The 211,136-nt window shown below is 37.5% G+C and overlaps 3 protein-coding genes across 8 annotated transcripts; all 3 read left to right on the top strand.

Annotated features, from left to right (window-relative positions):
* Positions 25,537-112,588, top strand: PGAP1 (post-GPI attachment to proteins 1). 5 transcript variants are annotated; one of them, XM_021075857.1, is made up of 29 exons: positions 25,758-25,811; positions 30,700-30,768; positions 31,384-31,537; positions 36,146-36,321; positions 47,882-48,053; positions 51,923-52,080; positions 55,984-56,036; positions 56,839-56,905; positions 61,845-61,950; positions 62,864-62,919; positions 64,654-64,737; positions 68,117-68,163; positions 68,586-68,637; positions 72,538-72,615; positions 76,246-76,321; positions 79,787-79,860; positions 79,967-80,018; positions 80,752-80,818; positions 81,251-81,359; positions 83,892-83,930; positions 88,105-88,198; positions 89,900-89,990; positions 90,783-90,980; positions 92,182-92,317; positions 93,553-93,603; positions 94,071-94,258; positions 103,282-103,386; positions 104,466-104,600; positions 106,077-112,588. In XM_021075857.1, the coding sequence occupies exons 2-29, from the start codon at positions 30,760-30,762 to the stop codon at positions 106,111-106,113; spliced, it is 2,664 nt and encodes an 887-aa protein (XP_020931516.1). In that variant the 5' UTR covers positions 25,758-25,811; positions 30,700-30,759; the 3' UTR covers positions 106,114-112,588. The 5 variants fall into 5 exon arrangements, with proteins under 5 accessions (XP_020931515.1, XP_020931514.1, XP_020931517.1 ...); XM_021075855.1 differs by lacking the exon at positions 30,700-30,768 and having other exon boundaries at positions 25,545-25,811; XM_021075856.1 differs by lacking the exon at positions 30,700-30,768 and having other exon boundaries at positions 25,537-25,811; positions 104,466-112,588.
* On the top strand, positions 137,264-141,998 carry C15H2orf66 (chromosome 15 C2orf66 homolog). The gene is made up of 4 exons (XM_013982266.2): positions 137,264-137,326; positions 137,897-138,070; positions 139,191-139,389; positions 141,039-141,998. The coding sequence occupies exons 1-3, from the start codon at positions 137,264-137,266 to the stop codon at positions 139,368-139,370; spliced, it is 417 nt and encodes a 138-aa protein (XP_013837720.1). The 3' UTR covers positions 139,371-139,389; positions 141,039-141,998.
* Positions 144,435-178,828, top strand: GTF3C3 (general transcription factor IIIC subunit 3). Of its 2 annotated transcripts, none has more exons than XM_013982275.2 (18): positions 144,435-144,645; positions 145,623-145,734; positions 150,047-150,240; positions 151,066-151,189; positions 152,627-152,818; positions 153,528-153,693; positions 159,204-159,351; positions 160,071-160,167; positions 161,226-161,329; positions 162,688-162,859; positions 165,511-165,713; positions 166,289-166,390; positions 167,026-167,161; positions 169,818-170,055; positions 170,616-170,806; positions 172,895-173,019; positions 175,225-175,377; positions 177,011-178,828. In XM_013982275.2, exons 1-18 carry the CDS (start codon positions 144,544-144,546, stop codon positions 177,131-177,133), a joined length of 2,682 nt encoding a protein of 893 aa, XP_013837729.1. In that variant the 5' UTR covers positions 144,435-144,543; the 3' UTR covers positions 177,134-178,828. The 2 variants fall into 2 exon arrangements, with proteins under 2 accessions (XP_013837729.1, XP_001925881.3); XM_001925846.7 differs by having other exon boundaries at positions 144,436-144,645; positions 160,071-160,140.

The raw sequence follows: 211,136 nt of genomic DNA, 5'->3' as shown, positions 1-211,136 counted from the left end.
ACTGACACCACCCCATCAATCCCATAACTGAAATATCTAGGAATCATGCTATATAGTTTTTTTAAAAATAGCTTTATTGAGATATAATTCACTTAACATAAAATTCATCCATTTCAAGTGTATAAAATTCAGTAGTTTTTAGTATATTCACAGAGTAGGTGAGACTGGTCTTTGTATGTGATTATTATCAGGTCTGGTGTTAATATTATACTCATTTCTTTTAAAAACGTAGCATCCTCATGTCTTTTGTTTGCTTCAAAATGTGGAATCTATGGATGAGTACCACGAGGAGTGAGGATGGGAGAGAAGGGCTTTCAGTTTTTTTCTGGGCCCCACTCTCTATAGAATAGGGATACAGCTGAGGAGTTTGCATTGAAAACAGAAAAGATAAATTCTCAGGGGAATTCTATCAAACCATAGAAGATGAGATCGTCTCAATGCTATTTAATCCAGTCCAGGGCAGAGAAAAAGAAAGAAACCCAATCCCATTATGAGATTAAAAAAAAAAAAAATCTTAAACATTAGCAAAGAGAACCAACAGTGTATTTTAAAATATATTTTCAAAGTGTGTCCCAAGAATACAAGAGTTTTTCCATACTAGGACATCAATTAATAAGATTCACGAAATTAATAAAGTTAATTAGAAAAGACAGATCACTGCTTTCATGAATGCCAGAAGGCATCTGATAAAAATTCAATGCTCACTAAAGTAAAAATACTCAAATAGGAATTGAGGAATAAGCCAACTTCCTGTTTAAAAGGAAAATATTACTAAAAGTAGGAAGAAGACAAAGATGACCATGACGTCAATTACTATTTAGCATTGGAAACAGAGGTATTAGCCAATATAATTACATAAGAGAAAGCATTTAATCACACAAGAATTGGAAGGAAGATGAAAAACTCGCCTTGCGGATAACATGATTAACTGGAAAATAAGAAAAATGGGAAAATTAGTAGAAATTATAAGATAATTTAGTAAAAACATAGGATATAAAAATATAAATAAGTCAATAGCCTCATTTAAACAAACTATAAACAACTAAAAGAAATAATGGAAGAGCAGACAATAGTTAGAACAAAAATAATACCGAAGCATAAAATTAATCTATTAAATGAGTAAAATCTATATAAGGAAAACAATGAGGAGTTCCTGTCCTGGAGCAGCAGGAACAATCTGACTGGGAACCATGAGGTTGCGGGTTTGATCTCTGGCCTTTCTCTGTGGGTTAAGGATCTGGTGTTGCCATGAGCTGTGGTGTAGGTTGCAGATGCAGCTCAGATCCTTCGTTGCTGTGGCTGTGGTGTAGGCCAGCAGCTGTAGCTCCAATTGGACCCCTAGCCTGGGAACCTCCATGTGCTGCGGGTGCAGCCCTAAAAAGCAAACAACAACAACAACAACAAACAATGAAACACCCCCGATGACACAAAAATAGATTAAAAAATAAAAAGATATATTCTTGGACAGAAAGATGTCATAAAGATGCAAATTCTCCCTAAGTTAATATATAAATTTAATAATTTACCATCATATTTTTGTCTGGACCTAGATGAGTTGATTACAAAGTATATCTGAAAATATGAAAAAAAGTAGAGTCCAAAAGCTGCAAGAAAAGAATCAAGGAGGGGAAAAAGTACTACCAAATATTGAAAACATAGTATAAATCTGCATAATCAAAACAATGTTATATTGATACATGATTAGACAGAAAGACCATGGAAACAGGAAGAAAATCCAGAAATAAATACAAATGAAGATAGAAATGTAATAAATGATACCAGTTGTGTCTCAAACCAATGCAATATGTAGATCTTTAGATCCCAATCCAAACAAATCAAACTAAAAGACATTTTTGAAATAATGGAGAATAACTACACACAGAATAAATACTATATGGTATTAAGTATTCATTTTCCTTTGTATGATAATTTTATTGTGAATGTATTCGCAGTATTTATTTATCTGTGAAAGATATAAATTCATGTATTTATCAGTTAGGGTTAGGGTTAGGGTTAAAACTCTAGCAAAAAAGGGAAAGTAGAGTGTAGAATTAAGAAAGGAAAATATTACTAATTGTTGTAGCTGGATCCTTAGAATACATAAGTTCACTATATTATTTTTTCCACTTCAGTATAGGTTTGAAAAATTCTGTAAAATGAGATTTTTTTAAAACACCAGTTTCCATATCTGATAAATGACTTGAGTGTATTATATGTGTGGGTGTTTATCAATATGCACACACTAGTAAAAAAATAGATTCCTGAGCATGTGACAGATGTTTCTGATTTTATACATCTCAAATAAATTTTAAGGAAATATTTGATTCCTGTATGTATTGCTGAGATTCTCTTGTAATATATTCTATCAATGATAAAAAAAATTCCACAGGTGAAAAGGACTAAGTGATGGAGGGGGAGAGAGCAACTTTGGCTTTTCATTTCGTAGCCTTCTGTTTGAATTATTAACAAGTTTAAAATTTTTTTTTTTTAAAACAAACCAACTAGTTACTAACTGGAGTAATAATAACTAATGTGTGTGTGTGTGTGTGTGTGTGTGTGTGTGTGTGTGTGTGTGTGTGTGTGTGTGTGTGTCTTTTTAGGGCCTCACCTGTGACACATGGAGGTTCCCAGGTTAGGGGTCCAATTGGAGTTGTAGCCTCCAGCCTATGCCACAGCTCACAGCAACGCTGGATCCTTAACCCATTGATGGAGGCCAGGGATTGAACGCATGTCCTCATGGATGCTAGTCTGGTTCCTTAACCACTGAGCTGCGATAGGAACTCCACTGATGTCTTTTTTAAAAAAAGGGTTTCCAGAAGGTTGTGATGGACGGGCTAAAATGCACATACATTTTAGCACATACATTGAGTGAGTAGCACATACATTGAGTGAGCCTCCAGACTCATCTCTTGCCGCATCCCATCCCACATCCTTTAGGCCCGCAAAGTCCCACCTAACTGCACTTCCCGGGCACAGCAGGTTATTTCACAGCTCTGTGCATGACGTGCTCTGTACAGGGCAAACATGGAAGGTAGTCTCCTTTCAAGTGTCACATTCACTGAAGCCTCTCTTGGGTGCCCTCTTTTCTCCAATCCTGACCCGCAGCTCCAGATAGCTTTTACTACTTCCTTCTTTGCATCATTCTGTGATTTGCTTATTTCCATGTCTGCTTTATCTGGCAAGACTGTCTGACTCCTCTCTAAGCATACTCTTTGTCCTAAAGTATCTGGTCAATAAATTGAGTGAGCGAGAAAAGGAAATGTTTTGGCTTAATTACTTGACAGTTGCTATCTCAGTTTCTGGAGTAAGAGTCTGTAGATATTGCTACTCTCTTTTTCCTAGCCACAGTGTTTGTCATACATTGACACTGAATTGGTTTCAAATTATACTATAAAAGAAATATTCATACTTCTTTGAAATAAAGTAGAAATGACTATGAAAAAAAATTTCATTTTCAAGTTGTATCAATTAAAATTAAGAGGTGGGGAAGGTACCATTTGTGTTTGATGACACAGATGGTCAGTTTTTTCAGTTGTCTAAGTTGAAGATACTTATGTGCACAGCAGTCGCTGCCACCTCTGTCCCTGTAGTCCAGAACAAAACTGCAGCTGTGGGACCCTAGAGTTGTGCCCTCCAGTGCCTAAGGGTGCCATCTCTGTCACTGAGCTCCAGTCAGTAGGTGGTTCCCATGGTGTATGTTACCTCCCGGAAGTTCTACCACTATCCCATCCACCACCAGAAACACATTTTTGTTACCATTTCCGTGAGAATTAGCTTGATAGTTGTAGGGTAGAGGTTGAAGGCGAAGAGGAATGCTCTCTGTTGGGATTTTGGAGTACTTTGAAATGGTAGAGAATTCTGATGGTCCAGGCTAGAATTTGGAGCACAATTCAGCGTAGAAACCAAGAGGTTAAATGTGTTAGATTTTAATACTATTTCATGTCCTACATTTGAGGTGTAATCACAAGCTAGCAAGGGTCCTTAAGGAACTAAAAACAGAAATTTACCATGTAGTCTGAAGTCCAAAGGGCTTGCAAGCAAATTATGCTCCCAAAGTTTGCTTGTAAATTGAGGGCTTTGCACTCATCAAATCAGGAGGAAAAGGCAAGTGAAAACACACCTTTGATGATATGTAATTAGAAAAATGATCTTTAAAAGTAATTGCCAGGGTAGCAAGAAGACTTTTCACCATACACACTTTATATCCACTGAATTTTGTACCATGTGCATGTGATAATTATTCCCCCAATAGATTTATTTTAGTTTAAAACTCTTAGAAATAACTGCCAAATTACATATTTAGAACATTTCTCTGCAGTGCAAGTAAATAGATAGTTTCTTTAAACTCTGGCATCTTTCTCTGTTTTACTTTTGAACTTGAACCTGCTTGGTGATGGTGCCAATAATTTTTACTGTTACTGTAAAAAATTACATGTTGGCTACCTCTCCCTGCCAAAAATAGCTCTCCCACTGTGAGCTTAACTTATTTTGCCTTAACTATGAAAGGGCTATCTTTAAAGGGAATATTTATTCCCCACTCCTGTTGTTTTCTTCCAGTTGAAGGGACATCAATTAGTGTAATTCTTTCCATCCCTCTACTCTACCCTAGGAAGGAGAAGTGACCTACCCATGAATTTGGGAGCAGGAATTGGGCAATCAGAATGCCATTCTTCCTCCTCTCCCCTTCCTGATGGTCAGCTGGGTCACAGGAAGCACCCATGTCTCCAAACTACAGTGATGTAAGACTAGCCAGTCATGGTTGAAGCCTGGAATTCAGTATTGCTCACAGCTATAAATCATATTCTCCAATATCTGCTTTATCAGTAATCAAAACAATATGTCAATCTCCATCTATCTTACACCATGTCTATCTCATTAAAACTCATGCAAGAAAAGCAGGGGTGTGTATACCTGTTCCTATGGATGTCACCCATTATATCTTTCTTCTGTGATGCCCTGAAGAAAAACAATTAGAAAAAGTTGAGGATTCATTGAAGATGAATTGAAGACATATTGGCTTTGGAAAGTAATTTGGAAAACAATTACAATTACAAACAAAGTAATTAAAATGAGAAAAATCTGAGAGTTCCCGTCTTGGCTCAGTGGTAATGAACCCAACTAGTATCCATGAGGTTATAGGTTCAATTTCTGGCCTCCCACAGTGGGTTAAAGATATGGATCTGGCGTTGCCATGAGCTGTGGTATAGGTAGCAGATGTGGCTTAGATCTAGCGTTGCTGTGGCTGTGGGTTCCAGCTCCCATTAGACCCCTAGCCTGGGAACTTCCATATGTCATAGGCGCGACCCTAAAAAGCAAAAAATAAATAAATAAATAAAATGAGGAAAAATCTAATTTCAGGTGGAATTTCCTGTGCTATTCCTCTGTTTCTATTTTTGTCTCCTCCTCCTGTTTCCTGGCTCTAGGTACACTCTCATTTCCATATTCCGTTTTTCACTCACAAAGGCATTCATCCACGTGGCAAACATTTAGGTAACTCCTCCAAGCCAAGCATTGGAGCCACAGCATTCCAAGATGACCAAAACAATCTGGCAAGAGAGACAGACACCTATATTGCTAACAAAAGTGTAAGAGGCTAATTGTAATGGTAGAGATATGCACAGGGAATTATGGAAATATCCAGCCAGAGGCAGTCCTAGAAAACGAAGTCCTGAGCAGTAGCTTAAAAGATGAGTGGGGAAAATGAGTTCTGTTAAATAATTTACACACTTTTCATCGCTACTTTTATCTCCAAGAGGGTGAATTTGCACAAACGATATTTTAGAAAAAGTAATCCATGCACCATGCGTATATATTTCAACTGTGATATCAGGCTCAGTCATTCTGGTTCTAGTGGACACTTTGGTACACTCTCAGCCTACTTCTGGTCTCAGCCACAGTTATGGTGCATAGTTCCAGGCATGATGGCAGGACTTACCTCCTTTGCCAATATATGCAGGACACTTTTCTGTCTCTGGGCTTCTTTGAAAGCCTTGAACCTAGTCCAAGCGCAGGTTCATCCCAGAGGTATTAGTGAGTTATCATCTTCAGAGGAGCTCTCAACCCATGAGGACAGTAGTTGGTGAGGAAATAAAGTCCCCTGTTCTTACAACACTACTTTAGGAAGCATTCTACGTGCTTCTTAAATGCTCTGGTGAAGCTGAGACCCCATTGCCTACTGCAGGAAAAAAAACCTCTGAAACACAATTTACTGGTGTTTCCTCTTTCCCTGAATCAGTCTCTGCTTCTGATTCACAGTCCTGCTTCCTGTGATCACTCCCCAAATAAACCACCTGCTCCCAAGTCCTTATCATAGGTTCTTTTTTTTTAATATTGAGCATGTGGTTTTTTTTCTTAGCTTGTTGTATTGTGTGTCTTATTTATTCCATTTGAATATTTGCTAGAAGTTTTCTGGAGCAGTTTTAAAATTCTGTTTTAATTTCTTTAAAGAATTCAAGACAATTCAGCTTACTGTTTTTGAGTCATATTCAAAAGTTATATTTTTCTAGAAATTCATCTATTTCATTTAAGTTTTCAAATTTATTGTATAAAGTTGTTTCTTATGAAGAAACTAAGGGACTTCCCACTGTGGCACCGTGGATTAATGATCTGGTGGTTCAGGTTCTAACCACCCCCACAATGGCCCAGCGTTAAGGTTTGGATTTGATCCCTGGCCTGGGAACTTCCATATATCTCCAATACAGCTGAAAAAAGAAGAAGAAACTAAGAAATATTTATTGAAGATATATTATGCATTGCATTATACCCTCTACACTTGTGTTCTAGATTCTATATTTCCTTTTAAAAGTTTTTTAGCAACTTTTTCAAGCTACAGTTGAAAGACAATAAATTGCACATATTAAAGTGTACAATTTGATATGCTTTGACATGTATGCATCCATGAAACCATCACCACAATCAAAATAGTTGGAGTTCCCATCGTGGCTTGGTAGAAACAAATCTAACTAGCATCCATGAGGACACAGGTTCGATCCCTGGCCTCACTCAGTGGGTTAAGGATCTGGCGTTGCCGTGAGCTGTGGTGCAGATCACAGATGGGGCTCAGATCCTGCACTGCTGTGGCTGTGGTGGCTACAAGTCTGACTGGATCCCTAGCCTGGGAACCTCTGGATGCCACAGGTGCAGCCCTCAAAAGACAAAAAAAAAAAAAATGAACATATCCATCACCCCCAAAAGTTTTCTCATGTGTCTTGGTAACCCCTTCAGAGTACTCTATCCAGTGCCTGTGAATTTTGAGCTTTTTCCAAACTGGCTGGTGGTAGCAGGCACTGTTCCTAGCTCTTTGTGAATTCCTGGCACTCTCCTTAAATGCCTTCACAAGCTTCTTTCCCTGGCCTCAGGCAGTTTTCTCCACACAGATGCAGATGTCCTAGGTACTCTCTTTGCTGGCACTCTGAGTCCACCAACTCTAGCTTCTTTGGTGTCCCTGGACTGTCAGCTTTGTGTTCCCTGAGAATCCACTTCTCAGCAACTCAGGGAACCTGCTGTGCTCCACCTCGATCCCCCTCCCTGTGCCACAGCCTGGAAGTTCTCAAGACAGTAAGCTCTAGCTACGGAGTCTCCCCCTTTGTTTCATCTCTTAGGGAACACTGTTCTTTGTTCTCTGATGTTCTGTGTCTTAGAAATCATATATTTTGTCTGCTTTTCTGGTTGTTTTAGACAGGATGATAAAACTGGTCCCTGTTACCCCATCTTGGTCAGAAGTGGATCATCATATCCTTTTATTTTTTGTTAATGTTTACAGCATCTTGTTTGCTTTTTTATTTCCTTTACTCCTCCTCTCCTCACCCCCACCCTGCATTGATTAAACATGCCTGAGATTTGTCTAATTAGTCATTTTGAGGAACCAGCTTTTGTTTGCTGATCTTTCCTTTTATGTGTATATTTTCAGTTTCATTAATTTCAGTTCTTATTTTTGTTTCCTCCCCTATATTTCTTCATTATGCGTTCATTTCTAACTTAGATTCATAATATCGTCCTCATTTTTTTATTCAATGAATTTGATTGTATTTCTAGTTGTACAACCATCATCACAACCTAATTTTACAACATTTCCATCCCAAATCCTAAGCCCATTCCTTCCCCTTCCAAACCTGTCTCCTTTGGTAACCATAAATTTTTCGAAGTCTGTGAGTCAGTTTCTGTTCTGCGAATAAGTTCATTGTACTCTTTCTTTAGATTCCACATATAAATGATAGCATATGATGTTTGTGTCTCACTGTCTGACTAACTTCACTTAGTATGATAATTTCTAGGTCCATCCATGTTGCTGCAAATGCCCTTATTTCATTCAGTTTTATGGCTGAATAATATTCCATTCTCTATGTACCACATCTTCTTTATCCACTCCGCTTTGATGGACATTTAGGTTGCTTCCACATCTTGGCTATTGTATACAGTGCTGCAATGAACATTGGGGTGCATGTATCTTTTTTTATTATTATTTTTTTAGTAGTTATTTGCATGTATCTTTTTAAGTCACAGTTTTCTCTGGATAGATGCCCAGGAGTGGGATTGATGGATCAAATGGTAATTCTATTTTTAGTTTTTTGAGGAATCTTCACACTGTTTTCCACAGTGGTTGCACCAATTTACATACCCACCAACAGTATAAGAGGGTTCCCTTTTGTCCACACACTCTCCAGCATTTATTTGTAGACGTTTTGATGATGGCTATTCTAGCTGATATAAGGTAGTACCTTATGCAGTAGTTTTGATTTGCATTTCTCTATTAGTTAGTGATGTTGAACATATTTTCATGTGTTTTTTGGCTGTCTGTATGTCTTCTTTGGAGAATTGTCTGTTCAGATCTTCTGCCCCTTTTTTGGTGGGGTTGTTTGTTTTTTGGTATTAAGCTGCAGGAAGTGTTTGTATATTTTGGAGATTAATCCCTTGTCAGTTGCTTCATTTGCAAATATTTTCTCCCATTCTGTGGGTTGTCTTTCTGTTTTGTTTAGAGTTTCCTTGCTGTGCAAAAACTTTTAAGTTTAATCAGGTCCCTTTTGTTTATGTTTATTTTTATCGTCATTATTCTAGGAGGGGGATCTGAGAGGATATTTCTGTGGTCTACGCAGAGAGTGTTCAGCCTATGCTTTCCTCTAAGAGTTTTATAGTGTCTGGTCTTACATTTAGGTCTTTAATACATTTTGAGTTTATGTTTGTGTATGGTGTTAGGGAGTGTTGTAATTTCATTCTTTACATGTAGCTGTCCAGTTTTTCCCAGCACCACTTATTGAAGGGATTGTCTTTTCTCCACTGTATTTTCATGGCTCATTTGTCATAGATTAGGTGCATGGGTTTATTTCTGGACTTTCTATCCTGCTCCACTGATCTATATTTCTGTTTTTGTTCCAGGACCATACTATTTTGATGACTGTGGCTTTGTAGTATAGGCCCTCCTTATGTTCTGGTACAAGCATTTAACACAATTAACATCTGAGCTGCATCCCATAAGGTTTGTTATGTAACATTTTCATTGTTCAGTTTTAAAGACTGCTAAATTTTACTGTGCTTTTCTTTGACTCATGAATTTTTGGAAAATTTTTAAAACTTCTATATGGATTTTTCATAGCTTCCTTTAATCATAAATTTCTAACCTAACTGCATTGTAGTCAGACCAAGTTATCTTTGAGATATAGTTGACAATAAATTGCACATATTTAGGAGTTCTCTGGTGGCTCAGTAGGTTAAGGACCTGGTATTGTTACTTCTATGGCCCTGGTTTGATCCCTGGCCTGGGAACTTCTGCATGCTGTGGGAAGAGTCAAAACAAAAAGTGAAAATTATAATTCAGTAAGTTGTAGCATATGTAACATATGATACTGTATGTTATCCATCACTTAAAAGATTCCTCATGCCTTTATGACATAGTTAACCAGGTTTCAAATAGATCAGGCTAAATAATGGAATTTTTTTTTTCTCTTTAAGATGTTTTAATGGATCCCAAAACTCTTTGACAGATTTTTGTCAAAGTGTTTCCATTAAAGAGTATAGATTTTAGAAACAAATAACTTAAAACTGCCACACACATACATACACCACAAAAGCAAATGATCCACAAAACATTATCCTTTGCTTTTGAAGGTTTTACATTGCACCTGTATCATTAATCAGTCTTTTATTACTAAACTTAAATGGCCAATTGAGACAAACAGTTCTGAAACAATCCCCTTCCACTGACTGAGACAGGGTGGCATGCATAGGGCTGGTATTCATTTAGCTTTCTGAGCTTTCTGAACAGACTTGCTGACCCTGCAAGCTCCAACAAGCCTTCTTGTCTTGTTTTGGTAACACCCTTAGCAACAACCTTTCTCATGTCATGAATAGCAAGACAACCCAGAGGAAGATAGAGAAGCTCTGGACACATGTGTGCTTGACAGGAACTGTATCAATGATGGCAGGATCATCAGACTTCAAGAAAGTAGTCCTCAACAACAACAACAACAAAAGACAAAAAAGACAAAAAAAAAAAAAAAAGAAAGTAGTCCATCTCTTCCCTAGAAAAAGGATCAATCTTCTTTAGCTCAGCAAACTTACAAGCCATGCGAGCTATGTGACAGTCCTGATTCAGCCAGGATGGTTCAGATGATCACCTAAGCTGTGAAGTCAGCTGCTTCTATTCTGGACCATTTTTGCTGTCACAGCCATGATGCCACAATGAACATATTTGACAGACACGTTCTTGACATTGAAGCCCACAATGCCCCCAGGAAGAGCTTCACTCAAAGCTTCATGGTGCATTTCAACAGATTTATCTCAAGTGAAGTGCTGATTGGAGCAAAGATGACCACCATGCTGGGTTTGGAGAACACCCGTCTCTTTGAATACTTCACCAAGTCAAGGATTGGTATCATATAGATGACTGTTAGGACAGTGTGTGCAATAACAGAAATCTAACTTAAAATAGGTCAAACAATCGGGAAATTTTGCTATCTTACTTAAAGAATCCTGAGGAAGAGTACCTCTAGGGCTACTGAATTGAGCAGCTCAGGGACATCACCAAGCTCTTGTGATTTTTAATATCCTCCTAGGCTCCCATCTTTCAGGCTAGCTCCCTTCCCAGTTTCAATAGGCTGCCCCTTATCCCAGTTCAGATGCAGACATAAACAAGTCCAGCAGAGGAAGAGCTCATTTCGCTCTTGTGTGCCCTTTTTAAGAGTGAGGAAGGGTTCCCCTCATTGCATCATAGCCAATATTGTGTCACAAGCCCTTGTCAAATACCAGTCTAAGATAAGAGACACCACCCTTGGCCCCCTTCACAGAGCTGGAACTGGGACTAGCCCTCCTGAAGAGAAAGACGAGAAAGAACAGTTCCCAAGAAAAGAAGGAGAGGATTACAGGTAGCAACTAAAGTGTCTGCTACATGAAGTCATCCAAAAAACATAATAAAAAGAGGAGCCCTTAAAAACAAAAAACCCCAACACTCCAAACCTTGGAGCACATAGCTCACTTGTATGTCCCTGGGGAGTGTACTTATGTAATGGAATCTGAGCTTGTTTTCTTACAGGATTAAGGGGCAGGTATAGGAGGCAAAGGTGTGCATTCACTGAAGAGGTTATAGCATATAAACTAGTCTTAAAGCCACAGCCCAGAGCTTCCCTCATGATACAGACAACCCTTTTAATCTGCAGGTTCTGCATCCACAGATTCAACCAACCGCAGCAACACTGACTGTAACAGACTTAAGCCATCACGGCTTTTGATATCCTTGGTGTGTCCTGGAACCATTCTCCAGTGCATATGGAGGGAGGACTGCATCTTTAAAAGAAATGATTAACCCAGTCATTTCCCCACTATTACAAGTGCATCCTCTAACAGAAGAGAACTGAAATTAGTCATTTGTTTTATTGAAATTTAAATTATTCTCTTTCCAAATTAATAGTCTTTATTGAGTTTACAGATAACTTTTTAAAATTGCATTTCATACTACCAAGCCTCAGCTTCTCATCATAAATTAAAGGACAGAAACCCTCTGCTTCCCTCAAACACTTCTAGCACAGTACTGTGAAGACAAGATACTGAATAATATTGCAATTGAAAACTAAAACTAATTAATTTACTCAGGAAACCTCTGGAGTTATTTTTCTCCTTCTCTGGTAACCACTGGAGGGAATACTCAAGGATTAAATGTTTTCATTAAAACAATATATATCCTTATACGTTTGCCTATGTATTACCTGCCACAGGAAGAAATGGTTTCCATGGTAAATTGGGAGCATCAGTATGGCAGATTATTGTCTTAACTCTGGTCCTAAGATTCAGATTTCAAAAGGCTATACACAATAGGGAGATATAATTGAGGTTGGTACAAAAATAGCAGAGATGGATGCAGGCTTGCCCAAAACAAATGCCTGTTACATTTACCATGTGCGATAGTACTGTACATCCTTGTACATGCATCAGTAATTTCATCTTTCCACAGCCTCTTTGGATTGATGCTATGTTATCCTAATTTTACAGATGAAGAAAATAGGGTATTGTAAAGATTAAGAAACTTGCCCAATGGTACATTGCTAGGACATTACATAGTCCAAGTGTGTCTGACTCAAGAATTCATACTCTTAACCACTGCATTAAGAGACCAAATGGTGGAAAGGTCTACCCGGATTTAAAATGTTTTCAGAGACACATGCACCCGCATGTTCATTGCAGCCCTATTCACAATAGCCAGGACATGGAAACAACCCAAATGTCCATCAACAGATGATTGGATTCGGAAGATGTGGTCTATATACACAATGGAATACTTACTCAGCCATAAAAAAGAATGACATAATGCCATTTGCAGCAACATGGATGGAACTAGAGACTCTCATACTGAGTGAAATGAGTCAGAAAGACAAAGACAAATACCATATGATATCACTTATAACTGGAATCTAATATCCAGCACAAATGAACATCTCCACAGAAGAGAAAATCATGAACTTGGAAAATAGACTTGTGGCTACCCGATGGGAGAGGGAGGGAGTGGGAGGGATCGGGAGCTTGGGGTTATCAGACACAACTTAGAATAGATTTACAAGGAGATCTGCTGAGTAGCATTGAGAACTATGTCTAGATACTCATACTGCAACAGAACAAAGGGTGGGGAAAAAATGTATACATGTAAGGATAACTTGATCCCCTTGCTATACAGTGGGAAAAATAAATAAAATAAAAACAAAAATTTTTCGGTACAGTCCCTTACTACAGCTCTTGCTTTGAACCTTCCTTTTTAAGCATTTGGGGAAAAAAAAAAAAACTTATGCAACAAATTGCTAATATTCTATACCTCTTAAATTCTAGAGCTGTGCTTCTTAGGGTAGTCTCTAAACCAATTGCATCTGGCATCACCTGGAAGCTTGTTAGAAATATAGATGTTTAGTTCAGTTCTTCTGCAAAAGAAGAGTCTCTGGGTGTGGGCAGATTAATCGCTGTTTTAACAAGCCTTCCAGGGGAACCTGACGCTCTGAAGGAGCACCATTCTAGAGAAGGCATAGAGATGTTGTTTAGGTCTCCTTTCTCCTGCAGAGGGTTACAACAGCTCGTAGGTTCAGGGAGGCTGAGGTCCAAACTCAGTTTCTCTCTCTAGTCCTGTTTTGTTCCACAATGTCTTCTCCATCTAGTCTTCTGCTGACAGATTATTATGCTGAGGGCTCCACAGTCCCTGTTGCCATGCTTGCTGCGGGGGGTCACAGGCTTTCATAGAGAGCTACTGCTACATTTCCTTCTTTTTCTTCAGATTTTATATTGCTTTATACCTTTCACTTCTGTTATCTCCACTTCTCCCTTTTTAAAGGTTTTCTTTTCAGGAGTTCCCATTGTGGTTCAGCAGTTACGAACCCTATGAGGATATGGGTTCAATCCCTGGCCTCGATCAGTGGGTTAAGGATCTGGTCTGTCTGTGACATAAGCTGGCAGCTGCAGCTCCAATTTGACCCTTAGTTTGGGAATTCCATATACTGCAGGTGCAGCCCTAAAAAGTAAAAAAAAAAAATAATAATAATTCATTTCAGATTTTTCCTGAGCACATTGTGCTCTGCCTAAAAAAATTCTTTTCAGATTCTTCCTGAGCACATGGTGCTCTGCCTGACACACTCTCCTAATCTGCCTCTTTTTCCTCTTCTGCTCTCTCTCATAGTAGGATGGACTATTAATTACTCCTTGGGGAAACTATCATTTTGGCAGAAAAGTACTGGCTTCTTGGTGGTGCCAAGAGAAAGACACTTCTGTTTGTAAGTGATTCTTAAGATTCCTAAAAATATCTTTTGATACTTTCTCTTTCCTGAGAACAAGAATCGTTGGGTTTCTTACTAAACTGAAAATGCTTTGAGAATAAGATTCACGTATAATTCACACAAGTTACCCACTACTATGAAAAGAAATAATCCTCCAAGGCAATCACCCCCTTTTAAAAAAAAAAAACAAAAAACTGTGGTGGAGTTCCCTGGTAGCCAAGCGGTTAAGGATTCGGTGTTGTCACCGCCATGGCTCGGGTTCGATCCCTGGCCTGGGAACTTCCACATGCTGCGGGCATGGGGGAAAAAACTGTGGTAAAATACATGTAACATAAAATGTACGATCTTCACCATTTTTTAGTGTGCAGTTCAGTAGCATTAAATACTTTTACATCGTTATACAACCATCACCACCATTTATCTCCAGAACTCTTTTCTTCTTGCAAAACTGAGACTGTACTCAAAAGTAACTTCCCATTCTTCCCTCCTCCCAAACCCTAGTAACCACATTCTTTTTTCTATTTCTACGAATTTGACTATTCTAAGAACCTCATAAATGTAGAATCATATGTTATCTTTTTATGACTGGCTTATTTCATTTCGCATAATGTCCTCAAGGTTTATCTATGTTGTTGCAGGGGTCAGAAATTTTTTTGGGGGGAGGGAGCTGCATGTACAGCACACGGAAGTTCCCAGGCAAAGAACTGAATCAGAGCTACAGCTGCTGGTATATACCACAGCTATAGCAATGCCAGATCTGAGACACATCTGCAACCTGCACCGCAGTTCGTCGTAATGCCAGATCCTTAACCCACTGACCGGGGCCAGGGATCAAATCCACATTCTTGTGGATAGAAATTGGGTTCATTTCTGGTGATCCAGAATGGGAACTCCAGAAATTCTTTACTTTTTAAAACTGAATAATATCTCATTGTATATACAGTTGTATTGTATGTATACACACACAAACACACACACACATCCTCCCCACCCCCAACCCTCGCCATATTTTGTTCATCCAGCCATCTGTCAATGGACACTTGGGTTGCTTCTATTTTTCGTTGTTGTGATTTAATGCTGCTATGAACATGGGTGTATGCATATCTATTTGGGGACCATCACTCACTTTTACACATAATATCAGCACCATTAATCCACGAATGCTCCCTATATTTTGGATGGAGAGGTAGATATGGAAGAGGAAGGGTAACAGGCAGACCCATAAAGGCAAATCTATGGCCTCCAAGCCATGCTGGCATCTGACCATAGTGGAATGCTTTATAGCCAAATCAACTGTGAGTATATTTTCAGTTCCCTTGCTCTTGTCTCTCTGCCAGCACCCACCATCAATCATCTTCATCTTGCTCTTTAGACTCTGGTTTTATCCTTTTTTTCTGTTCAGACTTGGAGCCTCTGGTCGTTATCTTGGTTCCTTGACTGTTCTGCTCCTCACTCTGCTTCTACTGACTACACTTTGGCAACTTGTCACCTCCTCAATTTCTGACCTCAGTCTTGTCCCTACTTTTTTTGGTTCTTTACACAGACTGCTTGAAGGAACCCATCTCAGCACCAGTTATGAGAAAAAATGACCCATCATCTTCCATCTGGCTAGGCATCTGGGTAAGTCAGGAGCACTGGAGTAGGAGCTTTGGGCTAGACGAAGCAGACATAGGCCCTAAATATATACCTGTCTGCTTAATGCTCATGGCATGTGACTCACCCATAAACACAAGAAAAGAAGTTAACAGATTTAAAATTAGGCTAACCACTCCCAGGTAGACTCTCTACTGGCTCTGTCGTTGCTTAAAGAACCAAGTAAGTATTAGTCATGCAGAACCTCTCAGGGGACAGTTCCTAGAGCCTTTATAATGTGACTCATTGAATTGAGGGTTTTGAGAACAGCAGACCCAAGGACCTTTCTGTGTACCCTTCCTAGCATCGGCTGCTACAACATCCAGCAAATGAACCTGGAGTCTTCTCCTGTGTTTCATTCCTTGGGGTCTTTGTAGCAGGGCTTCAGCAGCAGGGAATGGTCCAGCAGAGAGGACTTAAAAAGCACAAGAGCAGCTGTAGGTTTGCAGTAAGCTTTGCTGTAGCAAAGGGGAAAAGTGTCACACAGCTTTAGGAAGAAGCAGCCATTAAACAGAAAAACACATGCTGGACAACTGCCCTGGACCATAGGTGTGACAGGGGTTCAAAATCAACTGTCCAGGAGTTCCTGCTGTGGCTCAGCAGAAACAAATCTGACTAGCATCCATGAGGATGCAGTTTCGATCCCTGGCCTTGTTCAGTGGGTTAAGGATCTGGCGTTGCCATGACTGTGGTGTAGTTTGCAGATGTGGCTTGGATCTGGCATTGCTGTGGCTGTGGTGTAGGCCAGTGGCTATAGCTCTGATTTGACCCCTGGCCTGGGAACCTCCATATGCCATGTGTGCAGCCCTAAAAAAAAAAACAATTGTCCACAGAAACTCTGTGCCTTCACTGAAATGTGCTTTCCTAGAGGGGGCTCTCTAGCTCCTAAAAATACTAAAAGACACTGGATCTGTCTGCTGTCTTTAAACAAAATAAAAGGTACTCATCTCTCCTTTTAAGGACTTCCTACCTTTTTTTTTTTTGTTTTTATTTGTTTGTTTTTGGCTGCACCTGGGGCATGTGGAAATTCCTGGACCAGGGATAGAACCCACACCACAGTAGTGACCCAAGCCACAGCAGTGACACCAGATCCTTAACCTGCTGAGCTGCCAGGGAACTCCCATTTCTCACTTCTTTTGTTAAGTCTGTATTTCCAAATGTTAATTTGGTGTCATGCATCATGTGAGTCTTTCTGACAGATTGGAAAGATGTGGGACCTACGTTCTGTTGGCTTGAACCATTAGTCTTTCTTTCTTTGCTTTCTTTTTAGTAACAGGAAAGTTTCCTTGACTTTATTGAGGCTAGTACTAGTTTTTCTAAATAGTGAACTGTGGAGTTCCTGCTGTGGTGCAACAGGATGGAAGGTGTCTTGGGAGCACTAGGACACAGCTTGATCCCCAGCCTAACACAGTGGGTTAAGGATCCGGTGTTACTGCAGTTGCAGCCTAGGTGGCAACTGCGGCTTGGATCTGATCCATGGCCCAGGGACTCCATATGCCATGGGGTGGCCAAAAAAACAGAATAAATAAATAAATAAATAAATAAATAAATAAATAAATAGCCAAGTGCTATGAAGCACATAGTAACATTATGTTACTTTTTTTAAAGTTCCTATTACATAGCAGGCAATTTACACAGATATGTGCAATCTTCCCAGCAATCCCCAGAACAGATGTATTCTTCCTGCTTTTCAAATGAGGAAGCTGAGGCTCAAAAAAATTAAATGATTTCATAAGTCATAAAAATTGTGAGTCAGAGGTAAAAGTTGAATCAGGCCTCCTTACATTAGGCTTTTAGTTAAGAAAATTCATTTCAAATTTTGAGCTCCTTCAAAACTGCCTCTGCTTCTTACCAGGCCATAAGTAGTTCAGCATAGAAAGCTAACTAATCAAAGAAAACAAGATATGCACAATTCTACCTCAAAATGTAGTTTGCTTCCACCATTATCTCCCTTTTACTGAGATCTTAAACAGGCATTTGCCCCTCAAGTTCAATAGAAACCCTCTGCTCACCTGCTTTTAGTATAAAAAACATTTAAACCTAGTTTATTTGTTTTTTTCTCAGTGATTTATCACCAGGACCAGGGAAGATATGCATGGACAATTTTGTAGATAAGACACTCATATGGTAAGAAAGGCAAATATATAATTCTGTACAGGCTTAGCTTTCTGATACTGCTCTATAAATGACCTAACATATTGAGTGACTATTACTTCAGTCTCTAGCTCTCTAAGAGGAAACAAAATTCTTAAAAATTAATAGTATTTATTTTGCCTTAAGCTCCTTTGAGAGATGTGTTAAAACCATAAATGTCTGAATATGCTTCATAAAATATATGAGTTATTTAAATGGATCTATTAATAAAATTAGTTGTAATACTACAACAAGCAATGACACAATATTTCATATATATGCACAGTGATATTAACTCTAGTGGATAGATAGAACTCTAGTAAAACTGATGCACATTTAGCTAAAGTTTGAATAACACATAATGCCTAAGTTCGTCTGCTATCTCCCCATAATCACATTTCTTGACCAATATCTAATGAGTTTGAAAAATCAGAAAATCTGCCTTGGCTAATGTTTTTTGTTTGTTTGTTTGTTTGTTGTCTTTTTAGGGCCACACTCATGGCATATGGGGGATCCCAGGCTAGGGGTTCAATTGGAGCTGCAGCCACTGACCTATACCACAGCCACAGCAATGTGGGGTCTGAGCCGCATCTGAGTCCTACACCACCGTTCATGGCAACACTGGATCCTTAACTCACTGAGTAAGGCCAAGGATCGAATCCTTATCCTCATGGATGATAGTTGGGTTTGTTAACTGCTGAGCAATGATGGGAACTCCTGCCTTGGCTAATGTTAATATTCATAAGTATAGAATACTGAATCTGGATTATTGAATTAGAGATCTTCTAGCTCAGGGATCAGCAAACGATGGCCAGCAGGCCAAATCTGGCCCACCACCTGTGTTTATAAATAAAGTTTTATTAGAATACAGGCACATTTATTTATTTACTTACCTATTGTCTGTAGGTCTGTTCATATTACTACAGCAGAGTTGAGCAGTTGTGATGAAGCCCACAAAGCTGAAAATGTTTATTATCTGTCTCTTACAGAAAATTTGCTGATTGCTGATTTAGTCGAACTTCCTCAATATATAGATGAGGACACATTTCCAAATTCTTTGCTAATATTTCCATAGGTCTTATCAAGATCCATACTTTGCTTAAATATATGAACATGTGCATTAGCCAAAAACTCACCATCTTTTCCTATGTGCCTGCAGTTTTCAAGGTAAGCACATGTTTGTTTCACATGTTAGTAGTGCATTCTTTTTTTATGTTAGCTAAGCTAATTAATTTCTTTCCTTCCTTCCTTCCTTCCTCTCTCTCTTACTCTCTTTTTCACTTTTTTTTTGCCCACTCTTTCAGTGTGCAAAAGTTCCCAGGCTAGGGATCAAGCCCACATCACAGCAGTGACCAGAGCCACAGCAGTAACAATGCTGGATCCTTAACCCACTGAGCCACCAGGGAACTCCCATGCTAAAATTTCCTAATTAGTGTTTTACTCTCCAAGTCTTTTTCAAAAATTTTTTCAAATATTAAGAGCTGTTTTACAAAAAGTAGTCTACTTTGGCTATTAGTATTTACAATTAAGATGTGTTTGAATACCACAAATTTTGCATTTCATAGTAAAAGCCCCGAGTGTACCTAAAACCTTTATTTAAAATATAAGGTATTATTAAATAAATAAAAAACACTTATTCAAAAACACTTACAGAAGAATACCTCCAATTACTGGGCCCTGTATTAAGCATAGGTATTAAAAATGACCAAGACCCTCATATAGCCCATGCCTTTGAAGAACTGGAATCCTTTGGGGGAAAAAGACATATAAGCAGAAAACGAACATAAAGAAGACCCTAAACAATGACTGCATTAATCATTCTTTCTGATTAGAGTTATTATCTGAATTTCAGTATTCATTACCTGAAAATATTAATCTAAAGCCTCCTAAACTATGCTTCCATTAAAGCAAATTTCTGTTGTGTACTTTACCCCAAAGAGAATCCACTGGTTCAACTAAATTTTATAAATAGAGGAATACTGCTTATTCTTCCTCCAGCTTTACTAAGATATAATTAACATATAACGTTGTGTAAGGTTAAGATGTAAAATATGTTGATTTTAGAGAAATACTGGTTTTATAAAACACATAGTGCCACTAGGTAATATAATAATGCTAAACCAAACTTTCATGATCTATAGCTGTCTATAGTTTTTCAGATCATGATTTTATCCACAGTAGACACAAATCTGTGGAACAAAGAACAAATCTACGGTGATATTTTGTGCTACTGAATGGAAATACAATTATTTTCCCCTTGAAATCTATCATTTTTTTCATCCCATCCTTTCCCTCTTTCTTATTTCTTTAAAAAACATTTCATTTAAAAAATATTTATCCTTTTCTTATAAATTGTCATTACTTACTTATATTATTCCCATGAAATGTTAAATCTGAAATTCAATAATTTAAACATTTGACAGTTTTGAGGTTGAAACAGATTATTCAGCAAATGTACATAGTGCTTTATATTCAAAAGGTATTCTTCATCCTTGTCAATGAGTTCAACTCTCTAGGAGAAAACCAATATACAACCCAAGATTTTTGTCTGGTTTTAATAGCAAGAGACAGCACAAACAGAATTAAAAATCTGGATTGCAAGGCTGAGGCTATGTTCCTTTCATTTTGCAGTAATGGAGACTGAACTGGTGAAAAAAGGGTAATCAGGTTGAAAAATCCTTATTTTGTTTTTGATGATCTATTCTGTTTCCTTGGAAACAGAGCTGGCAGCCACAGAGTGGCTAGCATTATGTATTTTTTTTAAGCTTTGAAGCATCAAAGAAAAGGTGAGGTTTATGACTGTAATCCATAGAATCTGACTTATTTTCAAGTAAATTAAAAATGAATACTTATTGAATGCCTGTTACATATAAGGTATGAAGAGGTAAAACTAACAAGTTTTGAGGAAAAAGCTTTAAACCAATTAAATGGAATAAATTTTAATTTCTAAGACCTAATCTATAATATATACTTTTTTAAGAGGAAATGAAGCTTATTTAAAAACTTATACTGTGAGTGTAGTACTCTGAGACCAGTATACTTTATTGAAATTAATTTTAGAAAACAAATAGATTCCCACAACAAACAGCATGATTCTTTTCTCCTGTATTCAAAACTATGTCATACCAAGGATTGTTGCTATGTGTTGAGAGGACAGTTTTACCTCCAATAAAGAAAACAGACATAAACCAAAGGGAGCTTAGGCAAACCTAAAAGGTTTTCTCAAAAAAAGAAAAAAAACTGGTAGATTAATTAATTTACTAAATATTTCAATTGAGATGTGATTGTCAAATGATCATAATATGGTCTTTTCCTTTGTGAAAGTTTGTATTAATTTAAGTTTAAAAAAATCACACCCTTAAAAACCCTGACTGAGATGAGAAGGCAAGAGTTATAGGCAGGGAGGATTTTTTCTTTTTATTTTAATAAAACCTAATGCAAATCCAAACCACAATGAGATATCAACTCACATCTGTCAGAATGGATATTATCAAAATGACAAGTGTTGGTGAAGATGTGGAGAAAACAGAGCCATCATGTACTGTTGGTGGGAATGTAAATTGTTGCTACCACTATGGAAAACATTATGGAAGTTACTCAAAAAATTAAAAATAGAACTACCCTTTGATCCATCAATTCTACTCCTGGATATTTATCCAAAGAAAACAAAAACACTAAATCAAAAAGCTATATACACCCTTATGTTCACTGTGGCATTATTTATAATAGCCAAGATATGGAAACAACCCAAGTTCCCATCTTCCCCTGATAGATGAATGGGTAAAGAAGTTGTGAAATATATAAATCTATATTTTTCAATATATTTGATGGCTCAGTAATGTTCATATATATATATATAAAATTACATACATTAGAATATTACTGAGCCATAAAAAGAATGAAATCTTACCATTTATATCAACATGGATAGACCCATCAGGTATTATGCTAAGTGAAATATGTCAGACAGAGAAAGACAAATACCATATGATTCACTTACATGCAGAATCAAAAAAAATACAAATGAATAAACGTAACAAAACACAGTCATTGATACAGAGTGGGAGGTACAGGGGTGAAACAAATAGGTGAGGGAGATTAACAGGTACAAACTTCCAGTTACAAAATAAATGAGAAACAGGTACAAAATGTACAGTATGTAATATCTTTGTCTGCTGGGAGACAGCTACTAGATTTTTGTGATGATAATTTTAAAATGTATAGATACATTGAATCACTATGTGGTACACCATGAACTAAACATAGAGTTATAAGTCAATAATACTTCAAAAGCAAACTCAGAAAAAGAGACCACATTTGTGGTTACCAGAGGCAGGGGGTGGAAAGAGAAGGAACTGGACATAAGTAGTTATAAGGTACAAATTTCCAATTATAAATAAGTAAAAGGAATGTGATGTACATGATAAACATAATCAACACTTATGTATGTTATATATGAAAGTTACTAAGTGAGTAAATCCTGAGAGTTCTTATCACAAGGAAAAATTTTTTTCTATTTCTTTAATTTTTATCTATATAAAATGATAAACTCACTAAACTTATTGTAGAAAAAAGTTCATGACTGTATAAGTTAAATAATTATGCTGTGTATCTTAAACTTTAATTTGCTATTAATTACATCTCAATAAAACTGGAGGAGAAATAAAATAAGATCTAAGCATATTTATATGCTTCAGGGAAGATAGAATCAGAGATATTCACAGAGACTTTAATTTGCTAGAACTAATTTCCTGAAAAGAAAGGAGGGGGTGGGGACTAAAATACAACTAGAGGGATTTGTTTTTTGTTTTTTTTCCCTTTTCTTTTTAGGGCAGTACCTGTGGCATATGGAAGTTCCTGGGCTAGGGGTTGAATTGGAACTGCAGCTGCCAGCCTATGCCAATGGTACAGCAACACCAGATCCTTAACCCATTGAGTGGGGCCAGGGATCAAACCTGTATCCTCTTAATCTTCTGGGCCACAACAGGAACTCCTAGGGATTTGCTTTTGATGTCTTCTGATGACATCATAAAGACGCTAATGCTTACTACACTCCAGGCATGGTTCCAAGCACTTGACATGTATTAACTGAATTAGGACCAGATGGAGATGATGAACTTGGGAAAGGAGAGCTGAAAGAATATGTGCCTGAAAAGTCAAAATTATTTCTATGAATATGTAGATGAAATTATGTACTCATTATCTGTTAAATGAGAAAGAAAAAATGGTGTAGGCAGCCTAAAATGAGATGGTTTGAAGAATAGGAAAGGAATTTGACCAGAAACACATAAAAGTATTTCTGAACAGTAATTTTGATACACTGGTGTCAGAGCTCAGAGCCAGACTATATCCATCCAGGGTTCACATTTATCAGCAGAGAGGGATCAAAAGACAGAGTTCAGAAGGTTGACAGCACTGGCAGAGGGTGGTTAAGTGATGCTCCATAGGGTTAGGTTAGACATGAAATGAAGCCAGGAGGGAGGTAATAATGGGAAAAAAGAAAGGTAGGAATAGAATGATTACAAACAGAGAGTCCCGGAGTTCCCGTCGTGGCACAGTGGTTAACGAATCCGACTAGGAACCATGAGGTTGCGGGTTCGGTCCCTGCCCTTGCTCAGTGGGTTAACGATCCAGCGTTGCCCTGAGCTGTGGTGTAGGTTGCAGACGCGGCTTGGATCCCGCGTTGCTGTGGCTCTGGTGTAGGCCGGTGGCTACAGCTCCGATTAGACCCCTAGCCTGGGAACCTCCATATGCCGCGGGAGCGGCCCAAGAAATAGCAACAACAACAGACAAAAAGACAAAAAAAAAAACCCCCCAAAACAAAAAACTAACAGAGAGTCCCTTGACTCTCTCTCTTGCACTTCTTTCTGCATGGACAATCAAGGCAGCAGGTTGCCACAACTCATGAAGGCCACGTGAAGAGTGAGCTCAGTGGTTTCTCTATGGAGCAGAGTCCTCGGGAATGGATAGATCCTGGTTACTTAGTGTCGTCCACCAACCAGAATAACTGGCATCACCCAGGAGCTTGTTAGAAATGCAAAATCTTGGGTTCCACTCCAGAACTACTGAATCAGAATCTGCTTTTTTAAACAGACTCTCGAAGTGACTCATATGTACATTAAGTTTAAGAAGCACCAGGATAAACAGATAAGCATAGCTTTATCCTTGGTTTATTTGTGCTGGTCATGATATGCTAGGGCAAACGAGGAGCAGACATCCTGCCTGTGATGTTCTCTAGCTCTCAGACTCAATGTATTCCCTTTTTAATGTACAATTTAAATCCTTTTCCGAAAGATTGGTCATCCCGCCCTTGGCAATAACTCCTCCGCAATTGCACCCCGACCCCAGGTGCTCTTGTATCTGAAAATCATGGTACTGTACAACATAAACTATAAGTTTCCTTTTAGTTTTAAAATTATTTGTTTTTTTTTATCATAGCCAAACTTCCTCTGCACAGCAAAATTCCCAGAAAATCAGCCCAAGTAAAATGCAATTCAATCGGTGCAATTACCTACCTACACACACACACCCATCTGCTGTTGGGTCAGCTTTAGAGGGTGCTACCATGTCTAACTCCAAACATTTTAGTGTTTTGAAGCTGAATATGAATGCTTTTTGAGCTGATTTTTACCACCTTTGTGCGAAACCCAAACCGAAATTCCTCAGATTGAATTAAGTCACCTGAGGGAGTCTGAGTGGAAGCTTGAGCTAATGTGCCTGCACAAGTTAATGTTAACATGGAACCTATTTCCGAAGAGGTGAGGGTGCTGGGGCGCAAGGGAAGTCAGAGACACATTGATTACGCAGATCACCTATGGGGGCGTCCGGGTTAATGGGAAAACCTGGTAACATTTAAGAGATCAAGGATGCTTTCTGTGATTTAGGCTTTCATCTTATACCGAGACGTGAATCGTGCCTACCTGCTGGTGGGAGTTTTGTTGTTGTTTGTTTTAATGAGCCAGTGCTTTTAAGCGCTGTTACCTACTGGGCCGAGGTCGGCGGTCAGAGAAGGCAGAAAAAGCTATTTGTTCCCGGCTCCAGCTAACTGGTCCAGAGAGCTGCGAATATGCTCAACCCTCCCTGGGGGAAGAAACTGCGGAGGCCTGAGGCGTTTCAAAATTGAACGGTTAGGGTTATTTAACTGCACAGGGAGAGCTGTTTGCGACGTGACAACTGATGGTCTCCGGGCTCTGAGGGGACCGCTCTCGTGGCCCGCCCGCTCGCTCTCCTTAATCGCCTCTTCCTCTCCACGCCCGCCCATCCAACGCCCACCCCCAAGCCTTTCCCTCCCCGCGCCTCCAGGACTCCCGCGCTCCGCCCATCCCTCGCTAGTTCTTCTTCTCCCTCCTCGTCTGCTTCTCTTTGCGCTTCACTCCCTTTCCTTTTCCTCGCGCCCTCTCCACTCTCCCTCCAGCCCAGCCCACTCCGCTTTCTGCTTTCTCAGCCTTCAGATTCGCGCTCCCGCGGCAAACGCCGCCTCCGCTCTCCCAGCGAGGAGCCGGGTGGGAGGCGTGAGGAGAGGCTGCGCGCAGGCGCACTGCGCGGCAGGGGCGCGGGCTGGCCGGGCGTTCACGCAGGCGCGCGCCGCGCGGGCTTTGCTCCTTTGCGAGCTGCGGGGCGTTCCGCGGTTCGCTCGGTCAGAGCTGGCGGCCTCGCGGCACCATGTTCCTTCACTCGGTCAATCTCTGGAATCTGGCGTTTTATGCCCTCATGGTCTTCATGGCGACTCTGGGGTTATGGGACGTCTTCTTCGGTTTCGAGGAGAACAAGTGCAGTATGAGCTACATGTTCGAGTATCCGGAGTATCAGGTGAGGTTCCGCTTTCCCTTCACCCGGGCGCTCCGAGCCTCGAGCCCCTCCATCCTGCCCCTTCTCTGCGTTTTCCTGCCTCGGCTCCGCGCGCCTCTCCCGCCCACTCATCCCAAGCTAGCTTCTGCTTTCTCCTCCCCCGAAGACTTCGCAGTCCCCCGCGGCCCCCTTCTCCTGCCCTTTGTGTCCTGTCTTTACGGTGGGATATTTGATATCCGGTTCCCAGAGCATCCTTCCCGCTCCCGTCGAGGTGGCTCCCCAGATCCTCCGTCCCCTTCGTGGTCCCACAGCCCCAGCACCGGCTGTTCCGAAGGGCCGGGCCCGCCGTCGCTGCTCTCCTCGAGAAGTGCCGTCCCATCCTCTCTGCCGAAACCCAAACCTCACCCTCCCGCCTTCCCGCCCTAACAGGTGCCCCGGGCCCCCCTTTGCTTCTGAAGCTTTGCGATTCTTCCGCTCCCTCGCAGTAATTTGCGCGTCAGCTCTCGCTTTTCGAGAAAGGAACCGAGCTTCTGCACAGCGTGTATCGACCAGATAGTTCCCAAGGCCACCTTTGAGACTTAAGGGTTTTACCTCTTGTGAAAGGCCAAACTGATGAGTAATTAAATAGGAAGCTAGTCCTGTGACGGTTTGGCGGAGCCCCCCGTTTTGTAGGTTAGGGGTCCGTGCGTTTGCATGCATCCTGTGTTGATGCATGTCGCCTTTTCCCAGTTGCGCCCAAAAATCTATTTCATGGTGTTATTTTTGTTTTCTCATTGTGTTTGCAATTTAAGAGAGACTTCTTTCTCTCCCTCTCTCCTTCCCCACCTCTTTCGTTTCATTTTAGATTTCTTCTTTTTAAATTTTATTGAAGTGTGGTTGATTTATAATGCTGTGTTAATTTCTACTCTACTGCAAAGTGACTCAGGTGTATATATCTTTTTCATGCCTTTTTTTTATTACGGTTGATCACAGGATAATGAATACAGTTCCCTGTGCTATGCAGTAGGACCTTGTTGTTTATCCCATTTTGAATGTTTTTAATCACAGTTGATTTATTAGCATAGTAGACTCCAGGATTTCATTCATGACCAGCTGTAAACGATATATTACACAATCATCTAAAGAAATTTCTCCTGAATGATTTTTTTTCTTTCTAAACTCCTCTCCTAGTTATGGAATATATATTGGAATGAGAACTCTCTACCATAAAAAAGTATGTACTGTAATGCATATTGATAAAATGCAGTTAAAACCGTAGCAAATTTTTTCAATAAGGTAAAGTATGGAGATCCTGATTGTTTCTGTGTGCAGATCATGGAGGAGCGTATTATTTGATTATCCTGCTATTATTTAATCTTAAATCTATGTAAGGTTTAAATTGCTTAAGGGCATCCTTTCCTATGGGCAAAATTCAGATTTAGATTTCATTTGTTTTGAAATCCTTACCTTGGTTTCGCATCAGTGCTTATAAGGAAGTGGAAGCATTTGATATCAGATGCTCTTGAAGGAAGAGGTTTTAACATGTTACTGTTCTCTCTTAATTTTTATATGAATATGCCAATTTATGTTTATCAGAAGCTATATATGTAGTTAAATGTGTGAGCTTTTAGCTTAGATTTTTAAAAAACTAAAAATTGAGCTCTTATAATCTCTCATTTTTCTATAGTTAAATAATTAGGAAACTCTATAGAGTGAAGTAGGTCATTTTACTTTTGTACTGCATCGAAGAGTTTGGTTAAAATAAAATCGTTTTGGGACAATACAATACTGATTCCCATTTATTTTTAGATTACCCACAATTTTTGAAGCTAAATAATTATGGGTAATAACTAGATTACCTGCAATTATTTTAATATTTGCAAGAGTAGAAATTGCTTAATGTTGGGAACAAAGCATGTAGACCTCACAGATGCATTTTGTGCCTCATGAAATTGACTGGAAAGACACAAAATTAGTGTAGCTAATACAAAAAAGCTGCTGGGGTTTTTTGTTGTTGAGTAGCCTGTATTTAGTTATTTTTTACAGTTTTGAGGTTTTAGACTTCTGTTAATATGTTAGCACAGTAATAATTACAATGCAGGAGTTTATATACATTTTTAGTAGATTTTTGTTTTTGTGATGTAAAAGCGTCTATTATTTGTATCTGACTCTTAGCCCTTTTATTGTGCACATTAGATTGCCTTGTTTTACAAATATAGTTAAAAGCTGCCTACAGCATTGAGTCATTTTGAAGGTGAAAAGTGAAATTTCTGGATAATTGGGGTTATTCTATTAAGTAAGAACCAGTGGTTTGTTAAAAGTGTCCTGAACATATTTTTCATATTACTTACTTTTAATTATATTTTATAGTAAGATCTAATTGTTCATATATTGATATCCAGCATATGGAATGTCCTGGTTGTTGGTTTTCTTCTCTTTCTTGATGCTTTTCTTCTTTGCCACTCATTTGCATATTCTTTAGCTGAATTTTAGAGGCACTGAAAGATTAGTTGAAACATGCTCTATTTAGTCTTTATTTTAAAGATAAAATATGGGACAGGAATTTACAACTCTGTAAAAATTGTTTTGAATTTAAAATCCTGTGATTGTATCAATCCTCTACCTTTGTTTTTCCTAGATTCACTTATTCAGAGTTAACTGAACATCTCACAAACCTACCAGGCAAAACACACATTATCCTTTAAAGCTTCTTGCCTCATTATGACAGCAAGGCAAAGCCTTATTTGGTAGCAGACAGTTTTAGGCAAATTGCAGAATTCAAGAAGAAAACATCTGTGTTGTGTTTTTTTTCATACAATAATTTGTTTAGCTCTTTTTAGATACATGACCTAACAATTGCTTTCTGAAAGGAAATGTTGATGTTGGAAAATACGAATCACGTATTTTGTTACTAAGTGTGATCTTTACGTAGTATATCATTTATTTAATGACTGCTCTGTGTCAGGTATTTTCTAATACTGGATATGGGTGAGAGGGAATTAGAGACAGACCTTTTGCCTCTAAGTTTGTCTTTATAATACAATGGGGGAGACAGGAATGAAATGGATAGGTAAAATATAATGTGCTAAGTGGTATAATTTCATTTTAAGGGAGTGTGTTCAAGGCCTTTCACAGACGACAGCAGCCATGTTTGTCTCAGGTAGTCAAAAGCTATAGAGAAGAGTGTTTGATCCCTGGCCTCTCAAGTGGGTTAAGGATCCGCCATTGCCGTGAGCTGTGGTGTAGGTCACAGATGAGGCTCAGCTCTGGCATTGTTGTGGCTGTGGCGTAGGCCAGCAGCTGTAGCTCCAATTCGACCCCTAGCCTGGGAACCTCCATATGCTGCACATGCAGCCCTAAAAAGTAAAAAAAAAAAAGAAAAGAAAGAAAGAAAAATTTAAAACATGGCGTGTAAATTATAAATAAATAGGTAAAATAATTAGAGCCAAGTTTTAAGGGACCGCTCTCTTAAGTGTTTATTATTTTATATGCAGTGAGGAAACACATAAGGTGTATGTTTTAACAAGATTATTTCTTGACAACAGTATGGACTGTGTATTGTTAAAATCTTTTTGGGGGGAGGGTACTCATTTAAAATAATCAATGTAAAATATATGGAGTCCTGCTAGTATAAATATTTATTTTATTTTTTAATTTTTTAATTTTTTTTTTGGTTGCTCCTAAGATGTGTTGAGGTTCCCAGGCCAAGAATCAAATGCGAGCCACAGCAGTGACAACGCTGGATCCTTAACTGCTAGGCCACCAGAGAACTCCTAAATATTTTCTGTTTAAATCCCTTGACCTGTTTTTTTCATCAACATCCTTTTTGTATGCCTGCATCTTTTCTGTCCTCAATCTATCAATACCTACTTTGTGTATTGTCTTTTCTTGCCACTCACTCCCAGCTTGAATTCTGTTGGAAAAGCAGTTTTGTCATTGCCTACAACTCCCACTTTTTATTTTTGTTCTACCTCTTTTTTCCATCTTTATACTTTTTTCTGTTCGATAGTATATGCATTCATATTTTTAAATGTATACTTCCTCATAATATATTAAGAAATACATCAAATATATTCTTTTGCTTATTTTTCTGTCTCCAGAGAATTAAATATTTCCTTTTCAATGTATTTGATAGCTCCTATTCTTCTGAACTAATTTTCTGAGGTAATTTTCAAGTAGTTCAAAATTTTGTTTAGTTAATATCCTAACAAAGAGTAGTGACCTAATATGTATGTACTGTTAAATTGAGAGGAGTTAACTGTTCCCTTCTTCTCTCACATTTTCTTTTTACTTAATTTGTACCTAAAGAAACAAAATACTACATCACTTTTATTTTTGATTATTTACTGTGCATAATTAATAATGGGACTAATTTGAGTTGAAGTACATGTACATATATAAAGCAAATAGTGGGTTTGGTGTCTCTGTTTTCAGTATTTGAGGAAATAAAGTTGCTGGTATCTTAAACATAAGCTCACAGTCTCCGAAGATGTTTTCATGGGGTTATTGGCTCTGTTGTTTATGGTAATACCCTCAAAGGAATATTCAGGAATTTGCATCAATGACAGGAATTCTGGTTTTTGAAGCAGTGATTTTTTTTTCCCCCCTGTGGTCATTAGCATTTAGCTTTCAAAATTCATATAGTAGTTAATATTTTTACCAAGCATATGTACAAGTATGTTACTGCTAGATCATTAAATCTATTGATATTAAATAAAATTTACATTCATTGTAACTAGTTTCATTTTTAATAGTTTCTGTGCCTTAAAAAAAAAAGAGCAGGAGAAGAGCTTATACTTTACTATCACTTTTATAGATACCTACCTGTTGGGGATAATAGTAAGACCTCATTTATATTTTGTTGAAAGAAATGTTATGTGAATTACTGGCTCATTTGGTATACAATAATATAATTGCAGTGTATTTTTAGGCGTGCTGACAAACCATGCACCTGGTCCTTGAAAATTGGAACAGATGCTAATTCATTGGAATGTTTATGGTAAGAAGAATGTATGTGTCTTGACCAAGACATGGGTATAAGGTTCAGATTGTTCAGAACATTATAAGTTAAGCTTATTAAGTTGAGAGGTCAGCAAGCTGCCTTATAAAACAAACTTTCTTTACTTTGAATGGTGTAACAGCTGGAATATATAGTTGGGCCTGAGTGAAAAGAGAGAGATATTACAAAACAGTTTAAAATAGCAAAAAAGAATTGATTTGATAATGGAAAGCTTTCACCATTTTTGAGTATAATTGATAACTGATACAAAATTAAATGCACTTCCAATTATGTTAACATGGAACTTGCTGACATATACCAGTATTTTTTTTCTTGTCAGTGGCTTTTTTGAGTAATTTGTATTCATTAGAATTTCAGGTAATCCCATTTTATGTTTTCCCAAAGACTTCATGGTTTAAAACTCACATAATTCAAGACTGATTCTTCATATGTGTAAACTAAAAAAATAACTTATTGTGCATTAAGTGTAGTTTTCTCATCAATAATGTTTTATATTGTACTCTTTCAAATGTGTATAATTCAGAGTTGGGAACAGTGAGAGTGAATTGTATTAATAAAACTGATTAAAGTGAAATTGCTTTTTTTTCCTTGTAGAAAATAGAACTTCCCAAGAAACTGGCAAAACGCTATCCTGCATATGAATTATATCTTTATGGAGAAGGATCCTATGCTGAAGAACATAAAGTTCTCCCTTTAACAGGCATTCCTGTTCTCTTTCTTCCTGGTAATGCTGGAAGTTATAAGCAAGGTAAATCTCAAAAGTAAATTTTGAAAGCTGTGAAATTCAGTTGAAGAATTTATCAGATACATATTTTGTGTTAAGTACCATGCTAGGCATACTGAGAGACACAAATATATGACCTTTTGTCTGAGAGAGATATGTGTGGGAAGTATGTAAAGAATTGTTGAAGACCACTTTGCAGAGAGTACGTAGGAGAAAAAAAGAGTAAGATGGGATGGAATAAATAGATGATATAGGGATTTTGGAATCAGTACAGAAAGCGATTTATGTTAGATGTAGAGGGTTCAGAAAACAGAACCTAAAGTATCAGTTAGAGAAGTGGATCAGTGGTCTGTGTTATGCTGAACAAGAGGGGAAATTGGTTTCTTTCCTTTGGAGCTATTTAAATTAGATCTAGAAATAATGAGGGGAACAAAGAAAGGTGGGGGTAGGGAAGTTACATGCATAGATTCCAAATTGAATATTTGCTTGGAGATATAGCAGTTATTTCTTTTTTTTTTTTTTTTTTTATTATTTTCCCACTGTACAGCAAGGGGGTCAGGTCATCCTTAGATGTATACATTGCAGTTACAGTTTTTTCCCCCACCCTTTCTTCTGTTGCGACATGAGTATCTAGACATAGTTCTCAATGCTATTCAGCAGGATCTCCTTATAAATCTATTCTAGGTTGTGTCTGATAAGCCCAAGCTCCTGATCCCTCCCCCTCCCCCCCCTCCCATCAGGTAACCACAAGTCTCTTCTCCAAGTCCATGATTTTCTTTTCTGAGGAGATGTTCATTTGTGCTGGATATTAGATTCCAGTTATAAGTGATATCATATGGTATTTGTCTTTGTCTTTCTGGCTCATTTCACTCAGGATGAGATTCTCTAGTTCCATCCATGTTGCTGCAAATGGCATTATGTCATCCTTTTTTATGGCTGAGTAGTATTCCATTGTGTATATATACCACCTCTTCCGAATCCAATCATCTGTCGATGGACATTTGGATTGTTTCCATGTCCTGGCTATTGTGAATAGGGCTGCAATGAACATGCGGGTGCATGTGTCTCTTTTAAGTAGAGCTTTGTCCGGATAGATGCCCAAGAGTGGGATTGCAGGGTCATATGGAAGTTCTATGTATAGATTTCTAAGGTATCTCCAAACTGTTCTCCATAGTGGCTGTACCAGTTTACGTTCCCACCAGCAGTGCAGGAGGGTTCCCTTTTCTCCACAGCCCCTCCAGCACTTGTTATTTGTGGATTTATTAATGATGGCCATTCTGACTGGTGTGAGGTGGTATCTCATGGTAGTTTTGATTTGCATTTCTCTTATAATCAGCGAGTTATTTCTGACATAAGAGTTAAGTAATCAGGGAGTAGTTTCACCTAAAATATGTTCTTTTTTGTTATTAGATGGTATATTCTTTTATATAATGAGACTAGAGTGATTTCAACATTTAGTGTAATTACTTACATGTTTATTTAGCTACCAATTATTTATGGGATACCTACCATGAACCAGGCAGTATTCTAGATATTAGGAATCCAAAACAGATCAAGACAGATTAAGTTTCTCCCATTGCTCAGTGGGTTAGGGTTCTGGCATTGCCACAGGCTGTGGTGTAGGTTGAAGCTGCAGCTCCAATTTGACCTCTAGCTGGGGAATTGCCATATGTCACAGATGCAGCCATAAAAAAAAAAGAAAAGAAAAAAGTTCTTATTGAGAAGAGAGCTATCAAACAAGTATATTAGTACTGTTAAAAGTTAGAAAGAAAAATAAGCCAGAGTGAGGGATAGAGGATAAACAGGGTCAGGAGATGGCTAGTTTAGATGAAGGAGAGACCAGTATGAGGAGATGATATTTGCATGGAGGCTTGAATGTAACAAGGGACTGAAGTATGTGACTATTTGCAAGAAGACCCAGAGACAGGAATGTGCTTGGTGCGTTCAAGGGCACTGAGACTAGAGAAAGTAAAAAAAAGATGAGGATGGCAAAGTAGTCACAGACTATATCATAAAAGCTGTGAAAGAGATTCAGTATTTTGATCTAGTTGTGATGGGCAACTGTTGGAGTGTTTGGGTAGCGAATGATATACTGTCATTTTTTTGGTTTGTTTAGTTATTGTACTTGAAATATAACACATCTATAAAGAAATGCATAAAATATAACTTCAGTTAAAAATTACTATAACGTGAATAGCTGTGGAACCAAAACCCAAGTCAAGAAGTAGAAGGTTGCTAGCTAGCACTCTGGAAAACCCCTATGTGCCCCTTCCTGAATAAAACTCCATCACTTCTTTCTAGATGAAACCACAGTCCTAACTTTGAGGTCACCATTTTCTTGACTTTTTTTTTTTAAGATTTTTTTTAAATTTAATTTATTTATTTATTCATTTTGCTTTTTAGGGCCACACCCGCAGCATATGGAGGTTCCCAGGCTAGGGGTCCAATCGGAGCTATAGCTGCCAGCCTACACCACAGCCACAGCAACGCCAGATCCTTAACCCACTGAGCGAGGCCAGGGATTGACCCCGAAACCTCATGGTTCCTAGTCGGATGCGTTTCTGCTGCACCACGAGGGGAACTCCTTGACTTTCTTTATAGTTTGAGTGTCTAAGTATGCATCTCTAATACTGTCTACTTATTTGAGGCTGTTTTTAAACTTTACAATGTAAAATATAACCAGTATGTATTGTTTCGTGTCTGACTTCTTCCACTTAACATCGTTTTTAAAATTTATCTAGGTTGTGCTGTGAACTGTGATTCATTCATTTTCCTCACTCAGTGTTTTTCTGTTTTATGACTGTTACTATAGTTTAAACATTCTATCTTTGGACCTTTGTGTTGTTTACATTTATTGGCAGTTACTATAGTGAACATTCTTCTTCATTCTTCTTATCTAGGAGCACATAAGTCCATATTTCTGTAAGACGTAGGAGTGTAATTCTGTGTCACAGTTTAGGTGCATCTTTTTATTTTTACTGGTTGTGCTAACATATACTCCCAGAAACTGCATTATACTACCCTTTGCTCCACTTCCTTGACAACATGGGAATTGCCAGATTTTTTAATTTAACCAGTCTGGTAAGTGTGATTTATTTTTAATAAATGATCACTCTGGCTTTGCTGTGTAGGGAATATGCTGTAAAGAGATAAGCATGGAAGTAGGAAAGATAGTGATTGTACTAAACATCATTAATCATCAGGAAACTGCAAGTCAGCAGCACAATGAGATACCATTTCGTACTCACTAGGGTAACTATAATCTAAAGGACGGATAATCGCCAGTGTTGTTGAGGATGTGAAGAAATTGAAACCCTCATACACTGCTGGTGGGAATGTAAAATGGAATAACCACCTTGGAAAAGTTTGGCAGTTCCTCAGAATATTAAACAGAGTTTTATGACCCAATGATTCCATTATATGTATCAATACAAGAAAAATGAAAGCATAGATCCATACAAAAACTTGTATACAATTTTCATAGCAACAGTATTCATAAGAACTAAAAGGTAGAAACAACCTAAATGTCCATCAGCTGATGAATGGTGAATAAATTATGATATATCCATATAATGGAATATTATTCAGCAATACAAAGGAATGAATTATGTGCTGTAGTGTGGATCAAGCTTAAAAACATAAGTGAAAGAAGCCAGTCACTAAAGACTGTGTATTATATCATCTCATTTATAGAAGTGCACAGAATAGGAAAATATGGAGGGACAGAAAGCATATTAGTGCTTGCCAGAAATCAGGAGAAGAGAAATGAGGAGTAACTGATAATGAGTGTAGGGTTTTCTTTTTGGGGTGATTAAAATATGTCCAAAGTTGGATTGCAGAAATGATTGTGCAGCAAATATACAAAATATCATTGAACCATGCACCTAACATGATGAATTTTGTAGTATGTGAATTAAATATGTTTTTAAAAATGGAATGACAAACATGTTTTGTTTGCTAAACCATGTACTGTAACTTTTAGTGCCAGTTAATGTAATCAGTTCACAATTCTGTGAAAGGGTTTGCAAAACAAAACCTAAAATAGTAGAAGCAGAGGGACCATTTAGGAAACTATAGAGCAGTTCAAGCAAGAGATGATGGTGCTTGGATTAGAAAAGTGGTGGTGGAAATAGTGAGATGACTTGATTGGGGATATATTTAGAAGGGAGGGCATAACAGGATTTACTGATGATTGGATGTCATATATAAGAAAAAGAGACAAATTAAGCATGAGTGTTTAAACCACTGTGATGAGCTGTGATGAACAGATGTTTCTTGTAGAAATTTTCTCATTCTTAAAATGCTCAAGTGTGACAAAATTTCTGTTTCTTATTCTTCCAAGAATCTTTCCCTTCCCTTTTATCAATTGTTGCCCCTACTAAAGGGGATGCAGGCAGAGAATGAATAAACTATTCACTTTATATTTAATTTTCAAAAATTTAAAATAGAATAAGACATAGAACTGCTAAGTTGGTTTGTTCTTCTAAATTGATACTATTAAGGATGTCACCCTGAAATAGGTTGTTTATATTCAGAATGTGGAGTAAAGTTGTTTATTAAGACACTTTGAAGCAAGAATAGATGAAACTTAAAAATTTTGTTTAATGTGCTCTTTGCCCTTTTCCTTTGCAGTTCGTTCTATTGGCTCTATTGCTCTTAGAAAAGCTGAAGACATTGACTTCAAATACCACTTTGACTTCTTCAGTGTGAATTTCAATGGAGAACTGGTGGCACTGTATGGTGGAAGTCTTCAGAAGCAGACTAAGTTTGTTCACGAATGCATTAAAACAATTCTCAAGCTCTATAAGGTATGAAATAATCATGCAAGTCAATAGTGATCAACCTATTAGTATCTTTATTTTTTGTTAAAGGGACTCAATGTATTTTAAATTATTTATTTGTTTATATAGAAGTTGAAGCAAAGGTGGCACAGAGTTTTTGTGTGTGTATGTAGGCAGCTATTATTTGAACTCAGTGATGGGTTTTGAAGTTCAATTTATAAGAACCCTTATGAATTTTAGGAAAACAAATTTAATTTTATAAATAAATTAGGAATGTACTACATTTCAAAAAAACTGTTAGTGTGGTTTTCTGCTTCTAGTTTTGGCTAAATAACTGGTAGTAGAGCAGACCACTTCCGTATGTAAATGACTATAAAACTAGCCAGGGTATCTGAAGCCCATGTTTTCAGATGTTGGACAACCAAATACTAAAGGACTGTGATCACTGAAAGAGGAAATGTGAGGTGAACCCCATAAGTGCCTGACTTTCTGCCTGGAAGCATTTTCCAGACCACAGGGTAAATATTTAGAGATCAAGCAGAGCAGATTGATATCACTAAGCTGAGGAAGGCAGATATTGGAATATGGGACTACTGAAATGGTTTAGATTTGTGGTCAGAGTAGGAGAAAGAAGAGAACTAGGCAGAGAAAGGAGCCCTATACATTTGAACCTTTCAGTCTTTGAATGCCATGCTGTGTATGCATGGGGCAAGAATCTGAAAGGCAGTAGCATACTGAAGAGGGAGTAGTGGGGGTGTGTCTGCTTCAGGTGCCAGGAACAATGGGGAATATGAGTCTATAGAGAAATTTAAAAGAGCAATACAACAGACTAAAACTCATTCTGTGTCAGAAATTCTAAAGTGTCAGAGATAAAAATACTATTACCTACAAAGATAGGTCACTTTCTCTCTTGGTGGGCCGCTGTGCAAGTCCTGGCAAAAACACCTGCTGGGGAATTGTGAATTGCAGTGAGATTGGAGAGGCCACATGATGCTGGAAGACAGGAGTTCTGACCAACTAGTTAGAAAGACCTAGAGCTACTCAAAGATCCACCTTACATACAGGCCTCAAAAACACTGAAGTTAAGGATTTAGAGTAAAAGATGCATACAAAGGAACAGATGAGGTATCTCAGCAGGGACATGAAAACTATTTTTTAAAAAAAGAACAGAAAAGAAAAATGTAGAACTGAAACAATATGTATCAGAAATGAAAAATTCAGTAGATAGGCTTTAAGCAGCTTGAACACTGTGGAACAAGAGATTATAACCTTTGGGATAGTACTAAATAGTCTAACACATGTAATTAGAATCCCAGAAGAAGAAGAGAGAGAAATATGAGGAAAAAAATATTCAGAGAACCAAATTTACAGTTCTGATTAAAATTTTCAACCCACAGATCACGAAGGTCAGTGAATGAATGTCAAGCAGAATAAATAGAAAATCACACCTAAGTTCATCTTAGTCAGATTATTCAAAACCAAGGTAAAGAGATTATCTTAAAAGCTTCCAGAGGAAAAAACTTTTACTTACAAGGAAAACAGAAAAAATGATCACTGCTTTCCACTAGAAATAAACCCCAAAACAATAGAACTTCTTAAAGACTTTTGGTGGAAGATGATGTGGGAGGGGACTTTGAAACTAAAATTACATATCTCACAAAAATAATCCTTCAAAACTGGGTAGAATAAAGCATTGTCAGAGTAACAGAAACTCAAAGTTTTGTGTTGGGTAGAAGAAAAGAGGGAAATAAAAAGTCAACCGTAGTTGAACAGCACAGTAGTAATTGCCACAGGTAAGATTCATCCATGGATGCTAAAATTACTGGGTGGAAGTTTGAAGAGAAAGAGGATAGTCATATGAGTTTCACACTATCTTTTCTAATATATTTATTAACTGTAAAAGAAAAGAATTTCATAATAAGAAACCTAGCAGACATCATCACAGATTATTATCATCCTAACCAAGGCTAACATTATCAGTAGTAAGACATATTGATATCATGAATCGCCTTGACATGTTGCAACATAGTTTCTGTAGCCGGTGGCATTATTGTCAAAAACGCATAACCACATTCTAAACATGGGAAAACTTTAGACGAACCCAAATTGAGAGAGATGCTTCAAAATTGCTAACCCTTCAGAAGTATCATGGTCATAAAAAATGTGGAAAGATTGAACAGATTAGAGGAAACTAAGAAATAACAATAAATGCAAGGTGGGATGCTGGATGGAACCTGAAATAGAAAAAGTACATTAATGGGAAAGCTTATGAAACCGAAATTATGTTTACAGTGAATACTATCACACCACTGTTTAAATACTTATTTTTAAAAAATTTTATGCAGGTCAGAACTCCTGTTTTCCAGTGAATACTATTGCACCAGTGTTTATTTATTTATTTTTAAAATTTTTTATGGCTGCACCTGCAGCATCTGGACGTTTTGGGGCCAATTAGAGCTGTAGCTGACGGAGTTCCTGTCATGGCTCAGTGGTTAACGAATCTGACTAGAACCCATGAAGTTGTAGGTTCGATCCCTGGCCTTGCTCAGTGGGTTAAGGATCCGGCGTTGCCGTGAGCTGTGGTATAGGTTGCAGATGCGGCTCGGATCCTGTGTTGATGTGTCTCTGGCCCAGTCCAGCGTCTATAGCTCTGATTAGATCCCTAGCCTGGGAACCTCTATATGCTGTGGGAGCAGCCCAAGAAAAGACAAAAACAAACAAACAAAAAAACAAAAGAGCTGTAGCTGAGTCCTACACCATAACCATGGCAATCAGATCCGAGCTATATCTGCAACCTACACCTCAGCTTGCGGCAACACCAGATCCTTAACCCACTGAGCCAGGCCAGGGATGAAATATGCATCCTCACGGAGACAGTATAGGTCCTTAACCTGCCGAGTCACAATGGGAACTCCTAACTTCTTGATAATTGTAGTGTGGTTACATAAAATACTAACATCAGGGATAACTGGGGGAGAGGTATATGGGAACTCTATGCTATTTTTACAACTTTTCTCTCTAATTGATTCAAAATTAAAATGTTAAAAAATTTACGGTAAAAATGTATTAAAAGATTTATAATTTATTTAGAAGGAAAATACGTAGTAATATTGAAAAGGATGGGAAGAGGAGTAAATAGGATTATTCCACTGTGATAAGAAGTATAATATTAATTCATGGTGTGTTGTAATCTATATATTGTATAGGTTGTACGTTGTAATTTCTGGAGTAACAACAACAAAAAAAAATGTAGCTAAGGAGCAAATGGAGGAGAAATACAGGTGTACCTCAGGTGTAGAAGTGTCTATTTCAGACTGCTGCAATAAAGCAGATATCACAAGTCACAAGAATTTTTTGGTTTCCCAATGTATATAAAAGTTAGGTTTACACTATGCTACAGTCTATCAAGTGCATAGTAGCATTATATCTTTAAAAATGTACATACCTTAATTTTAAAATATTGCTAAAAAAATAAAACAAAATAAAATATTGCTAAAAAATACTTACCTTTATCAGTCATAGTACCAACACCAAAGGTCACTAATTGCAGCTCAGCTTAACAAATATAATAATGTAAAAGTTGAAATATTGTGAAAATTACCAAAAATATGATGCAAAGTGATCAAATACTATTGGAAAATGATACCAATAGACTTGCCCAATGCCACAATTTTTTTTTATTATAGTTGATTTACAATGTTCTGTCAATTTCTGCTGTTAAAAAAAAATACAATTCTGTGAAATATAATAATGTGAAGCACCATAAAATGAGGTATGCCTGTACCTAGTCTGAAAGGAGGAAAGAAACAAAAAGACAGATGGGACAAACAGTTAACAAATGGCAAGATGATGGAGTTAAACCCAACTATATCAATAATTACATTAATTGTAGATAAACACTCCAGGAGTCCAGGAGTTCCTGCTGTGGCGCAGTGGGATTGGTGGTATCTTGTGAGCACTGGGACACAGGTTTGATCCCTGGCCAGTGCAGTAGGTTAAGGATCTAGTGTTGCCGCAGCTGTGGCTTAGGTCCCAATTGCGGCTCAGATCTGATCCCCGGCCTGGAACTCCATATGCTGTGGGGCAATCAAAAAAGAGAAACAAAACAAAACAAAAAACTCCAATTAAAAGGAAGAGCTTGTCAGACTGGATAGAAAAAGCAAGACCCATCCAACTATATGTTAATCCGAATATTGAAAGCAAAAGCCACTTTGAATATAAAGATCCTGATAGATTAAATGTAAAAGAATGGAAAAAAATAGAGACACAAACACAAATCATATGAAAGGTGGCATGGTTATCTTAGTATCATTTAAATAGCTTATAGGACAAAGAATATTAAAAGAGGGTCATTTCATAATAATAAAAAAGTCAGGTCATAGAGAAGGTGAAAGAATCTCAAGTGAATATGCACTGAATAATAGAGCTTCCAGATTCATGAAGCAGAATCTAATGAACTAAAGGAACAAATAGGTAAATCTATAATTAGAGTTGGTGATTTCAACAATCCCCTCTCAGTAATTGATGAAATAAATATAAAATCAGTAAAGTATAGACTCAAGCACTATTAACCAGATTTACTTGTTGACATTTATAGAATACACCCAGCAACTATAGAAACTGGCTTAGAATTCCTATTGTGGCTCAGTGGTAATGAACCTGACTAGTATCCGTGAGGATACAGGTTTGATCCCTGGCCTCACTCAGTGGGTTAAGGATCCAGTGTTGCCATGAGCTGTGGTGTAGGTCATAGACATGGCTTGGATCTTGCATTGCTGTGGCTGTGGTGTAGGCCAGGAGCTACAGATCCAATTCGACACCTAGCCTGGGAACCTCCATAAGCCGGAGATGCGGCCCTTACAAAAAAAGGGGGGAGACTGGCATAACTTACTAATATTTGTAGACCATATCCAACAACTGTAGAAACTATATTCTCTTTAAATGTACCTGAAACTTTTACTAAGATATGCCATATGCTAGGCTATAAAACAAGTCCGAATAGATTTCAGAAGATTGAAATCATACAGGGTTTACTTTCTGAACATAGCAGAATTAAATTAGAAGTCAACAACAAAAAGATACCTAGAAAACCTTCAAATATTTGGAATTTGAGGATTAGAGGTTAAATTTGAGGTTAGACAACCCAAAGTTTAAAAAAAAAATCACAGGTGAAATTTGATGTTTTGAACTGAATTAAAATGAAAACACATCATCAGAATTTGTAAGATTGAAGTAGTGGTTAGAAAAAAATCATAGTTTTAAGTGCTTGTATTAGAAAAGAACAAGGTTTAGAAGTTCCCATTGTGGCACAGCAGAAATGAATCCAACTAGGAACCATGAGGTTGTGGGTTCAATCCCTGGCCTCGCTCAGTGGGTTAAGGATCCGGCGTTGCCATGAGCTGTGGTGTAGGTTGCAGACGCGGCTCTGATCTGGTGTTGCCGTGGCTGTGGCATAGGCAAGCGGCAACAGCTCTGATTAGACCCCTAGCCTGGGAACCTCCAGATGCTGCGAGTGCGGCCCTGAAAAAAAAAAGACAAAAGACAAACAAACAAACAAACAAAACAAGGTTTAAAAGCAGTCATCTAACCTTCCAACTTGAGAAGCTAGAGAAAGAAGAACCAAGTAAACTCAAAGTAGGTAGGAGTAAGGAAACAGTAAAGATGAGAACAGAAAACAGTCAAAGAGTAGAGAAAAATATTTTTTTTTTTTCTTCGTCTTTTGTCTTTTTGTCTTTTTTTTTTGTTGTTGTTGTTGCTATTTCCTGGGCTGCTCCCGCGGCATATGGAAGTTCCCAGGCTAGGGGTTGAATCGGAGCTGTAGCCACCGACCTAGGCCAGAGCCACAGCAACGCAGGATCCGAGCCGCGTCTGCAACCTACACCACAGCTCACGGCAACGCTGGATCGTTAACCCACTGAGCAAGGCAGGGACCGAACCCACAACCTCATGGTTCCTAGTCGGATTCGTTAACCACTGCGCCACGACGGGAACTCCGAGAAAAATATTGATAGCAGTTGCTGACTCTTTGAAAAGATATATAAAATTGATAAACCCATACATAGACAAATTAAAGAAAGAAAGGATCCAACAATATCAATGAAAGAGAGGTAAGTTTCCTTGTGCTGCAGCAGGTTTAGGCTCCTGGATTGTGCACAGGTCACAATTGTGACATGGGTTCAGTCCCTAGCCCCAAAACTTTCACATGCCTACAGGTGTAGCCAAAAAAGTAATGAAAGAGGGGATGTCTTTACAGAGCCTACAGATACTAAGAAGCTATTAAAGGGATGTTATAAACAACTTCATGCCAATAGATTTGACAACTCATAAAATGCACAGATCCCTTAAAAAATAAATTACAAAGCAGACACAAGAAGAAACAAATCTCTATTTCTGTGTCTATTTAAAATTTTTTGAATTTGTAATTAAAAACCTTAGTGCCAAAAAAACTCCTAGAACTGAATGACTTCAGTGGTGAATTCTATCGAACATTTAAAGACAAAATAATACCCATCTTACTCAAACACAGAGACTATACAACAGCAGCTCATTTTAAGAAACCAGCAAATCCTGATTATCAAATCAGACGATGAATGACATTGTTTGAAAAGAAAGACCTTTGGCAAAGTCACAAGAAAATGGTGAGTATTCAGAAATGAGTGAACAAGTGAAAGGTGAAATTTTACAATGCATTTACAATAGTATCAAAATAAATTCTTAGGGGTAAATTTAATAAATAATGTACAAGACTTGTTCACTGAAAACTGCAAACATTATCATGAGAATTTAAAGAAATTCAAAATAGATTGACAGATCAACTTTGTGGAGTAGAGGACTCAAAATTAAGATGTAAATTCTCACTAAGGAGATCAGTAGATTTAATGCAATATGAATCAAAACCAGCAGGTGTTTTTTTTTTTTTTAATTCGATAAGCTTATGTGAAAAAAATCAAAGTTAAGAATCAAGAAAGCCAGTCTTGAAAACAAAAAAAGAAAAAAAAAAGAAAACAAAAAACAGTTGGAGGACTTGTACTGCCTGATTTCAAGACATAACAGTGAAGCTCTAGTAATCCAGGCATGGGAATTCCTATTCATCTTGGAAATGAAATTTGGACATCGTAATTCTTTGCATAAGCCAGCATTTTAAAATTACTTCTGCAGCAAGTATTTTTTGAGCTTAAATCTACCCTTACTATAGTATGAAACAAACCATGTTATAAGACCTTTTATGTATTTGATATTTATTGGATAAGATAAATAAGATGTGATTATAAAATCTTTATTTCCATAAATGTCATTCACAATGAAAAATCATGTTTTTGGAGTTCTCATCATGGCTCAGTGGTTAACGAATCCAACTAAACCATGAGGTTGTGAGTTCGATCCCTGGCCTTGCTCAGTGGGTTAAGGATCTGGCGTTGCCATGAGCTGTGGTGTAGGTCGCAGCCTTGGCTATGATCCTTCATTGCTGTGGCTGTGGTGTAGGCCGTAGGCCGGCGGCTACAGCTCTGGTTAGACCCCTAACCTGGGAACCTCCATATGCCACGGGAGCGGCCCTAGAAAAGACAAAAAGACAAAACAAACAAACAAACAAAAATCATGTTTTTAATGTTATATACTAGGTAATTTGTTTTTCTTCCCCATTTGTTGTTGTCATGTTTTCTCTAATTACTGTATATTAAAGTTATAATAGAACTAATAAGCTTTCTTTTAAAATGAGGCTTTTAGGAGTTCTAGCAGTAAAGGATTCGGCATTTGTCACCACTGTGACTTGGTTTTGATTCCTGGCCAAGGAACTTCTGCGTGCCATGGGTGCAGGTATTAGAGATAATATTTATTATTAGAGAGTAATAGTTCTATATGAGCAAGTACAGTGGGGTTAGAGATAATTGAGTCTGGTTGAATGGATACGATTTGGGTGTGGGAAAGTGAGAGGACATTTTAGATGGAGAAAACCACATTCATTCATCACATGAGTCTGCATGCAAATAGAGGAATGACTACAGTGGAAATCCAAGCCCTCATGGACCTTATGTTCTAATAGGGAGAGGCAGACAGTAAACATAGTAAATAAAAATATGTTTTATCTTATATAGTGATAAATGTCAGGAAGAAAAATGAAACAGGAAGGGGAGATGGGGAGTTGAGGGTAGAAGACTACAATTATAAATACGGGTACCCAGTGAAGACCTCTGTTGAGAGGAAGGAGGTTTAATACAAATGAAAGATGGGAGGGAGTAGTCCATTTAGATATCTAGCAATATCTAGATATCTAGGCAGGGGAAATGAACATATGAGGCAAACACATGTGTACTGTATTTGAGGAAAATCAAGGAGACTGGTATGGCTGGAATAGACAGAGTGAGTTAGTACAAGGAGAGTTTGGAAGGAAGGTGGTTTTTGTTTGTTTGTTTTGTCTTTTTTTTTTTTTTGCCTTTTCTAGGGCTGCTCTCACAGCATATGGAGGGTTCCAGGCTAGAAGTCTAATCAGAGCTGTAACTGACGGCCTACACCACAACCACAGCAACTCGGGATCCTAGCCACGTCTGCAACCTACACCACAGCTCATAGCAACGCTGGATCCTTAACCCACTGAGCAAGGCCAGGGATCGAACCTGCAGCCTCATGGTTCCTAGTTGGATTCATTAACCACTGTGCCATGACAGGAACTCCAGGAAGGCAATTTAATCAAAGGAATGACGTGTTTTGTTTTTAGGTTTTAACAGTGTCATTTGGGATATTTTTGAGGATAAACTAAAGGGATGTAAAGGTGGAAACAGAGATACCAGTTAGGAGGCCGTTGTAGTGATCCAGGCAAGAAATAGTGGTGGTTTGCATCACGTTGGTAGCAGTGGACATGAAAAGAAATGTTCAGATTGGTATAAATCTTAAAGGCAACAGGATTTGCTCGCAGTTCAGGTATGGAAGGGAAATGTGAGAGAAAATGAAGAATTAAGGGTGACCCAAACTAGAAGAACTAGAAGGATTAAAATACCATTAACTAGGGTAGGGGGAAATGCAAAAGGAGTAGGTTTGAAAGATATTAAGAGTTAGTTCTAGACAGGTTCGATTTAAGGTGCACATTAGACATTCCAGGTGTGGCTTGTAATATGCAGTTAGAGTTTAAGTTTAGTGTTCAAGAGAAGAGGTCCAGTCTGGAGATACATAACTTGAATATTGACAACATATAGATAGATTTAAAGCCACGGAACTGGATGAGATCACTGATGGATTCAGGTTGTGAAAGAAGAGAACTAAGAACTGAGGTGTGAATCACACCAGTATAACAAGATGAGGGGAGCTAAGAAGGAACCAGCAAGAGACTAAAAAGAGCAGTCAGTGAGGTAAGAGGAGAACCAGAAGAGTATACTATCAAGGGAACCAAGCAAAGCATTTCAAAGAGGAAGAAGTAATCAATTAAGTTCAATCCCACTGAGGAGTTCCCGTCATGGTGCAGTGGAAACAAATCTGACTAGGAACCATGAGGTTGCAGGATTGATCCCTGGCCTCTCTCGGTGGGTTAGGATCTGGTGTTGCCGTGAGCTGTGGTGTAGGTTGCAGACGCGGCTCTGATCTGGCATTGCTGTGGCTCTGGCATAGGCCAGCAGCAACAGCTCTGATTAGACAGACTCCTGGCCTGGGAACCTCCATGTGCTGTGGGTGCAGCCCTAAAAGGACAAAAGACCAAAAATAAATAAAATAAAATATGTAATTATCAATGAATAGGTGTTTTGGATTGTTGGTCTCTTTAAATACAGGTGCACAACAGAGAAATAATTTAATGAGATAAGATATATCAATATGGGAGTTCCTGTCGTGGCTCAGTGGTTAATGAACCCGACTAGTAACCATGAGGTTGCGGGTTCGACCCTAGACCTGCTCTGTGGGTTAAGGATCCGGCTTTGCCGTGAGCTGTGGTGTAGGTTGCAGATGCGGCTCGGATCCCATGTTGCTGTGGTGTGGCGTAGGCCAGCAGCTGCTGCTCTGATTAGACCCCTAGCCTGGGAACCTCCATATGCCCCCAGTGCAGCCCTCAAAAGAAAAAAGATATATCAATATGATGAATATATTGCTATGGCAGCATAATTTTTCTGTCTTTTTTGTGATATTTCCAATTTCAAATAAATAACTTCATATATCCTATAAAATCTAATATTCTAGTATACACCAGCTACAGTTACATCTCATATCCAGTAAAACAAATGGTAAAAACATGATTTGCTAGACTAGATGTTCTGACTTGGGTTCAGAAAACCAAAGCTTGCTGATAAAAAAATGTTTGCAGAACAAAGCAACCAACAAGGATTAATCTCCAAAATAAACAAACATCTCACAGCTTTGTACTAAAATCAAACAACCCAATTTTTAAGATGATCAGAAGATCCGAACAGACATTTCTCCAAAGAAGACAGACAGATGGCCAAAAAGCACAAGAAAATATGTTAAATTTCACTAATTATTAGAGAAATGCAAATCAAAACTTTAGTAAGATTCCACCTTATATCAGTCAGATTGGTTGTCATCAAAAAGTTGACAAACAGTAAATGCTAGAGAAGGTGTGGAGAAAATGTTCCTTCAGAAACTGTGTAGCACTGGGAACTATATCTAGTCACTTATGATGCAGCATGATAATGTGAGAAAAAAGAATGTGTACATGTAACTGGGTCACCAGTTAATTTACAATAGAAAATTAATAGAACACTGTAAACCAGCTATAATGGAAGAAGTAAAAATAATTATTTGAAAAAAAAAACCCTAAATGTAGAACTACCACATGACCCAGCAGTCCCATTCCTGGGCATCTATCTTGAGAAAACCATAATCTGAAAAGATACATCCACCCCAGTGTTCATCACAGCACTATTGACAGTAGCCAAGACATTGAAGCAACCTAAACATCTGTCAACAGAGGAGTAGATAAAGAAGATGTGGTACATATATACAGTGAACTCTTACTCAGACATTTTAAAAAAGCATGAACTAACAACATTTGCAGCAACATGGATGGATCTAGAGATTATCATGCTAAGGGAAGTAAGTCAGAGAAAGACAAATATATGAGATCACTAACATGTGGAATCTAATAAAAATGATACAAAAGAACTTACAGAACAAAAACAACTCAAAGATCTTGAAACCAAATTTATGGGTTACCAAAGGGGAAATGAGGGCCCTGGAATAGATTAGCAGGTTGAAATTGACATGTACACACTATATATAAAATAGGTAAGTAACAAGGATTTAGTGTATAAATAGGGTAATCTACTTAATACTGTGTAATAACCTATATGGGAAAAGAATCTGAAAAGGAATGGATATATGTATATGTATAATTGAGTTACTTTGCTGGACACCTGAAACTAATAGAACTTTGTGAAATTTATCTTTTAAAAAGTTTGCACAACACTAAATAGTGTGTATACATTCATTATAAGTATATGAAAATGTATTTCTGTGTTTTATGATGGGAGGTTATATAAAGTTTAAAATTTCTTTTTTCTATTAAATTGCTCATATGTAGAGAGAAGTATTTAGTATATTTATTATGATACTAAATTCTTAGTCATGCCTTGGTGATTTTTTTTGATAGGGTCAAGAATTTGCTCCCAAAAGCGTGGCAATAATTGGTCATTCTATGGGTGGCCTCGTTGCAAGAGCATTGCTTACACTGAAAAATTTTAAACACGATCTGATCAATCTTCTTGTTACACAAGCCACGCCTCATGTTGCTCCTGTGATGCCATTAGATCGTTTCATTACAGGTGAGTACTGTTACGTAAGCACTAACTGATCTCCCCATTGTTTAGGATTAAACAAGTCCCTGCAGCTACTCCCTATAGAGTGTGCTGCAGGTTTATCCTTGTGTGACATAACTTAGGTTCAAATCAACACCTCCCTTTCTGAGCATCTCTTCGTGACTTTCAACTTAGGCTCATAACTGAAATTGCTGTTAGTTTTCTCTGTCTAGCATCTTAATGTGGAGGGCATGTGTCTTACAATCCCTAGGTATTTGGGCTTCAGTTCAGTTTTTCTTGAGGATGACTCCCTGTTTCTCAAAGTGTGTTTTTACTTGCTATGTTTTGTTAACTCTTCATAGTACTGTATTCAGAATAAGCTTGTATTTAAGTAAAATAGTAGAAATGCCTTGTTTTTAAATAAACAGGTCTGCTAACACTTTATATGGTGAAGGTAGAATTGCTGATATTTATGGAGCTCTTAATTGTATTTTGGGTATTGTAGTAAGGACTTTACAGGGTTATTATGTCATCTGATCCTTCCAGCAGTCTTTTGAGGTAGGTACCATTGTATTGCCATGTTCGTGCATAGAAAAACAGAGGCTAAGATAAAGTTCTTGCTCAAAGTCACATGGCAAGAAAGTAGTGCAGCCAGTATTTGACTCTGACAGCTTATTTCTGGGCCTGTGCTTTTAACCTTTGTGTATGCTGCCTCTGAAATGAGTTACATTATGATAACAGAGGAAATAAAATTATGGATAATACTGTAATGTTGCAGGGAATTTTGAATAAGCAGTGGAAGTTTGTGACTGCTGTCATCTAATTAAATAGTGATAATGTCACAGAATAAGAATTAAATGCCTATCTCAAATATTAAGTATTCAGTGCTTATTAGAATATTGTATGTGTAGAAGAATATCTCTAGAAATAATTATTTTCCCTGACTAGTAAATTTATACTTCTGATCCTGTTAAAATCTGCATTATCTTGTGATAAAATTTTGTTTATAGATAAGTGAAAAATATACCCTAATGACCCCATACCAAAGTAGTTTTCCAAAGCATCTATTTAAACATAACATTGCCAGGGAGTAACTTATTTGCTGGAATATCTGGTGCAACAGTACTTACAGAGAAGTTGGAATTTTTTTCTGTATTACGTATAAAACCTTGCCTGTAGAAATCTTTTTTTTTGTCTTTTTAGGTCCGCACCAGTGGCATATGGAGGTTCCCAGGCTAGGGGTCAAATTGGAGCTATTGCTGCCAGCCTATATCACAGCCACAGCAATGTGGGATCTGAGCCACATCTGCAACCTTCACCATAGCTCACAGCAATGCCAGATCCTTAACCCATTGAGCAAGGCCAGGGATCGAACCTGCGTCCTCATGGGTGCTAGTCAGATTTGGTTCTGCTGACCCACGATGGGAACTCCTAAATTTTGTTTTATGATTGAAGTCGTTTAAATTTGCTTTACTAATTCTAGTAATTATAAATTATTATTTATAATAGGTTTAGGAAAAAAGTAAAGGCATAGAAAAATCATATTACTTCTCATGACAATTGATAATTCTTTCTCTTACTGCATTTTATTGATATATTAGTTGAGTCATGTAGTTAAACTAGAATACTCAAAATGCATCTTAAAAATCTCTTTTAGGGAAAGAACTATCAAGAGGGTCAGGTTTTACCAGTTTTGAAGGATACTGATGGTCTGTCTGTAAATGGCTTAGGCTAAAAGCGCTTCATAGAGTCATGGTGATTTTTCAATAGTCAGCAATCCTCTGTCTCTTTATTCTGTATTTATTTTACTGCATTAAGCCACAATTAGAATGAAAAAACAAAAATTCAGGAGTTCCCGTCGTGGCGCAGTGGTTAACGAATCCGACTAGGAACCATGAGGTTGCGGGTTCGGTCCCTGCCCTTGCTCAGTGGGTTAACGATCCGGCGTTGCCGTGAGCTGTGGTGTAGGTTGCAGACGTGGCTCGGATCCCACGTTGCTGTGGCTCTGGCGTAGGCCAGTGGCTATAGCTCTGATTCGACTCCTAGCCTGGGAACCTCCATATGCCGTGGGAGCGGCCCAAAGAAATAGCAAAAAGACAAAAAAAAAATAATAATAATAATTAAAGTGTCAGTGGATTTTAGGTTTTTAGGAGACCCGTGTGACTTCCAGAAGTAGATTCCTTGTTTATCCCATGTAGAGGTATTGTCCTTAAATAGGGGAAAGGAAGCCTAGGGTCTCTGCACCCTAGAGGGCCCTAATCTCCTGTTGCCATTCCCCACAGGATGTGGGGTGTACAGGCCAAGCAGCTTTCCCACTTGGAGACTGTATCTTTACTTCTAGACCATGATCCAAGTAATCAGTCTTTCTTATTCATATGCCTCAAGTGTGCTTCCTTAGCCTCTTACCTGGATCTGTCCTGAGGACAGGTATATATAATCCTAATGAATTGTGGCCAAGAGGTAGCCCTGCATGAGGTACAGACAGAGCTTGGATGTGCATAGGGGTTCCTCATGGTACAGGATGTAATGGGGATGGTAAGGAAAGGAAGACACCACAGTGATCTGCTCTCCTTATGCTGCAGCTGTAAATCTCCACAACAGTCTGCTCTCCCTGTGCTTCCATAATCCAGTGTCCATCTCTGAGGTGTCCTGAAATCCTTAATTTGAACCTGGCCTTCCAGGCTATTTCAGTGACATATTTGTGAAAGTAGGCAGAGAAAATACATTCGATTTAACAGTTTGTTAGCTGGAATTTTGCCTTTTAAATATATAGGCATATGGCATGTATATCCCATTAGTACTCTTATCACAAGCCCTGGAAAAAATGTTAGGAATGCGTCTGCTTGGTTACAGTTTAACTGAATACTGCTGAGATCTTCAATGAGAAGAACTTGCTGTTCCAGAATGTTAAAAGCCACCAGTGGGACCAAATGCCAGGATAAAAATGCATTAAGTTTTGACAATCAGTCCAGGAAATTAGAACTCCCTTGCTTTGGCTTCAGATCTTTGACACTAAATTTTTCTAATCTTTTCTAATCGTAGATAAAGTAGTAAAATTGTCTGCAGGTTCTTCCCTTTGCTACACTAAATGGGTAGAACCATCTTTCTTTCTTTCTTTTTTTTTGCTATTTCTTGGGCCGCTCCCGCAGCATGTGGAGGTTCCCAGGCTAGGGGTTGAATCGGAGCTGTAGCCACTGGCCTACGCCAGAGCCACAGCAACGCAGGATCCGAGCCGTGTCTGCAACCTACACCACAGCTCACGGCAACGCCGGATCGTTAACCCACTGAGCAAGGGCAGGGACCGAACCCGCAACCTCATGGTTCCTAGTCGGATTCGTTAACCACTGCGCCACGACGGGAACTCCAGAACCATCTTTCTTAAACATCAGATTTTCCATAGCAGAGAGTCCCAAAACAAATGTGTATGTCATACTTTATGTGGTCACCAGTAGGTGGCTGCAGTAGAGAGCTGCATTTATAAGCAGGGACACAACCATGGTTAGGAAGATCTACAACTCCTTAGCATAGTAAATGTTTCTCTTTGGAAGAAGTTCAGGTTTTCTTCCTATACTATGTGACTCATAAACAAATAGTGTCCTTGTGGAATGTAGAAAGTTGTTTGCATATGGACTTGTCAAAGCTAATGAAATTACAGTATCTTTTTTCTTTATTGATACTTTTACTAACTCTTAGTATTTGTACTCTGATTTAATGAGGAAAGTAGAGTATGTGTAAAGATACTGATTTTACTCAAAATAGAGAAATATGGATGATATTTATTGACCATTCATATGGCCTAAACAGAAACTCAGTTTAATATTCATAGTATGGATATATTATTGTTGGAGGGAATGATTACTAATTTTTAACGTATGTCTTTTTTTATTTCCTACCAGATTTTTATATGACTGTAAATAACTATTGGATTCTAAATGCTAGACACATAAATTTAACCACGCTTTCTGTAGCTGGAGGATTCCGGGATTACCAAGTTCGTTCAGGACTGACTTTTCTACCAAAATTAAGCGATCATACCAGTGCCTTATCTGTTGTGGTAATCTTTTTTAAGATTCTACTGAAGTAGTAACATGAGGGATATGGGTATGAAAGGAGAAATATGTAGTTGCTTGAAAGTGATTGCTTAGTTGGCATAGTATGCTATTTGTGTGTGCACATGTGCATGCATGTGTGTGTGAGAGAGAAAGAATATAAAAGAATGAGTATGAGTATTTTGAGAAGGCAGAGGCATGGATACTTAGAAAAGGATTTTAGAAACTTTGTGCAAATGACTTTTATTTATGAGGATACTTGTATCTTGTTCAAAATAAGTATCTATCTGTTGATTAGAATTTTAAGTGTAAGAAAGTGTGGCCTAGGAGTTCCTATTGTGGCTTATCGGGTTAAGAACCCAACATCATGTCCATTAGGATCCTGGTTCAATCCCTGGCCTTCCACAGTGGGTTAAGGATCTAGTGTTGCTGCAAGTTGCAGCATAGGTTGCATATTCAGCTTGGGTCCGGTGTTGCTGTGGCTGTGGCATAGGCCTGCAGCTCTGATTTAGCCCCTAGCCCACCAACTTCCGTATGCTGCCGGGGTAGTCCTAAAAAAAAAGACAGAGAGAAAGTGTGACCTAAAGTCCCAGGGCCCCTTGTTGTGTCTCAGTGATATGCTGTATACATTATTACAGTAGTAGTGGAATTTCACATACTCTTGAATTGTAAACTTGAATGGAAGTTTACTGATTTTAGAATTTAAAAATTAGCTCATCAGGTTAAGAACCCAACCAGTATCCATGAAGATGCGGGTTCGATCCCTGGCTTTGCTCAGTGGGTTAAGAATCTGGCATTGCCATGAGCTGCAGCATAGGTTGCAGGCATGACTTGTATCTTGTGCTGCTCTGTCTGTGGTGTAGGCTGTAGCTCCAGTTCCACCCCTAGCCTAGGACCTTCCTTATGCCGTGAGTGTGGCCATAAAAAGACAAAAAAAAATTAACTTTGAAAGTATAGATAGACCCTGATTAATTAATTTGCTAATTATTCTTCCCTGCTAGGATATCAAGTATTTGGTCTTTAGCAGGGATATATAGCTTCTATAAAATAAGTTCAACTTTCCTTTTAGGATTTATATATTTCTTATATTTTTAACCTTGAAGTCTTCAGTTATGAACTTAACTTTTTAACCCCAAATATAAATTAAATTCATAGCATTCCTTTTGTTTTTTAAGTGAGCATTCTTGTTTCATAGTTGTCCTCTTCAAAGATACTCCTTTGCTCAGCTTATCTGCTATTTGCTCTTCCTTAGATTTCTAATCATTCTATAAACAGATACTACTGATGGCTTGCCATATGTAGAACAAGAATTTTTAAGCTATTCTATTCTTATCTGCAGTTTTTAAATATATAACTGGAGAAGTTGTGATGTACCCATAATAGCTTTAGAACTAATTGGTAAATCTCTCAAGCTCCATTGTTGGTATGGATCCTATTATTTGATGATGAATATTTTGGGCAGATATGTGCTAGAAGTTCTCAAAACTCTAAATATGAACACCTTAGTAAACATGGATGTTTGTAGTCGTATAAAATTGGGTATACTATTTCCTAGTCTTGGTCTGGAACATGATGATGTATTGATAACACATCCTGAAGCTTTTAGAGACTTTGGTCTTTTTAATGACGTGTGTGTGTGTGCATGCCTGCAGATTTCTGTCCTTTCTAATGCATTTAATAATATGTTCTGTTCAAGGCAGCTTATATATCTATGTCTTTGATGAAAATATATTTTACTTATTATGGAACTTTCTCAAAGCTAGTTATTGTATAATCTGAGTAAGTATTTAATTACTTGGTTTTTAGCTCCTAACTAATCAACAGTCTTTTTTTTTTTTTTTTTTTTTGGGTCCTGAAAAAAGTTTTATTTTTCCAAGCATTTCTCATTTTAAAAAACAGTTATTAAGAAGTAACTTTTTAGTGATTATCTCAAGAACAGTTAAATGGCATTTTTATCCATTGTGACTAGAAAAATTATTTTAGAGACTTCAGTTACATTAGTAGAGTAGGCTGACCTGTAATATTCACTCACGCAGGTAATGACACTTAAACACAGAATTTTACGTTTTGCTCATATAACTGCCCTATGTGTACATTTAAGTGGTGGGTGGTTTTTGAAGGAATCTCATTAAAGGGACCCAGGCTGATAGTAGGTTCCCCCTTCTTAAATGCTTTACCTCCAAGACTGCCCTAATCATAACTGTTTCAACTCACATGAAGGGGGAAAGAGCTTTAGGAGATCAGTCAGGCCTGGAGATGGCACACATCACTCTTGTTCATATATTATTAGAGAAAACTTAGTCATACCTTAGAATGAGACTGAGACGTGCAGTCAGCTAAGTGTGTGAAAAAGGAAGATTTTGGTGGACATTCAGCAGTTTTTACCATAAAAATGATAAGCAACTGCTTATTTATTTGTGTTGACTTTCCTTCTTCCGCTCTAGCAAAGAATGAAAGTAAACCAGCTTTATGTACTTGTTAGTAGTAAATTATGTCTACTGTGAGTTCTTACTCTGCTGAGCATCTAATATAACCTTAGAACCACAGTGAACTCTGGTTGTCTCAATTTTTAAAGTAAGTTCTCAGCAGTAATTTCTAAATAAGGTAGCTGATGTTTATAAGTTCATTAAGTATGCTGTAGTTTCCTCCAGCTTTAGAGTCTGAAACCAAGTACCCATTGTTCTTCCTTGAGTACAAGAGTGACAGTGACTTGATGACTCCTTAGAAGTTATACTTTTTTTTTAGTTGCAAATAACTTTTTTTTTAATTAAAGAGGCATGTTCATTGTCTGTAAATTTTCTTGCATATAGGGCTATTAGTTTCCTGTTCTCCTTTTGTTTTGACAGTTCTAGGAAGGGCATCTCATTGTGTCTTTGACAGTGCAAAGAAACTGAAAAATAATACCAGGTTTACTTAATTTTCCCCCATTGTATGTAAGATACTGTTCACAGGGAGGTCATTACTTTGCATGAAAAAAGGTTTAATTCTTGGAGGGTGTTGTGCCATTGTTAGGAAGCCTTCCACAAATAATTAGATTTTTTTAGTAGGCTTTTGCATTTCTCTCTCTAACCAGCAGTTTGTATCCTAATGATCTAGGGTTTTGTTTTTTGGGTTTTTTTTTTTTTTTTTTTTTGTCTTTTTGCTATATGGCATATGGAGGTTCCCAGGCTAGGGGTCGAATCGGAGCTGTAGCCACTGGCCTGCGCCAGAGCCACAGCAACACGGGATCCGAGCCACGTCTGCAACCTACACCACAGCTCACAGCAACGCAGGATCGTTAACCCACTGAGCAAGGACAGGGACTGAACCCGCAACCTCATGGTTCCTAGTCGGATTCGTTAACCACTGTGCCACGACGGGAACTCCAAGGGTTTTTTTGTTTTTGTTTTCAAAATAAGTAAGCCTGGACTCCACTAAAAGAGTCTAATTTGGTAGTTTTGTGATCAGACATATTTATTTTGAAAAATCTCCCCAGCCTAGGTATTTCTCAGGCACACCCTGATTAGAGTTAACATATTAAGTGATAGTCTAGTCAGAACTAAAATTACTAAAATATCTATTGTAACTTAAATATACACTAAGATTTATTAAAGAATTATAAACTCAACCTGTTATTAGAGTAATGAGTTAGACATTAAACTACAGTAAGTAATCTGGGGATGTTTTAATAATTTTTAAAGGGTAATTTAAGCCTGACTAAGCAGCAATGACAGAGAATTATTGTATGCAGGAAATATCTAAATATTTTTGGATCACCTTTTATAAGAATGCATCATTTTAAAATGTCTGTCATAAAATAGTGAAACTGATATTACATGTTTCTACATATTAGCCTATAAGAATTTCAGGACTTTGGGAGACTGACAAATATGCTTTTCTTAAGTATAGTTTTATTTCTTTTCTTTCAGAGTTCAGCAGTGCCTAAGACCTGGGTCTCAACAGACCACCTTTCCATTGTATGGTAAGTTCATATAACTTATTTTAGTAATTAGTGATGGTCCTCTTTTCTCATCAATGAATTGCATGGTTTGTTAGCTTTCTTAGAGCTTTATCCATAAATAAATAAGGATTGAGGAGAAAGATTTACTTAGGGGCTTAGAACTCCAACCTTTTTTCTCGTCTTGGTTTTTTGACCAAGGTGTCCTTGACAACCTATAAAATCTTCTCCTAAAGAACAAGTAGCATCAGTCTCAAATGAAGCTAGTCTAGAGTTTGTCATATTTGGGCAGAATCAAAGACACTTACAAATTGGGCTTTTTGGCCAGTCACCAAACTCGGGAAACTTGATTAATGACTATTCTAGAGCAGCATATTGAAAACCAAGTAGGAATTAGATTTACCCTTATTATAAATAAATAAATAGGTTAATATAAGGATGGAGAAATACATAGTCCCTAACCTAGTATCTTTTCTATGTTTTGACTTAAAGAATTCTTTTCTGACCCTCCTCTGGTTTTGCAGTCAGTGGCTTCTATAGGAACCACAACAGTTCAGACATAGGAAGATGGGGCAGACATGGAGATTTAGGAAAGATAGAGGGATCCTGACAGATCTGCTCTCCAATATCCAGAAAGACCTAATTTACTTCATTTTTAAGTAATGAAGCTTTAAGATATATGCTTAGTAATAAGGACTCAAATAATTTGAGTTTTCAACATTAAGGGAAATTCATATATTCCATTAAATTATAGAATTGTTCATGTTTGTATCAAAAGTATATTTTTAGAGGAAGTTTCATTTGTAACATTTATTTTGTTCTTTAGGTGTAAACAATTGCAATTGACTACAGTTCGAGCCTTCTTTGATCTTATTGATGCTGATACTAAACAAGTATGTATTTTTAAATTAAAGGTTATTTCAACAAAGCAAAGCTTTTGTTAGAGCAGTGATAGATTTGATAACTTTTTTCTTTGATGAAAATAGAAGCCTCCACCTTATATTGACTGTATTAGTTTCCAAATGTAACTACCTTTATTTTTTCTGATACTACTTTGATCACTATTAATAAAGACTGCAATAAAAATGAAAACGTGAAAGAATACCTTAAATCTTCCTCCAGTTATTCCCCTTTACTGTTTAAAATTTGATATATATTCTTCTTTTTTTCACCTTAAGGGAAATAATTATTACAAATATCCATATGTAAGAGTATCAAAATATCTACATTCATTGAATACACAAGTGTGCCAGAACCTAAATTAGGTACTTCTAGAGTCAAACCTTTTCTGTATTGAGATTTAAGATAGAAACTCTCCAAGCCAGTGATTTTCTAAGTTATTTAATCACCAGGACACCTGGAAATCATATTAGTCTTTCATGTCTTTCTTGTATCCTTACGGATAAATTGTAGTGGTGGGCACCAAGGATTTCAGCACAATTCATAGAATTCTACCTATTAACTTAATTTTTATTTTTTTCCTGTGTACTGGGAACAAATTGCCATTACTCAACCTTAAGCAGACTTTCACCTCAGGTCATTTTGCAGTGCATCTCTGTTCCATAGAAGTATATTTTGAGAACTGTGGCTCTGGCTTCTTCTTTTGGAGGAAAAGTTCCTTGTGTTTTAGGTAATTTTTTTCATTATGTGAGATATTTTTGGATTCTTTCCCCTGAAGGCTCCAGTTCTTTGAGAGACTATCATGTGTGGCTTCTTTCTCAATAGATCTTTAGGTCATGCTTTCCCTAACATGTGTTTTGACCTTGTTTCTGTAGCTCTCTTAGGAGTATGGTAGAGTCTGTTCTTTTCCTTAACCCTTCAGAAAACTGCATAACTGTTATTAGAGAGAATGATAGATACTTAGCTCTCTCCTGAAGAATGCAATAAGAGAGATCCAAATTGTTCCGTTTACCACATTTTAAACCACAAGGTACCATATTTAAATTAATATATTTATTGAAGTAAATCAGCTTCATAGAGTTAACATTGCTAACACTGGAATCATGTGGTCCTGGAATACAAACATTTTTCAGTTTTTCAACCTTGTTTAAATTGTGAGTCTTTAACTATGGCAAATTTTTTAGTCTGTGCAACTACATATGATAATACAATCAATTAAAACTTGTATTTGACCAGTTTGTGTTTGAAATGACATTTGGTAGGTTTAGGAAAAACACCATTTCAGCCAGTGAACAGTTGACTCTCATACAGGTATATTCTTTAAAAATTGTACCTAAAACCAATTCTAAAAAAATCAAATCTTGTTTTCCATTAAAATTCCAAGATGAGAAAACTCTTAATACTGACATATAATATAATTCTGGGTGGATAAGTATTTTGGAGACTTATTTCAAGGAACAAATGAGAAATTTTTGATAACTAATACTGCTAAGAATCAAAGTATTATATGAAACTTCTGTTTCACCAACTCACTATATATTATAAACTAAATATTAGATAATAAAGTGTTAAGATATGATTCCTACTCTTTAAGAAGCATATAGTTTAGGAGAAACAAACATATATACAAGGAAACTGTAACTCAAAGAATAATTAGTCCCAAACATGTGGTACCAAGGAATGAGTATCAGAGAGTAATTTTGAGTGGTTATCAGTATAAAAGTCATAGCTGAAAACTTGTCAGTGGGTTGATTCCCTAGATAATAAATAAGGATGAGAGAGTCCTAACTTAACTGAACTTTTGGTAGAAAGTCCTCTGGGCTTTTAATTGGTTTCGGAAAGGATGTAGCTGCTTTTTTTTTTTTAATTACTTAATGAATTTTATGACATTTATAGGTGTACAACAATCATCACACCAAATTTTATAACATTTCCATCCCAAACCCTAAGTATATCCCCTCACCCCCCCAACCTGTCTCATTTGGAAACCATAAGTTTTTCAGTCTGTGAGTCAGTCTCTGTACTGCAAAGAAGTTCATTGTGTGCCCATTTTAGATTCCACATGTAAGTGATAGCATTTGATGTTGGTGTCTCACTGTCTGACTGACTTCAATTAGCATAATAATTTCTAGATCCATTCATGTTGCTGCAAATGCCATTATTTCTTTTCTTTTATTGACTAACATTCCATTGTGTATATGTACCGCATCTTCTTCATCCACTCTTCTCTTGATGGGCATTTAGGTTATTTCCATGTCTTGGCTATTGCAAATAGTGCTGTAGTGAACATTGGAGTACATGTGTCTTTTCGCAGTCATGGTTTTCTCTGGATAGATGTCCAGGAGTGGGATTGCTGGATTAAATGGTAATTCTCTTTTTAGTTTTCTGAGGAATCTCCATACTGTTTTCCACAGTGGTTGCACCAGTTTACATTCTCACCAACAGTGTAATAGGGTTCCTTTTGCTCCCCATGCTCTCCAGCACTTACTGTTTTAGACATTTTGGTGATGGCCATTCTGGCCAGTGTAAGGTGGTAACTCATAGTGGTTTTGATTTGCATTTCTCTAATAATGAGTGATGATGAACATCTTTTCATGTGTTTTTTGGCCATGTGTATGTTTTCTTTGGAGAATTGTCTGTTTAGATCTTCTGCGCATTTTTTGATGGAGTTGTTTGGGTTTATTTGGTATTGAGTGGTAGGAAGTGTTTATAAATTTTGGAGATTAATCCCTTGTCAGTCACTGCATTTGCAAAGATTTTCTCCCACTCTGTGGGTTGTCTTTTCGTTTTGTTTAGGGTTTCCTTTGCTGTGCAGAAACTTTTGAGTTTAATTAAGTCCCATTTGTTTATTTTATTTATTTATTTATTTATTTATTTATTTATTTATTTATTTATTTTGTCACTGCTCTAGGAGGTGGATTTGAGAAGATGTTGCTGCTGTTTATGTTGGAGAGTGTTTGGCCTATGTTTTCCTCTAAGAGTTTTATAGTGTCTGGTCTTATATCTAGGTCTTTAATCGATCTTGAGCTTATTTTTATGTATGGTGTTAGGAAGTGTTCTAATTTCATTCTTTTTCATGTGGCTGTCCAGATTTCCCAGCAGCACTTATTGAAGGGACTGTCTTTTCTCCATTGTATATTCTTGCCGCCTTTGTCATAGACTAGTTGACTGTAGGTGCGTGGGTTTAATTCTGGGCTTTCTGTGCTATTCCACTGATCTATATTTCTGTCTTTGTGCCAGTACCATATGGTTTTGATGACTGTAGCTTTGTAGTATAGTCTGAAGTCAGGGAGCCTGATTCCTCCAGCTCCATTTTCTTTTTCAGGATGGCTTTGGCTATTCTGGGTCTCTTGTGCTTCCAAACAAACTTTAAAATATTTTGTTCGAGTTCTGTGAAAAATGTCCTTGATGATTTGATAGGGATTGCATTGAATCTGTAGATTGCCTTGGGTGGTATAGACATTTTGATAATATTGACTCTTCCAATCCAAGATCATGGTATGTCTTTCCATCTCTTTGTGTCATCTTTGATTTCTTTCATCAGTGTCTTATAGTTTTCAGAGTACAGGTCTTTTGTCTCTTTTAGGTAGGTTTATTCCTAAGTATTTTATTCTTTTTGATGCAATGGTAAATGGGATTGCTGCTTTTTTAAAAAAATAAAAAATAATTTTATATTAGACTGAGTTGATTGCAATATAGAGTTTGCATCAATGAAGGTAAAATTCTAATGTCCTCCAGTCTGCTTACACAATATCTAGAGGACTGTATTCTATTTTGTATATCCTATTTTAAGAGAGACATCAAACCTGAGTTTATCCAGAGGAGGCAGTCAGAGTAGTGAAGGATTTGAAATAGTTCTGTGAAGAACAGTTGGTGTTTTGTGAAGTTGTTTAATCTGTAGAAGAGAGGGCATGTAACATCTTTAATTTTTTGAAGATCTGTTCCCCAATATACTATTTCAAAGTAATAGGGAAGCAGATATTTGCTCTAACTAGGGCAGAACACTCTTCTGCTAAGAATTTTTAAAATTGGAATGTACTGTCTTACAAAGTAGGAAGTTAGAAATGTTCAAGCAAATGCTAGGTGACTTCCTAAGGTTGAAATGATTTCGTATAGACCTGCATCTTCACTGTCTTTTTTTTGTCATTTTTCTCACTGTGTTGTTGAGAAAATCACTTAGCTGTCAGAACCTCCAAGTTTAAACTAGAATATCAAATAGTGGTAGATTTTAAATGGATTTTATATGCTAGTACATTTTTTAAAAGGGAGGGACTGATATAAAGTTGCCAACATTTATTATATTAGGATGTTTTAAAACATTCAACAGAAAAGTCCAGTTTACTCTAATTTTTATTTCACAAAAGAAAGGGTATTTTGACCCAAAGAAAGTATGACAGAGTAAATAAAGGAATTTTCTAAGGAAGGGCATTTGGCAATTTAATTCATTTTCTCTAGTGGCCACTGAATTCTATGTTGAGGGATTGGTGCTGGTCTCAGTTTGGAAACTAGAATGTTGGAATCACTAAACCAGAGGGTTTCTTAAGTTCTTCTGATTCTATATATCTTTATATGTTTTTATTTTTAGCAGTTGCTTCAGAGGCGCTATTGCCTAATGGTTAATAGCATGGGCTCTGGAGCCAGGATCCCTGGGTTTCAATCCTGGACCAGACTCTTAAATGGAGTGTAACCTTGGGAAAGTTTCTTAATTTCTCATGTTTTAGTTTTTTAATATTTAAAATGCAGGTCAAATTTTAATATCTCCTAGAGTTCTTATGGTAATTAAATGAGTGAGTAAGATGTTAAAACACTTAAAACAGTGCGTGGCCCAGGGTAACTAACTGTTGGCTTTTATCATTATTTCTTGAAACAAAGTTTCATGAAGTCATCACAGTGAATATAAAAGGATACAGGATGTATCGATTTTCTTTCTAGATAACTCAAAATCCCAAGAAGAAATTGTCTGTTTTGAATCACCACTTTATAAGACACCCAGCAAAACACTTTGAGGAAAATCCGTCAATAATTTCTGACTTAACAGGTTGGTGGTAATAACATGTTTTGATTTTAAGTAGAGCTTTATTTTTAAGTAAATTTGTTATTAACAGATAAATTATTTGAAGCTATAATACTTCAGGTATTATAATCCTATTATATTTTATTAATTTCCCTATGCTGGTTTCTTATGAGGTTCTTGGCTAAGGAGGGAGAAAGTAAAAAAGCAATTTGTAAGATATTTCTGATAAAAATTTTGTATTGAAAATAACATGACAGCAGAAAAATTTAAGAGTAAATGTCTCTGTTCGCCTGCTAGACACATAAAATAAGTGCTGTGTCATTCCTGACTTAGCTTCTTAATCATTTTCCAGTCTTTTGGTTTAACAGTACATCTTTTGCTGGTAAATTTTGTTTTCAAGTGTATGTCATACTTTACTGAGTTTAGAAAATGAAATATGCTTTCTTCTGCTGGTAATCCTTATAGTTTAGATACCAAACAGATTTTAAATGCTTGTGAGTATTCCTTGCTGATGAGCATAAAGAGAACATCTCATTGAATTTTCTATTTTAAAATAGCCAGTGTTCAAGACACTGCTTTTTTTCTTTTTTGTGTGTCTTTTTAGGGCCGTACCCATGGCATATGGAGTTCCCAGGGTAGGGGTCCAATCAGAGCTGTAGCCGCCGGCCTACACCACAGTCACAGCAACGCCAGATCTGAGCCACAACTGCGACCTACACCACAGTTCACGGCAACGCTGGATCCTTAACCCACTGAGCAAGGCCAGGGATCCAAGCTACAACCTCATGGTTTCTAGTCGGATTCATTTCTGCTGTGCCACGATGGGAACTCCAAGAAACTGCTTTTTTTCCAAATTCTGTTGTGATTGAGAAATTCAGTAAAAGAAATCACTTAATATTAAAAAAAAAGTGAAGTAAATTAATTTCTTTTATCTTAGGGACATCTATGTGGGTGCCAGTAAAAGTGTCTAAGTGGACCTATGTGGCTTACAATGTAAGTATACTAACAATGGATTTAGCATTTTTTTCCAAAAATATTCTTTCAAAGTTAGACTCTTTTAAGGGAATAACTACATGTTATTTTCCCATATTAAATCAATTCAGTAATAATTCCTTAAAACCTAGTCAGTCTTCAATTTTCTAGTTTTATCATAATGGTCAAATGTTTTGTTATTTCTTTGTTTTCCAGTTTGTTTAAATTAGGGTACAAACAAGGCCTGTGTATTATATTTTGTTATGTCTCATTCCTCTCTTAATCTCTAATACTTTTTCCACCCTTTTTTTCCCCTTGCAGTTAGTTTTTGGGGAAAAAAGGCATTTGTCCAATAAGAGTTTCACATAGTCTTGATTTTGCTGATTGCTTTCCTATAGCGTCATTCGGTATATTCCTTTGTCTACTATTATGTGATTTGGTAGGTGAATCCAAATGCTTCTTCAGATTTCTGGTTTTTGTTTTGCTTTTGTTTTTGCTAGACATCTCTCTTTTGTTAGCAGTTATTGATGAAGAAGGCCTAGATTAGATTCATTTGGGGGATGCAAATACAGTGAGATGTGAATTTGATTATTCCCTCTTCATTTAATAACTGGAACACTATAGGAGTTCCCATCGTGGCGCAGTGGTTAACTAATCCGACTAGGAACCATGAGGTTGCGGGTTCAATCCCTGGCCTTGCTCAGTGGGTTAAGGATCCAGCGTTGCCGTGAACTGTGGTGCAGGTTGCAGACGCGGCTCGGATTCCGCGTTGCTGTGGCTCTGGCATGAGCCAGTGGCTACAGCTCCGATTGGACCCCTAGCCTGGAAACCTCCATATGCCGTGAGAGCAGCCCAAGAAATGTCAAAAAGACCAAAAGAAATGAAACATTAAAAAAAAAAACTGGAACACTGTATAGAAAAGCTTCTCATCTACTAAATTTATCAAAAGTGGAACAAATTACAAAGGAAAAAATGATAATTGTTTGGATCTTATATTTACTGGTTTTCAGAGTAATGTGTTGGCTCACAAATGTCCTCCATCAGTGACTGTAAGATGTTTTGAGGGATGGTTCCTCCAGTGTTATGATCTTAAACGTTTCTGTTTTTCCTGTCTGAACTAAAATACTAATGTTGTTCTGTCTTTGATACTAAAATCGATATTAAAATTGTTCTATCTTTGACCCCTGGAAGACATTTCAGGGTAGCTTCCTCAATCTTTTTGGTACAGCGGCTCTTTGGTTGTCTTTGATATTTTCCTCACTTTCTAGTATGAGAAGGTATTTTAGCTAGTTGAGTAACATTTCCAGTCCCAGGCCTTAAATCTGCTTTTTGTCTAAGGAGCTTTTCCTATTATTTGGAAAATGGTATCTGAAAACTATAGTTTGGGCACTAGAGATGTTTATGGCTAATGATTTATCATTTCTTAGGCCTTTTCAGTGAACAGAGCTAAGAAATGTATTTTACCTTGGTCATAAAACCAAAAAACAAAGCCACGTAGACAAAACAAACATGTATTCATACTGATACTTCCAAGACAAATTCAGGACTACAGAGTTTGTACCTGATCTATCTTGCATATGTATCTTCTTCCCATTCCTAGAAGATTGGTTGGTTCTCAGCAATACCAAGAATGATAGAATTAGAACTACTAATCAGAATTAATTAGAAAAATTCTTCACTTACCTGAAATTTTGAATGAAATTTTCTAGCCTCATGATCATTTTATGTTTCCCTCTTTTTTTTTTTTTTTTTCAGGAATCTGATAAGATATATTTCACTTTTCCCCTTGCAAATCATAGAAAAATCTACACTCATGTCTATTGTCAAAGCACTATGCTGGTAAGAAAATTGGTACATTTTATGTAAGTTTAAAAGGCTTCCATTTATTTTTAAGGTTCAACTACTATCTAATGGATCTCATCGTTAGCTATGAACTATTATTTAATCTATTAGGTGAAAAACATTTATCTGGAATAGTTTTGATTGAAAAGTACTAATCACAGTCCTTCTGTACCTATTAATATACTATCAGCTTGTACATTTTCCCTCTAGTTTAAGAATTCCACACTCTTTTCCTACCTTAATTTCAGTATGTTTAGGATGAATGTATTCTGAATTCAATTGAGCTCCTTTTATTCTAAAATTCTGTTAGTACTTTAAAGAATAGATGTATTTAAGCAAGGTTGTTCTTTGTTTTATAAAGTAAATCCTATTTTTCCATTGGCTTCCATACTCTTCAATACTTTTTATACCAAATATTTTCTAAAAAAGCATAGTTAATGTTTTGTTACAGTGGTATTTAGTCATACAGTATCAGTATGATGATTTTGTTTGTATTTCTTTTTAATGAGTACCTCCAATGCCAGAAACATGTTAGAAGCTCTGAGTATACTTTTTTATGCTAGGAATGTTTAAGTAATAATTTAATAATTTATCAACACTTCTTTCAGGAATTTGTTTCCCAATTTGGGTTCTTTTCTCTCTATTCTGATTTTTTTTCTCATGTTCTAGGATTCTTCACTTTATATTTGCGTCTTTCATAATTTCAAGTTCTCTTATCTCCCTTTTGTTGGATTATTTGTATTTTTTAGGACTAGGATCTAATATATCACTTAGTTGCTTGACACTGCCATTTGACCATATAGCAAAGTCTTTAGAAAAGATAGTAGGCAGGCATTGTGGGCTAGATGCTAACGAATACTAATTTTAGTGGGATTGCCACAGTTTTACATCTGTCAAAGAATGTTTTATAAGTAGAGCTGTGTACTTATCACATCAGGAGGTATATAATATCTGGTTGTCCCACTTTTAGTAGCAAAGGCTTATCAGTGGACTCAGGTGGTATCAGCATGATCCATGGATTAAAAAGTTCCTAATCAGTCTTTTACCTAATGATTTTAGGAGCCATTAAGGGCCTCATTTCCTCATTTTTTTACTGTAGGTAGTTTTTTTTTTTTTTGGTTTTTTTTTAGATCCATAAATTTTATGATCAAGTAGCATTTTCTTTTCTGTATACTTTAGAAGTTAGCAAATTCTGAGTGGCTTTTTCCGAGATTTTCAATACAAGCTTTATAATTAATTGATTTAGGGGTGTTTACTAGATGACCTGAAATTGTTCTTTTGACAAATTATAACAACACCATGTTTTAGGGTGTGTTTGAATAATACTATATTCAGTCTGTTGATGAATGAATCAGAGTTCTCTATACACTGAAGTAAGTTGTGTGGAATACATGCAGTTTTCATAATAACGGCTGTGTTTGAGGATAGACTCCTTTAGTAACTACAAAAACCCATTTCAAAACTGGGTTGGATCTTGAGAAATTGCCTGATTTTGTTTGCCTAGGCTGTGCACGTCTGTTCTTTTGCCTTACTTTATCGCGTCATGTTATTTTTCTGGGAAGTATAGGTTAATTGATAACGAAGTACACAAGTATTTTCCCAGCAACGGAGAGCAGAGAAATACCACATTGTTTTTGCTTTTTTTCACCTTGCCTTTCTATATTCTTGAAAAATGTTGTAAAATTTTATTTAGGCTCAATGAAGAGAGAGGCTATGTCTACCTGATTAATCTTTTTCCTGAGGGCTTAGCATAATTCCTTGGCCTTGGAATGGTCTTAATAAATATTTTTTTTAATGGTTTGTTCCATGGCATATGGAAATTCCCAGGCCAGGGATTAAATCCAAGCTACATCTGTGACCTGTGCCACAGTTGTGGCAACACCAGATCCTTTAACCCACTGCATCAGATGGGGGATTGAACCCATGCCTCTGCAGTGACTCAAACCTCTGCAGTTGGATTCTTAACTACACTGGGAGCTCAGTTAACTTTATAAATATTAATTGAGTGAAAAGATTGTTATTTTATTGTCCTGTCTGTGTACTTTGGGGAAATGTACATAGCTGTCTCAGCAGTGTTTCTCTCTTATGCCCTGGTGGGATTTCAGTAGCTGGATCATTATTAGATCTTGGAGCATTGCTCTTACTACTTCATTAAAAGTTGTAGTGAAAATCTTGGATTGTACTGCTCTTAAATGACTGGGAGTTCCTGTCATGACACTGCAGAAACAAATCCATCTAGGAACCATGAGGTAGCAGGTTCAGTCCCTGGCCTTGCTAAGTGGATTAAGGATCCGGCATTGCCGTGAGCTGTGGTGTAGGTCGCAGACATAGCTCGGATCTAATGTTGCTGTGGCTGTGGCATAGGCCAGCAGCTGTAGCTCTGATTGGACCCCTAGCCTGGAAACCTCCATATGCCGTGGATGCAGCCCTAAAAAACAAACAAAAAATGACTGGAGCTAAATACATAATATTTTAAAAATACCACAGCCATCTCTGAAGCACTCCCAGGCTGTGCTAATAAAGTAATAACCAGTTTTAGTCCTGAACCTTGGAACCAAGCCAAGCATATTCTCAGTTGCATAGAATTTATTTGCCTAGTAATCAAATGAGAACATAATGATAAAAAAGCTGTGCTTAGATTGTTATTTTTGATTATTTGGCCCTGGATTTTTTTAATGTTTCCATTAAAGTCAAAATCTAGTTGTTCATTCTTCTACTGTTATTCTTCTGTTCTGTTTTTTAAATGTAGGTTATTTTCTTTGTGACTACCTAATTCAAGTGTGGACATTGCTGAACTCTTTTTTATTTTTTATTTTTGGTCTTCATCTTTTTAAGGCTGGACTCATGGCACATGGAGATTCCCAGGCTAGGCGGTCAAATTGGAGCTGTAGCTGCTTGCCTACACCACAGCCACAGCAACACAGGATCGAGCTGCGTCTGGGACCTACCACAGCTCACAGCAATGCCGAATCTTTAACCCACTGAGCGAGGCCAGGGGTCGAACCTGCATCCTCATGGATGCTAGTTACATTTGTTTCCACTGAGCCACAATGGGAACTCAATACTCTTAAAGTGTTAGGTCAGAAATTAGAATTGCTTAGCAGTATGCTGTGAAGAGATAACCCATCAGGTCAGTGTCTCATACTGCTGCTCCATGTTAACTTTCTTACCTGTCTGTGTTGACATTAGACTTCTTTGCTTAGCCTTGACCTGTATGACTTTTGACAATGTCTTGGATACATTTTTAAATAACAAGTTGTTGTTATATGTTTCCATTGTGTCCATTGACCCTATCATATAACAGTGAAATGTTGAAGATGCCCATTAGATATAATTATTTTCTATAATATTTAGTGTGCTTTGTTCTTATTAATAGGATACAAATAGTTGGATTTTTGGCTGCATAAACAGCACTTCTATGTGGTAAGTGTTTTGAACCTTTGTTCATTTTTCTCAACATAATGTATACTCAAATCACACTTTAAGCATAGTTTCATACATTTTTTTTGGTATCTAGATTTTTTTTTAATCTAGAAAAAAATTTTTTCAGACATTCTTAAGCTCATTTTGCTACCGTACTAAATTATAGTATTCATTTTAAAATTAAAGGAAATTAACATACTAGTAATTTTTGCCAACAATGATAGTTGGTTGCAAGGAAAAACAGTTTTTTATTCCCAGAGGAAAAGTGGGTAAAGTGTATTATTGGATTAGACTTCTTAGATTTGACTTCATTAGAACTCTGATAGGTTCATTGATGGTTTCTTTTTTCTCTGACACTTATATGTAATTTATAATACTCTGATATATTTGTCCTTAATTGTATTTTCATATTTATTTCAAAGCCGGCAAGGAGTTGATTTATCATGGAAAGCTGAACTGCTGCCAACAATTAAGGTAAATTATGGTTTTAGAATGTTAACATCCAGGTAATATTGAGCCTATAGGCATTGTACAATATATTCTTTTGTAAATTCATCTAAGTGTTAAATGAACTTGAGATTTACTAATGTACATTTTAGAAATATTTTCTCTAAGTTTTTTTTCTTAGCTTTCAGAAGTTAAAACTATATGTCAGCAATCCTAAATAAAATTAAATCTGTATGTTATAGCATCATCCAATAGATAAATTTTTAAGAATCAGTTAAGGGTTTGTTTGGAATGTTCTGTCTTAAAATAATAAGCTGAATACTCAGAATTCATTTTGGGGAGAGGACCTACGGTGGAGAAGTAAGCATCTCAGAGACACAAAGCATTTTTCAACTTCACTGTTATTTGTAGTTAAGCACTTTAATAACCATCTGCTTTTATTTAGTACTACATGTGATTTATTTAATAATTTAGTGATTTCCTTAAGTAGCACTGGTAGGTCAGCAAGTCTTTGCAAGAGGCTGATTTGCATACTCACAAAATTTATTGTCGAGAAAATAAAACAACTCTTAAGATTTGATGAAAATACCTGTTCTAATGTCCAGATTGTATTTATTATAACTGATAATCTTATGCCACTGTTGAAAGTTTTTAGTCTTCAAGTAAATCTATATTTTAAAAATATATTTCCATAATGAATACTGTGCTCATAGATTTGAATGTGAAGCCCTCTGCTTGGTCCTCCTGATAGTCTCCCAACTCCAGTTAAGTTAGTTTTTTGTGCTCATGAATGTTTCCATTTGCATAGTCAACTTTGTACTATACCAGCTGAGAAGAATGATGACAATGAATAATTGCAAGTCCTGACACTTGACTTTGGAATAGTTGTGGGGTTTTTTTTGTGTGTGTGTGTGTGTTTTTTTTTTTTTTTTTCCCTTCTGTCACCTTGGTCAGTCTTACTTTGTGCATATTGATTCATTTGGCTTTGTATATATGAAACATAATTGATTTGACTCATGAACATTTTAACCAGTCCCTCAGTGGTTCTGTCCTAACTGCCTACAGGAGCAAAGCAAACAGAAGTTTACTTACTGATTGTTTGTAAGGTATATTAAATACTTCCTTGCATTTCCAGGTTGGATATCCTATCCAGTCTATAATTTAAGAGTTACAAAGAAATAAATGAAGAAAATCCTGAGAAAATGTTACTTTGCTACTATTTTTTAATTGTTATTTCTTAAATCATAAAATCCTTATATAATTTTTTTAAAGTCTCAAAGGTTAAACAGTGTATTCACCTAGTTCTAAGACCCTGTGTTTGCTCTAAATGTAAGAAACAGGAGTTCCCATTGTGGCACAGTGGAAAGGAATCCGACTAGGAACCATGAGGTTGCAGGTTCGATCCCTGGCCTTGCTCAGTGGGTTAAAGATCTGGCGTTGCCGTGAGCTGTGGTGTAGATCGCAGATGCGGGCTTGGATCCTGCATTGCTGTGGCTGTGGCGTAAGCCAGTGGCTACAGCTCCGATTGGACCCTAACCTGGGAACCCCCATGTACCTCGGGTGCGGCCCTAAATACACAATAAATAAATATAAGAAACAGCTAGATGAGCAATAGAAGAATAAGTTTTTCCAGTTGCTTACTTGCTGTAGTGGATACTGGAAGAAAATGCCAAGCAGCATTAACAAGTTGCTAGAATTTGGGGAGAAAAGTGGAAGAAAGAAGTTAGAAAATAAGGATTAGAATATTCTGTCTTGGAGTTCCATCGTGGCTCAGTGGTTAATGAATCCGACTAGGAACCATGAGGTTGTAGGTTCGATCCCTGGCCTTGCTCAGTGGGTTAAGGATCCGGCGTTGCTGTGAGCTGTGGTGTAGGTTGCAGACACGGCTTGGATCCTGCTTTGCTGTGGCTCTGGTGTAGGCTGGTGGCTACCGCTCTGATTCAACCCCTAGCCTGGGAACCTCCATATGCAGCAGGAGCGGCCCAAGAAATCACAAAAAAAAAAAAAAAAAGAATATTCTGTCTTTTGCATTCTCAGTTGAAGATTATAATTATTAAATGCAAGTAAACTTTTCCATTATAATGACAATTAAAGTTATATATATGTGTGTGTGAGCCATTAATAGAAAACACACAAAATTATTTTGTGATGAGGTTGAAGGGAAAGAAAAGATTAAAGTGAAAAAATTTTGTAGGTTTTATTCATATTTATATCATCTCAATAAAGGTAATGTCGGATGAGAGTCATACCATGTTTGTCATCCTTGCTGGTGGAACTATTAATAAATAGACTCCTCCAGCAAAGCACTTAATAAAGTCAGTTTAGGGACTTCACAGTACCAGTCACATGGAACTTTTCTGTCATGGTACAATGAAGAAGTTTCTAAAAACACACAAACCACAAGCCAAGAATTTGGCACATCCAAATGGACTTATTGCTAAAAACAAACAAAATAGTTAACTTTGAAAAGTTATATGAGAAAAATTATCTAGTCACTACTTTGACTAAATCATACTTTGGCACCAAAGCTTTTGCCATGCAGCAGTAGAACTTGAGGATTTCTGACATCCAGACACTAGTGTTTGATTTTCTGTGTTGCCTCAGCATTAAGATCACTTTACCCTTAAAACACTAAAAAATTTCGAAACTTCATATTAATCTTACCTTCAGTGTAACAATTTTCATGAATATCATATTGCCAGATTCCAACTGACATTATAATTATATGAGAACCTTATAAGGAAATACATTTTGACACTGATATAAGTATTCCAATCCTAAATAGGTTATTGAGAAAAATGATTCTTAAGAATAAATAATAAAAGCTCTCAGAATGGATGGCTACACAGAGTAACTGGTTCTTTCTTATTAATTTATCTTTCATACTGTCTGTCATCTGTCTGGTTGGTTTCAGTTGCCTGAAACTTTTGTTTGTGTGACCCTTTCTAGGCCCTTTGATTTGCATTAGAAAATGTTATGTCTATTGCAGAGTCGTCGAGTAAGTTGAGGTGCAGCCCAGTAAGTTGAGGTATACTCCCAGGTGAATCTGTCATGCTGTTTGAGGGTCACTCAGTGACAGTTCTTTAACTTCAATACCTCTATCCATCTTGCTCACATTGGTGCTTCTGAAGAACAATGGAGAGTAATGAGTGCAGAAATTTCTTAATGCGTACGAATTATTACAACATAAACTACTCCCACCCCCACATCTACTGTCAGGAAAAAAATTGACTTGAAAACTGTTTAATAGCCTGGCTTTTCATTAAATAGACCAGTCCTCCTATCTATTCATTCCTCAAAATGTGGACTCTAAGATATGGTCTTAATTTTGAAAAGAGAATAAATGTTCATTTGGTGAAGTGTATTATTAAACTTGTTGTATTCATGTCATTTACTGAATAAATTCCAGAGGATGATGTTTATACATATCATTAGCCAAGAACTGTTTATTTCTTAGGCTAGATCAGAATCATTTGAGATTTAATTGTAGTTCTTCCATCATATTGAACAACCATTCAGTCATCAACTATTGAATGCTCATATACCACCAAAATAAATGTAGAGATCATAATGAACATTATGCAAAACAAATAGACAAATATTAAAAGACACCAAATCTGGCAGTAATTACATGAAATAATTAAATGTAGGGTTTAAGCGTCATTTGTTTTATGGGAAAGGATACAGTTCAAGGAATATTTTTGGCAGTGCATATTTACATAATTAAAAATTTGACTTTCAGCAGGCTCATTGACCTGAAAATAGAAGCATGGGCATTTTACAAAGTATTGAACATAAAGTTTGAAATTAGTTTTTTCATAACTTATTAAGTAAGAAATGTGTTTATCATTTATCATACTTTTAACATGCTTTAAGCTCTGTATATTCTGAAAAATAAAATCAGCTTTTTTTCCTTTTTTTTTTTAGTCTCTGACATTAAGACTCCAAGACTATCCATCTTTGTCTCATCTTGTTGTTTATGTACCATCTATTCATGGAAGTAAGGTAACAAACAAATTAAGGTTGTTATCAGAATGTTTTGGGTGATACTTATGCTAAATATTTAAGTTATTTTTTTATGAATTCCTCAGCTTAGGGCTTATCTACAACAGTGGCCAGTTTGGTGATCCACCTAAAACTGTTTAAATCATTAGGATCAACTACTCTGACTTGAACTAAGCAGAATAAATCTAGGGTCTCTTTGTTTCAAGTGGGAATTAGTTCCACTTCATCAATCTTTCAGAAACTGTGAGTCTTTTATGTGCAAAACTCTATGCTAGGGATTATATGAGGCACACAGATGAGGAAGACATGAACCCTATTCTTAAAAAGCTCCATACTGTTGGGTAGTGGGAGAGAAGTAGAGTTGGTAGCCAGAGGAAAAGTGAGAATAAAAGAGATACCCAAAAAATGCATAATACAGATCAGAATATAGCAAGTAATGAAGTGTTAAAGGTGAAGGTATCTCTAATTGATGAAATCAAGAAAGGCTTTGTTATGAGGTTATATTTTAAATTGCCTTAAAGGATAGTTATGGTTTTTATAGATAGAATGAACATTCTAGACCTGGACTGTCCAAAATGGAAGCCACTAACTATTTAAATGTGTAGCTATTTAAATTTAAATTAATTAAAATTAGATAAAAGTAAAAATTTAGTTACTTAGTTGTATTAGCCACATATCAAATGCTAGTAACATTGCAGAAAGTTATAATGAACCTTATAACTGTTGGGACAAAGAAATCGATTCAAACATGGAAAGTGTGGAGTATGTTAGAAAATGAGTAAGTAAATAGTTACTTTAAGAAGCATGGGTACCATGGGTAGAATAGCAGTGGAAAAAAAAGTTTGGAAAAATAGTCATGGCCGTATTGTAGAGGGCCTTGATTGGAAGAGTCAGGATTTTATAGAATTCAGGAGAAGTAGGGAGCTGAAAGATTTTTCGTCATAGTATAAATGGGACCAGACCTCTTTATTTTGGAAAGTGAATCAATTTATGGTATAGGATGGATTAGAATACCTCTTAAGGGGTTATGAAAGTTTGTAGGAGTAGGAATAAAAGTGTGATGATTTTTGAGAGTTATAGGCAGGGAAAGAAGATGATGGAGGTGAAAAGACCCTTTATCCCCCTTTCCACATCACCCAGTAAACTTATCGTTCAAGATCTAGCCCAAGTGTCCCCTATTTTCCTTTTCCAAATGACTCCATTAATCTCTTACTTATTCTCATGATACTTTGTTTATAACTTCTTTGAGGAATTTTTTACACTGAATTATAACTTACTTGTTTATGTCTTTATTGCTATCAACATAGTATCAATTCATTGAGAGCAAGGACTGGATAGATCTTACTCTACTTTGCATCCTTAGCTTTTAGCAAACACTGCCTGAATCCTCAAAAAAGTGTTTCTTGAATGAGATTTGAGATTTGGGGCCAAAATCATTAGGAAGATTTAAAGGAGAGGGGGATGTAGTTGGTAGTCTTCTCAAAGACTGAGTCTCACAAGTACCTTATAATGGATTCATTGTTTTGTTTTGCTTAGCTCAAGTGAGAGGTAATTCAACATCTTCAATACTAAAAGCTCTCTTTAAGGGTTTTTCTTTCAGGTAAGTTGGTTTTGAATGAATTTAACATCTTTCCCAAACTTGGAAAGGCCTTCTCTGGTTATTCCAAGAAATTAATGAACCTTTTGCAAATAGCCAATCTTAGCAGCCTAATAAATACTTAATATGTCTTAACACTGTGGAAAGTAACACTGCTGACTTTAATGTTGCACACCCAGTCTAACAGGGATGGTAATTTAGGCCTTTCATAATTTCTACATATCTGTTATAATCCATCATCAGAAAGAGACATGTATTTAAATAGGCAGCTTAAAATTTTTTTGAGGGAGTTCCTACTGTGGTGCAGTGCATTAAGAATCTGACTGTAGCAGATTACTGCCAGTTGCTGAGGAGACACGGATTGGATCTCTGGCTTGGCATAGTCGGCTAAAGGATCTAGCATTGCTGCAGTTTGCAGCATAGGTCAGAGCTATGGCTTGGATTTGATCCCTGACCCAGGAGCTTTCATATACCACAGGTGCGGCCTGAAAATAAAATTAAAAAATAAAATTTTTTTGAGACAAGTGATAATATATTTCAAATAAAAATATGTAATTATCTGCACTTTTGATGACAGAAAACAGATAATTAAGTCATTAGAAATTTACTTACATTGACTATTTTTGGACAGACCCTTGAATTCTTTCTTGGGTAAGGGTTTTATTCTATTAAGGAATAGTCAAGTTTTTGAAGATATAATAAAATTATATTATTTTAAATAATTGCTTAGAGTGATTTAAAACTGCTTCCCTGACTCAAGCAATGTCTTATGCAAAAATACTTTGTAAAAACATAATGAATAATCTCGTAACAGCTATTTTCTCTTTTTTTTTAGTCTTTTCAAGGGCCGCATCTGTGGCATATGGAAGTTCCCAAGCTAGGATTCAAATTGAAGCTGCAGCTGCTGGCCTGCGCCACAGCCACAGCAGCTTGGGATCCGAGCTGCTTCTGCAACCTACACCACAGCTCATGGCAACAAAGGATCCTTTAACCTGAGCAAAGCCAAGGATCAAACCTGCATCCTCATGGATACTAGTCAGATTCGTTTCCACTAAGCCACAATGAGAACTCCACCTCATTTGTTTTTCACTTTCAAAAACAATCAAAATTTCACCCAAGAGTCAAACAAAATAACACAGCTTTAAACACAATTCTGGGTGTAGTTACTGGAAAAGCCTAGGGTAGAACCCACTAACTTTCTGCCTTTTGAAAAAAGCAGACTACTTGCTAGTTACAGTTAGGCATCAAATTAATTTCTTCCTCAGCTCCTGTAGATGAAAGTAATTTGGTTGGTTGTGGAGATGATTTTAATGAAACCATTCTTATGGCAGACAGCTGAGAGCAAAGTTCCTTATGCTGCTTATGTTATTTGACAAGGAAAGTCTTTACAGAAATTGTAATGAAGCGGATGTCACATTATAAGTTTACTGTTTTTGAAATAACATTTTTTCTTTATATATAACGAACCATTTTCATTCACATAATCATTGTTTAGCTTGAAATAATCCTAATATGAACATTAGTCATCTGTTGATGAATGGCAGTATGTCTCCAAAAACCTTTTGTAGTCTACTTAGACTGCAGATAGGTAATAAATAGGGCATTAAAAAAAAAAAAGATGTAATAAAGTCACATTTCACTTTAACGATGAAAGTATTCAGAGATGTATTATCTAAATTCCGAATTGATCCCGAGTTGACCTTGGCTCTTAATGCTTTGACCCATCCTTGATGGGTTCCTCTTCAAACACCTAAAACTACTCAAGAAAATTTTTCTATGTATTTGTTGTTTTAGAGATGAATCCTCTAATAATTTATCTATTAAGCTTGTTATTCATATTTTTTTAGCTTAGCATCTCTCCTTGATAAATTCATGCCGCCTAAGTACAGCCAGAGTTAGTGTGATAGATAATAGATAATACTTTCTCCAAAACTGAAGCTTATAAATTTTTATTTTCTACTCAAATATCAAGTGAAGATCTTTTATTATAAATTTAATTCCCTTTTTTCCTAATAAATTGTTATTTCTTACAGTTTGTTGTAGATTGTGAATTCTTTAAAAAAGAAACGAGATCCATACAGCTACCTGTAACTCATCTTTTTTCCTTTGGTAAGTCTTTGATTTTGGAAGCCTTAAGAGTTGCTTTTATTTTTAAAAGGGTGCTGATTTTATTTTGCCAGTTAGTTGCAATAAAGCAGAGCTTTGTAAAGTTAAGTATTTTTTATATACTTCAAGTGTAGTTCTTAGAATAACCATATGATATGGCTCAGTGGTTTGATTCTTATTTAAATCTGGGCCAACAGTCATCTTCTGAGAAGAGAACTTTTAAAAGAAACTTATCCTTAATCATATACATTTGCAGGTAGTTGTGTGTTTGTGTATACATATTTTCATTTGAACTTAAACAACATTTTGGCCCTTTTTATGAAATGTTTATTATAAGATATAAATTGCTATCTACTCTATGAAGGTTTCAAGACTTCTCTAAATCCCTTTCCCAGTTTTTTTTTTATTATGGTAGAATACATATAACTAAATATTCCTTTAATTTTATTCTGAAATAATTTTAGACTTGGTGGAAAAATTATAGAAAGAATGTAGAATCCCTGTATATCTCTCATTCACCTTAACATAAACAACATAATTATGGGAATTAAGAATTAAGCATTAGTGCAATACTGTTCACTAAACTACGGGCTTTATTTGGTTTTCATGGGTTTTTCTGTCAGTTTCTTCTCCAGGTTCCCATGTTGCATTTAGTTGTCATACCTCCTTTTCTCCTCTGATCTTTGATAGTTCCTCAGTCTTTCCTTGTCTTGTATAACACTGATATCTTTGAAAAGTGTGGTCAGTTATTTTGTAGAATATTCCTCTACTTGGCTTTGTCTAATGTTCTCTTATGATTAGACTGATGCTATACATTTGGGGCAAGAATATTGCAGAAGTGATGTGTACTTATTGTATCATGTCCAAGGATATATAATATCACTGTGTCTAATTACAAGTGATGTTAACCCTATCACTTGGTTAAGGTGGTGTCTGCCAGGCTTCTCCACAGTAAAGTTACTGCTTGCCTTTTTATGATTAATATCTTGAGGGAGATACTTTAAGAAAGTGTAAGTGTCCTGTTTTTCTTCAAAATTACACATTAATTTTAGCATCCATTGGTTTATCTAGTCTGAAACAGTTATTACTGGCATTCTATATTTATTGAAATTCTTCCTAAAAGAACGTTATACCTTCTCCCCCATATATTCATTTATTCAATTTTATTTATATTAGTATGGATTTAGGCATATTTATTTTATTTTTGGGTTATAATCCATTACTAATGTTACATTTTTTCCTTAAGTTTCTCCAGCTCTCGATATTGGAAGTTCTTTTTAGGTTGGCTCCTTTGCCCTTTTGGCATGCCCCATCCTTTCAGTATACATATATATTTTTTTGTCTTTTTAGGGCTGAACCCCTGGTATATATATGGAGGTTCCCAGGCTAGGGGTCAAATTGGAACTGTAGCCGCTGGCCTATACCACAGCCATAGCAACACTGGATCTGAGCCACATCTGCAACCTACACCATGGCTCACGGCAACTCCAGATCCTTAACCCACTGAGTAAGGCCAGGAATCAAACCTGCGTCCTCATGGATACTCATCAGGTTCGTTTCTGCTGAGCCACAATGAGAACTCCCTCATTATATTTTTTTAATATTCCATTCATGAAAAGAATCTATATTACTTGACAGAGAAAACTTTCTTAAGGTTTTTAATCTATCCCTTTCTTTTTTGGTTTTGACAAAAGAATATACAGAATAATACATAATTGACAACTCTGAATCACCTCATTAAAGACACCAAGGTTATAAAATAAGAGCTCTGCCCTCCCTGGCTCAAATTTTAAAAGTTGTAACTCGGGTTACACGCACCATATTCCATTCCATCTTGAGAGAGGTAAAGATTGGGGCTTAATTTTTCAACCACAAGAGAGCCTGCTGGGCATTTCTCCTTATTTTAATTTATGCTCAGCCGAACTGATTAATACTGTATAATGATAGTAAACTGATCTCCTAAACATAATTGATGAAGGTGCTTCTGGAATATGTTAAGCAATTTTAAAATTAACCTATTAAAAGAGAAATGAATCTTGACTTCTCGTGAATTGTCGTTGTAGCTTAAAAATACTGTGCCAGTATTATAACTGACCTCCTCTAACACTTTTGATATCTTAGATTTAATAATAAATTAATCCTATAAAATTGGATTGTGATGATCATTGTACAACTATAAATGTAATAAATTCATTGAGTAATAAAAAAGGAAAAAAATGAATTAAATATTTAATGTGCTTGAAGAGGAGTTGGCAAAATAAAATATTAAATATGATAAGTATGTAAAAAAAAAACTTTAGCTGTCTTAAAAGTGAAAACATTCAGGGAAATTTATGCTTTGATCATTGGTGAATGTCTCACATTTTAAGTTATAACACAATCAAATACTTGTGGCTTATTTGTTGATACGTCTAAACTTATGGAAACTGTTAAGCAGTCTCTCAAATGGGCCTGTCAGCATTTTAATAATGAAGATGTTCTTTCTAAAATCTTCAGGATGTGAGTCAGGCTGAAAAAAAATGTTTTTAATTAAGTATAATGTTCAGCTTCTCATTTCCCTTTTGCCATTGTGGAAAGCAAAATTGTAAATTATTTGCTTCCTGTTGGAATATTTTCAACAACCAAGAATTAGACCATCTTTCTTGAGAAAGAGGGTAGCTCAGTGAATGGTATTTTAAATTTGATTAAGTAAAATGTGAAGTCTACTTTATATTTACTCCTTATTCTCCCACTGTTCATTTTGAGTTGTCTTAAATTCAGTGCTCTATTTTAAAATATTGCTCACAAAAGGTACTCATTAAGATGGTTTGTACATGAATGTCTAAGTTAGCATTGTGTTTTAGAAAGTGATTTATTAATCACAGATTGATGAAACAACTTACATTTAGCATTTTTACATGTAGATAAAATTTCCTGTCTTTTTTCTTAGATCCAGTTATTGATCATATAAAATAGGCAACATTTTGAAAGAACTGGTTATGCGTTTGAAGTAGTGCTAAATGTGCTTGATAGAATCTTTCATCACATAGTACTTATTTTTTAGTTAATAGAAGTTCAGTGATAACACTTGATCAATATTTCAAGACTTTTTTGTCAGGTGCTTTATCCTGTGTTTTCTTTTCAAAGAAGCATCTGAACAGTTGCATTTGTGTATTTAAGCAATTAGTACTTTTGTACTTTGTAAAAAATTTCTTGGTTCTACAGCAGGAACTCCCATATCATCTTGACCATAACCAAGAGATAGTTAAGGATATGGCCGTGTCTCTGTGGTGGCTCAGGTCACTACTAAGGTGCAGGTGTACTCCCTGGCCTGGCAAAGTGGGCATTGCCACAGCTGTGGCTTAGGTCACAGCTGTGGCTCAGATTCTATCCCTGGCCCAGAACTTCCATATAATGCAGGTACAGCTAAAAAAGAAAGAAAAAAATTTTTCTGGTATTCTAAGTAATATAGTACTTTTAATTTTACAGGATTGTCTTCAAGGAAAGTGATATTAAATACAAGCGGCCTATTCTATAATATAGAGCTTCTGAACTTTGGACAGGTAATTAATTATCTTCATAATAACAAGGATTTGGGTTTATTCTTCTGTTTAGTTAAACTTGTTTTTTGTTTTTGTTTTTTCATTTTTGTGATCAAACTCTTATTAGATATACCAGGCTTTTAAAATCAGCGTGGTGAGCAAGTGCTCAGCAGTCAAAGGTAAGTTGGATTTTCTGAAAAAATAGTATTGTCATTTGAAGAATCATTAGATCCTCACTTGAATTCTTTGTAATACTTATTTTTCTGTATATCTTATTAAATTAAAATTAAATATATGATAATAGAAAAGCTGTTTGTATTTCCAGTGGATTTCACATAGACCCTTTCTTAACAGTAAACATTGTCATCTGTTTCAGTCTAAATATCCACAAATTAAAAAATACTGAAATTCCTATAGTGGTTCAGGGGGTTAAGGACCCAACGTAGTCACCATAAGGATGTGGGTTCCATCCTTGGCCTCGCTCAGTGGGTTAAGGATCTGATATTGCCACAAGCTGCAGTGTAGGTCACAGGTACAGCTAGGATCCAGCGTTGCTGTGGCTGTGGTGTAGGCCTGAAGCTCCAATTTGGCCCCTAGCCTAGGAAGTTCCATATGCTGCAGGTGTAGCCATAAAAAGAAAAAAAAAAATTACTGCATGTCTTATTGTAGTAGTAATTTAAATTTAGTTGTTTAATGTTTTCCAATTTCATAGTACTTCTATATGCTGTAATATCTTTTGTAAGTCTAATTAAACATTATTAAATAATTGTCCATAATTTCCTATTTCGTGATGCAATTCTTAATAGTTATTTTTTAATGAAATGGGTAATTGCGTAAGTAGTTGTTATAGTAACTTCTATAACATTTAGTAGCATAAGATTAGTAATACATATTTCATTTATTTTTTCATAGAAGAAATTACTAGTATCTATAAACTTCATATTCCCTGGTCTTATGAAGATTCACTAACCATTGCACAGTAAGTATATGAAATAATTTACCTTAAACTTTTGTGTTTTTGTATAATACATGTTCTACTTAGTTTATTTATTTAAATCATAGTAAAATTTTAGTGAAACTATTATAGTACCTCTTAGGAAAATGTAGGTATCCTTTATGTAGCATTGTGCTCATAATATAGTATTTTAAGATTAAAATATACTATTCTTATTTAAATGATCTAGAATTTAAACCTTACTTGCTTCAAACATGAACCACTTTCCACCCTCTCCCCCAATTCCTATGTCCTGGAAGCAGTATTCAAGTAATAGTGATACAACTGGAAAGGTGTTGATCCATAATAACACATGTGGCATCTAGCTTTCTATTTCATTGTGTGTTGCTGAGGATTGACTTAGCCATGGTTATTTCATAGCATTTTGTATTTGAAAATTGATATATACCTTTTCAGGGTTCCATCTACCACAGAAATTCCTGTGAAACTCCATATTGCTCAGCCAGAAAATGACAGCCATGTAGCATTGTTAAAAATGTACACATCATCAGACTGTCAATATGAGGTAAGTTGTATGTTTGTTTAATTTTTAAGATTTAGTTATAGACAGATGATTGGATTCGGAAGATGTGGTATATATACACAGTGGAATACTTACTCAGCCATAAAAAAGAATGACATAATTCCATTTGCAACAACATGGATGGAACTAGAAATAGAGACTCTCATACTGAGTGAAATGAGCCAGAAAGACAAAGACAAATACCATATGATATCACTTATAACTGGAATCTAATATCCAGCACAAATGAACATCTCCTCAGAAAAGAAAATCATGGACTTGAAGAATAGACTTGTGGCTGCCTGATGGGTGAGGGAGGGAGTGGGAGGGATCAGGAGCTTGGGCTTATCAGATACAACTTAGAATAGATTTACAAGGAGATCCTGTTGAGTAGCATTGAGAACTATGTCTAGATACTCATATTGCAACAGAACTAAGGGTTGGGAAAAAAAAATGTATACATGTAGGAGTAACTTGATCCCCATGCTGTACAGTGGGGAAAAAATAAATAAATAAAAATTAAAAAAAAAAAAGAAGCTAAGAATTATGGGGACTGAAATGGAAGTTGAGAATTTCTGAAATATTTAAATAATTTTAATTTAAAATTTTTATGTTTAGTGATGAAAATGTGTATTTTGCCTTTTTATTTTAGTAGTCAATTTTTAATATTTTAGAATAAAAATAAAATTTTAGAAGACATTAAAAAAAAAACTGACTTCCCTAAGTCAAACAGGAAAAATTAAGCTTTGAAAAAATTAATAGCAAAAAAAAAAACAACAACAAAAAAAGATTTAGTTATAGAGTAAACTGGAAATATGTTTTTATTTTTGCCTTGGATATATGGCAGCATGAAAGCCAATTCATGTAAGAAACAGATTTTTATGATACTTTAGATATTCTCCATTTTGCCTGTTAGCACCACTTCAGTATTTCCTTAGCTGGACCTTTGAAAGTATACATCTTAATAAGTAATATAAAATAAAATAAAAATTGAGATTGTAGATTAACAGTCTAAATTTGGAAGCTCAAAATCCAGAGTCCTCCATAAATTGAAAAACATCATGAAATCAGCAGATGTGGCTTTGTTGCAGTAATTGAAATGATGTATATGGTTTTCCAGCACTACCAGATAAGCTTAAGGTTATTCTTTTCACCCTTTTTCATTTTTTACCCTTCTTGTTCATTAAGTTCTATTGGTCATTAAAATGTGTAGTGTAATGCCTGTTGTATTTGTTTTACAATCACAGTAGATCTCTTTACACTAAGAGAAGAGAAATAGACCTGAGAGTAGCATTTAATTTCTGTGTGGATTCATGAACTAAAAGAGACCCTCTCTGTATCAAGACATGCCAGCTTTTAAGGAGTCCGGATTTAAGTGGTTGAAATACGTACATTTCAGTGGTGGCTTTGGTTTTTGTGAAATATCTTATTCCTACTCAGTTTCTTTAAACCAATCTTAAATATTTGAATTCTTTATTAGAACTAACTTTCTTAGGGTAAACTAGAATTAGTAGGTCAAAAAAATAGAGTGTGTCCTACAGTCAAGTTTCAGTTTGACCTGTATTATCGGTTATCTTAGATTTGATGGAATTTATTAATGCTTAGATATCTTGTTTTCTGTTTTTAATGTTGAAAGATTTTTCAAGGCTATATGGTTTTCAGCTTATACTTTCTTATTTTTATTGCTATAGAGATAGTAAGAATTCCATTCATCATTTGGCTCTAAACATTGCGTGTTCTCAGAATATCCACGTTTTCACAAATACTTTATATTCTCCCAAAAAAAGTCCATATTTTGGCATTCCCTGTAGCTCAGGATTGATCGTGGCCTAGGAATTTATGCATGCTGCAAGTGCAGCCAAAAAAAAAAAAAGTCCACGTTTTGATAAAATGTAGTCATTTTACAAGTTTTCTTTGAAAGATATATTTTCTTCTCCCAAATTTCTTAATATCAGAAGAGGTATGTATTTGCTAAATATAATTAATGATGAATTTTTTTTAAATACTGTCTTGGCTCAGATTTTACTAAATGTACTCTCTTTGTTCCTTGTATTATATCATGTGAAATGTGTTTTTATGAAATTTACTCTGAAGTAGTTTAGCTCAACTATATTTAGTACCATACAGTGGTAGGTTTGAGATTTTAAAGTAGTGATAATACAGGAAGTTGATTAAGTTGTGCTTAATTTTTCAGCAAACATATGCATAGTTTCTGGACTGAGTAATTCATTAAATTTCTTTAGCCTGTATGATCTGGTAATAAGATATTCTAGATAGTAAAGGATTACCACATGTGTCATATATTCATCCAGTTGTCCAAGAATTAGATTGTAGGAAAATATACTGAACAGTAAAACTCCACTTTTTACAAATTAAACGCTGATGATTTAGAAAATTATTTTAAAATCTTAGTACCTTTAAGTTCATCTAAAAAAATTAATGATTATGTTTACAGATAATGCAGAGTGCTCAGTTAATAAAATGTGAACCAGAGTTTCAGGAAAATAACCTTTTTTAATGATTGTTTTAAACTAGGTGACAGTTAAGACTTCCTTTTCACAAATACTTGGACAGGTAAGAGAGGCTTCTTGTTAATTACTTATTGACTTGTGAGTAGGTACTGTAAAGCATGGGTTGCAAACTTTTTCTGTAAAGGGCCAGATGATAAATAGTTCAGTACATATAGTCTCTTGCTGCTACAGCCATGACTACAGCTACTTCTTTCTTCATCTTTCTCTTTTTTTCTTCCTTTTCTCACTTTAATAAAATCTGAAAACTGTTCTTGGCACACTGACCTTAGTTGGCCACCTCTGGCTTTTAAGGTACTGCTTTCATGTTTGATACTTCCTAAAAATGAGAGCTGATTCCTGATTTTCAAGGAAATTAGTATTTTTAGCTAAATGGATGTCATACTAAGATTTTATTCATGCTCATACTATGCTGTAATTCATAGTCAAATCAAATAGGCAAGCTCAGTCACATAAATGAACATTTTCAAAGAACTTTTTATGTCGTGCATGTTCAGTTTGCGAAAGGTTAGAAATATACATGTTGTATAGCTTAAATTCATTTAAGGAGTATCTTTCTATGATTTGTAGGCAAATAGTGTTAACAAAAATAATTTATCATGTTATAGAAGTACTGTGTTATATTATTATTCACCATCATTATAATTTGCAGAATTGTGCATTCTGGACATAAATAGATAATATTGAATAGTCAGAAATTACAGTTTCAAAATACCTAAAAATTTTATTGTGTCTTTTATCACTTTCACTTTATTTTTTTGGTCTGTTATGTTTTGCATTCTAGGCATAGCAGAGATTTTAAGTCATTTAATTCTACCATAATGATAAAACTCACAAATTATAAAATATATAAATCAACAACTCCTTTATGTGTATTATCTCATTTGATCTTCATGGCAACCTGGTGAGAACTAGATTGTGATTATTATTAAATTTGTGAACATCAGACAATTCTAAGTTAATGTGTAAAAAGTTCATGCTGCATTAGAAAAAATTAAATGTTAGTATAAGTTGGAAAATAGCATCATGGATCATTTTAATAACTACTCTAAAATGTTAAGGGACCAATTTTTTTTTAAATTATCCTGTGGAATAAAAGGGAAAATTTCACATTATTGTATTTTTAATATGTCCAAAAAGCATGTTACTTTACATGGCATTATGGCTGAGGATCTATCATTCTCCTGTCAGTTTCATCCCTGGGGCTCATAATTCAGAATAGTGACAAGAAAAGTCAAGTTAGCTTGATACTTTTATATAGTCAGGTATAATTATATGTACAACCAAAAAAAAAAGACTAATCTTATTTAGATATGGAATTTTTTTTTTTAAGTGAGAATTTATAGTGTCAGAGGTAGGTACTTTTTTAAATGTTAAAGAACTTGTGGCAATTGAGATAAGCCAATAATGGAAAGCTGGAAGGTAGTTTTCCTTCATGTTTGTTTAAAAATTTGGCTTGACAGTGGTAGGAGAATGAATTCAGTTTGGTATATCGTTTTTGTCTTTTAAAAATTGTATGTATTTTCAGTGTTGTTGATTCAAAGAAGACTGGGAAGAGGAATAAAGAGAAACCCCTTGGGAAAATTTTTAGCCTTTGATTAGATAATTTTTCATAAAATTAATATTTTCTTCAGAAAATGGAATATACATTCATTTCTTTACTCTTAGGAAAGAGAGGACAGAAAATAAACTGAAAGTTACTTTCTCAGGACAATTAAACTCTAATAAATCATTTCCATATAAGAATGTATTCCAAAGTTACACAATCTTTAGATTTTAAGAGAAACTAGAAGTTTGAATTTTTAGGTGGATTTTTTTTTTTTTTTAGGGCTGCACCCATGGCATATGGAAGTTCCCAGGCTATGAGTCAAATCAGAGCCACAGCTGCCAGCCCGTACCACAGCCACAGCAATTCCAGATCCGAGCTATGTCTGCGACCTGCACCAGAGCTCACGGCAACACCAGATCCCCAACCCACTGAGTGAGGCCAGAGATTGAACTCACATCCTCATGGATACTAGTTGGGTTTCTTACCATTGCGCCACCATGAGAACTCCTTAGATAAATATTTTAGTATTTCAATGTTGACATCTAATTCAGAATGTAAAGAGATACTGTGCCAAATACTAAAACCAAATGATGCATATCTATGATTGGAATATGGAGGCCAGTTTATGATTGTTGATCGTTGTGCAGATTGCCCAGTATAGTACTTTATACTTATCATGATGACACTTTGTATTTAAAAAAGAAATTTATGTTTAGGATACTCTGTGTGTAGGACCTTTTACAAGATTTCTAAAGACAGTGAAGGGCATTAAAGGTTATCAGTAACTGAACATTTTCTGATCACCTACTTGTGCCAGTTACTTTTCAAATGCTTTACACAAATGAGCACATTTAAGCCTCAGACTCCCTGTGAGATAAATGTTATTTGTTGCCATTTTACTAATAAGGGCCTAGAGAGAGGGAGGGGTAAAATAACTTGTCTGAGGACATAGAGCTAGTAGGAGGCAAAGCTATAGTCCGACCTCAAGAATCTGACTCTGAGCCTTGTGTGCCACTTAACTTCCTTCCAATGTCCATAATAGGCATGCTGCTTCCTAGAATGTCATTAGCATGCAGAGAGTATCATTTAATAGTAGGTAGAAAAATGACCTTTTCCCTTTCACTCAGCTATCCTCTTCCTCCACTCAAAGTTACAAGCTATAAATCATGAGTATGAGCTTTACGTTTTTTAATTCTTTTTTTTTTTTTTTTTTTTTTTTTTTTTTGGCCTGCCAACAGCACATGGAGCTCCCAGGCCAGGGATCAGATCCGAGACACAGCTGCAGCAACACTGGATCCCCAATCCAATGTGCAGCGCATCCCAGTGCTCCCAAGACACTGCCAATCCTGTTGCACCACAGTGGGAGTGCCAAGTTTTTTTTAATTCTTTCTCATCAGTTTCAACCTAGAAATCCATAAAGAAGCTTCAAGGAGACCTTGAACTCAATGAGATTTTTAAAGATTTTTTTTTTTTTTAATTTTATTTTTTTGGTCTTTTTTTTTGCCATTTCTTGGGCTGCTCCCGCGGCATATGGAGGTTCCCAGGCTAGGGGTCTAATTGGAGCTGTAGCCACTGACCTACACCAGAGCCATAGCAACGTGGGATCCAAGCTGTGTCTGCAACCCACACCACAGCTCATGGCAACGCTGGATCCTTAACCCACTGAGCAAGGCCAGGGATTGAACCCGCAACCTCATGGTTCCTAGTCAGATTCATTTCTGCTGTGCCATGACGAGAACTCAGAGTTGTTTTTTTTTTTATAACATTTTGTGTAAGCATCCATTTCCATACTTTTCATCAGATTGACAGAGAACTCTGTACATCTTCTAAAAAATTATGTTGATTGGAAAACATGCTTTAAAATAATTTCCTTTTAAAACTTTAAAATTAAAAGAAAAACTTAACACTATGTTTTGTTTTATATATGGATTTTTTGTAGAGATTAGATTAGCTGATAGAATGACTTGAAGTGCCATAATAGAATGGTTATAAACTTAGGCTCTGAGTTAAGTCCCATTCCACAAGATTTCCAAAGACTGCAAAGGACATAAAAGTGTAATAATAACAGCTAATATTTTCAGTAGCTTATCATGTTTAAGTTGACACTCTAAATGCCTTATACAAATGAATACGTTTAATCCTTAAAACCACCCATAAGGTAAGTACTATTATTGTCCCTATTTTACTTTTGAGAACAAAGAGATGTAGCAAGTAAGTGACTTGCTTGTCTATTACATTTTTAATTGTACAAGTTACTTGGGCTTCCTGTGCCTAAATTTCTTCATCTGTAAAATAGGGATAAGAACTACATGGAAGAATTTTGGGGAGAGCAGGAGATAATGCATATAAGATGTTTAGTGTTACACTTGGAACATATTAAATGCTCAATAAACATGCCTTGTAAAAAAAAATTCGTGGTATATGCTACAGAATTATATAATGTCTCTCTGTTATGCCTTTGATGAAAAATTCAGGTAACATGGTTCTAATAAGCTATATATTCTTAGCATTTATTTCACTTAGGATTTTGATACCCATTACTGGAGATGTCTTTGTGGCCTTGTCAGGAAATGTATAAAGTGAAGAATAGCACTTTGATTTCATGTGAAAGTATGTTTATTTCATTAACATGAATATTCAGAAGTTGCCCATTGATTTGCCTATTTTCTAGGTAGTTAGATTTCATGGTGGAGCTCTTCCTGCTTATGTTATATCCAGTATCCTTCTTGCTTATGGAGGACAGTTATATTCTCTTTTCTCAACAGGTAAGAATGTTTGTATTCCTCCCGCACTCCCTTCCTTCCTCAGGGCTTCATACTACATTTTTTAATCCTACATGTGACCAAGGAAGACATACCGTTTTTTGATAATCGACCATCCTTATCTCTCAAGTTTACAGAGGTTTGAGATCCTCTAAGTTTTAAGATATTCACAAGAAAATTCCTTACTTCTTTTCCCCATTTTATATCCTTGCGCCTAAAGTTTCTTGCCCGTGTTCTGAGGATCTCGTAAAAGGTAGAAGCTCACTGATGAGGTCCTTGTTCATTCTATCCCTTGTGCCCAACCTAAGGCCAAGCATGTAGTAATAAGCATGTGTGTGATATTTGTGCTGTATCAGCTGTATCATTTAGGTCCTGGTACACTGAATGGTATAATTGAGAGTTTAATTAAAGGATTGTTTTAAAGGTATGTGTAGGGTTAAGGGAAACCAACAAGAAATGCTAAAGTATCAGATTAGCAGCAAAGGCATCTGCTACTCCTAGGTTCAAGGACAAGGGAGGGAGCAAACATAGGGATCTGTAGGAGAGAACAGCGGTATTGCAGCTGAGCTTGGGTACAGGAATTCTGTAGCCACTGTCAGCCTGTGACTCAGCAGGGACAAGGCAGGGATATAAATACACTAGCTTTGTTTCTTCCACTATGCCCCTATCTGCCAGTGCCTCTCACTCGCTGAATGCAACCAGAGACCAATCCATAAAAGTCAGCCTCCCAGAATTCTGAGCAAAGGGTGGAGAATGGATCTGGAGAAGAAAATACAGACTGTATAGTGCATTGAGCAAAGCTTTCTCTAGAATATAGCAGTTAGAACAATTTCCCAGCAGCATAACACACTTGCTAAGCTTGGACAGTGATCAGAGGAGGCAAGAGACAGGAAAATAGAGTGGGGCCAAAAATGCTTTTACAAAGCAGTCCAAAAACCCCCTCCACCATCTCCATTTTACCAAATCCTTCCACAAGCTACTCATTTCCTTCCAGTGACTTTTTGCAATTTGAGTTGGCCTTTGGTGTTCATTTTAATCTGATTTAACCTATATTCCAGGAAGAAGGAAGCAACATTAAGTGTGGTGGTTAATGCACACTCTGTGAATATACTAAAAGCCACTGAATTACATTAAATGGATGAATTTTGAGATATGAGAATTAGGGCTTAGTAAAGTTGTTTTTTAAAAAAAAAATCATCTGTGGAGGAGTTCTTTCTGTAGCGCAGTGCATTAATCATCCAGCTTGTCTGTGTAGTGTTGCTGTTTCAGTCCTTGGCCTGGTGCAGTGGGTTAAGGATCCAGAGTAATGGCTTAAGGATCCATTATCGCAGCTGTGGCATAAGTCACACATGGGTCTTGGATTCGGTCCCTGGCCCAGGAACATCCATGTGCCATGGGTGTGGCTGAAAAATGTAAACAAAAAATCACCTGTGAAGCTTTGTAAAAATACAAATGATGAACTTCCCGCCCTGGCTTCATGAATTTGTTTCACAAATGATTGAATGTGTACTCACTCCTATGTGAGAACCACCGAATTGGAGAAATTTTTAATCTTTTGAGAAGAGTCTCTGTAATAGTAATGAAGATCCTTGCTTTCTCTGATATGAAGTAATTGCTCTTACAAACAATTCAAGATGCAATGCAAAGTATCTCATATTTAATTATTTTGAATTCTCTACTGCATGTATTTTTTTTAATCACTAGGTCATTGCTTAGAATATGCTACTATGTTGGATAAAGAAGCCAAACCATACAAAGTTGATCCTTTTGTAATTATGATTAAGTTTCTGTTGGGGTAAGTTTTATTATCTGATTAACATTTTAATTTTGTTTTATATATAAAAATATTATATTTGGCTCCAATCTGAAATATAAATGTTCATATAGATAAAGCAATTGACTTGTTTTATTAAATGATAGTTTTCTGTTAGGCAAGGCCTAATAAGTATATCAACATTTACTTCAATAGTTTAACCATTTCAAAAGTAATTATTGAACTTAAATATGTCAGTCTAAACTTAGACTGTAAATATACCAGGACTTTAATGTTTGCAAAGGAATGTATGGGGTCCATGATCTTTGGGTATTCCGGGTTTATGGACACAAAGCTTTATAGAATATTGATGAGACAGTGCCTCAGAAGTCTTTTTCTTAACTTCCCATACAAAGTGTATTTAGATCTCTATACCCTACTTAACATTGCAGTCTTAATTTATTCAGTTTGTTTCGGTTAAGAGCCATTACTTCAATGTCTTTCTTCTGTCATTATGACTAGCTACTGAGTTCTAACTTTAAAACAAACAAACGAAAAGACCACTTATTGTTTCATTTCAAGGATCAGTAGCGAGCAGTTAAGATGCATTGAGAATTCGGACCCAGAAGCTTGAAGATCAGTAGACTCACTTATTCCCTATAAGGAATTGAAATGTATTATTTTTTTCAGTATAATTGTAAATTAAATGTCATGGAACTTTGGGGACTCTAGTGAATGGTCAGACACCTCAAATATTAAATCTTTGAGAGTTGTTGATTTTTTTTTTCTTTTATTATTTGCTTTTATTTTTTATATGTTTTCTTTAATCCACAGATATAAATGGTTTAAAGAATTATGGGATATGTGTTTGTTACCGGAATTAGATGCCATCGTTTTAACTAGTCAGAGTATGTGTTTTCCCCTTGTATCCTTGATTCTTTTTCTGTTTGGAACATGTACCGCCTACTGGGGTGGCCTCCTTTCCTCTACATCTGTGAGACTCCTTTCTTCATTGTGGCTAGCTTTGAAAAGGTAAAGAATGAATGACTAATAGCTTTCTCATTGCTCTAAAGTAAGAAAAAAATTGTATTTTGATAGGTAACCTTAAAATTAATTTGGTTTCACTAAAGTATTATTTATTTATTTATTTATTTAATCTTTTGACATTTTAGCGCCATACCTGTGGCATATGGAGGTTCCCAGGCTAGGGGTCTAATCAGAGCTGTTGCTGCAGGTCTACGCCATAGCCACAGCAACGCCAGATCCAAGCCACCACTGCAACCTACACCATAGCTCGCTCCTTAACCCACTGAGCGAGGCCAAGGCCAAGGATCAAACCTTCAACCTCATGGTTCCTAGTCAGATTCATTTCCACTGCACCACAACGGGAACTCCCTATAATTTTTAAGGAAAATTGTGTGACTAACAAAAAACATGGTGTCAGTATTAAAATACATTTTTGTCATAGTCATTTTTTTCAAGTTAAATGCTTTATTTGATTTTCACCTTAGTGCTTTAGAACTAATCAAAAAAGTTTGACAGATTACACAAGTATTTTTTAAATTTTGCTGTTGTAAATCATTCTGTTGCTGAAATACTTTCCAAGGAGAAAGTATTTCTCTGGCAGTGTTTTTATATGCTGATTTTCAGTCAAACCTGAGGGCAAGAGACTCCAATCAAGGATCAAAGTAGATGAAATGTATAAGAGCTCTAAAAACATTTTCTGGAGTTTTATTATAGATCTGAAGACACAGTTTGAAGTCACTGGTAGATTTTTCTGGTAAACCTGTGATCTGGTTTCTTTTTCCTGTCCTTTTCATGGGCATTATGATATGATGTTTCTTCCCCCACCCTTCTGAGGTGCTTCTGGCATTAATACTATCACATGGCTTAGTGACCTCAAAATTTTTAAGACAGAAAATTGTTCCTCTTCCTCTCAAGATCGGAAATGTATGGCACAAGGCCTAACATCTTTAACGATGTTTTTTCTTCCTTAGTACAAATATCACCTATAGTGTATAAATACAAGAGGTACTGTCACAGTGTATTATAAAATGTACAGATGTGTGTCAACCCTCACCTTTATTTAGAAAAACTTACTGCTTACCTTATAGTGCCGCTTGCACATTAATAAGAAGGAGAGGCTGAGAGATCACTTACTGTTTTATTCTTATATGTGACTGTGTAAGTAACTCTTAACATGCTTTTGAAAGCTGTACTCTTATTATTCCAGGCCCTCTGAACTTCCTAAAGAAATCAAGATAATATCACCAGACTTGCCCATTTTGACAATTGTTTTGATTATAGTTAGTTGGACAACTTGTGGAGCATTTGCCATACTTCTTACTTATTTTTATTATATGTTTAAGGTATGTCAAATAAATAATGTCGGAAGGGCCGAACTTTGTATCAGGCAGGCATAGAATTTTTTTTTTAAGTTGTTAAATGTTTTTTTTGATCACTGTCTGAAGTACCCTTCTGTAAGTGTAAAGTTTTTTTTTAAACATCTTAGCCATTTCAGATATATGTTAAGTGTAGAACTGAAGTTACTCATCTGAGTTGGATCTCTTTGTTAACAAAGGAAGGGGAGGAGATATAATCTGTTTCAGGTTGCTTCATGCACTAGCAAGTAAAGTTAACTTTTTAAAAACATTTTACTCCAACAGTTTTTATTCACACCTCCCTTTGAATGTGGGTAATAGACAAAACAAAAAATTATGTCAGTGGGATCCAGCTGTCAGTCATGCTGAGATAATGTAGAATGTTACAGATGTTGCTAAAGAATCACAAGACAATGATAAAAATAATTAAGCTGATAATTTTACTGAGGAAGTGAAAAACATACTTCCAGGAAGGCCAACACATTGAAGAAAGGATCTAGGTTATACAACCGCATGTTCTCCACATTAATCTTATGTAGAGGCTATTGATACCAGAAGATTTTTTTTCCTGTTTTAACAAAGGTTTATTTGCATCTGCATTTAACAGTAATATATACACATTATAATCAGTTTTCAAAGAGAAAAATACGTCCATCAGAAAAAAACTATTTAGACCTACTTTAATTTATAAATATAAATTAATTTTATTTATAAATATATTTTTATTTTTAAGTGGATATTTTAAACAACCGACAAAATAAGCAAAACTTGCTCAAATGCTTAAGCAAACTTAATAAATTCATAGATTTTCTTAGGTTCTTATAAACATTTCACCACCTTATATAATTGAGTTCAGATTTTCAAAGATATAAGATATATGTTAAACTCTTTATATTATGCTGAATATAATAAAAATGTTGACTCATACAACACTTTAAGTTGTGTTAGCAAGACGCTCTTCAAGCATAGACTCACACATACAGTGCAGAAGATAAATAGCATTATCCTGGCCCTAGCATACCTGGAAGTTTGTATTATTTTGTTTCTGTTTTTTAATCCATGGTAGCAAGCATATTATTATTTATCTTTTCCAAAAGAATGTTTTTAAATGTTTAAATGAATATTTGTTTAGATTTTTTAAATTCCAAATTACAGTGCCTCTCAATTTCAATAAAAATGGTTATCTTTTTTGTTTCAAAATTAAAGTCATGTCTTTTTCATAGATTGTTCACCTGCAAGCCAGCCTAACAACTTTTAAAAACAGCCAGACTGTGGTAAGTTTTATTTGCAAAACTCTTCCATGTTTTTTCACTTTAGTATGAAAGAACATGCGAAATATAAAAGTTTATTTTTTAAAAAAGGTTAGATTTTATGGTGTTTAAAAGATGCTGTGAATTTAAATAACTTTAAGAAAAGCAATCCTAATGATTATTAAAATAGACTTAGATTGACCAAGTAAAATTGATCTTTGTCAATACTTGTTTTTGTTATTACAAATTATCTTTTAAATTTTATTTCAAGTAGTTACTTAGAGGATATAATCTCAGCAGTGGAAATAGCAAATTAAAGGAATAAAAATTTTATAACTGATAACTACTCTAAAGTAGTTTAAAACAAGATAATTTCAATATTTTGTATCAATTTGATGAGTTAACTCTGAGGTAATTGAATATAATTCTAAATAAAGTGATAAGCTTAAATTTTGCTTAACATGTTGATTTTTTACTTTATTGCTTTATAGAATCCCAAACACTCTAGAAGAAGTGAAAAAAAATCCAATCACCATAAAGACCCTGCAGTACACCCGCTCCGTTTATCTGCCAATGATGCTGAAGATAGTCTTCGTATGCACAGTACTGTGATGAACTTATTAACGTGGATTGTATTACTCAGCATGCCATCTTTAATTTATTGGTTAAAGAATCTTAGGTGCGCTTTATTTCTATAATTATAATTTATGTGATTCAAATAGAGTTCCCGTCGTGGCTCAGTGGTAACAAACCCAACTAGTAGTATCCATGAGGATTCGGGCTCAATCCTGACCTCACTCAGTGGGTTAAGGATCTGGTATTGCCATGAGCTATGGTGTAGGTCACAGACCCTGCTCAAATCCTGTGTTGCTTGGATGTGGTGTAGGTCAGCAGCTACAGCTCTGGTTTGTCCTCTAACCTGGGAACTTCCACATACCTCAGGTGTGGCCCTAGTAATAATAATAATAATAATTTGTGTGATTCAAAGGATAAATATATGTAAGCAGAGACTTACTAAATTCTTAATGGTTCATAAAGCTTCCTCAAGGAGTTTCCAGTGTGGCACAGCAGGTTAAGGATCCGTCGTTGCCACAGGCTGTGGCAAAGCTCAGAGCTGCAGCTCATACTTTTGATCCCTGGTGCAGGAACCTCCTTCCATATGCCATGGGTGTGGCCATTTAAAAAAGCAAAAGCAAGAGGAGACAAGATGGTGGAAAAGTCGGGGGACACGCTCGCCCTCTCCCACAAACACAACCAAAAAAGCACATCTACAGAATAAATGACTCGCACAGAACAGCAACCAATCGCCGGCAGAAGAACCTAAACTCCAGTAACGGCAAGAAGTTCGTGACATTACTGGGCAGAACGGGAGAAAAGAGGAGAGTGAGAGAAGGTGAATCCGAGCTGGACGGGCACTCCGGAAAGGGAACTGTGGAGGAGAAAGGGATCCCACACCCTGGAAAGTCACCTACTCGGGGGAAAGATCAAACGAACTAGAGGAATCTCCAGATGCAGAGAAGAGTGTAGCAGTAAGTTGGAGTACTGAAAAGCCGATCAAGAACCGAACGGACCATCTGAACTACGGGCACAGTCACCAAAAATTGAGGTGCCTGGGTGGGGGCTGGGCACCAGGTCCTCCGCTCCGAAGGTTAGTCCCCGGGAAAGGGCTGGGGGGGGCTGGGCGGAGTGGAGACTCCTTGGGAGGGCTAGAAACCGGTCCGTCAAGTTTGATGGGGCAGAGACTGCCTGGGAGACTAGAAAACAAAGCTGTCGCAGCGGAAGGGAGCAATACTCTAGGGGCGGGGAAGTGGAAAGCCACATCAGAGGGAACCTGGGAGAAGAGCCTGGTCTGCGCCCATGCTGGGGAGGGGAGAGAAGAAGGGGTGGGTCCCCATAGCAAGCTTACAGGCCCGCTAGCAAGCTTACAGGCCCGCTAGCTAGCAGAAAGCTGTGCTTCCCAGTGCATCCCCTCCCCCCACCCCCACCACCCCCTATGCTCTCGCCGGACCTGGGGCTGCCTGCCATCCGGGAGGGCTAGCCTCAACAATTGCCTGAAGCCTCCCACCGCAGGGGCTGTCCCTTCACAGTCCTGCTTGCCCTTTGGAGGGGCTACACCCCACAGAGCAGCACCAAACACCACCAGCCCCCAAGAAAAGGCCTGCAGCCCAGAAAAGCTAGAACAAGCCTAGCCAGGCCATGAAAGGATCTGCCTAATTCTCAGACGGTCTTTCTGAGTCGGGCTGCCCTGGGGAGGAGCCTCTTGGGTTGGCAGCAGCCCAACTAGCTTCCCAAGCCCCCAGAGGGTGCCGAGCTCTAGCGGATCAGCTGCATAGGACTGCCACCTCCAGGCAGGACCCCCTGCAGCCCAGAAAAGCTGCAACAAGCCTGGCCGGGCCATGAAAAGATCTCAGACAGTCTTTTTGAGTCAGGCTGCCCTGGGGAGGAGCCTCTTGGGTTTTCAGTGGCCCTGCTAGCTGCCCAAGCCCTCAGGGGGTGCCCCACTCCCGTGGAATAGCTGCTCAGCACCACCAGCCCCCTGGAGGGGCCCCTGCAGCCCAGAAAAGCTACAACAAGCTTGGCCGGACTGTGAAAAGATCTGCCTACATTCTCAGGCCGTCCTTCTGAATTAGGCTGCCCTAGGGAAGAGCCTCTTAGGTTCTCAGTGACCCAGATAGCTGCTCCAGCCCCCAGGGGGTGCTGCACTCCTGAGGAACAACACCGCCAACCTCCTGCAAGAACCCCACAGCCTAAAAACACCACAGCCTAAAAACACCAGAGCAAGCAAGCTCTGCCTGACCGAGTGAAATCTGCTACCATCGTGGTGTGGACCTCCCAGTCCTGTCTGCCCTCAGGAAGTCCTCCTTTGCTTCAAAGAAACCCTGTTAGCCCAATCAACACTCCAGAAAAGCCACACTGCCTCAAAAAAGACTGAGCAACAACGCCACCCCTCAGGAAACTTCACGGCAGTGACAAGGCAAACACTGCCCAATCATGGAGAGTAAAACTCCCTCAGGAGAAAGAAAACAACAAGCAAGCTGAAGAAGCTGAGAAACCACCCCCAGTTAAATCAATAGGAGAACTCACCTAAAGCAGCCAACAATGAAACAGACCTCTGCAGTCTGACAGACCTGGAGTTCAAAAGGGAAACAGTGAAGATACTGAAGGAATTAAGAGAAGATATGAACAGAAATGCAGATGCCCTCAGAAAGGAACTAGAAAATATAAGGAGGAGCCAAGAAAAACTAGAAAATTCATTTGCAGAGATGCAAACTGAGCTAAGGGCAGTAAAAACCAGAATGAATAATGCAGAAGAACGAATTAGTGATATGGAAGATAGAATAATGGAAATCACACAAGCAGGTCATTAGACAGAAAACCAAATGAAAAAACAGGAAAGCAATCTAAGATACCTATGGGATAATATAAAGCGGGCCAATCTATGGATAATAGGAATTCCAGAAGGAGTAGAAAAAGATAAGGGAATGGAAAACATATTTGAAGAAATTATCGCTGGAAACTTCCCAGATCTAAAGGATACTGGGTTCAAGATACAAGAAGCACAGAGGGCCCCAAACAAATTGAACCCAAATAGACCCACACCAAGACACATCATAATAAAAATGGCAAAAGTTAATGATAAAGAGAGGATCCTAAAAGCAGCAAGAGAAAACCAGAATGTTACCTACAAGGGAACCCCCATAAGAATATCAGCTGATTTCTCTACAGAAACACTACAGGCCAGGAGGGAATGGCAAGAGATATTTAAAGTGCTAAAAGGAAAAAATATGCAACCTAGAATACTCTATCCAGCAAGAATATCATTTAAAATAGAAGGGGAAATAATTTTTTCCAACAAACAAAAACTTAAAGAATACAGCAACACAAAACCCAGGTTAAAAGAAATACTGAAAGGGCTTCTCTAAACCAAAAAGAAAGGAAGGAAAGGGAAGAAAAAAGAAAAGAAAAAAAAAAAAGAAGAAGAGGAAGAACTAGGACTGAGGAAACCACAATCAGAGAGCAGTCACTCAAATAAGCCAGCATACAGATTTAATCATGAACATGCTTCAAACAAAATAAAAAGAAAAAAATAAGAAAGAGTCATCAAAACCATAAAATGTGGGCAAGGGATGTTAGGAAATAAATAACCCTTTTTGTTTGTTTGTATGTTTCTCTTCTTAATTTTAATATAGTAATGAAGTGTTTGAACTTACACAACCATCAGGCTAAAACACACAATTATAGGCAGGGGTAAGCATACCTAAAAAGCAGGGCAACCACAAGCCAAAACCAAATACTGCATTTGCAAAAAATGAAAAAAAAAAAATTCTCAAGCAGATAATAACAGGAGACCATCCAACCAAAAAAAAAAAGAAAAAGAAAAAGAAAGGAAGAATGGAGAACCATAGAATCAACTGGAACACGAGGTTCAAAATGGCAATAAATAATCATCTATCAATTATCACCTTAAATGTCAATGGACTGAATGCGCCAATCAAAAGACACAGAGTGGCTGAGTGGATAAAAAGGCAAAAACCTTCAATATGCTGCCTACAAGAAACTCACCTTAGGACAAAAGATACATATACATTGAAAGTGAAAGGGTGGGGAAAAATATTTCACGCCAATAGACATGACAGAAAAGCGGGAGTTGCAACACTCATATCAGACAAAATTGACTTTAAAGCAAAAGACATAAAGACAAAGAAGGACACTACTTAATGATTAAGGGATCCATCCAAGGAGAGGATGTTACTATCGTCAACATATATGCCCCAAATATAGGAGCACCCAGATACATACAACAAATATTAACAGACATAAAGGGAGATATTGATGAGAATACAATCATAGTAGGAGACTTTAATACCCCCCTCACATCAATGAACAGATCCTCTGGACAGAAAACCAATAAAGCAACAGAGATCCTAAAGGAAACAATAGAAAAGTTAGACTTAATTGATATCTTCAGGACACTACATCCAAAAAAATCAGAATACACATTCTTCTCAAATGCTCATGGAACATTCTCAAGAATCGACCACATATTGGGACACAAGGCTAACCTCAATAAATTTAGGAGCATAGAAATTATCTCAAGTATCTTCTCTGACCACAATGCCATGAAATTAGAAAACAACCATGGGAAAAGCAAAGAGAAAAAACCTACTACATGGAGACTAAACAACATGCTACTAAAAAACCAATGAGGAATGAGGAAGGGTCAATGAGGAAATCAAGAAGGAAATTAAAAACTACCTTGAAATAAATGGTAGTGAAGACACAACCTCTCAAAATCTATGGGATGCTGCGGAAGCAGTGCTCAGAGGGAAATTTATAGCAATACAGGCCTTTCTCAAAAAAGAAGATCCCAAATTGATAACCCTCCACCTAAATGAATTAGAAAAAGAACAAAAAAGACCTAAAGTCAGCAGAAGGAAGGAAATTATAAAGATCAAAGAAGAAATCAATAAAATAGAGACTCAGAAAACAATAGAGAAAATTAATAAAACCAAGAGCTGGTTCTTTGAAAAGGTAAACAAAATTGACAAACCCCTGGCCAGACTCACTAAAAAGAGGAGAGAAAGAACCCAAATAACCAAAATTATAAATGAAAAAGGAGAAATCACAACGGATACAGCAGAAATACAAAAAACCATAAGAGAATACTATGAACAACTCTACGGCAACAAGTTTGACAATCTAGAAGAAATGGACAATTTTCTAGAATCTTACAGCCTGCCAAAACTGAATCAAAAAGAAACAGACCAACTGAACAGACCGATCACTAGAAATGAAATTGAAGTCATAAAATCACTCCCTACCAATAAAAGTCCAGGACCAGATGGCTTCACAGGTGAATTCTATCAAACATATAAAGAGGAACTGGTGCCCATCCTCCTTAAACTCTTTCAAAAGGTTGAAGAAGAAGGAATACTCCCAAAGACATTCTATGATGCCACCATCACCCTCATTCCAAAACCCAACAGAGATACCACCAAAAAAGAAAACTATCGGCCAATATCATTGATGAATATAGGTGCAAAAATTCTCAGCAAAATCTTAGCCAACCGAATCCAACAACATACCAAAAAAATTATACACCATGACCAGGTTGGGTTCATCCCAGGTTCACAAGGATGGTTCAACATTCACAAATCAATCAGCATCATACACCACATTAACAAAAAAAAAGTCAAAAATCATATGATCATCTCAATAGACGCAGAAAAAGCATTTGACAAAGTCCAACATCCATTCATGATCAAGACCCTCGCCAAAGTGGGTATAGAGGGAACATTCCTGAATATAATCAAAGCCATTTATGAGAAACCCACAGCAAATATAATCCTCAATGGGGAAAAACTGAAAGCCTTCTCACTCAAATCTGGAACAAGACAGGGATGCCCACTCTCACCACTGCTCTTCAACATCGTTTTGGAAGTTCTAGCCACAGCAATTAGACAAACAAAAGAAATAAAAGGCATCCATATAGGAAGAGAAGAGATAAAACTGTCACTGTATGCAGATGACATGATACTATACATAGAAAACCCTAAGGACTCAACCTCAAAACTACTTGAACTGATTCATAAATTCAGCAAAGTAGCAGGATATAAGATTAACATTCAGAAGTCAGTGGCATTTCTGTATACCAGCAATGAAACATTAGAAAAGGAATACAAAAATACGATACCTTTTAAAATTGTACCTCACAAAATCAAATACCTCGGAATACACCTGACCAAGGAGGTAAAGGACCTATGTGCCAAGAACTATAAAACTTTAATCAAAGAAATCAAAGAAGATGTAAAGAAATGGAAAGATATTCCATGTTCCTGGATTGGGAAAATCAATATTGTAAAAATGGCCATACTACCCAAAGCAATCTACAGATTCAATGCAATCCCTATCAAATTACCCATGACATTTTTCACAGAACTAGAACAAACAATCCAAACATTTATATGGAACCACAAAAGACCCAGAATCGCCAAAGCAATCCTGAGAAACAAAAACCAAGCAGGAGGCATAACTCTCCCAGACTTCAAGAAATACTACAAAGCCACAGTCATCAAAACAGTGTGGTACTGGTACCAAAACAGACAGACAGACCAATGGAACAGAATAGAGAACCCGGAAATAAACCCTGACACCTATGGTCAATTAATCTTTGACAAGGGAGGCAAGAACATAAAATGGGAAAAAGAAAGTCTGTTCAGCAAGCATTGCTGGGAAACCTGGACAGATGCATGCAAAGCAATGAAACTAGAACACACCCTCACACTATGCACACAAATAAACTCAAAATGGCTGAAAGACTTAAATATACGACAGGACACCATCAAACTCCTAGAAGAAAACATAGACAAAACACTCTGACATCAACATCATGAATATTTTCTCAGGTCAGTCTCCCCAAGCAATAGAAATGAGAGCAAAAATAAACCCATGGGACCTCATCAAACTGAAAAGCTTTTGCACAGCAAAGGAAACCCAAAAGAAAACAAAAAGACAACTTTCAGAATGGGAGAAAATAGTTTCAAATGATGCAACCGACAAGGGCTTAATCTCTAGAATATATAAACAACTTATACAACCCAACAGCAAAAAAGCCAATCAATCAATGGAAAAATGGGCAAAAGACCTGAATAGACATTTCTCCAAAGAAGATATACAGATGGCCAGCAAACACATGAAAAAATGCTCAACATCGCTGATTATAAGAGAAATGCAAATCAAAACTACCATGAGATACCACCTCACACCAGTCAGAATGGCCATCATTAATAAGTCCACAAATAACAAGTGCTGGAGGGGCTGTGGAGAAAAGGGAACCCTCCTGCACTGTTGGTGGGAATGTAAACTGGTACAGCCACTATGGAGAACAGTTTGGAGATACCTTAGAAATCTATACATAGAACTTCCATATGACCCCGCAATCCCACTCTTGGGCATCTATCCGGACAAAACTCTACTTAAAAGAGACACGTGCACCCGCATGTTCATTGCAGCCCTATTCACAATAGCCAGGACATGGAAACAACCCAAATGTCCATCGACAGAGGATTGGATTCGGAAGAGGTGGTATATATACACAAAGGAATACTACTCAGCCATAAAAAAGAATGACATAATGCCATTTGCAGCAACATGAATGGAACTAGAGACTCTCATACTGAGTGAAATGAGCCAGAAAGACAAAGACAAATACCATATGATATCACATAACTGGAATCTAATATCCAGCACAAATGAACATCTCCTCAGAAAAGAAAATCATGGACTTGGAGAAAAGACTTGTGGCTGCCTGATGGGAGAGGGAGGGAGTGGGAGGAAGTGGGAGGGAGCGGGAGCTTGCGCTTATCAGACACAACTTAGAATAGATTTACAAGGAGATCCTGCTGAGTAGCATTGAGAACTTTGTCTAGATACTCATGTTGCAACAGAACAAAGGGTGGGGAAAAAAATGTAATTGTAATGTATACATGTAAGGATAACTTGATCCCCTTGCTGTACAGTGGGAAAATTTTAAAAAATAAAAAATAAATAAAACATTTAACTCAATTAGAGAAAAATCTAAAGGTCTCTTCAACTTGGTGTCTTGTCTGCCTCAGATTACAGTGTTTCCATGAGTTTATCAATGTACTCCTATTAAATGCCTCTAAAATGGAAAAATAATAAAATAAAATTAAATTAAAAAGCAAAAGCAAAAACGTCCTCGGGAACAAGAAGGTGTCACCTGAAATTTAGTTTGAACGTATTCACATTTTCTTCTTTTCAATGAGAATATAAACTTTGTAAATGTAAGCTTCTCCAAAATTTGCCCCAAAAAGAGGGGGTTGTATTTTATTTATTTTTAACCTTCTTTGAGTCTAGAAATACCTGAAAATGTGCTTTATTTTGCTCATTTATGGTATTCATAACGCCTAGTACTTTATGTATTTTTCAATTCATGTTCGATTTTATGTTTTCTTAAATTTGGGAAGAAGAAAAATGCTTACATTTAAAATATTAGAAATAATGAAGTGTTTTCTTTTCTAATATGTCCTTTACATTGAACTAAAATAAATGATAAGCTGTTTTACTGCTGAAAACTCATTTGCTTTGCTACCTGGTAAGTGTACTAGGTTAAACGAGAAGTTAAAAATGCCCTCCAGTATTATTTCTAGACTATCTAGTTAATGGTAAACTGTTTTTTTTAAAAAAACAGCCACCTTATCCAGTTAATAGCTAACTCTTGCTGAATATAATTTTTACAAATGATACGAAACTTTCAGATTAGCTAAATACAGGACGTTTTTGTACTTTTATGTTTGAAAAGTTGACAAAATAAAAAAATATAAGTTCAGTAAATTAAATCAGGTTATCAGATGTTAATATCTTTCCTTTGTCCCTTATTTTAATTGTAATTTGTCTTATGAAAATATTATTTATGTATGACCTTTCAGGTATACACCTATTATAAAGAGAAAGTGCTTCCATATTGTGTATTTTCATTTCATTTAGTATTTTCTGAGCATAATTCTCCATATAAAACCTTCAGTATAAAGATGATGTAGAACAAAATATTTATCAAAGATTTCTTGAACTTTAGAGCTCTTTCATATTAATATTGCTGCTTGTAATTTATTTAACTTAATTCTGATAATATAAAATGATTGGGTATGCTTTGTTGATTTAGGTTTTTATTTTTTGACATAGATATTACTTTAAACTTAATCCGGATCCATGTAAACCTTTGGCATTTATCCTTATTCCAACTATGGCACTTCTTGGGAATACTTACACTGTTTCAGTAAAATCAAGGTATAGTATTTTAATCTTTTTCTCACATCTGTTCCTGGTGTTTATCATTCTTTCTTTTATATCTGAAACATGTCCCTTTGTTCCTAATTACTTGGTCTATCCCCAAAGGTAAAGCCATAATAGTAATTATGGTTTATATGCAAATATATTTATTTTCTTAATTGTGAGTTTTGTTAGGTTATAGTGGTTTTTTTAGGTTAACTCTTAAAAGATATGGTATCTAAGGTTTTTTTGCCCAAAAGTAGTGGAAGAATGGAAGTGGGTAGTAATAGAAGTGAAGTAAGATTGGCCATGGCTTGATGGTTTTTGAAGCTGGGTGATGGGTACATATTGGATTCAGTATAACAGTGTAATACTGTTAATCTATTTGTATATATATGTTTAAAATTTTACATAATAAAACTTTACTTTTCATTGACTGGTTGTTTGCTCTGGGAACCTTTTCAGTTGATTCTGACAATAGTTGCAGGTATTCTAAAATCAGGCAGACCCAGAGTTTAAATCTCAAGCCTTGGGTCTTAGGTAAGTTTTTTAGCCCCTCAGTCTCTCTGTTTTCAGAGTAAAAAAATTATTAGTATTTCTTGATCATATTTTTCTTTTAAAATGTTTAGTTTCTTAGCTTATATGCTCCTGGTTAGGAATTAAGGTAAGGGATGGTTCCGTTTTTATTTGGTTGAGGTTTTTTGGCTATTATTGAGTAGGGTGAAAAGAAATACTCCTATTGCTACGGCTTAGTAAACATTATTGATTTTTTGGGGGGGTGTCAGGTGGTTAGGCTAAATCTCTAGAAATAAAATTGCTAAATAAAAGTCTAACCTAGTATTTTTCTATTGTTAAAATTTAAAGGACTAAACAAAACTGGTTGCTAACTAATAGAAATATTTTTTTCTTTTCTAGCCAAAATTGACTTAAATTGATCTATTAAAAAATTCTGGACAGTTAAATTCATTGTATGAAAAATTACTTCATCTAAAATCACTTAGAACACTATCTCAAACGTGTATAAAAGATTGAAATATTTAGGTTTTTGCTCACAGTGTAGATTACATTATAATGTATATTTCTCTGTCTCCTTACAGTAAATTATTGAAGACTACTTCACAGTTTCCACTTCCTCTGGCTGTTGGTGTGATTGCTTTTGGGTCGGCACACTTATACAGGGTTCCATGCTTTGTCTTCATTCCTCTTTTACTCCATGCATTATGCAACTTTATGTAAGATTGGATTTGACGAGTAATGATGATATATGCCTTTAGGGCCAGTAATAAGAGGGAATGTACAGATCCACCAATGTGGACAGCAAGATCCTTTGGAAAAGACAAGTCTATTTTTACAATATTAAAAATAGGAAATTAGTTTTGTAATGCTTGAGGAAAGTAGTTGAAGCATGGTTTTGTTTGTGGTGTTACATCTGTGTAGTTTTTGAAAAATTAGTCGAAGAATATGATGGCCACTGTCCTTGAGGACTCCTCTGCATAGCAGCTAGTCTGCCTGATTGGCCATGCCAGGGGTATTCTCCTGAACACTCAGTAAATGTAGCATTGCTTGTGTCCTCACCTCAAGCCTTCTGTTCATTTCATCACACTTTCTTCTGAAAAGTGGGTTACTTTGTATTTGACAGTATACATATTGAAAAAAATAAGTCTTAAAAGATTAATGAAATTTACATCTGTTTGGTTTCTCAAAAATAAAATAGCCACAGTCTGTAGACAGTTTTGACAGCCACAGTGAACAGAGTAGGTATTTTGTTTTCTTACAACATGAGAAGAAAATTTTAATTCTAAGGAGACATGTTTTCTTGGTAACCAAGCAAGAATGATGAATGGAAACATAATTCAAATTCAAAATTTAGGGGAATTTTCTTATTACTTTTCAAATAAGAATCTTGTTTGGTATTTTTAGTGAATATTAGGAGACTATTAAAGGGATCTGTTGCTAAATTTAAAGAAAATTCTCACAGATATTTACTTACTGGCATTGGAGCAGTTAAGTTGTTCAGTCTGTACCATTATTTAGTTCATTGACCCCGTGGTTGCCAAAAGTGCCTTGGGTCATGATGGATTGTCTAAAATAGTTATGTTCCAGTGATCAGGAAAAACTCTAGATTTGCATAATTTTTTTCTACTGTGGGGAAAAAAATCAGCATGATCAAGTGCAGTACCACATTTGATGTATAAAATTATACTATAGTGGAGTAATAGTGGACAAACTGCTACCCCATTAATAAGATAAGTATAAACAATATACCTAAAAAATGGGAGGACTTAGGCCCTAGATTTAATAGTAGAGTCTTAACTTGCCAAGGTCATTACTGTTTGACAGATAAGAGAGTAATATTTCTATTTCATTTCAGATTCCAACTCACTTTTAGCTACAAAAGAGTAGGAAATAGATAATAGAGCTAGGTTTCTTCTCCTTAAGATAGGTCATACCTCAAGCTGGGTCATACCTGGGAGCTCTTCCATTAGTTATATATGCTTAAATATCCAAAACCTCTCAAGTATTGTCCTTAAGTCCCAGTAACTCCACAGCTGCACCTGTGACCTTCAATTCTTAGATGTCCTAGAGTACCAGGTTCATTTTATCTGCCATTGCATCTGGATTCCATTAGGCCTTTCAGTTGTTACTGCCTATTGGAATGTTATCCCCACTTTACTACTTGTAGAGGGTTACCTCATTTCTTCTCTCAGTTGTTCCTCAGGTCCTTGCTGTTTTGGCATCATTTGAAGAGGGTTTTGCTGTCATCTCTGAGTATCGTAAGTTTGTTTGATTGCATTGCTTTCTTTCCCAGCTTCATGTTCACTATTTATATTTTCACTTACTGAGATCATTAAGGGGGAAGTGATAACCTCATGGTAGACATGGCAGGCATACCAGGCTCTTGTTTGAGAGAAGTAACAAAAGAGATAAAATGCAAAATGTTTGTGTGTTTAATACAAATGGACAGGGAATTTATTAAATTATATACTTTGCTATGGCATACCATATACATATTTAAATAAGGACACATGTGCCTATGTTTAGCTATACAAATACTCATAAACAACTTCTGTACATTTGGTGTCTTGTTTTTTCACCTCTATTATGGTGGTATTTCAAGTTACAGGTTAAGTGTGTCCTTTAACTATTTCTAAATTTGAACTTAGGTCCATGTACAGAAAGAACTTTTTAGAATTCATTAATTTGAATCTTCTACCTTATCAACAGCTATAATCACTATGTTTATATGATCTAAAATCTCCCTGTTTTAGTCATTCCTACTTGTGAATAAAATGTAAAGAGTTTAAAACTCTCATTTGTGACCAGTGCATTAGCTTTTTAAAGCAACAGACTAGGCACACTAATTGTCACCAAAATATTTTCTTGTGAGTGTAGTTATAGTCAAGTCCTAAAGTCTTTTTTTATTCCAACAAAATATTTCATTTTAGGACTATAAAAAGGACTCTAATTAAACATGTTGTAAACAATAGTACTTGGGTCTTTATGTGAAATGGACAGATACACACACATTTTGACAAGGTCTTTATCAAGTCCTAATGTACTTTCAACCCAAGTAACTATCAGAGAACAAGCTGTCTGAAGATTAGCAACAACTGATGTTTCTGTCATTTGAGGAAAGGAAAGTACTGTGTCTTTAAATAATACATTATTTCTACCACTCTTACAAACTATGTTATTTGCTGGCAAAACAGCACAGGTTTATTAGCAGTGTTATTAAAAGTAAAATTGTTTATTGGAAGTTAAGGATTATCTAATTTAGCAAACTTCTGAGCTCTACATTTAACAACATTTTATTTAGAATTGTTTGAGGGTTTTTGGTTTGTTTTTTTTATTTCTTGCCACCCCATGGCATATGGAGTTCCCAGGTCAGGGACTAGATTTGAGCCATACTTGTGGCCTAGGCCACAGCTGTGGCAATGCCAGATCCTTAACCCACCATGCCAGACCAGGTCTCAAAACTGCATCCTGGTGCTTCCAAGACACCACTGATCCCATTGCACCACAGCTGGAGCTCCTAGAATTTTTTGAGTTTTGAATAGCCTTTATACTTATAAAAATTACTCCTGGACCATATTGTTGATAACTAGATCAAATATAGTCTGGACAGGACAAACACTGAGTACTTTTAGTGTTTCTAAAGATTCTTTTGGAGTTAACTACTATTATAATTTGGAAAAGATACTGTAATAGAAATCAGGAACACTTTTCTCTACATTTTTTACACACATTCTGGTAGCTCTTTTCTTTTGTCAGAATGAAAATATTAAAACAGTAGTCCTAAAAAAAATTTATGCCTGATTAACATTAATTTTGGGTCACTTTAACATATATTAAATCATGTATTGGCTAATCTTTAATTTTTTTTCATATTTTGGTGAGATAAATTCACATGTATATAATGGAGTATGTTTTGTTTCAATTACATTATAATATCTACATGACTACACAGTAAGGAATAAGAACTAAAGAACTCTAATAGGCCTAGCAAATGCTTGTTGTCTGTTATCCTGTCACTCCTACAGATGGTGCACATGTCTCTCACATGCACGTACATGAGGCAGATTACCTGATTTGTTCACTATCTAGTTTCTAAACTCTTCTTAGCTCACAGAGACTTTTGACTTACAGCATGGTGTATTCTTTTTACCTCACTGCTCATTAGCGCCTCTTACAGAAGGTGGTCAAGTGAAATAAAACTCAGTAAAGGTAAAACTCAGTTTTCAGTTTAGTTCTTGAAAGCTGAGGAATACAGAAGAGACACAAAGATTATGAGATTTTAAACTAAGGTTGTTGATTCCCAAATCCCCAGACATTTCAGCTGGCCTATATTTTTATCTTAAGCATTAAGATCTGAAATACTGTAATTATCTTGTTTTATCATGAGGTTTAGTATACAACCTTACAGTGTTGCATTTGCAGTTTTAGTAACTTGTTAGTTTCAGGATCTTCTATGAGTAAGGCATTTATTGATTTTTTTTTCATCATCACTTTTGGGGTTTTTTGTGTTTCAGATTTATGAACTTATATATCATAGGAAACAAGATACCTTGTGAAGTTCAGGGCTGGGGAGTTAATTTGGGGTGCATGGCACTCCCCAGGTTAAAGGAAGGCAAAGTATCTTTGTATTATAAAATTAGACCCAGATAGAAACTTCCTGCCATATAAGGTAAATGTAGAAGATACTTATACGAAACAGTAAGATGCTTGAGAGCTGAAATTTTATCCCAGTTTTTGTCTTTTTAGGGTCGCACCCATGGCATGTGGAGGTTCCCAGGCTAGGGGTTGAATCAGAGAGCTACAGCTGCCAGCCTACACCACAGCCACAGCAATGTGGGATCCAAGCCACATCTGCAACCTACACCATAGCTCGCCGCAACAGTGGATCCTTAACCCACTGACTGAGGTCAGGGATTGGACCTGCGTCCTCATGGATACTAATTGGGTTCATTACCTGCTGAGCCATGACCAGGAACTCCTATCCCAGTCTTTTTGAACACAGGACATTTCAAGTTCTGTGATGAACTTTTATTTATAACATAGTGCTCATGCATTCTTTCACAATACATTTTAACAGCCTGAGGAAATAGAAGGTTTGTAAAGCCACTCTCATTCTTTTAATAAGGATGATAGGAAAGAAAAATGAGGTCAGTAATCCAAATCCAAATATGTGTACTGTAAATATTCAGGAATTCACATTGTTTGATAAATTATATTGTGAATATAGATGGCTGAATTTTGTATATTAATAATTTTAAGAATGGAATAAAATTTGGACAAGTGAGAATAGACTGTTATTTCACTTACAGTGAAATGTAGCAGTACACCTGAATTGGTAACATCACTTTCAAAAGTTAGATGATAGTCTAGGTTACATCTTGATTACATTGTCTATAGTTGAAAATTTTTAAATCAAGTACAGTACTTTCTAAAAATGTTTGGCATGTTATGGTGCCAAAAATGACTGTGTTTCGAAATACCAAGTAACCAGTTAATTTCAGATGACTTTGTATAGGGCTTGATATATGTGAGTCAGATTATTCTGTGCTCATTCTGTACATTGTAACTTTGAATACTTATGAAAAACTGTCTCTGTTGATATATTTTGATTAGTTAGTATAAATTCATTTCCATAGTTGCATCCTAATCTTAGTTCAGGAAGTCTAAAAGTAGCCATTTTTGTAAAGTTCATATAATATTTTTTTTAGTGTTATTTTGGTTTTTAGTACTTATATTGTAGAAATGTTACTAGTAAAAGATTTATAGACAAAGCAGAGGACTATTAACTGTTCAAAAGCCTAAGTGATAGGCATATTTTGTATCTCATGTTGTGCTTGTTTTGTTTCATATTGGACTTTTTCCATCCTTTTTTAGGAAAAAAAGACATGTTTGAATTTTTTTAGCTTAAAAACTCTACATTGGAAAATAGAACTGTATTCATATGGTTAGCAAAACATACTTTGCCACCAAAGCTAAATGAAACTGTAAAATACCTCCAGATATTTGTGCCAATGAACTTTTCTTACTATATTGGGATTAAAACAAAAATAATCTTTTCAGTATTTTTCATCTAGGACTTATATTAAATATGTCACTCATCAAAACTTATATTCCATACCCTAATTTTTCTTTAAACTATGTAAAGCTTATAGCATAGTGTGTTATATCTTGACTGATTTCTGGAATGTTTTCTGGTTTCATTGAATAAAGTTAGTTTACCCAGTAACGATCTTTCAGTAATTAGTTGAAAAAATCATTTAAGTAATCTTGGTTTGGATTCATTCTATAAAATTTTAAATTCTGTTGCCCAGATCATTTTTAGTACAGTCATCTCTCATTTATGTAATAGAAGGTTTACTGTGGAATTTTTTTGTTTTCCAGTCAGTCCCTTTATACAGTTGTGTTTCATAGAGGAATATTATCCACCAGAACGTTACATAATACAATGAAGTAAAATTGTAAGATGCAGCTTAAAAGAAATGTTATAAAAAAAAATCAGAATGCAGATACTAAAGTGTTAACATTAGTATGGTAGTGTACTCCTGAGAGAAAAGCAGAAGTACAGTAGACTTAGAAACTCTTGTGTTTATCTGGTTGAAGTTCTTTAATTTCTCTCCTAGAGAAATTTTCAAAGGGCATTTCATTTCAGTCCTTCATATTGTGGTTTCTCCCATCATTTAATGTCACTTAACTTTTTCTGCCCAGTAATGTTGATGCAGTTTGCATAAGAAGCCTTAGAAGTAAAGAGGCAGCAGAGAAAGCCAAGTATTAAAATATTTGGCCTTGATTTAGTTTATCCAATTATCTGGTAAGGACATGGATATTAGTAAAAAGATGATATACAAGACCTAAAAATTTAATGAACATCATTTTTTGCTCTAAGTTGTTTATGTTGAATAATTTTATCCTAAGTAGGAGATGCTTGTATTTAACATAACCATGCTTTCTATAAAATCAAATATGTATTTGTTGGAATATTGGTAAAAATAATTTTATCTGTCTCCATTGTGGAGGGGGGAAAAATCCAATTTTTATTGTATATACATTAGAAAGTTGTACTGTGCATTTACATTTTTGAAAATGTGAAAATGACATATATATTATTTTGAAATGATTGTATGACCACTTCTTAAACTTATGACTAACTATATATGTAGCAGCACACCCATAAGAAACCAGACCAAAACTGAATGCATATTATCACTGTGACCTTGAACTTACAGTCATTTGGGATAAAACAGACTGTGCCTTAAAATGATGAAGAGATGCCCTGCAGTTTTATAACTGTATATTTTATTATGGGTGGTCTTCTCAAATTGGCCCCAAGTCCTTTTAGTTGAGGTCAATGAAGTAAAAGTTTAAAATAAAAGTTGATTGATATTTCCCTTAGTGTTTGCTGAACTGTTGCTCTAGAGTCTTCCCTTAATTTCAGAGTTCCTATTTCAAATTAAAATTGACTTACACTTCATAGATGTAGAAAATTAAATTTGGCTTAAGTTTCTGCAAATAAATTTATTTTAGTAGACAATTGTACTTCTGAACTTATTGCACATGGGAAAATCTTAAATATAATTTTTGTCTTTAATGAGTAATCTTTCAAAGACAGGAATTTTTCCCTAAAACCTGTACTTTTTCCCTCAAATTACTGAGGCATGTATTTGTGTATCAAATAAAGTTAGGTTAGCCAATAATGATTTTTCAGTAGTTAAATACAAACTCAAATTCAGCTTTTTATTTTTAAGCATTATTTTCCCTTTTACTTTTTCCTTCCTAATTATTTTTAAGGTATCAAGAAAGAACTGGCTCCAGTTTTGGGTGGGGTTTTTCTAATATAAAGACTTGCATTTTTACTGTGCTTATTTAAAATAATGGATATAATTTCTGTTAAAAACAAATTATTCCAGTCATAGGACGTTCATGGTCTCTGCTAAAAGATGCCCCCATCTCTGTGTACTCAGAATTTTATGTGTCTTTTTCATTTTCAGTTTTGAACATAAACTCAGCACATTTCTTTCTTCTCATTTTACCTTCAGTACCTCCCATAAAAGACAAAAGTATAGGTTTCTCTAAAAGTATGTAGAAAGAAAACATGTCTTTCCTTAAAGCATGGTCAAATTGAGGTGGAAATAGTCTGGGCAAGGGTATGTAATAAACTACATGGCTGTCAACCTGGATCAGTTTCTATATTATAGTTAAAAGTTTATAGAGGACATACTCTGTGTTATGCTGAGGTAGATTCAGTAATCATTTATTTGCAAATCGATAATTTTGTTCTCATCCAGAAAATTCAGTGCATAGTAACAGTACCTGACAGTGCAAAGGAACTTGTCCTATAGTATATACTGAAAAATGATTGTCACCTTGCAGATTTTTCCATTTAAACATGCATGAACTTCTCCAGTACTTTGTACAATGTATGGTGTACTAAATACATTTGTGTAATTTTGCGTGTGTTTTTTGTATGATATAATTAACATTACTACATTTAACTGGTTGTAATTCACAAAAAGTGCTATTTATTGTACTCTGTAGAGTGTTGTGAATGTTTTTCATCTATGTTTCAGCATTATGGTATAGGTTTTAATAGATAAATATTTGCCTTCAGTCTCTGCTCAGGTATTAATGTGTAGCAATTTTGGGTGCTTTCTTTTTAATCCGTCATAATCTAGTGTTCTGAATGTCCAATAAATTTGGTGAACAAGAACATGTGCAGAATTGCTTACCAGTTCACATACTCCACAATACCATCTCATGAAAACCCCATAGAAATAATTTCTTTACAGCATGTCTAGCATTTCAGAAGTTTGAATGCCTCTAAGCATGGGACATGATATATAACAGGTAGTATTGGAAATACTGGAAATCACAGGTAAATATGGGGAGCAAGATGAATTCTTTTTTTGTGTGTGGGGGGGTCTTTTTTTGTCTTTAGGGCTGCACCTGCAGCATATGGAGGTTCTCAGGCTAGGGGTCCAATTGGAGCTGTAGCTGCCAGCCTATGCCAGAGCCACAGCAATGCGGGATCCAAGCCACGTCTGCAACCTACACCACAGCTCACAGCAACGCCGGATCCTTAACCCACTGATCAAGGCCAGGGAGCGAACCTGCTTCCTCATAGATGCTAGCCAGGTTTGCTAACTGCTGAGCCACGATGGAAACTCCAGCAAGATAAATTCTAGTATTTTCTGGTGTGGTATTTTATAGCTTCTCACATGTGTTTGTCTGGACATTTCATGGTTCATGTTCTATTTTAAGTAATTACACAGCTATGCTTCTTCCAAAGGCCATGTTTTTCACTTTACTTATACTAACTAGATGTATATTCTTGACTGCCCCATTTCCCAAATTACATGGGAATGATTTAGTCACTCTTTTGCAAACTGACTCACTGGTCATCCTAGAACTACTAAATTTGATCTGTAGAGAAGAGACCTGGGATTCTGTTTAGCAAGTTCCTCAGATACAGTAATTCTCAAACATTGCTTTAGTCAATAAAGTTTAATTTCTAGAAGCAGCTAGAAAGAATGTCTTTAGGGTTACAAAATACCAACAGAGACACTGCATATTTGGTTATTTAGTATAGATCTAAACTTTACTATGAAACTGATGAGAAGAAGAAAAGTGAGTAGGACATCTCTTGAGGCATGAGACATATTGATTAGAACAGTGTTTTATAAATATTTTAACCAGCATCTCTAAAATATGAACTTTTATAAATTATCTGCATGTGCTAGATTTTTTTCAGTTTTTTTGGTTTTGTTTTTTGTTTTTTGTCTTTAGGGCTATGTCCACAGCATATAGAGGTTCCCAGGCTAAGGGTCTAATTGGAGCTTTTGCTGCCAGCCTGCACCAGAGCCACAGCAACACCAGATCTGAGCTGTGTCTGTGACCTACGCCACAGCTCAGGGCAACACTAGATCCTTAACCCACTGAGTGAGGCCAGGGATCAAACCGCAACCTCATGGTTCTTGGTTGGATTCGTTTCCACTGCGCCATAAGGGGAACTCCATGTTAGCATTTTTTTATATTATTGTTAAAAATATCCCCAAAGAGTAAATTTTTTAAGATAATAGGTAACTGGAAGCTTTATTATTTTCCTTGGATGCCTAGAGGATTATCTTGAAACCACTCCAAAATGGAGACTCTTGGTGTATACAACATAAAAATCTCATAGGCCTTTGCCACTGGTTTTTCTTTTTTCAATTCCCACTTCATCTTCACTTTCTTTCCATTATATATACATGGGTGCTCCCATGGCAGGCAAAAAGTTCCTGGGCCAGGTATCAAACCAGCACTACAACAGTGAACCCAAGCCACAGCAGTTCCAATGCTGGATCCTTAATTGAGGCACCGGGGAACACACAAACACATATATATTTTATTGCTGAAGAGCAAACTACAAATTTAACTGCTTAAAACGCCCTATTTATTTACTCACAGTTCAGGAGGTCAGAAGTCTGGGCATATACCAACCAGGTTCTGTGCTTAGAATCACACTTCTGAAATCAGGTTATCAGCTGGGACAACTGTCCCATCAGAGACTCATTCAGCTTGTTTGGTGGAGATTCCTGTTTTCTTGCTTGCTATTGACTTCTGAACTCCATATGCCTTTCCCCGACTAGTCCTCCACAAAAGGGCAGCAGCAAAGACCAAGCGACAAAATTCCTCTCACTTCTTAAACCTCTTCAACTTCCTTTGTCTCTGATCCAGATTTAGAGGGCTCCTGTTAGTAACTAACTCAAGGTCAACCTTGACTACATGGGCAAAATCCTTCTTGTCACTTAAGGGAATATGAGCATACTCCCATCATACAGCTTCTGCCCACTCAGGGGGCATGGATGATACAAGGTATGTTTGTACACTAGAGGCTGAAAATCTTGAAGGCCATTTTAGAAGTCTGCCTACCATGCAGTATCAGGGAACTAAAGTATCATAATTGCTATGCTTAAGTCATATTTTACTCCATACTTTTAATTGAAAGAGCTGATAAATATAAATTGTTTTGGTGGAAAATATTTGATTATTGGATTGAATTTTAAACAACCCTTAGAGAAAATGAAAACAATCTCCCATTCCTGTGTGTGTGTGTGTGTGTGTGTGTGTGTGATTAGAAATGGTTTTGTTCTTTTTTTTTTTAATTGTATGGAGTATAGTTGGCTTACAATATATTAGTTTTGGGTGTACAGCAAAGTTAATCGGTCATAAATATACATATATCCATCCTTTTTCAGATTCTTTTCGCGTATAGGTTATTAGAGAATATTGAGTAGATTTTTCCTGTGCTATACAATAGGTCCTTGTAAGTTATCTAGTTTATATATAGTATGTGTATGTTAGTCCCCATCTTCTAATTTATCCCTTCTCCCTGTGTTTACCTTTAATAACCATAAATTTGATTTCACAATCTGTAAGTCTGTCTCTATTTTGTAAGTTTTTATATAATTTTTTATTAGATTCCTCATGAAAGTGATACCATGATGTTTGTCTTTCTTTGATTTTCTTCACTTAGTATAATAATCTAGGTCTATCCCTATTGCTGCAGATGCCATTATTTCATTCTTTCTTATGGCTGGTAATATTCTATTGTATATATGTACCACATTTTCTTTATCTCTTCTTCTGTTGATGGACATTTATGTTGCTTCCATGTCTTGACTATTATAAATAGTGTAGTGCTGCACTGAACACTGGGGTGCATGTATTTTTTCAAATTATGATTTTCTTTGGATAGATGTCCAGGAGTGGGATTGCTGGATCAAATGGTAGTTCTATATTTAGTTTTCTGAGGTACCTCCATATTGTTTTCCATAGTGGTTGTACCAATTAACATTCCTACTGACAGTGTAGGAGGACGGTTCTCTTTGTTCCACACCCTCTCCAGCATTTGGTATTTGTAGACATTAATGGTGACTATTCTGACCAGTGTGAGATTCTGACCAGTACCTTACTGTAGTTTTGATTTGCATTTCTTTAATAATCAGTGATGAACATTTTTTTCATGGGCCTACTGGCTGTTCATATGTCTTTAGAGAAATGGCTGCTTAGGTCTTCTGCCCATTTTTCAATTGGGTTGTTTTGTTGTTGTTGTTGAGTAGTATGCGTTGTTTATATAATTTGAAGATTAAGCCCTTGTCATTTGCATTGTTTACAACTATTTTCTCCCATTCTGTAGGTTGCCTTTTCCGTTTGTTATTGTTTATGGTTTCCTTTTCTGTGCAAAAACTTGTGTGATTAGGTTCCATTTGTTTTTATTTCTATTGCATTGGAAAACTGCCCTAAGAAAACATTTGTATGGTTTATGTCAGAGAATGTTTTGCCTATGTTCTCTTCTGAGTGTCCATTTTTTATTGAAAGAGAGAGGGTGCTACACAAGCTGTTTGTTTATTTTGGCGATTAATCCCTTGTCAGTAACTTTATTTGTAAAGAATTTCTTCCATGTGGATTGTCTTTTGGGTTTTTTTTTTTTTAATGCTTTTCTTTGTGCAAAACTTTTTAAGTTTAATTAGGTCCTATTTGTATATTTTTGTTTTTATTTTCATTTCTCTAGGAGATGGATCCAAAAAGAGATTGATTTGTCAGAGAGTGTTCAGCCTACGTTTTTGTCTAAGAGTTTAGTATCCAGCCTTGCATTTAGATCTTTAATCCATTTTGAGTTTATTTTTGTGTATGATGTTAGAGAATCTTCTAATCTTCTAATTCCATTTTTTACCTGTAGCTGTCCAGTTTTCCCAGCACCACTTACTGAAGAGACTGTCTCTTCTCCATTATATATTCTTGCCTACTTTGTCATAGATCATTCGACCATAGGTGCATGGGTTTATCTCTGGGCTTTCTATCCTGTTCCACTGATCCATGTGTCTGTTTTTGTGCCAGTACTATACTGTTTTAAAGACTGTAGTTTTGTGGTAAAGTCTGAAGTCAGGAAGCCTGATTCCTCCAGCTTCTTTTTTTCTTTCTCAGAATTGCTTTGGCTATTCAGGGTCTTTTCTGTTTCCATACAAATTTAAAAAAATTTCTTGTTCTAGTTCTGTGAAAAATTCCATTGTCATTTGATAGGGATTGCATTGCATCTGTAGATTGCCTTGGGTAGTGTAGTCATTATGACAATATTGATTCTTCCAGTCCAAGAGCATGGTATATCTTTCCATCTATTTGTGTCATCTTTGATTTCTTTCATCAGTGTTTTATAGTTTTCAGAGTACAGGTCTTTTGCCTTCTCAGGTAGGTTTATTCCTAGGTGTTTTATTCTTTTTAATGCAATGGTAGTAAATGGGCTTGTTTCCTTAATTTCTCTCTCTGTTCTGTAGTTAGTTTGTATGACTACAAGAGATTTCTGTGTATTAATTTTGTTTCCTGCAACTTTACCAAATTCATTGATGAGCTTTGCTAGTTTTCCTATAGAATCTTTAGGATTTTCTGTGTATAGTTATCATGTCATTTGCAGTGACAATTTTACTTCTCTTCCAATTTGGATTCCTTTTATTTCTTTTTCTTCTCTGATTGATGTGGCCAGGGCTTCCAAAGCTATGTTGAGTAAGAATGGTGAGAGTGGAATCTTTGTCTTGTTCCTGATCTTAGCAGAAATGCTTTCAGCTTTTCACCACTGAGAATGTTAGCTGTGGGTGTGTCATATATGGCCTGTAGTATGTTGAGGTAAGCTCCCTCTATGACAGCTTTTTGGAGAGTTTTTAATCATAAGTGGGTGTTAAATTTTGTCAAAAGCTTTTTCTGCATCTATTGAGATGATCCTGTGTTTTTTTTATTCTTCAGTTGGTTAATGTGGTGTGTCATACTGATTCACGGATATTGAAGAATCCTTGCATCCCTGGGATATTTACCATGTGCTCATGGTGTATGACCCTTTTAATGTATTGTTGGATATAGTTTGCTAATATTTTGTTAAGGCTTTTTGCATTTATGTTCCTTAGTGATACTGGCCTGTTAATTTTTTTGTGGTATCTTTATCTGGTTTTGGTGTGAGGGTGATGGTGGCCTTGTAGAATGAGCTCGGGAGTGTTCCTTACTCTGCAGTTTTCTGGAAGAGTTTCAGAAATATAGGCATTAACTCTTCTCTAAGTGTTTGATAAAATTCACCTGTGAGGCCATCTGGCCCTGAACTTTTGTTGGGATTTTTTTTGTTTTGTTTTTTTGCTTTTTTAGGGCCACACCCACAGAATATGGAAGTTCCCAGGCTAGGGGTTGAATTAGAGCTACAGCTGCTGGCCTGTACCACAGCCACAGCAATGCTGGATCCAAGCCACATCTGACCTACATAAAGCAATGCCAGATCCTTAACCCACTGAGTGAAGTATCCTCATGGATCCTAGTTGGGTTCCTTAACTGCTGAGCCACGAAAGGAACTCCTATTGGGACTTTGTAAATTACACTTTCAATTTCAAGACTTGTGATTGGTCTGTTCATATTTTCTATTTCTTCCTGATTCAGTCTTGAAACATTGTAACTTTCTAAGCATTGTTTGTTTTTTCTAGCTTGTCCATTTTATGGGCACATAGTTGCTGGTAGTAGTCTTTTAGGATTTATTTTGTTCTTCATTGTTTTGAACAGGCAGAACTTGGATATGGCCTTAAATTAAGGAAGAGTAGACCCTCTTGCCTTATCAAATGAATGGAAATATTTTACTGTACTTAATACACTTTCATGTTGGGTATTTGGTATGGGTCAAGAGTAATGACTCTAAGTCAAGAAAAATTATATGAAATGGAGCTTTTAAAAATGCTTCTAGTGATTTGCTTTTCTCTTGAATCTATTTGGAGAAAGAACCAAGTTTCATAGACTTCCTAGTATGCTTAAATCATATCATGTTAATGGACATCTTGAGGCTTTGCAATTAAGTGCTCATTGGAATATTCATATGTGTAAGTCAACCTATCCTTCAATATCAAATAGTTCTGTGAGGCGTGTTCATATTGACACGTGCTCAAAAAGATTCTGTCACTATACTTTTTACCGTAGTATTTGTGCCATTTTGATCAAGAAAGAATTATAGAAGGTTAAGAGAAAGAATAATCTAGGGAATTGGAGTATGTTTTACTGAAACAGTAAAGGCCTTTTTACTATGGAACTGCAAAGATTTAGTTAGAAGGTGTTTGAAGAGTAAACTTTATGATTCAGTCTCTTCATTCCCTGGCTTGCAGACAATAACAGTATTTTATGTGTTGGACATTACAGAGATTGTTGCCCTTAAGAAAGTGATAAAGGATTGGAGTGGAGGAGAGAGGAAGAAAACCTTCTATAAAAGTTTTGGCCTACTGGAGAAAAAAGAATTTAGTTAAGAATGGAACTTGGTTTACCCTTTTTAGAAAAACAAGGTATGCAATGTAGTTGCATTTTAAACTGGCAATATGTACTATTCACTGCATTTAAAAACCTTTGTTCTGGGAGCTCCCATTGTGGCTCAGAGGAAATGGATCTGACTAGTATACATGAGGACGCAGTTTCGATCCCTGGCCTCGCACAATGGGTTGAAGATCTGGTGTTGCCTTGAGCTGTGGTGTAGGTCGCAGACATGACTTGGATCCCATGTTGCTGTGGCTGTGGTATAGGCCGGCAACTACAGCTCCGATTTGACCCCTAGCCTGGGAACTTCCATATGCCACGGGTGCATAAAAAAAATAAAAATAAAAAGTTTTTACTTTACCCCAATAAACATAAACTTTACCCTATAAACTACTATAATATGTAAGCTTTAGTTATATGTAATTTTACTTATAATAGTATATATAATAGAAGAATAACTTATTAGATATAGTTAAATTATTATTTTTAATTCCTAGCAAACCTGACAAAAGAGTAGACATGTAGGCACCCATAAATTTTCTTCTGTTGGTTTGTACTGGTAATATTTTATTTTATTTTATTTTATTTTATTTTTTTGTCTTTTTGCTATTTCTTGGGCCGCTCCCACGGCATATGGAGGTTCCCAGGCTAGGGGTCCAGTCGGAGCTGTAGCCAGTGGCCTACACCAGAGCCACAGCAACGCGGGATCCGAGCCGCGTCTGCAACCTACACCACAGCTCACGGCAATTCCAGATCCTTAACCCACTGAGCAAGGGCAGGGACTGAACCTGCAACCTCATGGTTCCTAGTCAGATTCGTTAACCACTGCACCACGACGAGAACTCCGTACTGGTAATATTTTAAAATTTCATTGTAAGGAGTATTTTTAAGCTACTTCTTCATTTTGTGGTAATTATGTTAGATAAAACTAGATAATGTGATAAATAATAATTTAATTCGTGGATTTTTTAACTGGCTCACATGCACCACAGTTTCACAGTAAGCTTAGAGTAAACAGGTGAAGGAATAAACTATGGGGTTCCCAGTCTTTCACCTACAAGCTATAGAATTCCTACCCTTCTCTTGGAATACAGCCTACACACGGTGTGTGATCAGCTATGATAAAGGCTGAGTGTGTGAGGGCATTGCTGTCAGTCCATGTATAAAGTGCTACCACATTAATTTGTTAGATTAGAAACATGAAAATTATGTTTTCCTTCTGCATCCTAGTATGTTATATTGATCGCCACTTAGAATGTTCACAAGCCCCTTTAGAGAAACTCAGTTTAGAATATATTTTGGAAGACTTTGAGGTTGAGAAGTTTTTAATATCTGTATTGTATTATCCCGAAGGCAAGAAATTAGGTCTCTGGATCAGGAACCGACTGTTACTACTTAAAGCAGTAACAACATCCGTTCCCCTGGCCCATTCTTCCCACATGAGGGCAATGTGAGCAGAGCCAGGTGAATATGCAAATGCAGTTTTCTGTCTTGTACTGCACCACAAGGGAGGAACCCCGATGTTATGAATCTGGGAGTTTATATAAGCTACATGCTGCCCTCCCCTCCTGAGAGAAGAAGTGAAATCTTTGCTCCCAAATGTTCTACAAAATGTAAACAGATAGCTCCAGATTTTGTCTCCCCATGAAATGTAAGCATGTGGCTCCATGAAACAGGAGGCAAGGATAAGAAGAGAGTTGGAGAGTAACTGTTTCTGGGAAAAGGAGATGTTTTCTTCACAGCATGTCAATTTCCTTCTTTCCTTCTCTCATGCAGAAACATGAAAACACACAAGGCATTGTTTCCTTTATAGCCTCCAGGGGTACAGAAATAATGCCTCACTCTATGCTGTCCTTACTGTTAGAAACATTTAATGACCAAATAAATTGAGTAGGGTGTGTTAAGTGTCATGATGTATGATCCTTCAGTTGTGATCTATTGAGTAGGATAGGCAGGAATGAAACCGGCAGAGCCAACGTTGGTGGGTTCTTTTCTAATACTAAAGTTTATAAAATCTTTGTGTATAAAAAAATTAATGGGAATATAAGTAAGTGAGACAGGAGAGGGATATCATTTATAATGCTGCTGCAAAATTTGGAATACTGCTAATTATGATTCAAACTAGGTTGGGAGCCAGAAAAGAGTGAACCAAGGTAAGGGTGACCCTAAAGTCTGGACCCTTTAGGGCTTAGCAACTGATTGGATGTTGTAGACAAACCTCTTTCTATGTTAGATTTGTCCTGGGACCTTGCCTGACTCCCATAATGTGTTGCATATCATCCTCATAATACAAATTTCTTGGACTTCCTGCTGTGACACAGTGGGTTAAGGATCCGGAATTGGCTCTGTGGCAGTGTGGGCTTGAACCCCAGCCTGGCACAGTAGCTTAAGATTCAGCATTGCTGCTTAGGCTCAATCCCTGGCCTAGGAACATCCATATAAAAAAAATTTTCTTAAGTTGCCTCCAGCCAGTAACCTATCTTACTTTTTATTATCCCCACGATCTCACCTACAAGGCGGGGAGTGGAAAATGGGTATTCTGAATCTCCATTTTGTTCTTTCTTTATCTTGTTGCAATAACTTACAGGATATTTTTTTAATTAAAGTATAGTTGATGTACAATATTTCTTCAATTCCTGTTGTACAGCAAAGTGACCCAATCTCACACAATTCCCTGTGCCATACAGTAGGTCCCCATTGCCCATCCATTCTAAATGTAACAGTTTGCATCCAAAAATCCCACACTGCCCGTCCATCCCACTCCCTCCCCCGTCTCCCCAGGGTATCATAAGTCTTCTGTCCTTGGCCATGACCTGTTTCTGTCTTGCAGATAGGATCATCTGTGCCATATTTTAGACATAAATATCTGATATCATATGGTATTTGTCTCTTTCTTTCTGGCCTAGTGTAAGAATCTCTAGTTCTGGAGCTCCTGTCGTGTCTCAGTGGTTACTGAACCCGACAAGCATCCACGAGGACATGGGTTCAATCTCTGGCCTGGCTCAGTGGGTTAAGGATTTATTGTTGCCGTGAGCTGTGGTGTAGGTCGCAGAAGCAGTTCAGATCCCACGTTGCTATGGCTCTGGTATAGGCCAGCGGCTACAGCTCCGATTCCACCCCTAGCCTGGGAACCTCCCCATATGCCACAGGTGTGGCCTTAAAAAGAAAAAAAGACGGAGTTCCTGTCGTGGCGCAGTGGTTAACAAATCCGACTAGGAACCATGAGGTTGCGGGTTCGGTCCCTGACCTTGCTCAGTGGGTTAAGGATCCAGCGTTGCCGTGAGCTGTGGTGTAGGTTGCAGACGCAGCTCGGATCCCGAGTTGCTGTGGCTCTGGCGTAGGCCGGTGGCTACAGCTCCGATTAGACCCCTAGCCTGGGAACCTCCATATGCTACGGAAGCGGCCCAAGAAATAGCAAAAAGACAAAAAAAAAAAAAAAAAAAAAAAAAAAAAAAAAAAAAAAAAAAATTTAAAAGTAAAAAAATTGTTTTTTAAAAAAGAATCTCTATTTGCATCTATGTTGCTGCAAACAGTATTAGTTTTTCTTTTATGGCAGAGTAGTATTTCAAGATATATATGTGCCACATTTTTTTGGACTGTTTTAAATTAACTTTTTTTCATTGTTTCAATGAGATTATAATGCAATAAGATCTTCAGGTGCGAAAATACATCTAACTAGAGTCATTAATCAGAAATATATGCTGTAATTTGACTTTGAAAGAAAAGAAAAAAATCATAAGAAAAACTAAAAAATACAAGCAATTTCTTTTGATATAAACACTCTAGACCATATTGTGGGGTTTGTACAGACCGTCTTGTCACCTGTACTTTATTCTTTTAGCAGACAGTCACTAAGTACCTCTTGTACCAGAATCCATGCCAGACATATTCGTGTTCAGTTTCTCATTTCATTCTCCATAAAAACCTTTAGAGGGAGGGTTCTTATCCCCACATTACAAGAAAAGAAACAGTCTCAGAGAAATTAAGTAATTTGCCCACAGTAGATTTCAAAGCAGACTAATAGAGTTCTTCCATGGAGGCTCTGCAATGTGTAATAATACCAGTTCACTTCCTACTCTCTGTGAAAATCTTTTCTGACTGTACTAGTTACTCCTTTTGCCTTGGAAAAGTGTTTCCAATGATCTACCCACACCTTCCTTGTTCCTCTTTCTATACATTCCCCTAGAGTTTTCATCTAACTATGACTTCAGGGTTATATTCTTGATGATGACTCACCAGATCAGACAGACTTGCTCCCTTGTTTCTGTATCTAAATATCTCTGAGTCAGTGGCAATGCATTTAGCTTCCCTGAGACTGTATCCTCGTCCTTAAATTATGATAATATTTTCTTACAAACTTGGAGTGAGGTTTCAATGAGATAATAGACCAAGTGTACCGACACATTGATGCTCATGAAATGATAGGTCAACTGAAAAAAGAAGCACAATATAAGAGTTGTGAATTAAGTGTTATTTGGGGTAAAATGAGAGCTATAGCCTGGGAGACAGCCTCTTAGCTCTGCGAAACTGCATCACAGAAGTAGGGAGGAGGTCAGTATATGATTTTACTGAAGGGGGTTAGTGCAATTAAGTACACATTTTGGCAAGCAGTTGCTGCTAATCACAGGAGCAGATAGTGCCATTAATGATTTTAGTGCTTTTCTAGGTATGAGAAGGTACAAGAAATTGGGCTCGTAAAATTGACTCCTGAAAAGTAACCTGACTAGAATAACTGCCTATTCGGTAAGTTTTTCCCAGAACATGGAGTGTCTCATTCCTGATCTCCACCCTGAACTCCTTTCAGTGTATTTTGGAAATCAATGACTCTAGTGGCTATTAACTTCATTCTTGCAGAGGCAGTTGGTGAGTGACAATTGCTAGTTGGCAGTGCTTTCTTCCTAGCTCTCTAAACTAGTTTTCTTCAAACTGGACAAACTCAGTTTCAACTCTTAGCTGAAATTTAACTTACCTTTACTCTCCCTCCTTAATTAGTGATTCTTTTTAGTCTCCAAATTTTTATTAAGTCCTCCAACTACACAAGTTGAAATTTATTTATCATTTCTCCCTTGCTTGGCATCTAATTGCTCGCCATCCAGTTCCTCCCTTGCATACCCAGCCCTAAAGAGTCAAGTACTTTAGGGTCACCTTTGCTTTGGTACACTCGTTTCTAGCTCCCACCCTAGTTTAGACCATCATCACTTGTGTTCCGAATTTTCCAGCAGCTTCATATGTGATCTCCCTTACCTTATCTCACCCACTTCCCTTTATCCTGCATATTGCCGTTAATACTTTTCTTTTTGCTTTTTTTCCTTTTCTATCTTTTGAGGGCCGCACCCGCAGCATATGGAGGCTCGCAGGCTAGGGGTCTAATCGGAACTGTTGTTGCCAGATCCAAGCTGTGTCTGTGACCTACACCACAGCTCACGGCCATGCTGGATCCTTAACCTACTGAGCAAGGCCAGGAATTGAACCTGAAACCTCATGGTTCCTGGTTAGATTCGTTTCTGCTGCGCCATGATGGGAATGACCATTATACTTCTTAAAACAGAAATTTAGCATTATCATTCTCTTTTCCAAAACATTTTAATCTTCCCCCGTGTTCTGTAGGAAACAATCCAAACTTTTTGACCAGTCTTAACAGTTTGAGCGATTTCCAGCCTTCTCTCCTACCATTTCCCAAAGACACCCATCCCCTCCTCACCTAGGCTTTTTCAGTTAGGATTAGTTTGCAAGAAACAGGAAATCTGGAAAACAATTGTTTAAACAATTCAGTTTTCAGGTAGAAAGTCCAGGATAAGACTCCATGAAGTCAGCAAGAACCAGAGTTCCTTCTGCCCAGTTGTTCTCCATCTTTAATGTATGGCTTTCATAACGAGATAGTGACTGCATGGTATTTCCATTCCAGGAAGGAGGGGAGAAGATTTTTCCTCCTCTCTCTTTCCCACTTTCAAGGACCTCCATCTATAGCTCATAGGCCAGAATAATGTCACCAATAAGAAATGAAAGGGAGGCTGCAGATTCAAATTTTTAACCTGGATGTGTGCAACCCCAAACAAAGTCTAAGAAAAGTGTGTTAGTCTGCTTGGGCTGCTGTAATAGAATTCCATCAACTCCATGGCATAAACAATAGAAATATATTTCTCACAGTTCTGGAGGCTAGGAAGTCCCAGCATGAATGTGCCAGCTGACTGAAAGTTAGGACTCCAACATGTAAAGGGGTCTAATTGGAACTGTTGCTCAGTCCACTGCAAAATGGATAAAAGGAAGCAGTGATCTCAGTCTGCTGAACAAGCAAACTGGGCATCTCCTTTGAGTATTTCCTCCCTTTTGTTACTTCTCTGCCTCTGCTCAAGAACTTCTTCCTCCGGCACCTCTACTATCAATGTTTTCTCCATAAAAATCTCCCAACTGCCACAGGCAGGACTGATCTTCTTGTCCTTCCTCCTAGCTCTTACTATCATAAGATTCTATTCCTGTCCTATAGAATCATCGCATTAGGTCTTGTGTACTCTTTTCTACAGTTCTTAATAATACTGACATTTATTTAGCATCTGCATGTCAACTGCTATGCTAGCCTTTTATATGTATCATTTCTAATTCTTACATCAACAGTGCAAAGTAGGATTACTTCACAGATGAGGAAGTTGAGGTGCAGAGAGATTAAATAATATTTGCCCAGGGGAATAGCAGCGCCTAGATTTGAACATGGTTAAATTTGGTTCTGAAACTCTTCCACTGCACCAGACTATTTCTCCAAGTAGATTGTCTGCTCCGAGCAGACAGGGATCTTGTCCCTTTCCACACACTTCTTCATAGTCCCACACTTAGCAATGCCTATTTTACATGATAGAAATTTGTTAAATGTTCTTCAAGTGAATAATTATAATAATGATCCAAGATAATTCAAAATCCTGATATAACAAAAAAAATTATGTCTGTAACAAAATTGCCTCCATGTCGCTACCTATTGAAGCTAAGTGGTAAGCACATGGAGTTCTATTATCCTGTTCTCTTTATTTGTGTATATATTGGAATTTTATGTAAGAAGGAAATTATAATTATGGTCCAGGTATTACATTTACTAAGTAGATTAAATGCAAAGAGATACATCCAAAATGCCATGGAGAAATTAAAATTTTTAAATTCTTTAAAAGCCCAAATCATAAAAGGAAAAATTGGTGAGTGAGACTTCATCAAAAATAAAAACTTCTTCAAAAGACAGGGTTAATAAAATGGAAACACAATTCACAGGTGGGAGAAAACCAAACATACATTTGATAAAGAATTTGTATCCAAGATATATATAAAGGAGTTCCCATCGTGGTTCGGCAGTAACAAACCCAGCTAGTAAGGTTTGATCCCTGCCCTTGCTTAGTGGGTTAAGGATCGAGAGTTGCCATGAGCTGTGGTGTAGGTCACAGACTTGGCTCGAATCTGGCATTGCTGTGGCTGTTGCATAGGCCGGCAGCTGCAGCTCTGATTCGATCCCTAGCCTGGGAACTTCCATATGCCATGGGTTCAGCCCTAAAAAGACAAAAAAATTCATATATATATATATGTATATGTATGTATATATATGTATGTACACACACACACATATATATGTACACACATACATATATATATATACACACACATATAAAGAAGTTTTAAAATTCAACAAGAAAACAACCACATTTATAAGAGCAAAATACTTAAAATGGACACTTCACCAGAGAAGATATGTGGATGACAAAATAAGCATATGAAAAGATGTCCAACATAATCATTAGGAAAATATAAGTTATAAACACAATGCCTAAAATTAAAATTTTCAAAAGCTGGCAACACTGAGTGCTAGTAAATTTTGAAACAACTAGAATTCTTGTACATTGCTGGTGGAAATGCAGAAGAGAATGTCACTTTGGAAGAAAGCGTGGCAATTTCTTACAGATTTAAACATATCTTTATCTTATGAACCAGCAATACCACTCCCATATGTTTCCTCAAAAGGAATGAAAATTTGTGTCCACACAAAGATCTCTATGTAGATATTTACAGCAACTTTATTAATAATTTTCCCAAACTGGAAACAAACCAAGTGTCTATCAACTCGCTCATGGATGGAAAACATGTGGCACATCCATAAAATGGGATATTACTTCACCAAAAACAGATGTGACCAGCTGATACGTGAAATGATATTGATGAATCTCAAATGCATTATGCTAAGTAGAACATGCCAAACTATATGATTCTACTTATATGACAGTCAGAAAAAGATAAAACTAGCAACAAAAAGCCGAGGAGTGGTTACAGGTGAATTGACTCCAAAAGTACTTCAAGGGAATTGGGGGGTGGAGGGACAGTGACAGAAATGTTCTAAATCTTGATGTGATGGTGATTATGTAATGGCACACAGTCATTAAAATTCCTGGAACTGTTTACTAAAAGATAGAATTTACGTATTAATAAACCCGATTTAGAAAAATATAAACTTCCCACAGCAGGAAACTCCAGGCCCAGATTATTTCAGTGGTATTGAACTTCTATTTCTATTGAACATTGTGTAGCACCAATGTTATAAAACTCTTTTGGAAAATGAGAAACACCACTTCCTAAATCATTTTATGAAGCAAGTATAGCTCTTTTTCAGAGCATGAAAAAGAAATGACCAAAACAGTTACTTAAGAACATCCTTTGTTAATATAAACATGAAAATCCCTAACAAAATACTAGCAAATCAAATCCAGCAATATATAAAAAGTTCTCAGGAATGTACAAATCGAACCTAGGACTGGTAATTGAATCTAGTAAGGTCACAGAATTTAAGGTCAATATTATCAGAAATATTTTCTATGTACAAACATCAAAGAATTGTAAAATATATGGTATTTTATAAAAATAAGATACTTAGGAATACGTTAAAATATGCTATAAGATCGCTCCATAAAAACTACAAAATATTGCTTAGAGAACATTTTAAAGCCCTAGGATAAAGAGAAATATAATATTCATTGATTGGAAGACTTACTATTTTTAGGATGTTATTTCTTTCCAAGATGGTATGTACATTAAATGCAACCCCAATAGAAATTCTAGCAGGCTATTTTTCTAAAAATCTACAAGCTGATCCTAAAATTTTTATAGAAAAGCAAACAATTTCAAATAGTCACAATAATTTTGGAAAAGAATCACAGCAGTACTTGATTTCAAGACTTACTATAGAGCTACATTAATCAAGACAGTGTGGTATTGGTAAAAGGATAGGTAAGCACATCAGTGGAAGAGAACAAAGAGGTCAAAATTAGACCCACACATTTATGGTTGATTAACTTGATAAAAGTGCCAAAACACTTATCAAAAATCAATCAATTTAGATGAATCATAAATCTAAACGTAAAAGCTAAACTGTAAAGCTTCTAGAAGTATATATAGGAGAAAGCTTTGAGTTGTGATTTAGGCAAAGGTGCATGGATAGGATTAAAAAGTGAACAATTTTAAACTGGTAAATTTCATCACAAAGATTTCTGTCATTATCATTAAGAAAAATCATTAAGGCAAACCACATATAACTACATTTCTGACAAAGGATTTGTTTTCAGAATATATAACAATACTTTTACAGCTCAATCAGAAAACCCCAAATAGCCCAATTTTTAGAAGGGGAATTTTAAGAAACAGAAAACAGGAGGTAGTATTTTTACCGGAAACCTAGAACATCCCGACTGCCACTTGGGAGCACATTATTGTTGAAGGATTAGGATGACATCATCTTTGCTACTGAGATTTCTTAGGAATTTTCCCAGAGCCAGGCTCACAGAATGTACTTTTGAAGGGAGAGGGTAGAAATTTGCTATATATTCTATTTTGTTTAAAATAATTGTATAACATTTTATGCACCTAGAGAACTAGAGTTCCCAGAATACTAGGAACTGACGATCGATTGGAGGGAGGTATTGTTAGGTTTGTTTTTAGGAGAGGGGGTTGTTGATTTTCTTTTTTCGATGAAAGCTCACTGGCTCTATTTGGAGCTCACGACTGATAATGAGCACCAAGAAAGACAATAATTTGCCCATTGTGTCCAAAAATATCCAAATACCCATCTGAATTGTCCTCGGTTTTCCCCTTTTCTGAAACTACTCCCTTTATCATACAAAATATGTGTCTGGAAATTTAGATAATGTTTTAAGAATGGCGTTTGTTCCAGATAATTAGATAACTTTATCAATGGTTTAAAAAAGTGGTCCATTACAAAATTATGTGACCCTGAGATGAGGTGTTATCTAATTTAATAGTCCAAGATAGAAACTTTTCTTATCTACTCTGTATCAAAAAGACATTTGAAAGTATAGTTTTTCTCATGCTAAACCTCAGATTCATAACATATTTCAACCCAAATCCATTTTGTATTATGCATTGGATGACAAAAGAAGCTCCACCATTCTCAAAAGGGAATCAAGAATTTAGATCCAGCTTCTAGGTGTGTTGATGGTACACCATGTTCGGCAGAAGCTAAAACAGTTGTAGTGAGTTAGGGGTCTTTCTCCTCAGTGGTTGCCCTGACATCTTGACATTCCTCGTATTTATTTCCAATTGGCCACTATAACAAGTTACCAACAGGTGGGTAACTTAAAACAACAGAAATTTTATTTTCTCATAGTTCTGGAAGTCAGACATCTGAAATCAATATCCCTGGAGTTCCTGTCGTGGCTCAGTGGTTAATGAATCTGACTAATGAGGTTGAGGGTTCGATCCCTGGCCTTGCTCAGTGGGTTAAGGATCCGGTGTTGCCGGGAGCTGTGGTGTAGGTTGTAGATGCAGCTCAGATCCTGTTTTGCTGTGGCTGTGGCGTAGGCCGGCGGCTACAGCTCCGATTCGACCCTTAGCCTGGGAACCTCCATATGCCTCAGGTGCAGCCCTAAAAAAGACAAAAAAAAAAAAAAAAAAAAAAAAAAACCCAAAAACAAAAAAAGAAAAACAAAACAACCAAAATCAGTATTCCTGAGCCAAACTCAAGCTGTGGGCAGGGCCATGCTTGCTCTGGAGCCTCTAGGGAAGAATCTATCCCTTTCCCCCTCCAGCATTTGGTAGTTGCTCACATTCCTTGGCTTGTGGCCCCAACTTTAGAATAATTGGAATAAAAAGTGCCACACTCCTCCCAGTTTCCACTGATTTGTGTGCAACAATTAGCTTGAATGTTAATCTACACTTTACCACTCCAGTGAGTATTCAATCCAAATCATCAAATATTTATTAACTACCTACAGGTATCTGTTCCCTCTTTATTAAAATATATTATGCAAATCTTTAGATGAACAATACAGACTAGAAATTTAACAAGGCTCAAATGTCAAAAGAACGTAATAGGAATCCAAGCTCAAATTCTACCTGAAGAATGATGAATTCCATAAACATTTGTGATAGGCCAACCTATTCTATGCCAGGCATTGTGCCTACCTCTGAAGAATCGATGATCAAAAAGACTCAGTGCCAACTTCTAGGAGCGCACCTTGGAACAATGAGACATGTGGAAGCAAAAACAATCATCCAAATTCAACAAGATAGAAGCTGTTGAAGTCACTAAGTAGTTTCTTTGTCTCAGAGATATGACATTTGAGGTGAAAGTTCAAAGTCAGGGTGACGTTCTGAGAGCACATTAAAGAAAAAGAAATTAAAGAAATTCCAGGCAGAAGCCACAGCACATTCAAAGACACCGAGGTGTAAGTGTGGGCGGTGCACTGGGGAGGTCAAATGGCTGGAATGTTGGGATTGAGTCAGACGGAGGGCCTTTACATCATGGCCAAGTGCTTAGACTTTATCTTATAGGCATCCTGAAGCCACTAAAGGTGGATGTGATGCTGCTAAGCTCTTTCAGAGCTGTATGACTTTTTCTCTTGTCTCTGCGCCAGGGAGAGTTGCAAAGCCAAAAGTGTTACCAACCACCTCAGGCTCTATGCTACAAAAGCAGACTGCCTGCTTAAAAGCTGTTTGCAAAGTCCTAAGAAATGATTTAGCCTTCTAAACTTTAGGAAAAATCCTTTTCTCATTTAATTATGACTTTGGAGATGCCAGTATGGCCTGAGGGGATAGGGTATTGGGACCTGCTTCTCAAATCCAGGCCGAGAAAATTTGATTTGTATTTCGGTTGCCTTATGAATCTAGATGTCCACTTTCTTGTTCTGTGTCTCCGAGCTGGCTTCAGATCAAGTGTGACTATCATGATTTTCACCTTTTGTTGCTTCTACTCCTTCATCTTAGATGCAGGAGAAATAACTTGAACTAGGGGTGGCACTGAAAGTTCGGTGCTGGCTGGCCCTTTCTGACTAGCCCACATCATGGCATTTCTCTTTCAGGAAGGCTGGTGGCAGGGAGAAAGACCAACCAGAAGAGGGATTTGGGGAGAAAAGGAGGCTGCTGCCAAGGCTCCAGCTGATGATAACAGAGAACCTGATGAGAGCAGATGCTGTGGAGCCTGGCCGGGTTTGACAGCAAACGCTCTCAAGGAAGGATGGCCACCCCACATAGCCCTTGTCCTCCTTCCTTAATGAACCCAGGCTTCTATAAGTGGCCCATACCCTGCCTGAAGAAGTAAAAGCAGCTGTAACATGTTTCTGAAAGAGGATCTCTTTTCCTCTTCAAAATACCTCTTTTGGAGTTCCCATCATGGCTCAGTGGTTAACGAATCTGACTAGGAACCATGAGGTAGCAGGTTCAATCCCTGGCCTGGCTCAGTGTTTAATGAATCTGACTAGGAACCATGAGGTTGCAGGTTCAATCCCTGGCCTGGCTCAGTGTTTAACGAATTTGACTAGGAACCATGAGGTTGCAGGTTCGATCCCTGGCCTTGCTCAGTGGGTTAAGGATCTGGCATTGCCCTGAGCTGTGGTGTAGGTCACAGATGCAGCTCAGATCTGGTGTTGCTGTGGCTGTGGTGTAGCCGGTAGCTACAGCTCTAATTAGTCATCTAGCCTGGGAACCTCCATATGCTGTGGGTGTGGCCCTAAAAAGACAAAAAACCAAAAAACCTCTTTTAACATTTTTTAAACAAAACAAAGGAGAACAAAGAATAAAACATTTCTCCGTAGAGAATGGCTAGAGAATTCTAAGAGTCAATTCTCTACAGTCAGAGGGACTTACACTGTACTAATACTGCCAGAAGGAATGAATGGGCAGCCATATTGCCATATTGTGGAGGAATTTGGGAATGTCATAAGTTTTTTCTTTTTTTTTTTTTTTTTTTTCTTTTTAGGGCTGCACCTGCAGCATATGGAAGTTCCCAGGCTAGGGGTCCAACTGGAGCTGCAGCGACTGGCCACAGCCACAGCCACAGCAACATGGGATCTGAACCACATCTGTGACCTAAACCATAGCTCACGGCAATGCCAGATCCTTAACCCACTGAGCGAGGCCAGGGTCAAACCCACGTCCTCGTGGATACTAGTCAGGTTCGTTACCACTGAGCCATGATGGGAACTCCTATCATAGTTTTTTTTTTTTTTAATGAACTTATCCAACTCTAAGCCCTTATATGAATGGAGTTGGGGAGCAGAGATCCAATTTCTGTGGTTTCTGGCCTTCCCTCACCTCCCCAGGGCCTCACAGGATCTGGAAGTTTGATGTGGCCCCAGGATACAAGAGGTGAGCCTCTCCCATCCATTGTAGTAGTCTTGGTGGGTCCTCTTTGCTTCTGTTCTGTGCTTGGCAAGAGTCTTATCCTTCTTTCTCATCTTCTCTTCAGTCTGTTTTCAAACTGAAATCTGCCCACTGCCACAAAAAGCAGTTATGATTGCTGTGAGCAGAAAGCTGCATGGCGTTCTCTATTGTTCATATGAGCAACCTTTCCATTATCTTTGAAGGTCTCATCATCACTGAGGAAGCAGCCTGCAAACCGTCATTTTCTATTTCCCTTACTCAGACCAGGAGGAAGAAGAAGGAGATTAAATTCCCATCCCCGTTCATGATTAGGGCTAAATAGCTATACCAGCTCTGCCCTTTCTTTTCCTGATAAAGACAGGAAGGATTTGAATTAGGTTACGTAGTCCAACAATCCAGTGGTTTTAAAATATCTCTGTGCCTCGCACACTATCCTCTTCATTAGTGTCCTCTCCTCATCTTTACCATTACTTTTTGAATTTATGCTCTAAGTTTGTGATTCAGTCAAACCTTATTTATTGGATTTCTTTTATGTGATAGTCCTTTGCTGAGTACTCTATTTTGCTCTCAATTTCTGGTGCAGAAATACCAGCAAAGTTCCTTAATTGAATGCCTCTTAGATGTAGAAGGCGGAACAGCCCAAACTGCTACTTTTATGCATCATGCTCTTTTTAATGAAGAGGACAATTATGATAATTTAGACTCGAAATTACTGGTTTGGGAACCTGAACTATCCTGGTTTTGTTCCCCCCGCCCCCCCCCTTTTTTTTCCTGTCTGTGCATGCAGCATATGGAAGTTCCCAACCCGGGGATCGAATCTGCACCACAACAGCAACCTGAGTCAATGCAGTGACAATGTCGGATCCTCAACCTGCTGCACCACAAGGAAACACCTTTTCTCTCTTTTGATTGGACTTATCAACCAGTAATTGCAAAATATCTACTGAGTACTGTATTGATACATTCTGAAGAAAATGTCATCAACCTTATCAGTAATACATTCTGCTTTTCAAAACAGAGACTTGAGGTTAAGAAACAAAAGAATTAAAAATAATTGTTTTTATTTAAATAATTTCTTTTAAGTCAGGAAAACTCCAGTCTTAGTGAACAAGGTGATAATAGGTGTATTACTTTTATTTCTTTGCTCCTTTGAGAAACTATAAATATTTCCTAAATGGGGAGCTCTTAAAAGGGAGAACAAATAAACCGTAATTATATATATATATATATATACACACACACACATATTTTTTTTTTGTCTTTTTAGGGCCACACCCATGGCATATGGAAGTTCCCAGGCTAGGGGTCGAATCAGAGCTATAGCCACCGGCCTAGGCCACAGGCAGAGCAACACCAGATCTGAGCCACATCTGTGACCTACACCACAGCTCACAGCAATGCAGGATCCTTAACCCACTGAGTGAGGCCAGGGATCGAACCCACAACCTCATGGATACTAGTTGGGTTTCTTACCACTGTGCCCAACGGGAACACCTGTGTTTTTATATGAAAGGAACTAAAGTTAGAAATTATTCATGGATAAATAGCTGTGCAAAACTATTCTAATTTATTCAGTCTTACCATTTACAGTGGTCATTGTCTATGTTTAAGGCTCAACTGTTGATACTTGGGGAATGCACAGGTGAGCCTAGTTTAAGGAATTTACAATGTTAATAATATTAACACTTGAATACTTCAATATTATTAGGTGCTTTAACTTTGAAGTCCCAGAGCTTCAAGCAGAGTTGAGATAATGAAATTCCGGGATATTGATTTACTCACTGGACCACTGACTTTTAAATAGTCTCAAATCTTAACATTGAAACCCATGATGACAGGAGTTCCCATCGTGGCGTTGCTATGGCTGTGGCATAGGCCAGCGACTACGGCTCCAATTCAACCCCTAGCCCGGGAACCTCCATACGCCTCGGGTGCGGCCCTAAAAAGACACACACACACAAAAACCCCAAAAAGCCTATAATGACTATACCTTCCCTTGACTCCATTTCTCCCCCCGGTTACTGCCTTCTTTCTTTTTCTTTTCACAGCTACACTTCTCAACACCTGGGCATATTCATTCTCTGCTTTCTCTCCATCCACTCGCTTCTAATCTAATCTCACCTTCATCTACCAAAACATCTCTAATGCTCCATGGATCCTTTCCAGTCCTCATTTTACCCAACTTGCTCCTCCTTGAAATACCCTCTTCTCTTACTCCTATACTCTCCAGGTTTTTCCCCTACCTCCAGGGTGTCCAGTGTACAGATTCCTGTTTAAGCGTAGTTCATGTTCAAATTTCTCAAAGCTCAAATCCTAGGCCATCTTTTCTTCTCATTTTCTAATCTTCACTAAGGTGATCTCATCCTTTATATGCCAACAACTCTCACATTTACATTTCCTTCCCAGACTTCTCTGAGCTTCAGATTTGTGTTTCCAACTCTGTACTCTCTGTCCCCACTGGGAGATTTCCAAGGGCTCCTCAAACTCAACTTGTCCCAAGTGGAACTCATGGTCTTCACCTCTTCATGCCAATGTTTGATGTGCCAGCAAATGGTACTGTAGTCCACTTAGCTGTAGAAGACTGAGACCTAGGGATTGGTCTTGAAACTCTCTTCCTTTTAGCTTTGTCTCCCCAGAATCCAGTACAGAACCAATAGCTTCCAACTATCTCTCAGATCCATTCACAACCCTGCATCTGTACTTCCACCCTAATCCATCTTCCTCTGCCTGGACTATTGCAGTAGCCACTCATCTGGTCTCCCACACTCCTCTTTTCTAGCTCAGTATGTTCTCCCCACTGCAACCAGAATAGCTTTTTTTTTTTTTTTTTTTTTTTTTTTAATTGCAAGTCTAGGAGTTCCCGTGGTGGCTCAGTGGTAACAAACCCAACTAGTAACCATGAGCATGTGGGTTTGATCCCTGGCCTCACTCAGTGGGTTAAGGATCCAGCATTGCTGTGGGCTGTGGTGTAAGTCGCAGATGCAGCTTGGATCTTGCGTTGCTGTGGCTCTGGCGTAGGCCAGCAGCTGCCGCTCCACTTCAACCCCTGGCCTGGAAAATTCCCATATACCTCAAGTGCAGCCCTAAAAGAGGAGCCAAAAAATAAATAAATTGCAATTCTGATCAAGTCACTTGAATGCTGAAACTTTTTAATCACTTAGCATTGCTTGCAGCAGAAAGATGATACTCTGACTACCTGTAAAGGCCCGTATGACACCATCCACCCACCCCATGCCACCCCTGGCCCTTGTTCCCTCTACTCCTCAAATACTAACTTAATTTCAGTTGCTTTAATGGGCCATGGTCCTTTCAGTCACAAGGTCTGGCACAGTTGTTCACTTTGCTTGAAACTCTTCTCCCTCTGTCCTTTCTAGGTTGCCTAGGTAACTCCTACTCACCTACTAGATGCAAGGTCACTTCTTCACAGAAGCCTTCCCTGATCCCTGAGACCGCATCAAATTCACTGGCTTTATACTCTCATAGCACCATAATCTCAATAGAAATTATCATTTATATTTATATATTCTGTTGTATAATGATTTATGATTAGTGTCTATCTTGCCCACTAATCTGTTAATTTAAGAGAATAAGGTCTCATTATTATTCTTACCATTTTACCCCCAAAGCTTTGTGCAGTACCTGGCACACATACTAGATACTCAATAAAGTTTGTTGAGGAATGAACCGAGACATAAATAAATGAAGGTCATAGTGACTTGCCCGAGGTCAAGATGGCGAGACTGAGACCATGGCTAGGTATTCTAATTTCTAAGACAGATTACTAGTCTTCTCAACAAAGAGCTTGTCCTGGACTGCTCTGAATTTGGGGGGAGCAAAGCAACTTTACAACTCATCAAGTCCAATTTCTCAGCCCTACCATTTTTTTCAGATGGCATTGATTCAGAGAAGATATTGTAAGTATAGTAATTTTTCTTCTTTCCACAAAACATGTGCTATCTTTTTGCTCTGCTTTGAAGAGGTATTATGATAAATCATCCCACTACTTAAAACTTGTAAAGCTTCTTGAGATTCTCAGAAGAAATGTAAGGTACAGGTCAGAAAGAGCAATTTTGTCTCTTGCAATAGAATTTTCTGTTTAAAAAGCGTTAATTTGAAAGGCTGATAGCTCCAACAGAGTGTTATATTAGGTGGGATAATTGTCCTCATATTCCCAGTTGCCGTGTATATACTTCCTCTTAAAAGGGAAAAGGAGAAAGCCACTTTGCCTTGTGTGTTTTAAACAATCCAAATAAAATGTTCAGTGGTTGGAGGGGAGTCTGCTGTACTGAGGACAAATAGGTTCACTGTTAGCCCTGAAGAAGCTTGAAGATGTCATTCTCAAGGGTCTTTGTGCTGTGGATGAAAATGGAATCATTATTTTTGAACTCCCTTGCTCACGTCAGTGACTCCCACCTGCATGCAGCCCATCCACCGGTTATAAGCAGCCATGAATCGCCTTGGAGATTTTAGGCAGCGTAACCAAGCAGGGCTAGGCAAAGCCAAACTCCTGGTAAGCTTTATAAGCTCTTTCTATGTGTTTCATTTCCAGTTCACACCTCGGGGGTGGGAGATAATCTCTTTTTACGCTGGTGTGGTGTGACTCTGTCTCAGACCTGTGGTTAAGGTGCATTTCTCAATTTGGGATATATGTTACTGTCTTTTTATTTCTTTCTCTTTTTTTGAGACTGTTGTCTCACACTTAAAGTAATTTAAGGTTGGTTGTGTTTTGTTTTTTTGGTTGTTAAGAATTGCACTTTGAAGACAACAAAGTACTTTTTTTTTCAGATGAAAAGGCATGTTCAGACTTTCTAGTTTGTATGCATAACTGTTTTGTTAATCACTGTATAGCATTCTCATTCTCATGGACTTCTTTAAGTTAACCAACTGATTTTAGTAGAGGGCCTCATTAGCAAATGAATCTGGGAAAGAAAGAGAATTGCAGAATTCAGGTGAACCAAAATACTATTTCTTCTGCCTTGTCTCTCTTTAAAAATGTTTCCTCTTTCTCTTTTCTGTTTTTGCCCTCCCTTCTCCTCCTCCTCTCTCTCAACTTCAGTCTCTCCCCACCCCTCACCTCTAGCCATTGACCATCAGCATTTCCTTGATTCTTCCTTTCACTCAGCTTCATTCCACCATGCCCAAAGCATTCCTGCTGCTATGTGTTGCCGTGGTGCTACCGGGGCTTGTGCATGGAGCCATGTTGAGAAATGAAGAGAAATGGAAGCCGCTCAACAATCCTAGAAACCGAGATCTAGTAAGAACATCCCCTTGGAACATGCCTGACTACAGGGTGAAATTGGTACCTCTCTGGATTTGTACACATTGCACTCTGCTAGAGCGCAGTGGAGAGAAGGCTGCCAAGAGCTGAGAAAGTTCCCCAACAGGACCAGGGAAGAGTTTTGCTTGCCTAGTGGCTGGTGTTCCATTGTTCCTTTCACCAACTTAGATTTCTTTCTGTGAAGCGAAACAAATTTATATTTAGAAATGATCTTATACACACACAGGACATTTGTAAGTGATCTTCTATACACATTAATTTATAGCCTTGAGTTCTTATATACAAAATCAAAAGCATAACAGGGAATTCCATTTTGCATAGCTTGGGTTGAATCGATAATAAAACAGATTCTCACATAACCAATGCTTGCAAAGCTCAGTTGCAACAACTGAAAGTTGACCTGCATTCTTGTCAATTTACTAGGCATTATGTTCAACATAAAGTTATCTTGGAAGTACAATTCAAAATATCCATAAAAATTATTTTTAAAAAAATGCAAATACAATAAACACGTTGGCATTGATTTCAAGATTTAGTTTTTTTTAAAGAAAATGATGCTAATGATCTTTTCTAAAGAAAATGATAACAAGATAGGATTAAAACCATCGAACAGCATCTTGCACAGCTTCTGTGTATTCATGTCCTAAAGGAAAACTGAAAAACCCCATGTGTGGAATGACTGGGATCTGTCTTCCCATCAATAGGGAGGAGGCACGTGAGTTCTGGTCACTGTGGAGTTCAGTTTCACCTCTGACTTTTGTACTTGGAGATGGGCAGTGAGTTTTCTGACTGATGCTGTTAAAAGAACTGATCTTCCTCTCTTGATTTCTACCAAGAATGGTGAATTATCTTGTCTAGTGTTGAAATGTTGGATAAAAGGTCCAGGGGAGGACAGTGGAGAGAAAAGAGCGAAAGGAGGCAAAACTTGTGTTTCTATTTCTGGATTTTCTACCTCCTGCCTCTTTACTAGCCCTGAAGTCAATTGGTGGAGGTTGGGGGGCGGGGAGTGGACATGACGAGGGGGAAAATATTCATCTTTGAGTATTTTTGGTGTTTAATTTATAAATGGCACTGAACATTTTCTTTCTCTCTTCAGTTTTTCAGAACCCTTCAGGCGTATTTTAAGGGACGAGGTCTTGATCTTGAGAGGTTTTCGAATACTTTCTCCATGAACGAGAATCCCAGACCTCTTTCTTTCCAATCAGAACTTATTGCTTCTGCATTTTCAGATTTTAAGGAACAGAAAAACTCCTTCCCCAAACACCTCAAAGGCTGAATGTTTATTTTGAGCACAGGTAAAACTTATCCTTTTACTCCCAGGATCTATATCAACATGCAACTCAATCACAAAGTCATAAAGAGATTTTCAAAATCATTTTTCAAATGATTTTATTTCCTCATATAAATAAGTTTTCAGGATGATATTTATTGCCATTAATATTTAGAGTTGGTTCAAATATTTTATAGTTTGGTTTTAAAAAGAAATGACAGTTATGATTTTTTTTAAGCATAGCTTTCTAGGGAGAGATATTAAAAATAGCAGAATTATTACTCTTAATAGAATTATGAAATATAATGAAATACCACAGACCAGACTGTATGGCTAAATTATGTGAAAAATTGTATATGAAGAAATATATTGAATTGTGCAGTTGGATTAAATGAAAAGTTAAAGTTAAAAGAATGCTTCTTTGGGGGAGAAAGTATCGAGCATATATTTGAGCTTGAGCTTCCTCACCTAGAGAAAAAAGAAAGGTGGAATATTAGTGAAGATGTCATTTTTCTTGTAGGAAAATAATTAGAAATTTGTTTATGTTTAATATTTGAATTTTATTATTCTTATTACATTAGCATTCCTTTCAGATAAATACCTACCACTTAAAAAGAAACAGATGTGATGCATTCCAAGAAGATGTATTATGATTCTAGTCCCTTAGCTTGTTGTGGGTTTTGTTTGTTTGTTTGTTGATTTTAGTGGCATATGGTTGACCTACAAAGTTGTGTTAATTTCAGGCACACAGCAAAGTAAATCAGCCATACATATATTCATTCCTTTTCAGATTCTTTTCCTGTATAAGTTACCATATAGTCCTGAGTAAATTTCCCTGTGCTATATAGTAGGTCCCAATTACCTGTCTATTCTATATATAGTCATGTATCTATATCAGTCCCAACCCCATCATCCCTTCCCCACAAATTCGCTTTTTGTGTGGTTGAATAATAAAGGGAACTGAATCATAATTAAAATCCACTTCCATTCTTTCAGGATCATATGAGTGAATTTGTGAGGAAGCAAACTATTATTGTACCTCATTCTGATTGTGAAAGATTTTGATTATTAGCTCTTTTAAATGTGATGATTTTTTTAAAAAATGATCATTGTTCTTAAAAGAAGATGAAATTTATCAGGTGGCAAATGCACTTGAAAACTTTCCTACAGTGATAAAATAAAAAATAGAATGAACAAAATATATGAATGAAGTGTTCTCTTGACTATTTTCCACATTCTAGCCCTAGGGTACCAGACTAAAACTGAAAATAATTATTAATACAAAGTACCAATTTCAGTATGAGGCAGTATTGCATACAAGTCATTTGTGGGTCTTAGCTTATTCATCTATAAATGTCAGATATAGGTCTTCAACTCATAGGCAATGTCAGAGAAAACATCAAATATACACTTTCATGTGAGCATGACACAAGGTAGTGTTTAAGGGCAGGAAAAAGAAGGCACCCAGTTAGGGGTATTATTTAACCTTGTAAAAGAAGCAAAGCTTTGGACTTGGAGAATATTTCATAATTATAAGCTCTCCCTTCCTAACAATTTTGAGTAGCAAATGAAGGCAAAAATAATTTTCATTGAAATATATTGATCTTTGGGTCTTTACATTAATTCTGTAATATTCATTTTCTATTTCGTTATAACATTTTCTTGTTCTTTCAGGTGTCTGGCTGATTTAAAGCTACAAAGGAAACTTCTCATTAGAAAAATTCAGTCATGGACATGGCTAATCTTTTGCTTTTCCCCCTCCATTTTTGTCAATTTCTAATGATTTTTAGTCTACATTTCCAGGTGTACATGTAAGCAACTTGAGTTTTGGGATATAGTGACTTATATGCATGTTTTTTTTCCCTACTCGATAACCGTAGATATCAATGTGGAGAACCACATATAGTTGCCAGCATTACAAAAACACTCAAAGTCAAAAGAAACACTTTAAATTACATGTTCCTATAAGCTTGTCTTCTGTTTATTACCTTTTATTAACCACTGTTTTTATTTGAAAGGGACATTGTTCATTTTTACTCAAATCATGTGTAACAGGAATTTGGTTTGCAAATTTATCTGGCCTAGAAAGAAGATGCATTCCCAGTGTTGGCATTAATAAACAAAATATATGAATGAAGGGTTCTCTTGACTATTTTCATATCAAGGGAGAGTAAGTGATATCCACAATTAAGTTGACATGGACGGCAAAGAAACACCGGGTTTTAGGAGTTGCTTGGGCCTCTGGGAGATGCCCTCTGCCAGGAGGATCAGAGGTGGGCATTGTGCTGCACTAAATTTCCTAGCCATGCCTCACCTCTGGCTCACCCACGCACAACTTCAAGAGGGGAGAGTAGAAATGTGTGGATTTTCTTTCTTTTATAACCAACTGTCTCCCCTCCCCCAGCCCCATCTCAGACTGAATTATTCTGATTCTCTTATTCTCATTTGGAATAACTACTTTCCTTTATGAATAGCTGCACATTTTTGCTGATTCCAAAAAAGGAACACTGTCTTAGAAGCAAACACTGGCATCCTAATAACACTAGTCTATACTTTCTAAAATCGTGTTCTGTGGCTTTTTTGGTGGATGGCTGATATTGAATAACAAGAATAAAATATTTATGCAAGAACAGATTCTATGACTGGTTCAATATGTTCTATTGTAATTCGTTGTGTGTTTTCTCTGAGGGTTATGAGATATTTGTGAACCAAGATCATATCTAAGCCATTTTTATTTCTCCATCACCTAGTACAGTGCCTTGCATGTAGTGAGCACTCAGTAAATACTTGTGGAAGTAAATGTGTACTGTTTTGCCATTAGTCTCCCTCAAAGCATCACACCCCATGTCGGCTTCTCTTTTTGACAAAGGGAGAAGAGAGAGTCATGACCTTCCTGTGTACTCGTCATGCTCATCATGGTAAAAAAAAAAAAAAATCATTATTCTGCTTTCTTTGGACATTCCATTTTGATTCTCAAAAATCCGGTCCAAAAGTCTGGAAAAGTTTCTTCTTTCTGTTTTCATTACTGCTCTAACAATTCCACTTCATCTCAAAGTATGCCTCTGACTCACCAGGGGACATTATCACTTAGAAGTGGAGAAAAGAAAAACAGAAAGATTACGATTTCAAGACATATTGCTACATTCTGACCTGTAAACCAACAGTCATCTGTCATGTCATCAAGTGTTCCAAGAAGAAAACCTGTCCTTCCACCCCTTGCTCCCTGTTCCAGTTCTCCACAACATGAATCTAAGTTGTTATTTCCATATTCTAGGCAGAGCCTTCTCTTTACCTGTGACCATTTGCCTCCCTTTGCTTTCATTCTTTTACCCTAGGAGAGTTAGGACTAGACTTTTTTTTTTTTTTTTTTTTTTTTTTTTTTGCTTTTCATGGCTGTACTTGCAGCACATGGAAGTTCCCAGGCTAGGGTCGAATTTGAGCTGCAGCTGCTGCCCTGTGCCAGAGCCACAGCAGTGCCAGATCCAAGCTGTGTCAGCAACTTACACCACAGCTCACGGGAACACCAGATCCTTAACCCACTGAGGGAGACCAGGGATCGAACCCGCATCCTCATGATACTAGTCAGGTCTGTAAACTGCTGAGCCATAACGGGAGCTCTTGACTTCCTCACAAGTGCAATCCTCTGACTCCCTGGAGAAATTCAGGGGGGAACTGGCTTATAAATAATTTCTCTGGATTACCTTAACCCAACCCACCCCACTAGCCTCCCATATTTTATACCCAGATTGGGCCCTGGTGATCATTTATTACGAGAAAGAAATGCCTTCTAGCTGTGAGATATTTTTCTCTCACCTGGAAGTCCCCCTCTTGCAGGTCCTGGGCCCTCATCTGCCATCTTACAGTTGCTTTTCCTTGTCTGGATTGTCATAAAGAGTCACCAATGGCCAAGCCAGGTAATTGGTTCCTTGTAATTTGTCCCTAATCTCAGCTTCATACTGAGCTGCATTTCATACCTCTACTCCCTTGTCCGTTCCCAAGGCACTTTCACTGCCATCCAATTAAATTCATAAATGTGTTTGGAGCACAGATTACTAGGCTACAGAGAGTTCACAAAGATGTGCCAGGTAGTATTTTTCTTCAGATGTTGACAGCTAGTGTCTTTAGAAGAGGATGGCAGAGAAATAGTTATAATACAAGGTAAAAGATATAAACCATATAAAAATATAAACCAAAATATAAATAGGAATGAAGAATAGTTCTATTGAGGAGAGGCAGTATATCATATTAATTCCAAATATGGGATTTGGAGTCAGATAGATCAGGGTTCAAATCCTGGCTTTACAACATATTAGATATAGGACACTGGCATTAGGAATAACAACAACAACAAAAATACAATCCATTTTTAAGGATTATTTTGATATATGAATGTAATAAGCGTAAGACTGTACGTGGCCTATACAGTAAATTGGCAACAGTGTGCGCTAATCATAGCCAACATTTGATTATCTCTAAAAGTTTAAGAAAAGAAGAAAATTTGGGTGGGAGTTAGAGGTGGGACACAAAGTCCAGATAAACTTATTTACAGACTGAGAAGGAGCCTGGGGAAGGAGAAAGTTTGAGGATTTGTAGAAGACGGGAAAACTGATGGTGCCATCCGTTGGAGAAGATGAGACTTAGAGCATCGTTTGAGGGAAGACTAGCTTTATGTGGCAGGGCAGAATCAGCAAGTGAAACATGCACGTGTTAGAGCAAATGGTTAAATTAAGAAAAAAAATCACTACAGTAAAGATCAAATTAATTTAAAGAAAAACATTCAAAAAAGAAATGAATTGAGAGAATTTTAAAGGAGAATTGAGCGAAATGATGAAGACGTAGGAAAATTTCCTTAAAGCGCATTTTATTTCCAACTCCTTAATAAGGTTCAGCGCGAGGACCGAGGCCAGCTGCATAGGCAGCCCAAGCGCCGAGAGGGTCCTGCCCCAGCCCTGGTCCCGCCCACGCCCACGCCCCGCTCACGCCCATTTCGCCAGGACGAAGGCGTGGCCAGATGTTCCGCGGAACTCGAGTGCGGCGGCTGCGGCGCAGGCCGGACAGGTTTCCTGGGAGAACAGCGGGTCCGTTTTTTCAGCGCCCCGGCCCGGGATAGAGTCTGTAGGCTTAGCCCTTCCGTTTCTCCGTCTCGGTTCCTGGAACTGCGTATCAGAACCCCGCAGACATGTCGGGGTTCAGCCCGGAGCTCATCGACTATCTGGAAGGGAAGATCTCTTTTGAGGAATTTGAAAGGCGGAGAGAAGAGAGAAAAACCCGCGAAAAGAAAGTGAGGAGATGATAGGCCAGAATGCTGTCTACTGTCTTGTCGCCCTAATACACTTAAGAGATATGGGGACCCAGTAACCCCATTCGCTCTAACGGGGCGGGTCCGGTACTTAACAGCAGTTTCTTCCCCTGATTAGCGAAACTAGTTCTCACCTCGTCCCTGTGCTGAGCTCCCCCTTAAAACATTTCGCCCACCGAAAAGACTTTGGCTCGGTGGTAACCATTTCTCTTTTTTTCTATCACCAAATAGTGCGATTTCTCATTAGGTTAAATGAGGGGCATGGGGAGTAGAATTTGGAGTCAGTATCTTGTTCTCTTCCTAGTTTTGCCACTGTGTTTTTGTGTCTTTGGATACCTCTCTTCTTGAGGCCTCAGTTTCTTTATTTCTTGATGGAGAGGTTGGAGGTCCCGTTTTTGAGGAGTCTACTAGTGGTGTGACGTAATCTTTCACAGAAAAAAGGGAATTTTCTTGTCTTATAACGAAATCTTCACTGGTGCATTTTTTTTTTATATTTATGAAGAAATATCTGAACATTCCATGTCTTCTCACTTAACCTTAAGTCCCAGGGAAAATATTTATGAAGATCTGAACATTCCATGTCTTCTCACTTAACCTTAAGTCCCAGGGAAAACCTTAAGTCTCAAATTGGCACCTTTTGAGATTAGCTGTCGGATTCTTTCCTAAATTATGCAGCTATTAAGTGCCCCATCTTTTTGATTTAAAAAGCAAGGATACAGTGTGTAGATTAATGAAATCACCGTTTTTAAAATTACTTTTTACAAATGACCGATTCAGCCTGAAGGGTGAGACCTAAATATTCTGAAATGCTTTGACAGCATTCAAATTTAGATTCCACATCCCTTATATGTCTTCAGAGCTCAAGTTCTATAGAAATAGAAAATGAGGCAGATGCTCTGTTCTCAACTGGAAGGAGCTAAATGTGCATTTGTTTTTGAATCATTAATTTTCAACCACAGAGTCTTCAGGAAAAAGGAAAGTCATCAGTTGAAGAAAATCCAAATGACTCTGAAGTTCCATCATCATCTGGAATTGACTTTACCAAATCTCAGGACAAAGATGTCAATGAAGGTATGTTAAGATCACTTGGTATCTTCATTAGATGTTTAAGATACCTAATGATTTAGTGGAAACATTATTATTATTTTTTTTTATGGAGTGGTATTCTGTTGTTGATGACCTGGTTTACCTGGAGTGTAGTGCTTGATGTATAATAGGTGCCTAATAAACATTTCCTGAGTTATTGAATATGATAATGGTTCATTTAATGGGTTATATTTATGGAGTTTTTTTCCTTTTTTCTTTTCTCTTTCTTTTTTTGCTTTTTAGGCCCGCACCCACGGCATATGGAAGTTCCCAGGCTAGGGGTAGAATTGGAGCTGTAGCTGCTGGCCTACACCAGAGCCACAGCAACTCAGGATCTGAGCTGCGTCTGCGACCTACACCACACAGCTCACACAATGCTGGATCCTGGACCCACTGATCGAGGCCAGGGGTGGAATACACATCCCGCATCCTCCTGGATGCTATTTGGATTTGTTTCTCCTGAACCGCAAGGGGAAATCTCTGTGGAGTTTTTCAAATTGACATCGGTGTCTGGGAGAATTTTAGAATTTTTTTTTTTTTTTGATTTGGCTGCCCTGCAGCATATGGAGTTCCCAGACAAGTAATCCGATACCAGCTGCAGCTGCAGCAACACCGGATCCTTATCTCACTGGCCAGGTCGGGGATTTAACCTTCGTCTCAGTGTTCCAAAGATGCCATTGATCACTTTGTGCCACAACAGGAACTCCTAGAATCATTATTTTTAAAACTGACCCTCTCAGTCAAGTTACTAATTCTTCCAGACTATACTCCCTCAAAACGTAATGAATCATTCTTCTCCACAAAGTGGCTTCCAAACCACTTCTTTAATTACGGGAGAAAAGATAGAAATGTCAGCGTGGAAGGCTAATTGGCTGTCCACGTGGGACCTCACACACAGTATAGGTATCTTGTTATGCTGTTTTATCCCAGGATCTAGTGCTCAGCTCTGCATGACCAAATTTTTTTTTTTTGTCTTTTTACCTTTTCTTGGGCCACTCCCTCGGCTTATGGAGTTTTCCAGGCTAGGGGTCGAATCGGAGCTATAGCCGCCAGCCTGCACCAGAGCCACAGCAACGCAGGATCTGAGCCGAGTCTGCGACCTACACCACAGCTCACGGCAACGCTGGATCGTTAACCCACTGAGCAAGGCCAGGGATCGAATCTGCAGCCTCACGGTTCCTAGTCGGATTCGTTAACCACTGCGCCACGACGGGAACTCCCAAATAAGCCTTAACATGGAGAAAACACCCTAATAAGGTGGATAGAAAACAAACAAGCGTTATTCCTGCTTCCTTGGACCAAGTGGGAAAGAAAGGGCAAAGAGGAGAGTAAATTGGGTTTGTAGTTTCTTACCTTGCCAGTCACGTGAGGGGGAAAATGGGATTGAAGTTGCTCTAAAACCTATGAGTCTTTCTTTATCTGCTCAGGGGAGGAGCTGCTCTCCCATCATCAAGTCTTTGACATGCAGCTATAGTAGCAGGTACCACGGCACTGTGGCCTGCCAGCTCTCTTATCTAAAGCAGCCCCTGAGAGGTGGCCATTAGGCCCTTCCTAAAAAGGAGGTTCATTGAATCTGGTTCTAGTCCACCAAGAGCAGTCAGGCATACAAGGACTGATTGGCCTCAGCTTATGTAATCCCATCAGTCCTTTTAAGATATTAAGCTCTCAATTTCCCAGGAAGGAATTGTCCCAGAAATTTACCAGGATCCTTGGTGAGTGTGAACATGTATTCAGAGCAGAAGGGTTCAGTTCTGAAGAGGCTTTGGCAAATCCCAAATTTTTGGTAATTGGCAAATTCCAATTTTTGCTAATTGGAATATATGGCCACTGAAGTCATTGTCATTGTCTTTCTCCCCCCATACACTGGTGGATTCCACTGCTAAATTCTTATTCTTGAGCACCTTTCCTACATACCAGGAAAGTAGGACTTCTTTTAATTTCATTTTCAATGAAACTTTCATTTTATATCAATTCATTGTTGCTGATATAAAAATTGCAATTAATTTTTGTATATTGACTTCGTATCCAGGAACCCTGCTAAATTCATGAATTCTGATGGTTTTTATTCATAGATTCTTTTGGATCTTCTATGTATATAATCATGCAATCTGAATAATAACAGTTTTATTTCTTCCTTATTATCTTTATGCCTTTTATTTTTCTTCTTAATTAGCTAGAACCTCTAGTAAAATATTAAAAGGAGTGGTAATAGTGGACACACTTGTCTCATTCTCAGTAACTTTGAATAATTAACCATCAACAAACTGTGTTTGTTGAAACTTTTTTTTAGGTACTCTTTATCTAAAGGTCTTTAGTTAAAGGTATTCCATTTTTATTTGACTAAAAATTTTTTTATTAGGAATAGGTTTTGGATTTTATCTGATGCTTGTCTGTATCTATCAAGATGATCATATGACTTTTTTTCTGTTACTGTAATAAATGTTATTGATTTTTTTTCTTTGTCCACACCTACAGCATGTGGAAGTTCCCTGGCCAGAAATCGAACTGTGCCACAGCTGTAACCAGAGCCATAGCAGAGACAATGCTAGATCCCACTGAGCCACTAAACTCATTTATACATTTCATATTTATTTTGAGTGTTTAGAATTCTTGAAGATGATCATTATGACTTTATCATAATTATTTATTTTGGAGTTCCTGTCATGGCTCAGTGGAAATGAATCTGACTGGCATCCATTAGCAGGTTTGATTCCTGACCTCGCTCAGTGGGTTAAGGATCTGGTGTTGACGTGAGCTGTGGTGTAGGTCACAGACAGGGCTCAGATCCCGCATTGCTGTGGCTGTGGCTGTGGCATAGGCTGGCAGCTACAGCTCTGATTCGACCCTAGCCTGGGAACCTCCATATGCTGCAGGTGTGGCCCTAAAAAGACCAAAAAAACCACCTTATTTTGCTGCTCAGAATATGTGGGTTTTTTTCATTCTTTTCTTCCTTAAATATACTATCTCATTTATCCAACATCTTTGGGGTTTGAGGTATTTCACATAAATGAATAAACTTATATATTTATTAATATGTGTGTATATTAATATGTGCGTGTGTGTGTATGTAAATATTTACCTTTTGTTTGTTTGTTTGTTTCGGCTGCAGCCATGGCATGTGGAAGTTCTCAGGCCAGGGATTGAACCCACACCACAGCAGTGACCAAAGTGGCTAAGTGATAACGTCAGATCCTTAACCCACTACACCACAAGAAAACTCTAAATTTAACTGTTTTGCTGTAGCTTTTCTAAAATATGATACAGTAAATCGACTTCTAAACTTAGCTTTTCTAATCATTCAAGATAATCATTATGAACTTAGAAGAATCATCTTACTGTAGTGATATTCTCAGATACAGATGAAGTACGTCATGTTATTTTGTTCCTAAGGTAATAGAACTAATTTTAATAATAGCATTTTTTAAGCTTTTACTATAGGCTGAGCATTATTCTTAGTACATATATTAAAGACTCATCTCATCCTCGGAGTATCCGGTTTTTTTTGTTTTTTTTTTTTTTCTTTTTTTTGTCTTTTTGCCTTTTCTAGGGCTGCTCCCACAGCATATGGAGGTCCCAGGCTAGGGGTCTAATCAGAGCTGTAGCCACCGGCCTATGCCAGAGCCACAGCAACTCGGGATCTGAGCCACGTCTGCAACCTACACCACAGCTCACGGCAACACCGTATCCTTAACCCACTGAGCAAGGCCAGGCATCGAACCCACAACCTCATGGTTCTTAGTCGGATTCATTAACCACTGAGCCACAACGGGAACTCCAGAGTAGCCTTTTAAGGCAGACATTATTGACCCTTTTTCACAAATGAGCAAATTAAGATACAGAGAGCTTCAGTAATTTGCCCAAAGTAATGGGGCTGGTGATAGAAGTTTCAAACCAGACAGCTTGGTTCTAGAGGCTCACCTTAAACCATTGTGCACTACCACCTGGTTATATACCACCAGACGTGTTTTGGTCTTAGGTCTATGTCCTACAATTCTTTATTTTTTTCCTCTCTGCTTTTAACTGTTAACTTCTGATTTCCCACTTAATTTTGCCTATATGTTTGGATAAGCCCTAAAGAACAGGTTAGCAATTCCAATAGAGTAAAATACATGGCTTTGTGTCAACTTTCTTCTTTGAGTTGTTTTTGGGAATGTTCATTTGTCTTTTGTTTATTCGTGAGTTTGATATTGCTTAGGTAGAAATTTATATTCCAGAAAATACTGTTTATTTTTTCTTTTGACTACTGAGGGTGCTAAAGCTTTTTTTTCCCCCCAACCTCAATGCCTTTTTTCTTTAGGAGAAACGTCAGATGGAGTAAGTAAGTCAGTTCACAAGGTCTTTGCCTCCATGCTTGGAGAGAATGAAGATGATGAGGAGGAAGAGGAAGAAGAAGAGGAGGAGGAGGAAGAAGAAACACCTGAGCAACCCACTGCAGGCGATGTGTTTGTACTGGAGATGGTTCTCAATCGTGAAACCAAGAAAATGATGAAAGTAAATTGCTTCTTATTTTGGTATTTAAAAAGAGTGTAAAAATGTGACATAGGAATTTGAGGAGAATCTTTAAATTATACATATATTCTAAAAGAATTCAGGTGTTCCCATCATGGCCCAGTGATAACAAACCTGACTAGTATCCATGGAGAAGCAGGTTTGATCCCTGGCCTCGCTCGGTGGTTTAAGTGTTCGGCGCAGCGTGAGTTGTGTAGATTGAAGATGTGGATCTGATCTTGCCTCGGCTTTGGTGTAGGCCGGCGGCTGCAGCTCCGATTCGACCCCTAGCCTGGGAACATCTATATGCCGCAAATGCGGTCCTAAAAAGCAAAAAAGAATTCAGAATTCAAACAGTAAGAAAGGAAATACTATGAGACAACTACGGTTACTGGTTTCTTTTGTTTCGTCTTTGAGATTTTTAATTTCAAAACCTTAATTATTGCATGTGTCAAAATGTACTGTAGTTTTGCTTTTTAAAGGTCCATGTTGTAATTTGATATTTTTTAAAACAAGTTCATGTTGTAATTTGATATTTTTTAAAACAAGTTCATGTTGTAATTTGGTATTTTTTAAAACAAGTTCATCATGAGTAGATAATTTGGAGAGAATTAGAATCTTCAGGGATTATATCATAAATCTCCTGGAGTATGAATCCATTTTGTAGCATCCAGTTATACATTTGTTCTAATCAGTAATTTAGTAATTCCTGACCCGATGATTTTTGCTTTCTTTAAAATATTTTACTGTGCTTTGAACTTTCTACTGTAGGAAAGGCTTTAGGTTTGCTTTTTATTTAAATCTAAATGTCATTTTTGTTCTGTACAGGAGAAGAGGCCTCGGAGTAAACTTCCCAGAGCTCTGAGAGGTCTCATGGGTGAAGCCAACATTCGCTTTGCTCGAGGAGAACGAGAAGAGGCGATATTGATGTGCATGGAAATCATAAGACAAGGTGTTTTTTCTGGGGATTATTGACAATAGCAGTTTAGTAGTCTGACTTTTAAAACAAACGAAAGGGCACCTCACTGTGCTATTCAGAAAATATATTTAGAAGCTCAGAGGTGATAGTGATTAAAAATGATTTGCCACTTTTCATAGCAAGTAGGAGTCATTACCAAGAGAATGAAAATCACAGTGTGAGTCAATGAAATATCATTAATATTTATTGAACTCCTACAGATTTCTTTTTTGTTTTTATTTGTTTTTGAATGTTTCATTTTAGGGGTTTTAGACTTTTTAGTAATACATTTAGTAATGTGTGGCAAACACATTATTTTAAAATCACTTTTGAAGAGTATTCTTTTTCCTTCAGTTTTCCAAATCAGACAGTGTTAGATTGTTTTAATCTACTTTTTGATAAAAGACACAATATATTTGTCATCTTTCCATTAAACTGCAAATCTTGGGCATAATGAGGGATATTTTCAGAAGTGCCTTTTTGACTAATTACTTCTATTTGTTATTTTTCTTTCCTGAGGTGTTGCCAGTGATGCCCTGCCTAATGGCTTGGGTAGTCATACTACAGTGAACTTTCAATTTATCTTTTCAAGGTTTTGACATTTCCTTTCATTTAGACTAGGATCCTTGTAGAAATCTTGTTATAAGTTTCCTGGATTATTCATTAGAATAATTTGAGGTCACTGCTTTTTCTTTTTCACCTCATCAGAAATAACTGAACTTTTTCCTTTAGCATTTTGTGTTTGGTTCCTACTTTTCGTATTATCTGTTTTCTTCCCCCTGACAATTGCCTTTGATTTTAATCCCTTTTCATCTTAGAACCTCATTTCAGAAACATTTCAGAAATGTGGATTAAGCTTTCACTTTGATAATTCTGGGTTTATTTTTTTTAATAATCCAGTAATTTTATTATAGTTGTACAACCATCATCACAACCTAATTTTAAAACATTTCCGTCCCAAACCCCAGTCCCCCCACCACACACACTTGTCCCCTTTGGTAACAGTCCTGGGTTTAGGTGCTGCTTAGGTATCCTCTGTCCATCCCATACTCCTTGGTGTGGGAGCTGGATCATGAAGGTTTAACCCCACTCATGTGGCTGATATTCATTGGGATGTACTTGCTGAGTTAGTGAGCCATATTCAGCCTTAGCAAAGGGGGATTTTCATGAAGGGCACATGGTGGAGAGTAGGGTTTCTCATGAAATTACACTTTGCTTAGAGAAACAAATGTTTTAAAATGCTAAAGGTATGTGAAAATATACTAAAGCAAGTAGAATCTACTGTTTATTCTAAAGCGGTTTGTATAGTTCTGAAGTTATTTAGAGAGTTTAAAAATTAGAGAAAGAATCTATAATTTGAACCATGGAATTCACGTCAGCTCAAGACTCATCCTTTAACCAATGGAATTTATTTTTTCATATTCATTATAGCTCCTTTGGCTTATGAGCCATTCTCTACTCTTGCAATGATATATGAGGACCAGGGTGACATGGAGAAATCACTGCAGTTTGAGTTGATTGCTGCACATTTAAATCCCAGTGATACTGAAGAGTGGGTTAGATTGGCAGAAATGTCCCTGGAACAAGACAATATTAAGCAGGCTATTTTTTGCTACACAAAAGGTAATTAAAATGTTTTTCTCATTTTGTTTGATAAACTGTTATATAACAGATTTTTTGGAGTTCTTGTCATGGCTCAGCAGAAACAAATCTGACTAGTATCCATGAGGACGCAGGTTCAAGCCCTGGCATTGCTCAGTGGGTTAACGATTTGGCATTGCTGTGAGCTGTGGTATAGGCCAACGGCTACAGCTCCGATTCAACCCCTAGCCTGGGAACCTCTATATGCTGGGAGTGCGGCCCTAAAAAGACCAAGAAAAAAGTGTCATAAAATAGATTTTTTTGATCATTGTACTTGCTATTCTGGGGTGATGTTAGTTGAAATATATTTATTCCTTATATTCTGTTATACTAGAGGTAAGTATTTTCAGTCTTACCAATGACTTTATTAATATTGTGAGCTAACAGTACACACAAAAGTTGGTAGAAGAACAGAACTTTCAGTTTCCCACTGGGATCAATTTTGGGTCTAAGCTGTTTCTTGAGGGTTAATATTAGATTGGAGTGTCCAAATGGAGATTAATATGAAGGTTCAAATTCTGTCTGGTCTTGGATCAAGATTAGTCTACAGTTCCTGTGAAGGTTAGATTTATTTCAGAATAAGCTACTTGGTTCCATTGGAAAATTAGAGTGTTACATTTTCTGAAAAGGTGGGTCACATTTAGGTACCATGAGTGCCTTTTCATGATAAATCTTCTTTTTTTCTTTTTAGCACTCAAATATGAACCTACTAATGTTCGTTATCTGTGGGAGCGATCAAGCCTTTATGAACAAATGGGAGATCACAAAATGGCAATGGATGGTTATAGGCGTATTTTAAACCTTTTGGCTCCGTCTGATGGAGACCGGTTTATGCAGTTGGCTAGAGATATGGCAAAGTAAGTTCAGAGTGAAATGTATATAAATATTCTTATGAATTATCTTATTTTAGAAATTGAAGATATATTTGAAGTAGAATATGCTTTTTATTGCCGTTCAGGAAGTGTTTTGCTTTCTGTATTTTATGTTGTGCTTAAATAGAATGATTTTTCCCCCAGTACTTTCTCTTTCCAAAGTCAACTGTCTGATTGTTTTGAAAATTCATATTTGTGATTATCTTCCATGTGCTCAGAAGTTTAGAAATGGAGCATGTTCTGAAAGGATGACTAGATTCCCAGGTTTTCATAACTTAGTTGTTACGTACATTTGTAGTAATATAAATGAAATTATTGCATATGTGCTAATGAAATGTTTGTGATCTGAGTTCTGTAATCATTTTATCTTGAGCCTATAGTAGAATAACATTTGTGTGTGTGTATGTGCCTTTTTTAGGGCTGCACCTGCGGCATATGGAGGTTCCCAGGCTAGGGGTCGAATTGGAGCTACAGCTGCCAGCCCATATGAGAGCCACAGCCACGCAGGATCCCATTCGTGTCTGTGACCTACATCACAGCTCATGGCAACCCCAGATCCTTAACCCACTGAGTGAGGCCAAGGATCGAACCCGAAACCTCATGGTTCCTAGTCAGATTTGTTGCTGCTGTGCCATGATGGTAACTACTAGAATAACATTTTTTGCTATTTCTTTGTCTTTTTTGTTGTTGTTGTTGTTGTTGTTGTTGCCATTTCTTGGGCCGCTCCCGCGGCATATGGAGGTTCCCAGGCTAGGGGTTGAATCGGAGCTGTAGCCATCGGCCTACGCCAGAGCCACAGCAACGAGGGATCCGAGCCGCGTCTGCAACCTACACCACAGCTCACGGCAACACCGGATCGTTAACCCACTGAGCAAGGGCAGGGACCGAACCCGCAACCTCATGGTTCCTAGTCGGATTCGTTAACCACTGCGCCACGACGGGAACTCCTAGAATAACATTTTAAGATGAAAATTTTTCTTTAAAGTTGGCACATACTCCCAACTGAGGTGTATATTTTATTCTAAAATATTAGTCCAAGTGTATTCTCTTCTCTGATAATGCTGTACAGCAAAACAAAGCAGGGAATATTCTGGCATACATAATGAATACTTTGTGGTATGCTTTCTGTCCTGTGATGTCTGTTATTATAGTATTTCAGCCTAGGGTTAACCAGCTTTATCTGAATATCTTAGGTTAACCCTGTTAATTCCATGGCCATTTTCATGAAGATACTTAGCTGTGAAATCAAATCACCCACTGTGCTCCCAAGAATGGGCTATGTAGGAATCCTGGAAGCATTTTTAGGAAATCTGTTGAGGCGGTGCAACTCTAAATTGATCCCTGATGTATATGATGCTCATTGAAGATCTTTCCAGGTTACTTTCTTTTATTCAGCTCTCTGGCTGTTGTACTGGTTAGCCCACTATGCTTCTGCTTTTTGAACTGGTAGTTGACCTATGGTAGTAATCTGTTTTCCACTTGTATTATTTATAATCTTGTCAGGAAATGGTAGATGAATAGTTCTATAGAAGTCATTCCTACATGGAATTCTCTTACCGTAACTTTGTGTGTGTGTGTGTGTGTGTGTGTGTGTGTGTGATTTCCAATAGTTTATTGGGCACAGTATGTGAGACAGCTTCCTACTGTCCCATTTCCCACAGTAACCAAAGGCTGGTTCCCTTATTAAGTATAGTTCCCAGATATGAATTAGTAAGCTAAATTCAGAAGTTGAACTGGCATCTCCAAAGAGGAAGGTAAAAATGCTTTGTATCAAATTGTGATTAAAAAATATAAAAGTTAAATCCATGGGCATAGAGGAAAATGATGATCCTGAGAACTTCCCTGAAATGTAAGCCTTGAACCTCATCTAAATCCTGTAAGCAGGTGAATCCTGGGGATGCCAGCACCCTTTGGCTGTGGTGCTATGGGGTGAGCTGTGAGCCTCCCTGGCTTCCTTCCAGGCAAACTTTTGTAGTGCCTCTGGCAGTGAGTCAGTCCCCACCAGGGAATGTGGGGTAAGGAGTGTGGGGCACAGGCACCGCAAAGCTGAGACATGGGGTTGGGGCAGGGCCAAGCCCTGCATTTCCCAGCTATGTGGTGCCCTCAGGAAGTGGGGGCGCCTGCTTGCCTGGGCACTGCTGACTGTAACTTATGACTGATTAGACTTTCTCTCAGTCCCTACTTTCCCCATAGAAGTAATTATTGAATATAAACTATGTGCCAGACACTGTACAAAGCACTAGGAGATTCAGTATTGAATGAGTTTTAAAATTTCTTACTCTAGCAAAAAAAAAACAAAAAACAAACAAACAAACAAAAAAAAAAAACAGGAGTTTCCATTGTGGCACAGCGGAAATGAAACTGACTAGAAATCATGAAGTTGCAGGTTCGATCCCTGGCCTTGCTCAGTGGGTTAAGAATCTGGCATTGCCTGTGAGCTGTGGTGTAGGTTGCAGATGCTGCTCAGATCTGGCGTTGCTATGGCTATGGCTTAGGCCCGGCAGCTGTAGCTCCGATTAGACCCTTAGACTGGGAACCTCCATATGCCATGGGTACAGCCCTAAAAAAGCAAAAAATAAAAATCCTTACTCTTGTGGAATTCACATTCTAGTTGGAAATAGGCAGTGAGCAGATAAACAACTAAATATGAAGTATGTCAGATGTTTAAATAGGGTAATTAAAGAAGGACTTCCTTGTGTTATGGTCATAAGGACCTGAAGGAGATATGGGAGTAGATATCAGGGAAGAGTATCACGGGCAAAGGAAATTTCAAGTGCAAAGGTATGTTTAGGAAACAACATGGAAGCTGAGGGCTTCAGGGGAGCATAGCAAGGGGTAATGTTAGAGAAGTATCAGGAAAAGATTCTTTGGCCCTTGTGAGTCATTGTAAGTAAGGGTCTGGCTTTTAATCTGAGTTTGGAAGCCACTGGAAGGTTTTTTGGTTTTTTTTTTTTTTTTTTTTTTTTTGGTCTTTTTGCTATTTCTTGGGCCGCTCCTGTGGCATATGGAGGTTCCCAGGCTAGGGGTCTAATCAGAGCTGTAGCCACCAGCCTACACCACAGCCACAGCAACTTGGGATCCAAGCCACATCTGCAACCTACACCACAGCTCACAGCAATGCCAGATCCTTAACCCACTGAGCGAGGACAGGGACCGAACCCCCAACCCCATGGTTCCTAGTCGGATTCGTTAACCACTGCGCCACAACGGTAACTCCCCTACTGGAAGATTTTGAGTAGAAGAGTGACTTGATCTGACTTTAATTTTAAGTGCATCAATTATGGCTGCTCTTTTGAGACTAGATTGAGTCATGGTAAGGACAGAAGCAGGGAAAACAGGAAATCATTGCAGTCATCCATGGAAGGGAAAATGTAGCTTGGGTCTGGGTAAAAGCCACAGAAAGTGGTGAGAAATAATCAGATTCTGGATGTATTTTGAAGGCTGAGCTCTCAGATTTTCTGATGTGCTGGGTATGAATGTGTGTGTGAATGAGACTGAGACGGGGGAGCAGTCGGGCGCGAGGGGGAACAAAGAAGGGAAGAATTCTGAGAACTAACCTCTGAGGCATTACAAGGGTTTGGAATTAAGGAAGATGAGGAGGGGACAGTAGGGAAACTGTAGGAAATGGACAGTGAAGTGGGGGAAACTAAGACAACGTGATATTCTGGAATTTAACTAAAGAAAGCACTTCAAGGAAGAGGCATGACCATCTGTGTGAAATCATATAAAATGATAGATTTATAATCTATCATTTGTGTAATATGAGGACTAAATATTAACATAGAAGATGAGCTGGAGGGGTTCCTGGGGAGTAAGCAGCTCTTTGGAAAAATTTATAAAGAGTAGCAGAAGAGGTAATCGGAATGGGTTGTAGAGGTAAGATAATTTTTAAGTTGTGGAAATTACAACATACTTGTATTCAGGTGGGAATGATCTATAACCAAGGGATTCATGAGAGAAGAGACAGGTTGGATGGAATGGGATCTAGTTGAAGGTTGGCCTTTTATAATAAAAGGAGAATGTAGAAGACAAGACCATGGGTATGAGCAAGGAGGTGGATGTGTTGGGAGTAAGTGGGGTGCCTGATGGGCTTCTCTATGTGAAATAAGAAGCGAGGTCATCAGCTGAAAGTGAGGGTGGGATGGTGTTATGGGTTTGGAGAGGAGAAGATGTGAAATAGCTGTCTAGGTCCTTCAAACCTTGCTACCCCAGAGACTGGAAGCATTTGTTTCATCTGAGAGCCTGTCACAAATGTTAGATTCTCAACCCTGCCCTGGTGCTACTGGGTCAGAATATGCCTTTTTATAAGATTCCCTGTTGATTTGTATTCACATTCAAGTTTGAGAAGGACTAGTAACTATAGTAAGATTGCTGAGCAGCACTGTGGGACACTTGAAGCTAGTGGTTATTAATTTATTTTTACTTTTGGCCATGTGTGTGACGTGCTGAAGTTCCCATACCAGGGATTGAACCCATGCCACAGCAGTGACCTAAGCCACAGCAGTGACCTAAGCCACAGCAGTGACAGTGCTGGATCCTTAACCTCTAGGCTACCAGGGAACTCCCTAGTGTTCATTAATTTAGAACAGTCAGCATGATCAACTGGGCAGCTCGTGGTGAAGGTGTATGTGGATTAACCAGGGTTGAAGCTTTATCAGATGATTTTAATAAAAGGAGAGAAGGGAAGAAGAATTGAGATGTACATGGGAGTAATTGTAATGTTGGGTCACTGAGAAGGAGGCAAGTGAGGACAGGAAGGGACTGTGAGAAAGTGGTAGGATCAATGCTTTGTAGACCCCATTGAGGTAGAAGAGTTGTTGGTTTGGGGTTACAGAGGGAGTGAGCTAGAATGATAAGTAGCTTTGGGAGAATGAGATGCTTGATGTTATAAAATTGTCGTACTGACATTGCACATTTTTTCTCTGTATCAGCTCTGATTATGAGTTGTTTGTGTTTGTTTGCCTCAGTTGTGGCATGTGGAAATTCCTGGGCCAGGGATTGAACCTGTGCCATAGCAGCGACTCAAGCTGCTGCAGTGATAACACTGGATCCTTAACCCATTGCACCACAAGAGAACTCCTGATTATGATTTTATTTTATTTTATTTTGGCTTTTTAGGGCCGCACCCATGGCATATGAAAGTTTCCAGGCTAGGGGTCGAATTGGCGCTGTAGCTGTAGGCCTACACCACAGCCACAGCAACACCAGATCTAAGCCACATCTGTGACCTACACCACAGCTAACGGCAACGCTAGATCCTTAACCCACTGAGCAAGGCCAGGGATCGAATCTGTGTCCTCATGGAAACTAATCAGATTTGTTTCCGCTAAACCACGATGGGAACTCCTGATTATGATTTTAAAGAAGAGTTTTATTTCTCTCCTCCAAACTTTAAGAAAATGGAAATCATAGTTAATAGAGGGACTAAGTAAGAAAATTAATTTTATAAACTAAATTAAATAAACACTCATCCATTTTGCCATTTATTTTTTTAGGAGTTACTATGAAGCCAGTGATGTTATTTCAGCTATTAATGTAATTGAAGAAGCTTTCTCAAAGCACCCGGGCCTAGTCTCTATGGAAGATGTTAACATTGCAGGAGAACTGTACATTTCTAACAAACAATATGACAAAGCTTTGGAGGTAGGAACACTTATGTGTTTCTCTGTTAAGTTTTGAACATGTTTCTGTTCTAGGAATTCTTGTAAATTGATAATTCCTCATTTTAGTTATATATTAAATTACTTATATTTTAAATCATATTTTTAAAGTCTGTATGGAAACAGATTGAGGTTCTATAGTAATATATAGAGTAAATACAGTGTAGTTATTATTAATAATATGTACATACTGAATATAAAATATAGTTACCATATGATAAAAACTATTACCTTTATCATACTTGCTAGATATGTCTGTCCTTTAAGGTAGGAGGACTTAGTAGCCAGACTAATTGCCATGATTCATTTCTCTCTCTCTCTCTCTCTTTTTTTTTTTTTTTTTTTTTGACCAACCTGTGGCAAAGTTCCTAGGGCCAGGGATCGAATCCATACCATTTCAGTGACAATGCTGAATCCTTAACCACTAGGCCACCAGGGAACTCCTCATTTCTTACTTTTGTTGGGAAAATTAGATTGGTTTAATACAGAGAAATTATGTATTTTCAGTTAAGCTTTAGTTAATATGATTTACAGATGTTAATGTATCACAGTGGTTCCTTATTTTAGAGACATACTGTTGCTTTTTATAGCCCATTTAAATGTTTTAAGGATTATTTGAATTAACTGTACAAATCTTTGTATTGTGAAAAAGTTTTTCATGCATACCTATTGTATTATTTCCTTGTCCCCACATTCTTTTAGGTAATTGCAGATTTTTCTGGAATTGTGCTTGAAAAAAGATCTACAGAAGAAGGCACAGAAGAGAATACAGGTTGTAGTTTCCTCCGCATAGGAAAGGGTGCATAATCCTCTTTTGTTCATAATGCGCCATTTTGAAATTGATAGTTAATGTTCTTATAACACATTTTCCCAAGAAGCATTTTCCCTGACAGAGATTTTGTATCTTTTCCTTGTGAGTTTTCACACAAAAATAATCATTTTAAAAATTGCCTTTAGTCCCATTTATTTCTCAGTACATCCATTTGAACTTGGCATTTGTCACTGACCCAAGATCTTTTTAGTGCTATGTGAAAAAAGAATGAATTACTGAGCAGCTTGTCAAAAACCTTTAGAACTAAGCAATTCACTTTTCAAAAAGGGCTTAAAATATTCTCTTCTAGTTTATTTCGAACTTAAGCATTGAAAACATTCTCCTTCAGACTTAAGCGTTCACATACAGTTCTACTTCAAACTTAAGCCCACTATTGCTTTATCCTTTTTTCAGCCTCTTTATAGTGAAGACTAAGAAGAGGCTTTTGGATTCAAGAAGGTTAAAGAGGAAGTTCACATATCCCTGTTTGTCATTTTTGTTTTTTAGTTCTTTGTGGTCTTGATAGAAGGTGTGGAAGTTTATGTAGGTTTCAGGTAAGTGGATAAGGTATTTGGGAAAGAAAAGGAAGGATAATTGCTACCAGGGGCAGATGGAATGAGGTACATGAACCTAGTACTAGAGTTGGTCAAACTTAGGAGTTTTTTTTTTTGGTCTTTTGTCCTTTTAGGGCCGCACCTGCAGCATATAGAGGTTCCCAGGCTAGGGGTCTAATCGGAGCTGTTGCTGCCACCCTACGCCAGAGCCACAGCAATGCAGGATCCGAGCTGCTTCTGCCACCTACACCACAGCTAATGGCACTGCCTACCCACTGGCGAGGCCAGGAATGAACCCGGAACTTCATGGTTCCTGGTTGGATTCGTTTCTACTGCACCGTGATGGGAACTCCCAAACTTAGAATTTGACTGTAGAATCATTTTCTTTGAATGAAGTAAATGAGATCTTACATAGAAGATGCAGTTTGCTTCATTTACCCCACTCTCTAAGATTACATATAGGAACTTTTTGTCTATCTGTCTAATCCACAGCTGATGATAATGTTACCTGTATTGTACCTGATGGCGTGCCAATAGATATCACAGTGAAGCTGATGGTCTGCCTTGTACATCTCAACATTCTTGAACCACTTAATGTAAGTAACATTAAGATTTGTGCTTGAGATACTTTATACTTTAGATCAAATCTACAAAAACCTTTAGAACTAAGCAATTCACTTTTCAAAAAGGGCTTAAAATATTCTCTTCTAGTTTATTTCGAACTCAAGCACAAATAAGCACAAATCAAATTTCTTTAGATAGCAAGAAATTGAAATTGATCCTAGATTTTACATTCCTTAATTAATAACCAGGAAGTCATAGTAAGCATCGGATTAGTTTTGGGTGAATGTTTTATAAAAGCTTAAGTGTTTGGAACTGGGCTATAATAATTTGTTTTCCTTTTAAAATTAGTAATAATCCAGAGATCAGAATTTGAGATTAGGCCTTTTAGACAATTGGCAGTTTCTGACAGCTGTTCTTTTTTGGTGACCTCAGACTAACTATTTCATTGAATAAAAAAATGTATCACGTATCTACTTTGCAGACCTTAGGATAAAGTATTGAATAAAATATACAAATCCCTGTCCTTATGAATCTTTTGTTCTAATGGAATTAGATAATAAATAAAATAAATACATAAAATACAGGATGTTAGTTTGTGATAACAGTTCTGGGGAAAAACAGAGAAGAATGGAGAATATTGGGGGTGGGAGGAGTTGCAATTGTATATAGAGTGGTCAGGAAAACTTCCCCCCGAAAGTGGCATTTGAATAATGACTTGAAGGAAAATGAGGGAGTGAGCTAGGCAGGTACCTGAAGGAAGAGCTTTCCAGAAAATCAGCAAACACAGAGTATGTGAGACTTGCCAGAGGAATTACATAGCAGGTGGGTGTCGTCTTAGCTCCTGCAATGCCTGCCTTATAAAACCCTTCAAGAGTATAAGTTGAATAAGTGAGTGATAGCAGAATGAATTCTCCTTAATAGAGATACAGAAATGAATTTTATTTCATTTTTTAATTTTTAATTTTCAAAATTAAGGTAAATTTATTTATTTTGCTTTTTAGGGCCACACACGTGGGAGTTCCTAGGCTAAGGGTAGAATTGTAGCTATAGCTGCTGGCCTACACCACAGCCGTAGCAACACCAGATCAGAGCTACAGCTGCCAGCCTATACCACAGCTCAGGGCAATGCTGGAACCTTAACCCACTGAGTGAAGCCTGGGATTGAACTGGCTTCCTCATGTATCCTAGTCAGATTCATTACCACTGGGCTGTGACTGGAACTCTCAGAAATGAATTTTTTAAAAAACAACTATTTAAAGCTGTTTTTATTAAGCCTTGCTTCTTTTAGATTTGCCTCTGATAATTGGTATAAATGTTAGAAAGAGAAATATAAGTGGATGTGTGTATTTGTAATGAATGTTTGACTTTGGGCTGTTATTTTGGGGTCTAGCCTCTCTTGACAACACTAGTGGAACAGAATCCTGAAGACATGGGAGACCTCTATCTAGATGTTGCTGAAGCTTTTCTGGATGTTGGTGAATATAATTCTGCACTTCCCCTCCTTAGTGCACTAGTCTGCTCTGAAAGATACAACCTGGCAGTGGTTTGGCTTCGGCATGCAGGTAATACTTTTTGGTGGGAAAAAGTTTTCATCACATAAGCAGGCAAGCACTTATTGCCCCAAGATGGTAATAATTACTGTAAAATACTAATGTCCTTGTGAAAGTATTTCTGATTTCAGGTCAGTTTTTTGAAAGTTAGTATTTTTTTTTTTAATGGCCACATCTACAGCATATGGAAGTTCCTGGTCAGGGATTGAATCTGAGCCATAGTTGCAAGCTGTGCTGTAGCTGCAGCAATGCTGGATCCTTTAACCCACTGCACCAGGGGCTAAGGATTGATTCTGCACCTCCACAGCAACCCAAGCCCCTGCAATTGGATTCTTAACCCATTGTGCCATAGCAGGAACTCCAAAAGTCAGTACATTAAACTGTCTTGGTTCATCACTAAGTAATATTCCCTCACTAATGTTTTAGAGGAATGATTCGCTTAATGGTACCAGAATGAAGTAGAAGGACCAACATATCCCATTAAAAATACCTTAAATACCTGTCTTTTACTTGTCTTAACCAAGGCTCTGGTTTCTAGTAATAGATTGTTAGACCTAGGGTGCAATGTAATTTTTGAAGAGCTTTTAAGGATTTATATTTGATGTTATTTTGAGGGAAAAGTTAATGTATTTTCAGTGTTCTTTGAGGAAAAATGTGCTCAATTTTGGGTTTTAGCTGTCATTTTATTTCATCTAAATCTGCAGTAATTGGAAATCATTTAGAGTAGGAAAAACAGTGTAAGAAAAACAACTAAATCTCTTACAGAAGTGTATGAAGACCAGAAATATTCTAATAGTATTTCCTATTGAATCAACATGAGAGATACATTAAAATTTGAGGAGTTCCCGTCGTGGCGCAGTGGTTAACGAATCCGACTAGGAACCATGAGGTTGCGGGTTCGGTCCCTGCCCTTGCTTAGTGGGTTAACGATCCGGCGTTGCCGTGAGCTGTGGTGTAGGTTGCAGACGCGGCTCGGATTCCGCGTTGCTGTGGCTCTGGTGTAGACTGGTGGCTACAGCTCCGATTCAACCCCTAGCCTGGGAACCTCCATATGCTGCGGGAGTGGCCCAAGAAATAGCAACAACAACAACAACAACAACAACAACAACAAAAGACAAAAAAAAAAAAAAAAAAAAATTTGAATAGTCTTTGTTTAAAATATTACCTAACGACAGAAAGTTCTCTATAACTAGAGGAGCATTGATTGACATTTTGGGATATTTTGAAACATATCACAGATATGAAACAGTACAGAGAACACTTAATGATTAAGATAGCACTAAAAAGTTGCATTATTTGTGGGTTTTGAATTTCAAAGATGTGAATAGGGAGTTAGAGTTTTTACTGCCTTCTGTAAGGCTGTGGTATTGAAACTGCTTCTGTTACTAATGGTAGACATCTAAAAATCTTTTTTAAAGATACTGATAATTGGTTTTTACATGTTACATCTGTGTAGCATGAGATGAGTAGAAGATAAAACCTCAGAATCATCTAAAAATTATAAAGAAACTTGAAATAGTAGATTAGAAAGAGCATTTGAGGAATTTAATGCTTGTAGCATAATAACAAAATATCTTTAAAAGTAAGACATAAAAAATTATGAGAAATGCCATTACAATGATCCATCCATATCTAGTAGTCTTCCTTCATTACCAAAGTTTAACCTAAAGACAGGTGGTCAGTAGATAGTTGAGAAAACAGAGACAAAATAGCATCTTAAGGAGATCATTAAAGTGAAAAGGAAAGAGGGGAAAGGGCCTAGATTAGTGCTGTGACTATTCATGTAGAAAAGAAGACATGCTTAGGGGCAGTTCACCTTCAGTTTCCAATGATAGGACGTAGTGATTGATTGGTATAAAGTGTGAGGAAAAGATCCCTCTAACCTCCCTTCTGAGAACTAATCTTTAGGAAATAATTGAATACAGTGAGGAGAAGTAGTTTATATTGGAGATCACGGAGCTCAGGAATCTAGCAGGTAACAAAAGTGAGTAAAGTGGGTAAGTCAGAGGCCCAGGATAGGATAAGACCTGGAGAGCCCCGGACAAAGGGTGCTGCCATTTCTCAGCATGACTGGTGCACCAAGTGGGAATAAGGGGACCCGCTGATCCCAAATCCAGATTTTTCAAAAGAGTCCAGTTACATGGATTTTATGAAAATCCTAATTTAAAAAAATGTAGCCAGATTTCTATTTTTAACAATACAGGGCTGACAAAACATATTTGTGAGTCGAATTGGTCTGCCAGTTGGTGAACTCTGGCTTATATTCATGAAGATATTTACTGCAGAGTTATTTTTTAGAGTAAAAATTTGGAAATAGCCTAAATGTCAGATAATATGTTTAAGTAAATAATCAATTTAATTGAATATTATAAGCATTCAAAGTGCTAGTGAAGGCATGGGAAAATGTTGAAAGCGTAATACGAAGTGAATAAAGCAGAATACCAAATTGCGTGTGTGTGTGTATACTGAGTATATCCTTATAGCTTAGATGGAGATTAGAAGAGATAATTATTTTAAAGTACTAGAAATATGCATATATTTCTTTCTTGTTACAGTTTTTAAAAAGTATTTCCTATAATATTTGTTTGAAAATGGAGAAGTAATTTTGACCAGCTTACAAATCTATAGTTCATTTAATGCTTTATTTTTTAACATCATTTTAGAATGCTTAAAGGCCTTAGGCTACATGGAGCGTGCTGCCGAAAGCTATGGCAAAGTGGTTGATCTGGCCCCCCTCCATTTGGATGCAAGAATTTCTCTTTCCACCCTTCAGCAGCAGTTGGGTCGTCCTGAGAAAGCGCTGGAAGCTCTGGAACCAATGTATGATCCAGATACTTTAGCACAAGATGCAAATGCAGCACAGCAGGTAGGCTGTGTAACATACAAGGATGTTTCTCTTGGTGGATTGTATTTTAGAACTTTCACCTCAGTTAAGGATGTCTCTGCAATTTATGTCCAAGTTTTATTTAGTGCTGTTGAAAAATGATTGAATCTTAAGTTACAGCAACTCATTAAACATTATAATTTATAGTTTCTGAAACATTGGATTTTAATTTTTATGGGAGATTATAAAGCAAACAGGTTTGGGTTTGTCTTTTTCTTTTTGCCTTTTCTAGGGCCACTCCCGCGGCATACAGAGGTTCCCAGGCAAGGGGTCTAATCAGAGCTGTAGCCACTGGACTACACCAGAACCACAGCAATGTAGGATCCAAGCCGTGTCTGCAACCTACACCACAGCCCATGGCAATGCCGGATCCTTAACCCACTGATTGAGGCCAGGGATCGAACCCGCAACCTCATGGTTCCTAGTCGGATTCGTTAACCACTCAGCCACAACGGGAACTCCAAGGTTTGGTTTTAAGATGAAACTTTTCTGTGCAACAAAGCAATTTACACGAAAAGAATCTTGTCATACTTATTATCATGTGTTTATTTACTTAGGAACTGAAGTTACTGCTTCATCGTTCTACTCTCTTGTTTTCACAAGGCAAAATGTATGGTTATGTGGATACCTTACTTACCATGTTAGCCATGCTTTTAAAGGTGGGTAATGGTCTTACTTTGTATTAGCCTTATTGACTTTTAAAATGTTTAGATTTTGGTTTAAACATACATTATATCTATTTTGTAACTCTTTTACTCTGTTAAATTCAACTTTTAAAAGTGAAAGTCAGATAAAAAAAAGAGATGTAATTGAAAGTTCTACATTAAAGTGTAAACTTGACTATACATTGTAAAATGAAAACTTTGCTAGTACATATTTAGAAAAGTGAAAACCATTGTGGTGTCAATTATCAACCCTATAGACACCACAATGTGCCAGAATTTTCATTAGCAAAAATGTTTTTCAGATAAGACATCCTTTCCGAGCCTGGCTTTTTTGCAGAGGGTGTGTGTGTGTGTGTGTGTGTGTGTGTGGTGTGTGTGTGTGTGTGTGTGTGTTATTGTTTTATAAACTTAATGTAAACTTTTTCCTGACTAAGGTGAGTAGTGTGACCCAAATTCCTTTGTTAGGAAAAAAATAAGTCTATTTTTTCTCTTTGAGGTGGTTATGTACACAATAATTGGTCTTTTTTCCCCTAAGGAAAGTTTCAGACACGCCTGTGGTACTGGTTTCCCATAGATTTTCTTTTAGAAATTATGTGACTAAAGAATCTCAATTATCATCTTTAATTCAGGTAGCGATGAATAGAGCTCAAGTCTGTTTGATATCCAGTTCCAAATCTGGAGAGAGGCATCTTTACCTTATTAAAGTGTCAAGAGACAAAATATCAGACAGCAATGACCAAGAGACAGCAAATTGTGATGCAAAAGGTAATTACTTTCATTTGCTTTATTGTATAAAATTTGAGCAAAGACTCCTGAAGTAATAACACCTGACAGTAATCTAAATGAAAATATACCCTTTTCAGATAAAATGATAGTTTCTAATCTAGATCCCTCAGGTAAAATAAACCCATTTGGTGTTTAAAAAAGGAAGGGAGGAAGAAAAAAAGAAAGGCTATATATAAATATTTTTGTTTGAGAAACTTAAAAGGTAGGCATCTTCTTAGATCATTCTGTGAAAAAAAAAAAAGATTTTTTTTTTAATGGCCTCATCCACGGCATATGGATGTTTCTGGATCAGGGATGGAATCTGAGGTGCAGCTGCAGCCTGTGCCACAGCTGTGTGAGTGTCAGATCCTTTAACCCACTACCTGGGCTGGGGATCAAACCCACACCTCCGCAGTAACCAGAGCCACTGTAGTAAGTTTTTTTTTGTTTTTTGTTTTTTTGTCTTTTTAGGGCTGCACTCGCGGCATATGGAGGTTCCCAGGCTAGGCATCAAATCTGCTGGCATACACAGCAATGCCAGATCCAGGCCGCATCTGTGACCTACACCACAGCTTACAGCAACACCCGGTCCTTAGTTCACTGAGCAAGGCCAGAGATTGAACCCACATCTTCATGGATACTAGTCAACTAGTCAGATTAGTTTCCACTAAGCCATGGCAGGAATTCCCATGCAGTCAGATTTTTAACCCACTGTGCCACAGTGGTAACTCCTAAAACAAATTTTTAATTTTGACTTTTTTAGAAAGAAAATATACCCTATTTTAAGAAATTTGTGAACATTAAGTGTTAATACAGATGGCTTTATTTATCTAGTCACTTCAATTACATATATTCTATTCTCTGTTAAATCCATTTTTGATAAATGTAGCAGTAGTCAGCAAAATAGAAGCTCTGAAAATTAGTTGCTTTGACCCAGTCTCAAGTCATATGACTTAAAAAGCCATCTGTTTTTAGCTGGAAAAGGATCAGGTATGTTTGAGTGAGGCTATTACTCAGGGAACTCTGGGAAAAACATAAGCCATAAATTAGGGATACCAATCTGGCAAAAAAATTTATTCCACGAATATTAAGTCATTGTCACTGACTTGGCAGTGTGCAATGGACAGGGTTTTAGAATCCAGAAGAGCTGAATCTGTATAAGCACAAAATAAGGAAGTAAGATAAGTAAGATGTTGAGGGGAGAGAGTCAACTGCTCAACCCCTTCTAATCTAGCCTCAGAGCCCTGCCGTCTCTCGTTTATTGGTTCTGGGCTTATCCCAATGGCTTCTGCCTCTGCATACATGTATTTTGGACTATGTTTCCTTCAGTTATATTTTTCTCTATATGTGATCCTGCCTGTTTTCACATATAGAAAACAGGATGCATTGTTGGTTTTTCTTAAGCTCATAAAGTTTATGTTTTGTTTTGTTAGTTTCATCATGGTGGGCATCACATTACACCAGTGCAGCATGTAGTAGGATAAACAAGGGCTCTTTATGTTATGTGCATCTTTGTACTCTGATTTTTTTCACTCAACATTTTCTCATATTCTTTTGTCTTTGTAGCTGTTCTATTTAAGGAATGTGTAATATCCCATTGGATAATTCCATAATCTCATCATTTCCTTTTTATTTCTTGATTATATGTTTGCTTCTGATAATTTTTCTTTTCTAAATTATGCTGTAGTGAACATCTTCATGCCTATGGATTTATCCATATTTTTGACTAATTGTTTTGGATAGATTCCCAGAAAGAGAATTACTGAGTTGAAGGCAGTTAAAAAAAAAAAAAGTGTTATGGCTTTTGGTATTTCTCAAGGGCTGTAAAAAAGGGAGCCTTCTTAAAGACAAATAAGGAAAGAAGATTGTTTTTTTTTTTGTCTTTTGTCTTTTTGTCTTTTGTTGTTGTTGCTATTTCTTGGGCCGCTCCTGCGGCATATGGAGGTTCCCAGGCTAGGGGTTGAATCGGAGCTGTAGCCACCGGCCTACGCCAGAGCCACAGCAACGAGGGATCCGAGCCGCGTCTGCAACCTACACCACAGCTCACGGCAATGCCGGATCGTTAGCCCACTGAGCAAGGGCAGGGACCGAACCCGCAACCTCATGGTTCCTAGTCGGATTTGTTAACCACTGCGCCACGACGGGAACTCCAGGAAAGAAGATTGTTAAAGGGAAAAGAGAAATTTTGAGGCAGAGAGAAATTGAGAGTATAAAAAGATCAAGAACAATCTGAATCTCAAAGTATGAATTTTAACGCTTTTGCTTAGTAAAGATTTGAATCCCTTGTATGTGCGAGATATCTTATCTGACCTCAGTCATGGAAAGCATGCTCGCTCTCCCCTGGAGGAGCATATATCCTAGCTTGCACTGGGAGACATGAATGAGGTAGCTGGACTTTACAGAGAACAAATCTGAAGTCAGGATTACGTGGGACTGCAGATTGTTAGACAGGCAGAGCAAAGGGGTCATGTTGAGGGAACGGAAACAGGCAGCTCCCTCCTTCTCGTCCTTATCAGAAAAATGTTGGCAAGAATTCAGTGCTATAGGGCCATGGTTATTAAACTTAACCTTAAAATCAGTTGTGTGAATTTTCTTTCTAATACTGCTATTTCTGGAAATGCAGTGTCCTAACTGATTTTCACTGGTCTCATTTTAGCCATATTTGCTGTACTCACAAGTGTCTTGCCAAAAGATGACTGGTGGAACCTTCTGTTGAAGGCCATATACTCCTTATGTGACCTATCGCGGTTTCAGGAGGCCGAGTTACTTGTGGATTCTTCATTGGAATATTATTCATTTTATGAGGACAGGCAAAAACGCAAAGAGCTAGAATACTTTGGTCTCTCTGCTGCAATTCTGGACAAAAATTTTGGAAAGGCATACAACTATATCAGGTGATGTTCCAAAAACTTATTTTAATTAAATTCAAACATGTATTTTACCCTGACTTAGTTTCTTGTGCTTAAGGATTAATAAGCTGTTTTATTTTAACTCTCTTGTCATTTATGGGTTCAGTTCTTTGGTGATTCTCAGAAGCAGTATATGAGAGCATGCACTCCTATACACTTAACCTCTTGTGCCTCAGTTTCCCCATTTGTTGTGATAAAACAGACATCATAATATTACTACCTTAGGATTATTGTGAGGTTAAATGAGTAGTTAAATATAACGCCTTTCAGCAATGTCTGGCGGACATTATTATTCATGTTCATTGCATTGCAGCTATAGTGGGCTGGCAAAGAAAAGGTGAAACTTAAAACCAGTTGATTTTGCTTTTTGGTTTATAAATTTTGTTGAAAAGCAGAAGCTAAATGTAGAAAGACTGCATCCCCCTTGTTGGAGGATGGTGCATTTCAGTGTTGGTGGGAGAGTATTGAAGGGTTTTGATTTTAAAAATCAGGAAGATTTTCTTTTTACATTATTTTCTACCCTCACCCTCTTTCTGCAATTTTAGGTTAATGGTAATGGAACATGTCAATAAACCCCAGCTCTGGAACATTTTCAATCAAATTACCATGCACTCCCAAGATGTACGACATCATCGCTTTTGTCTCCGTTTAATGCTCAAAAACCCAGACAGTCATGCCCTGTGTGTCTTAAATGGACACAATGCATTTGTATCTGGTAGTTTTAAGCATGCACTTGGTGAGTGTCCTGGCATCTGTCTTTGTCTGCCTCCCTCTGCTTTGATTTCTTTATCTCTGAAATGGAGATAGTAATTGGACCTACCTTGTAAGAGTATTGTGAGAATTAAATAAGTGAATATAAAGTACTTCAGCTAGTGCCTGGCACATATAGTAAGTGGCTATAAGTGTTCACAATAATGATGATATTTATTTTTCTTATAGTGCTTTGGTTTCAAAAGGCTAAATTATGTCCTAAAACTCACTTTAAAGGTCAGCAGTTTGCTTGGCTCAGGCTTGTTTTTTTAAAATAATTTTCATCAATTGTGGATGCTCTGCCACTAGATTTTAATTTGGTATAGTAACAAAAAGGGACTTAAGATTTTCTGATAATTCATTACTTTAGGAGAGAAGTCTTTATTTACATCAAGATTTATTTACATAGTTCTTACTAATTCTAATTAAACTCAGGGAAAATTCATTAGTCATTTATACAAAATTTCTGTAATAAGGAATCAGGAGCAAACTAGTAGAAAAATACCTAACCAAATGTTTAAACTTGAAATGAGGCGTGTATCTCCTGCTGTCTAAAAGCTAGTATTGCCAAGTTCACTTCTGCTTATACTGTGATTTTGGCTGTTTAATACTTTTTGTGTTTCTTTGTGAATGGCTGTTGTTTTTAAAATTGTTCAGCCAGTAATCTTTTCTTTTTGTGTGTGTGTGTATTTTTAGGGCCGCACCCATGGCATGTGGAGGTTCCCAGGCTAAGGGTCTAATTAGAGCTGCAGCTGCCAGCCTACACCAGAGCCACAGCAACGCCAGATCCAAGCCACGTCTGCAACCTAAACCACAGCTCACGGCAACGTCAGATCATTAACCCACTGAGTGAGGCCAGGGATCAAACCCACAACCTCATGGTTCCTAGTTGGATTCATTTCTGCTGAGCCGTGATGGGAACTCCACAGCCAGTAATCTTGGAACATTAGATTTCCTTTGCTATGTATGCTATTAAGAAAATATAAAATAGAGATTTTAGTTTATTTTCCTATATTTAGAAACTTTTACTCAAGGCAAAAAAATAGAAAGTCCAAATGGCAGTTTACCATCTGTGTTGCTAAGGAGATTTTGCAGTGCTGTTCTTTCTGGAATAGAAGTTTTCTTCCCTATATGATAAATTATAGATCATTATTTTATGTGAAAAATTTACTTAAATGCACCTCTCATACAGTTAGGATTTTGACATGAGATAATTTTATGTATAGAGTACATGGAATTCACAAAGTTTGGATTATTTTATTATTAGATACATTTAGCTCTTCTCAGGAAAAACAAAGTAGTTTTGCTTTGTTTAGGAAGGTGATACCCATAATCTATAAAACAAAATGAAACTATTTTTCTTTTTCTCACAGCCATGATCCATCACATTTGAATTTATAAGACAGGTCAATTAATTTTACCAAAGAATTCGCCAAAAGACACATTCCTCCGTTGGGGGTGTTTTGTTTTGTCTTTTTAGGACCACACCTGCAGCATATGGAAGTTCCTAGGCTAAGGGCTGAATCAGACCTGCGGCCACCGGTCTACGCCACAGTCATAGCAACACCAGATCTGAGTTACATCCACAACCTATGCCGCAGCTTGCGGCAACGCCCGATTCTTCATCCACTGAGCAAGGCCAGGGATCAAACTGGCATCCTCACAGATACTAGTCAGGTTCTTAAACCACTGAACTGCAACAGGAACTCCTTCCCCCACTTTGGTTTTTAAAACGATTTAAGGTCATAAGTCGATTTATGACCATGAAATCTGGTACATTGTCTATTTTGCAATATTACTCTATGTGGAAAAGTATAACTGTACCTAAAAAAAAAGTTACTTTTATACTCATATTTAAACTTCATGGTTAGGATGTGTTCATAGGTAAGTCCTTCTAACTTTGTTATATGTTATACGTTTTAAAATTCAAATTAGTGTGCATCTGGTCGGTATACTTTGCATATATTTAATTAACAGTAATGTTTGTTTACTGTAAAATATATTTGAGTGAGTGTTGAAGAAATAAGGGACTGTGTTCTTGTCACACAATCTTATATCACTGCTCATTTTCCAGGACAGTACGTGCAAGCCTTTCGCACCTATCCCCATGAACCTCTCTATAGCCTCTGTATAGGCCTAACCTTTATTCACATGGCATCTCAGAAGTATGTATTAAGGAGACATGCTCTTGTTGTGCAGGTAATTCATTTGGATTTCTCACTACTTGATTTCATGTTCTTTAAAAATGAATATATTTAATGATTTTGTTATCCTGCTTCAAAAGTAATACCTGTTTAGTTCATGTGTCAGGAACACCCAGCACCCGTCCCTATGTTCAGCACTCATGGATCATCCTCTAGGGGTCCTCCTGGCTAAGACTTAGACAGCCGTGTAGAAGGAGTACACAGCCAGATCAGAAAGAAAGAAGACACTGGAAGAATCTTGAGGAATCCTGTACAGGCTTCCTTGTATTCTGGAGCCCAAGAGGCTTCCGGCTTTCTAGGTCCTGAAGATTTTTAAATTAAATATAATAGCATATACATATAATAATGTATGAATATGTACTTATATGACTGTTTCTTACATCATCATCACAGATTGTTCCTTTAAAGTTTTTTAGTTCATAAAGCAATTTGAAATTACCTTTTTGTTTTCTTATTTACTTTTTTTTTTTTTTTGTCTTTTTGCTATTTTTTTGGGCCGCTCCCGCGGCATATGGAGGTTCCCAGGCTAGGGGTTGAATCGGAGCTGTAGCCACCGGCCTATGCCAGAGCCACAGCAACGCGGGATCCGAGCCACGTCTGCAACCTACACCACAACTCACGGCAACGCCGGATCGTTAGCCCACTGAGCAAGGGCAGGTACCGAACCCGCAACCTCATGGTTCCTAGTCAGATTCGTTAACCACTGCGCCATGACGGGAACTCCTTCTTATTTACTTTTTTACATAGCTTGTCTCCTCTAGTAAGAATATAAACTCCCAAAAGATCAGAGATCTTACCTGTCTTGTTCAGCCCTGTTTCTCAATACTTTTAGTTTTATTTCAGTTTTTACTTTTATATGTTTGATGCATGTATAGACATGTGAGATTTTTGTTTTTTTGAGGGGAGGGGACATGCTTGCAGCATGTGGAAGTTCCTGGGCCAGGGATCAGATTCAAGCCACAGCAGTGACAATGCTGAATCCTTAACCTTTGGGCCAACAGGGAACTCCTGGACATGTTTTTTTAAGTGGTGAGGAAGGAAAAGAAAATGTTCTTTCTCAGATTTTTATCTTTAAATTTCTCATTTTTAAGTATGCAAATTTGATATTTCTCTGAGATTGTTTAATTTACTGCTATTACTTAACAAAGAACCATGTGTTTCAGTGGAGTAGAGGTGATATTCATATATGCAAATGAGTTCTTTTATTATGCCAAAAGTAGATTTATTTATTGAGCATAATCATTTTTATTCCTAAAATGCACTAATGCTAAGGAATTCCTTCTTTTTTTATTATTTATGTGTTTATTTGGAAAATTTGTGACCATTTATTACATAGCAGGTCATTCAGGAAATAATTGCATTTTATCTTCCGTACGTACAAATTAGTTGATTCCCTCTTAATTCTCAGGAATATATTTATTTAATTACTTACATAAAATCCTTGGACCTTGCAATTTGTAGCTCTTTGTGCATGATAAATGTTGAAGCTGTATTACAGAGGAAAGTGAATATAGGAAGAAGCAAAGCAGCAGGTTGCTTTTTGGACTGTGTGACATGGAGGGAGCCTCCGTCATTACAGTCTTACTCTGAAATAGTTTTTCCATAAAGACTTTGAGTAAGAAGCTTTCAGGGAGAAAAAACATCAAATGTTTTTGGCTAAGAGGTAATTAAGGTTCCGAGAGAAATATAAAAGGTACCCTTTACCCAGAAAGGTTAGATATACTCAAGTGAGTTTGCTCCTGAGGATGAGACTTCTTAAATTATTGCTAATAGGGGCTCAGGTTTTATATTTTGCTTAAGCTTTTTAGACATGTGTCTCAAATCTAAAAGTTTACTAACCTCTGATGCCACAAAAGCCAACTTGAAACCATGAAAATGTATTTTATGTGCTTACAGATTATGGATCTTTGACAGCTAGTTGTAACATTTGATTCTGTTTTCTGAGAATTCTTTTGCTCTTAGTTTATTTTTTTCTTTTGCCCTTAGTTTTAAAACTATCTTCCTATACACCTTCAGAAGAGATCTTGACTATGTAATAATATGACACTATACTGCAGATAATAGGTTCTTTTAGGGTAGGACTGTGTCCTTTTCTTTTTTCCTTCTTTTTTTTTTTTTTTTTTTTTTTTTTTTTTAGCACCTGTCACATACCTTTCAAATGAGTGAAATATTGAACTATTTGTCTTTTTCTTTTGAGTAGGGCTTTTCCTTTCTTAACCGATACCTCAGTATACGTGGGCCTTGCCAGGAATCATTCTACAATTTGGGCCGTGGCCTTCACCAGCTGGGGCTGGTTCATCTTGCAATCCACTATTATCAGAAGGCCTTGGAGCTCCCTCCACTTGAAATAGAGGTATTGTATGATTTACTTTAAAAACTGAGGAGTCACTTCATTTCATCTGTAGATAAGTGCAATTAGCTTAGTGTTGTAGTTTAGAGAGTGAAGTTAATTATAACTTATGGATTAAAATGTGTTTTTTCTCTTATTGAATGCAGTTATGTAATTATGTTCAGCAACAAGTAATTCTTTGACATCCTAGCCTTATGACCTGATCAGCAGCTATGTGAACATATATGGAAATGATCATATCAACATATGTGAAAATGAACATATATGGAAATGACCAACATATTGTGGAAATGACCATTTCACTTATCCTAGGATAGCCCCGTAGTTTACAAGTGATAGACAAGAAGCCTGAGCATTGAGTAGCAGAGCCATTATTCATTTCAAACTTCAAGTGTAACTAACATATTTCTTTATAAAGATGAAAGACCAGGAATTCCCATTGTGGCTCTGCGGAAACAAACCTGACTTGTATCCATGAGATGCGGGTTCGATCCGTGGCCTTGCTCAGTGGGTTGGGGATCTGGCGCTGCTGTGAACTGTGGTGTGGTTTGCAGACTTGGCTCAGATCCTGCATTGCTGTGGCTGTGGTGTAGACTGGCAGCTGTAGCTCTGATTTGACCCCTAGCCTGGGCTCTTCCATATGCCATGGGTGTGGCCCCAAAAAGAAAAAAGAAAAAAAAAAAAGATGAAAGACTAGTACTAATGTAGTTTTGTTTAAGATAATGTAATAATGTAATATAGGGTGAAGTGGTGCCAATACTATGACAATCTGTGTTTAAAGTCTAATTTTAATTTCTGAAGGAAAGCATGTTTTCACTGTTAAGGCTTTTAAGGTTGCACTCTTAATCCCCAGATTCTGTTACAACCGTTATCTAGTACCCTTGTTCGACTTTAGTTGTTAAGCAAATAAATACATACTTAGTTATACTGATGAAATATACTTTGTGTTCTTTACTTCATAAATACATTTAAGTATTGCTCCTCAAGCTTTTTAGGTATTATTTTTCATTGTTGCAGGTGTTTTTTCAGTTGACACCAAAATTTTATATGAGGAAGATTAAAGACGTAGATTTAATCTACTCCACTGAGTTTATTGCTTTGTTGTTTAAGTAACCCCTCCTAGAACTATTTTTTATATACCTTTCTGTTATATAGTACAGGTTTTTTTTTTTCCCATCTGGTAATTTGTGTTATGAATTTTTTTAATGCAGAAGGTTTACATTTTTTTATGAAGTCATATCAATCTTTTTTATAATTTCTGCTTTTGCTGTTATACTTAGAAGGGCCTTTCCAACCTATGATTATATTATTATATTATTCAACTGTATTTTTTTTTTACATGGTTTCATCTTTTTACTCTTTAAGTCCTCATTCATCTGGAGTTTATTCTGCCATGGTTTATGGATGAGACTTTTTCTTTAACATATTATTTAGACATGTAAATATATTTGATGATACAGTTACTATAATGATTAATTGAATCAGCATTACCTGATAAAAATTAGTCTTTATAATTCTTTTTTTTAGTATTAAGAATTTTAATTGTTTTTTGAACACTTACAAAACTGTTTATTTGCCATAAAATTGTCCTGGTTGCCAGTTTGAAATATAACTCACTCATGTATTTTCCCCCTAGGGTATAGAAGTTGACCAGTTAGACTTACGAAGAGATATTGCCTACAACTTGTCTCTCATATATCAAAGCAGTGGGAATATTGGAATGGCTCAAAAGCTTTTGTATACTTATTGTTCTATATGAAAATTCTTAGCTGGGCTGCTGCTGTGCATGGACCAGTATTTTCTGTCTTGGAGCTTATTAAGCCCAAAATGGAAATGATAATTTTGGAATTATAAGCTCTGTATTTCATTTTTAATATATGATAATATTTTGGTAAATATGCAAAATTACATTCCTGTAATAACTTTTATATTGTTCTGTCATTTTCCCTTACCATTTTTTGGTAAGTTGTCCCCCAGTCTGAAATGGACAGTACTAGTCATTGAACTAGCATGGAGTTGAATACTCTAATTTTTTTTCACACCATTTTATTCATCTGTGTATTTAATGCGACATATTAAGCACATTCTGTGTGCCAGTCACCTTGATAGGTATTTGGGATATGGTAGTAAGACAGATGTTACCTCTTAATACAATTCTTTAAATACAGACCTTGAGCATTTATTAATTTGAAAGAAATATTTGCTACATTTTTATTTACATCATTGGTGTTGATCATCCTTTTTTTTTTTAACATTTTTATTAAAGCATGGTTGATTTACAGTGTTGTGCCAATTTCTGCTCTACAGCAAAGTGACCCAGTCATACATATACATTCCTTTTTTGCATTATCTTCCATCATAGTCTGTCCCAAGAGACTGGATATAGTTCTCCATGGTATACAGTGATCATCCATTTCTTTGCGCCCTGTAACTGTCACTGTCGTAGTTTTTCAAATACGTAGAAAAGGAGGTTACGAGGTAAAGAAAAGACGAATTGGGACTCTTTCTCATGTCAGCACAATTAGGTAATTAATTCACTTAACTCCTTGCAGAATTACTTTAAATGGTTATATGGTGGGAAGACAAGTAATTGAGTTAATCTTGCTTTTCAACTGCGTGTATCTTAGCTGTATAGACTGACACCTAGGAGGCTTGGGTCAGGGATCAACACACTGCTCTGAGGCATATAGAAAAATTGCATTATCAGTGTTTAGCTTTCTGACCAGAAAAAATAGCAAAGAGGACTATGTTCAGTAACATGACCTGGTTTCCGTTTGAAGATCATGAGGAATGTACGAAGACTGGGAAATTGTATATATGGATTAAAGCGTTGCTGATAAAGTAGAAACAGATTAAACCTTTTACTTATCTCAAACATTGTATATTCTTGAATCCAAGATAACAGTACTTGTTAGATATTCTGTTGGTTAACAAGAGCTTTTTATAGTTTCTTTTTAGGGGAAAATGCTGTAATAAATGTGCATGTGGATTATAAAACCCAGTCTAATTGGAAGAAAATAAGTATGAGACTTAGGATCATAGACGTACAGTGGGGGCTTCTTAGGAATTTCTTTTTTTTTCTTTTTAGGGCTGCACCACAGCATGTGGAGGTTCCCAGGCTAGGGGTTGAATCGGCAGCTGCTGGCCTACACCACAGCCACAGCAAGGCCAGGTCATAGCCACGTCTGCGACCTACACCACAGCTCATGGCAGCGTTGGATCCTTAACGCACTAGGTGAGGCCAGGGATTGAATCCGAATCCTCATGGATACTAATCAGGTCTGTTACCACTCAGCCATGACGGGAGCTCCTTTTTAGGAATTCTTAACCCCAGTTTACACTGCAGTGCATAACTTTGTAGTAGAGAAACAATTTGTATGTAATAAGTAAATGTATGGTATACTGTGTATTGTGTATTTATAGAATTTAAATAAATATTTTTGTGATTAAAGTTGTTTCATATACTTTATGTATGTGAGCGTGTGTGTATATGTATATATATCTGTCTTTTTTTTTTTTTTTTTTTAGCTTTTTGGGGCTACACTTGTGACATATGGAGGGTCCCAGGCTAGGGGTCTAATCTGAGCTACAGCTGCCAGCCTACACCACAGCCACCAGTAACCCAGGATCCGAGCTGAGTCTGTGACCTACACCACAGCTCATGACAACACCAGATCCTTAACCCACTGAGCAAGGCCAGGGATTGAACCCCACAGCCTCATGGTTCCTAGCCAGATGCGTTTCCCCTGTGCCGCGATGGAAACTCCCTGGTTTTTGGGTTTTGGGTTTTGGGTTTTTTTAGCCACTCCCACAGTATGTGGGCCAGGGATCAAACACGAGCCACAGCAGTGACAATGCTGGAACCCACTGAGCCACCAAGGAACTCCTAAGTATATTTTTTCCATGCCATTTGTAGGTAACGATAAAGCAAACTATGATAGGGTGATAAGATAGATTTATATCTTGGAATCCTGCGGAGTTGAGTATTCTGTGTTCAGAGTTTCTCTCTTGAATTAAACTCACTGGGCTGTAACTCCAGTATCTGCTGAATAGCCTTGGAGGACACAATAAATCCCTCCAGCAGACTTCTGAGAAATTGTTGAGAATCGTGTGAGCTTGTTTCTCATTTAAGATCATCACTACATTTGCTGAGTGTTAGCTGTGCTGCTGTGCGCTTAGTGCAGTCAGGATACTTTAGATACATTGTCTCTGATTCTCTCAGAGCATCACCTGCAAGGTAGGTGTTGTTATTATCTTCCTCATCTTGATGATGAGAGGTTAAACAGCTTGTTCCAGATCACCAGCAAGCTACTCCTTCCTCAGAGGTGTTCATTTGGCGGAGCGTACTTGTCCCAGTTTAGAGTAACATAAAAACAGGATAAGTTTACTTTAGAAAGAAAAAGCTGATGGTTATTTTTCTGTCTTCCAGGGCTTCCACCTATTAGAAGCCTGAAAACATCTACTGGGACATCTTTATTTATTTATTTATTTTTATTTATTTATTTATTTATTTTTAGGTCCACATCTACAGCATATGAACGTTCCCAGGCTGGGGGTTGAACTGGAGCTGCAGCTGCTGGCCTACACCACAGCCACAGCAATGCCAGATCTGAGCCACATCTTCAACCTATGCCACATCTTGCAGCAACGCCAGATCCTTAACCCACCGAGCGAGGCCGTGGATCCAACTTGCATCCTCATGGACACTATGTCAGGTTCTTAACCTGTTGAGCTGCAACAGGAACTCCTGGGTGTCTTTTAAAAAGTTGACAATTCACCATCCTCACCCTATCTATGGAATCCTGATAGCCACTTTATGCAATGAGATTCTTTTCTCCTGGTCACAGTTGATTCAGCAGAGTCTGCTCCTGAACCAAGCTGGGCCAATCAAGAGTTTGTACCCTCCTCTAGGAATTTTAGGATTGAGATAGAGCCTTTCTGTGGGATTGGAACCTGAGAACTTTGAGGACATTTTCTGCTTTCCCCGTGGGCCAGCTAGCAGTTAACCTGCTCCATTGAGAAAAAACTGGTGCATTAAGAGAAGAGATTAGAGATAGAGCACTCCCAGGGTCCCCAGAGATTTTCCAGTTTTCCATTCCCATCCTTCTGAGGCTTCCTTCTTACCCTTGGGTTCTTTCTATAAAAGTTCCCTGCTTCGGAGTTCCTGTCATGGCTCAGTGGTTAACGAATCCGACTAGGAACCATGAGGTTGTGGCTTCTATCCCTGGCCTTGCTCAGTGGGTTAAGGATCCAGCGTTGCCGTGAGCTGTGGTGTAGTCGCAGACACAGATCAGATCCCACGTTGCTGTGGCTGTGGTGTAGGCTGGTGGCTACAGCTCTGATTTGACCCCTAGCCTGTGAACTTCCATATGCCGCAGGTGTGGCCCTAAAAAAGGCAAAAAAGACAAAAAATAAAAAATAAAAATTCCCTGCTTCTATAATGAATTGCACTTTAAAGTTTACACTAGTTTGAATATTTCTATTATTTGCACCCACAAAAAGTCCTAACTGACCTACAATTATTTCCTCTTCCTTTTCAATTAGCATTCATGCTTTTTAGATTTTTTTCACAAGAAGGAAGGACACAGAGCAACCAAGGATAACGTCTCTGAATTATAAGTAGTGTCATGAAGTCTAATCCACAAAAGAAAGACTTAAAAACTTCAGAGCAAAAACAGGAATGTGCCTACTGTCTGGTGGTATAAAATCAACAGTAAGTCGACTAGAATTGTCTGACCACTATACCTCTTACAGTAGTTAATTCTATAAGAAGCATAATAGTCAACAAGATAGAAAAGAATGGTGAAGAAGGATTTAATGCCCAAGTAGTCAAGGATAAGATAAAAAATAACTATGAGTTTCATCTCCAGGTCTATAGCCCTCAAACCAATTGCTATTATGTTCTGAAACAGAAAATTATAATTTTATTTTATTTTTTTATTTTTTATCTTTTTAGGGCTGCACCACGGCATATGGAGGTTCCCAGGCTAGGAGTTGAATTGGAGCTCTAGCTGCCAGCCTACGCCAGAGCCACAGCAACACAGGATCTGAGCTGCGTCTGCGACTTCACAGCTCACTGCAACGCCAGGTCCTTAACCTACTGAGCAAGGCCAGGGATTGAACCCGAAACCACATGATTCCTAGTCAGGTTCATTAACTACTAAGCCACGACAGGAACTCCAAATTGTAATTTTTGAGGCATACTAAAGAAAATCAAATGAACTGAATTTTTGAAGCAGGCCAAAAGAGTTGCTGTAAATCACTTAACATGACATTGATCCTGATGTGATTCTAGCTGATTTATGTCCACGTACGAGAAGAGATATTCTTTTTTTCTGTCTTTTTAGGGCCACATTCCTGACGTATGGAGGTTCCCAGGCTAGGGGTCGAATCTGAGCTGTAGCTGATGGCCTATGCCACAGCCACAGAAAGGTCTGGTCTGCATCTGTGACCTACACTGCAGCTCAACGCCAGATCCTTAACCCACTAAGTGAGGCCGGGGATTGAATGTGCATCTTCATGGATCCCAGTCAGCGTCATTTCTGCTGAGCCATGACGAGAACTCCAAGAAGAAATATTCTTTAGGAGATATTCTTGTTTTCCTTAGAAGGGGACTTGTGGCTCACAGACCTGCTACAGTTTCAGTGTATCTGGATTTCACCAGAGTATTTGAGGAAGCTTGTCGTGATATGCTTGTGGCTTGAATGGAGAAATGTGGCTGGTTGGTCAACTGGCAGAATGACCAAACCCAAAGAATAAATCTTGATAAACTGATGTCAACTGGAGAGAAATCACAAATGATGATGTGCCACCAGGTTCCTTAATAGCAACAATTTAGATGAAGATTTAAGAGGCTGTCAGATTTACATGTGAGAAAATTAAAAGTTATAATTACTCACAGCAACAAATCAAGAATGAAAACTAAACTACAAGTAACGGTTTAGAAAAAAAATTATACACTTAAGTCGAAGAATGTCAATTTTTGAAATGCAGATTGTGGCTAGTTTACTAATAGTTCATTGAAAGTAAAATCTCTTTCACTCCGATCAGATTCTATTTACATAAAACGCTCCAGAAAATGACAAATAGGAAAGTGAGGTTTAAGAAATAATAGAGAACTCTAGAACGAAAGTAAGATGTCCAGCATAGAATACAGAAGTCTCGAAAGGGAACACGATTGTTCTTTTCAAATAGTTAATGAAAGATGTGGGAGGGTGATTACTCGTATCCTGAGTAACCCAGAATAAATGGCATTTCCCTTTTAATCTAGCTCGTCACACACATTTCCCTAATATTGTCCCTCATTTATCACCTGTACAGTCACTGGCAATTGGCACCTTCTGCCTGGCACTCACATCTCTTTGGAAGATGACTACCTCACACTTCCTCCTTCTCTGGAAAGGGCCATCAACAAAGACTGAGTCCTCCTGGTCAATGCTAATTAAACTTGACCCAAGTTGAGCCAATCATAGTCTCTCTTCCAGATATTTTGAAGCTTAGCATTAAGAGAGGATGTTTAAATGTGGTATCTTTGGAGCTGAATTACACTGATGCAGTGTTTTAAGGAAAAGGTTGGCAGAGTCTTGCTGCTGTGGCCTCTAGAGTGCTTCTTCCTTTACAAATGAATTCTTCATTTGATTCTCAATGGTAACTCTGTATCCTTCCAAGAGATTCTCTTTAAAGATAGCCTTTAAAGCTAGCATGCCAGCTGCATTCTTCAGGTAGCAGGTGTTGAATACAAAAGGTGTATGGAGGGAAAGCAGCACAGGCCAGGGAGGGGGAGCTATCAGACTTGGATGCTGATGACACATGGGAGCCCGCTCAGCTGGGCGCCCTGGAGCACAGACTGCCTGTTGGAAGAACCCCTTGATGGTGGACATGGCTCGGCCTTTGTATTCCAGCCTTGCTCAGTCATTGCCTAGAAGTCAGCAGAGAAGAGCATAATCTGGATTATTTATCTCTGCCTTGCTCAGTCATTGGCTGGGGGACCTCTCTGAGAAGAGCATGACCTTGGCTCAGAAGCTTGAAAAGTTAAGAGCTGAAGACAGTCAACTAACCACACTCCAATCTACAGAGATACCTCAGAGGTTTCAAGACCAACAAAATCCAGAAGACGAAAGGAAACCAAACAAAGAATACAGTATAAACTCAAGACCACAGAGAATAAAAGGCAGATGAAACAATTTTGGAAAGTAAAAAGCAAATGGGCAATTGGCAGCTAGCTTAAGTCAGAGGAGAAAGAAAGCAAAGTGCCCACAGGAGGTAGTGGGGAAGCAGCTGGAAGCAAGTAGAGGCAGCAGGAACCTCCAAAAGCAGGTGAGGTGGGGCTAAAAACCAGCGGAGCAGTGGAAAGTCTTAGGAAGCTGTGAGACTGTCTTAGTTAACCCTAGTTACCTAATGCAGGTTACCTCTTCACCCCTGTCCTGAAGAACATGGGTGGTTTATTTTCTGGAGTTGTTAAATCAGGGCAGTGTACAAGGCTATATCTCAGTGTAACACTCTGCCTTCAGCTGTGCCTGGTGTCCCTGAAACCAGAGACCCTGATTTAGCTGAACTGGAAGCTAATGATCATTAGACATTAGACGACAGCCTCTGAAAAAGACAGATATAAGCAAATGGGGGCGGGGGAGGGGACTCAGAGGGAACAGAACTGTTGCAGGAAGTCGAAAAATAAAGAAAATGCAATTAATATTCCAAGATGAGAAAGTATTGTATACATGAAGAGAAAATGCTGTAAAAGGGAAGAGTCAAAGAATAAAAGAGAGCTTTATGAAATTAAAAATGTAATTGTGGGAGTTCCCGTCGTGGCGCAGTGGAAACAAATCTGAGTAGGAACCATGAGGTTGTGGGTTTGATCCCTGGCCTCGTTCAGTGGGTTAAGGATCTGGTATTGCCATGAGCTCTGGTGTAGGTCGCAGACACGGCTCAGATCTGGCGTTGCTATGGCTGTGGCCTAGGCCCCTAGTCTGGGGACCTCCGTATACTGTGGGTGCGGCCCTAAAAAGACGAAAGACAAATATATATATGTACACACACATATATATATATGTACACACACATATATATATGTATATATAATATATGTAATTGCCAGAATTAATTCCATGAAAGAGTTGAGGAAAATAGATTTAAAAAAAATAGAAGAGGTGAGAAAACTTTAGATGAAAAAAATTACAGGTTTCAGAACAGTCCACAGTACAAGTTTTTTGTGGCAGTTATCCTATAAATTCATTTATAAATCAAGGTGTATGATTGCTTGATTATGAATAAGTCCAGAGGGAGAAACAAACTCCTGCAATGATTTTTGTACATGCAGTAGATGGCAGTACATTCGATGCATTTAGAATTGAATTTCATCATTTTATTGTCTTCATACAGTTATGCCAGTTTTAACATTTCCCCCCCAATATGCTTAACCAATTTATATTTGAAGAGAAAAAATTTCAGTATCCCTGTCCACATTTGGGCAGTCATATATCCCCAAACTCTGTCCTGGGCCCTGCTCTCCATCAGCATGGAAAGGACATCTGGAGCCCTAAAGTGTGTTTCTTGCTGCCCATTTTTTGGCCTTGAGCAAAAAAAAAAAAAAGTCTAGGAGTTATCAAGCTACCCACAACATGCATGAAAAGTTACTCACACCCTGAGGATCATACCTGAAATTTACATGGGTTTTTGGACTCAAGATATGCAAACTAGGATCAGAGTATTAGCAAGGTCACTTGGCATTTCAGTAAAGACAGTCTGGTGTTTGTATTTAGAAAAGGGAGGGTAAGCAAGCGAGGAGGGGAAAGAGAAAGCAGATAAAGACACCTCTGACTTAGGGGTTTGCAGGTGTGCCAAGGAGGAAAAAAGGAGGAAGTTATTCGGGGGTAGCCAGTCCTAGGGATCTCAGTTGTATCCTCTTTGCTGAGCTAGGGAGCGGTGGGGATTAATTTCAGATTCTAGTTTCAGAGGGGTTTGAATGCAACACAAGAGTTTCTTATTTAAGGAAACCTGCATACCTACAAACAGGTAAGAGACATTTTTCTAACAACTCGCTTCGCAGAATTAATTCTGTCTTGTCTAGACAGAGATGCTTGGTAAATTGGTGTGTGGGCGAGGCACGCTGCCGCGTCTTCGCATTTCAGCTGTACCTCTTTCGCGACCACAGAAGGAAGAGCGAGGCCATGGCTCTGGCCACTAGAGGGAGCATGGTATTCACCCTCCTTGCCAAGCATCACCTCCCCCCGCCCCGGGGAGGCCCGCGAATCCTGGAGACTCCCTTGTGCCACGACGTGAAAGAGGTTGGAAAGCGTTACGTCCGAGTCATTCTCCAGGCGCAATTTAAAACCAGCTCGGGGTGAGTGAAGCAGAATTCATTTTGACTGTTTAGTGCCAGGGTATCAAAATCTAAAAACATCCTGACAGTTTGAGCAGTGTTAAATGACAGAAGCCGGTTTTTTCCTCTCTCCTTCATCTCTTCTCTTCCCATCTCCACTCTTTTCTAGAGGGTCTCTGGGAAACGCGAGAAATTAGCGTGTTAACTCGTTGAAGTTTCTGCTGCCTTCAGTATTCACAACGTAAACGTCTCTTTATCTTGTAGGCGATTCTTGTGGAAAGAGCTAAGTTTTCCTGCAAGGATGCAGAGAACCTGTAGGAACTGATTTAACCCTTCCAGGGAGAAAAGAACTGTGCTTGCCTTTCTGTGTACAGTCAGAATTAGAACTTACCAGATCATAGGCTGAACACTACCAAGTTGCCCTCCCAGGTGGCCGTGCCAGTTGTGTGAGGTTACCTGTCTCCCCGGGGCCATCTCACACTTGATTTTTCCCTCCAATTGCTAGGAGAAAAGTAGTAGTTGCATTTGCTTACCAACAAGGTTGAAATCTACCTTCTCCTGTTTATGAACCTTTTGGAATTTTTTCTTCTGAGTTTTGTCATATCCTTTGTCCACTTAAAAAAATTGAATTCTATTTTTCTTAGTAAACTGTAGGTATTCTTCTTAGTCTGGAATTAAATCTTTGTCTTTCTCTTGTCTTTTCACTTTATTTACAGTGTCTTTTTGTAAAACAGGTTTTAAGTTTTGGTAAATCAAATGTATCATTTTTTTTTCCTTTTATGGCCAATGTGAAACTTTAAAAAGAAAGTTGGACTGTGATTAGGAAAGTAAGAAAGTAAGGCGTTCCCGTCGTGGCACAGTGGTTAACGAATCTGACTAGGAACCATGAGGTTGAGGGTTTGATCCCTGCCCTTTCTCAGTGGGTTAAGGATCCGGCATTGCCGTGAGCTGTGTGTAGGTTGCAGACGTGGCTGGGATCCCACATTGCTGTGGCTCTGGCATAGGCTGGCAGCTACAGCTCTGATTAGACCCCTAGCCTGGGAACCTCCATATGCCCTGAGAGTGGCCCCAGAAAAGACAAAAAAAAAAAAAGTAAGAAAATAAGAGGAAGAAAGATCAACCCCACCTCCTTCTAGACTGATAGGAAGGGGGGAAAAACAGTAGGACCATTGAGACAGTCTGGGTGGAGAACTAACAGGTTTTGGAAGCAGAAAATGGGTGTTGGGGAGGAAGAGGCATCTAAAGAAGCGTGGCTAGATTTCTTAGAGACTAGGAGGCTTTTGAAGGATTTACTAGGGCTTCCTGGGGATGTTGTAAGAATTAAAAATACAGAGAGTACATGGTCTGGGTCCTGACTGCTAAAAGGCTTTATAGCGAGCTTTGGCTTTGCCTTACGCTAATGACTCCAGTCTCAACTCGAACCCAGAAGTCTTCTCTAGGATGAGTCAAGAACTTACTTTTATGTGTTTTTAAAGGCAGTGGACGTGGAGAGGAGTGCTAGCCAACTTCAGGCATCTCAGGAAGCAAAAGAAACTCATGCGATTCTTCTTGTTAATTCTGAAGGAAGGAGGGAAAGCTGGGATGATGCTGGAGGGAATCAGGGCAACTCTCATCAGTTAATACAGCACCTTGGAGCAGGTGAGGCAGAACTGGCCTTGTGGGTGTAAGAAGAAATGTTACCTATATTAAAAGCAGTAGGAAAAAGAAACTTATAAGCCTCACCTGTGCAGAAGAGTCCTCCTGTTTGAGATCATGAAGTTGTCTTTGGTGGGAGTCCTTTATTACTGGTGGCCGAGCCTACCTACCCAGAGGCTCCCTTGCTTGGTAACTGGAAAAGGTACAGAAGTGCTGAGGGGCTGCCAGGAATGGACTGGGGGTCCAGGCTGACCCAACATTCATCTCAATTTCTACTTGTCTCCAGGCCATAAAACAGTTCCTGGCCTTTTTCTAGGCTGGAGGGGGTGGTGAAAAGCTGTATCACAAGGGGAGCCATGCCAAGAGCTGCTGGCCCCAAGTAATTATGTTTTATTAGTCATTCTATGAGTTAATACTTAAAAAGTATCTTTAGGCTCACAGCAAAAGGCGAGCTGGTTATAAGCAGCTCCTAGAACTCACTGTTGCTGGCACTAAGCTGAGAAAGGTATCTCACACATGCTTATGTACCCTTTGTATGGTTCAGCCAATCAGTGTTCTCCAGAATTCCTGGGCGGGGTGAGGTCAGGGTATTTAAAACAGGATAGTGCTTTGTGCTCTCCAAGCCCCCAACCTAGAAATGGAAAGAAGGTTAATATGGAAGTTGAAGCCTGGGAACAAGGTATGTTGTCTCAGTTCCTGGGAGTTATAGAATCGCAGACAATTGGTGAATGTTGGAAAGAGTTTGGCCAGAGATCCATGATTTAAGGTAGTGTTCTCCAGTAGAACTTTCTGGGATGTAAATATTCAGTGTTGTGCTGCCTAGTTTGGTGGCCACTAGCCCCATGGGGCTATTGAGCCCTTAAAATGTGGCTAGTGTGAATTTTAAATTATGCTTATTTTAATTAATTGAAATTGAAATTGAAATAGCCTTGTTGGCTGCTTTATTGGACTGTACAGATTTGAGGAACCATATTAAGTCATTAGTTAATGCCATTATATCTCAATTTGAAAATTTTTAGGCATTTTAAATAGTTTCCCAGAGGTCAGACTGTGTATGAATTAACAAGTCACTGAACAAACTTAGATTGATCATTTCACTGTGCCCTGAGTTCAGGATGCTCTTGACTGCCAAACGGGAACTAGCATGTTAAGAGTAGGGGTTACCAGATGCTCATGGTGAAGAAAGAAAAGAGAGCTTACATTTGCCAATAGGTGGCATCACTGAGACCCAGCTGACTCTTGGACTGCTGAGTGGTTGGGATATGCACTAGTTGTGCAACTGTGGGTTATAGATTGGGTGATGTTGAAAGGACTTTGGAAGAGCATGAGACACAAGTCCTAGAAGTGGTGGCTCTTCTACAGGAAACAGGACGGAAGAAACCTGTCACTTGTCAAGCATCATTTCTATTTTGTTACTGCTGAGCCATGATTGGAACTCCCAACACATTGCTTCTAATAAGCATTGAATTCAAATTGATTTCTTCCCTGGTCCATCAGCTTCTGAGAACTAAGGCTGTGCTCTGAGTTTAATGGGTATAAGAAGTGGTTAGAGACAGTGCTGAAATCACCAGCCTTTCACCAATTTGACTTAAGAGTAACTGGGCAGCAGGCGGACCTCTCCTGGGACTGGAGAGAGGACAGAGCACCTGTGCTGTGGATGAGGTGCAATCCCAGTGCTATAGAGGCTCTGCACCCACCTCACCCTGAGTCTTGCTTATCCCACACTATTTTACTTGAGGGTTTGGCAGGAAGGAACCTGTGGTGTTTGCCGTGGTTGCTCATCTGCCAGCGAGGAGCCTTATGTATCTTCTGTGAGGTTCAGACTGAAGTGCTCCCTCCCCGCTGTGAGTCAGGAGCTGTGTGGGTGCTGACTGGCCGCCCAGAGGCGGTGCTGGTCTCCATACCAGGTGGCCACAGGTACAAGACCCATGAAGGTAGATGAGGAGGAGAAAACGTCATGGGTATGTTGTTGGCTTGTTAATTTTATTTATAAAACAGAACTTTCTTTTTTTTCTAGTCTTTTTTTTTTTCCCCCTTTAGATTTTCTGGTTTGGGTGTAATTTTTAGAAATGCCTTTCTTTCCTCAAGATGAGAAAACTTTTCCACTCGTATCATCTAGTGCTTTTATGGTTTTGTCCCCAACTTTTAAAAAATGTGGCTAAATATACATAATATAAAGTATACCATTTTAGCCGATTTTAAGCATGCAGTTCTGTGCATTAAGTACATTTACATTTTTGTGCAACCATCACCACCATTATCTCCAGAACTTTTACCTCTTTCTCAACTGAAACACTGTACCCGTTAAACAGTAGCTCGCTATTCCCTCTCCCCTAGTCCCTGGAAGCTACCATTCTACTCTGTCTCTATGAACCTGAATTTGTCTACCCACATAAGTGGAATCATACAGGTTTTGCCCATTGCAACTGGCATATTTCACTTAACATATTGTCTTCAAGGTTCATCAACATTGTAGCAGGTGTCAGGATTTCCTTCCCTTTAAAGGCTGAATTATATTCCATTCGATTACATACCAAATTTTATTGATGCATCCATCCATTGATGGGCATTTGAACTGTTTCCACCTTTTGCTGTTGTGAATAAGGCAGTGAACATTGGTGTACAAATTTCTGTTCAAGTGCCTGCTTTCACTTCTTTTCAGGATTTACCCAGAAGTGGTATTTTTCCCCTTTAAATATGTAATCCATCTAAATATAAAGGCTTGTCTTAAAGTAGGATGGGATGGAAACCCATGTTTGTTTTACCAAGAGACCAGCTGGCCAGACTATTGTCTCAACTGACTCTACTGAATAATCTTTTACCACTGTTTTGAAAAGCCACCTACCGTGTCTACTCTGCTCAGCCAGCACAGTGATCTCAGTTCAGTGGGACACTCATACTCACAAAACCAACAGGCCTCACCTGGCATCAGCCTCACTTAGATCTATGGAAGGATAAAGGACCGCAGTTGCAGTGTATCAGCAGAACAGTATCAGATGTGTCATCACCAAGGGTCCTTGCCGAGTCCAGGAGCTAGACTTTTGGCCCCCAAAGAATAGCACAGGAATAAAAGAAAAAGGCCACACAGGAACTAAGAGCACTGTTGGAACCAATATTGTTTCTATAAGCCCATAAACATCACTTTGCAAGGAAAGATGCAGAGTTCAACTGCACAGGGAAGCCCCAGGGCCCTGCTTCCCACCAGGCACTGTAGGTCTCCCAGCCTAGGTGCACGTTACTCATTAGGGATTGTTTTTACTGCAAGCAATGCTGCCTGGTAACACAGGTGACATGCTACCCTATCAGGCTTCCAGGCAAATAATGCTAGGGGGTGAATCCTAGGTCTCTTCCTTATGGAAAAGGAGACAGAGTTTTGTAAACACTTTATTCGCACCATCTTTATTACATACCAAATTTAAGTGGTGACTATTTTTGGACTTTCTGTTTTGTTCCCCTGAACTGATTGTCTATTTCTCAGCCAGTACCAAATTATTTTCATAATTATAACTTTAAAACACATTTATTTTCGTTTTTTAAGTGGCTGTTTTGTGGAAGTATAATGTACTTAGCGAAAAGGGCTCAAATTGTAAGTGTAGGGGCCAGTGAATTATGTCAGAATGAACACAACCATGAAATTACCACCCACATCAAGAAACAGAATGTGACCAGCTCTCCTACAGGCCACCGATACTCATTGCTGGTCAGAATGTCCATGCAGTTTGAACTGTGTCGATCTGATTAAGCTGGAACTCCATTTCCCAGAATCCCTTTCTCCGAGTGTTTCCTTTAGAGTTGGCCTAGGGAGTTTGCTTGAGAATTGGAAGACAAAAGCAGGTAGCAGTTGTTACCCTGTGAGATCCCTGTGGTTAGATGTAGTGACAAACACAGAAGTGTTGGTGGGTTCCATTTTATCTTTGTTCTTCTCTGCTGAGCATCAAGCTCCTCTTCCTTACTGCTGGCTCTACTGGCCAAAAGCGAACCAAACCCACCCACACGGGCCACCGCTCTCCACAGATTGCCCCAGCTCCCCTCCGAGCTGAATAAGCACTACTTTCCAGGTTCCCCTGCAAACTGCATCAGGGCTCCAGGAAGGCAGGGGGGTGGTCCCCGCTCTGATCCTCCAGCTCCCTCTGGACTTTTACTTTCCTCCATTCTCCTACATTGTCTGAGGTCTTAGTCCTGATTTAATAAAACTCAGTGATTCTCCTTTCCTAATTAAACCTATATAGAGGATTTTGATTTCTCTACATTCTTTTTATATCCTGCTACTTTACTTAATCCTTTTGTGGTTTGAGTTTGTTGTATCACGTGGGGGTTTCCAGGTACACTATCTATCATATCATCTGGAACGAGATAATTTTACTTTCTCTATCCTTTCTTATACCTCTGATTTTTCTAATTCCACTGTTTAATACTTCTATTAGTACAACCGTGAGGGTAATGGAGATTGTTGGATTTTTGGCATCCTTGCCTTGGCTCCAGGAATAAATTATAAAATAAAATTATAATTTTATATATAATAAAATTCTATTATGCAGGTGACCTTTGAACAATATGGTTTTGAACTGCCCAGGTTCATTTATATGCAAATTTTTCAATAAATATAGTACCATGTTTTTTATATATATAAAATATTTTATTTATATATAAATAAAATGAAACCTATATTTTTATATATATTTGTTCTTGTTAAAAGCTCTCAACTCCTGTTTTCTTGAGTATTTTTATATTTGGTAAATGTTGACTTTTATTGTGGGCTTTTTCAGCATTGTAGGCTTTTTATGGAAATAATTGATTTATTTCTCTTAGATTTTTAATTATATTATATATATATACATATATATATATGTATATATATATACACACACACACACACACTTTTTTTTTTTTTTTTGCCTTTTTAGGGCTGCTCCCATGGCATATGGAGGTTCCCAGGCTAGGGGTCAAATTGGAGCTGTAGGTGCTAGCCTACACCACAGCCACAGCAACACCAATCCGAGCTGCATCTGTGACCTACATCACAGCTCAGGGCAACATTGGATCCTTAACCCACTGAGCGAGGCCAGGGATCAAACCTGCATCTTCATAGATGCTAGTCAGATATGTTCCCACTGAGCCATGACAGGAACTCCTTAATTATACTATAGCAACAGATACCCTAAATGTTGAACAACCTTGCATTCCTGGAATACATCCCCTTGCTTATATTATTTTCTTGATATGGTATTGAATTGTATTTGCTGATATTTTAGTATTTTTGCATGCATGTTCATGAGTAATATTGCCCTGTAGTTTTCTTTGTATTATTTTTATCAGGTTTAAGTATCAGTGTTATACTTGCCTTATAAAAGGTATTAGGAAGTTTTCTTTCCTTTCAATGCTCTGGAATAATGATGAAGCATTTGGGTACTAATCTTGGAACAAGGTTTGGTAGTATTCCCATGTGAAGCCATATTGGCCTATTGTGTTTAAGTTAGGTAGTTTCTTAATAACTTTCTATTTCTTCTACAGAAATTAGTATGTCTAAGCTTTCTATAACTAAGGCTATCAATTTTTATCACCTGTATTTCCCTAGGAAATTATCCCTTTCATCTAAGTTTTCATATTTATTCGCAGAAACATGTGCAGAATAGTCTCACGTTAAAAATTTCTTCTGTTGCAATGGTTGTTTCTGCCTTGTCATTTGTTAATATGCATTCCTTCTCCCTTTTAATGATCAAATTAATTAGTGGTGTGTCTATTTTGTTAATTTTTTTAAATAGGATTTTAATTTATTTGCTAGATCTATTGTTTTTTTTAAATTTTCTATATCATTTTCTGCTTTTATCTTTTTTTTTTTTTCCATGCTCATGGCATGTGGATGTTTCTAGGCTAGGAATCAAACCCATGCCACAGCAGTGACCTGGGCTGCTGAAGTGGCATTGCTGGATCCTCAACCCACTGTGCCACAAGGGGACTTGAGCTGCTTTTGTCTTTATTATTCTCTTATTTGTATTTTCTTTTGGTTTACTTTGTTCTTCACTTTTTTTTGAGCTGGGAACTTGATTCACTTGTTTTGAGTTTTTCATTTTTATTGATAAAAATGTTTCATGTTGTGAATTTTTTTCTGATCACTGCTTTGTATGCATTCCATATATTGTGTATTTTTGGATCTTCTATAGTTTTTTCTTCACAGGGTAACAACTCTGTGATGGCACCAACAACCTTGTACTTAAGACACTTAAGCCATGTAACCTTGCCACTTAAGCCATGTAGGCAAGACTTGAATACAGTTGATCTGAGTCCTGGCAAAATTCCTTATGATCATTCCAGAATATGAAGTAGGGCGTTGGGGGTGCTTGTGAGAAGTGGCTACAAGGCCATGTATCACTTGCTTCCCCATTTACCAAGGAAACTGTCATGAGATAGTTTTATATCACCTCCTAGGTTCTGATCAAGTATAAAGTTTGGTAGAGCAGCAAATTATAAAACTATTCATCTGCACCATGGCAGTAGCTCCTCAGAAACAGAGTATTCTATCATCTGTTGCAGCTCTCTGGCCCCTTTCCTTTCAGTGCCCTCTTGAATAAGGAAAATGGGGAGCTGGCACCTCTGGCTACTCTTCACTGTCTATTTAAACAGTAAGCTGCCAGAATCTGCTGAAATTTGTCAGCCTCGCTCAGCCTTGTGCTTTGTTATTGTATAATTATTTCTTCATTGTGGATTGTAAGCTTTAGCATTAAAAAATGTCTTACTTTGTTATGTTTAATTCTTTTGAGCTCGAACTTCTTTTTGTACAATGTAAGGATCACTGTCCCTTATCTTTTTTGTTTCCATTTGCCTTGAATACCCTTGCCCATTCCTTTGTATTTGGACTTTCTGAATCACTTTTTTTTATTACTCAATGAATTTATTACATTTGTAGTTGTACAATGATCATCACAATCCAATTGTATAGGATTTCCATCCCACAACCCCAGTACATCCTCTCACCCCTGAACTGTCTCCTTTCGAAACCATAAGTTTTCCAAAGTCTGCGAGTCAGTATCTGTTCTGCAAAGAAGTTCATTGTGTCCTTTTTTTCAGATTCCACATGTCAGTGAAAGCATTTAATGTTGGTGTCTCATTGTCTGACCGACTTCACTTAGCATGATAATTTCTAGGTCCATCCATGTTGCTAAAAATGCCAGTATTTTGTTCCTTTTAATGGCTGAGTAATATTCCTTTGTGTATGTGTACCACCTCTTCTTGATCCACTCCTCTGTTGATGGACATTTAGGTTGTTTCCATGTCTTGGCTATTGCAAATAGTGCTGCAATGAACATTGGAGTACATGTGTCTTTGTGAGTTGTGGTTTTCTCTGGATAGATGCCCAGGAGTGGGATTGCTGGATCAAATGGGAGTTCTATTTTTAGTTTTTTAAGGAATCTTCATACTGTTTTCCACAGTGGTTGCACCAGTTTACAATCCTACCAACAGTGTAATAAGGTTCCTTTTTCTCCACATGCTCTCCAGCACTTATTGTTTGTAGACTTTTTGGTGATGGCCATTCTGGCCAGTGTAAGGTGGTACCTCAGAGTGGTTTTGATTTGCATTTCTCTAACAATGAGTGATGTTGAACATCTTTTCATGTGTTTTTTGGCCATGTGTATGTTTTTTTTGGAGAATTGTCTGTTTAGATCTTCTGCCCATTTTTTGATGGGGTTGTTTGTTTTTTTTGGTATGGAGCTGCAGAAGGTGTTTATAAATTTTGGGGATTAATCCCTTGTCAGTTGATTCATTTGCAAAGATTTTCTCCCACTCTGTGGGTTGTCTTTTCGTTTTGTTTAGGGTCCCTTTGCTGTGCAGAAACTTTTCAGTTTGATTAGGTCCCATTTGTTTATTTTTGTTTTTACTGTCATGACTCTAAGAGGTGGATCTGAGAAGATGTTGCTTTCATTTATGTCAGAGAGTGTTTGGCCTATGTTTTCCTCTAAGAGTTTTATAGTGTCTGGTCTTATATCTAGGTCTTTAATCCATTTTGAGTTTATTTTTGTGTATGGTATTAGGGAGTGTTCTAATTTCATTCTTTTCCATGTGGCTATCCAGTTTTCCCAGCACCACTTATTGAACAAGCTGTCCTTTCTCCATTGTATATTTTTGCGTCCTTTGTCATAGATTAGTTGGCTATAGGTGCGAGGGTTTAATTCTAGGCTTTCTATCCTGTTCCAATGATCTGTACTTCTGTCTTTGTGCCAGTACCGTACAGTTTTGATGACTGTAGCTTTGTAGTGTAGTTTGAAGTCAGGGAGCCTGATTCCTCCAGCTCCATTTTTCTTTTTCAGGATGGCTTTGGCTATTCTGGGTCTCTTGTGCTTCCAAACAAACTTTAAAATATTTTGTTCGAGTTCTGTGAAAAATGTCCTTGGTGATTTGACAGGGATTGCATTGAATCTGTAGATTGCTTTGGGTAGTATAGTCATTTTGATATTATTGACTCTTCCAATCCAAGATCATGGGATGTCTTTCCATCTGTTTGTGTCATCTTTGATTTCTTTCATCAGTGTCTTGTAGTTTTCAGAGTACAGGTCTTTTGTCTCTTTAGGTAGGTTTACTCCTAGGTATTTTATTCTTTTGGATGCAATGGTAAACAGGATTGCCTCCCTAATTTCTCTTTCTTATCTTTCATTGTTAGTATATAGAAATGCCATCAATTTCTGTGTATTAATTTTGTATCCCGTGACTTTGCCAAATTCATTGATGAGCTCTAACAGTTTTCTGGTAGAGTCTTTAGGATTCTCTAGGTATAGTATAATGTCATCTGCAGATAGTGATAGTTTTACTTCTTCCTTTCCAATTTGGATTCCTTTTATCTCTTTTACTTCTCTGATTGCCGTGGCTAGGACTTCCAAAACTATGTTGAATAGTAGTGGCGAGAGCAGACATCCTTGTCTTGTTCCCGATCTCAGCAGGAATTCTTTTGGTTTTTCACCATTGCGAATGATGTACCCTGTGGGTTTGTCATATATGGCCTTTATCATGTTGAGGTGGTTTCCCTGTATGCCCACTTTCTGAAGAGTTTTTATCAGAAATGGGTGTTGGATTTTGTCAAAGGCTTTTTCTGTGTCTATTGAGAGGATCATATGGTTTTATTCTTCAGTTTGTTAATGTGGTGTATCATACTCATTGATTTGTGGATATTGAAGAACGCTTGCATCCCTGGGATAAATCCCACTCGATCATGATGTACAATCCCTTTAATACATTGTTGGATTCAGTTTGCGAGTATTTTGTTGAGGATTTTTGCATTGATGTTCATCAGTGAAATTGGCCTGTAGTTTTCTTTTTGTGTGGTCCCTTTGTCTGGTTGGGTATCAGGGAGATGGTGGACTCAAAGAATGAGTTTGGGTGTATTCCTTCCTCTGCAATTTTTTGGAATAGTTTCAAAAGGATAGGAATTAGCTCTTCTTTAAATGTTTGATGGAATTCGCCTGTGAAGCCATCTGGTCCTGGACTTTTGTTTGTTGGAAGTTTTAAAATCACAGTTTCAATTTAAGTTCTTGTGATTGGTCTGTTCATCTTTTCTAGTTCATCTTGGTTTAGTCTGGGAAGATTGTACCTTTATAAGAATTTACCCATTTCTTCTAGGTTTTCCATTTTATTAGCGTATAGTTGCATTTGGTGGTCTCTTATGATCCTTTGTATTTCTGTGATGTTCATTGTTACTTCTCCTTTTTCACTTCTAATTTTATTTTTTTTTTTTTTTTTTTTTTTTTTTTTTTTTTTTTTTTTTTTTTTGTCTTTTTGTCTTTTTGTTGTTGTTATTGTTGCTATTTCTTGGGCCGCTCCCGCGGCATATGGAGGTTCCCAGGCTAGGGGTCGAATCGGAGCTGTAGCCACCGGCCTACGCCAGAGCCACAGCAACGCGGGATCCGAGCCGCGTCTGCAACCTACACCACAGCTCACGGCAACGCCGGATCGTTAACCCACTGAGCAAGGGCAGGGACCGAACCCGCAACCTCATGGTTCCTAGTCGGATTCGTTAACCACTGCGCCATGACGGGAACTCCTCTAATTTTATTGATTTGAGTCTTCTCTCTTTTTTTCTTGATAAGTCTGGCTAAAGATTTATCAATTTTGTTGATCTTTTCAAAGAACCAGCTTTTCGTTTTATTGATCTTTTGTATGGTTTTCTTCATTTCTATTTCATTGATTTCTGCTCTGATCTTTATGATTTTTTTCCTTCTACTAACTTTAGGTCTTGTCTGTTCCCTCTCGAGCTGCTTTAGATGTAAAGTTAGGTTGTTTATTTGAGCTTTTTCTTGTTTCCTGAGATGGGCTTGTATTGCTATAAACTTTCCTCTTAGAATGGCTTTTGCTGCATCCCATAGGTTTTGGAGTGTCATATCTCTGTTGTCATTTGCTTCTAGGTATTTTTAAATTTCCTCTTTGATTCCTTCAGTGATCCATTGGTTGTTTGGTAGCATGTTGTTTAGTCTCCGCATGTTTGTATTTTTTTCAGTTTTTTTCTTGTTGATTTCCAGTCGTATAGCGTTGTGGTCGGAAAAGATGCTTGATATGATTTCAGTTCTGAATCACTGTTTTATGTCTCTTGGGTAAGTCAAACAGTTGGGTATTGCTTTGTGAGCTGAAATGAAAATCTTACAAATGATGAGTTAAGCCCATTCATATTTGTTAAATGATTTATATCTTTGGTTTCAATGGGTCATTATGTTTTATAATTATGTATTTTTATCATTTTATATTTTTATCTAATAGATATATATCTTTATAATTTTGCATGTGTTAGTATATTTAGGAAGATTTGTATTTTTGTTCTAGAAGGTAACTTTTTTACTTTTTAAAAGGCATAATTGACATACCACTATAATAGTTTCAGGCATAAAGTAATGGTTCAGTATTTGTATACATTGTGAAATGATCACCACAGTAATCTTAATTAATGTCTATCACAATTTATAGATACAATTTTTTTTTGTCTTTTTGCCTTTTCTAGGGCCGCTCCCACGACATATGGAGGTTCCCAGGCCAGGGGTCCAATCGGAGCTGTAGCCTCCGGCCTACACCAGAACCACAGCAACACGGGATACGAGCCGCATCTGCAACCCACAGCACAGCTCACGGCAACGCTGGATCCTTAACCCACTGAGCAAGGCCAGGGATCGAACCTGCAATCTCATGATTCCTAGTCAGATTCGTTAACCACTGCACCACGACAGGAACTCCTATAGATACAATTTTTTTTCTTGTACTGAGGACTTTTAAGATTTATTCCCTTAGCAACTTTCAAATATACAATACAGTATTATTAGCTATAGCCACCACCATGCTGTATGTTTTATGTCCTTGACTTATTTTATAACTGAAATTGTGTGCCTTTTGATCCTCTTAACTCATTTCACTCACCTTCCACCATCGCCTCTGGTAACTGACAATCTCTTCTCTGTATCACTGAGCTTGGTTTTTGGTTTTGTTTAGATTCCACTTACAAGTGAGATTATACAGTATTTTTCTTTGTCTGACATTTCACTTAGGATAAAGCTCTTTAGGTCTATCCATGTTATCACATATGGTAAGCTTCAATGGCTGAATCATATTCCAGGGTGTGTGTCTGTGTGTGTTAACATCTTTATCCATTCATCCATTGATGGACACAACTTTTTTCCCCCATATTTTGGTTATTGTGAATAATGCTGCAGTGATCATGGGAGTACATATATCTTTTGAGTTAGTGTCTTTGTTTTCTACAGATAAATATCCAAAGGGTGAATTGCTAGATCATACGGTAGTTCTATTTTTTCAATTTTTTGGAAAACTTCCAAACTGTTTCTGTAGTGGCTATACAACAGCGCACATATGTCCCTTTTTCTCTGTATCCTCCTCAATATTTGTTATTTGTGTTTTTATTTTTTGTTCGTCTTTTTAGGGCCGCACCAGTGGCATATGGAGGTTCCCAGGCTAGGGGTCTAATCAGAACTGTAGCCGCCAGCCTACGCCACAGCCACAGCAACGTGGGATCCAAGCCATGTCTGCATCCTACACCACAGCTCACGACAATGCTGGATCCTTAACCCACTGAGCAAGGCCAGGGATCAAACCTGTGTCTTCCTGGATACTAGTCAGGTTCATTAACTGTTGAGCCACCACGGGAATTCCAACAGTTGTTATTTGTTGTCTCTCACTCTTTTTTTTTTTTTTTTTTTTTTTTTGGTCTTTTTGCCAATTCTGGGCCACTCCCGTGACATATGGAGTTTCCCAGTCTAGGTGTCTAATCGGAGCTGTAGCTGCCAGCCTACACCAGAGCCATAGCAACTCGGGATCTGAGCTGCATCTGCGACCTACACCACAGCTCACAGCAATGCTAGATCCTCAACCCGCTGAGCAGGGCCAGGGATTGAACCCACAACCTCATGGTTCCTAGTCGGATTCGTTAACCACTGTGCCATGACGGGAACTCCTTTATTTTTTATTTTATTTTTTTGTTGTTGTTGTCTTTTTGATTATAACCAATTTAACAGGTTTAAGGTGATATTGTGATTTTGATTTGCATTTCCCTGCTGATTAGTGATGTTGAGCATCTTTCCATGTACATGTGGGCCATCTGTATGTCTTTGGGAAAATGTCTGTTCAGGTCTTTTGCCAATTTTTAAATCATATCATTTCTTTTTTGATACTGAGTTGTAAAAGTTTATATTTTTTGGATACTAACCCCTTATCAGATAGGATTTATGAATATTTTCTCCCATTCAGTGACTGCCTTTTCTCTTTGTCGATGATTTCCTTTGCAGTACAGAAGCTTTGTAATTTGATACAGTCCAACTTGTTTATTTTTGCTTTTGGAGTCAGATCTTTAAAAAGTCATCACTAAGACTCATGTCAAGGAGCTTATCCCTTATACCATTCAATAATGGTATAAAAACTAGAAAATAATTATAAAAAGAAAACTAGAAAACTCAGATATATGTGGAGATTAAACAACAATTGTCCCTTATGTTTTCTTCTAGGATTTCATGTTCTTATATTCAAGTCTTTAATCCATTTGATTTAATGTTTGTGTATAGTGTAAAGTAGTGGTTCAGCTTCATTGGCATGTGGTTGTCTAGTTTCCCCAACACTGTAATTGAAGAGACTGTCTTTTCCCCATTGTATATTCTTGGCTCCTTTGTTATTTATTAATTGAATAATGTATACTCTTGGTTTATTTCTGCACTCTCTATTCTCTTTCACTGAGCTAAGTGTTTTTTTGATTACTATAGCTTTGTAATAAAGTTTGAATTCAGGGAATGTTTGAGATGCCTCCAACTTTGTTCTTCTTTATCAATATTGCTTTGACTAACTAGGGTCTTTCTGTGGTTCCATACAAATTTTTGGAATATTTGTTCTATTTCTGTGAAAAATTCCAGCAACACATTCTTCTCAAGTATACTTGGAATACTCTCTAGGGTAGATCTTATGTTATGCCACAAAACAAGACAATAAATTTAGGACTGAAATTATATCAAGCATCTTTTCCAACAATAATAATGTGTTGCTGCTGCCTTTGGATGGAATGCTATGTATATATCTGTTAAGTCTATTTTATCTCATGTGTTGTTTAAGGTTTATATTTCCTTATTGATTTTCTGTCTGGATGTTCTATCCATTGATGTAAGTGGAGTATGGTTGTCCCCTACTATTATTGGATTGCTGTCTATTTCTCCTTTTTGGTCTGTTAATATTTGCTCTATATATTTAGGCGGCTCCTATGTTGGGAACATAAATATTTAAATATGGTATATCCTTTTGCTGAACTGACTCCTTTATCATTGTGTAATGCTTTTTTTTTTTTTACTCTTATTACAGTCTTTGTCTTAAAGTCTATTTTGTCTAATATAAGTATAGCTAACACGGCTTTCTTTTGGTTTCTATTGCATGGAATATCTTTTTTTTTTTTCATCCCTTTACTTTCAGCCTATATTCTTACAGGTGAAGTGAGTGTCTTGTAGGCAGCATATAGGTGAGTCTTTTTTTTTTTTTAATCCATTTTGCCACTCTTTGTGTTTTGATTGGAGAATTTAGTCCACTTACATTTAAAGTAATTATTGATTGATAAGTACTTATTGCCATTTTGTTAATAGTTTTCTGGCTATTTTCTAGTTCTTTCTGTTCCTTTCTTCTTCTCTTGATCTCTTCCTTTGTGGTTTGATGAATTTCTTTAGTGGAATGTTTAGATTCCTTTTTCATTATCTTTTGTGTATCTACCATAAGTTTTACTTTGCAGCTACCATGAGGCTTACAAATAACAACTTATATAATAGTCAATAAGTTGATAACAAGTTTGAAAACATTTTAAAGTTCTACGTTTTCAGAGTCCTACTGTGATGCAGCAGGTTAGGCAGCATGGGTTTGATCCTTGGTCCAGTGCAGTGGGTTAAGGATCTGGTGTTGCTGCCACTGTGCTATAGGTCATGCAAGCCCCCAGGCCTCCAGAGCCTAGGGATCAAGGGGCATCCCCTGGGCAGCAGCAAAAAAACCAGGCACCAGATGTGAACAAAAGCTGGAATCAAGGTTTCAGCAGGGCTGTGCTCCTTTCTGGAGGTCTAGGGAAGAATTTGCTTTGAAGATCATCTTGGTTGCTGGCAGAATTCAGTTGTTGTGCAGTTTTAGGATTGAGGTCTCCAATTCCTTGCTGGCTTTCAGCCAGAGACTACTCTCAGCTCCCAGAGGCCATCTGTATTCTTTGTCATGTGGCCTTCTCCATCTTCAAGCCAATAAGGGCATGCAAAATCTTGTGCTTCAAATCTCTGACTTCCCCTTCTGTAACCAGGTGAGGAAAACAGTTTTTAAAAGACTCTCTTGGCTAGTCAAGATAATCTTTCTTTCCTTTTTTTTTTGGTCTTTTTAGGGCTGCATCTGTGGCATATGGAGGATCCCAGGCTAAAGGTTGAATCAGAGCTGTAGCTGCTGGCCTACACCACAGCCAGAGCAATGCGGGAGCCAAACCACATCTTTGACCTACACACAGTTCATGGCACTGCTGGATCCTTAACCCACTGAGAAAGGCCAGGGATTATACCTGTGTCCTCATGGATGCTAGACAAATTTGTTAAATGCTGAGCCACAACAGGAACTCCTAATCTTCCTTTCTTGAAGTCAGCTGTGACATACAATCTAGTCATGAGTAAAGTCATCCTTTTCGTAATCCCAGGGGTGGTGTAGGCATCCATAGCAGAGGGCAGGAAATCTTGGGTCCTATGACACTGCTCCACTGTTGGCTTGCTTAGTGCATTTGTTTTTTAAAGGTCCGTTCCCAGGGGTTTTTGTTTGTTTGTTTTGCCATTTAAGTTATTTGATCTTTTCTGCCTGTAGACTTTTTTTTTTTTTTTTTTTTTGTCTTTTTGCTATTTCTTGGGCCGCTCCCGCGGCATATGGAGGTTCCCAGGCTAGGGGTCCAATCGGAGCTGTAGCCACTGGCCTGCGCCAGAGCCACAGCAACGCGGGATCCGAGCCACGTCTGCAACCTACACCACAGCTCACGGCAACGCCGGATCATTAACCCACTGAGCAAGGGCAGGGACCGAACCTGCAACCTCATGGTTCCTAGTTGGATTCGCCAACCACGGCGCCACAACAGGAACTCCTGCCTGTAGACTTTGATAATATATCTTTGAAATCTAATAGTTTTATTAGACTATGTCTCAAACTCGTTCAGTTTTCCCCAGGTACCCACAGAGTCCTTATAATATGTAGATTCAGAGATACATTTTTTTTTTCTATTTTTGGAAAGTGTTCTTGGGCTGTAGTTTTAAATATTGCTTCTATTCTACTGCTTTTTCTTCCTCAGGGGCTCAACAACATTAATGTTAATTCCTTTTTTGCATACCTTCCATTCCATTACCTTTATTCTGACCTCTTTTTACCTTTTTATGCATTTTCATTTTCTTAGTTGTTTTCTCACCTTTCTTCAATGATAATTTTTTTTTTTTTTTTAAGGCTGTACCTGTGGTACATGGAGGTTTCCAGGCTAGGGGTTGAATTGGAGCTGTAGCTGCTGGCCTATGCCACAGCCAGAGCAGCGTGAGATCCAGCCGCATGTGTGACCTACACCACAGCTCACGGCAATGCTGGATCCTTAACCCACTGAGTGAGGCCAGGGATTGAACCTGGGTCCTCATGGATGCTAGTCAGATTCGTTAACCACTAAGCCATGACGGGAACTCCCAATGACTATTATTTTCATCTGAATGTGTTCTCGCTTTGGCTTCTTAGTATTTATTCCTCATTTCTGAGACAATTTTGTCTTTTTCTTCTATTTATTCTGAGCTTAAACAACTCTCCTTTTATTTCTGATTTTTGTCCGATTCTGGCCTTAGTTTTTTATTTTGTTTCATGGTGGTTTCTCATACCTCAAAAATTTGTCTGAAATATATTTGTTTGGAATGTTCATTTTTTGTGTCTTCTCCTTCATGAATGGTTATTAGGACAATTTTCCTCAGTTAAGATGTAGGGAATTTCATGTACTGACCTTCTATAGTAGCTCTGTAGAGCTTAGCTTTCTTCTTGTTCATATTTATGGTGTTGGGATGTTTTGCAGTATTTCTAATTTATCATGCCACCTTCTGTCAGTATAGCAAAGTTTAGGTACTTTTACAGGATGTTTTTGTGTTTCATGGGTTTTGAGTCCTTCAATTTTAAGTTTCTCTTTTTTCTTATTGGCCTTAAGATTTTCCTTTTTCTCCTCATTCCCCTTATCAGTTTTGAAAGGGGTCTTCTCATTTCATTTTGCCTTTTCATTTCCTCCTCCAGAAGCTATAGATTTTAAAAAATTTTAATTTTTATACAATTTTAAAGGTTACTTTCCATTTAAAGTTATTATAAAATACTGTCTATACCCCATGTTGTACAATACATCTTTGAGCCTATCTCACATCCAATAGTTTGTATCTCCCACTCCCTACCCCTACATTGCCCCTCCCCACCCACTGGTAACCTCTAGTTTGCTCTCTGTATCTGTGAGTCTGAGAAGCTAGGCATTTTGATGAGTGCACCCTTACATCATGCCTGTATCTTTTAAATCATGTATACTTTAAAGTTCCTTTCCTGCAGCTCTGATCTGCCCAGACACTTTTCAGTATTTCTGGAGCTGGTCTTTGTAGTGGCAGTTTGAGACATCAGCCTTAGCCTCCTTCTCTAAGAGCTTCCTTTTTCTGTCTTCACTGTAGTTACCTTGGTCTGCCTTTGTTTCCACAAAGCCTTTTAGTGAGGAAGATGGGGCAGAAGTGTGAGGTTTGCATTGGGATTTTGTGATTCCCACCCCACCCCCAGCATTTTACTAGTTATTTTGAAGATTTGACATCATCTGCCCTCACATTATGCAGAGAGTGTGGTTTTATGTAGAATTCACTTTTCCTTTCTAGTTTCATATTGCTTGTGAAGGAAATATTAGGAGTTATGTAGCTAAGCAGCTGCCCTTGTCTTTAGGTATCTGAAAGCCCCTATGCACAAGTTATTATCAAATCAGTTTTAAAAGCTTCAGGAAGAACTTGGCAGCTTGGGGCTGTCTTACATAAATAGGCTGAAGGAAAAGGAGTATCAGTATGAGAGGAAACTAGCACCTGCTCAGAGCTCTCTGGCTGTAGGGTTAATGAAGTTTACTAGTGCCCTTGGTGTATTTTCTCTGCTTACAAACTTTTGACTGCTATGGGCATCTGTGGTTTTGATCTGGCCCACCTCCATTTCCCCTTTCTTCTGGGAATCTCACTTTGATTTCCTCTGGGGAACCACCCTCAGTTTCAGAGATGGGACATATATCACATAAAGACCTAACCAGTCAGTATACAATCCATCTTTCAAGTCACAGTGGTTGGTTGAGAGTAGGCATGGGACCAATTCTTCAAAGGAGACTCAGTCCTAGATCTTTTATCATACCTCAGAGAAAAGAACTCTTTCTTCTTGAGTTGGTAAGCAGAAAATACTCCATACTGTTTTAGTCTTCTGTTTATTGTACATTATTTCTGACCATTTAGAAAAGGGATTATATTAGCAAATGCTTTACAGAGTTCCTATTGCCCAAAGAAATCCAAGGTGGAGAATATATTATAATATAGTGCATTGCCAACCTAAAGCCATCTTGCTCAATGAGGTGAGCGATCACTAGAATTAAGAGCCCAGAATAAACACCCTTGAGAGCTGCCAAATATTATCAAATAGTCAAATTTCTTAGAAAATCTGCTGTTTTTAAAATAGTATTCTGGGGTAGACCCCATAGCTGAAGTAAGGGAAGATTTGTCTTTGTTTTTTGTTAATGGGCTCAAATATAAACTAGGGACTTTATTAAGACAAAAAAAAATATTGAAATGTGAAACTGTTTTCAGAGTACATCTAATATGTGGCTAGGTTTTTTTTGGCCAGGGATCAAATTTGAGCCACAGCAGTGACAACCCCAAGTCCTTAACCCCAGGACACCAGGGAACTCCTGGCAAGATGTTTCTAGAGAGCCTTAGAAAGTAAACAAGCTATGGCTCTCTAGATAAAACTGACCCCTGAGATTAAAAATTAGACTAAAAAGTCTTCTGTTAAGAAATGGAAGCTTGTAGGTAAAGAAACCAGGGGATAGTGTAAGTAAGTAAAAGTGGCACTGAAATAGCAGTTGTCCAATACTGGCTAAGAAACTCAAGGACAAATATCCAAAATCTGTCTAATGGTGGCCTCTCTAAGGAAGATATGAGTCCACAAAAGTTCCTTGTCCTTCCTCTAAATGGAACAGTATATTATTACTGCTGATATTAGTGTTATCTACAGTTAATCTGCTACTCTGGAACATCAGATCATCCAGACCAAAATTTTGAAGTTGTCTAAAAAATAAAAAGAAAAGCAAAATGACTTATGGTGAGAAGAGAAGGAGAGGGAGGGGTTTTATCTTAATGTAAAAATGACTGACATAAAATCTGATAATAAAAGCTGAATTTGGAAATGTATAGTAATCATAGAAGTTTGAGAGGAAATAAACTTTATTTGATTTGGTCTAGAATCACTCTGAAAAATGAGAAGTTACAATAATTCTAAGTCTCAACGTATATCTGATACTTTGCATCAGTGTTGGAGAAATATTTTCTTATCCTTTGTGACACCTACAGATTTAGTAGGCAGGATCTACTTCCAGAGGAAATATACTGTAGCTCTTACATATGAGCAGATTCTAGCTGCTGTGCCATTAGAATACCTACACTAGTCTCAAGAAATGACTTAAGAAATTACCAAAATATGTATTGTGGAATCCCCAAAAAGAGGTTAAACTCATAGAAATGGAGTTTCTCCAGGGGTTGGGAGGTAGGGAAATAGGGAGAGGTTGGGAAAAGGATGAAGACTTTCAGTTATAAGATGAATAATGTATAACATGATGATTATGGTTGATAACACTGTATTATATAATTAAATTTTACTAAGAGAGTAGAAATGTACTCTCCAAATTTGTTTTGTTTTTTTAAAAGATGTGAGGTGATGGATGTGCTAATTAGAAGAGAAGAATCTTTCACTAGTGTCTACCAAATCATTACAATGTACATTTAAAATATTTTACAATTTTGTTTGTCGGTTATACTGCAATAAAGCTGACCAAAAAATTAGCAAAGAAATAGTTATAGTCTCAGAATCCGCAAAGGTAAAAGACTTCACAGACAGGTTAACTGGAGCAAAGTCCTAGATATTCATAAATCTTTTTGCACTAAGATGAAAAGGTTAGGCTATGCTCTAGGAGTGTTAACATGACATTGCCTGTCCCTTAAATCACTAGCCATGGCTTAATCTCCTTGCTTCAGAGCAATTACATTCCTCAAAAATTAGTCAAAATATCTTCAGATCTTGTGTTAGGCTCCCCCTTAAATCTAACTTACTGTATGTAGTAAATCTCTGTTGATAAAGGAAACCACCCATCATTTTTCTATGAGTTAATATAAATTATTGTCACTTTTGTTTTCTCACATTACCATCTGCTGGTACAATAATTGTTGAACATATAGTTACAATAACTGTTCTAATGTCCTGTCTGTCAATTCTAATGCTTGTGTTAGTTCTGTCAGTTTTTTAAATTGAGGTATAGTTGGTTTACAGTGTGAATTTCTGCTGTATAGCAAAGTGATTCAGTTATACACCCCCCACCCCCCACATTCTTTTTGATAATCCTTTTCTGTTAAGGTTTATCAGAGGACATTGAATGCAGTTTTCTGTGTTATACAATAGGACCTTGTTGTTTACCCCTTCTGTGTATAATAGCTTTCATCTGCCAACCCCAACCTCCCACTCTATCCCTCTCCCAACCCCTTCCCCCTTGGCAACTACAAGTCTGTTCTCTATGTCCGTGAGCCTGTTTTGTGGATAGGTTCATTTGTGTTATATTTTAGATTCTACATATAACGGATATCATATGGTGTCTGTCTTTGGCTTACTTAGTATGCTAATCTCTAGGTCCATTCATGTTGCTGCAAATGACATTCATTCTTTTTAGGGCTAATATTCCATTGTAAATATATGCCACATCTTCATCTGTTCATCTGTTGATGGACATTTATGTTGTTTCCATATCTTGGAAATTGTAAATAGTGCTGCAATGAACATTGGGATGTACGTATCTTTTCAAATTATAGTTTTGTCTGGGTATGCCCAGGAGTGGAATTGCTGGATCATATGGTAGTTCTGTATTATATTTCTGAGGAACCTCCATACTGTTTTCCATAGTGGTTGTACAAACTTATATTTGCACCAACAGTGTAGGAAGGTTCCTGTTTCTCCATACCCTCTCTAGCATTTGTTATTTAGACTTTTTAATGATGCTCATTCTGACCAGTGCGAAGTGGTAACTCATTGTAGTTTTAATTTGCATTTCTTTAATAATTAGCAATGTCGAGCATCTGTTTTCATGTGCCTGTTGGCAATCTATATGTCTTCTTTGGAGAAATGTGTTTAGGTCTTCTGCCCATTTTTCTACTGGGTTGATTTTTGTGGTTGTTGAATTGTATGAGATGTTAGTATATTCTGGAAATTATGCTCTTATTGGTCACATCACTTGCAAATATTTTCTCCCATTCTATAGGCTGTCATTTTGCATATTTGTTTCATTTGCTGTGCAAAAGCTTGTAAGATTGGGAAGGTTCCATTTGTTTACTTTTGCTTTTATTTCTATTGCTTTGGGAGACTGACCTAAGAAAACATTGGTTATGATTTATGTCAGAGAATGTTTTGCCTGTGTTCTCTTCTAGTTATATGGTATCATGTCTCATTTAGGTCTTTAAGCCATTTTGAGTTTATTTTTGTTTATGGTGTGAGGAAGTGTTCTAACTTCATTGATTTACATGTGGCTGTAGCATTGGGTCAATTTTGATTAATTTCTCATTATGGATCATATTTTCTGTTTCTTTGCATGCCAGAAATTGATTTTACCCTGATGGGTTCCATATATTTTTGTATTCTTCTAAGTATTCTTTTTTTAATTTATTTTTAATTTATTTTTTTTTCCCCACTGTACAGCAAGGGGATCAAGTTATTCTTACATGTATACATTTTTTCCCCCACCCTTTGTTCTGTTGCAATATGAGTATCTAGACATAGTTCTCAATGCTACTCAGCAGGATCTCCTTGTAAATCTATTCTAAGTTGTATCTGATAACCCCAAGCTCCCAATCCCTCCCGCTCCCTCCCTCTCCCATCAGGCAGCCACAAGTCTATTCTCTAAGTCCATGATTTTCTTTTCTGTGGACAGGTTCATTTGTGCTGGATATTAGATTCCAGTTATAAGTGATATCATATGGTATTTGTCTTTGTCTTTCTGACTCATTTCCCTCAGTATGAGATTCTCTAGTTCCATCCGTGTTGCTGCAAATGGCATTATGTCATTCTTTTTTATGGCTGAGTAGTATTCCATTGTGTATGTATACATCTTCCTAATCCAATCATCTGTTGATGGACATTTGGGTTGTTTCCATAAAGTATTCTTAAGCTCTGTTTTGGAATATAGTTACTTTGGACTGTATCATTTGGGGTCATTCTTTTAAGATTTGTTAGGACCAGTGCAGTGTTGATTCTATGTTAATTATTCTCTGAGACAAGACCCTGTTATACACTCTACTCAATTCCCTGTAAATTACAAGGTTTCCAATTCTGGCTGGTGGGAACTGGTAGTGTGTGTGTATGTGTGTGTCATGGGCACTGTCACTTCTAACCCTTTCGGATGGTTCTTCCTCCAGTTTCAGGTAGTTTCCTCACATGTACTGCTGACCAGTACACAGCTAAATACTCAGAGGAATCTTCTTGGACATCTCTGAAATTCTCTCCTTCCCCATACTCTTTCCTGGAACCCTAGCAGCCTATGTATCCCTGGCCTCTCTATTCTCATTCCTTAACTCAGGGAACCCATCCTGATATCCACTCTTTGCATCATGGCTGTAAGCTTGGGCTATGGTGGGGCTCACCTCTTTTGTTCCCTCTCAGGGATCACAGAGCTTTGTTGCATGATATCTAGTCTCTTAAAACCCATTGTTTCCTATTTTCTGTTTTTGGTTATTTCAAATGCAAGTAGATCCCTGGTGGTCTAGTAGTCAGGATTCGGTGCTCTCAAATGAAATACAGGACCACAATATAAACGAATATATATGGTAGACACTCTAAAAGTACTATAGAAACACTTAAAAATATCACTGAAATACTGTGCAGATATCACACTAAATAGGATGCTTTAACTATAAGCTTTACTAGAAATGATCATCAATCTAACTCTATAATTCACCTCTCCTAAGCTAATGTCTAGTATAGCCAATCTAAAAACGCTATAAAGTATGTTATACTAACTTTATCAATAATGATACCCTTTGAGGATAATATATAAGAAAAATTTTCTTATTCCGGATGAGAATATAAATATTCTTGGCATGTGACTGTCTTGACAACACTCAGGGACAATATATTTATAACCCGTTAAGGTTCATCTCTCTTGGGCAGTGAATGGGATCTTTTTCCAATGCAGAATTTTTTTTTTTCTTTTTGCCTTTTCTAGGGCTGCTCCTGCAGCACTGGAGGTTCCCAGGCTAGGGGTCTAATCAGAGCTATAGCTGCAGGCCTACGCCACAGCCACAGCAACGCCAGATCTGAGCCGTGTCTGAGACCTACGCCACAGCTCACAGCAATGCCGGATCCTAAACCCACTGAGTGAGGCCAGGGATTGAACCTGCAACCTCATGGTTCTGAGTCGGATTCGTTACACCGCACCACAACGGGAACTCCTATGCAGAAATGAATATCGAGGTTTTTGATGCCATCCCAGGACCAAGGTTAATTGTTCTGTGGGGCTCTTGGTTGGACTGTTTCAAGATTCTGAGACTCCAGTATCCTCAAATTGACTGTACCTTCTTATAAAGAGTCCAAAGGGATAAAAGCAGAGCAGTTAGACAACTTTTACTAGCCTGCCAATCACTAAGTCCCTTACTCTTAAAAGTCCAGACACACAGAAAAAGACATACTCAACTAAACTTGCCTCTGAATGTTAATCAAAGATAGTCTCACTCAAGTAACTACACTTCTGCCCATGATGTCAACCCACTCAATCTCCTGAACATCTTCTAATCCTTGAACTCCATGCTTGCTCCAAACTCTTGATAAAATCAGCAGTTTGCTCTGACCAACTTAGCTGTACCCTGCTAGAGTAAGCAACAAGTTCGGCTGTGTTTATATCAGATATTAAGTGGGGTGGCTTATCAATCTCTGAGAGTCTTACATTTGACATTCTTTCCAATAATTGCTCATTTGATTTAGGTCCTATGCTATTGTCAGCAGCTACCATTGCTTGAGCATTAATTAAGCCAGG

Source organism: Sus scrofa, chromosome 15 (assembly GCF_000003025.6).
Source record: "Sus scrofa isolate TJ Tabasco breed Duroc chromosome 15, Sscrofa11.1, whole genome shotgun sequence".
In the NCBI taxonomy this organism is placed as follows: Eukaryota; Metazoa; Chordata; class Mammalia; order Artiodactyla; family Suidae; genus Sus; species Sus scrofa.
Note: the sequence above shows the minus strand (reverse complement) of the source record. Positions and strands in the feature narration are given on the sequence as shown.

Excerpts from the sequence above, each read along its gene's own strand:
- PGAP1 (XM_021075855.1), top strand. The coding sequence starts at position 25,665 with ATGTTCCTTCACTCGGTCAATCTCTGGAATCTGGCGTTTTATGCCCTC. Across the intron at positions 79,861-79,966 it reads AGCTTCTGAACTTTGGACAG|ATATACCAGGCTTTTAAAAT; the intron begins GTAATTAATTAT and ends AACTCTTATTAG. Across the intron at positions 80,819-81,250 it reads GATTCACTAACCATTGCACA|GGTTCCATCTACCACAGAAA; the intron begins GTAAGTATATGA and ends ATACCTTTTCAG.
- GTF3C3 (XM_013982275.2), top strand. The coding sequence starts at position 144,544 with ATGTCGGGGTTCAGCCCGGAGCTCATCGACTATCTGGAAGGGAAGATC. Across the intron at positions 165,714-166,288 it reads ATGCAAATGCAGCACAGCAG|GAACTGAAGTTACTGCTTCA; the intron begins GTAGGCTGTGTA and ends TTATTTACTTAG. Across the intron at positions 175,378-177,010 it reads TCCCTCCACTTGAAATAGAG|GGTATAGAAGTTGACCAGTT; the intron begins GTATTGTATGAT and ends TTTTCCCCCTAG.
- C15H2orf66 (XM_013982266.2), top strand. The coding sequence starts at position 137,264 with ATGAATCGCCTTGGAGATTTTAGGCAGCGTAACCAAGCAGGGCTAGGC. Across the intron at positions 137,327-137,896 it reads TAGGCAAAGCCAAACTCCTG|CCATTGACCATCAGCATTTC; the intron begins GTAAGCTTTATA and ends CCTCACCTCTAG. Across the intron at positions 138,071-139,190 it reads ATCCTAGAAACCGAGATCTA|TTTTTCAGAACCCTTCAGGC; the intron begins GTAAGAACATCC and ends TTCTCTCTTCAG.